At 41.2% G+C, this 288,358-nt stretch overlaps 1 protein-coding gene, 5 long non-coding RNA genes and 2 other non-coding genes across 8 annotated transcripts in view; 6 read left to right on the top strand and 2 right to left on the bottom strand.

The window, feature by feature from the left end:
• LOC121190911 overlaps positions 1-3,888 on the top strand; it is a 5,861-nt gene extending 1,973 nt beyond the window's left edge. The window contains exons 2-3 of the long non-coding RNA XR_005895037.1: positions 3,017-3,134; positions 3,536-3,888. This is a non-coding gene — a long non-coding RNA (uncharacterized LOC121190911). The remainder of the gene's footprint in view (positions 1-3,016; positions 3,135-3,535) is intronic.
• Positions 3,889-45,108: 41,220 nt separating this feature from the next.
• trnaq-cug lies at positions 45,109-45,180 on the top strand. Its single transcript has one exon. It is a non-coding gene; the product is annotated as a tRNA-Gln (tRNA).
• A 23,651-nt stretch (positions 45,181-68,831) lies between these two features.
• LOC121190893 (NACHT, LRR and PYD domains-containing protein 14-like) lies at positions 68,832-271,006 on the top strand. The gene is made up of 12 exons (XM_041051925.1): positions 68,832-68,853; positions 72,042-72,190; positions 72,788-72,910; positions 257,461-257,583; positions 258,543-260,399; positions 261,384-261,557; positions 263,858-264,034; positions 265,466-265,639; positions 267,071-267,244; positions 268,676-268,852; positions 269,649-269,822; positions 270,839-271,006. The coding sequence occupies exons 2-12, from the start codon at positions 72,057-72,059 to the stop codon at positions 270,870-270,872; spliced, it is 3,321 nt and encodes a 1,106-aa protein (XP_040907859.1). The 5' UTR covers positions 68,832-68,853; positions 72,042-72,056; the 3' UTR covers positions 270,873-271,006.
• Positions 77,311-84,715, top strand: LOC121190903. Its single transcript, XR_005895027.1, has 3 exons — positions 77,311-77,348; positions 83,481-83,654; positions 84,660-84,715. It is a non-coding gene; the product is annotated as an uncharacterized LOC121190903 (long non-coding RNA).
• On the top strand, positions 99,391-99,463 carry trnal-uaa. Its single transcript has one exon. It is a non-coding gene; the product is annotated as a tRNA-Leu (tRNA).
• On the top strand, positions 102,977-103,840 carry LOC121190900. Its single transcript, XR_005895024.1, has 3 exons — positions 102,977-103,023; positions 103,138-103,254; positions 103,793-103,840. It is a non-coding gene; the product is annotated as an uncharacterized LOC121190900 (long non-coding RNA).
• On the bottom strand, positions 191,434-196,926 carry LOC121190904. The gene is made up of 4 exons (XR_005895028.1): positions 196,808-196,926; positions 196,541-196,585; positions 195,907-195,981; positions 191,434-191,476 (listed from the first exon to the last, which is right to left on the bottom strand). It is a non-coding gene; the product is annotated as an uncharacterized LOC121190904 (long non-coding RNA).
• On the bottom strand, positions 239,605-241,355 carry LOC121190902. The gene is made up of 3 exons (XR_005895026.1): positions 241,285-241,355; positions 240,675-240,749; positions 239,605-239,665 (listed from the first exon to the last, which is right to left on the bottom strand). It is a non-coding gene; the product is annotated as an uncharacterized LOC121190902 (long non-coding RNA).
• Positions 271,007-288,358: the final 17,352 nt, after the last annotated feature.

The following is a 288,358-nucleotide window of genomic DNA, read 5'->3' as shown; positions in this document are numbered from 1 at the left end:
GTATTAAAAGACACTGAACTTGTGTCAATTGACCTGACCTACTGAACAGTGCAGTCAGTGACTTCTGTCTGAAAAAAAATTAATCAAGTCTAAATCCAGTCTGTGCACTATTTATGGCAGAGACAAGTGCTTTCTGAAAGTCCTCTTAGGTTTTGAAATGAGCTGGCAGCTTTAGGGTTTCAAAGCATGTGGAGGACGTAGGAAGGGTTCCCCCAGAAATCTCCCCTTTCAGCTCAGGAGGAAGCATCTCCCAGCCTACCCAGAATGTCAGCAGCTGGGCCAGTGTACCTGATGAAGCTAAAAGTCATAAAATGGATTCAAGATGACATTTAGTTCAACTTTAACTGATCATATCCATCCATGAGACATAGACGCATTTGTAAAGAGAGTAATACATTAGCCAAATAAGGTGTTTATACCCATTTCAATAAACATCCTTAGAAAGCCGGTGATGCGGCATGTGGACTCCATGTCGAAGTCTTCATCATCACTCTCTGCAAATGGTCATGTGATTTTTTTTAGAGAAGCATCTTAAAGAACACATCAATGTAATTATATTAAAGGGAGAACTTATTTTGGTGAAGGAATATGCAGATCACATTCCTGGTAAATGGAAAAATAACCAGCTCAGTCATTGAAAATACATGTAAATTCATTAAGTAAAGTCACAAATAACTAACTAAATTACTGACTTACCTGGGGTATGAACTGCAGTTCAGCCATTTTGGGGAAAAGAAGAGGGACAACATCTGGCCTAGATGTCAGCAGGGGCCATACCATTATATCTTTCAGTCCCTTTCTCAACTGTTTAATTTGGTGGATGGTCCTCCCAATGACCTAAGAGATAGACCCAACCCATATTACAGCCCAAAGGCTCAACACAAATTTACAAAAAAAGCACAGTAGGGAAAATGTTCATAAAAGCACAATGAAGTGCTTAATAAAATCAATTTAAACTCTAGCACAGAATATATCAACCCTTAATAAGACATTTACACATTTTAGAATAATGTACGTCGCTATTCAGATGTGTCTTTTCCTCACTGCAACTTACTGCATGGAGTAGAAGCAGTTTGGTGACTGCCGGGAGATCCCAAGACATGGAAAGATCTGAAACTATGTCCTTCTGTTCCGATCTAAGTTCTTCATGTTCAAGGTAAAATCAAGACCATACAAATTATTACATTTGCCAAAACAATAATTTTGGCAAAGTTTTCTTTATGTTACATACCAGTTTAATAATACTCCTGATGTGCAGATCAGGACAGTCTTCTGTGACAACAGTTGCCATTTCAGGGTCCCCACTGAGCAGTACATGAATTACAGCAGGACTTAATCCTTTGACACGGGGCCGTCGTGCAGAAAGCTGCGGGCCAACATCCTCCCTCCAACCCTTCGGTTGGAGGGTTGGAGTCAATCTGTATTTGTAGAACACATCTCATGAATGTACCAGCACCATTTCAATGTTTCATCTTTATTATTATTATTATTATTATTATTAATCCACTTGAAACCACATTATCATTATCTAGTCAAACAGAAAAGTGCTATTTATCAAGCTCCATGATAGTCAGACTCTGAGTCAGATGTGTGTCTTTTGGTTTGGAAAAATCACGTGATTTATGACGTATGAACCACTTTACTGCTTCATTCAGTATCGAAACCCTGTCATTGTTTTAGTTGTCAAATATTATAGCTTTTGTATTTAATATATATATTCAATATTTGTATTTCATTGTGTCAACTTGAAACCATACAAACGTAGTATAGTCGAACAAGAATATGCATGGTGAATCAAATCCCAAACAATCCAGCTCTGCATCGACCCATTATCTGGAATCAACTTGACTTGATGGGCAGGGTAACCAATCAGGTGCTACGATCCACCCATTCAACTTAGATGGGCGAGTTTGACAGATAAATTCATTAAACACAGCAACACAGGACCATGAAATAATGAATTAAATAGTGAAATAATTATAATTATATATTTTTTACATAAAATGGTATTTAAATTAATTTGTTACACCTTTCATAACACATTTATTGATTTAATTCCATTCATTCATTCATTTTCTACCGCTTAATCCTCTGTCAGGGATGCGGGGGAACTGGAGCGTATCCCAGCTTACAATGGGCGAGAGGCGGGGTACACCCTGGACTGGTCGCCAGTCCAGACCACACACTCACACCTACGGGCAATTTAGAGTAGCCAATTAACCTAACCCATGCATGTTTTTGGAATTGTGGGAGGAAACCGGAGTACCAGGAGAGATCCCATGCAGGCACAGGGAGAACATGCAAACTCCACACAGAAAAGCACCACCGTGCCGCCTTATTTAATTCCAATTTTGTTTAATTCATGGCACAAGTAATGAATTATTTAATGGTATATTTATTTATTTCATTGTGGCACTTCCAATCCTCAATACAAATCCTCCATAAATATCTATGACGACACTGCCATCAGGAAGGATTCAGGTGGTGCCTCTTTCCTGCAGCAAGAACATATCAGCCTTTGATAAGTCATTCATAAATGACAACATTATTTCAAGAGAGCTCAACACACTGCAACCCAAGCAAATGAAAGTTAATGGTAAAAACAGAAAAATTGCCAGTTTGAAAACGTATGCTGCATAAAACAGGGCTGCAAACACAAAAAATACAAATTCTAATACAATGCAAGTCATACAGAGCAAAATATTAAGTTACAGCACAAAAGAAGTTTAAGGGGGCACAAAAACCTGATGAAGTTGTTAATAGTAAAAGACTAACACAAGCAAGTAAAACTAGAAGAAGTGTATCAGCTTTTAGCCTCCCCTGGAAATTTACTTGAAATACAAATATGTTGTTGTGCGAAGAGCGCTACTTCAATCATTTATCATTTGTTTGACAGCTGGGTTACTGTTTCAGAGTATGGTTGGTAGTCTACAGCAATATATGACCTATTCTGCCTGTCAACAAAATGTACACGTATGTATCTTCACAGTCATTTTACCTGCCCTGTGTCACACAGGAGGGTCACACTCCATGGCAGTCTCCTCATCCTTCATGGGAAACTGGGGATCACTTCCAAAACTACAGGACAAGAGGTGACAAGGCAGACAGTGATTCATCATAATTCATAATTAAGAGTAAGTAAAAGTAATTAAAAGTAAAATTAGAAATATATATTTTAACAGAAAACAGATGTTTTTAAGGGGGTGTCTTACCCCAGTTTACCCTACATGTAGATTAGAATACATTAGTGCATGATATTATGACTCCATCACTGTAGCCTTGATCCTGAAACGTAACACTAAACGAGTTTGAAAAGTATTACATTTATTTTAATTAAGCTATGCTTAGTCCAATTTGGACTGAATTTGTTTAGGATAACCCAGCAAAAGATTTTACACGAAAACTGCAGTAACCAGAATAAGGCATTAATATAACCGCATTAGATTCAGAAACTGAAGAAAACAATTTGTGTGAAGGCCCATCAACAAAATGTACACGTATGTAACTTCACAGTCATTTTACCTGCCCTGTGTAGTTTCTGGAGGGTCACACTCCATGGCAGTCTCCTCATCCTTCATGGGAAACTGGGGACCACTTCCAAAACAACAGGACAAGAGGTGACAAGGCAGACAGTGATTCAGACTGGTATCAGCATGTGCCAGTTTAAGAGCAAATAACTGGACCAAAAACCAAACTGCAAAGGCCTTGACCACCAGCAGAGGCAGTTCATTGTAATAGTAGAACCATTGCATATGATATGACAGGAGAATGACTAAATATCATTCATTCATTCATTTTCTACCGCTTAATCCATCAGGGTCGCGTATCCCAGCTGACTATGGGCGAGAGGCAGGGTACACCCTGGACTGGTCGCCAGTCAATCGCAGGGCTGACACACAAAGACAGACAACCACACAGGCCCACACTCACACCTACGGGCAATTTAGAGTAGCCAATTAATCTAACCCATGCATGTTTTTTGGATTATGGGAGGAAGACGGAGTACCCGGAGAGAATCCATGCAGGCACAGGGAGAACATGCTAACTCCACACAGAAGGGCCCAGACCGGGGTTTGAACCTGGAACCCTCTTGCTGTGAGGCAGAACAGAACAGTGCTAACCACTGCACCACCGTGCTGCCCACTAAATATCATAATATGAAAAATACAAAACATGAGACCGTTAAATGTTACTCTACTACTGGATCTGAATTAATGCTGGTTATGAACATTATTCCACCTGTCACACCTTTAACTCAACCAGCTCTGAGTGCAATTGTCTCAAAGCGCTTTACAGAGACCCAGAGTCTGACCCAGAACAAGACAGTGGCAAGAAAAAACTCCCTTTTAACAGGAACAAACCTTGAGCAGAACCTGGCTCATATGGGGGACCCTCCTGCTGATGGCTGGGCTGGGTGAAAGGAGGAAAAGGAGGAAGATAGGACAGCTAGGAATGGAGGAGAGGAGGAGAAGGGCATGCAGCATATAAAACATGATACAAACAGGGTTGGCAGTGAACAATGTTAGAGAGCCAGCATTCAGATTACAGAACAGTTAGTGGATACCGTGTGCTCAGCAGATTACAGTTAGGATAGGAAACAGCACAGAAACAAAAAGCAGCCATGATTGATAATAATATAATCACAGCAGATTCAGGACACTTAAAGAAACTAAAGAAAACAATTTGTGTGAAGGCCCATCAACAAAATGTACACGTTTGTAACTTCACAGTCATTTTACCTGCCCTGTGTAGTTTCTGGAGGGTCACACTCCATGGCAGTCTCCTCATCCTTCATGGGAAACTGGGGACCACTTCCAAAACTACAGGACAAGAGGTGACAAGGCAGATAGTGATTCATCATAATTTATAATTAAGAGTAAGTAAAAGTAATTAAAAGTAAAATTAGAAATATATATTTTAACAGAAAACAGATGTTTTTAAGGGGGTGTCTTACCCCAGTTTACCCTACATGTAGATTAGAATACATTAGTGCATGATATTATGACTCCATCACTGTAGCCTTGATCCTGAAACGTAACACCAAACGAGTTTGAAAAGTATTACATTTATTTTAATTAAGCTATGCTTAGTCCAATTTGGACTCAATTTGTTTAGGATAACCCAGCAAAAGATTTTACACGAAAACTGCAGTAACCAGAATAAGGCATTAATGTAACCGCATTAGATTCAGAAACTGAAGAAAACAATTTGTGTGAAGGCCCATCAACAAAATGTACACGTATGTAACTTCACAGTCATTTTACCTGCCCTGTGTAGTTTCTGGAGGGTCACACTCCATGGCAGTCTCCTCATCCTCCATGGGAAACTCGGGATCACTTCCAAAACAACAGGACAAGAGGTGACAAGGCAGATTCAGACTGGTATCAGCATGTGTCAGTTTAAGAGCAAATAACTGGACCAAAAACCAAACTGCAAAGGCCTTGACCACCATCAGAGGCAGTTCATTGTAATAGTAGAACCATTGCATATGATATGACAGGAGAATGACTAAATATCATTCATTCATTCATTTTCTACCCCTTAATCCATCAGGGTCGCGTATCCCAGCTGACTATGGGCGAGAGGCAGGGTACACCCTGGACTGGTCACCAGTCAATCGCAGGGCTGACACACAAAGACAGACAACCACACAGGCCCACACTCACACCTACGGGCAATTTAGAGTAGCCAATTAATCTAACCCATGCATGTTTTTTGGATTATGGGAGGAAGACGGAGTACCCGGAGAGAATCCATGCAGGCACAGGGAGAACATGCTAACTCCACACAGAAGGGCCCAGACCGGGGTTTGAACCTGGAACCCTCTTGCTGTGAGGCAGAACAGAACAGTGCTAACCACTGCACCACCGTGCTGCCCACTAAATATCATAATATGAAAAATACAAAACATGAGACCGTTAAATGTTACTCTACTACTGGATCTGAATTAATGCTGGTTATGAACATTATTCCACCTGTCACACCTTTAACTCAACCAGCTCTGAGTGCAATTGTCTCAAAGCGCTTTACAGAGACCCAGAGTCTGACCCAGAACAAGACAGTGGCAAGAAAAAACTCCCTTTTAACAGGAACAAACCTTGAGCAGAACCTGGCTCATATGGGGGACCCTCCTGCTGATGGCTGGGCTGGGTGAAAGGAGGAAAAGGAGGAAGATAGGACAGCTAGGAATGGAGGAGAGGAGGAGAAGGACATGCAGCATATAAAACATGATACAAACAGGGTTGGCAGTGAACAATGTTAGAGAGCCAGCATTCAGATTACAGAACAGTTAGTGGATACCGTGTGCTCAGCAGATTACAGTTAGGATAGGAAACAGCACAGAAACAAAAAGCAGCCATGATTGATAATAATATAATCACAGCAGATTCAGGACACTTAAAGAAACTAAAGAAAACAATTTGTGTGAAGGCCCATCAACAAAATGTACACTTTTGTAACTTCACAGTCATTTTACCTGCCCTGTGTAGTTTCTGGAGGGTCACACTCCATGGCAGTCTCCTCATCCTTCATGGGAAACTGGGGATCACTTCCAAAACTACAGGACAAGAGGTGACAAGGCAGACAGTGATTCAGACTGGTATCAGCATGTGCCAGTTTAAGAGCAAATAACTGGACCAAAAACCAAACTGCAAAGGCCTTGACCACCATCAGAGGCAGTTTATTGTAATAGTAGAACCATTGCATATGATATGACAGGAGAATGACTAAATCTCATAATGTGAAAAATACAAAACATGAGACTGTTAAATGTTACTCTACTACTGGATCTGAATTAATGCTGCTTACGAACATTATTCCACCTGTCACACCTTTAACCCAACCAGTGCATGCAATTAGGACTCCATCACTGTAGTCTTGATCCCGAAACACAATCAAAACGGTCTCAAAGTGCTTTACAGAGACCCAGAGCCTGACCCCAGAGCAAGCACTTAAGGAGACAGGGACAAGAAAAAATTCCCTTTTAACAGGAAGAAACCTTGAGCAGAACCTGGTTGGGAATGGAGGAGAGGAGGAGAAGGACATGCAGCATATAAAACATGATACAAACAGGGTTGGAATACATTTACCTGGATGGGCTGTGTCCATCGCCCACCTAACCATGGAAGAAAACAAAACACATAAAAATACTACATACTACATTGGCATCTACACAAATTGATTATTGCAATACTCGTTTACCTCGGTGTTAATTTGGACTACAAGCTGGAGTGGTCCACAAACACAGAGGTGCTCTATAAAAAAGGCCTGAGTCGACTTTATTTCCTTAGAAGGCTCAGATTCTTCAACGTCTTCTTTGCGGTGGTGTGTTGGGGAGCAGGAATTAGAGTAAAGGACACAAACAGACTAAATAAACTCATAAAAAGGCTGAGTCAGTTGTTTGCTCCAGCCTGGCTCCATTAGAGGTGGTGATGAGAGACAGAATGCTTGGAAAGATCAGAGCAATTTTGGACAATGTCTCTCACCCCCTTTACAACATCTTGGACAGTCTGAGGAGCTCCCACAGCAACAGACTGCTGCAGCCCAGATGTTCTAAGGAGCGCTACAGTGAGTCCTTTCTACCTGAGGCCATCAGACTGTATAATACACATGTAGCCTCCAGAACTGTGCACTGAATTTTACTTAATCTCTCTATTTATAACTGTATTGTGTTTGTTGTGTATGTGTGCTGCTGGGACAAACTAATTTCCCTCTGGGATTAATAAAGTTATCTATCTATATAGCTATCTATTTAACCATAGTGTGCTAAAATTACTTTAAATTACTACTTTGCATGGCTAACAGGGCTAACAAATGATCACACATGCACACATTCTCTCTCAAATTCTTCTCATTCTGTCAATTAACCAACTCAGCCTGCACCCTGATACAAAAAAACTTCCCACACTGCAGTACTTCCACAAACTTTGTCAAATACTTGAACAAGTATGTTAGTTAAATGTTGTTGTTTTGTAGTGATCGGGATGGATGGACAGAAGGACGGTCAACCCGAAAACAAAATGCCTCCGGCCTATCACTGAAACAGAGGCATAAAAATCTATCCTTGTCATTTGGAACTCCATAACTCAGCCATCAAATGTCTCTCATATGAATGTTTCACACACTCTCTCTTCAAAGAGACGAGGAAATGTACTTCTACTTTAGATTGTGCATATGGTAGTAAAGAAGCAGTAAGTACAAGTTGTTAAAGACCCACATGGAAGTCTACAGCACGTTGATAGCACAGATAGGGACTACCCAAGGCACAAAGCAGGCTGATGACCTGCATTGATGCCTGCATTGAAGTTGCTTTTAGGAAATCATGTTTGTTTGCAGAACAGACTCCCGTCAGCACCGTCAGTTGTTTACTGATGCATTGAACAATCACCTCTTTGATTTACCATAGTCCCTTTAGCCTCCGTTATGCTACCATGCTAGCAGGCCACGTATAAACACGTGCTTGAATGCTCGCACGCTTGCATGTCTTTGCTCGATTTTGAAAAGTGAAACTTGGGAAACCAGTTTAAACAAAAAAGAAAAAAAAAACACTTACGCGATCTTCACTCATCTCTGATTGTACTGTATAAGAATAAAGCTTCACTGGAGTTGAGGCTGGCGTCGCTTCTGATATGACGTCGCTTACGATGCGACATCGCTTCCGCGGCCTCATTTCCGTGGTGGTCAAGGAGACTGCCCGCTGCCTCTGATAGAAAAGTAATACAACCTTTGTATGGTGTTCGGGTCTGTGGGCCCATTTTCATTTTTTATCAAAAGAAAAATTAAACGAACGGCTTGTAATTGGGATGAAGTAAACATCTGTTGAGTATTTTAACATAAAAATTTTTTGATTTTGTTGATTTGAAAACCCAAAAATGCAGCAGGTCTACCAGAAACAGGAACACTGGCTGAATAACAAAAATACGAACACCACACAAGGGTTAAACTTATTTTCATGGAGAAAAGAAAGAAATTCTCCCCCTATATAAAAAACTACACATTCAAAACTACTAACATTAAGCACGTTTTACTACTGGCATTCCCTACAAATATAAATGGGTGGGCACACCAGGGGCAATTTGGGGTTCAGTACCTTGCCCAAGGATACTTCGACACACGGACCAGAGGAGTCGAGGATCTAACCACCGACTTTCTGATTAGTGAGCCACAGCTGCCCCTATATACTACTTACTACTATATACCAGTGAGACCTGATTGAACACTTATTCAATATGTATTCAGTGTAGTAGTTTTAAACTCTAACTCTGCTGGAAAAAAATATTCCTAAAAGTCTGAAAAACTCACCTCTTAAGTCCAAAAAGTTGAAGAAAGTTGGTTTTCCTGTGTTCATGGTTGTATTTGTTATGTATTGTAATCCCATCTGGGAAAGAGACTGACTATTACTTACCTACCTGCCTACCTACCTAACTATTAAACCACATAGCTTCAAGAAAAGATCTCTAGACTTTAGCTTTTTGCAATGCAAAACAGGGTTCTTATGTCCTTTGTTTTTGCAAATGGAAATCATGTAATGGCCAAATGGAAATGGGCAGGTCATTTCTAACCTGTAGAGTCATTACTTCATACATCCCCATACCTTGGAACTGACTTGTTTTTTGCGGTGATACTTTTTACAGTTTCAAGTATAAAGTTTACAGAATTTGCATCTCTCTGTTTTATTTATTTTTTTATACAAAGCATGTACATGCACAGTACTGGTATGCCTGGCTGCTTCTGTCCCTGGGTTTGCTCATGTTGCTCTTGTTTTGCTCTCTTGACTTTGGTTTAGTATTTCCTCTTTTATTTTGAAACCCTGGCTCTCATGTATCTGTCCTTAGTTACTTCCTGTCTTTGTCTGGTCTCCATCCATCCATCTTCTATATCCCTTGATCTGTCAGGGTTGTGAGGGAGCTGGAGCCTATCCCAGCTGACTGGTCACCACACAAAGACAGACAACCACACACGCACACACTCACACCTAGGGGCAATGTAGAGTTGCCAATTAACCTAATGTGCATGGTTTGGGGATTTTTGGGAGAACATGCAAACTCGGCACAGAAGAGCCCTTCTCCGACAGGAGAAGCCTGGACACCGAGCAGAGAGTGAGTCAGATCTCAGCGGACAAGGCCGTGAGCAGAGAAGTGACATCCATGTGGCATTCGTCTGCACAGAGAATGAGTCACATGAGGACAATGTCAGGTAATAAAGTTAATCTTCATATATATAATAAACTAAACAGGCTCTATCAGACCCACACGTCTGTCTGTGTTCTAATCGCTTGATGATGTCTGTGATTGGCTGTGAGGTTGTATGGTGCTCTGCTTATGTCTGGTCGTGCTGGTTTTCCTCTCTGCTTTATACAAGTTTCTCTTGAAAAAGAGATCCTGAACTGCAGACAACAGGTGAGAGAGGATACACAGCATCTGTTTGCACATGTGTCTGCACGTGTCTGCAGAGATGGAATAAATGTTGTCAAAATGTCAAAACGTCCCATGAAAAGACTTAAACTGTGTGTTGGTCTGTCTGACTTCAGTCCCTGGACTGCAGTGGGACGTCAGAGTCCAATTACAGGTTAATTAGCAGCATATTTAAAGGCCACTGCAGCAGCCACTCAGTTGATGTCACAGGCAAATGACACAGGGAGGATTTGAGAATGATAATTCATAACATGCATTTGATCTGTGTCCTTCTAGACCTCTGACCTGGATCGAGGAACAGGGACCGGCCTTACCTAGGGCCAAGAACATCAACTTTAAGTCTGACTCCTGCACTCTGACCCAAATCCCTCCTGGACCCAGAGGAGTTGTGGGCCTCTTCATGCAGGACCTGATCCACTTCTCTGCCAAGCTGACAGGCCAAGTGAGTCCTGAGGAGCTCCAGAGAGAGAAAACCAGGATCCTGCACTGCCTGGAACTGTCAGAGAAGATACAACAACTTTGCCAAAATTAAACAGGGACACACTAAAGTTTAGGAGTTTTAAAAACAGACTAACACATATTAACACACACTAAAATGATGAATGCATTTTTAAACATGGGTTGCCTGAAAGCAGAAGATCATGACTGCTGGATCGATCTCCAACCTCCTGAAAAGATGAAAATAAGTACTCTCACTTGTAAGTTATAAAAAAATAAAAATAAAAAAACAACAACTTTGGCAAAACTAACTGACTCAGTGAAATGAGGGATCAGGAATCCTTGAGTTAGGTTACTGTTTTTTCAGTTTAGTCCTTTAATAACCATTCACAGCTGTTACATTCATATATAACCAGGTGTAGGAGTGAATGTGTATTTTCATAAATGAGGTAGGCAGAGTATTAGGAACACCTCTGAATATGATGCTGTCCAGTACAACGCCACAAACTATGACCTTCAATCTAAGACATATAATTCAATGAAAACCTCTGAACATTATAGGCACCATAGGAACAGCTGAATTGGACTATGTTAACTTGAACACATGTACCTGTTCCAGAACCTGATGAACAAATTGGTGTCTCCTCATAATTTACAGTGATTCATGGGAGGATTACCTGAAGCACGTCCAGGCCCTGTCAGATGATTTGGCCTGGGCTCACCTCATCACTAACCTGGCTAAGGGTAATTTGCTAAGGCAAACTTGAGGTAACTTACTTACCTCAGTAAGACCAGGGTCAGGTGCACCCTGTTAGAGCAAAGGTGTTAGCCACTGACCAGTTTCCTGTTCCCACCATCAAGAAGGAGCTGTCGTGCATCCTGACAGTGGTGGGAGACCTCAGTGGGGTTGGCAGGAATTTTCTTATACTAGCTGCTCCACTCACAGATTCTCATGGATGGACCACCCTTTTAAACAGTTTGTGGATGTTAGTAAGGTGGTGGATGGTGTCTCATGGTGAAGAAGTTTCAAGAAGTTTCATTCACATGAGCTGAGCTGTGATATTCTAGAGAAAGAAATGCTTACCTTCATTTCATAATTCTTTGTGTGCTGTCAGCTTTAGAGCATCTCACACACATGTCCATGTCCAAAGTCTAACGCTGTACAGTGACTCACACTGTTTGAGTATTAACATAAAGTGTTCAGTGATTTAGCCACTTAATACTTTAATTTCCATCAAACTGAAAAAAATAAAAGTGACAATATTCCATCTTTGTAACCGGACATAACAACCTGGCCCGTCATTTTCTTTGCATTGTTCAGTGATGTTAAACAGATGCAGATGGTTTACCGCTGCAGGCGCACACATTAATAAACTCAGTGGAAAAATTTAAGTGTAAATTCATGTGTAAATTCTGCTGCCTCCTCCTGGGCCTCACCTATGCCCTAAATCTGGATTATCCCCCCAAACTTAATTCATGAGTTTTCAGTTTACGAATTTCCGTTCTCATCCACTCATAATGGATAACGGTAACATTTCTCGATGTTGATGTTTTTTGTTTGTACAGAAAGAAAGACCTCTGTTCAGCTGTGAATGATGAGGAGTTGGACCTTATTATAAGTGAAGTCCACAGAAGACATCCAAACGGCAGCTACAAGTTAATGTGGGGTCATCCGAATGCAAGAGGTTTGCGTGTTCCAAGTGAGTATAATAATATGGGCATTATTTACATTTATTTTTAAAGTATTAGTTATTTAAATAAGAAAGCTGAACTTAATTAGTGAACCTAGCTAAGTTTAAGATAATGTTCATGTATGTTTCCATTTGTAATGCATCAGTCATTTTCCTCCCCCAAAATCTTTGTGGCATATAGATGACAACCATAAGCTAATCAGGTCAGTGATATTACCAGATAAATTAGAAATCTTTCTGTAGACGTGATTAGAACTGCTGTACAATAAAACTGTGCTTTTTTGTGTGTTCACAATTGCCTGACAGGTGGAGATTTGTTGTCCATGATGGGGTGGATGGAAGGGTGGATGGATTCAAGTCAGTTAGTTGTCTACCTGACTGTGGCTGGCAATAATAGAGCTTGTATGGTCTTACAGAGCTTTATCGCTGCTGTTGAGCAGTATGGGCTCTGATAAAGTGGGGGAGAATGCAGATGTAGCAGAATTCATGATCAGGAGCAGAGGTACTGACAGGAACTCGCACATCACAGGCAGAAGTGTCTACAATCAGCGGTAAATATGTTTGGCTTATACAACAAACATACCAATTGACTGTACTTCTTTAGCATATGTCACACATAAATTAACACCTTGTCAATTTTATCCTAAACACAGAATAGAGAGGATGTGGAGAGATGTTTATGAACATGCCCTGGACCTCTTCTATCAGACTTTTACTTCATTGGAAGATCAGGCTACACTGAACCCAGACAATGAAGTCCATCTTTTCGCACTGCACCGGATCTTCCTTCCACTAATCCAGCAAAGCCTTGACTCCTTCAGAGATGCTTGGAACTTTCATGGTCTTAGAATGGATCAGTCACCACAGCAACTCTGGAGAATACATACAGAGAGCAAGGCCCTGTGGAGGATCCTACTGAGGTTAAACAAGGATCAACTTTTAACATTTTTTTAATCTGTTTCCCCAAAGGAATTGTGGGAGAAAATAATGACATGAAATGAGAATAATAAATTAAACATAGGTTATAATCTCTTCAAAGTCTCCTGAGCTTTCAAAGATCCACCTCTGAGCTGTGCTATGGTGCATACTATGCATACCTGTAGTCATGTCATGTCATCATCCGCCGCTTATCTGGGTCCAGGCCCAGGTCGCGGGGCAGCTCCCGCCCACTTCACAATGCACCGAAGTACTATGGCACCTCCACGGGTGGTGAGCCCATGGGAGGTGGTGCCACCCGGAGTGGCATTCAAACCCACGACCCTGAGAGGTTGATTCTCATGCTCTACCAACTGAGCTAACCGGGTGCCACGCATACCTGTAGTATTTTACAAAACTGAATAGGCGACATTTAATTTCTCACCGACTCTGTGACCAAAAGTAACATCTTAAATATCTAATATGACATGTCAGGCTAGTTTTAAGTACAAGATTAATCATGCTTGCTCTCCATTCATGTTTATGAAGACTATGGGATGACTGGAATAGACCTCTCAGTCTTCATGGAGGCACTGTGTCAGTGCCCGAGGTTCAGCTGGCCGTGAGCTCTCAGATGAAGAGGTTACCATTTTGCCAGCTCCAGGAGTTTCTGTAACTGATGCACTCAGATCATATGAAGAGACTGTGCAAGTTTTATCTAGAATCATAGCAGACTGATGTCCAACCTATGCTTTTATTTAGCATCTTAGAACAAGCAGGCATGAACTGAAAAAGTTTGCTTTCCTTAAAAAAATAAAGCTGTTTCCTTTGAAGCTCTACCATAATCTTGCATATGCACAGCTCCACTACTTCCTGAACTTAAACACAGTCCTTTACTTCCTGTCCCATTGTTAAGAAGAAACAGAATCTTTAAAAGTAGGATGGGAGACAGAGCCTTTAGCTATCAGGCCCTTCTCTTGTGGAACCAACTGCCAGTTTGGGTTCAGGAAGCAGACACCCTCTCTAATTTTAAAATTAAGCTGAAAACCTTTTTGTTTGACAAAGCTTACAATTAGTTGTAGTTACAGTCCTAGTTATTATGACTAAACCTATAATTAGTCATAATTATTTCTATAGACACTGTTATAGTTAAGGATTAAGCCCATAGTAGGGCTGGCTCAGGCAACTGAACCATAGAGGACCAGGTGGTCCTCTATTTTCCTCTTGTAGTCTGCCTTTGCCTCCTTGATCCCCCTCTTCAAGGTTTTCCAGGTTTTAGATTTTAAGTACAAAAACAAATCCCCATCTCCTGGTAGCTTGAGCTTCCAGGCTGGAGTCGGCTCCGATCGTTCACTTCAAAGATCCTGTTCTAAGAGTCGTTTCATTCACCACCGACACATCACTGCTTCCTAACACTCACCTTCTTAAGAGCACTGTCTCATGTCTCTTTTCTGCTGATGTCAAAGCAGATGAGGACCGTATCAGTGTAATAAGTGTAGGACAGAGGAAGTTGTCATAGTTCCTTCAATTAACCCTTGTGTGGTGTTACTCAGCCAGTGTTTGTGGGTCTGGTGGACCCGCTGCATTTTTGGGTTTTTAATTCAACACAAACAATTTCATGCTAAAATACTCAGCAGATGTTTACTTCATCTCAATTACAAGCAATATAAGGTTTTTCACATTCTGCAGTGAACACACAGACTGTTAATGGATCTCATTTTCTTCTTTTACTTGAAAAGTCATTTTGGGAGGTGTAGGGGTGTAATGGGGGCACACAATGCTCCAATGCTCCCACTTGGTGACAGACTCTCAAAGTGATTTTATAACCTCTTCAACCACAATGTTTGGATTCACAGATGAATTCAACTCCTTCACAGTCTTTAATGTTAACTGAACAAGAGTCTTCTGCCCTCCAGTGGTCACTGTCAGTAACTACAACTCTGAGCACACAGCACTGACAATGATACTGATGTTCACACTGACATTATTCCACATTTACGGACTTATTTTAGCTCTAATGTTCATCAGTCTGATAATGACTCTCTGTATGTGAACACACATATTATTACACTGCTATAAATACTGATGTCTGACTGATTGACAAATAATCAGAGAGTTTACTGCCCTCCAGTGGTCACACTGACAAGTGTCCAACAAGACTCACACTGATTATTAGGATCAATATGTACCAATCAGTATTGATGACATCAGCAGGAAGATGAGGACTGGTCATCGTTTGAATAATGTTCCATGTATTATTCCATCCATGTTTTCAGTACAAGCAGATACACTGTAAAAATGTGACAACTAAAAGGATCACTGTAAAATGATAAATAGGAGATGCACTGTAAAAAATTCTAACATTGATTATCAGGAAATACGCTGTAAAAGAATTTAATGGAAACTGTGCACTGTGTAAAATGGCAACAAATGTGACACAGGATATATCCAATAAAAAAAATGATGGTCATGGATGAGCTCTGGACTAACTTACAACCAGAGGATGGACTGTAAAATATTACATCAATTCAATTCAAATTTATTTATGTAGCTCCTTCCACAATCAAAACTGTCTCAAAGCTCTTTACAGAGACCCAGAGCCTGACCCCAGATCAGCACTTAAGACGACAGTGGCAAGAAAAAACTCCCTTTTAACAGGAAGAAACCTTGAGCAGAACCTGGCTCAGATGGGGGACCCTCCTGCTGATGGCTGGGCTGGGTGAAAGGAGGAAAAGGAGGAAGACAGGACAACTAGGAATGGAGGAGAGGAGGAGAAGGACATGTAGCATATAAACATGACAATGTTAGAGGGCCAGCATTCAGATTACAGAACAGTTAGTGGATAATGTGTGCTCAGCAGATTACAGTTATGATAGGAAACAGAGCACAGAAGCAAGAAGCTGTCATGACTGGTAATTATTTACATTACAGTCTGCACAGAATACAGTGGAACCCTTATCTTCATATTTACTGCTTGTTAATTGTTTAGTTTGTTCAGCTGTTCATTTATTTATAACTAAGTAGTGTGGCTCAATATAAATAGTACAGGCATTGTAATGTTGTAGTTTCACCACAAGAGAGAGGTGGTGGTTTGGAGTCGCTCCTGGTCAGCTGATGTCGACACGTGATTGTGTTGCTCCAATGACGCATAGACAGGAGCGCATCATGACACGACGGTTGCTGAAAGTTTACTTTCACTTTCACCGAAGTTTGTGGCGCAGATGATTTTCTCTGTCTGAAGGTAAATGTCCGCACTTTTTATGTTTTACTCGTCAACACTTCATGTAGTTACCTGGATTATCTGATGTACGGATTTGGATGTTGTGTTTGTTTGTTTTTATACTGCGTTGTGCTGTTTAGTTGTGTAGACTCTGAGTTGTCACTGTAAAGTCGAGGTGAGGCAGGAGGAGGGCCGTTATTATCCGCCATGTTGTGTGGATATTTGCAGTAGAAGCGGTGGAGTCAGAGTAGAAGCAGAGTGAGCTGATGGTCAGTAGCTGAACACGGAGCCTTTGTTAGTCTGTGGCTCCACTTACTGCTGACTGAAGGCAGCTTTTCCTGCCTGAATCAGCCTGTGGAGGAGGCGGACCTGAGCCGCTGCTCTCCCGCAGTCTGAGCCGCTAAATGCGGTCTGATCTCGGCCTTACAGCGGCGGGAGAACAGCTCTGACTTTCTCTGTCATTAGATGAACTCTACGGGACTGAGCTCAGAGGGACTGACAGGGTTTTTCAGAGAGACAGTTAACACTCCATCCACAGAGTCAGAGGCCTCCTGGTCCTATCAGGACAAACTCTACCTGATGAATTAGATGATAAAGACCCAAATCCATAAATACTCTCACAATAAAGCATCTCAGCAACTCTGATAGGTGATTATATCTCTGTGGCTGGTCACAGTACAAACAGAAAAACTGTCTGTCAGGACATATTTGCTGTTTTTATTGATGTCTATCTGTGTCTCTGCTGTTTGGTTTGGTTTTGGTTTGTTGTTGCTGCTTCATATAGTTAAGACTTTACTATAGAAAAGGCAGGAAAGTGCCAGGGGCCCCAACTAAAAGGGCCCCTGGAATAATATTGAGGAGAAATGAACTGAGTCTCAGTTGTTTTGTGTGGAATAATCACCTGCAGCTTGTTTCATCAAGTCATTTTCTACAGAAACACTGCAGACAAACAGACTGTCAGATAAAATCAGTGGATCTCAGTCCATCTGTGTGTCAGTGAATGGAAATGGTCGTCTCTGAATCGTGTGTGAAAGATATGAAAGAGGAAAGAAGAGCCAATCAGTGGAGGAGCAGCTGATATTTCTACAGGACAAATGATGGAGACATTTAAAAACTTTTATCAGTATGTCCCCTGTCCAACCAGGTGGGAAAAGACACTGGACCTGTGCTATGGGTCGATACAGGGGGCTTATAAATCTCTTCCACAGCTGTGTGCATTTGCTGCCCACATATAAAACTGTTTTAAAGAGGGAGAAGAAAAAGGTGGCAGCCGTGGTGCAGCAAGTTAAGAGTGCGGCTTTGGATTTGGACTGGCCTGAGATCGGAGGGTCGTTGTGGTAAAGGAGACGCGCCTCCCCTGCCTCTGCGTCCATGACTGTGGTGCCCCTGAGCAAGGCGCCACCCCAGCTCCCCGGGTGCCTCACTGGGCAGCCCCCTGCCCCAGCGTCTCTAGTGCATGTGCATATGTATACTTGTGTGTGTGTTTTGTTCACTTGGTGTGGATAAAATGCAGAGAGTCATTTCCCCAGGAGGGATCAATAAAGTCATTAAAATTAAAAAAAAAAAAAAAAAAAAAAAGATCAGGGACATAAAGGTCTGGACAGATGAGTCTGTGCTCTGTCTCCAGGGATGTTTTAACTGCACAGGCTGGGATGTTTTCACACAGTTCTGTGGGGATGATTTGGACTCAGTGGTGGACAAAACATGCTCATACGTGGTCTTTTGCAGGGACATGATCATTCCCTGTAAGCGTGTTCAAATATTTCCCAACAACAAACCATGATTTACCAAATCAGTCAAAGCAGGATTACAAATCAACTGGAAAACAAGATGGCAGCAAACAAACTTGGTTCAGGGCAAGTATGAAAACTACTGCAGGCCTTCAGAGCACAGAGCTCAGTACTCGTGTCTTTTTACAATCTAAAAAGCGTTGAGGAAATGGCTAGAGAATAGTGTGTATGTGTGTGTGTGTGTGTGTGTGTTTGTGTGTGCATTGGTATATATGGTATAGACAGACAGTTCACCTGTATACGCACCGGCACTACGCAGACATTAGAGAAGCAGCAGAAAATGACACATTGTTAGATGAAGTGTGTCCTGAAGCTGTCTGTGATAGTGTCTGTGATAGTTTCTGTGATAGTTTCTGTCATAGTGTCTTTGATAGTGTCTGTGATAGTTTCTGTCATAGTGTCTTTGATAGTGTCTGTGATAGTTTCTGTGATAGTTTCTTTGATAGTTTCTGTGATAGTTTCTGTGAGAGTTTCTTTGATAGTTTCTTTGATAGTTTCTGTGATAGTTTCTGTGAGAGTTTCTTTGATAGTGTCTGTGATAGTTTCTGTGATAGTTTCTTTGATAGTTTCTGTGATAGTGTCTGTGATAGTTTCTTTGATAGTTTCTGTGATAGTGTCTGTGATAGTTTCTGTGATAGTTTCTTGTAGAGAGGAGCAGGATGCTGCTGTTCAGGACTTAAGACATAATGTAACTGTGTCATAAAGCCTATTGAACTGCACAGTGTTCAGGGATCAATAGTCTCTCCTATTGCTATTGTACCATGTTTTCAGCTATAGTAACATTAATCATTAGTAATGTAGCCTAGTTTTGAATGACAGGGTCCCTGCTATCACATGTTGTTAAAATTTACATAATAAAATCTCCTACAAGCTTCACACATGCTGTAATAAATGAAGCATGATGAGTTGAGCATACGTCAGCATGTGGCCCCACTTTCTCTCTCTTTTTATCAAACCCTCATTGTAGATGGACAGACTGAAGTCTTCAGTGAAGTCTCTGCAATTTATGAGAGCAAGCGAAGCCCTCAGACAGCACGCTGAACAACTCTGCTTTTAACACCACAGTCTGGTGCTGCTCAACTGGGACTATTAATTAATCTGAGAGTCACATTTCTGTGCAAATTTTAATTAACTTTGTTTTATTTACTTTATAAAACTTCAGGAAGCTATTTATTTATTTATTTATTTAAATGTTAAGTTAACTTTATAAGAGATGCTGCCTCCTGTTCTCTCAGTCTTGCATGTGACTCTTGATCAGACTTGTGTGTCCTGATTCTTTGTGTATCTGAGCTCACAGTGTGTTTTACTGGTTTCCTTCTCAGACTGACTGAAGTCCAGAAGATGAGTGTTTGTGTGGAGGAAGAAGAGGACAGAGCAGAGTGTCCAGGATCCAGCTGTCTGTCTATGAAGAGTGACTGGTCCAAAGAGTTTAATCCTCCAAAGTTCAGTAATGAACCTGGACCCTCAGACACAAAGTAAGAGAACTGCTACAAACCTGTGAACCTCCAAACTTTGGGCTATAACAGTGTTTAGTGTGTTGAGGTCCTGCAGTTGTCGTCTCTGCCTGTAACAGCTGCTGTAGTGTCGACAGAAAATCAGTTCTTCCTTGTTCTTCTGGCTCATCAGTGTATTAATACTGACTGCTGAGGCTGTTTGTTTCTTTTGAAATGATCTGACTAAAGAACATTTTTACTTTCACTGATTTTCCATATTTTTCTTATAACCAATAAATCCCAGAGTCAAACCCAGAGAATGTGTATCACAGCCTGATAGATCTGATTCCTCTGAGCCAGAAAATATTAAAACACATCAGTGAACCACACTGTTACACTGGGTGACATGTTCCTTCATGTTCATGGACACACACACACACACACACACACACACACACACACACACACACACACACAGCACCAAATGTAAATAAATCCACAGATGAAAATAGTCCCACTACAGTTCTTTAGAGCTAATGTGAGTCAGGTCATCAACATGTGGAAACTGCACATATTTTATGATTAACTGACAGAACAGTGTTGTTTATGGATGCTGGTGTGTTGCCTCCATCCTTCAGTATAGTGTTCAGTGCTACATGGTGACGTTGCTGCAGGACGTCAGCTGAGAGTTCCCACAATGACTTTGTCCTCAGACAATTTATCAGTGATTGATGTGATATGAATAAAAATGTGTTTGTGTTTTCAGAGGTCAGGACCACAGACTGAGAGCAGAGTCTCCAGGATCCAGCTGTCTGTCTATGAAGAGTGACTGGTCCAAAGAGTTTAATCCTCCAAAGTTCAGTAATGAACCTGGACCCTCAGACACAAAGTAAGAGAACTGCTACAAACCTGTGAACCTCCAAACTTTGGGCTATAACAGTGTTTAGTGTGTTGAGGTCCTGCAGTTGTCGTCTCTGCCTGTAACAGCTGCTGTAGTGTCGACAGAAAATCAGTTCTTCCTTGTTCTTCTGGCTCATCAGTGTATTAATACTGACTGCTGAGGCTGTTTGTTTCTTTTGAAATGATCTGACTAAAGAACATTTTTACTTTCACTGATTTTCCATATTTTTCTTATAACCAATAAATCCCAGAGTCAAACCCAGAGAATGTGTATCACAGCCTGATAGATCTGATTCCTCTGAGCCAGAAAATATTAAAACACATCAGTGAACCACACTGTTACACTGGGTGACATGTTCCTTCATGTTCATGGACACACACACACACACACACACACACACACACACACACACACACACACACACAGCACCAAATGTAAATAAATCCACAGATGAAAATAGTCCCACTACAGTTCTTTAGAGCTAATGTGAGTCAGGTCATCAACATGTGGAAACTGCACATATTTTATGATTAACTGACAGAACAGTGTTGTTTATGGATGCTGGTGTGTTGCCTCCATCCTTCAGTATAGTGTTCAGTGCTACATGGTGACGTTGCTGCAGGACGTCAGCTGAGAGTTCCCACAATGACTTTGTCCTCAGACAATTTATCAGTGATTGATGTGATATGAATAAAAATGTGTTTGTGTTTTCAGAGGTCAGGACCACAGACTGAGAGCAGAGTCTCCAGGATCCAGCTGTCTGTCTATGAAGAGTGACTGGTCCAAAGAGTTTAATCCTCCAAAGTTCAGTAATGAACCTGGACCCTCAGACACAAAGTAAGAGAACTGCTACAAACCTGTGAACCTCCAAACTTTGGGCTATAACAGTGTTTAGTGTGTTGAGGTCCTGCAGTTGTCGTCTCTGCCTGTAACAGCTGCTGTAGTGTCGACAGAAAATCAGTTCTTCCTTGTTCTTCTGGCTCATCAGTGTATTAATACTGACTGCTGAGGCTGTTTGTTTCTTTTGAAATGATCTGACTAAAGAACATTTTTACTTTCACTGATTTTCCATATTTTTCTTATAACCAATAAATCCCAGAGTCAAACCCAGAGAATGTGTATCACAGCCTGATAGATCTGATTCCTCTGAGCCAGAAAATATTAAAACACATCAGTGAACCACACTGTTACACTGGGTGACATGTTCCTTCATGTTCATGGACACACACACACACACACACACACACACACACACACACACAGCACCAAATGTAAATAAATCCACAGATGAAAATAGTCCCACTACAGTTCTTTAGAGCTAATGTGAGTCAGGTCATCAACATGTGGAAACTGCACATATTTTATGATTAACTGACAGAACAGTGTTGTTTATGGATGCTGGTGTGTTGCCTCCATCCTTCAGTATAGTGTTCAGTGCTACATGGTGACGTTGCTGCAGGACGTCAGCTGAGAGTTCCCACAATGACTTTGTCCTCAGACAATTTATCAGTGATTGATGTGATATGAATAAAAATGTGTTTGTGTTTTCAGAGGTCAGGACCACAGACTGAGAGCAGAGTCTCCAGGATCCAGCTGTCTGTCTATGAAGAGTGACTGGTCCAAAGAGTTTAATCCTCCAAAGTTCAGTAATGAACCTGGACCCTCAGACACAAAGTAAGAGAACAGCTACAAACCTGTGAACCTCCAAACTTTGGGCTATAACAGTGTTTAGTGTGTTGAGGTCCTGCAGTTGTCGTCTCTGCCTGTAACAGCTGCTGTAGTGTCGACAGAAAATCAGTTCTTCCTGATTCTTCTGGCTCATCAGCGTATTAATACTGACTGCTGAGGCTGCTTGTTTCTTTTGAAATGATCTGATTAAAGAACATTTTTACTTTCACTGATTTTCCATATTTTTCTTATAACCAATAAATCCCAGAGTCAAACCCACAGAATGTGTATCACAGCCTGATAGATCTGATTCCTCTGAGCCAGGAAATGTTTGTGTTTTCAGAGGTCAGGACCACAGACTGAGAGCAGAGTCCCCAGGATCCAGCTGTCCGCCTATGAAGAGAGCAAGGTACAAAGGCTTTAATCCTCCAGGCTTCAGTAATGAACCTGGACCCTCAAACACAAAGTAAGAGACTGTTTCTAGTGAAAACTGACCTGAGGATGATTCAGTTCTCAGACACATTTGAAGGAAACAGGGAGACACCAGGGGCCAGATCCATGAAACTCTGTGTCCACACAAAGACAGAAATATGCACACACACTCTTTTCAGCAGATTTATAAAGCAGAGTTTTCTCATGTTACTGTTTCATCAGTCTCAGTCATTGTGAGAGTTGGTGTATGAACACGAGCCTGATTGCCACTTCCAGAGTCTGTAGACCTGTCAATGAAGAGAAGGACAAAGAAGAAACACAGTGTCTCCATGTTGGAGGTTCCACTTTAATGATTTACACGTCTGAGCCTTTAACAGCTTCTACACATTGTGAACCAAATCTGGATATTTGTTCACAACAATCAACAGAACATTTAGCCTCAGCACAGGTTGTGCTGCTAAAATCATTTGTTGTCAGGTTTCTGGGATTTAATGACTGTTGGAAAGGAGCAGAATGTCCTCACACTGGATTGTAACTCCCAAAAAAGTTTGATCAGACTGAAAAAGGAAACTCTTTGATCCTACAGGGTCTTCATGAGTTAAATGTCCAACATGACAATGAGCTGATAGGACTCAATACATCATCAAGATAAAATACATTATCAGAGCCTGAAAGAATCCCAACAATCTCACAGTAATCCACCCAAAACATCCAAGAGTATCTCAGTAAGTTCAAAGATCCAGAACAAGAGCTGGACTGCAGACAGTCAGTCAGAGCAGCACTGTACAAAGTAAGACTGTACATCTGTCTGCTCATGTCATCATCTCTGAAAACAGGACCTGTGGTTTGATACAGAGTCATTTGTTCTATCATACACTTTTGGCATTTAAGATGATTAGAAATACCACAAAATGAAAAAGCTTTTCTTTGCTTGTCTTTAGTTTTTATGCAGCTGATGAAAGAAATGAGGAGATTCTCAGATTCTCTTTCTTTAGTCTGACATTATTTCTTCTGTGTCAGCAGATTTTCAGCAGATAGTGGTCTGCAGGAGGTTTTAGATGAACATAAGATCAGTCTGAGGAGGAGATGTGAACGTGTGACTGAAGGAACTGATGGAACAGGAAGTGAAACCCTCCTCAACAGGATCTACACTGAGCTCTACATCACAGAGGGACAGAGTGAAGAGGTTAATACCCAACATGAGGTGAGGCAGCTGGAGACAGCTTCCAAGATGGAGACCCTCCATGACACTCCAATCAAGTGCCACGACATCTTCAAAGCCTTACCTGACCAACAGAGACACATCAGAGTCGTTCTGACGAACGGCGTCGCTGGTGTTGGAAAAACCTTCTCAGTGCAGAAGTTCACTCTGGACTGGGCAGAGGGCTCTGAAAACCAAGACGTCAGTCTGCTGGTTCTGCTTTCGTTCAGGGAGCTGAACCTGATCAAAGATGAGCAGTACAGTCTCCTCATGCTGCTCCATGTTTTCCATCCAACATTAAAGAAGCTCACAGCAGAGAAGCTCGCTGTCTGTAAAGTGTTGTTCATCTTCGACGGCCTGGATGAAAGCAGACTTTCACTGGATTTCAGTAACAGGGAGGTCGTGTCTGATGTCTCACAGAAGACATCTGTCAACATGCTGCTGACAAACCTCATCCAGGGGAATCTGCTTCCCTCGGCTCTGGTCTGGATAACTTCCCGACCTGCGGCAGCCAATCAGATCCCTCCTGCATGTGTTGACATGGTAACAGAAGTACGAGGCTTCACTGACTCCCAGAAGCAGGAGTACTTCAGGAAGAGATCCAGTGATGAAGAGCTGTCCAGAAGAATCATCTCACACATCAAGACATCCAGGAGCCTCCACATCATGTGTCAGATCCCGGTCTTCTGCTGGATCTCTGCTACAGTTCTGGAGCACATGTTGACCACAGAGCAGAGAGGAGAGCTGCCCAAGACCCTGACTGACCTGTACTCACACTTCCTGCTGGTTCAGACAAAGAGGAAGAAACACAAGTATGATGAGGGACATGAGACGAGTCCACAGGACCTGACGAAGGCTGACAGGGAAGTTCTTCTGAAGCTGGGGAGGCTGGCGTTTGAACATCTGGAGAAAGGAAACATCATGTTCTACCAAGAAGACCTGGAGCATTGTGGTCTTGATGTCACTGAGGCCTTGGTTTACTCAGGAGTTTGTACAGAGATCTTTAAAAGAGAGAGTGTGATCTTCCAGAAAACAGTCTACTGCTTTGTTCATCTGAGCATTCAGGAGTTTCTGGCTGCAGTCTACATGTTCCACTGTTACACAGAGAGGAAGACAAGAGAGCTGGGGACTTTCCTGGGACAAGAATACGAACACTGGGATTCACAACCTTTTAGCTGGAACACTGAGTATTTTGGAAATAACAATAGCAGCTACCCATCACTCAATGTCCTCCTGAGGGATTCCATGGATAAATCCCTCCAAAGTAAAAATGGCCACCTGGACCTGTTTGTTCGCTTCCTTCATGGCCTGTCTCTGGAGTCCAACCAGAGACTCTTAGGAGGCCTTCTGGGTCAGACAGAGGACAGACCAGAAATCATCCAGAGAGCCATCAACAACCTGAAGGAGATGAACAGATATGATATCTCTCCTGACAGAAACATCAACATCTTCCTCTGTCTGATGGAGATGAACGACCGCTCAGTACATCAGGAGATCCAAGAGTTCCTGAAGTCAGAGAACAGATCACAGAAGAGACTCTCTGAGATCCACTGTTCAGCTCTGGCCTACATTCTGCAGATGTCAGAGGAGGTTCTGGATGAGTTGGACCTGAACACGTACAACACATCACTGGAGGGACGACTGAGACTGATCCCAGCTGTGGGGAACTGCAGAAAGGCTGTGTAAGTCCAGACATGATCTTTAACATTATCAGTCAGTGTAGATTAGTAGTTCAAATATACACAGTATGAAATTATTCTCATTATTCTCATAATAGTTTTATAATCTTTAGGTCAGCTGTGTGTTTTTCTGGAGATGTTTTAAATGTTGTGTTTGTCAAATGTAGATTTTTCAGTTGGTTGTGATTATTGCTGTTAAGTTTTTCTGTTTATTATTAACTGTTACATTTTACATTCATTTGTTCATTTATTCATGTTATATTGAGTCTTTTTGTTTTCACAAATTCACTTTTCAGATGATTAAACTCTACTTGAAACATAATTATGAATATTATCTTCCATTTCTGCCAATAGATCCCCCTAAATCCTCCACACTGCTCCTTTAAAGTCTTTCCATATTTTGTGTTAAATAAGTCAGAATCAGGTGTTTTCTCTCCTGGTGTAGAGGAGAGTAGAATCAGGAAACACACACCTTCAGCTTCATTCAGCTACAGCTGAACTCATGAAGTCATTTCTTACAGTGTAGTTGTGTTAGGAGGAGACCACTTCACAGTCAGTGTGGACCACAGGAAGGACAACTGCCACCAAAGACTCTTTAAATCAACGTGTGACATCTGACTGTTGGTTGAAGTCAAGAAATGTGAATTTGTCCATTAATGTTATTTAATGACACAAAGTTCAGGAAGAAGAAGGTCATGTAAAACCTTCAATGATGAAGAGGATTTGAGTCCAACATGTCTGATTTGATCTTTATCTTCTAATTCCAGACTTGACTGAGCTCAGCAGCATGTTATGAATCTGTGTTGACATGAATAGTTGTATGAATGTTGTGGTGACATTTGGATGATGTGTGTAGAAGGCTGACATTATGATGATCCACAATAAGAGAAGGACAAAGTCCCTCTACTCATGTTAGTGAAAGCTCATTGATTAGGACATATCTGATTGGATTAGAAATGATTTTTATCCACATGATTTATTCTTTATTCAGATTGAGTTCCTGCAGTTTGTCAGAGATCAGCTGTGCTTCTCTGGCCTCAGCTCTGAAGTCCAACCCCTCCCATCTGAGACACCTGGAGCTGAGTAACAACGAGCTGCAGGATTCAGGAGTGAAGCTGCTGTGTGGTTTTCTGGAGAGTCCACACTGTAGACTGAAGACTCTGAGGTCAGTTCACTGTCTGTTACTGTTGTAGATCTTAGATCTTTAATCCACAACTGAACCTGGTTTGTCTTCATCTAGAACTTGAATCCATTCATCTTGAATGAATGAATGAATGAATGAGATTTGAAATAATTGTTGTTCCATATTGTGACTTTTTCTTCTCTCAGACTAAGAATTATTCCTTCAGTTTCACTTCATTTCACTTTATGTGACCCAACTCAGAGTGTAGAGAGGTGTGAGGAGTTAAACTTATAAACCTCAAAGTAATATAACTTACTGATACTGAGTGGTGACACACATAACTAAAACGTTCAAAAAGGAAGAGCAGCAGACATGCATTCAAACAAATTGATTTAAACCTAGATAATTAAGACAGGAAGTGTTGAGAACTAACAGGCCTGAAAGAACAAAAGCACTCAGGTAAGTACAAATGATAGCCTTTATTCTACAATATTGAAATAACCTGGATAGCACCAACTGAATACAACAATAAAAGTTTAAAACAAAGGTAGAGTCCTCACTGTGGGGAGATTCTATCACAACCTGCTTATACTCACACCATGTGCTCACCTGGTGCTGGTCCCACTAGAAGACACTTCAAACACTGCAAGTCTACAAATACTGCACTGCACATGAGAAAATTCAAGACACAACGATGTGACTGCCACCATTTATATTAGCACACAGCATGCAGAGTGTGTACCCTGCAAACTACTCCCCACAGGCTGGACCTTTACCTAAAAATAAAAACAATTATAAATATTATAAGAAGTAATTATAAGAAGTGCTGCACCCTCACCTGGGCTTTTAAAGACGGGCATATCTATTCCTACCCATTAGTGGGTGGAGTTACAAACCTAAAGCAGCCAGGCCTCTAAGCCTAACTCAACCCTCACATTTAATTACAAAAACCTATTCAGCTACAAAGTTCATAAAGCAGAAGGTCATGTAAAAACTTCAACAATGAAGAGGATTTTATTCGTCCTCATCTGAGTTGATATTTATCATCTAAGTACAAACTTTATTAAATCAACAACTTTGGGATTAAAATACTTTCTCTTCACTTTAACATGGGTTTAGTTCTAGATTTCCTGAGCTGATCAGAGACCTGTACTGTGAATCAGGATTTGGGATTAGCCCGGTAACTTCAGGTTTAACTCTGGGTTTTCAGAATCATGAAGGTGGTTCACTTGTGAACAGGTTACATCGCCATGGTAACTTATGCTGCACAGCTAACCTGCTCTGGAGCAGGTAAACTTCAGAGGATCAGATCAAAACCTGTCAACAGCCTGAATATTGACCAATCAGATCACTGGAAAAGATGGAATCATCCTAACTACAGGATCCCAAATGGGACAAAAGTGTTTATAACAAAATGGCAAAAAAATAAAGAGCAACAGATTTTTTTTTTCTAGATGAGTTGAATCATTTTTCTGTTGGATGTTTTCCATGTGTTCACTCTGGTTTTAAAACAAACAGAAGGAGAGTTTATCACTAAATAACAACATAATAAATATTCTAGTTTCATTTGAAGTGAACAAAGATTCTTTAATCTGACAGAATTACTGACACTGTTGATGCTTTTACTCTTATTGCATCACTGCAGCTCAGAATAACATGAGGAGACTTTGTGATGAGAATTGTTGATTAAAACTAAACCCTCTGATGTCTGTTAGAAAAACTGTCCACACACTTAAAGATTTCATATGATTAGAAATGAACATCTTAGTCAGACTGAGCCTATAAGAAGTGAACTGCTTTTCTCCTTCCTGCTTTGGAAACTGAAAGAGTTAATTCACTCTTACTTTTTTAACATGCATCACACTCTCATAATAATTTGTTATTAATTAAGAAACTTCAAAATAATTGTTGTACTTATCTACATTATATCCTTGGTCTGATGTTATCAATTGTAAATTATTTCTAGCTTTTCTTTTCTATTTGGGTCATGTGATCACCAAGCAAGACATTTTTCCTGGATCAGGACTGAACGTTTGAAGTTTGATCCATTTCAGTGGTGAATCAAAGTCAGTTTTTAGTCCAACATGTCTGATTTGATCTTTATCTTTTAATTCCAGACTTGACTGAGCTCAGCAGCATGTTATGAATCTGTGTTGACATGAATAGTTGTATGAATGTTGTGGTGACATTTGGATGATGTGTGTAGAAGGCTGACATTATGATGATCCACAATAAGAGAAGGACAAAGTCCCTCTACTCATGTTAGTGAAAGCTCATTGATTAGGACATATCTGATTGGATTAGAAATGATTTTTATCCACATGATTTATTCTTTATTCAGATTGAGTTCCTGCAGTTTGTCAGAGATCAGCTGTGCTTCTCTGGCCTCAGCTCTGAAGTCCAACCCCTCCCATCTGAGACACCTGGACCTGAGTGACAACGACAAGCTGCAGGATTCAGGAGTGAAGCTGCTGTGTGGTTTTCTGGAGAGTCCACACTGTAGACTGGAGACTCTGAGGTCAGACTGAGAGACAGAAAGAAATGTTTCTTCACTCTTTGCTTTGTGATCTGTGATGTTTATAGTGACTGAAGTTAATGAGAGCTGTGTTTGACTTTTAGTATCTGACTGTTTTTAAGCTGCATCCTGTTGGTTCAGGTGTTTGGAGTTTCCATTTTCCAAACTTGTACATTCTCAACCTTCTTCAGCTCTGAACAGATGATGAAACACTCAACGCTTTCAAGCAGGAACTTTGTCTCCTAAACTCACATCTTTTATTCTTTATTCAGGTTGAGGGGCTGCAGGTTGTCAGAGATCAGCTGTGCTTCTCTGGCCTCAGCTCTGAAGTCCAACCCCTCCCACCTGAGACACCTGGACCTGAGTGACAACTGGAACCTGCAGGATTCAGGAGTGAAGCTGCTGTGTGGTTTTCTGCAGAGTCCAGACTGTGGACTGGAGACTCTGAGGTCAGACTCCATTGTTTACTTGTGTGCTGAGATGAATATGATGTGAAAGTTGTGCTGACAGTAAAGTGCAGACATCACACTGATATTATACTGATCCACACTGAGGATCTTCATGGTAAAGTCTGTTTTCTTCTTCTGTGGTTTAGTCCACTGACTGTGGCAGAGCAATGTTGAGCTACAGATTTCAAAGCTTCATTTAACAAGAAAAAAGCTTCACTCTTTAAATCACATCCAAGTTTTTTCCACACTCACATCAACAAATATATATTCAGTATTTTCTTCTTCCAACACGACTAGAAAGTGATGAGACTAAAGTCAAAGTGACTCAGATATTCAGAACAAACTCAGCATGTTTGTTAAATGTCGTCACCGTTACATGAAGTGAAAATCTTTTCCATTTTGTCTCAATCATTTGTTGACTTTCCTCCAAACTTCAGCCTGACATGTTTGTTCTCTGTCAAAACTTTAGGATCTTTAGTAGAATCTGAAACAAATGTCAACAACATGAGTTTGTATAGATGGAGCCACTGGTGGAGCTGGAAGAGTTTAAGAGCTGAAGTCACTATGTCTTTATTGAAGCAGCAGCATGTTGTCATTAATATTAATGAGAGCTGTGTTTGACTTTTAGTATCTGACTGTTTTTAAGCTGCATCCTGTTGGTTCAGGTGTTTGGAGTTTCCATTTTCCAAACTTGTACATTCTCAACCTTCTTCAGCTCTGAACAGATGATGAAACACTCAACGCTTTCAGGCAGGAACTTTGTCTCCTAAACTCATATCTTTTATTCTTTATTCAGGTTGATGCGCTGCTGGTTGTCAGAGATCAGCTGTGCTTCTCTGGCCTCAGCTCTGAAGTCCAACCCCTCCCATCTGAGACACCTGGACCTGAGTGAAAACTGGGACCTGCAGGATTCAGGAGTGAAGCATCTGTCTGATCTTGTGCAGAGTCCAGACTGTGGACTGGAGACTCTGAGGTCAGTAGAGGGTTGGAGTCAGTCCATGCTGCTTTCATCAGTATTGTACTAAACACAGTTTGTATCAAAGCAAAGATCCAGTGTCTCCTTTAAACCTCCAACCTTCTCAGTGGCTGCTTTCCTCATTGAAGCTGTGAGAGGAGAACGGGGACAGGCCTCAGGATGGGACAGAAAGACAGAGACACAGAGGACAGTCAGCCAATCACAGCAGCCACAAGCTAATTGTGATCTGTTGTTGTTGTTGTGTTCATGTCAACAGGAAATAAAGCTGGATCACAGCTGACAGCCTCACAGGATGTGTAGAGACAGTTGTCCTCATTGGTCCAACTGTCCTACCATCACATCTAATCTGAGACTGTTTGTTGTCTCATTTCAACAGTAAAGAATTGATGAGTTTGATCTTTGTCACAGCTCTGAGATCAGTCTGACTGCAGCCTGCAAATCACTGGCTCTGATTTCAGAGAAGCATCATGACATTTTGGAAGCATGTGGTCTGATACAGAGCAGAACCTCTGCTGAAGTCCAGTGATCACATCTGTATATCTGTCCATCTGTCAGATACTTTCAGTGACAGCCTCCATGTTTATTTGTCAGCTGATATTTCAGAAGCAGATCAGATGTTCATCAACACACAGAGACTCTTTCTTTAAATGGAACATGAGTTGACATGTAACAGCAGTGAATCCATCACTAAACTGTTTGTGCATTAATGAAGCTTGATGACTCAGCAGTTTATTTCCACTGTGGACTTGAGTGAAATGTTCAGAGGAAACAGACTTGATGCTAAAAGTCTCTGCAGGTGTGTGAGCTTCCAGCTCAGTGTCTTCACTCCAATACGTTAACATGAGAGCTGAGAGGAAGCTGCTACACTACACAGCTGCTCCACTTCTGCTCTGAACAGGACTGAAGTCCCTGCTGCTCTTTATACTGGATGTGCTGCATCAGTGACTGACAGCTGATGAAGTGAGTCTCTGTAAACACTGATTTATCACCTCTGTTGTCTGTCTTCTTCTCTCAACAGATGGTGGTAATGATTTTTCTAAAGGAGAGAGTGAAGAGGACGGTGTGTGTGTTGAGAGAGGACGAGCTGTGTCCTGATGATCCAGAGAGGTTGAAGCAGCAGCAGCTTGTGTGTAGAGAGGCTCTGATTGGTCCATGTTACTGGGAGGTAGAGTGGAGAGGAGAGCTTCATCCAGCAGTGACTGACAGAGGAACCAGAAGAAGTGGAGAAGACTCTCAGTGCTGCAGTCTGAACTGCTCTGAGAACAGCTCCACTGTCAAGTCCACCATCATCCCTGTGTGTTCCTCTGGATCTGAAAGAGAATCATCAGTGTATCTGGACTGCTCTGCTGCTGCTCTGTCCTTCTACACAGTCTCTGCAGACACACTGAGACTCCTCCACCTCCTCCACCCTCCACCTGGACTTTGTCTTTTTTTATTCATTCACAGATGCTGAACCCAAAGTGATAAATCAGATTAATCAGCTCCATCATGTGGTGTGATGGAGAATTGCAGCTAATTTCCACATTATTTTTTTCTGTCTTGCAGATCTTGGAGGTTCAGAGTTATGCAGTAAGTTGAGGCATCATTATGTTTCTGCTGTACAAAGTACACAAGACATATATTATAATTCACCATACTTCTTATTCTTTAGTCCTGATGAACGTTCTAATTAAATATGTTTCAGTCTCTTTACCTTGCTCTGACTGACAGGCATCATGTTGGACCTGTGTCACCTGTGTGATGAACAAATGTCATGTAAACTGTCTTTTACATTACTGTTAGCAGCTGATGTTACTTAAGTGAAAGTCTGTAGCATTGTCAGCAAAATGTTCTTTAACTATCAAAGTAAAAGTAGGTAATGTGAAGGCAGCATTTAAATATTTTATTCAGCTGCATAGAACTATTTTTACTCATTTTATAAACTGCAAGGTGTTTTGTATAAATGTTAATACTTCGTTTGTATATATCTTAATTTACTTGTAAAATACATATCAAAAGTCCTTGCGACTCAAATGTCTTCACAACAACAGTTAGCTGTTGAAAATGTCTTCATTTATTTATGGATTTTATTCTGAATACTGGGACACTATGTTGTTGAAACTAACAGAGAGAAGTCACATCCATCCCAGAATGATTTTTGATCCCAGTGCTTCCACTTTGACTTCCTAGTATCATGTTGTTGAACGCGACAGACATCACTCACCTGTACTGATATGATCTGCATCAGTGTTGGAAAGAAAGAGCTACAGGTTAATGTGATAGAAACACATGTTTTTCTGTATGGTCCAGTCATTATTTGCATCTGTCACTGTAGCTTTTTTAGACCCATGGTGATAACTGACTTTTGTATGAATGAATCCTAAATAATGAGCTTACAGTGGGTATGGAAAGTATTCAGACCCCCTTAGATTTTTCACTCTTTGTTGCCATTAGCTCAAAAGCGTGCTTCTGCTAAATACTGAGCAAAGGGTCTGAATACTTATGGCCGTGTGATATTTCAGTTTTTCTTTTTTAATAAATCTGCAAAAATTTACACAATTTTGTGTTTCTCTGTCAATATGGGGGCCTGTGTGCACATTAATGAGGGAAAAAAATGAACTTTGATGACCATGCTAATGATTTTAGCAAATGGGAACACTTTCCGTACCCACTGTATGTTTTTATTGTCCTTGTTTCAGATCAGTGAGGCACTAAAGAGTGACTTCCAGGTGTTGGCTTTTAATTCAATTCAATTCAATTCAATTCAATTCAATTTTATTTATATAGCGCCTTCCACAATCAAAATTGTCTCAAAGCGCTTTACAGAGACCCAGAGCCTGACCCCAGAGCAAGCACTTAAGGCGACAGTGGCAAGGAAAACTCCCTTTTAACAGGAAGAAACCTTGAGCAGAACCTGGCTCAGATGGGGGACCCTCCTGCCGATGGCCGGGCTGGGTGAAAGGAGGAAAAGGAGGAAGATAGGACAGCTAGGAATGGAGGAGAGGGGGAGAAAGACATGCAGCATAATACAGACAATGTGGGTCAGTATTTACATTACAGTTAGTGAACAGTTATTGGATAATGTGTGCTCAGCAGATTAGAATTATGAAACAGAGCACGGACTGTTAACTCTGAGGATGCAAAAATGAAGGTTTCCGAGAAAAGATGAGAGAGAACGACTGAAACAGGAAAACAGAGTGGGTATTAACTGCAAGTCTCTGAAACTAATAGAACTATTTTCAATCATTTGAACCCACTGAGATTTAAAATCCCTTCTTTTTTTTTTTAGCAAGCAGAGCAATAAAGTGAACAATACAGGAAGTTACAGATGGACTGGTTGTTCATAATAAAAATAAACATACAATGCATATATGGGATATTGAATAGATTTAGGAGATCAGCTTGTGTAAAAAAATAAAAATAAAAAAAGTGAAATGTTGACTACACTTGATCAAACTATTGTATAAACTATTAGTAAACAAGTCAAATGAGAGACAGCAACAACAGGAAAAATACACATACAGGTAGACACCTGTGCAACAGCTTCAAAAATGATGGTACTCATTCACATTTAATGGGATGAAAGTGTTGTGGCGAAGTGGGAAGCAACCGTGTTAACCAGGAAGGACCCAAATGCAGGACTCTGAGACAATGAAGTGCAGAGTTCACTTTTATTGAAAAAATGGCGTGGTGGGGAAGTGAGGCTGCTCTCGGCTGAGGCAAGGCAAAGTCCGTTGCAGGTAGAAGGTAATGGGTGGAATGGTTAATGGAGCGGGGGGAGCAGGTGTCCGGGAATGATTATCCTGGCAGTGGAGAATGGACAGGTGATCCTACAGGAACAGAGGGAGGACAAGATGAGTACAAGAATTACGACGGGAATCCAAAACACAGGTAAGTAACTTAGTAAGTGTTTCAGAGCCAACGTGTCTACCGGAGACGTGGTCAGACGAACTGGCGACGACAGGACTGAGGAGCCAGCTTAAATCATGAGTGGAAGATAGAAGGTTGATGATGGACTCAGAACAGCTGTGTCAATTACTGGTTGAGAACGTGACGTCCCCACGCTCAATCCTGGCGAGAGAGACACACACACACACCACCGACCAAACAGACAAACGAGGACAAACAATACACACAAGGCAGGGGACATACAGGATACAAAAGGAAGGAGGAGGGAAACCTGAACTAGCCCTTAACAGAAAGGTGACAAATAAAAAATTCGGACTATGCTGTGTTAAAAAATGAGCCTTGTGTCCATATAGTACAAGAAAAAGAGACAAACTGGAAACGTTCAAGGCTGAACTGCCAACCAGGCCAAGCAGGCTGCCCTATAGGTCCTCAGACCCTGAAACCCCCTTGTTTTGAAATGTGTGTCTCAGTTTTATAAATATCAAATGAAATGATGAGAGAGAGCCTCTCTATCATCTCTCTCTTTTTTGTAATGATCTTAAACTAACACACATCAAACCTGGGGCTTTGTAGTTTTCCATCATAAGATCACTAGTTGGTGTAGGACATATAGAGTGAGGTAAAGAGGACTCAGGTGGGGCCACACATCATTTTTGCCCCCACTGCCCAGAGTGACTTTATCCAGCCATGATCTCCCTTGATCTTCTTTGCAGGATAAAGTTACCAGGAACATCACAGCCTCAGGTATTTAGTTTTTTAGTCAGGGTTACAGTCACTGTGCATGGTAAAGCCTTTAATGTGCCTCTGCATGAGCTGCTATGGTTGCTGTAAATTCACACAGAGTAATGGAACAAAAGTATCCTCCACAATCTGTTGTGTTACAGAAGCTCAGCATCATTTTATTCCTTGTTGAACAAAGTCAAATCCATTGTTTTCTTTATACAAAGTTCCACACCACTTTTTTCTTTCCTTCATGTTTTAGTGCAAATCAATAGCGTTAGATGCAAAGCAAAAAAATCATTCAACCCCAATCAAAGCATAATATTCATTTCTTTTATTGAATTAAATGTAACCTTCAGACAGAAGTAACCCTGCCCAGCTGTCAACCTGCTTTTAAAGCAAACACATTCAGTGTCTTAGGGAAAAATCAAATCTTGCATATTACACAGGTTTGCATTCATCCTCCACCTTCAGTAAATTGCTGCTTTTAAAGATACAGTAGTTTCCACTTTGAGCCGGACATTTTTCTGTAGATGAGCCCACATTCATTATTTTATTGGCCAGTGTATAAGTGATGACTTTTTATGTTCTTGTTGTTTCTGTACTGTCAAGTTTTAATGTGACATCACAGCAATGAATAAAGAAATAAGCAGATAAATTAGGAAAGGAAAGAGAAAAAAAAGGGACATTTCCACACAGAGTAGAAAAATGTTTTTCTAATGAAGGGAAACATCAGTGAGCTCAGCAGGTTGAAGGGAGTAACACATTTACTGAGTGTTGAGTCAAAAATAGGAGTTAAGCAGAGCCCCATCCTAAACTCTGTGTTAATGCTTCCAGATGTGTGATCTGCCTTCTCACCTCTGTGACCACAGCTACTGGAGGAGAGAGTCCACCAGGAACCAGATGAGCACCGGCACCAACAGGGTGAGACTCCTTTCTTTTACTGTCTGGGCAAAAATGTGGATCCTGTTAGATTTGTTATGAGCTTGTGCTGATTTGAAATAATCAGATTTTGAAGATTATCTTTAGTTTGATTTAGTGCTTTAATACCTAATGTTTTTAAATGAGTGTAATTGTCATTAACCTCAGTGATTCCACTGGTTACATATTATAAAATGTTCATGTAAGATTGAAGGGAAACCAACACTCACGAGCACATGTGGCATAAAACTGTAAATAGTTTTATGATTAGTTGAAAAATACAAAATAATTATTAATCATCAACCCATCAAGTTCTACACTGATACAATCACACAGTTATGACCCTCAAGAAAAGACAAAGACGTTGTGTAGACAATGGACTTGTTTTGCTGGTGTACATTATTTTCCTTTTGATTTTAAATTTGTTTCTAGTTTGATTTGAATCTGAACAAATGGTCACTACTGAAGGTGAACTGTGAGGGATTCATGGAAAAAATGTGATTTTTCCTTTATTACTATACATGAAAGAGTTTATTTGCATTTAGTTTGAAGGGAGTCAGTGGAGATATTAGATAGTAAAACGTTACAGACTGGCGATGCCTCCCACCTCCAGGATTGACATCCTGTCACTTTAACTTGGTCCAGTCCAGTGTTGCCATGGCTGCCAGTCACATCATATCCCCAAGTTGCTGAGATGTGGTTTTGCCTGTAAAGTCCTGATGTGGGCCTCTGTCCCTCTGCTGGGAGCAGCAGAAACACCTGTCTTCAGTTTCTCTGGTTGTCCTGCAGACAGCCGTCCCACTGATTGTTTGTCCTCCTGCAGGTCTTCATGCTCTGCCCGGATGATGCTGAACAGTTGTGCTGAGCGTGCGTTTGGTTGGGCCTCGGTCGGTGCTTTATGCTAAGTGAACAGTAAGTTTGATGTGTGGCTGCTGTTCAGAGACCAGTGGGAGTGGTTGTATGTTGATGAAAGCTGTGGATGGTGGAAGTGTGGAGTGGAGGTGTGTGCTGGAGTGTTACGTGTGTGATTTCCGTGGCTGTTGCTGTGAATGGGGGCTTTGTGGAGTGGGCTGTAGCAGCTCATTGTTTGGCCGAGGTGGTAAACCTCACTCGGTCTCATCTGGTGATCGAGCGAGTCAGTGTTTGTCGTCCTGAGCAGCATCCACACTCGTTAAATATGTGGCGTTTGCTGTGTGTAACAGCATCTCTGCTCTTTTTCCTCAGAGCTTCGTGTTGAATCCACTGATGTTACAGCAGCAGTCTGAGAGGACTTTAAGTCAACTAGTTTGACCTGGACCTTGGCTTTCTCGCTGTGTCCATCTCTGTAACAGGCTGCTGTATGCAGGAGGAGACAGAGGGAGCAGGAGACCAGCTCCAGAGCCCTCAGCAAGAAGACGCCATGAGACTCCTGCTGTCCTGTTGGACCAGAGCCCCAGCACCCAGCCCTCCACCTCTGCTCCACAGACCATACCGGACAGTGTCCCGCAGGACGTCAGTGCTCTAAATGTATAGACAAGTGTTGGTTTTCACCTGCCTCCTGTCTTTGTGTTGGTCAGAAGCATTTTATCCTGGCTCAGTGGTCACCACACACATTTGTCCCACTTTGCTGCAGCAGTCTAAAGGGTGTAGCTGATCCAGTCTGACCTTCCTTCTCCTCCACTCTCTGTCTCTGTAATATGATCCAGTCCAGAGTCCTCCCACAGCCTGTGGCCCACGTTCAGCAGGATGACGTCATGCACTTGTCCCTCTGGCCCGTCCCCCAGCCTGGTGCTCACCGTCCCTCTGCTTTTGATGCACTGGAGTTTCTCTCTTTTAGTATTTAAAAGTAATGTTTTTTTTCCAACTCCTTCTTTCAAACTTTCATTTTCTTCTACACTTTCCTAAAAAAAAAAGTATATATGTTTATTGCATGTTAGTACATAGCTGTAGTAGTAAGTTATGACTTTTTACTCTTTCTACTGTTTAGATAAGTTTCTAGTCTGTTTAGTGTGTAAGATACATTTTAACTCTTAATTGTATTTAATAATGCTTAATAAAAAAAAGTCATGGTAAGTATTTACCCTGACTCTTTTTCCAAGTCCTTCCTTCAAACTTTGATTTTCTTCTAAAGTCAAAAAAAAAAAAAAAAAAGGAAAAATGAATCAGCATTTAGCTGGTTGAAATACTTTGCTAAATACTTTGGGACTTATGTACTAAGATGCACAAAACCTGTATAAGTCCCAAAGTATTTAGAAAAGTATTTCAACCATTGAAAACATTTCTAAATGTAATAATTCTGTCGATTGAGACCAAACTGACTTCCATGACAGAGGTAAAAGGCAGTTCATATGTCAGTATAATGACAGAACATACAGAAAACAACAGAAAATACTAATCAAAAATACAATGCTTTTTTTTGGGATGATTTTTTATTCTTTTCTGACCTAATTTTTAGTTTATCTAAAGATTTTTTTGTTTGATAAATTTCCCATTTTCCTTTAAATTAATGTTTAAAATTCTAATGTACATTTATTAACTGATGAATAAATTCAAACGTGCATTAGGTGTGTTATGTGAGAGCATGTCACACTGACTCCAGCCACTAGAGGTCAGGAGTGCACAGTGAGTGATTTACAACCCAGATTTTCACATCTCCTGAGCTCTGGAGCCTGAAACCAGTGGAACACACATTCATTTAACTGTCAGATGAATAAACAATGCAAGTGGTAACTGTAAGTGGTAACAGTTGGTCTAATGACTGTAGTGATATTTCAGTATTTCAGCAGCTTTAGCAGCAGTTCTGTTTTTTCATCCATCACTGTGCTCACTTTTTCTCTGAAGTTTCCACAGACAGTTGAACCTGTTCAGCTCGTTGGAGTCTTATCTTCACCTAAACAGAGAGACTCAACTATTCTGAGCATCTGAACCTCGTAGACAGTCGGTCAGATTATCTATCACACACTCAGAGGAAAGATCCAGTGAAGCTGTTTAATTCTCTCTTGTCTCTCTTCTCAGATACACCATCACACACCAGCCTGATTCAGCATCACATGGATGTGGGGGATGCTCAGTGTATTAACCACGTTCCTACTGGCTGCTGGTAGGAAAGAGTCAAGATGGAAGAGTAGAGAGACTACATGTTAGAACATGGGATAGCTGAACCAGTGCTCTGCTGCGTCTGTCCATATTATTATATTTAGATTTATAGATAGATAGACGTCAGCTGGCTGCAGTGTCATGTACTGCTTTGGTTTCCAGGTACAGTAAGGTCACATTTCCTGATGCTGCAACTGGTCAGAAACCCTGATGAACCTCATTCCACTGAGCTTCTCTTGATCTTTGATTGACTTTTTGGTGTAAATCAGTCTTTAAAGGAGCTGAGAGGAAGGTTAAGTTACCTTCAGGTATTTGTTTTCATTTCCAGGTACAGAAAGGTCCCATTTTCTTCTTTGGTGTCTTGAACAGGTGAGGAATCCCCTGAAGATGAGTTCATGCAGCTCCCACTCTGTCTGTGAGAAGCAGTATTGGAGCTGGCCTGAGGAAGCACTCGCTCAGCTCCAACACTGCTTCTCACAGACAGAGTGGGAGCTCCTCAAACACGAGGACCTGGCTGAACACACAGAAGCTGTACTAAACTACATCAGGTTCTCTGTGGAACATGTGACAACAAAAAGACTCATCCAGGACTTCTCCAATCAGAAAGCCTGGATGAACAGCCACATCCGGTCATTCCTCAGAGTCCCTGACTCCGCCTATAGGGCATGGTACAGCGCTGCTAGAGCTGACCTGAAGAGGGGGATTGATGCACCACACCTTACTCTTTTACTCTTCATTCTCTAAGTCTTTTTCTTCCAAAAACTTCTAAGTATTCAAGTCTTCTGCTGAGAAAAAAATCGCAAAGTCAATCAAATACAGGAGATCAGAGAACTTGAATCCAGAAAGCTTTATTCCTCCAAAACAGAATTCAAAAGCGTGAGTTTCTACTGCAGAAAAAACTGACTTTTACCATCTGTGCATCACTTATTATATTGTAAATTGTAGGTGTGTTTCAGACCTAGGGGCATGTCTGACCTTGCCCCTTTTTCCATTTCATTCAGAGTGTAATAGTATCTGTGACTTTACTGTAAACATTACATACAAACATTACGGCACATAACATACAAGCACATAAGTTGAAGCCTCTTACCCTTCTTTTCCATGCATGTGAGCGACAATAATATTAACCAGTAACTGTGTGGTGGAATATTTCAAACTTCCAGTCTCTTCATGCTCTTTAATCACAGTCATCTCTGCTGGTTTTGAATTTGCTCCACATCCTAAAAAAGAAAACATTAGAAACATATTTACAACTACACTTAGATCTATGTTGTAAACAAATACATTTATCTAATACCTGTACATATTACCTGCATTTTTTAAGAATTATGTTTAATAAATAATGATTAAAATCTAGTTGTATACAAGCTGCAAGGACACTGTCCATCAAAGGCTGGCATCCAGAATCACTTGTGTCTCTGCTTAAAGTGCTTGAGACTGACAGTGTATCTGTCAGACTTGGAGAGGAGGAGCCTTCACACCCTTGCTGCAGGACACTTAGATCTGAAGATCACACACACACAAGTATAAGGCAAATAAAATCTAAAGTCCAGCACATTAAAACTATATCACAGACCTGGCTGGATATTACCTGTCTCAAGACAAAACATTACCATTACCTATAACTCTGCTTACCACAAGTAGTGAGGGTCACATATTCTGTCAGGTCTGAACGATCAGCAAGGTTCAAAATACACGTTTCTCACCGCTGTTCAAAACAGCAAGGCTACAGTTTATAAGCTCAGCTGTTAGCATGCTAGCCAAAACTGACTTTTCAGCTGCGTCTGCGCCGTTGAGCCGGAAATTATTCTCTTAAAACACCGACATGCGGTTGCATTGTTGGATGGTTATTTCCAAAACAGTATTAATTACATTAATTAAATAATGGAGTAAAAGCAATGGGGTTACGTTCAACATCAAGTTCGCAGTCATTAGCGGTACTATGTAAGTAGATAAAGTGAGAACAATGACAAAATATCACGCATTTAAAGTACTTTTTGATAAAAATCATGCTCTTACCAGCCTTGTGACGACGTTCCTTGTGCTGCTCATGCCGCGATAAAATGCGTCGTGAACTCCAGGGACAGAGTTAAAACCAGATCCTGAACACCAGGGAATAAACTCCAAAATTCAACTCGGCCTGGGTGTACACCTTAACACAAACTGTAGTCAGAGTTATAAAATAAACTCCAGAAATGTAACTCTTTCACACTTTTTTGCCTGACTCCATATTTTAGTACTTTGTGAATTTGCTGTGTGTTAGTACATGTAGTTGTGTACAGTTCAGCTGCTGCTGTCCTTGGTGCTGAATTCACCAACCCAGCTGAATGGTCCTGAGTGATTATTGTTGTAATTCATTTGGTATTTTTAAGAAGATTGAATATCATTAGTATGGGTTATGTTTTGGTTAATGTTAGGCTTTCAGTTATGATGGTTAAGGTTAGGTTAGGTTAAGGGGCAAGGGAATGACTTATGGCAACATAAATTGTTACAACTATATTAAGACGAGAATGTGTGTGTGTGTGTGTTTGTCCTTTGATGCCTTTGATGTATCAACATTCTACAGTCTGATGTCACAGGCTGCAGTAAGTGGACACACAGCCAGAGACAAGTTCAGAAGTCAAACAGGAGCAGAAACAGTTGGACTGGACAGGACTTGCTCATGATTTAGGAAGAAAGAACCACTCAGATATTTCTGCACAATTATTGACAAGGAAGGGAGGAGCTACTGCTGTTACAAGGACAAGAGGAAACTACAGGAAAGTCCAGATCACCTCCAAGGTTTTCAGTAAGTCAAACCTTTTTTAGTTGATGTCAGTGTTTTAGCTCAGTGGGATGTGTTTGTTAAATTGTCATGATGTCTAATCACACAAGAACTTCAGCCCAAAGGTTTCAGTACATGTTCAGTTTATTTATGCTGCTTGTATCTGTGAGATTTTCCTATTGTCAACTTAAGTATCCATCTTTGCTTCAAAGCATTGTGGTTCATGTTAAAGGAAAGGTGCCTATTTTTTACAAATTTATCTTTTAAACTTCAAATGTTCAAAAACATTCACATGCTTTTATGTAAATTGAAATCATTTGTGGTTGTTGCTTTGGATCCTCCTAAATGATGGAGCATAAAATCCACAGTCCATGTCCTGTGTAAAAGGGACGTCCAAAGTTCAAAAGAAGCAAACATGAGGCTTCAGCAGTCTGACTTATATAGTTGAAACAGGCGTCCTCCAAGTCTTTTTATCATTTATGTTGAAGATCAACCAGCAGTGCTTTGCATGTGGAACAGTAGTTTGCCTGCAGCCACAGATCCAGACTCTGCAGCTCTGGAGGTGGAAGTAACTGCAGAGACGAGAAAGCACAACACCATGGGAGAGAGAAGAACATCCTCCTCTCCTTAGCTGTGTCTTCAGTAGCTAAACTTGTGTATCTATGCTGAAGATTAGAGAGAAAGCTCTGTTCTAAAACGTCTCTCTGTTTTCAGCTCTCAGGACTTTTGCAGCTTCTCCCTCAGTCTCTACAGTTTGGAGTTTAGTCTCACTCCTGTGCTCTTGTTTGTACTTTGGGATATCAGCCTTATGTCACTGTTTACTGATCATTTGCATTATCAGTAGCATGACAGCTGTGTCATGTTACTGATAATGCAAACCAAACTTTTCCTGCTTAACTGGGAAAAAGTTGTAGGACTAACAATATGTTCCCTTTTGAAATTAAAATGAAAGTTTAGCGTTCATGGTGATATATACATTGACAACTGGAAATTATTACTAATCATTGTAACTTATTTGGAAACCATTTCTGTACATACAGAGGGTCATTGGTAAATCTTTGGTCTAAGGTAGAAGGAGTTAATTTTAGAAAACCTAGGACATTTACTTTCAACAGAGTCCCTTCCTACATCTGCCCACTTTAGCCCAGTGGTTGTGGAGCATAAAGATAATTGTAGAAGAAGGCGTCTTGGACCTCCTGGCTGTGAGTGAAATGTAATGCAAGTACATGTCGGGTTTAATCAGCAGAAAAAGGGTGTGTCTTTAGATGGCAGGTGTCAATTTAAGATCTCACCCATTTACCTTGACTTTTTTCTGCTGGTTTTCTGCCACCACAAGTGAAAATGCAGTGATGTAACCACGACGTCCATAGAAAATTGATCTTATTCTTTATGCATCTTGTGTGTCTTGCCTATGAATTACAATAAGGTGCAAAACATCCATCATATGATGTTATAATAGATTATAAAGCTGCGTTTTGAGAACAAAATCCATCAACAGCCTCACATCTGTTGTTGTGGAAGAGAAAATTCCTTCTCAGTGAAATAAGATATTTTGAATGAAAAGCACTTGGGGATAAAATCAAAGTGAAGTTCTGTGTTACACCCACCATCATGTCTCCTCTGTTACTGCATTTAAGCTCCTTAAGGGGAGAAGAAAACTTCAAAGTCCACCTGTGGCATTTCAACACCTGACAGCAACAAAGCTGGAGCCTTTTTTCATCTGTCTGATGATTTAACAAACTATCACAGTCTGAACATGTCATGTGATGCATCTAATGCAGGTAATACTACTACTAATGATAACAGTCTCAACATACACACATATAATGATACTCTTAGAGTAAACATAATGTGTTGTCTCTCTCTCTCTCTCTCTCTGAGTGGATGGTGAGTGAGTGGACGGAGCGTTGCAAAGTGTTAGTGTGACTGACTTGTTGTTTCGTGTTGTGTTTTTCTATCTTTTTTCTTTCCGTCTTTCTTTGTTCAATGATTTAGCTGATTGTAGATCAGGTGCAGGGTTTGGTAGTGTGGCTACCTGCCTGGCTGGGCAGGATGCCAGCTGTGGAGATGGGCGCCGAGTTTGAGAAGTTAACACGCCGGCATGCAATCAAACTCGCGCACGGTGGAGGACGCAAATCTAGTGGTCGGTGAGGTGATGGGGTACGGCAGCGTGAAGTCTGCCTCCAGCAGGAATGGTGCAGTTATTTTTTTGAACAGCATTGCCAAAGTTAGTGAGTTGGTTGAAACTGGAATAGTTATCCAGGACACATTTACTCTTGTGCCTCTGCTGGTTAATCCAGCCAGAAAGATTATTATTTCCAACATCCGCCCGTTCATTGAAGACGAGACACTGTCCAAAGAATGAGGAGCAAACTGATGAGGAGGATATGTCTGATGAAGAGTTCTTGAAATTGTCTCAAAAAAGAAAAAAAAACAAAAATAACAAAATAGGGCAAAAACTTTTAAAAGAAGTAAAACTGTAAAATGTTCTATGGAGTGGAATGGCACTGTCACACCGACACAGGAGGATCAGCAGAGTCTGTATCTTCCTGCTGACATCAGAAAATTCCTGCAGGGAACTAAAGGCGGCAGGTGTGTGAAGGTGAAAGATCATTTCCCAGATCTGAAACTTTTTACTGAGTCAGCGAGGCCCTTGACAAAAAAATCTGGGCATTTAGGTGGGGCAACTGTGGCGGAGCACGTTAAGAGTGTGGCTTTGGACTGGCCTGAGATCGGAGGGTCAGGAGTTCAATCCCTCAACCAAGTGCAAAAAATGTTAAAGCACTTTGGTGTTCACTCTGCCACTCTATTCACTCTGTAAGTTGTCTCATCAGTTCATGAACTGAGTGACTGAACTCTCCCAGCTTCAGCCCAGAAATCTCAGGGACAGCTGTAGTGGTTCCATGGTGTAATGGTTAGCACTCTGGACTCTGAATCCAGCGATCCGAGTTCAAATCTCGGTGGGACCTGGTTGCTCTTTGTATTTTTAGGGCAGCCATGGCGCAGTACATTAAGAGTGCAGCTTTGGACTTTGGACCAGCCTGAGATCAGAGGGTTGTGGGTTTGATTCCTCAACCAAGCGCAAAAAATGGATACGGTGGTGGTGAAGGAGACGTGTATCCTCTGCCTCTGTGACCATGGCTGTGGTGCCACTGAGCAAGGCACTGATCCACACCAGCTTCCCTGTGTGGGCACTCTTAATGGGGCAAGAGATAGACTTAAGAGAGCTGCTCTTTTTAAGCTGATGGAACTAAAGAAAGCTGATGTTCTGATGATCCAGGAAACCCACAGTAACCTGGAGAATGAAGTTGATTGAAGGCAGGAATATACAGGACAGGTGTATTTGAGCCATAAGTCCAGTTGTAGCGGGGGGTGGGGATTGTCTTCTCCAGAAGTTTCAGTCCTTCCTCCTGTGTAGTTGAGGAAATCATCAAAGGCTGTTTAATGAAAATCACAGCTCAGTATGAAAAGGTGACTTTAGTTTTTGTTAATATCTATGCACCAACCCATGGGGTGGACAGAGTGTTAGTGCTGAATGAACTGTGTGACAGACTGAGGGAGGTGATGGCTTCTGTCATACACACTGACCAGACTTAATGTGTACCTGGCAGGCTGATAAATGATAACATCACTCTAATTGGAGATGTCTTTGAGGTTTCTGGCTCACTGGGTGAAGATACTGGGCTGATCTCCATAGATCAGGAAAGAGCTTTTGACCGGGGAACACCAGTATATGTGGCAAACTTTAGCTGCTTTTGGTTTGAGCTCAGGTTTTATTGCCATGATCCAGGTTCCTTACGGTGACATTGCGAGCGTTCTGAAAATGAACGGGGGCCTTAGTGCTCCTTTTGATGTTCAGAGAGGGGTCAGACAGGGATGTCCTCTGTCTGGGATGTTGTACAGTCTGGCCATAGAGCCTCTTCTTCACAAACTAAGACATGATCTGGTGTTCATTTTCCTGGCTGTGATATCCCTGTGTCATTGTCAGCATATGCTGATGACATCATGCTGCCTTTAGGCTCCATTTTTTTACAAAGGCTGCTCACTGGACCTGCAGACCTGGTGTTCAATTCAATTTTATTTATATAGCTCCTTCCACAATCAAAATTCTCTCAAAGCGCTTTACAGAGACCCAGAGTCTGACCCCAGATCAGCACTTAAGGCGACAGTGGCAAGGAAAACTCCCTTTTAACAGGAAGAAACCTTGAGCAGAGCCTGGCTCAGATGAGGGACCCTCCTGCCGATGGCCGGGCTGGGTGAAAGGAGGAAAAGGAGGAAGATAGGACAGCTAGGAATGGAGGAGAGGGGGAGAAGGACATGTAGCATAATACAGAAAATGGACAATGTTAGAGCGTCAGCATTTACAGTACAGTTAGTGAACAGTTATTGGATAATGTGTGCTCAGCAGATTACAGTTATGATAGGAAACAGAGCACAGAGGCAAAAAGCTGTCATGACGTCATGATGTAATTATTTCCATTACAGTCTGCAAAGAATATTAATCTAATATATTAATATATATCTGTAGCAGAAAGGAACATTAAACATGTTAGAAATAGATCATTGTAAACAATAAAGTTTCTTTCCCCAGGCTGTGGCTCTGATGAACATGTGACTGTTTCTTTCCCCACTACCTCCTTCAGCATATTTGCACATTTTTCCACTACCTCATTTCACCGTGTCTTTATGTTTTTTTTTTGTTTTTTTGCACTATAACCTGCACTATTTCTGTCAATAGCCTAGATATATATTTATATATATGTAAATAGTTATATAGTTATCTTTAGTTTCTGGAACAAATTGCACCACCCACATTTTTGCACCATTAGTGTTCCGTCGGTTGTGTGTTGTTGTTGTTGTTGTCTTTGTTGTTGTACCGCAGGAGAGGAAGAAAAACCGGAGTCAAATTCCTTGTTTGTATGTACAAACTTGTATGTACAAACTTGTATGTACAAACTTGGCCAATAAACCTGATTCTGATTCTGATTCTAAACAGCAGCAGGTGGGTGGAGCCAGGACCACAGAACATGCAGCTCCGGAGCCAGAGGTACCTGCAGAAAAGTACAGAGAAAGAGAGACCAGAGAGAAACAAACACAGGACTACGGGACAGAGAGGACACAGAGTTAATGACATGTAATAAAGGCTAATAAATGTGAGAGTGGGTCTGAGGAGAGAAAGAGAAAGAAGAAGAAGTGCGCAGTAGATCATGGGATGTCCCCCAGCAGCCTAGGCCTATAGCAGCATAACTAAGGGATGGTTCAGTTGCCTGAGCCAGCCCTACTAAGGGCTATATCCTTAACTGTAACATTGTCTATACACTGTAAAAATGAATTTGGGTTTTTTTTGTTTCCTCAACTCTTTTTCCTTAGTCCAACTAAAAGTATCTAAATCATTGGGCCAACTTGAAATATTAAGTATTAATATTGTCAACTCCTCAGTTAAATTAGAACAGTCTAGGTAACTCAGATTGTTGAGTTGTTTCAACCCTACAAGTCAAAGATTGGCGCGTTTCACTTGGAAAGGAGGCCATTTCAATCCAGACGCAGCATCGCCAGTGGACAAAATGAGGTAAATAGCTACTTTTGTAAGTTATAAGGTTCAGTCAGTCCCATTCTTTCAGTGTTTAAATGGTTTCCATGTCAGGTTTCTTAAGATATTTATTACAAAGAGCCTTTAAATCTACAAAATATTACCCTTTTTAGCTAGCAAACTGTCAGAATTCAGCAACGATATTTTGATATCAGAATTTCCCTGCCTATCTAAGATAAAAGCGGGCCGTCTAGTTGTTTTTGGCCACGGCTTTGGTTAAATTGTGTGTGCATGCATTGGTACCGTTCAGATTTAGCTTCGTTCTCCTTAGCTTTGTTTTTCTGCAAATTCACGACGCACACCTCCTTAGATCTGCTTTTATTTGCATGTGCGATTCCGGTATTAGGCGGTTTCAAATACAGTTGACTGTTCGATATGGTTTACTCTACCGTTACTGCATATTACAGTATTCCTGGCCGCTGTGAACACGACAGTATACAGTAACATTAAATAAATGTGCAAAGCTTTTGGCTAGGAGGGGCAGGTGGGCGAGTGGTTTCAAATACAGCGCTCTAGTTCGCCTTCCGATCGTAGTCTGAAAGCACAGAGGAGCCGTGTACAACTGCAGGGACGAGCGATGATGCTTGTGTTTAACCCCCCGTCACACAGCAGACGTTCAGTGAAGACCCAGAGCACTCATTCTTCCATGGCAGGGCAGCAGCTTTATTGTTTAACTCCGTTCTGTAGCTACATTTGACACAGGGTTATGCACGCTCTCTCTTTCTCTCTCCCTCCCTCACACGTACGGTTCCGTTTAGATCCCCAATAAAGTTTTCGGAGAAGTGAAGAGCCACCTGTGGGCCCAGCCGATCGGCGGCCGCCGGGGTGCTCGGCTACGAGCAGCCCAGCTGCTCACCTCTGAATGTCAGCCGGGCTCTGTCGTCACCCCTGGGTAGAAAGCAAGCCGATTAACTTACCCACAGGTTTTTAGAGGTTAACGGCTGGCTAGTTAAATTCTTATTGGAAGATAAATGTTGGTCTCATTGATGAAATTTAACAGCTGTGGCAGCCACACTGTTTGAATGAAAAGTGAAGCTACAGGTGTGTACTACTGGACAAAAGTGCAGCGCTGCCTCTGGGTTCAGTATTTGGATAGACAGATGTTCACATCATAGAACATGAGAACGTGAGATTCAGAAGGCTACTGGGGTCTCAGCACTATAAATAAATAAAAGCATATTAGTTATCAGCAAATGAGGTGTGGCAATGTGGAGCAGTTCAACAGTGAGACTGCTGTATCAAATATGAGTCATTGTTGGCTGGTGAATTAGCTTTTCTGACATGTTGCTGCTTCATAAAATGTCCAATTTTTGGCAAAATGAAATATGAGTCCTGTAAGAGTGTAAGCTGAAAAAAAGAGAATCGTGATTGATTTTTCATTTATTTATTTTTGGACATGTTTCTGAACATGTTCCTTTTACAGGTCTGGAGGACTGGCTTGGAGGATCTGTGCCCCAGATGACTTGGATCTGCAAGTATTGTAAATTTTCCACACCGAACCAGCGTAGCATTATAAAACATTACAAAGTAAAGCACTCACATTACAGCAGATCATGCCCCTTGCCATGTATTTATAATGACTGTGTTTGTTCTTTTAAAACACAAGTTGCTTTAAAGAATCATTTGTTGAGGCATGGGTTTCATTCTTGTAAATCTGAAGGACTGACTTCTCGATTACAGTGTGATTTATGTGATTTTTCTGAGCCTTGCAGTCTTAAACAATATTTTACTCGTTTGAGATGTCATTTGAAAAATAGGGAAACTCTTAAGTGTCCTTTTAAATTGTGTGCATTCAAGTCCAATGTGTATTCTACCTTTACAGCACATAAAAGTCGACACCATAGTAATTGTGGATTTACAGATTTAAGAGCTGACCTGATTTCTGATTATAGTCCACCAATTTCTACCAGTGAAGAACATACAAAAACTAATCCTATAGAGAGTGATATCCCTCAAAATGATTGTGATGAAGATAATGAAGAGAATGGAGACTCAGTTAGGCATAGACTTACATCTTTATTCCTACGAATGCAGACAATTTTGCATGTCTCCAAAACAGCTACACAGGAAATAGTGAATGAACTCTATGAAATTGGCGTTTTGGCAGGAGAGTTCACTAGTCGGTCCATTGAAAATGTGTTAAGGATACATTATCATAAGCTTGACAGCGCTGTTTTAAATCTTTTGACAGAAACACTACAGGAAACAAATCCTCTTTACTTACTTTCAAAGACAGGTCCTTTTGGCACTGACCATAAGAGGTCATTGTATTTCAGAGATAATTTCCCTGTCATTGAGCCAGTGGAGTACAATTTAGACGCTGGTGACAAGAAGAAAACCTTTGTTTATGTGCCAATTCTGAGTGTTTTAACCGAGTTATTACAAAGGAATGATATTGTTAGTTGAACCTTTTAACTCGCAGTTTGGTCATTTTAAGTCATATCGTGACGGCTCCTTCTTCAAGGAAAACCCACTGCTGTCTAGAAAACAGCTATCTTTTGCACTTAGGCTATCTATAGATGACTTTGAAATCTGTAACCCTCTGGGTACATCTAGAAAAAAAACAGAAAGTGTGTGCTGTATTGGGGTTTAGCCAATCTGCCAGTCAAATTTACATCATCTTTATCATCAATATACCTTGCTGTGTTGTGTCGGAGTAATGATGTAAAAACATTTGGATATGAGAAAATTCTGGAACCACTTTTAAAAGACATCGAGCTACTTGAAAACCATGGACTGTTTATCCAGAGGTTAGGGGCTAATGTCAGTGGAACTGTTCTCTCTGTCTCTGCTGATAACTTAGGGGCTCATTCCCTGGCTGGTTTCCAAGAATCTTTTAATGTAGAAAAATTTTGCAGATTTTGTTTAGTCAGTCGTGAAGATTTTCAGACAACTGAAGTGAAAAGTGGATTATTTTCTCTCAGGACAAAATTGTCCCATGAGGCTGATATTGTCGAGCTTAGACAAAATGAAAACATACAATGTGTAAATGGTGTTAAAAGAGACTGTGTTTTGAATAGGCTGAGTTACTTTAACACGGTAACTGGATTCCCACCAGACTTTCTCCATGACCTTTTGGAGGGAGTTGTGCCCATTGAACTTAGTTTGTGTCTGAAGAAGTTAATTTCAAGTAATTACTTTACTCTGGATGTATTGAATACTGCCATTCAGAACTTCCCATACTCATTCTCTGATAAGAGTAACAAGCCACAGACAATACCCCAGACATTCAGAGTAAGTGGTTCACTCACTGGAAATGGACACGAGAACTGGACTCTATTAAGACTGCTTCCTCTGATGATTGGTGAACTTGTCCCAGAGAGTGAAAATGCATCTATCAATCAATCTAAAATCTCTTCCCACAGACATCTGCTCCTGGAGGCCTTTCCTGATTTTAAATTGAGGCCAAAACACCATTTCCTGGAGCACTATCCTTACCTCATTCGTTGTTTTGGACCTTTGCTGGAGTGTTGGACAATCCGCTTTGAAGGAAAACATAGCTTTTTTTAAAAAGTTGTGCGGGATGTGAACAATTTCAAGAACATTTTGCTAACATTGGCCACAAAACATCAGATCATGTTGGCTTACCTGCTAGACATGCCCAGCCTTTTCAAGCCACCAGTGGAAGTTGCCAATCTATCTGTGGTTTCAACAGATATTCTGGATGAGTCTGTGAAACATGCAATTAAGATGAAATATAAGGATGTTACATCCGTGTCTCTTGCTACCAATGTCACTCTACATGGCACAAAGTACTCTGAGGGAATGTTTGTTTCGATTGGTAGCACAGGTGGACTGCCCGATTTTGGTAAAATTCTAAAAGTACTGATTGTGGCTGACAAGGCATCATTCACCACTGAATGTTTTTCATCCTGGTACTTGGAGCACCTTCGATGCTATGAACTGACCAAAAAACCTTCCATAGATCTTCTAGTTGCTGAACCAGAAGAACTGAATGACTACTGCCCACTGACCCCATATATGGTGCATGGAAAACTCCTGGTCTCACCCAAGACGTTTCTACTTCACTGAGGTAAGCCTTTTTTATTTTTTTATTTTTTGACCATTTCTTCTCTCGACATCCTCTTTAGCCCTCCTCTCACTACTTCTCCCCCTGTCCTCCTCTCCTCACCTTGTTCTCTTCTCTCTTCTTCTTTATGCATCTCCTCTTCCTATCCTTCTTTCTCTCCTCTTTCTCTCCTCCCCTCATCTCCTTCTCTTCCATCTCATTCCCTTCATCTATTATCTCCTTTTCTTCCTTCTCTCTTCTCCTTCCTCTCTTCTCTTTTCCTCTCCCTCTCATTTCCTCTTTCCACCTGGAGTAACGGCCTTATTATTAAGCCCTATGGTTTCTAAAAAGGCCTACCAATTTTAAACTAATTAAATGAAGTCACAGAAATGGAATATTTTGGAAATGTTAGTGAAAAGCTTTGAAATGTTGTTGTTTGTAAATGTCTGTGGGAACCATGTGCATATTAATGACAATTCCTGGGGCTATTATTTCTAATGATTTATCAATACATTAATTTTGCATTTTGAATTTAACTGATTCCCTGAATTGAAACTGAATTGACACCAACCACTGTCTTAAAATTATGATTCTCTTCTTTTAAGTGGCCAACATGTTGCTGCGCATCATTCTTGCAGCTGATGACATCCGGAGATTGCAGATTGATTGTCTTCCAGAGACTGTGGATGATTTACTATCCACTTTACTAAAGACTTTACTAAAAAGCAAGCTCAACCTAGCAGGTAATATAGTTGTCCAGTTTAGTGACCCAGAATTCAACAATGAATTCTGCAACTTGACTGACATATCTGAGCTACCATCGGAGAAGCTAAGCTTGAAGATAATTCTGAAGGAACCGTCCATCTCACCTCCCTCTGCATCCTCACTGGACACTTGTGGTTCAGAGCAGCCAGACAGTGGGTCATCAGTTGAGTCTCCATCAACCAGTCGTACCAAGCACTGGCATCACCCATTTATCATACCATCCTTTGCTTACGATGTTGAACTGAAGCTCAGGAAAGGGAATGAGACTTATGCAAAGGATGGTTCCCTGCTGACAGTGACTCCTGCAATGAAAAGCAACATACTTGATAGAGTAGGGAGTATTATGTATGAATTGAATGGATATCCAACGGCAAGACAAATTGAAGATGTTGCCAAAGCCCTGGTTGAAAAGCATCCCTGTTTGAGGGACCCAGGTTCTTTAGATGGATGGCAAAGCTGGAAGTTTGCCTTCAGTTTTAAGATGGGTAATCTTCGCCAGAAGTACCGTTTAGCTGGTTGCCCAGAGCTTACAGTCAATCAAAAGAGGTCATCAGATTCGGGCAACAGAACCAACAAAATGAAGAGAGCAAAGTGGTCAGAGATCAATTTCCTGCCCGAAGTTCCTCAAGGACAGACTCCGAACAACCTTGAAGATGAAAGAAAAACTCTGAGAGAGGAGATGCAGAAAAAGAAGAGAGACTGGAAACTGATTGATGCATTGATGGGGAGCACCTTTGCCTTGCGGAGGAAGGAGATTGTTGAGGATGAGTCTCCAGTATCTGAAGTTGCAGATAGATGGCCAGCACTGCTTTCAGAAAGACAGGTAATTTCAGTAAAGTGATATTTTTCCCCAATATTTAAAAAATGTTTTCATTTTCATTGTTTAGATGTAAAATGTACATGGCCTTTACATGAGTTGTTGTGCATAAAACTAGCCTCCCCTCCACCTATCCTCCAGAGTCCAGAGCAGAGGGCAGCTGCTGTGTACTGTCCAAAAAACTGCAGCCATACCAGTCCTCTGTGGAATAGTCTGCCCATGCCTTCTCTCGTGAATGTTACAACGCTGCAGACTGTTTCAGTATAGGGTCTCTTTGATGTCTTATTTGGGTATATCCTGTTGTGTATTCACTTATAACATCATTGTGTTTCAGGGATGGATGGGATTAAAGAGGAGTTTCTGGTCTCTTTGCAGATTGCTGCAGAGTTCATGCACCTGGTTTCGCTTGATCTCCACCAGTCTTTCTTACATGGACTTGACAAGTATTCCTCAACATTGCTGGACTTCTACAGAGTGTGGGCCAGTAGCAATGCCATGCTCCACAGTCTCTGATGTTCAAGTAATGTTAGTCTGATCTTAATTGACTATATTGTTGCTTCTCATCAACTGATACAAGCATGCATACATTCCATCTTCAGGTCTTAATTACTGCAGGTGGGACACAGTTTGTCTTCCATTACTGTTGCTCTGTGTTGTAGACTTCCAACCAGAAGAGAAGAGCTGCGGCGTTGCTTGGACTGCCTCACTACCTGAGAGAGGACCCCTCCAACTTCTTCAAAGTTTGTGAGGTGTGTCATAACTATGCATAACATACATAACAGCACACTAAGAAATACACATAGACTTTTACTATAGAATTTTATTTGTTATGTGAAATATTAAAGGGGTTAGCTACAAGTTTATTTCCTCAATTCTCAACAAACTCAAATTCTTTAAAATCTAGTATACATCCATGAATTTTTCAGTTAACACACTATATACTCAATTTGATGTCATACCTAGTATGAATAGTACGTTGGTATGACATTCTGAACACAGCCCTCCTGGTGGCTGACAAAAGGACTAGAACCCATCATGGCAGCTATTAAAAGACAAAAGCCAGAGTCAACGGGGCAGTCAGGGCAAAGTTTGCTGCAGGGAGACAGAGAAGGGAGTGCTTTTTTATTAATTTGAAAATAATTAGCATGCTAGAATCTTTTGTGTTGGATACCTGATTTTTGTCTTTTCACCCTCTGTTTTCAGGCCTCTGATTCTGAGGAGGAAGTGGCAAAAAGAGTTGATGTGGGCCTGCTCTTCATGACGAGCCAAGCTGATGATGGAGACATGCTCACAGACATTCTAGATGTTGCTGTGATACTGGAGGACAAGATTGTCATTCATCAGCTAAAAACTGTACCACACGCCTTTGCTGTGCTAATTGGCCTCTTGTATAGTCTCAACATTGACTACCCAAAGGGACTGAAATATACCTTTGAGGTGATGCAGAAGGTACTCATGGATGTTGGCAGGGCAGCATGTTCATCCAAAGTTCTTGCACTCAAAAACAAGGTTCTACAAAGCATAGTTTGATGAGATCTTGTCAAGTAGTCCATGTTTAGTTGTTTTCCTATGGATAAAGACAGGTGGGACCCCTTAAAATGTTCACAATTTTTCAAGTGCAACTGTTAAAAGCACCTCGAACTTTATAACTGTTATGCTGTTGATTACATGTATTTGGTGTTATGAATTTATTTGGTGTTATGGATTTATAGCTTTGTGACCAAATACATATTATTTGGGGAAAAAAAGTAATTTCCTTTCAGTCCACTCAGTCTTTTTAGAAAATAAGTGATTTAGTTGGCCTGACAAATAATTCAATTTAAAAGTATTCATCAAACCTAAAATTGTTAGTGAGGTCGACTTCCACTGAAAAAGTTACCTGGCTGCCTTGAAATTTTATGTTGATTCAACTAATGGGTTTAGTTGGAACAACTGATGTTTCCTTGTTTGAGAAACAATGTAATGTAATGTAATGTCATTTCAACTAGGCATTTAGTTCAAACAACTTAAATGTCCTTGTTAGTAGTACAAAAATTATATTGACTAAGCTTAAAATATCAAGTTGATCTGTTTGTAACTTTCATATTAGTCATTTAAACTTATTATTGTAAGTCATAGCAACTTACATTAAAGTGTAAAGAACTAGACATTTTTAGTTGGCCTAACTTAAAAATTTAAGGCTGCCAGGTTACTGTTTTTTTTTAAGTTGAGCCAACAAATCCATTTTTACAGTGTGATGGAAATAAAAACCACAGTAAACACAGTGAATCAAACACTTTGCCTTTAAAAGTGTCACTAAGTGTTGAGCATTGTTTTAGCGTCCTTTTGTTTTATCTGCACCAACGTTACAAAATGAATGATGAGACTAAAGCAGCCAATAGAATTCACAGCACAGAGAAGCAACAGGACACAGGCCAATAAAAAGACAATAGAAGTTTAAACAAGTGAATAAATAACACAATATGACATATTACTGCTACTACTACTACAACTACTACTACTAGTAATAGTAATAATAATAATAATAATTGTTCTGACTTTGTCAGTTTTTCAATAAAGTTAAGTTGTGTTGTGTGGGGTTGAGCTCCACCTAGTGACGTTTTCTGCGTACTGCAGCTTTTCTGCCGGACTCTGGTGTGTGTAGCGATGTTCGAGTGCTCCACCACAAAGTTGATTGTCGAGCCCTGGAATGGAACCGTCGGTATGAGTGAATGCATTTCGTTTGTTTGTTTGTGGCACTGGGGTCTTATTTCAGGTAGTGTTTGAGATGTTTATTTTAAGTTTAGGAAAACATGCTAATCGCTCAGCTAAGCGCTAGCAAGAAGCTAGTTAAGCCATTATAGCTAATTTACCTTATTGTTTAGCCTCATTGTGTGTTCTGATGTGAACTGTAGTATGTATTAATAATTATTTTGTAACATGTTGTGTATCTATTTGTGTTTCAGTTTTACAAGAAAGACATAAGAAGAGTCAGTAAAGCAATAAGGAAAGTCTACTGGGTCTTTTTATTTATTTGTTAGCTATCTGTCAGGCAGACAGAATAATAATAAAAATAACAATCAAAACATTGTTGCTGTTATTACAACTCCAGCTCCAGGAGCTTTAGGTCCACATCTACCTGAAGGTGGTGATTTAACTCAAACAGCCACATCAGCACAAATTAATGAACATTATTCTGTAAAAACACCAAACAGTTCTTCACTTCAAGAAAACAATGGAATCAAATCAAAAGAGTGAACAACATGAATGTGAGAAAGTGAACACATCGTGTCTAATTTCTTTAGAATGAGCCATGGAAGGTTTCACTTCACCTCTCTAACATCTGATCTGGTAGAAGGAGCAGAAAGCAGCAGCCTTGTGGTCTTCAGCCTGCTCTAATGTTTGAGATGCTCATTACTACACTTTATCCATGTGAAAGAATCAACACACTGATTAACAGCTAAGAACATGTCTGTCACTTTTTACTTAGAGAAAAGGAGCAAGAAATGAAGGAGCAGGTGTTAGAAGAAGAGAAACATAAGAGGGAGACGATGAACAATCACTGTTACTGACATTAATTGTTTTCTGTTTTAGCTCAATATAAATGAGACATTTATGATTACAAATCAATTCAGGATCAGCTTTAGGAGAACATGGGGAGATATGAGAGGACAGGACCGAGGTCTGGGCACTGAGGGGACACACATTGTCCCTCTGACTGACCAAGAGAACAAACACTGATCTCACAGTGTCACAAAGTTCACATCATCATTTAAACTGCAGGATACTGGTCTGCGTTTGATTCAGTTCATTTTTTAGGCCCATTCTGCAAAACTCAGAGGAAACATGTGAGTCCAAACAGCAAACACACTCCCCCAGGGACAGAGTGAGAGGTAAACATCAATCTCATTTCTATTATCAGGTGATTTAATGATCATTTTCTCCATTATGAGCAGTCATCAGCTCAACATCTGCTGCTTCAACAGCACAGTGTCAGGTGTTTTACCTGTCACAGGTGAAGCAGCTGCTGTGACATCACTAACTTGACAAAGAGGATATTTGTGTTTCCCAACATTTCTGAATTTTCAGTAACAGTGTCCTTATTCTGTGAAGTTCCACATTAATATCTGTTCTTGAAGAACTTGTATTTGGAGGTTTTAGTGAGGGAAATGTCTCATTGTGGACTGAGGGGAACAATCATTTCTACCAGCAGCGAGCAGACAAACACTCATCAAGTCCTTCATCCCTACAGCTCTGAAGAATCCATCAGTACCATGACTCACGACTGTTACTTATCTAAAAATGACATTTTCACTGTGCGTCTCTCAGCTGCTGAATATTGTTGTGTCAGATTTTGTGCAATGTAAGAATCCATCCATGCTTCACCCCTCCTCACCCTTCTGTGCTTCACCCATCTGTGTGTACTTCAGTGAGGGAGATTCCATTGGTGGTTGGCCTTGCAGCACTTGTTGCTGCCTTGTGTGCCTCTGCCTGCTATTGCTGCATCACAAGGGATAATCATTCATGCTTTGCATGCATGTGTTGGGAGCTTTAGAGGCACTGGAAAGTTTTTTTTTAAAAGAAACTGATCAAAAGAAGTCCAGATTCCATTAAAAAACAAAGTGTGGTTAGAGAGTGGTTGTTAGGAGGGTGTTGTGGTGCACGGGAGAAAAAACTCCATTAGACATCAGACCTGCAAAATACCAGGAAAAAAAAGATAGATGCACACCAATCAAATGGAGGGAATTAGAAAGGGATATACCCAGTTACGCCCAGACCTTTCCTTGAACCTGGTCAACAGTCTGCCACTGGTCATGTGTAAAGGTCACGTGCTGTACTTTTTTGATGCAAAATGGGAAGGGCTACATTTTAGACATGAGTAGAATCATGCAAAAAATAACTAATGAAAGGAAAAAGGGATGTGGTCAGACATGTCCCTTGGTCTGTAACACAGCTACAATTTACAATATAAAAAGTGATGCACAGATGGTAAATCTCAAGCTTTTGAATTCTGTATTGAAGAATAAAGCTCTATGGATTCAACTTCTCTGGTCTCCAGTGCTTAAGATGTGCCTCTTTGAAAAGAAGAGTTGAACACTTGAATGAAGAGTAAAAGAGTAAGGTGTGGGGACTCGGCCAGACTTGGACTCAGCTTCAACTGGCCCTTAGCTGGGTCTACAGCCTGGCCTGAAAAATCCACATCAAAAGGAAACAGCAAAGGACGACAAAGGACTGAGCTTTATCCACCTGCCCACATCAAACATTATCATTAACAGGAGTCTTAACAGAAAATGTTTGGTTTGCACTGGCAGTAACATCACACACCTCTTATACAGATTGGAAATGATCAGTAAACCATGAGATCAGGCTGAGATCTCAAAGTACAAACTATAAACACAAACCATAATGTCTGGCAGACAAGTAGAGCAGCCAAAGGAAGTGATGTGGACTTTCCTGTAGTTTCCTCTTGTCCTTGTAACAGCAGTAGCTCCTCCCTTCCTTGTCAATAATTGTGCAGAAATATCTGAGTGCTTCTTTCTTCCTAAATCATGAGCAAGTCCTGTCCAGTCCAACTGTTTCTGCTCCTGTTTGACTTCTGAACTTGTCTCTGGCTGTGTGTCCACTTACTGCAGCCTGTGACATCAGACTGTAGAATGTTGATACATCAAAGGCATCAAAGGACAAACACACACACACAAACAGATAGATAGATAGATAGATAGATAGATGACACTTCACAACATCAACATCAGCAGAGATGGAAACATCAAAGGACAAACACACTCACACACATACTGGTACTTATGTTGACCTTCTCTCAAACGCTAATGGTCCAAGATCTCAGGAGATTGCTGAAAAGCTATGCATTGCCGACATACTACCATACAAAGGCATTTATACGCCATTGTAAAGCCACGCCCACAGGCGAGAGCACAAACTGCATCAGCCAATCATCTCTCTTTGAAAATTGAATCTACAAACTCTGCTCTGTCTACAAACATGTGGACGCACTCCTAACACAACTCAGTCAACCTATTGTCTATGCAGTTTGAATACTTCCCAGATAAAATACACATCTCGACATGTAAATTCACTCACACAAACACTTCATCTTTACACAAGATAACCACCTACCTGTAACTTTCACTTATTCAAATACATTCTCAACAGACCCTGACCTGACCCATTTCCTCTCACATTCTCTACTCTGACCAAACTCTGCATTTTCACACACTAAAAACAAACACCATGAAGGGGAGGAGCCACTCCATGTTTAAAATCAAATCCTGTTTGTCCTTTGTTGCCTTTGATGTATCAACATTCTACAGCCTGATGTCACAGGCTGCAGTAAGTGGACACACAGCCAGAGACAAGTTCAGAAGTCAAACAGGAGCAGAAACAGTTGGACTGGACAGGACTTGCTCATGATTTAGGAAGAAAGAAGCACTCAGATATTTCTGCACAATTATTGACAAGGAAGGGAGGAGCTACTGCTGTTACAAGGACAAGAGGAAACTACAGGAAAGTCCAGATCACCTCCAAGGTTTTCAGTAAGTCAATACATGTTAGTAGTTCATGTCAGTGTTTAGTTTAGAAGTTAATGTTTTGAAATGTTTTGTCCAATTGATGTTTGTGAAATTAGAACAAGTAATCATACCTATGGCTGTGAGATATTCTCATGGTTGCTCAACTTCTTAACTTTGTTTTGGTGTGATGCACTGTAGTTTGTGTTAAAGGAAAGGATTTCTAGGAAGTCTGTACTGTCTGCAACAAGATCCTTTCTAAAGAAATTCTAATGGAAATGATGGAGCATAAAATCCACAGTCCCTGTCCTGTGGAAAAGTTGACTTCCAGAGTTGAAAAGAAGCAAACATGAGGCTTCAACAGTCTGAGTAGATCAAGTTTCTATCTTCCAGGTATTTTTAGTCCAAAATTCCCCTCTTTGTGTTTCTACACCTAAAGCTGTGGTGGAGAGATGGAAACACAGAGAGGAAATTCTGCACTAAAAGACAAACATTTGAAGATACTCTGCCACTTTAGACTCTCAGCTCTGATTCTTGTTTTCTGCTCCATGCAGCTCATCTACAGGACTGTATTAAGTCCTAGTTGTTGAAGGATCTTAATGATTAAGCAGTGAAACTATTTCATATGAGGAAATGGTGCATTCATTTTTTGAAATGTTTTCTTTCTTCTGTTTCCTTGTCTTTTGATGATGGTCACTAAGCTCCAAATCTTGTAGCTGTTCAGAATTCAGCCTCAGTCAGTGTGAGAGAGCTGATATGTTTAAAGGTTCATAGACTGAAAAGGTTCTGGGAAGTTCTCTTAAAAAATGGATCCTAAATTTAACTTTGAGGAATTTAATTGTGTGCCTGCTCCAAATGCTATGCTAGGTCTATGTGGAGCAGCTTGTGTGATACATTATGTTTCTGTTTTCTATGACTGTGAATATTATTAGCTGACTGGATGAATAGAACACAAGAGAGATTTGTTTGTTCAGATAGATGAGACCTTAATGTGTCGACTAACCCTTATTTAAAGATGTACACACTTTGTTCTGCAAGTAGTTATAGTTTGTTATGTCAGAGCAGCATCACACAGTGTGTGTGTGTGTGTGTGTGTCCGTGAGGTGTTTATGGAACTGACAAAATCATCTTCACATCTTGAAAAGAAGGATGAAGGAAAAGTTCTCACTGCAGCAGCTGTAGAATTTTATTATTATGAGCACAATTACACCACAAGAGCCAGTTTGACTCTGTCATTTCCAGGCTCTGTGTTTCCAGTTCACTATTAAACACAATGATGTACTTTATTTCTTCATGATGACTCTTGAAAGTCTTTGAAGAGAGAAGAGAAAATTTCTTCTGTCATTTTTCCCTTTTTTTCTCACAAAACTCGTTTTAAAGATTTTCAAGATTCGAAGAAAAACACATTTTCTTTGTGGTCGGAGAAAATGAGGAACTGTTCCATCATTTATCCAGAAGTTTCTATAGTAATGTGATCATTATTCTGTGACTGTGACAGGAGGAGTTCAGTGAATTGATGTGACTCGTCTGTGCTCTTTCACTGCTCATTTTAATGAAGTATATATTCCCTCTCTGTATTATGATATTGGATTGTAACTCAGCTTTACCACAACACTGTCATTGTACACCTGTATGTTTTGTTCACCGTGTTGATCCATCTGTCTTCCTGTATTCATTCTCTCACTCCCTCGCTCACTACAACCACATACACTAAATACACTAAACTGTAGTAAACTGTGGAAAAGCAAATCCAATATGTGTGAAACATAATATGGCTCCGGTGTTTCCTAGTGGAAAACGCCAGGACATGAAATGAAAAGAGTGAAACGATCCTTTGCCTTGAAATCCAAAGAGGAAAGCGACGGCGGGGATCCACACGGTGTGTATCCAGAAGTAAAGCATGGTGTCCTTTAATCAGCTGCAAAAGCTCCGCGCTCTTCCCGACCAGGCTCCGTGTCCAGCGGTTCATTTCCAGAAGAGAAAGCGCTGCAGATGAAGCCGAGCGGAGGAAGAAATCCCAGTGTGAACGCTGCTGATGAACACAAGAGCTGGAGACTCTGTCGCTGCTTCTTCTGCTGCTTTCACACGGACATTAGCGACCCCTACCGGAACTGTTATCCAGAGAGGAAGAGACTGTGTCTGTGTGTGAGTCCTCTGTCTGTGTGTGTGTGCTCAGTATGTTGCTACTAAAGCAACGTTTCATGGTTCAGGACTGACAGCAGGACTAATGTGGACAAGTCCAACTCATTTCATTCAGCTCCACAACCATGATTTGTCACATGGAGAGAAGTGAAGCCAGTGAAGAGGAGGGGAATGGGAGGAGGAAGCTACACAAAGTGTTTGCTGGTCTCTGATGGGATCTTAGCCAGCAGTTTGTCTCTGTGTTATTCTGTCTCTGCACCATTAGACATTCATACTCAGGTGGACAATCACAGTAGACACTGTCTAATGTCCAGAGGGAAAAAAAGTTCTTTTATCACATATTAAAGCTGTGTGATGTTCATTGACACTGACCATGTATAGTTTAAATACATGCGTGCAAGTTTATTTTCCTTAAGACAGAAGATGAGCTGATTAATGCAGGAAACAACATGAGTCAGACTCAAGTATCTGCCTTTATAATTCTAAAAACATGAGCTGAGGACAAAAGGTGAAGACGACAGCTCATATGGAAAATTGGCACATTAAGAAAAAATATATTTGTGTGAATAACATTAGTGCATATTTTCCACTTTTGATATATGATGGTATTATAAAAATATATCTGTCTTTTCAGTCTAAAATCCTTCTAGTGTATCTACAGGAGCTGATTAGTCCCATATATACAGTGGTGTTCCAGTATATGTCAGAGGTCAAAGTGAAGACAGTCTAGTTGGTCTCATTGGATAAAGCCAGTTATCTGTGTGCAAACAAGCGTGACAGCAGATTTATTCCACTTAGTTCTGTCAGAGCCACTGAAGCTGTTTCTTTACTTTTTATTCTTCCCTCCAGCTGCAGTGAGAACATCTACAGAAGAAACATTATTATTATTATTTACTGTCCAACACAGTAAAGTGTAAATGATGGACATTTACTCAACACAACTTTTTATTTCCACTGTCACAGGATAGAAAGAACAAAGAACTTCACTAAGAGCCTTGTTTCATAATTCATTTCCAGTCCACAGTGTTTCTGTCCTCCAGCAAACCTTTGGATGTCAGTGTGTCAAGCTAATGTTGGTGAATCTGAGGCTGTGTTGACTGAGAGAAGAAGCTGTGAGATCTTTTATACCCTGAGGACTCACTCTGGACTGATTTGATAGATGCTCCACAAATAAAAGTGCTTCTCCACTCAACTAACTACTACTCCTCATAGGGACTGTCTGCAGGAACTGAAGCTGCTTTTGGTCAAAGAGATATTCATGTGTTCACTGTTCACTCAGGACCATTCAGCTGGGTTGGTGAATTCAGCACCAAGGACAGCAGCAGCTGAACTGTACACAACTACTAACAGATAGGAGTGTGAACAACATTCATGTTAATGTATCTGCTGAAATCCTGTTGGAAGTAGCATAAAGTGTCCTCCAGGCTGATGGCAGTAACCTGCTGCAATTAGCCAATAATGAGCCCATTAGCCTCTATAATGAAGTTCACACATTATTATTTGCAACACAGGATGAAGACAACAAAAGTTTAAAAAAAGAATCATAACCTCTCAGTCAGCACCATGGAAAGAGGCAGAGACGACTGCTGTTCTCTCCACAGTACAAAACAATTATCATTGTTTACACTTTTTTATTTTTCTCATATCTCTCATATCTCTATTTTACTTCAAATTGATGAAATCACAGTTGCACAGTCATCTCTCTATCATCTCTTATTTTCCATCCTACACTTTTTTTCCCAGATCCCAACTCCAGTTCTCCTGCTCTGCAGAGGCAGGAGTTCAGCTGCTTGCTGAAGATGCTTTGACTCCACTAGTGGTTTATAATGGGGTCAAAGGGCAGTGACCCTTCAATATCAGTTTGTTAAATCATCAGACAGATGAAAAAAGGCTCCAGCTTTGCTGCTGTCAGGTGGTGAAATGCTTCAAGGTAACTCAGCCTTCCCACAAAATTGGTTTCACGTTGCAGAGAGATTCTTATTAAACCAATGTTAAAAAAATCAACACATAATATTGACACCAGCAGCCCTTTGATAAACAGCTATTATGTCCAATGGAGCCTCCATATTCAATCTGTTCTTCACCAGAAAGAAGATAATTCTGATCATGGTATAATTCTTTATCATTCTTTCATCATCTTTTGTCCCAGCAACATAGGTGCAAAGTAGATGTCATTCATTTATCATTCTGCTCTCAGGTGTATAACCACAGATGGTTATTATACAAACAATCAGTTGACCTCATTCATTGATCCTCTCTGAGGGAGCTACTGCTTTGTTTTTCCTCCACACACCCTCCACAGTGTATTCCTCTCAAATCAGGAAATGTAAACTGTGTAACTAAGAAGCAGCTGTGAGCGAGGTTACCAGTCCACTGTACATGATGACAATAAAAAAAGAAATAACTACTGAATGAACTTATTTCTTCAATATGACAGATGATGCTTGAAAAATATACAGTTGTAAGAAGCAAAGGAAACAAGAGAAGAAGCTTTTACACAAACAAGGTTCATGCTGCATTTTCACTTTGCACTCATCAAACACACATTCACAGATGACTACATGAATACATGACTTTATGTGTGTACAGGTCTAGTGGGGTTTTTTTTTGTATTCTTTGACAGAGGCACAGGTACTGACATAGGTCTGAGATGCTAAGAGAGAGAGAGGTTAGGGCGAGGGAATGCATGATGCCAGAGAGTGTCCTCACAAAGATATAAGTACCAGTATGTGTGTGTGTGTGTGTTTGTCCTTTGATGCCTTCAATGTATCAACATTCTACAGCCTGATGTCACAGGCTGCAGTAAGTGGACACACAGCCAGAGACAAGTTGAGAAGTCAAACAGGAGCAGAAACAGTTGGACTGGACAGGACTTGCTCATGATTTAGGAAGAAAGAAGCACTCAGATATTTCTGCTCAATTATTGACAAGGAAGGGAGGAGCTACTGCTGTTACAAGGACAAGAGGAAACTACAGGAAAGTCCAGATCACCTCCAAGGTTTTCAGTAAGTCAGTACATGTTAGTAGTTCATGTCAGTGTTTAGTTCATTTTGTGGAATGTTTTGTTCAGATGATATGTTTGTTAACTTGATGTGATATTTAAGCACACAAGATCATGATGTTCAGACACACACACACACACATACACACACACACACACACACACTCTCTCTACACAATCTCTCCTCTCTACTTTTACTACTCTGGGTTTCAGTTACATGGAAAGTGGAGTCCAGAATATGAGGCTGATGCTCTGATTTAACAGGAATCCACTATGGCTGCTGAATGAATTTGCTATGGTCACTTGTTATTTTAATGAAATGCTCGACTGATAACTGAGGAAATATATGATACATGAGTCTCTCTGATGAATGTTGACATCAGTAATTGGTAAGAAATATTTTCAGCAGTCAGTGTGTGTCTGTTTAAGTATTTGTGTCTAACACATGTTACGGCCCTGTGTTGGCCTTTCAGGGAGCTGTGTTGCTGCTGTTCTCTTTTGCTTTGTGTGTGCAGGTGATTGCTGGGCGGAGCTGAACTTGCACTCATGCAGCACACCTGAGTTGGCAAGATTGGAGAAGGCTTATAAGGGCCCAGCAGGCTTGCCTCGCTCCCTCTCCTCCTGGCCATTTTAGACAGCAGTTGTGCTCTTTTGTTTGCTGCAGCCATGACTGGGCATTTTGTCCTGGACATGGCTGGCCTGCTAACTGTTGGTATTAACTACCTATTCTTCCTAAATAAAAATGGTGAATTGTTGAGATTGTGTGTGGCCTCCCCACTTTGTCACTTTTGTGAGCCAGTTGTGACACACATGACGGTCAAAAAAAAAAGAGAGAGAGAGAGAGAGAGAGAGAGAGAGACTGCAGGTGAGGCAGAGGTGGAGGGTGAGACATAATGAGAAATTACAAAGGTTTGTTTTTGAAAATGTGTTAAAAAAAACTGGTCTACTTTCTGAAGTCACTGTATGTGAACAAACCATATTTGAGAATGATGAGCTGAGGTTATTATTCCACATGTAAAGACTTTAATGTCATGAACTTTCTTGTCTCAGAAAATTTGAAATGAACCAAACTAAATGCTTCATTTGGTTCTGAGCTGCTTTTACTCTTTTGGATTAATGTTCATTAGAAGGCAAATGAAGTGTGGCAGGGAGATTAGAAGAAGCCCCTCCTCCAGGCATCACCACCTCCTAATAATCTGACCAAATGCTAAAGTATCTCATTAATAAAGTGTTTACACTGATAATTAGAGCTGACACAATTAGTCCGTCCATGGATTAGTCCAAGTGAGAGCCAACAGAGGATTGGTTCTAGCTGAACTCAGGCACAGGGAAAGATCTCAGGAGAGCTCGTCAGACTGCACACTGCTGGCTCATAGTTGGACACAATTAATCAGTTAATTCAATTTACAGGTTATTTCTCAAGAGAACGTGTTTTCACAAAATACAAAAACATTTGCTGCTTCCAACTTGACATGTTAGTGTGCTACACCTTAATCTTTGTTTCCATGACAAAATCATCAACAACCAACTAAATCCAAAAACAACCATTCATAACACAAACCATAGAAAATGTTCCAGCTTCCTCACACATGTACAATGATGACTTTGATGAATAGTTTCTCAGAAACAATATCCAGCACTACAGTTTGTTACGAAGCTTGTTCCATTAGGTAGAATCGGGTTCAAACACTTCATGAACCTACAGATGACTCTGTCCCATCAGGAGTATGAGAGGTATTCACCCATCTGATCATATGATACTGGAGTGTGTCTGTGCTGGGACCTGCTGAAGATTCATGTTCAGAGGTCTGACTTGCAGCCACCAGCAGCATTTTGGTGTTGGGACAGAACTCCTTAATCTGTCCTCTCCACTGGACAGACGGGGCAATGAGCACGAGATGATACAACATCATTTTACCAGTTAACAATAGTTACACAACCACCCTCTGACCCACAACATACATGTCAGGGTCAGTGGATATAGTTAATCCACTATGAGCACAGCTGCACCCACACACACCTGAGGAACAGTGAGCCACAGGATCAAAAGGGAAGTGGCTGCCACATGTATTCACTGTATATGAGCAGGGGCTGATTCATAGCACTGTCTCCTCTTAGCTGCAGAAATCAGACTGGTCCTACATCCAGTCCTCCATGGAAAACCACTTCTCTCTACTCCACAATGCTCACAGCATCTTTGTTACTCCAAAACATGGCTAGGATTACAGCAGAGTGTGTTCCAGCAGAGGATCCAAACACTACATTACCTTACCACCAACCTTAGATCCCTTCATACAGTGTATTTGTAATTTAGTCAATAAAATTACAGCATTCGAGTTATGCTTAAATAATAAAAATAATAACAATAATAAAAAAAAAAAAAACACAGAGACAGGAAGAAAAAGTGACTTTATAACCTTTTCACTGAACAGGAGTCTTCTGCCCTCCAGTGGTCACTGTCAGTAACTACAACTCTGCACACAGCACTCACAATGATACTGATGTTCACACTGACATTATTCCACATTTACTGACTTATTTTAGCTCTAATGTTCATCAGTCTGATAATGACTCTCTGTATGTGAACACACATATTATTACACTGCTATAAATACTGATGTCTGACTGATGGACAAATAATCAGAGTTTACTGCCCTCCAGTGGTCACACTGACAAGTGTCCAACAGGACTCACGCTGATTATTAGGATCAATATGTACCAATCAGTATTGCTGACATCAGCAGGAAGATGAGGACTGGTCATAGTTTGAATAATGTTCCATGTATTATTCCATCCATGTTTTCAGTACAAGCAGATACACTGTAAAAAATGTGACAACTAAAAGGATCACTGTAAAATGATAAATAGGAGATGAACTGTAAAAAATTCTAACATTGATTATCAGGAAATACGCTGTAAAAGAATTTAATGGAGGCTGTGCACTGTGTAAAATGGCAACAAAGGTGACAAAGGATATATCCAATAAAAAATGATGGTCATAGATGAGCTCTGGACTAACTTACAACCAGGGGATGCACTGTAAAATATTTACATCAATTCAATTCGATTTTATTTATAATAGTTCCTTCCACAATCAAAACTGTCTCAAAGCGCTTTACAGAGACCCAGAGCCTGACCCCAGATCAGCACTTAAGACGACAGTGGCAAGAAAAAACTCCCTTTTAACAGGAAGAAACCTTGAGCAGAACCTGGCTCAGATGGGGGACCCTCCTGCTGATGGCCGGGCTGGGTGAAAGGAGGAAAAGGAGGAAGATAGGACAGCTAGGAATGGAGGAGAGGAGGAGAAGGACATGCAGCATATAAAACATGATACAAACAGGGTTGGCAGTGAACAATGTTAGAGGCCCAGCATTCAGATTACAGAACAGTTAGTGGATACTGTGTGCTCAGCAGATTACAGTTATGATAGGAAACAGAGCAGAAGCAAAAAGCTGTCATGATTGGTAATTATTTACATTACATCTGTATAAAATATTAATCCAAGATTTATGTGTTGCAGGGTGGAACTCTTATCTTCATATTTACTGCTTGTTAATTGTTTAGTTTGCTCAGCTTCTCATTTATTTATAACTAAGTAGTGTGGTCCAAAATAAAGAGTACAGGCATTGTAATGTTGTAGTTTCACCACAAGAGGGAGTTGGTGATTTGGAGTCGCTCCTGGTCAGCGGACGTCGACACGTGATTGTGTTGCTCCAATGACGCATAGACAGGAGCACAGATGACACGACGGTTGCTGAAAGTTTACTTTCACTTTCACCAGAGTTTGTGGCGCAGATGATTTTCTATGTCTGAAGGTAAATGTCCGCACTTTTTATGTTTTACTCGTCAACACTTCCTGTTACCAGGATTATCTGATGTACGGATTTAGATGTTGTGTTTGTTTGTTTTTTATACTGCGTTGTGGTGTTTAGTTGTGTAGACTCTGAGTTGTCACTGTAAAGTCGGGATGAGGCAGGAGGAGGGCCGTTATTATCCGCCCTGCTGTGTGGATATTCACAGTAGAAGCGGTGGAGTCAGAGTAGAAGCAGAGTGAGCTGATGGTCAGTAGCTGAACACGGAGCCTTTGTTAGTCTGTGGCTCCACTTACTGCTGACTGAAGGCAGCTTTTCCTGCCTGAATCAGCCTGTGGAGGAGGCGGACCTGAGCCGCTGCTCTCCCGCAGTCTGAGCCGCTAAATGCGGTCTGAGCTCGGCCGGACAGCGGCTGGAGAACAGCTCTGACTTTCTCTGTCATTAGATGAACTCTACAGGACTGAGCTCAGAGGGACTGACAGGGTTTTTCAGCCTCTATGTGATTTTCAGAGAGACAGTTAACACTCCATCCACAGAGTCAGAGGCCTCCTGGTCCTATCAGGACAAACTCTACCTGATGAATTAGATGATAAAGACCCAAATCCATAAATACTCACAATAAAGCATCTCAGTGGCTCTGATAGGTGATTATATCTCTGTGGCTGGTCACAGTACAAACAGAAAAACTGTCTGTCAGGACATATTTGCTGTTTTTATTGATGTCTATCTGTGTCTGTGCTCAACTGATTTCAGTCCATCTGTGTGTCAGTGAATGGAAATGGTCGTCTCTGAATTGTGTGTGAAAGATATGAAAGAGGAAAGAAGAGCCAATCAGTGGAGAAGCGGCTGATATTTCTACAGGACAAATGATGGAGACATTTCTGAGACATTTAAAAACCTTTACCACTATGTCTCCTGTCCAATCAGGGGGGAAAAGACACTGCAACTGTGCCATGGGTTGATACAGGGGGCCTATCAATCTCTTCCTCTCCCTCCTTTGGGCTCCTCTGATCACAGCTGTGTGCATTTGCTGCCCACATATAAAACTTTTTTAAAGAGGGAGAAGAAAAAGATCAGGACAAAAGTCTGGACAGATGAGATGAGTGCTCTGCCTCCAGGGATGTTTTAACTGCACGGACTGGGATGTTTTCACACAGTCCTGTGGGGATGATTTGGACTCATTGGTGGACATAACATGCTCGTACATGGTCTTTTGCAGGGACATGATCATTCCCTGTAAGCGTGTTCAAATATTTCCCAACAACAAACCATGATTTACCAAATCAGTCAAAGCAGGATTACAAATCAGAACTGGAAAACAAGATGACAGCAAACAAACTTGGTTCAGCATGAAAACTACTGCAGGCCTTCAGAGCACAGAGCTCAGTACTCGTGTCTTTTTACAATCTAAAAAGCGTCTGGAGTCTAGACGCTCAGCAGACTGTAGCAATGGGGAGAATGTGTGTTATGGTAGAGAATAATGTGTGGAAGCTACATGAGAAACTCTACAACTCACGACAACTAATGTTACTGTGAGACCCAATACGTTAGCTGCAGCTGTCTGTTCCTATGAAAAACACTGATTATTAAAGTGAAGATGCTGTAGGCTGTTTAGTGTTTTTAACGGTTTAATCACTTGAAACAAGGTTGCTGATAATATTGATAGAGAAAAAGTCAGTGATAATAGTAAAAACTGTGTGTGTGAGAGAGAGAGTAAAATTCAGTTAGTTTTATTGAAGGGAAGCACGTTTAGGGAATGGCTAGAGAATAGTATGTGTGTGTGTGCATTGGTATATATGGTATAGACCAGGGGTGTCCAAACTGTTCCACAAAGGGCCGTGTGGCTGCAGGTTTTTGTTCCAACCAATGAAGAGCACACAGTGTGACCAATCAACTGTCTGAAGACTGAGATCAGTTGATTAAATGAGTCAAGTCTGGTGTGCTGCTGCTTGGTTGGAACAAAAACCTGCAGCCACACCGGCCCTTTGTGGAACAGTTTGGACACCGCTGGTATAGACAGACAATTCACCTGAATACGCTCCGGCACTACGCAGACATTAGCGAAGCTACAGAAAATGACATATTGTTAGATGAAGTGTGTCCTGAAGCTGTCTGTGATAGTTTCTGTGATAGTTTCTTTGATAGTTTCTTGTAGAGAGGAGCAGGATGTTGCTGTTCAAGACTTAAGACATAATGTAGCTGCATCATAAAGCCTACATGAACTGCATGGTGTTCAGGGATCAATAGTCTCTCCTATTGCTATTGTACTATGTTTTCAGCTATAGTAACATTAATCATTAGTAATGTAGCAGCCTAGTTTTGAATGACAGGGTCCCTGCTATCACATGTTGTTACAATATAACATTTACATAATAAAATCTCCTACAAGCTTCACACATGCTGTAATAAATTAAGCATGATGAGTTGAGCATATGTCAGCATGTGGCCCCACTTTCTCTCTCTTTTTTTCAAACCCTTATTGCAGATGGACAGACTGAAGTCTTCAGTGAAGTCTCTGCAATTTATGAGAGCAAGAGAAGCCGTCTGACTGGAGAGCACACAGAACAACTCTGCTTTTAACACCACAGTCTGGTGCTGCTCAGTTGGGACTACTAACTGATTTGAGAGTCACATTTCTGTGCAAATTTTAATTAACTTTGTTTTATTACTTTATGAAACTTTAGGAAGCTATTTATTTATTTATTTAATTAAAATTTCAGTTAACTTTATAAGAGATGCTGCTGACCCTGGGAACTCCCTGCACTTTTTGTTAGAATTTTAAAACAAAGATGTCTGTTGTCTAAGATTAAAAAAAAAAAACTTTAACGTGATGCAAATCTGAAAAGCTGTTTAATAAACATATGCTTAAAGGCATTTAAACGAAGTGTTGGAGTTTGTATTAATCAAAATTTTCACGCCAATATTTTCACTTTTACTGCAAATGAATATCGGCTCCAAATATCGGGCATCGGCCTCCTAATAATGGGTACTGGCCCTGAAAAAAATATCTGTCTATCTCTACTGTGGACTCTGTTAGTCTGTGTGTGTGTGTGTGTGTGTGTGTGTGTGTGTGTGTGTGTGTGTTACCTCCTGTTCTCTCAGTCTTGTATGTGACTCTTGATCAAACCTGTTTGTCCTGATTCTTTGTGTCTGAGCTCACAGTGTGTTTTACTGGTTTCCTTCTCAGACTGACTGAAGTCCAGAAGATGAGTGTTTGTGTGGAGGAAGAAGAGGACAGAGCAGAGTGTCCAGGATCCAGCTGTCTGTCGGTGAAGAGTGACAGATCCACAGAGGTTATTCCTCCAGACTTCAGTCATGAACCTGGACCCTCAGACACAAAGTAAGAGAACTGCTACAAACCTGTGAACCTCCAAACTTTGGGCTATAACAGTGTTTAGTGTGTTGAGGTCCTGCAGTTGTCGTCTCTGCCTGTAACAGCTGCTGTAGTGTCGACAGAAAATCAGTTCTTCCTTGTTCTTCTGGCTCATCAGTGTATTAATACTGACTGCTGAGGCTGCTTGTTTCTTTTGAAATGATCTGACTAAAGAACATTTTTACTTTCATTGATTTTCCATATTTTTCTTATTACCAATAAATCCCAGAGTCAAACCCACACAGAATGTGTATCACAGCCTGATAGATCTGATTAATCTGAATCAGAACACTGTTACACTGGGCGACATGTTCCTTCATCTCCATCAATACACACATACACCTACACACACACACACCTATACACACACACACAACACCAAATGTAGATAAATCCACAGATCAAAATAGTCCCACTACAGTTCTTCAGAGCTAATGTGAGTCAGGTCATCAACATGTGGAAACACATATTTTATGATTAACTGATACAACAGTGTTCTTTATGGATGCTGGTGTGTTCATCCTCCATCCTTCAGTGTTTGAGAAAATGTGTTTGTGTTTTCAGAGGTCAGGACCACAGACTGAGAGCAGAGTCTCCAGGATCCAGCTGTCCGCCTATGAAGAGAGCAAGGTACAAAGAGTTTAATCCTCCAGACTTCAATCATGAACCTGGACCCTCAGACACAAAGTAAGAGAGTTTCTAGTGTAAACTGACCTGAGGATGATTCAGTTCTCAGACATATTTGAAGGAAACAGGGAGACACCAGGGGCCAGATCCATAAAACTCTCTGTCCACACAAAGACAGAAATATGCACACACACTCTTTTCAGCAGATTTATAAAGCAGAGTTTTCTCATGTTACTGTTTTATCAGTCTCAGTCATTGTGAGAGTTGGTGTATGGACACGAGCCTGATTGCCACTTCCAGAGTCTGTAGACCTGTCAATGAAAAGAAGGACAAAGAAGAAACACAGTGTCTCCATGTTGGAGGTTACACTTTAATGATTTACACGTCTGAGCCTTTAACAGCTTCTACACATTGTGAACCAAATCTGGATATTTGTTCACAACAATCAACAGAACATTTAGTCTCAGCTCAGGTTGTGCTGCTAAAATCATTTGTTGTCAGGTTTGTGGGATTTAATGACTGTTGGAAAGGAGCAGAATGTCCTCACACTGGATTGTAACTCCCAAAAAAGTTTGATCAGACTGAAAAAGGAAACTCTTTGACCCTACAGGGTCTTCATGAGTTAAACGGCCAACATGACAATGAGCTGATAGGACTCAATACATCATCAAGATAAAATACATTATCAAAGCCTGAAAGAATCCCAACAATCTCACAGTAATCCACCCAAAACATCCAAGAGTATCTCAGTAAGTTCAAAGATCCAGTCAGTCAGCCGCACTGTACAAAGTAAGACTGTACATCTGTCTGCTTGTGTCATCATCTCTGAAAACAGGACCTGTGATTTAATACACAGTCATTTGTTCTATCATACACTTTTGGCATTTAAGATGATTAGAAATACCACAAAATGAAAAAGCTTTTCTTTGCTTGTCTTTAGTTTTTATGCAGCTGATGAAAGAAATGAGCAGATTCTCAGATTCTCTTTCTTTACTCTGACATTATTTCTTCTGTGTCAGCAGATTTTCAGCAGATAGTGGTCTGCAGGAGGTTTTAGATGAACATAAGATCAGTCTGAGGAGGAGATGTGAACGTGTGACTGAAGGAACTGATGGAACAGGAAGTGAAACCCTCCTCAGCAGGATCTACACTGAGCTCTACATCACAGAGGGACAGGGTGAAGAGGTTAATACCCAACATGAGGTGAGGCAGCTGGAGACAGCTTCCAAGATGAAGACCCTCCATGACACTCCAATCAAGTGCCACGACATCTTTAAATCCTTACCTGACCAACAGAGACTCATCAGAGTCGTTCTGACGAACGGTGTCGCTGGCGTTGGAAAAACCTTCTCAGTGCAGAAGTTCACTCTGGACTGGGCAGAGGGCTCTGAAAACCAAGACGTCAGTCTGCTGGTTCTGCTTTCGTTCAGGGAGCTGAACCTGATCAAAGATGAGCAGTACAGTTTTCTCATGCTGCTCCACGATTTCCATCCAACATTAAAGAAGCTCACAGCAGAGAAGCTCGCTGTCTGTAAAGTATTATTCATCTTTGACGGCCTGGATGAAAGCAGACTTTCACTGGATTTCAGTAACAGGGAAGTCGTGTCTGATGTCTCACAGAAGTCATCTGTCAACGTGCTGCTGACAAACCTCATCCAGGCAAATCTGCTTCCCTCTGCTCTGGTCTGGATAACTTCCCGACCTGCGGCAGCCAATCAGATCCCTCCTGCATGTGTTGACAGGGTAACAGAAGTACGAGGCTTCACTGACGACCAGAAGCAGGAGTACTTCAGGAAGAGATCCAGTGATGAAGAGCTGTCCAGAAGAATCATCTCACACATCAAGACATCCAGGAGCCTCCACATCATGTGTCAGATCCCAGTCTTCTGCTGGATCTCTGCTACAGTTCTGGAGCACATGTTGACCACAGAGCAGAGAGGAGAGCTGCCCAAGACCCTGACTGACCTGTACTCACACTTCCTGCTGGTTCAGACAAAGAGGAAGAAGCACAAGTATGATGAGGGACATGAGACGAGTCCACAGGAGCTGACGAAGGCTGACAGGGAGGTTCTTCTGAAGCTGGGGAGGCTGGCGTTTGAACATCTGGAGAAAGGAAACATCATGTTCTACCAAGAAGACCTGGAGCAGTGTGGTCTTGATGTCACAGAGGCCTTGGTTTACTCAGGAGTTTGTACAGAGATCTTTAAAAGAGAGAGTGTGATCTTCCAGAAAACAGTCTACTGCTTTGTTCATCTGAGCATTCAGGAGTTTCTGGCTGCAGTCTACATGTTCCACTGTTACACAGAGAGGAAGACAAGAGAGCTGGGGACTTCCCTGGGACAAGAATACGAACACTGGGATTCACAACCTTTTAGCTGGAACACGGCGTATTTTGGAAATAACAATAGCAGCTACCCATCACTCAATGTCCTCCTGAGGGATTCCATGGATAAATCCCTCCAAAGTAAAAATGGCCACCTGGACCTGTTTGTTCGCTTCCTTCATGGCCTGTCTCTGGAGTCCAACCAGAGACTCTTAGGAGGCCTTCTGGGTCAGACAGAGGACAGACCAGAAATCATCCAGAGAGCCATCAACAACCTGAAGGAGATGAACAGATATGATATCTCTCCTGACAGAAGCATCAACATCTTCCTCTGTCTGATGGAGATGAATGACCGCTCAGTACATCAGGAGATCCAAGAGTTCCTGAAGTCAGAGAACAGATCAGAGAAGAGACTCTCTGAGATCCACTGTTCAGCTCTGGCCTACGTTCTGCAGATGTCAGAGGAGGTTCTGGATGAGTTGGACCTGAACACGTACAACACATCAGTGGAGGGACGACTGAGACTGATCCCAGCTGTGGGGAACTGCAGAAAGGCTGTGTAAGTCCAGACATGATCTTTAACATTACCAGTCAGTGTGGATTAGTAGTTTAGTTTTTCAAATATACACAGTATGAAATGATTCTCATTATTCTCATAATAGTTTTATAATCTTTAGGTCAGATGTGTGTTTTTCTGGAGATGATTTAAATGTTGTGTTTGTCAAATGTAGATTTTTCAGTTGGTTGTGATTATTGCTGTTAAGTTTTTCTGTTTATTAGTAACTGTTACATTTTACATTCATTTGTTCATTTATTCATGTTATATTGAGTCTTTTTGTTTTCACAAATTCACTTTTCAGATGATTAAACTCTACTTGAAACATAATTATGAATATTATCTTCCATTTCTGCCAATAGATCCCTCTAAATCCTCCACACTGCTCCTTTAAAGTCTTTCCATATTTTGTGTTAAATAAGTCAGAATCAGGTGTTTTCTCTCCTGGTGTAGAGGAGAGTAGAATCAGGAAACACACACCTTCAGCTTCATTCAGCTACAGCTGAACTCATGAAGTCATTTCTTACAGTGTAGTTGTGTGAGGAGGAGACCACTTCACAGTCAGTGTGGACCACAGGAAGGACGACTGCCACCAAAGACTCTTTAAATCAATGTGTGACATTTGACTGTTGGTTGAAGTCAAGAAATGTGAATTTATCCATTAATGTTGTTTAATGACACAAAGTTCAGGAAGAAGAAGGTCATGTAAAAACTTCAATGATGAAGAGGATTTGAGTCCAACATGTCTGATTTGATCTTTATCTTCTAATTCCAGACTTGACTGAGCTCAGCAGCATGTTATGAATCTGTGTTGACATGAATAGTTGTATGAATGTTGTGGTGACATTTGGATGATGTGTGTAGAAGGCTGACATTATGATGATCCACAATAAGAGAAGGACAAAGTCCCTCTACTCATGTTAGTGAAAGCTCATTGATTAGGACATATCTGATTGGATTAGAAATGATTTTTATCCACATGATTTATTCTTTATTCAGGTTGAGTTCCTGCAGTTTGTCAGAGATCAGCTGTGCTTCTCTGGCCTCAGCTCTGAAGTCCAACCCCTCCCATCTGAGACACCTGGAGCTGAGTGAAAACTGGAACCTGCAGGATTCAGGACTGAATCATCTGTGTGGTTTTCTGGAGAGTCCAGACTGTGGACTAGAGACTCTGAGGTCAGACTGAGAGACAGAAAGAAATGTTTCTTCACTCTTTGCTTTATGATCTGTGATGTTTATAGTGACTGAAGTTAATGAGAGCTGTGTTTGACTTTTAGTATCTGACTGTTTTTAAGCTGCATCCTGTTGGTTCAGGTGTTTGGAGTTTCCATTTTCCAAACTTGTACATTCTCAACCTTCTTCAGCTCTGAACAGATGATGAAACACTCAACGCTTTCAAGCAGGAACTTTGTCTCCTAAACTCACATCTTTTATTCTTTATTCAGGTTGAGTAACTGCAGGTTGTCAGAGATCAGCTGTGCTTCTCTGGCCTCAGCTCTGAAGTCCAACCCCTCCCATCTGAGACACCTGGACCTGAGTAAAAACGACCTGCAGGATTCAGGAGTGAAGCATCTGTGTGGTTTTCTGCAGAGTCCAGACTGTGGACTGGAGACTCTGAGGTCAGACTCCATTGTTTACTTGTGTGCTGAGATGAATATGATGTGAAAGTTGTGCTTTATTCAGTATTTATTAGGTCAAATCTCCTTCAGAATTTCTAACATTCAAAGTGTGAAATGGTTGAAAGGAAGTTGTGAAAGTGCTGACTCTGATTTTCAAAGTGATTTTTAAAGCTTTGAAAATGATTTGGATTCTGACTCTTACAGTCCACATTGACAGTGTCAGCAGTTTGACTGAGTTGAGCTTGTGTTATTCACAAAGTCTCATTGAGATCAGGATGTTTGACAAGAACTGATCTGTACAACACGTGTGAGCAGGTCTGAAGGCACAAGTGTTCATAGCTGCTCCCAATGGCCTCACTCACAGGCACAGTGAAAAGCCTGCTGTCACAGAGAGGACACGTCACCATGGTTTAAATACGGAGAGGACATTTTCACACAGTGTCTCCTGAAGACATTCATAGAGCTACATTCAGCTGCTGAGCTGAACAGGGACACAAATATTTGTGGAAGCAATGAAAACAGAGCAGAGAGAGGAGTTCAAACCCTGGCTCCTTTCTCAGCTCCACACAGCCGACCAATCACTGAGCCCACTGGGTGTCAACGTCCCACTGTGTCTTTGTCACAAGGACACAAACTGTGGGACGCTGACAGCCACCAGGAAGGTGGGGCCAGGAATCCCAGAATGCAATGCTGGAACAGCAGATTCAAATGTGTGAGCAGAGAGTGTTGGATGAAGCTGAACTTGCTTTGGACCAAAGACACATGACTGGAATGTGATGAAATGTCTCATTCAACACACTGCACATGTGCTGAATGTCTGCAGCTTCTCAAACTCTCAACACAAACTTCAGTCACACTCAAAACATCAAAGGCTCAAACTATTATTTCACACAATATGAAAGATTTCATTTGAAACCTTAGTGAACACTTTGAAAACTTTCTTCCAAACTGTTAAACCTGAGTGTGAATGTGGGACTTTTTGAAGGAGATTTGAGCTCAGAGATTTGATGCTGATCCACACTGAGCATCTTGTTCAGCTTCATATTTCAAACTCATTGAATGAAGATTCAAAATCCAACACTTGCTAATTGACTCTTTACTTTGGAACAATTTCATCTTCACCTTCAGTTGACTTTTATATTTCTTCACATACAAAGCAAATATTCCACATTAAGACAGAAAGAAATGTTTCTTCACTCTTTGCTTTATGATCTGTGATGTTTATAGTGACTGAAGTTAATGAGAGCTGTGTTTGACTTTTAGTATCTGACTGTTTTTAAGCTGCATCCTGTTGGTTCAGGTGTTTGGAGTTTCCATTTTCCAAACTTGTACATTCTCAACCTTCTTCAGCTCTGAACAGATGATGAAACACTCAACGCTTTCAAGCAGGAACTTTGTCTCCTAAACTCACATCTTTTATTCTTTATTCAGATTGAGGCTCTGCAGTTTGTCAGAGATCAGCTGTGCTTCTCTGGCCTCAGCTCTGAAGTCCAACCCCTCCCATCTGAGACACCTGGACCTGAGTGAAAACAGCCTGCAGGATTCAGGACTGAATCATCTGTGTGGTTTTCTGCAGAGTCCAGACTGTGGACTGGAGACTCTGAGGTCAGACTCCATTGTTTACTTGTGTGCTGAGATGAATATGATGTGAAAGTTGTGCTTTATTCAGTATTTATTAGGTCAAATCTCCTTCAGAATTTCTAACATTCAAAGTGTGAAATGGTTGAAAGGAAGTTGTGAAAGTGCTGACTCTGATTTTCAAAGTGATTTTTAAAGCTTTGAAAATGATTTGGATTCTGACTCTTACAGTCCACATTGACAGTGTCAGCAGTTTGACTGAGTTGAGCTTGTGTTATTCACAAAGTCTCATTGAGATCAGGATGTTTGACAAGAACTGATCTGTACAACACGTGTGAGCAGGTCTGAAGGCACAAGTGTTCATAGCTGCTCCCAATGGCCTCACTCACAGGCACAGTGAAAAGCCTGCTGTCACAGAGAGGACACGTCACCATGGTTTAAATACGGAGAGGACATTTTCACACAGTGTCTCCTGAAGACATTCATAGAGCTACACTCAGCTGCTGAGCTGAACAGGGACACAAATATTTGTGGAACCAATGAAAACAGAGCAGAGAGAGAAGTTCAAACCCTGGCTCCTTTCTCAGCTCCACACAGCCGACCAATCACTGAGCCCACTGGGTGTCAACGTCCCACTGTGTCTTTGTCACAGGGACACAAACTGTGGGACGCTGACAGCCACCAGGAAGGTGGGGCCAGGAATCCCAGAATGCAATGCTGGAACAGCAGATTCAAATGTGTGAGCAGAGAGTGTTGGATGAAGCTGAACTTGCTTTGGACCAAAGACACATGACTGGAATGTGATGAAATGTCTCATTCAACACACTGCACATGTGCTGAATGTCTGCAGCTTCTCAAACTCTCAACACAAACTTCAGTCACACTCAAAACATCAAAGGCTCAAACTATTATTTCACACAATATGAAAGATTTCATTTGAAACCTTAGTGAACACTTTGAAAACTTTCTTCCAAACTGTTAAACCTGAGTGTGAATGTGGGACTTTTTGAAGGAGATTTGAGCTCAGAGATTTGATGCTGATCCACACTGAGCATCTTGTTCAGCTTCATATTTCAAACTCATTGAATGAAGATTCAAAATACAACACTTGCTAATTGACTCTTTACTTTGGAACAATTTCATCTTCACCTTCAGTTGACTTTTATATTTCTTCACATAAAAAGCAAATATTCCACATTAAGACAGAAAGAAATGTTTCTTCACTCTTTGCTTTATGATCTGTGATGTTTATAGTGACTGAAGTTAATGAGAGCTGTGTTTGACTTTTAGTATCTGACTGTTTTTAAGCTGCATCCTGTTGGGTTCAGGTGTTTGGAGTTTCCATTTTCCAAACTTGTACATTCTCAACCTTCTTCAGCTCTGAACAGATGATGAAACACTCAACGCTTTCAAGCAGGAACTTTGTCTCCTAAACTCACATCTTTTATTCTTTATTCAGGTTGAGTTACTGCAGTTTGTCAGAGATCAGCTGTGCTTCTCTGGCCTCAGCTCTGAAGTCCAACCCCTCCCATCTGAGACACCTGGACCTGAGTAAAAACAACCTGCAGGATTCAGGACTGAAGCATCTGTGTGGTTTTCTGCAGAGTCCAGACTGTGGACTGGAGACTCTGAGGTCAGACTCCATTGTTTACTTGTGTGCTGAGATGAATATGATGTGAAAGTTGTGCTGACAGTAAAGTGCAGACATCACACTGATATTATACTGATCCACACTGAGGATCTTCATGGTAAAGTCTGTTTTCTTCTTCTGTGGTTTAGTCCACTGACTGTGGCAGAGCAATGTTGAGCTACAGATTTCAAAGCTTCATTTAACAAGAAAAAAGCTTCACTCTTTAAATCACATCCAAGTTTTTTCCACACTCACATCAACAAATATATATTCAGTATTTTCTTCTTCCAACACGACTAGAAAGTGATGAGACTAAAGTCAAAGTGACTCAGATACAGCTCTGGAAAAATTTGAGAGACCACTGCAAATTCTTCTGAAATCAATATATCTACAGGTATGACAGCCATTCCATTCCTGTGTATGTTGAATTCCAACACAAGCACACCTCAGTCTACTTAATGAGGTACTGATTAGGTGATCACCTGAACCAAATCCTATTTAATGAGGAAAAGTATAAAAACCACTGCTGTGGTCATCACTATGCTCTTGCAATAGGACTGGATGGATGGCACAAACAGTGCTGGTAGTACCTCAAAAGTAATAGCAATCAAAAAAATAACTATTGACCATGCCAAAGCAGTTGAAAAGAAAAGTTTTGTTTGAGGAAAAGAGAGAAAAAAGAGGAAAATTCTGGCTTTACTGGCAGAGGGATACAGTGAGCGTCAGGTTGCTTCCATCCTTTAAATTTCTAAGATGGCTGTTCATAAGAACAAGGTCAAGCAGCAGACACTGGGGACAACAAAGCTACAGGCTGGCAGAGGGCAAAACGACTCTCCACTGACCAGGATGACCATCAACTGATTCGAATGTCACTCAGCAACCGTAGGATGACATCAAGTAACCTACAAAAAGAATGGCAAATGGCAGCTGGGGTGAAGTGCACGGTGAGAACGGCTCGAAACAAGCTTCTAGGGGCAGAGCTCAAGTCGTGTAAAGCTAGAAATAAGCCCTTCATCAATGAGAAGCAAAGAAGAGCCAGGCTGAAGTTTGCAAAAGACCATAAGGATTGGACCATAGAGGACTGGAGTAAGGTCATCCTCGCTGATGAGTCCAATTTTCAGCTTTGCCCAATACCTGGTCATCTAATGGTTAGACAGAAACCTGGAGAGGCCTACAAGCCACAGTGTCTCGCACCCACTGTGAAATTTGGTGGAGGATGGGTGATGTGCTTCAGCAAGGCTGTAATCGGGCAGATTCGTCTTTGCAAAGGACGCATGAATCAAGCTACGTACAAGGTTATCTTAGAGGAAAACTTGCTTCCTTCTGCTCTGACAATGTTCCCCAACTCTGAGGATTGTGTCAGGACAGGGTAGGTGGTGGAGTAGACACAGGCGCAGAGTCAGAGTTAGGGATAACCAGAAAAACGGTTTAATCAGTCCGGGTTCGATACACGTGCAATCAGTCCAATAAGGCAGAGGTACAATAGGGAGAAGGCAAACTCCAAATCCAAAATCCAGGCAAAGGTCAAACAATTGGTATCACGAGCACAACAAGGAACGCGGGAAAGCTTGGTAGGAACACAAGTAACACACAAGACAATCTGGCGACGAGTGCCGGGAGGACAGGGACTAAATACACCAGGAGGAGGGGAGACAATTACACACAGGTGAAACACATTAAGGGAGGAAGGGTAATCAGGAGGTGGGAGGAGCACACAAGGAGAGGGAAGTCAAGACACCTGGAACGAGAGGAAAGGCAGTGAACAAACATTACCAAAATAAAACAGGAAACACCACATTATCAAAATAAAACCGCCCCGGCTCACAGAGCGGAACCTGACAGATTGTTTTTTTCCAGCTGGACAATGCTCCATGCCACACAGCTTGGTCAATCAAGGTGTGGATGAAGGACCACCAAATCAAGACCCTGTCATGGCCAGCCCAATCTCCAGACCTGAACCCAATTGAAAACCTCTGGAATGTGATCAAGAGGAGGATGGATGGTCACAAGCCATCAAACATACCTGAGCTGCTTGAATTTTTGCATCAGGAGTGGCATAAAGTCACACAACAGCGACGTGATAGACTGGTGGAGAGCATGGCAAGATGCTTGAAAGATGTGATTGAAAATCGGGATTATTCCACCAAATATTGATTTCTGAACTCTTCCTAACTTAAAACATTAGTATTGTGTTGTTTAAAAATGAATATGAACTTGTTTTCTTTGCATTATGTGAGGTTTGAGAACACTGCATCTTTTTTGTTATTTTGACCATTTGTCATTTTCTGCAAATAAATGCTCTAAATGATAATATTTTTATTTGGAATTTTGGAGAAATGTTGTCAGTAGTTTATAGAATAAAACAAAAATGTTCTTTTTACTCAAACACATACCTATAAATAATAACAACAGAGAAACTGATCATTTTGCAGTGGTCTCTTCATTTTTTCCAGAGCTGTATTCAGAACAAACTCAGCATGTTTGTTAAATGTCGTCACCGTTACATGAAGTGAAAATCTTTTCCATTTTGTCTCAATCATTTGTTGACTTTCCTCCAAACTTCAGCCTGACATGTTTGTTCTCTGTCAAAACTTTAGGATCTTTAGTAGAATCTGAAACAAATGTCAACAACATGAGTTTGTATAGATGGAGCCACTGGTGGAGCTGGAAGAGTTTAAGAGCTGAAGTCACTATGTCTTTATTGAAGCAGCAGCATGTTGTCATTAATATTAATGAGAGCTGTGTTTGACTTTTAGTATCTGACTGTTTTTAAGCTGCATCCTGTTGGTTCAGGTGTTTGGAGTTTCCATTTTCCAAACTTGTACATTCTCAACCTTCTTCAGCTCTGAACAGATGATGAAACAATCAACGCTTTCAAGCAGGAACTTTGTCTCCTAAACTCACATCTTTTATTCTCTATTCAGATTGGGTTCCTGCAGTTTGTCAGAGATCAGCTGTGCTTCTCTGGCCTCAGCTCTGAAGTCCAACCCCTCCCATCTGAGACACCTGGACCTGAGGGAAAACAACCTGCAGTATTCAGGATTGAAGGATCTGTCTGATCTTGTGCAGAGTCCAGACTGTGGACTGCAGACTCTGAGGTCAGTAGAGGGTTGGAGTCAGTCCATGCTGCTTTCAGCTGTATTGTACTAAACACAGTTCGTATCAAAGCAAAGATCCAGTGTCTCCTGTAAACCTCCAACCTTCTCAGTGGCTGCTTTCCTCATTGAAGCTGTGAGAGGAGAACGGGGACAGGCTTCAGGATGGGACAGAGGACAGTCAGCCAATCACAGCTGCCACAAGCTAATTGTGATCTGTTGTTGTTGTTGTGTTCATGTCAACAGGAAATAAAGCTGGATCACAGCTGACAGCCTCACAGGATGTGTAGAGACAGTTGTCCTCATTGGTCCAACTGTCCTACCATCACATCTAATCTGAGACTGTTTGTTGTCTCATTTCAACACTAAAGAATTGATGAGTTTGATCTTTGTCACAGGTCTGAGATCAGTCTGACTGCAGCCTGCAAATCACTGGCTCTGATTTCAGAGAAGCATCATGACATTTTGTCAGCATGTGGTCTGATACAGAGCAGAACCTCTGCTGAAGTCCAGTGATCACATCTGTATATCTGTCCATCTGTCAGATACTTTCAGTGACAGCCTCCATGTTTATTTGTCAGCTGATATTTCAGAAGCAGATCAGATGTTCATCAACACACAGAGACTCTTTCTTTAAATGGAACATGAGTTGACATGTAACAGCAGTGAATCCATCACTAAACTGTTTGTGCAGTAATGAAGCTTGATGACTCAGCAGTTTATTTCCACTGTGGACTTGAGTGAAATGTTCAGAGGAAACAGACTTGATGCTAAAAGTCTCTGCAGGTGTGTGAGCTTCCAGCTCAGTGTCTTCACTCCAATACGTTAACATGAGAGCTGAGAGGAAGCTGCTACACTACACAGCTGCTCCACTTCTGCTCTGAACAGGACTGAAGTCCCTGCTGCTCTTTATACTGGATGTGCTGCATCAGTGACTGACAGCTGATGAAGTGAGTCTCTGTAAACACTGATTTATCACCTCTGTTGTCTGTCTTCTTCTCTCAACAGATGGAGGGAGCGATTTTTCTAAAGGAGAGAGTGAAGAGGACGGTGTGTGTGTTGAGAGAGGACGAGCTGTGTCCTGATGATCCAGAGAGGTTGAAGCAGCAGCAGCTTGTGTGTAGAGAGGCTCTGATTGGTCCATGTTACTGGGAGGTAGAGTGGAGAGGAGAGCTTCATCCAGCAGTGACTGACAGAGGAACCAGAAGAAGTGGAGAAGACTCTCAGTGCTGCAGTCTGAACTGCTCTGAGAACAGCTCCACTGTCAAGTCCACCATCATCCCTGTGTGTTCCTCTGGATCTGAAAGAGAATCATCAGTGTATCTGGACTGCTCTGCTGCTGCTCTGTCCTTCTACACAGTCTCTGCAGACACAGACTCCGCAGACTTTTTTTATTCATTCACAGATGCTGAACCCAAAGTGAGGAATCAGATTAATCAGCTCCATCATGTGGTGTGATGGAGAATTGCAGCTAATTTCCACATTATTTTTTTCTGTCTTGCAGATGTTGGAGGTTCAGAGTTATGCAATAAGTTGAGGCATCATTATGTTTCTGCTGTACAAAGTACACAAGACATATATTATTATTCACCATACTTCTTCTTCTTTAGTCCTGATGAACGTTCTAATTAAATATGTTTCAGTCTCTTTACCTTGCTCTGACTGACAGGCATCATGTTGGACCTGTGTCACCTGTGTGATGAACAAATGTCATGTAAACTGTCTTTTACATGACTGTTAGCAGCTGATGTTACTTAAGTGAAAGTCTGTAGCATTGTCAGCAAAATGTTCTTTAATTATCAAAGTAAAAGTAGGTAATGTGAAGGCAGCATTTAAATATTTTATTCAGCTGCATAGAACTATTTTTACTCATTTTATAAACTGCAAGGTGTTTTGTATAAATGTTAATACTTCGTTTGTATATATCTTAATTTACTTGTAAAATACATATCAAAAGTCCTTGCGACTCAAATGTCTTCACAACAACAGTTAGCTGTTGAAAATGTCTTCATTTATTTATGGATTTTATTCTGAATACTGGGACATTATGTTGTTGAAACTAACAGAGAGAAGTCACATCCGTCCCAGAATGATTTTAGATCCCAGTGCTTCCATTTTGACTTCCTAGTATCATGTTGCTGAACGCGACAGACGTCACTCACCTGTACTGATATGATCTGCATCAGTGTTAGAAAGAAAGAGCTGCAGGTTAATGTGATAGAAACACATGTTTTTCTGTATGGTCCAGTCATTATTTGCATCTGTCACTGTAGCTTTTTTAGACCCATGGTGATAACTGACTTTTGTATGAATGAATCCTAAATAATGAGCTTACAGTGGGTATGGAAAGTATTCAGACCCCCTTAGATTTTTCACTCTTTGTTGCTATTAGCTCAAAAGCGTGCTTCTGCTAAATACTGAGCAAAGGGTCTGAATACTTATGGCCGTGTGACATTTCAGTTTTTCTTTTTTAATCTGCAAAAATTTCCACAATTTTGTGTTTCTCTGTCAACATGGGGGCCTGTGTGTACATTAATGAGGGAAAAAATGAACTTTGATGACCATGCTAATGATTTTAGCAAATGGGAACACTTTCCGTACCCACTGTATGTTTTTATTGTCCTTGTTTCAGATCAGTGAGGCACTAAAGAGTGACTTCCAGGTGTTGGCTTTTAACTCTGAGGATGCAAAAATGAAGGTTTCCAAGAAACGATGAGAGAGAACGACTGAAACAGGAAAACAGAGTGGGTATTAACTGCAAGTCTCTGAAACTAATAGAACTATTTTCAATCATTTAAACCCACTGAGATTTAAAATCCCTTCTTTTATTTTTTAGCAAGCAGAGCAATAAAGTGAACAATACAGGAAGTTACAGATGGACTGGTTGTTCATAACAAAAATAAACATACAATGTATATATGGGATATTGAATAGATTTAGGAGATCAGCTTGTGTAAAAAAATAAAAAAGTGAAATGTTGACTACACTTGATCAAACTATTGTATAAACTATTAGTAAACAAGTCAAATGAGAGACAGCAACAACAGGAAAAATACACATACAGGTAGACACCTGTGCAACAGCTTCAAAAATGATGCTACTCATTCACATTTAATGGGATGAAAGTGTTGTGGCGAAGTGGGAAGCAACCGTGTGAACCAGGAAGGACCCAAATGCAGGACTCTGAGACAATGAAGTGCAGAGTTCACTGTTATTGAGAAAATGGCGTGGTGGGGAAGTGAGGCTGCTCTCGGCTGAGGCAAGGCAAAGTCCGTTGCAGGTAGAAGGTAATGGGTGGAATGGTTAATGGAGCGGGGGGAGCAGGTGTCCGGGAATGATTATCCTGGCAGTGGAGAATGGACAGGTGATCCTACAGGAACAGAGGGAGGACAAAATGAGTACAAGAATTACGACGGGAATCCAAAACACAGGTAAGTAACTTAGTAAGTGTTTCAGAGCCAACGTGTCTACCGCAGACGTGGTCAGACGAACTGGCGACGACAGGACTGAGGAGCCAGCTTAAATCATGAGTGGAAGATAGAAGGCTGATGATGGACTCAGAACAGCTGTGTCAATTACTGGTTGAGAACGTGACGTCCCCACGCTCAATCCTGGCGAGAGAGACACACACACACACACACACACACACACCACCGACCAAACAGACAAACGAGGACAAACAATACACACAAGGCAGGGGACATACAGGATACAAAAGGAAGGAGGAGGGAAACCTGAACTAGCCCTGAACAGAAAGGTGACAAATAAAAAATTGGGACTATGCTGTGTTAAAAAATGAGCCTTGTGTCCATATAGTACAAGAAAAAGAGACAAACTGGAAGTTCAAGGCTGAACTGCCAACCAGGCCAAGCAGGCTGCCCTATAGGTCCTCAGACCCTGAAACCCCCTTGTTTTGAAATGTGTGTCTCAGTTTTATAAATATCAAATGAAATGATGAGAGAGAGCCTCTCTATCATCTCTCTCTTTTTTGTAATGATCTTAAACTAACACACATCAAACCTGGGGCTTTGTAGTTTTCCATCATAAGATCACTAGTTGGTGTAGGACATATAGAGTGAGGTAAAGAGGACTCAGGTGGGGCCACACATCATTTTTGTCCCCACTGCCCAGAGTGACTTTATCCAGCCATGATCTCCCTTGATCTTCTTTGCAGGATAAAGTTACCAGGAACATCACAGCCTCAGGTATTTAGTTTTTTAGTCAGGGTTACAGTCACTGTGCATGGTAAAGCCTTTAATGTGCCTCTGCATGAGCTGCTATGGTTGCTGTAAATTCACACAGAGTAATGGAACAAAAGTATCCTCCACAATCTGTTGTGTTACAGAAGCTCAGCATCATTTAATATTCATTTCTTTTATTGAATTAAATGTAACCTTCAGACAGAAGTAACCCTGCCCAGCTGTCAACCTGCTTTTAAAGCAAACACATTCAGTGTCTTAGGGAAAAATCAAATCTTGCATATTGCACAGGTTTGCATTCATCCTCCACCTTCAGTAAATTGCTGCTTTTAAAGATACAGTAGTTTCCACTTTGAGCCGGACATTTTTCTGTAGATGAACCTACATTCATTATTTTATTGGCCAGTGTATAAGTGATGACTTGTTATGTTGTTGTTGTTTCTGTACTGTCAAGTTTTAATGTGACATTACAGCAATGAATAAAGAAATAAGCAGATAAATTAGGAAAGGAAAGAGAAAAAAAAGGGACATTTCCACACAGAGTAGAAAAATGTTTTTCTAATGAAGGGAAACATCAGTGAGCTCAGCAGGTTGAAGGGAATAACACATTTAGTGTTGAGTGTTGAGTCAAAAATATGAGTTAAGCAGAGCCCCATCCTAAACTCTGTGTTAATGCTTCCAGATGTGTGATCTGCCTTCTCACCTCTGTGACCACAGCTACTGGAGGAGAGAGTCCACCAGGAGCCAGATGAGCACCGGCACCAACAGGGTGAGACTCCTTTCTTTTACTGTCTGGGCAAAAATGTGGATCCTGTTAGATTTGTTATGAGCTTGTGCTGATTTGAAATAATCAGATTTTGAAGATTATCTTTAGTTTGATTTAGTGCTTTAATACCTAATGTTTTTAAATGAGTGTAATTGTCATTAACCTCAGTGATTCCACTGGTTACATATTATAAAATGTTCATGTAAGATTGAAGGGAAACCAACACTCACGAGCACATGTGGCATAAAACTGTAAATAGTTTTATGATTAGTTGAAAAATACAAAATAATTATTAATCATCAACCCATCAAGTTCTACACTAATACAATCACACAGTTATGACCCTCAAGAAAAGACAAAGACGTTGTGTAGACAATGGACTTGTTTTGCTGGTGTACATTATTTTCCTTTTGATTTTAAATTTGTTTCTAGTTTGATTTGAATTCTGAACAAATGGTCACTACTGAAGGTGAACTGTGAGGGATTCATGGAAAAAATGTGATTTTTCCTTTATTACTATACATGAAAGAGTTTATTTGCATTTAGTTTGAAGGGAGTCAGTGGAGATATTAGATAGTAAAACGTTACAGACTGGCGATGCCTCCCACCTCCAGGATTGACATCCTGTCAGTTTAACTTGGTCCTGTCCAGTGTTGCCATGGCTGCCAGTCACATCATATCCCCAAGTTGCTGAGATGTGGTTTTGCCTGTAAAGTCCTGATGTGGGTCTCTGTCCCTCTGCTGGGAGCAGCAGAAACACCTGTCAGTTTCTCTGGTTGTCCTGCAGACAGCTGTCCCACTGATTGTTTGTCCTCGTGCAGGTCTTCATGCGCTGCCCGGATGATGCTGAATATATGTTTATTGCATGTTAGTACATAGATGTAGTAGTAAGTTATGACTTTTTACTCTTTTTACTGTTTAGATAAGTTTCTAGTCTGTTTAGTGTGTAAGATACATTTTAACTCTTAATTGTATTTAATAACGCTTAATAAAAAAAGTCATGGTAAGTATTTACCCTGACTCTTTTTCCAAGTCCTTCCTTCAAACTTTGATTTTCTTCTAAAGTCAAAAAAAAAAAAAAGGAAAAATGAATTAGCATTTAGCTGGTTGAAATACTTTGCTAAATACTTTGGGACTTATGTACTAAGATGCACAAAACCTGTATAAGTCCCAAAGTATTTAGAAAAGTATTTCAACCATTGAAAACATTTCTAAATGTAATAATTCTGTCGATTGAGACCAAATTGACTTCCATGACAGAGGTAAAAGGCAGTTCATATGTCAGTATAATGACAGAACATACACAACAGAAAATACTAATCAAAAATACAATGCTTTTTTTTTGGGATGATTTTTTATTCTTTTCTGACCTAATTTTTAGTTTATCTAAAGAATTTTTTTGTTTGATAAATTTCCCATTTTCCTTTAAATGAATGTTTAAAATTCTAATGTACATTTATTAACTGATGAATAAATCCAAACGTGTATTAGGTGTGTTATGTGAGAGCATGTCACACTGACTCCAGCCACTAGAGGTCAGGAGTGCACAGATTTAAAGTGCTCTGATTATGTCAGTTTCTGAGTCTCACAGTCTGAATTAATGTGAGTGATTTACAACCCAAACTTTCACATCTCCTGAGCTCTGGAGCCTGAAACCAGTGGAACACACATTCATTTAGCTGTCAGATGAATAAACAATGCAAGTGGTAACTGTAAGTGGTAACAGTTGGTCTAATGACTGTAGTGATATTTCAGTATTTCAGCAGCTTTAGCAGCAGTTCTGTTTTTTCATCCATCACTGTGCTCACTTTCTCTCTGAAGTTTCCACAGACAGTTGAACCTGTTCAGCTCGTTGGAGTCTTATCTTCACCTAAACAGGGAGACTCAACTATTCTGAGCATCTGAACCTCGTAGACGGTCAGTCAGATTATCTATCACACACTCAGAGGAAAGATCCAGTGAAGCTGTTTAATTCTCTCTTGTCTCTCAGTCTTTAAAGAAGGTGAGAGGAAGGTTAAGTTACCTTCAGGTATTTGTTTTCATTTCCAGGTACAGAAAGGTCCCATTTTCTTCTTTGGTGTCTTGAACAGGTGAGGAATCCCCTGAAGATGAGTTCATGCAGCTCCCACGCTGTCTGTGAGAAGCAGTGTTGGAGCTGGCCTGAGGATGAACTCGCTCAGCTCCAACACTGCTTCTCACAGACAGAGTGGGAGCTCCTCAAACACGAGGACCTGGCTGAACACACAGAAGCTGTACTGAACTACATCAGGTTCTCTGTGGAACATGTGACAACAAAAAGACTCATCCAGGACTTCTCCAATCAGAAAGCCTGGATGAACAGCCACATCCGGTCATTCCTCAGAGTCCCTGACTCCGCCTTCAGGTCAGGTGATAGGGCATGATACAGCGCCACTAGAGCTGACCTGAAGAAGGGGATTGATGCAGATTTTTCTGGCCAGGCTGTGGACCCTACCAAGTCTTTTTCTTCCAAAAACTTCTAAGTATTCAAGTCTTCTGCTGAGAAAAAAATCGCAAAGTCAATCAAATACAGGAGATCAGAGAACTTGAATCCAGAAAGCTTTATTCCTCAAAAACAGAATTCAAAAGCGTGAGTTTCTTCTGCAGAAAAAAAATGATGTTTATCATCTGTGCAACACTTAGTATATTGTAAATTGTAGGTGTGTTTCACACTAAGGGGCATGGCTGACCTTGCCCCTTTTTCCCTTTCTAATAAGAATAAGAATAAGAAATCCTTTATTAGTCCCTCAGTGGGGAAATTGCATTTAGCAACAGCAAGATTACAGTCCAGTAAGTGAAAGTAAAATATAAGTAAGACCAATATGGCCAAAACAAGATACTAAACTAAGAGAACTAAGAGAAAATATAAGTAAGACCAATATGGCCAAAACAAGATACTAAACTAAGAGAACAGCTGCTGTAAAAAGTAAATATACATACATAGATAAATAAGTAAAATAAATATGGGCTGGAGGTTGTTGAGTGACTTCCATACGCAATAATATTGCACACTAATAATTGAGTTATTGCACATAGGTATTGCACTTAGAGTTGCATGGAGTTGGAATCAGTATGTGTGTTAACAATGGTCATTATAGAGTCTGACAGCAGCAGGAAGGAAAGATCTTCTAAATCTCTCCTTCGCACACCGAGGGTGGAGCAGTCTGTCACTGAAGCTGCTCTGCAGAGCTGACAGGACGTCCTGCAGGGGGTGGGACTCATGGTCCAGCATAGATGACAGTTTTGCTAGGACCCTTCTGTCTCCTACCTCTCGCACTGAGTCCAGAGGACAGCCCAGGAGACAGAGCTGGACCTCCTGATGACTTTGTCCAGCTTCTTCCTCTCCTTCTCGGTTATGCTGCTGCTCCAGCAGACTACACCGTACAGGATGGCTGAAGCCACCACAGAGTCGTAGAAGGTCTTTAGGAGTGTCCCCTGCACACCAAAAGACCGCAGTCTCCTCAGGAGGTAGAGCCTGCTCTGCCCCTTCCTGTACAGTGCATCTGTGTTGTTAGTCCAGTCCAGTTTGTGGTTTAGGTGAACACCCAGGTACTTGTAAGAGTCCACTCTCACAATGTCCATTCCCTGGATGTTCACCGGTGAGGGGGCAGACCGGTGTCTGCGGAAATCCACCACCATCTCCTTGGTCTTCCCTGCGTTGATGAGGAGGTGGTTTGGCCGACACCAGTCCACAAAGTCCTGCGTCACTCCTCTGTACTCTGCATCATCGTCGTCGCTGATCAGGCCGACGATAGCAGAGTCGTCAGAGAACTTGAGCAGGACACAGCCGTCTGTGTTGTGTCTGAAGTCTGCAGTGTAGAGGGTGAAGAGGAAGGGCGCAAGCACCGTGCCCTGGGGAACACCCACACTGCAGGTCAGGGGGTCAGACACACAGTCCCGAGCTCTCACAAACTGGGGCCTGTTTGTGAGGTAGTCCAGGACCCACTCTGCCAGCTGTGAGTCCACTCCAGACCGCACCAGCTTGTCCCTCAGAAGCACAGGCTGAATGGTGTTGAATGCGCTGGAGAAATCAAAGAATAGAATCCTCACAGCGCTGCCAGGCTTCTCCAGATGAGTCAGAGCACGGTGCAGCAGGAAGATCACAGCGTCCTCCGCTCCGATCCCGGGTCGGTAGGCGAACTGCAGTGGATCCATCGCTGAGCTCACCTCAGCCCGGAGGTGGCCCAGGACCAGTCTCTCCAGTGTCTTCATCAGATGTGATGTGAGAGCCACCGGCCTGAAGCTGCTAGGATCCCTAGCATGTGGTGTTTTGGGTACTGGTACCACACAGGAGGTCTTCCATAGCTGTGGTACCATCCTCAGCTTCAGGCTCAGGTTGAAGACTCGCCGCATGATCCCACACAGTTCCTCTGCACAGGATTTCAGGAGCCTGGAGCTGATGCCGTCTGGTCCAGCTGCCTTCCGTGCCTTGATCCTCCTCAGCTCTCTCCTCACCTGGGCAGGTGTGAAGGACAGGGGTGGGCTGGGGGGGTTACTGAGTCCATGGGGTGGTGGGGAAATAGTGAGGTGTGAGCAAGAGGTGTGGGGGGCTGTAGGAGTGGGGCATTGTTCAGTTGAGCTGGAGGTGTGAAGGGCTGCGGGTGTGGGGCACTGTCCAATTGACAAGGTGTGGGGCAGCTGTGTGGGGGGAGTAGTGGGTGGCTGGTCAAACCGATTGAAGTGTTGGTTCAAGTCGTTCACCCACTGCAGGCCCCCCTCAGCCTGGGAGTGGGGTGTTTTGAAGCCTGAGATGGCCTTTAGGCTCCTCCACACCCCACTGATATTTTGCTGCTTCAGCTGCTCCTCCATCTTCCTCTTGTACCTGGCCTTGCCCTCCCTGATCTTCCTTCTCAGCTCTTTCTGTGCAGCCTTGAGCTCCTCCTTGTCCCCTGACCTGAAGGCTCTCTTCTTCTCCTTCAGTAGAGCTTTAATGTCATTAGTTATTTTTGGGATGATTCTACTTGTATCTAAAATTTAGCCCTTCCCATCATGTATGAAAAATCACGTGGCCTTTACACATGACCAGTGGCAGACTGTTGACCAGGTTCTGGGACAGGTCTGGGTGTAACTGGGCATGTCCCTTTCTATTTGCCTTTGTTTGGTTGGTGTGTTTTTACTTGTTTTAAATTCTACGTCAGATTTTTTTTTCCTGGTATTGTTCAGGCCTGATCTCTAATGGAGTCTCTTCTTGTCTCACATGTACCACAATTTCCACACTAATCCCTTTTCTAAGGTTGTATACTCAGACAAACACATGGATGTGAACATCTTTATAATACAGCAGTTACAGACAGAGTGGCACACAAGACAGCAACAGGTGCTGGATATGTAAATACTAATGGAATCACCCTCCTTGAGGATTTACACAGATGGGTGAAGCATAGATGGGTGAGGATGAGTGAGGCATAGATAGATTAACACATTGCACAAGACCTGACTCCATGTTTCCACCGTTTCCTGATGTTTATATCAGGAAATCGGTGCAGTGTCAAACACTGGTTCATAATACATGGAAGGCACAATCACATATTACATACAAACATTGCAGCACAACTTTGTACGACACAAAACACAACGTAATCTGCTGACGGTAGTAGAAGGTTTCTCTCATCCTCTGGAACACTAAGTCAGGATCAGCTGTGTGGTGAAGGAGAGATATGGCTTCCATTCATTCATCTCTGATTGGTTGATCATCATATGTTCTGGATGATGTGGGACCTTTTAGCTTCACTCTACTCTGGGATGAAGAGGTGCTTTTGGATTTCCTTTGCACAGACTTCATGCACCACTCAAGAAAGGGTTAGGGCCTTTGTTCCTTGAATATCATAGAAGTGTTCCTGAAAGAAAAAAAGCTGTCTCAAGAACAGATACTGTATGTTGCTTATATGCAAACAACAGCTAACAGCTCTCCTGCAAGCAGAAAAAAAGTCTCTTACCATTTTTTTAAAATATTTTTTTTAATACGTATTTTTTTATAAAAGGATACAGGATTAAGTTGAAGCCTCTTACTCTTCTTTTCCATGCATGTGAGCGACAATAATATTAACCAGTAACCGTGTGGTGGAATATTTCAAACTTCCAGTCTCTTCATACTCTTTAATCACAGTCATCTCTGCTGGTTTTGAATTTGCTCCACATTCTAAAAAAGAAAACATTAGAAACATATTTACAACTACACTTAGATCTATGTTGTAAGCAAATACATTCATCTCATACCTGTACATATTACTTGCATTTTTTAGGAATTGTGTCTAATAAATAATGAAAATCTAGTTGTATACAAGTTGGAAAACCATTAAAATTTTTGCAAGGACACTGTCCATCAAAGGCTGGCATCCAGAATCACTTGTGTCTCTGCTTAAAGTGCTTGAGAGGAGGAGCCTTCACACCCTTGCTGCAGGACACTTAGATCTGAAGATCACACACACACAAGTATAAGGCAAATAAAATCTAAAGTCCAGCACATTAAAACTATATCACAGACCTGGCTGGATATTACCTGTCTCAAGACAAAACATTACCATTACCTATAACTCTGCTTACCACAAGTAGTGAGGGTCACATATTCTGTCAGGTCTGAACGATCAGCCAGGTTCATAGATGCTTCAGTAGATGGGAGGTCTGAAATGCAGACAACACATACAGCTTAATATGAACTGATTAACCCTGTGAGCCCGTACGTATCATATATGATACCCACATTTCTGGGACTCATTGCATCACCATCAAGCATAAACTTTGCATTTAACCCTTTTAGATGAACTCTTATGCTCGTATACTGACTCCTGGTGGACCCCCCTCACTTTTCCAAATGTTTTGACATGTGTGATACAAACAAAAAATATAATTAGAATTTATTTTTTTAATTATTTTTTTTTTACATTTTGTCAAAGGGACAAATAAAGAGTTCATATTTGAAAAATTAGAATTTTCTGACCATTCTTTCATAGTTCAGGTCTCACAGGGTTAAATACTGTACTTTGGAATTCTTATCATCCACTTCTCACAATCACATATTTTTGTCTGTGTCAAGATACAAATCTCTCAAAATATAAGTGCAGCAAAATATGAATGTTTAAATGTCCTACCATCATCACTGTAGATGAAAAAACACAGATCTTTGAAACATCCTCATCCACCTCTGCTCCCTGTTGATCTGTGACTTTCAGTGTTGTAGTCTCTGGGATAAGAAACTTCTGCTGGACTATACCATAACAACTCCACATTACAACATGTTTACATCTTTATTCATTTAATACTAAACATCTGACTGACCTGCACTGAGAAAATCTGAGAACCAAGCCTCTTCCAGTTTAATGTACTTCTTCTTCCCTCCATGTTGTACTTTGATCAACATGTTGGTTTGACATAAAGGAAGAAAATGTCATATGTCTGAGAATAACATGTTCAAGTTAAAGTTTATCCCAACTACACACTGTTAAAATACATGTTTCTCACCGCTGTTCAAAACAGCAAGGCTACAGTTTATAAGCTCAACTGTTAGCATGCTAGCCAAAACTCACTTTTCAGCTGCGTCTGCGCCGTTGAGCCGGAAATTATACTCTTAAAACACCGACATGCGGTTGCATTGTTGGATGGTTATTTCCAAAACTGTATTAATTACCTTCAAGATGAGCGACGTCATTAATTTGTGAAGCTTATCAAACAGTTTGTCATTACCGTCATACAGACACATCACACGCCACAGACAGTATGGCCGACATTAACGTTTGAGTGAAAGCTAACAGCTCCACAATGGCAGCTAAGGACAGTTAGCTAACTAATGCTGCGGGAGCTACTTGCTCTAAATAATGGAGTAAAAGCAATGGGGTTACGTTCAACATCAAGTTCGCAGTCATTAGCGGTACTATGTAAGTAGATAAAGTGAGAACAATGACAAAATATCACACATTTAAAGCACTTTTTGATAAAAATCATGCTCTTACCAGCCTTGTGACGACGTCCCTTGTGCTGCTCATGCCGTGATAAAACACCAGGGAATAAAGTCCAAAATTCAACTCGGCCTGGGTGTACACCTTAACACAAACTGTAGTCAGAGTTATAAAATAAACTCCAGAAATGTAACTCTTTCACACTTTTTTGCCTGACTCCAGATTTTAGTACTTTGTGAATTTGCTGTGTGTTAGTACATGTAGTTGTGTACAGTTCAGCTGCTGCTGTCCTTGGTGCTGAATTCACCAACCCAGCTGAATGGTCCTGAGTGCTTATTGTTGTAATTCATTTGGTATTTTTGAGAAGATTGAATATCATTAGTATGGGTTATGTTTTGGTTAATGTTAGGCTTTCAGTTATGATGTGTCCTCATAACTATATTAAGACAAGAATGTGTGTGTGTGTGTGTGTGTGTGTGTGTATTTGTCCTTTGATGCCTTTGATCAACATTCTACAGTCTGATGTCACAGGCTGCAGTAAGTGGACACACAGCCAGAGACAAGTTCAGATGTCAAACAGGAGCAGAAACAGTTGGACTGGACAGGACTTGCTCATGATTTAGGAAGAAAGAAGCACTCAGATATTTCTGCACAATTATTGACAAGGAAGGGAGGAGCTACTGCTGTTACAAGGACAAGAGGAAACTACAGGAAAGTCCAGATCACCTCCAAGGTTTTCAGTAAGTCAAAGTCTTTTTTAGTTGATGTCAGTATTTCAGTTCAGTGGGATGTTTGTTAAATTAACATGATGTCTAATCACACAAGAACTTCAGCCCAAAGGTTTCAGTACATGTTCAGTTTATTTATGCTGATTGTATCTGTGAGATTTTCCTATTGTCAACTTAGGTTTCCATTTTTGGTTCAAAGCATTGTGGTTCATGTTAAAGGAAAGGTGCCTATTTTTTCAAGTTTATCTTTTAAACTTAAATTGTTCAAAAACATTCACAGGTTTTTATGTAAATTGAAATCATTTGTGGTTGTTGCTTTGGATCCTCCTAAATGATGGAGCATAAAATCCACAGTCCATGTCCTGTGTAAAAGGGACGTCCAAAGTTCAAAAGAAGCAAACATGAGGCTTCAGCAGTCTGACTGAATGTGAATGAATGTGTACAGATGGAGAGGGAGAGGAGGAGAGAGGAAATCAGTGCATCATGTGAAGTCTTCCAGCAGTGTAGACCTATAGCAGCATAACTAGTGGCTCATTCAGGAAAGCCTTACTCAGCTCTGACTATAAGGTTCATCAAAAGGGAAAGTTTGAAGCCTCCTCTTAAACATGGAGAGGGCGTCTGCCTCCAAGACCCAAACTAGTAGATGGTTCCACAGTAGAGGAGCCTGATATCTGAGGGCTCTGCCTCCCATTCTCTCTATTGGAGACTTTAGGAACCACAAGTAAACCTGCATTCTGGGAACACAATGTTCCAGGGTAGTAGGGGATGGCTGCACTGCTGCTGTGACCCGGCTTGGTAACACAGCCGGCCATTGCCAACTCTTAACATCCTCCTCTCCTTAGCTGTGTCTTCAGTAGCTAAACTTGTGTATCTATGCTGAAGATTAGAGAGAAAGCTCTGTTCTAAAACGTCTCTTTGTTTTCAGCTCTCAGGACTTTTGCAGCTTCTACCTCAGTCTCTACAGTTTGGACTTTAGTCTCACTCCTGTGCTCTTGTTTGTACTTTGGGATATCAGCCTTATGTCACTGTTTACTGATCAGTTACAGAGACAGTTAGACCTTAAATCCACAGAGTCCTGCTGTATGTTGGTCTCTTCTCTGCATCACACTGAGATAACAGTTACACCTGTCACCTGAATCAAGTAGGAAGCTGATGGTGAAAGTTAAAGCTGACACTATATCATCATGTTCTGGGAGTAGAAGCTGTAAAATAACCAGGCTGGATGGAAGGAGGAAGCATTTTTTTCCCTCCAACATTATTTCATCATTATTTTCAGTTACTGGTATTTTCTCAGAAGAACATACATATGTGCACAGAACACAGTGGAAATAACATCTCATAAGGTTTTCTCTGAGGGATTTGGTTTCCTCAGTTAAACCCAGTACAGAGGCTCTGATGGTGGACTTTGGTTCAGTGAAACTGGTCTTACGCTGACTTAGTGACCAGACTGTTCAAATAAAAACCAACACAGAGTCACAGAATCACAGAGGACTGACACCCTGTGTTGAAACTTTCAAACAGCACAGTGTCAGGTGTTTTACCTGTCACAGGTGAAGCAGCTGCTGTGACATCACTAACGAATGCTTGACAAAGAGGATATTTGTGTTTCCCAACTTTAAGGCTGCAACAACACACTCACACCACCTGTCTTGAAATGCAGTTCCCAACATTTCTGAATTTTCAGTAACAGTGTCATTATTCTGTGAAGTTCCACATTAATATCTGTTCTTGAAGAACTTGTATTTGGAGGTTTTAGTGAGGGAAATGTCTCATTGTGGACTGAGGGGAACAATCATTTCTATCAGCAGCGAGCAGACAAACACTCATCAAGTCCTTCATCCTTACAGCTCTGAAGAATCCATCAGTACCATGACTCACGACCGTTACTCACCTAAAAATGACATTTTCACTGTGAGTCTCTGAGCTCAGTATTCAGCTGCTGAAATCACTGAATTTCTCACCACAGCATATTTTTGTCAACTTTGCATCAACACTAAGCAAAATCTGTCACAGCAGAGACAGCACTCAGAAATACTTAGACACAGTAAGAGAGGCACACACACACACACACACACTGTGTCAATAACCTTGAGATCTGCAGAACCATGAAATCAAATCACATTCATCTGGTGTGCCGCCCGGTTAGCTCAGTTGGTAGAGCATGAGACTTAATCTCTCGGGGTTGTGGGTTTGAGCCCCACTCTGGGCGGCACCACCTCCCATGGGCTCACCAGCCAAGGAGGTGACATAGGACTTGGGTGCATTGTGGATTGGGCGGGAGTTGCCCCTGTGACTTGGGCCTGGACCCAGATAAGCAGTGGATTCATCTGGTGTCTCAGCGCAGCGGCACATTTTGTGAGTGTGTTGAACTGTGTAGGAAGCTGTTGTTGTCGGACTCGCACGTCAACAAACCAGGGTCACAGATCATTTGTTTCGACCATTCTTTACAACAGAGTGACAGAAAATACAGGGAGCAACTCCCACCAACTCCCTCTTGTGGTGAAACTACACCATAACAATGCCTGTGCTGTTTATATTGGGTCACACTACTTTGTTATAATTAAATGAACAGCTGAGCAAACTAAACAATGAACAAGCAGTAAATGTGAAGATCAGGGTTCAGGAAGCAGACACACTCTGTAATTTTAAAATTAGGCTTGAAACTTTTTTGTTTGACAAAGCTTATAACTAGTTGTAGTTACAGTTTTATTTATTTTTAGTAAACCTTTAGTTAGTCACAATTATTTCTCTAGACACTGTTACAGTTAAGGATAAAGCCCATAGTAGAGCTGGCTGAGGCAACTGAACCATCCTTTATTCCATGTCATTAACTCTGTGTCCTCTCTGTCCTGTAGTCCTGTGCTTGTTTCTCTCTGGTCTCTCTGTCTCTGTACCTTTCTGCAGGTATCTCTGGCTGCTTTGATGCCTTTGATGCTTGTGGTCCACACTGTACCCTGGAGACTCTCAGGTCAGGATCAGGAAGTTCAGCAGAACTTTCTAGACTCAGACGATTATTCATCATTTTCTCTTCAATCCTACAGATGATGTTTAAGGAACCTGGACCAAAATGGACCAGAACCAAAAACAAAAATATGAACAAAAAAAATACAATAAAACAGACCAGCAGGTGTTGACAGAGGGTTCCTGCGTGATGTTGTGTGTGTCTGCAGGCTGTCAGGATGTCTGATCACTGAGGAAGGCTGAGCTTCTCTGGCCTCAGCTCTGAGCTCTGAGGGCCAGCATTCAGATTACCAAACAACACCACATTCACTGAACCTCTGTATCCTGGGTTTAGTCTCTGGTCCTCTGGTTCCTCAGTGTCTCTGTGTAGAGTGTAGCAGAGAGAGTCTCCTCCTGTTAGAGAAACTCTCTCACTGTTGAACAGATAGTTCAGTCTGTACATGTCTGTCTCTTTCACTCACACACACCTTTTCAGATTCATGTATTAAAGCAGTTTGTTTGTTAAACTCTTCTCAATGATTCCTTGTAAACTTCTTCCTCTTCCAGTCCTTTAAAGATGGAAGCTACGATTATTACAGGAGAAAAATGTTGCTGACTTTTACTTTTTTAAGATTCTAATCATGATCTTGTCCTTTCACATTAAAAGCATCATTGTGAACATCAGTGTTTTGTCTTTCTCTGAATCTTGGGACAGCTGAGCTCCGCTTTACGATACATCAGCTGCCTTTTATTTTTTACAAATTCATTACACTGTTGTAATATTTTACAGTGCATCCCCTGGTTGTAAGTTCATCCAGAGCTCATCTATGAGCATAATTTTTTATTGGACATATCCTGTGTCACCTTTGTTGCCATTTTACACAGTTCACAGCCTCCATTAAATTCTTTTACAGCATATTTCCTATAATAATCAGTGTTTAGCCAAGCCATATAAATAATAAACACTTGATATAATGTATGTTTTGCACATTGGTAATTAATTTTACACAGTATTTAACATACATTATTTTAGTAATAAATTAATTTAAGCAACAAATAAATCTGGTGAGTCACTTGGGAGCCGAAAGAGCTGCTCTTAGTGAGCCGAGCCATAAGAACCGGCTCTCTTAAAAGAGTCGGAATTCCCATCACTGTATTCCACGGTTGCTGAAAGTTTACTTTCACTTTGACCGAAGTTTGTGGCGCAGATGATTTTCTCTGTCTGAAGGTAAATGTCCGCACTTTTAATGTTTTACTCGTCAACACTTCCTGTAGTTACCTGAATTATCTGATGTTCGAGTTTTTTGGATGTTGTGTTTTTGTATTTTTGTTTTTTTCAACTGCGTTGAGTTGTTTAGTTGTGTAGACTCTGAGTTGTCACTGTAAAGTGGCAGGAAGAGGTCCGTTATTTCACATGGCGGAGACGCAGAGACGCAGCGGTTTGTGTGTCTTCATTCATTCATTATTCGCCATGTTGTGTGGATATTTGCAGTAGAAGCGGTGGAGTCAGAGTAGAAGCAGAGTGAGCTGATGGTCAGTAGCTGAACACGGAGCCTTTGTTAGTCTGTGGCTCCACTTACTGCTGACTGAAGGCAGCTTTTCCTGCCTGAATCAGCCTGTGGAGGAGGCGGACCTGAGCCGCTGCTCTCCCGCAGTCTGAGCCGCTAAATGCGGTCTGAGCTCGGCCGGACAGCGGCTGGAGAACAGCTCTGACTTTCTCTGTCATTAGATGAACTCTACGGGACTGAGCTCAGAGGGACTGACAGGGTTTTTCAGGCTCTATGTGATTTTCAGAGAGACAGTTAACACTCCATCCACAGACTCAGAGGCGTCCTGGTCCTATCAGGACAAACTCTACCTGGTGAATTAGATGATAAAGACCCAAATCCATAAATACTCTCACAATAAAGCATCTCAGTGGCTCTGATAGGTGATTATATCTCTGTGGCTGGTCACAGTACAAACAGAAAAACTGTCTGTCAGGACATATTTGCTGTTTTTATTGATGTCTATCTGTGTCTCTGCTGTTTGGTTTGGTTTGGTTTGGTTTGTTGTTGCTGCTTCATATAGTTCAGACTTTACTATTAGAAAAGGCAGGAAAGTGCCAGGGGCTTCAACTAAAAGGGCCCCTGGAATAATATTGAGGAGAAATGAACTGAGTCTCAGTTGTTTTGTGGAATACTCACCTGCAGCTTGTTTCAAAAAGTCCTTTTCTACAGAAACACTGCAGACAAACAGATTGTCAGATAAAATCAGTGGATCTCAGTCCATCTGTGTGTCAGTGAATGGAAGTGTTCATCTCTGAATCGTGTGTGAAAGATATGAAAGAGGAAAGAAGAGCCAATCAGTGGAGGAGCAGCTGATATTTCTACAGGACAAGTGATGGAGAAGATGATTTCAGTTGATGTGCAGATGAATGATTTGTGTTTTCTCTCCACATGAAGGTAGAAAGTGTGTGTGAGCTGATGTGGATGTGAATTCAGCATCATGAATCAGTGTGAGGACAGAGAGGAGGGAGCCCCTCCCCCTAAAAGCAGTCTGTGTGGGGACCATGAGATCCAGACCAAAGCTCAGAGGTGAGATGAGGATCTCTAACTGTCCATGACTCTTCTCCATGTCAGAGCTCAGCACTCACATCACTGCACCATCATTATTCACACTCAAAGCTCTGTGTGTGTTGTGTTGAAGGCCAGAGCAGCAGCACACACCAGACTCTGCTGGACCTGGACCTGAACATGGACCTGAGCCCAGCTGTGTGTCCATGAAGAGTGACAGGTCAATGCGTCGCCTCATTAATTTCAAAGGACAGCCTCCCTCTGCTGCAAAGAAGTGAGCTGCAACTGACTACATGTTTTCTTCTTTACTATGAGAACACTGTATGAATAGTAGATATGTTGTCCCTGTCCCCATGTCCCTGATGGTCTTAATCTCTGTGTCCACCAGGATCCATCAGAAACCAGACTTCCCTGGACCTCAGCCCAGCTGTGTGTCCATGAAGAGTGACATGTCAAAGGGTTTCATCATTGATTTCAAAGGACAGTTTCCCTCTGCTGCAAAGAAGTGAGCTGCAGCTGAGTTTAAAATGTATCAGACAGCTGCCCTGTATAACTGGTCTTCTATGAAAGATGAAGTGATTGTGTTTTGTCTCCAGGCTTCATGAATGACACAGTATATGAACATGATCAGGCTGAAACACAGGCTTTAGTGGCAAAGTTGTTTCTCTTTTCAAGAAAAGCACTTCTTATGTTCTTATATGTGTCATTCAGATCAGAACTAAAACTCCCTGTAACTCAGCACCTATCCAGTTCCAGTGTTTGTGTTAGTGTCCTGTAGCAGAGGTGAGACTTCTGTCAAACCCAGTGTGAGTCCTTAAAACTCATCATTTAAAAGGTGGACTTGTTGTGATGACTCTAGGTCATGAGGTACAGAACTGATTGCTTGTTTCCTCTCATTGAGAATGTCACAGCACAGTAGTGTTTGCTTTAATCAGGACAGTCACCACAGAACATAAAAGCAGCTGTTGTTTGTGTACAAAGCATAAAACACTCACAGATGCTGCAAACATAATGTGAGCTAATTCTTCATGATTCCTCCACAGAGTGGACCAGGAGAGCTCAGAGGTTCCCAGTGCTCAGTCTGCCCAGCAGCATCAAACACACCTGGACTCCATATTTATGGTCTGTACATGGACAACAACTACTTTGACATCTGTTGTGTTGACAATAATCTCCATGCTGCACTTTTTAGAGCAGTGGATTGTCAGTGTGTCCAACATGGATCTGATGTTTGGCTCCATGGTTTTACTTTGATTGTGTCATTCATATAGTTTTCTGTTCCAGCTGCTGGAGGAGAACATTGTGACTTTTGTGAAGAAGGAGCTGAAGAAGATCCAGAAGGTTGTGAGTCCAGATTACCCACAATGCTCAGAGAGTCTGAGGGAGGATGAGGAGGTGTTGGACAGTGAGGATGAAGAGCAGAGGAGGAGCAGCAGAGAGGCTTTTGTGAAGATCACAGTGAACTTCCTGAGGAGAATGAAGCAGGAGGAGCTGGCTGACTGTCTGCACAGCAGTAAGAGGATTTCTCTAAAGATTCAACATGATGGACAAATGGGACATTTACTAATGTCTCAAGACATGGAGGGACATATGTTCATGTGTGTTCTTTAGGGGGATGAACATGTCATGTTTTCTTTATGAATCAGTCATTGATGTTGTTTCTTGTTTGTTCATTCAGGACATGTTGCTCCAGTTTGTCAACGTAAACTTAAATCTGCTCTGAAGAAGAAGTTCCAGTGTGTGTTTGAGGGGATCTCTAAAGCAGGAAACCCAACCCTTCTGAATCAGATCTACACAGAGCTCTACATCACAGAGGGAGGGACTGGAGAGGTCAATGATGAACATGAGGTCAGACAGATTGAAACAGCATCCAGGAAACCAGCCAGACCAGAAACAAGCATCAGACAAGAAGACATCTTTAAAGCCTCACCTGGAAGAGATGGACCAATCAGAACAGTGATGACAAAGGGAGTGGCTGGCATTGGGAAAACAGTCTTAACACAGAAGTTGACTCTGGACTGGGCTGAAGACAAAGCCAACCAGGACATACACTTCACATTTCCATTCACGTTCAGAGAGCTGAATGTGCTGAAAGAGAAAAAGTTCAGCTTGGTGGAACTTGTTCATCAGTTCTTTACTGAAACCAAAGAAGCAGGACTCTGCAGGTTTGAAGAGGTCCAGGTTCTGTTCATCTTTGACGGTCTGGATGAGTGTCGACTTCCTCTGGACTTCCACAACACTGAGATCCTGACTGATGTTACAGAGTCCACCTCAGTGGATGTGCTGCTGACAAACCTCATCAGGGGGAAACTGCTTCCCTCTGCTCGCCTCTGGATAACCACACGACCTGCAGCAGCCAATCAGATCCCTCCTGAGTGTGTTGACATGGTGACAGAGGTCAGAGGGTTCACTGACCCACAGAAGGAGGAGTACTTCAGGAAGAGGTTCAGAGAGGAGGAGCAGGCCAGAAGGATCATCTCCCACATCAAGACTTCACGAAGCCTCCACATCATGTGTCACATCCCGGTCTTCTGCTGGATCACTGCTACAGTTCTGGAGGATGTGTTGAAAACCAGAGAGGGAGGAGGGCTGCCCAAGACCCTGACTGAGATGTACATCCACTTCCTGGTGGTTCAGTCCAAACTGAAGAATGTTAAGTATGATGGAGGAGCTGAGACAGATCCACACTGGAGTCCAGAGACCAGGAAGATGATTGAGTCTCTGGGAAAACTGGCTTTTGAGCAGCTGCAGAAAGGAAACCTGATCTTCTATGAATCAGACCTGACAGAGTGTGGCATCGATATCAGAGCAGCCTCAGTGTACTCAGGAGTGTTCACACAGGTCTTTAAAGAGGAGAGAGGACTGTACCAGGACAAGGTGTTCTGCTTCATCCATCTGAGTCTTCAGGAGTTTCTGGCTGCTCTTCATGTCCATCTGACCTTCATCAAGTCTGAAGTCAATCTGCTGTCAGAAGAACAATCAACCTCCAACTGGTCTAAACTGTCCACAGACAAACCCGATCCAACACAGCTCTACCAGAGGGCTGTGGACAAGGCCTTACACAGTCCAAATGGACACCTGGACTTGTTCCTCCGCTTCCTCCTGGGTCTTTCACTGCAGACCAATCAGACTCTCCTACGAGGTCTGCTGACACAGACAGGAAGTGGCTCACAGACCAATCAGAAAACAGTCCAGTACATCAAGAAGAAGATTGAAGAGACTCCCTCTGCAGAGCAAAGCATCAACCTGTTCCACTGTCTGAATGAACTGAATGATCGTTCTCTAGTGGAGCAGATCCAACAGTCCCTGAGTTCAGGACGTCTCTCCACAGATGAACTGTCTCCTGCTCAATGGTCAGCTCTGGTCTTCATCTTACTGTCATCAGAAAAAGATCTGGACGTGTTTGACCTGAAGAAATACTCTGCTTCAGAGGAGACTCTTCTGAAGCTGCTGCCAGTTGTCAAAGCCTCTAACAAAGCTCTGTAAGTGTATAGATAGTTGGATTTATTCATCATTATATAAAGACTCTGCTATTTTATTCAGCAGGAGGGAAAATAAATTCCTCTCTTCTTTAATTTCTTATCATCATCTCTGAGCTCTGAGCTTCATCACATTGAATCTGAATTAAAATAATGGATCCTACATTAAAGAGCCAAGTCTCAGCTTTAATTTGAGCAGGTTGACATCAGTATAGAAAGAACTGTGCGGGAGATTCAGCCCTTTTAGTGGTTCAAAAGTAACTGGACAAATACACATGAAACAAACTCATCAGATTTAATATTTAGAGTAAAATCCTTTGCAGTCATTGACTGTAGTATCCATTATTATATTTTAAAGTCAATGTGCTGAGAGCCCAAAGAACATATCATGTCTAACTGTCCAAATACTTACGGCATTGACTGTGCTATTACTGATTGTGTCATATTTAACTGTCATGTCTCCAACTTGTTGAGAATAAAATAGAAAGGATTTGAATCAGAGCCCATGAAAGATGATCATCAATATAGAAACTCCTCATTGGTTAGCACAGTGGTTCCCAAACTGGGGGGCGCGCAGTGCCATAGCAGGGGGGGGGGAGGGAGGACTGCGTGGGGATCTGCACAGACGGGGTGCAGGCTATGGCTGGGAAACGGGGAGGGCTGCAAGCGCTCGTCAAGCGCGTCTCCCCCAATGTGCAGTGGACGCGCTGCATGATACACCGCGAAGCGCTGGCGTCTAAACACCTGAGTCCCGAGCTGAATGAGGTTATGACCGACGTCACTGCCACCGTCAACTACATAAAACACGACCTGTCAAAGCCCGTATTTTTGCGACACTGTTTTCCCTTTTTTTTTAAATTTTTGATGGCGGGGGGGGGGGGGGTATAGGGGGAAGGAGAGGCCAGCAGAGAAAGTTTGGGAACCACTGGGTTAGCAGGTGGATAAAGAGCTGATATTTCTGCTTCACTCAACAAATCTGTGTTTGATGTTTGGCCCAGTTTTCAAATGCAGGTCTGTTAGTTTGCTGTGAGCTGCAGAGCAAACTGAGAGTTTTGTTCCTTTGATTGTCCTTTCAACACAAATGTTATTTGACTTTCTCTCCATTGTTTCCTCTTCAGACTGAGCAGATGTAACCTCTCAGAGAGAAGCTGTGAAGCTCTGTCCTCAGTTCTCAGCTCCCAGTCCTCTAGTCTGAGACACCTGGACCTGAGTAACAACAACAAGCTGCAGGATTCAGGAGTGAAGCTGCTGTGTGGTTTTCTGGAGAGTCCACACTGTAGACTGGAGACTCTGAGGTCAGTTCACTGTCTGTTACTGTTGTAGATCTTATATCTTTAATCCACAACTGAACCTGGTTTATCTTCATCCAGAACTTGAATCCATTCATCTTGAATGAATGAGATTTGAAATAGTTGTTGTTCCATATTGTGACTTTTTCTTATCTCAGACTAAGAATTATTCCTTCAGTTTCACTTCATTTCAGTCAGTTGTCATGAATAATGTCTGTTGACTTCAATGAAACCTTCAGAACTCACACACTCGTATTTGTCACAGTCAGCAGACTAATGTTTTCTAAATGAAGTGTAGAAAATGTCCAGTGTGAGTTGTTCAAAGTCCATTTTTGTCACAACAATATACAGAAGATCCTCAGAACTAATATTTGTGCCAATCAATTGAAAAACACTTGAAGTTCATTTCAATGAAGTGTCAGGAGTAATGTCTTTTTGTGTGTATGTGTGTGTGTGTGTGTGTGTGTGTGTGCGTTTTGATATTTAACACAAGTGTGGTAAATTGTGGTCTTTTCTCATTGAGTTGAATTGACTTGTTAAATGTGTTAAGGAGCAAAGACTTAAAGGACCACACTGTTGGTTTATAGATAGATAGATAGATAGATAGATGGATGGATAGACTTTTTTCATCCCTCAGGGGGAAATTGTTATGTTACAGCAGCAAGTAAAACAGTCACAAAAAGAAAGGAAAGGACAAGTTGACAGCTAACTGGCAGCACTTAGCAACTCTACAAAATACAGTGTAACAAAGTATAAAGACATAAAGAGTGAATGTATATATATATATATATATATATATATATATATGACAAGAAAAATAACAATAATATTAATAATAAGATCAAATAAAAAAATAAAAACAGGGAGGAGAATAATATGTACAATAATATATACAATGTTGTAAAAATATAACCTGTCAGGTGTGCAGTGTGTACATTTATAATAGAAAAATAGTTAGAGCCATGGTTCTCTAATGGTGGTATGTACAGTTGTGCAGCAGTGTATAGTTATGTACACATAATATACATATACTAGGGGTGTGCGATATGACGATATTAGATCGTGAAGGATTAGAAAGTGTTGACGATCTGCCAGAGGAGAGAGATCGTATTATCGTCTATAGGGCACATTCTATTAATTGCAGCTCTATTAGAGAAGGTTTTTTTTTCCATGGGCAACTAACAGCCTGCGTCACGTGAACATGACCAACCAATCATGGCGAAGTATGAGCAGTGCTGATTTTTTTTTTTACTAGCCTCGCTGTTTCAGTCAAGGTGTAGCGGGTAGCCTTGGCCGACAACGAAAGTGAAAGCTTGGAGTTGGTCCCCAAAAAGAACTCCACTTCAGTCGTATGGACAGTGTTGGGGAGTAACTGAATGTAACGCCGTTACGTATTCAGAACACATAATCCATTGATTTGAACAATGTAACTGTATTCTGAATACTAAATCTATTTAAACTGTAACTGTAATGGAATACAGTTACTCATAATTTGTATTCTGAATACGTAACGCCGTTACATGTATTCCGTTACTCCCCAACACTGCGTATGGAACTGGTTTGGGTTTTCTCCAAATGACAAAGCGCAAACAACTGTCATTTGTAAAGTTTGCACAGAGAAGGTTCGCGCTTCAGATGGAAACACAACGGCTAAAGACATTACACAGAAACAACCAACTATAACACAAGCCTTTGATAAAAACACGCTGTGTGAGAGAAGTAGCAAACGGTGGAAAGAGGTAACTCTTTTATCTTTAGGGCTAAGTTTTTACATAGAGAATAGTTTGGTTCTAAATTAACTTCACTGTAAAAATGAACTGATAAAATCATGATCGTGATTTTACCATTAAAAAACCGTGATGTGATATTTTTGCCATATCACCCACCCCTAATTTCTCCTAAAGACAGATCACATCTCTCTGATCACATGTTGAAAAGAATTCAACCTTATTGGTTTGTTAATTGTGTTTGTGCTCGATCAGTTTTGTGTTGACGACAAATCATTATTCAGTCGTCTGCCACGCTCGTCTAAATATTTCATCCTTTCATATTTAAATATGTGCAGCTCTGATATTGTCAGTCCATTAGTTTCATTTGTACCTTTTGGTAAAAGTCAGCCCATGTTGCAGCTAATGGACGTGAAGCTAACAGCAGCAGGTAGCTCACAGAGAGAGATCATCTTTAGCAGCTGTCACTGTTCACTGAGCTCAACTGGAGAAAAATATCCTGGAGTCAGAGAAAAATCCTGGACAGTAAAAATGTTTTTCTAATGGAGACGGCCTCATGATAACTTAGTGGAGTCAGATCAGAGTTCTCAGTTATTCCAAATGGTTTTTCCTTATGGCTCCAAATAAAAGTCAAAGACTTGAGCAGGGTTTATTTAAAGGGAGACAGGAGCAGAGTCATGATGGGGACATGTTGGACAGGACAGTTTTTCAGCTTCCAGAGGTTGATGTTGTGGTCCATCAGTCAGTGAAGGTGAGGCTGTAGAGTGTGTGAGGGACATGAATTCTTCTGGAGCTTCTGGAGAGGAGAAAGGACTCTCTGTTGTAATGACTACGAAAAGAAGGCAGCTGAGACCAGTCACAGTGTTTGGGATTTAGAGCAGGTACACACTGGATATAGATGTGAAAAAGCTGCTGTTTCCTAACAAATCCCACTTTATTTAACAATCATCTGACTGTTGAATCTCTGAGAAATGAAACATGGAGTGAACGAAGAGATCTTTGGATGACAGAGTTTAGGAAAGTTTTCAAAGCTCTGTTATGAATGAAAACCACTTTGTGCTCAGTCTCTGTTGAGTTGAATGAATGTTTTCGTTGTGGATCCAGGAAATAGACTCTACACATGAGAGACATGATAGAATGTGTTGAACTGCTCCTTCCTCCACCAGCCTATGATACCACACTGCAGTGAGGACAAGCTCAGCGGGAGTCTGTTCTCTGAGCAACTAATTCCAGTAAGAGCAGTTTCCAATGAGCAGATCTCACACACTGACAAACTACAGTCTCCATGACTGGAGCGTCTGGGGTCAAAGGTCAGAACCACCCTCAGGACTTATTACAGAAGACAGTGCAACAGTGATTCATCAGTGTACAGATACATGTCAGTAAATGTTTACCACACTCCATGAAGATCAAATTGCAGCAAAAGCTCAGATCTTCTGCTACAGCTGCTCATTTCTACCTGTCAACAGGTGCAGAGCTCTTCAACAAACAGGTTTTACACCTGGTTAAAGTCATAGAGGTGATGATGATGAACGACACCATCAAATCTGATGTTTGTAAAAAGGCTGGAAGCTGTTTCCAAACAGAGCTGTGAAGCTGAGAGTTGAAGGACGACACCAACAACTGCTTTAATCTGCATCTGACATCTGACTGTTGTTTTCAGATCCAGCTGTGAACATGTGGACTTCTCATTTTAACTGCACAAACCTACTGAGCTACTAAATATATTGATCCTCTAATGACAGACCTGACTGATAGGAATCTGTGTTGACATGAATAGTTGTATGAATGTTGTGGTGACATGTGGATGATGTGTGTAAAAGGCTGACATGATGATAATCCACAGCAACAGAAGTACACAGTCACTCTGCTCATGTTAGAGAGAAGCTCATTGATTAGGACATATCTGATTGGATTATTAATGATTTTCATCTTCATCTGTTATCCTTTATTCAGGTTGAAGGGCTGCAGGTTGTCAGAGAGCAGCTGTGCTTCTCTGGCCTCAGCTCTGAAGTCCAACCCCTCCCATCTGAGACACCTGGACCTGAGTGACAACGACCTGCAGGATTCAGGACTGAAGCATCTGTGTGGTTTTCTGCAGAGTCCAGACTGTGGACTGGAGACTCTGAGGTCAGACTCCATTGTTTACTTGTGTGCTGAGATGAATATGATGTGAAAGTTGTGCTGACAGTAAAGTGCAGACATCACACTGATATTATACTGATCCACACTGAGGATCTTCATGGTAAAGTCTGTTTTCTTCTTCTGTGGTTTAGTCCACTGACTGTGGCAGAGCAACGTTGAGCTACAGATTTCAAAGCTTCATTTAACAAGAAAAAAGCTTCACTCTTTAAATCACATCCAAGTTTTTTCCACACTCACATCAACAAATATATATTCAGTATTTTCTTCTTCCAACACGACTAGAAAGTGATGAGACTAAAGTCAAAGTGACTCAGATATTCAGAGCAAACTCAGCATGTTTGTTAAATGTCGTCACCGTTACATGAAGTGAAAATCTTTTCCATTTTGTCTCAATCATTTGTTGACTTTCCTCCAAACTTCAGCCTGACATGTTTGTTCTCTGTCAGAACTTTAGGATCTTTAGTAGAATCTGAAACAAATGTCAACAACATGAGTTTGTATAGATGGAGCCACTGGTGGAGCTGGAAGAGTTTAAGAGCTGAAGTCACTATGTCTTTATTGAAGCAGCAGCATGTTGTCATTAATATTAATGAGAGCTGTGTTTGACTTTTAGTATCTGACTGTTTTTAAGCTGCATCCTGTTGGTTCAGGTGTTTGGAGTTTCCATTTTCCAAACTTGTACATTCTCAACCTTCTTCAGCTCTGAACAGATGATGAAACACTCAACGCTTTCAAGCAGGAACTTTGTCTCCTAAACTCACATCTTTTATTCTTTATTCAGGTTGAGGGGCTGCAGTTTGTCAGAGATCAGCTGTGCTTCTCTGGCCTCAGCTCTGAAGTCCAACCCCTCCCATCTGAGACACCTGGACCTGTGGGGAAACAACCTGCAAGATTCAGGAGTGAAGGATCTGTGTGGTTTTCTGCAGAGTCCAGACTGTGGACTGGAGACTCTGAGGTCAGACTCCATTGTTTACTTGTGTGCTGAGATGAATATGATGTGAAAGTTGTGCTTTATTCAGTATTTATTAGGTCAAATCTCCTTCAGAATTTCTAACATTCAAAGTGTGAAATGGTTGAAAGGAAGTTGTGAAAGTGCTGACTCTGATTTTCAAAGTGATTTTTAAAGCTTTGAAAATGATTTGGATTCTGACTCTTACAGTCCACATTGACAGTGTCAGCAGTTTGACTGAGTTGAGCTTGTGTTATTCACAAAGTCTCATTGAGATCAGGATGTTTGACAAGAACTGATCTGTACAACACGTGTGAGCAGGTCTGAAGGTACAAGTGTTCATAGCTGCTCCCAATGGCCTCACTCACAGGCACAGTGAAAAGCCTGCTGTCACAGAGAGGACACGTCACCCTGGTTTAAATACGGAGAGGACATTTTCACAGAGTGTCTCCTGAAGACATTCATAGAGCTACACTCAGCTGCTGAGCTGAACAGGGACACAAATATTTGTTGAACCAATGAAAACAGAGCAGAGAGAAAAGTTCAAACCCTGGCTCCTTTCTCAGCTCCACACAGCCGACCAATCACTGAGCCCACTGGGTGTCAACGTCCCACTGTGTCTTTGTCACAAGGACACAAACTGTGGGACGCTGACAGCCACCAGGAAGGTGGGGCCAGGAATCCCAGAATGCAATGCTGGAACAGCAGATTCAAATGTGTGAGCAGAGAGTGTTGGATGAAGCTGAACTTGCTTTGGACCAAAGACACATGACTGGAATGTGATGAAATGTCTCATTCAACACACTGCACATGTGCTGAATGTCTGCAGCTTCTCAAACTCTCAACACAAACTTCAGTCACACTCAAAACATCAAAGGCTCAAACTATTATTTCACACAATATGAAAGATTTCATTTGAAACCTTAGTGAACACTTTGAAAACTTTCTTCCAAACTGTTAAACCTGAGTGTGAATGTGGGACTTTTTGAAGGAGATTTGAGCTCAGAGATTTGATGCTGATCCACACTGAGCATCTTGTTCAGCTTCATATTTCAAACTCATTGAATGAAGATTCAAAATCCAACACTTGCTAATTGATTCTTTACTTTGGAACAATTTCATCTTCACCTTCAGTTGACTTTTATATTTCTTCACATACAAAGCAAATATTCCACATTAAGACAGAAAGAAATGTTTCTTCACTCTTTGCTTTATGATCTGTGATGTTTATAGTGACTGAAGTTAATGAGAGCTGTGTTTGACTTTTAGTATCTGACTGTTTTTAAGCTGCATCCTGTTGGTTCAGGTGTTTGGAGTTTCCATTTTCCAAACTTGTACATTCTCAACCTTCTTCAGCTCTGAACAGATGATGAAACACTCAACGCTTTCAAGCAGGAACTTTGTCTCCTAAACTCACATCTTTTATTCTTTATTCAGGTTGAGGGGCTGCAGTTTGTCAGAGATCAGCTGTGCTTCTCTGGCCTCAGCTCTGAAGTCCAACCCCTCCCATCTGAGACACCTGGACCTGAGTGCAAACAACCTGCAGGATTCAGGAGTGAAGGATCTGTGTGGTTTTCTGCAGAGTCCAGACTGTGGACTGGAGACTCTGAGGTCAGACTCCATTGTTTACTTGTGTGCTGAGATGAATATGATGTGAAAGTTGTGCTTTATTCAGTATTTATTAGGTCAAATCTCCTTCAGAATTTCCAACATTCAAAGTGTGAAATGGTTGAAAGGAAGTTGTGAAAGTGCTGACTCTGATTTTCAAAGTGATTTTTAAAGCTTTGAAAATGATTTGGATTCTGACTCTTACAGTCCACATTGACAGTGTCAGCAGTTTGACTGAGTTGAGCTTGTGTTATTCACAAAGTCTCATTGAGATCAGGATGTTTGACAAGAACTGATCTGTACAACACGTGTGAGCAGGTCTGAAGGCACAAGTGTTCATAGCTGCTCCCAATGGCCTCACTCACAGGCACAGTGAAAAGCCTGCTGTCACAGAGAGGACACGTGACCATGGTTTAAATACGGAGAGGACATTTTCACACAGTGTCTCCTGAAGACATTCATAGAGCTACAATCAGCTGCTGAGCTGAACAGGGACACAAATATTTGTGGAACCAATGAAAACAGAGCAGAGAGAGAAGTTCAAACCCTGGCTCCTTTCTCAGCTCCACACAGCCGACCAATCACTGAGCCCACTGGGTGTCAACGTCCCACTGTGTCTTTGTCACAGGGACACAAACTGTGGGACGCTGACAGCCACCAGGAAGGTGGGGCCAGGAATCCCAGAATGCAATGCTGGAACAGCAGATTCAAATGTGTGAGCAGAGAGTGTTGGATGAAGCTGAACTTGCTTTGGACCAAAGACACATGACTGGAATGTGATGAAATGTCTCATTCAACACACTGCACATGTGCTGAATGTCTGCAGCTTCTCAAACTCTCAACACAAACTTCAGTCACACTCAAAACATCAAAGGATCAAACTACTATTTCACACAATATGAAAGATTTCATTTGAAACCTTAGTGAACACTTTGAAAACTTTCTTCCAAACTGTTAAACCTGAGTGTGAATGTGGGACTTTTTGAAGGAGATTTGAGCTCAGAGATTTGATGCTGATCCACACTGAGCATCTTGTTCAGCTTCATATTTCAAACTCATTGAATGAAGATTCAAAATCCAACACTTGCTAATTGACTCTTTACTTTGGAACAATTTCATCTTCACCTTCAGTTGACTTTTATATTTCTTCACATACAAAGCAAATATTCCACATTAAGACAGAAAGAAATGTTTCTTCACTCTTTGCTTTATGATCTGTGATGTTTATAGTGACTGAAGTTAATGAGAGCTGTGTTTGACTTTTAGTATCTGACTGTTTTTAAGCTGCATCCTGTTGGTTCAGGTGTTTGGAGTTTCCATTTTCCAAACTTGTACATTCTCAACCTTCTTCAGCTCTGAACAGATGATGAAACACTCAACGCTTTCAAGCAGGAACTTTGTCTCCTAAACTCACATCTTTTATTCTTTATTCAGGTTGAGTTACTGCAGTTTGTCAGAGATCAGCTGTGCTTCTCTGGCCTCAGCTCTGAAGTCCAACCCCTCCCATCTGAGACACCTGGACCTGTGGGGAAACGACCTGCAGGATTCAGGAGTGAAGGATCTGTGTGGTTTTCTGCAGAGTCCAGACTGTGGACTGGAGACTCTGAGGTCAGACTCCATTGTTTACTTGTGTGCTGAGATGAATATGATGTGAAAGTTGTGCTTTATTCAGTATTTATTAGGTCAAATCTCCTTCAGAATTTCTAACATTCAAAGTGTGAAATGGTTGAAAGGAAGTTGTGAAAGTGCTGACTCTGATTTTCAAAGTGATTTTTAAAGCTTTGAAAATGATTTGGATTCTGACTCTTACAGTCCACATTGACAGTGTCAGCAGTTTGACTGAGTTGAGCTTGTGTTATTCACAAAGTCTCATTGAGATCAGGATGTTTGACAAGAACTGATCTGTACAACACGTGTGAGCAGGTCTGAAGGCACAAGTGTTCATAGCTGCTCCCAATGGCCTCACTCACAGGCACAGTGAAAAGCCTGCTGTCACAGAGAGGACACGTCACCATGGTTTAAATATGGAGAGGACATTTTCACACAGTGTCTCCTGAAGACATTCATAGAGCTACACTCAGCTGCTGAGCTGAACAGGGACACAAATATTTGTGGAACCAATGAAAACAGAGCAGAGAGAGAAGTTCAAACCCTGGCTCCTTTCTCAGCTCCACACAGCCGACCAATCACTGAGCCCACTGGGTGTCAACGTCCCACTGTGTCTTTGTCACACCGACACAAACTGTGGGACACAGACAGCCACCAGGAAGGTTGGGCCAGGAATCCCAGAATGCAATGCTGGAACAGCAGATTCAAATGTGTGAGCAGAGAGTGTTGGATGAAGCTGAACTTGCTTTGGACCAAAGACACATGACTGGAATGTGATGAAATGTCTCATTCAACACACTGCACATGTGCTGAATGTCTGCAGCTTCTCAAACTCTCAACACAAACTTCAGTCACACTCAAAACATCAAAGGCTCAAACTATTATTTCACACAATATGAAAGATTTCATTTGAAACCTTAGTGAACACTTTGAAAACTTTCTTCCAAACTGTTAAACCTGAGTGTGAATGTGGGACTTTTTGAAGGAGATTTGAGCTCAGAGATTTGATGCTGATCCACACTGAGCATCTTGTTCAGCTTCATATTTCAAACTCATTGAATGAAGATTCAAAATCCAACACTTGCTAATTGACTCTTTACTGGAACAATTTCATCTTCACCTTCAGTTGACTTTTATATTTCTTCACATACAAAGCAAATATTCCACATTAAGACAGAAAGAAATGTTTCTTCACTCTTTGCTTTATGATCTGTGATGTTTATAGTGACTGAAGTTAATGAGAGCTGTGTTTGACTTTTAGTATCTGACTGTTTTTAAGCTGCATCCTGTTGGTTCAGGTGTTTGGAGTTTCCATTTTCCAAACTTGTACATTCTCAACCTTCTTCAGCTCTGAACAGATGATGAAACACTCAACGCTTTCAAGCAGGAACTTTGTCTCCTAAACTCACATCTTTTATTCTTTATTCAGGTTGAGGGGCTGCAGTTTGTCAGAGATCAGCTGTGCTTCTCTGGCCTCAGCTCTGAAGTCCAACCCCTCCCATCTGAGACACCTGGACCTGAGTTACAACTGGGACCTGCAGGATTCAGGAGTGAAGGATCTGTGTGGTTTTCTGCAGAGTCCAGACTGTGGACTGGAGACTCTGAGGTCAGACTCCATTGTTTACTTGTGTGCTGAGATGAATATGATGTGAAAGTTGTGCTGACAGTAAAGTGCAGACATCACACTGATATTATACTGATCCACACTGAGGATCTTCATGGTAAAGTCTGTTTTCTTCTTCTGTGGTTTAGTCCACTGACTGTGGCAGAGCAATGTTGAGCTACAGATTTCAAAGCTTCATTTAACAAGAAAAAAGCTTCACTCTTTAAATCACATCTAAGTTTTTTCCACACTCACATCTACAAATATATATTCAGTATTTTCTTCTTCCAACACGACTAGAAAGTGATGAGACTAAAGTCAAAGTGACTCAGATACAGCTCTGGAAAAAATTGAGAGACCACTGCAAATTCTTCTGAAATCAATATCTCTACAGGTATGACAGCCATTCCATTCCTGTGTATGTTGAATTCCAACACAAGCACACCTCAGTCTACTTAATGAGGTACTGATTAGGTGATCACCTGAACCAAATCCTATTTAATGAGGAAAAGTCTAAAAACCACTGCTGTGGTCATCACTATGCTCTTGCAATAGGACTGGATGGATGGCACAAACAGTGCTGGTAGTACCTCAAAAGTAATAGCAATCAAAAAAAATAACTATTGACCATGCCAAAACAGTTGAAAAGAAAAGTTTTGTTTGAGGAAAAGAGAGAAAAAAGAGGAAAATTCTGGCTTTACTGGCAGAGGGATACAGTGAGCGTCAGGTTGCTTCCATCCTTTAAATTTCTAAGATGGCTGTTCATAAGAACAAGGTCAAGCAGCAAATGGCAGCTGGGGTGAAGTGCACGGTGAGAACGGCTCGAAACAAGCTTCTAGGGGCAGGGCTCAAGTCGTGTAAAGCTAGAAATAAACCCTTCATCAATGAGAAGAAAAGAAGAGCCAGGCTGAAGTTTGCAAAAGACCATAAGGATTGGACCATAGAGGACTGGAGTAAGGTCATCTTCTCTGATGAGTCCAATTTTCAGCTTTGCCCAACACCTGGTCATCTAATGGTTAGACGGAGACCTGGAGAGGCCTACAAGCCACAGTGTCTCGCACCCACTGTGAAATTTGGTGGAGGATGGGTGATGTGCTTCAGCAAGGCTGTAATCGGGCAGATTTGTCTTTGCGAAGGACGCATGAATCAAGCTACGTACAAGGTTATCTTGGAAGAAAACTTGCTTCCTTCTGCTCTGACAATGTTCCCCAACTCTGAGGATTGTTTGTTCCAGCTGGACAATGCTCCATGCCACACAGCTTGGTCAATCAAGGTGTGGATGAAGGACCACCAAATCAAGAGCCTGTCATGGCCAGCCCAATCTCTAGACCTGAACCCAAATGAAAACCTCTGGAATGTGATCAAGAGGAGGATGGATGGTCACAAGCCATCAAATATACCTGAGCTGCTTGAATTTTTGCATCAGGAGTGGCATAAAGTCACACAACAGCAACGTGAAAGACTGGTGGAGAGCATGGTAAGATGCTTGAAAGATGTGATTGAAAATCGGGATTATTCCACCAAATATTGATTTCTCAACTCTTCCTAACTTAAAACATTAGTATTGTGTTGTTTAAAAATGAATATGCATTATGTGAGGTTTGAGAACACTGCATCTTTTTTGTTATTTTGACCATTTGTCATTTTCTGCAAATAAATGCTCTAAATGATAATATTTTTATTTGGAATTTGGGAGAAATGTTGTCAGTAGTTTATAGAATAAAACAAAAATGTTCTTTTTACTCAAACACATACCTATAAATAGTAACAACGGAGAAACTGATCATTTTGCAGTGGCCTCTTCATTTTTTCCAGAGCTGTATTCAGAGCAAACTCAGCATGTTTGTTAAATGTCGTCACCGTTACATGAAGTGAAAATCTTTTCCATTTTGTCTCAATCATTTGTTGCCTTTCCTCCAAACTTCAGCCTGACATGTTTGTTCTCTGTCAAAACTTTAGGATCTTTAGTAGAATCTGAAACAAATGTCAACAACATGAGTTTGTATAGATGGAGCCACTGGTGGAGCTGGAAGAGTTTAAGAGCTTTAGTCACTATGTCTTTATTGAAGCAGCAGCATGTTGTCATTAATATTAATGAGAGCTGTGTTTGACTTTTAGTATCTGACTGTTTTTAAGCTGCATCCTGTTGGTTCAGGTGTTTGGAGTTTCCATTTTCCAAACTTGTACATTCTCAACCTTCTTCAGCTCTGAACAGATGATGAAACACTCAACGCTTTCAAGCAGGAACTTTGTCTCCTAAACTCACATCTTTTATTCTTTATTCAGGTTGAGGCTCTGCAGGTTGTCAGAGATCAGCTGTGCTTCTCTGGCCTCAGCTCTGAAGTCCAACCCCTCCCATCTGAGACACCTGGACCTGTGGGGAAACAACCTGCAGGATTCAGGAGTGAAGGATCTGTCTGATCTTGTGCAGAGTCCAGACTGTGGACTGCAGACTCTGAGGTCAGTAGAGGGTTGGAGTCAGTCCATGCTGCTTTCATCAGTATTGTACTAAACACAGTTCGTATCAAAGCAAAGATCCAGTGTCTCCTGTAAACCTCCAACCTTCTCAGTGGCTGCTTTCCTCATTGAAGCTGTGAGAGGAGAATGGGGACAGGCCTCAGGATGGGACAGAAAGACAGAGACACAGAGGACAGTCAGCCAATCACAGCAGCCACAAGCTCATTGTGATCTGTTGTTGTGTTCATGTCAACAGGAAATAAAGCTGGATCACAGCTGACAGAGACAGTTGTCCTCATTGGTCCAACTGTCCTACCATCACATCTAATCTGAGACTGTTTTTTCTCTCATTTCAACACTAAAGAATTGATGAGTTTGATCTTTGTCACAGCTCTGAGATCAGTCTGACTGCAGCCTGCAAATCACTGGCTCTAATTTCAGAGAAGCATCATGACATTTTGTCAGCATGTGGTCTGATACAGAGCAGAACCTCTGCTGAAGTCCAGTGATCACATCTGTATATCTGTCCATCTGTCAGATACTTTCAGTGACAGCCTCCATGTTTATTTGTCAGCTGATATTTCAGAAGCAGATCAGATGTTCATCAACACACAGAGACTCTTTCTTTAAATGGAACATGAGTTGACATGTAACAGCAGTGAGTCCATCACTAAACTGTTTGTGCAGTAATGAAGCTTCATGACTCAGCAGTTTATTTCCACTGTGGACTTGAGTGAAATGTTCAGAGTAAACAGACTGGATGCTAAAAGTCTCTGCAGGTGTGTGAGCTTCCAGCTCAGTGTCTTCACTCCAATACGTTAACATGAGAGCTGAGAGGAAGCTGCTGCACTACACAGCTGCTCCACTTCTGCTCTGAACAGGACTGAAGTCCCTGCTGCTCTTTATACTGGATGTGCTGCATCAGTGACTGACAGCTGATGAAGTGAGTCTCTGTAAACACTGATTTATCACCTCTGTTGTCTGTCTTCTTCTCTCAACAGCTGGAGGTAGTGATCTTTCTAAAGGAGAGAGTGAAGAGGACGGTGTGTGTGTTGAGAGAGGACGAGCTGTGTCCTGATGATCCAGAGAGGTTGAAGCAGCAGCAGCTTGTGTGTAGAGAGGCTCTGATTGGTCCATGTTACTGGGAGGTAGAGTGGAGAGGAGAGCTTCATCCAGCAGTGACTGACAGAGGAACCAGAAGAAGTGGAGAAGACTCTCAGTGCTGCAGTCTGAACTGCTCTGAGAACAGCTCCACTGTCAAGTCCACCATCATCCCTGTGTGTTCCTCTGGATCTGAAAGAGAATCATCAGTGTATCTGGACTGATCTGCTGCTGCTCTGTCCTTCTACACAGTCTCTGCAGAGACACTGAGACTCCTCCACCTCCTCCACCCTCCACCTGGACTCTGTCTTTTTTTCTTCATTCACAGATGCTGAACCCAAAGTGATAAATCAGATTAATTAGCTCCATCATGTGGTGTGATGGAGAATTGCAGCTAATTTCCACATTTTTTTTTTCTGTCTTGCAGATCTTGGAGGTTCAGAGTTATGCAGTACGTTGAGGCATCATAATGTGTCTGCTGTACAAAGTACACAAGACATAAATTATTATTCACCATACTTCTTATTCTTTAGTCCTGATGAACGTTCTAATTAAATATGTTTCAGTCTCTTTACCTTGCTCTGACTGACAGGCATCATGTTGGACCTGTGTCACCTGTGTGATGAACAAATGTCATGTAAACTGTCTTTTACATTACTGTTAGCAGCTGATGTTACTTAAGTGAAAGTCTGTAGCATTGTCAGCAAAATGTTCTTTAATTATCGAAGTAAAAGTAGGTAATGTGAAGGCAGCATTTAAATATTTTATTCAGCTGCATAGAACTATTTTTACTCATTTTATAAACTGCAAGATGTTTTGTATAAATGTTAATACTTCGTTTGTATATATCTTAATTTACTTGTAAAATACATATCAAAAGTCCTTGCGACTCAAATGTCTTCACAACAACAGTTAGCTGTTGAAAATATCTTCATTTATTTATGGATTTTATTCTGAATACTGGGACACTATGTTGTTGAAACTAACAGAGAGAAGTCACATCCATCCCAGAATGATTTTAGATCCCAGTGCTTCCACTTTGACTTCCTAGTATCATGTTGTTGAACGCGACAGACATCACTCACCTGTACTGATATGATATGCATCAGTGTTGGAAAGAAAGAGCTACAGGTTAATGTGATAGAAACACATGTTTTTCTGTTTGGTCCAGTCATTATTTGCATCTGTCACTGTAGCTTTTTTAGACCCATGGTGATAACTGACTTTTGTATGAATAAATCTGAAATAATGAACTTACAGTGGGTATGGAAAGTATTCAGACCCCCTTAGATTTTTCACTCTTAGTTGCCATTAGCTCAAAAGCGTGCTTCTGCTAAATACTGAGCAAAGGGTCTGAATACTTATGGCCGTGTGATATTTCAGTTTTTCTTTTTTAATAAACCTGCAAAAATTTCCACAATTTTGTGTTTCTCTGTCAATATGGGGGCCTGTGTGTACATTAATGAACCTTGATGACCATGCTAATGATTTTAGCAAATGGGAACACTTTCCGTACCCACTGTATGTTTTCATTGTCCTTGTTTCAGATCAGTGAGGCACTAAAGAGTGACTTCCAGGTGTTGGCTTTTAACTCTGAGGAAGCAAAAATGAAGGTTTCCAAGAAAAGATGAGAGAGAACGACTGAAACAGGAAAACAGAGTGGGTATTAACTGCAAGTCTCTGAAACTAATAGAACTATTTTCAATCATTTAAACCCACTGAGATTTAAAATCCCTTCTTTTTTTTTTTTAGCAAGCAGAGCAATAAAGTGAACAATACAGGAAGTTACAGATGGACTGGTTGTTTATAACAAAAATAAACATACAATGTATATATGGGATATTGAATAGATTTAGGAGATCAGCTTGTGTAAAAAAATAAAAATAAAAAAAGTGAAATGTTGACTACACTTGATCAAACTATTGTATAAACTATTAGTAAACAAGTCAAATGAGAGACAGCAACAACAGGAAAAATACACATACAGGTAGACACCTGTGCAACAGCTTCAAAAATGATGCTACTCATTCACATTTAATGGGATGAAAGTGTTGTGGCGAAGTGGGAAGCAACCGTGTGAACCAGGAAGGACCCAAATGCAGGACTCTGAGACAATGAAGTGCAGAGTTCACTTTTATTGAAAAAATGGCGTGGTGGGGAAGTGAGGCTGCTCTCGGCTGAGGCAAGGCAAAGTCCGTTGCAGGTAGAAGGTAATGGGTGGAATGGTTAATGGAGCGGAGGGAGCAGGTGTCCGGGAATGATTATCCTGGCAGTGGAGAATGGACAGGTGATCCTACAGGAACAGAGGGAGGACAAGATGAGTACAAGAATTACGACGGGAATCCAAAACCAGGACTGAGGAGCCAGCTTAAATCATGAGTGGAAGATAGAAGGCTGATGACGGACTCAGAACAGCTGTGTCAATTACTGGTTGAGAACGTGACGTCCCCTATGCTGTGTTAAAAAATGAGCCTTGTGTCCATATAGTACAAGAAAAAGAGACAAACTGGAAACGTTCAAGGCTGAACTGCCAACCAGGCCAAGCAGGCTGCCCTATAGGTCCTCAGACCCTGAAACCCCCTTGTTTTGAAATGTGTGTCTCAGTTTTATAAATATCAAATGAAATGATGAGAGAGAGCCTCTCTATCATCTCTCTCTTTTTTGTAATGATCTTAAACTAACACACATCAAACCTGGGGCTTTGTAGTTTTCCATCATAAGATCACTAGTTGGTGTAGGACATATAGAGTGAGGTAAAGAGGACTCAGGTGGGGCCACACATCATTTTTGCCCCCACTGCCCAGAGTGACTTTATCCAGCCATGATCTCCCTTGATCTTCTTTGCAGGATAAACTTACCAGGAACATCACAGCCTCAGGTATTTAGTTTTTTAGTCAGGGTTACAGTCACTGTGCATGGTAAAGCCTTTAATGTGCCTCTGCATGAGCTGCTATGGTTGCTGTAAATTCACACAGAGTAATGGAACAAAAGTATCCTCCACAATCTGTTGTGTTACAGAAGCTCAGCATCATTTAATATTCATTTCTTTTATTGAATTAAATGTAACCTTCAGACAGAAGTAACCCTGCCCAGCTGTCAACCTGCTTTTAAAGCAAACACATTCAGTGTTAGCTTGTTTAAGCTTCTTAGGGAAAAATCAAATCTTGCATATTGCACAGGTTTGCATTCATCCTCCACCTTCAGTAAATTGTTGCTTTTAAAGATACAGTAGTTTCCACTTTGAGCCGGACATTTTTCTGTAGATGAACCCACATTCATTATTTTATTGGCCAGTGTATAAGTGATGACTTTTTATGTTGTTGTTGTTTCTGTACTGTCAAGTTTTAATGTGACATTACAGCAATGAATAAAGAAATAAGCAGATAAATTAGGAAAGGAAAGAGAAAAAAAAGGGACATTTCCACACAGAGTAGAAAAATGTTTTTCTAATGAAGGGAAACATCAGTGAGCTCAGCAGGTTGAAGGGAGTAACACATTTATTGAGTGTTGAGTCAAAAATATGAGTTAAGCAGAGCCCCATCCTAAACTCTGTGTTAATGCTTCCAGATGTGTGATCTGCCTTCTCACCTCTGTGACCACAGCTGCTGGAGGAGAGAGTCCACCAGGAGCCAGATGAGCACCGGCACCAACAGGGTGAGACTCCTTTCTTTTACTGTCTGGGCAAAAATGTGGATCCTGTTAGATTTGTTATGAGCTTGTGCTGATTTGAAATAATCAGATTTTGAAGATTATCTTTAGTTTGATTTAGTGCTTTAATACCTAATGTTTTTAAATGAGTGTAATTGTCATTAACCTCAGTGATTCTACTGGTTACATATTATAAAATGTTCATGTAAGATTGAAGGGAAACCAACACTCATAAGCACATGTGGCATAAAACTGTAAATAGTTTTATGATTAGTTGAAAAATACAAAATAATTATTAATCATCAACCCATCAAGTTCTACACTAATACAATCACACAGTTATGACCCTCAAGAAAAGACAAAGACGTTGTGTAGACAATGGACTTGTTTTGCTGGTGTACATTATTTTCCTTTTGATTTTAAATTTCTTTCTAGTTTGATTTGAATTCTGAACAAATGGTCACTACTGAAGCTGAACTGTGAGGGATTCATGGAAAAAATGTGATTTTTTCTTTATTACTATACATGAAAGAGTTTATTTGCATTTAGTTTGAAGGGAGTCAGTGGAGATATTAGATAGTAAAACGTTACAGACTGGCGATGCCTCCCACCTCCAGGATTGACATCCTGTCAGTTTAACTTGGTCCTGTCCAGTGTTGCCATGGCTGCCAGTCACATCATATCCCCAAGTTGCTGAGATGTGGTTTTGCCTGTAAAGTCCTGATGTGGGCCTCTGTCCCTCTGCTGGGAGCAGCAGAAACACCTGTCTTCAGTTTCTCTGGTTGTCCTGCAGACAGCCGTCCCACTGATTGTTTGTCCTCCTGCAGGTCTTCATGCGCTGCCCGGATGATGCTGAACAGTTGTGCTGAGCGTGCGTTTGGTTGGGCCTCGGTCGGTGCTTTATGCTAAGTGGACAGTAAGTTTGATGAGTGGCTGCTGTTCAGAGACCAGTGGGAGTGGTTGTATGTTGATGAAAGCTGTGGATGGTGGAAGTGTGGAGTGGAGGTGTGTGCTGGAGTGTTACGTGTGTGATTTCCTTGGCTGTTGCTGTGAATGGGGGCTTTGTGGAGTGGGCTGTAGCAGCTCATTGTTTGGCCGAGGTGGTAAACCTCACTCGGTCTCATCTGGCGATCGAGCGAGTCAGTGTTTGTCGTCCTGAGCAGCATCCACACTCGTTAAATATGTGGTGTTTGCTGTGTGTAACAGCACCTCTGCTCTTTTTTCTCAGAGCTTCGTGTTGAATCCTCTGATGTTACAGCAGCAGTCTGAGAGGACTTTAAGTCAACTAGTTTGACCTGGACCTTGACTTTCTCGCTGTGTCCATCTCTGTAACAGGCTGCTGTATGCAGGAGGAGACCAAGGGAGCAGGAGACCAGCTCCAGAGCCCTGAGCAAGAAGACGCCATGAGACTCCTGCTGTCCTGTTGGACGAGAGCCCCAGCACCCAGCCCTCCACCAGACAGTGTCCCGCAGGACGTCAGTGCTCTAAATGTATAGACAAGTGTTGGTTTTCACCTGCCTCCTGTCTTTGTGTTGGTCAGAAGCATTTTATCCTGGCTCAGTGGGCACCACACACATTTGTCCCACTTTGCTGCAGCAGTCTAAAGGGTGTAGCTGATGCAGTCTGACCTTCCTTCTCCTCCACTCTCTGTCTCTGTAATATGATCCAGTCCAGAGTCCTCCCACAGCCTGTGGCCCACGTTCAGCAGGATGACGTCATGCACTTGTCCCTCTGGCCCGTCCCCCAGCCTGGTGCTCACTGTCCCTCTGCTTTTGATGCACTGGAGTTTCTCTCTTTTAGTATTTAAAAGTAATGTTTTTTTTTCAACTTATTCTTTCAAACTTTCATTTTCTTCTACACTTTCCTAAAAAAAAAAGTATATATGTTTATTGCATGTTAGTACATAGATGTAGTAGTAAGTTATGACTTTTTACTCTTTTTACTGTTTAGATAAGTTTCTAGTCTGTTTAGTGTGTAAGATACATTTTAACTCTTAACTGTATTTAATAACGCTTAATAAAAAAAGTCATGGTAAGTATTTACCCTGACTCTTTTTCCAAGTCCTTCCTTCAAACTTTGATTTTCTTCTAAAGTCAAAAAAAAAAAGGAAAAATGAATTAGCATTTAGCTGGTTGAAATACTTGCTAAATACTTTGGGACTTATGTACTAAGATGCACAAAACCCGTATAACTCCCAAAGTATTTAGAAAAGTATTTCAACCATTGAAAACATTTCTAAATGTAATAATTCTGTCGATTGAGACCAAACTGACTTCCATGACAGAGGTAAAAGGCAGTTCATATGTCAGTATAATGACAGAACATACACAACAGAAAATACTAATCAAAAATACAATGCTTTTTTTGGGATGATTTTTTATTCTTTTCTGACCTAATTTTTAGTTTATCTAAAGAATTTTTTGGTTTGATAAATTTCCCATCCTTTAAATTGACGTTTAAAATTCTAATGTACATTTATTAACTGATGAATAAATTCAAACGTGCATTAGGTGTGTTATGTGAGAGCATGTCACACTGACTCCAGCCACTAGAGGTCAGGAGTGCACAGATTTAAAGTGCTCTGATTATGTCAGTTTCTGAGTCTCACAGTCTGAATTAATGTGAGTGATTTACAACCCAAACTTTCACATCTCCTGAGCTCTGGAGCCTGAAACCAGTGGAACACACATTCATTTAACTGTCAGATGAATAAACAATGCAAGTGGTAACTGTAAGTGGTAACAGTTGGTCTAATGACTGTAGTGATATTTCAGTATTTCAGCAGCTTTAGCAGCAGTTCTGGTTTTTCATCCATCACTGTGCTCATTTTTTCTCTGAAGTTTCCACAGACAGTTGAACCTGTTCAGCTCGTTGGAGTCTTATCTTCACCTAAACAGGGAGACTCAACTATTCTGAGCATCTAAACCTCGTAGACGGTCGGTCAGATTATCTATCACACACTCAGAGGAAAGATCCAGTGAAGCTGTTTAATTCTCTCTTGTCTCTCTTCTCAGATACACCATCACACACCAGCCTGATTCAGCATCACATGGATGTGGGGGATGCTCAGTATATTAACCACGTTCCTACTGGCTGCTGGTAGGAAAGAGTCAACAGATGGAAGAGCAGAGAGACGACATGTTAGAACATGGGATAGCTGAACCAGTGCTCTGCTGCGTCTGTCCATATTATTATATTTAGATTTATAGATAGATAGACGTCAGCTGGCTGCAGTGTCATGTACTGTTTTGGTTTCCAGGTACAGTAAGGTCACATTTCCTGATGCTGCAACTGGTCAGAAACCCTGATGAACCTCATTCCACTGAGCTTCTCTTGATCTTTGATTGACTTTTTGGTGTTAATCAGTCTTTAAAGGAGCTGAGAGGAAGGTTAAGTTACCTTCAGGTATTTGTTTTCATTTCCAGGTACAGAAAGGTCCCATTTTCTTCTTTGGTGTCTTGAACAGGTGAGGAATCCCCTGAAGATGAGTTCATGCAGCTCCCACGCTGTCTGTGAGAAGCAGTGTTGGAGCTGGTCTGAGGAAGCACTCGCTCAGCTCTCAGACTGCTTCTCACAGACAGAGTGGGAGCTCCTCAAACACGAGGACCTGGCTGAACACACAGAAGCTGTACTGAACTACATCAGGTTCTCTGTGGAACATGTGACAACAAAAAGACTCATCCAGGACTTCTCCAATCAGAAAGCCTGGATGAACAGCCACATCCGGTCATTCCTCAGAGTCCCTGACTCCGCCTTCAGGTCAGGTGATAGGGCATGATACAGCGCCACTAGAGCTGACCTGAAGAGGGGGATTGATGCAGATTTTTCTGGCCAGGCTGTGGACCCCACCAAGGGCCAGTTGAAGCTGGCCCTTCAACTGGCCCTTGGTGAACATCCTCTCACCTTACTCTTTTACTCTTTAAGTATTTTTCTTCCAAAAACTTCTAAGTGTTCATTGTACTATGTGACCAAGATGGCGGCGCACACAGTTGCAGCGGCTCAGTGTTTCACCGGTAGATGCGTTGTATGGCTGTTTTTGTACGTGTTTCTGTGTACGTTTTTGTGTACGATATGTCGGGCGAATAACATCTACAGCCGGCATGATCTCCTTAAGATCGGAGTATGTTACGAACGGCGCGTAACAAGCGAGTTTCTCCGCACACACAAGATTCCGGTGGAGTTAGCGAGGAGCCCCGGCTCCCCATGGATTACCATCCCAGCAGGAAGGAGGCGCAGGCGGCGCAGAGAAAGGAGGCAAAAGCGAGGCTGCAGGGCCGGCGGACTAGCCAGGCTACGGAGGCAGCCATTCAAACCACCGCTTCCCAGCCTGTTTCTCACGAACGCCAGATCCCTCGCGAACAAAATGGATGAATTGAGGCTACAGACTGCAGCGAACAACACCGTGAAGGATGCGTGCATTCTGCTTATCACGGAGACCTGGCTTCACACATCCATCCCGGATTCTGCCATTGAGCTAGCAGGCTACACCACGCAGCGCCATGACAGAACAGTAGACTCCGGTAAGAGCAGAGGAGGGGGGCTCTGTGTTTACGTGAACAACAGCTGGTGCACCAACACAGTGACGGTAGACAGTCATTGCTCTCCAGATTTAGAGTATCTGACTGTTAAATGCAGGCCCATCTATCTACCAAGGGAGTTCACTGTGATCATGATTACGGCTGTTTATATTCCACCGGATGCCAATGCTAGCTCAGCTATCGGACTTTTGCATGCCAGCATTACCAACAAGCAGAGTATGTATCCTGATGCTGTGAATATCGTAGCAGGGGATTTTAATCATGCGGACTTAAAGGCAGTACTCCCTAAATTCCACCAGCATGTTCATTGTGCTACAAGGGGAGATAACACCCTAGACAAGGTATACTCTAACATCAAACTGGGCTACAGGGCCAGACCACTACCACACCTGGGCCAGTCCGACCACTTGTCCTTGTTTTTAATCCCCGCATATGCCCCCCTCAGAAAAACTGCTCCCACCATCACAAAGACTGTTGCCACATGGCCTGAGGGTGCCTCCCAGAGGCTGCAGGACTGCTTTGAGAGGACCAACTGGGGGGTCTTTGAACATCAGGACCTGGAGGTATTCACAGATAGTGTTCTGTGTTACATTAAGAACTGCATAGACACTGTCACAGTGGACAAACGCATCCGGATCTACCCCAACCAGAAGCCCTGGATGACACGGGGTGTCCAGCAGCTGTTGAAAGAAAGGAATACTGCATGGAGGTCCGGCAACAAAGGCCTCTACAGCACAGCCCGAGCCAACCTGAAGAGGGGCATCAGAGAGGCTAAGGCAGACTACAGGAGGAGGATAGAGGACAATTTGAGCAGTAACAACAACAGGCAGGTGTGGCAGGGAGTTCAGCATCTGACCAACTACAGGACCAACCTTGGAGCTGCTGGAGGTGATCCCGCGCTGGCAGAGGAGCTGAACATCTTCTTTGCCCGCTTCGAGGTCAAAGCACCAGAGTCAGCACCACTGCACCACGTGGCCCACAGTAGCAGAGATCTCAAAATCGAAGAGCATGAGGTGAGGCGTACGCTACGGGCCGTCAACCCGAGAAAGGCAGCTGGTCCCGATGGCATCCCGGGACGCGTGCTGAAGGACTGTGCAGATCAGCTGGCTGGAATCCTCACAAAGATCTTCAACCAGTCCCTGGCACAATCCACTGTCCCACCCTGCCTGAAATCCTCAACTATAGTCCCCCTGCCCAAGAAGCACCACATTTCTAGCCTCAACGACTACCGACCAGTGGCACTCACTCCAGTGGTGATGAAGTGCTTTGAAAAACTGGTCCGTAGTCACATCACAGCAGCCCTACCCCACAGCCTTGACCCCCACCAGTTCGCCTACAGAGCAAACCGGTCCACAGAGGACGCCATAGCCACAGCACTCCACACTGCACTATCACACCTGGAGCAGCAAGGGAGCTATGTGCGGATGCTCTTTGTAGATTACAGCTCTGCATTCAACACCATCCTCCCTCACAAGCTAGTGGTCAAACTAGGGGACCTGGGGCTTCCACACTCAATCTGCATGTGGATAGACAGCTTCCTCTCTGACCGCAGACAGAGGGTCAGAGTGGGCCACCACACATCCACAGCCCTAAGCCTCAGTACTGGCTCTCCCCAGGGCTGTGTGCTGAGTCCCTTGCTCTACTCCCTCTACACACACGACTGCTCCCCTGTTCATCACAGCAACAAAATGGTGAAATTTGCAGATGACACGACATTGGTGGGACTCATCTCCGGGGGTAGGGGGGAGTCTGCCTACAGAGATGAGGTGGAGCGACTGTCAACATGGAGCAGGGCAAACAACCTGCTCCTAAACACCTCAAAAACCAAAGAGCTCATCATAGACTTCAGGAGAAAGAAAACGGAGATCACACCTTTAACCATCAATGGGGACTGTGTGGAGAGGGTGGCAGACTTCCGCTTCCTGGGTGTCCACATAGAGGAGAGTCTATCCTGGAGCGTGAACACCTCTGAGCTGCTGAAAAAGGCCCAGCAGAGACTGTACTTCCTGAGGATACTCAGGAGGAATAACATCACACAAAGACTGCTGGTGTCCTTTTATCGTGCCTCCATTGAGAGCATACTAACATACTGCATGTGTGTATGGTACACCAGCTGCACAGCGGCTCAGAGGAAAGCACTCCAGAGGGTCATCAACACTGCCCAAAAGATAGTCGGCTGCCCTCTCCCCACACTGGAAGAACTACACAGCTCTCGCTGTTTGAAAAAAGCACAGAACATTATAAAGGACACCCACCATCCCGGTCACTCCCTGTTTGAACTATTGCCTTCAGGCAGAAGGTACAGGTCAATAAATGCAAGGACAAACAGACTCAAACACAGTTTTTATCCAACCGCAATAACAACCCTCAATACTGCAAAAAAATAATATGCAATACTCTGTTTTTAGGAAATGATTTGGTGCGTATGACTGCGTGTGTATGTCTGTTGTGTATGCTGCTAGTGTTACTATATGTTCTATATGTTTTATTTATTTATTCTTTTTAATATTTTTCTTAATGCACTGACTGGAGAGCACTTTAAATTTCGTTGTACCTGTGACAATGACAATAAAGATCTATTCTATTCAAGTCTTCTGCTGAGAAAAAATTCACAAAGTCAATCAAATACAGGAGATCAGAGAACTTGAATCCAGAAAGCTTTAGTCCCCAAAAAACAGAATTCAAAAGCGTGAGTTTCTTCTGCAGAAAAAACTGACTTTTACCATCTGTGCATCACTTATTATATTGTAAATTGTAGGTGTGTTTCAGACCAAGGGACATGTCTGACCTTGCCCCTTTTTCCCTTTCATTAGTTATTTTTGGGATGATTCTACTTGTATCTAAAATTTAGCCCTTCCCATCATGTATGAAAAATCACGTGGCCTTTACACATGACCAGTGGCAGACTGTTGACCAGGTTCTGGGACAGGTCTGGGTGTAACTGGGCATGTCCCTTTCTATTTGCCTTTGTTTGGTTGGTGTGTTTTTACTTGTTTTAAATTCTACGTCAGATCTTTTTTTCCTGGTATTTTTCAGGCCTGATCTCTAATGGAGTCTCTTCTTGTCTCACATGTACCACAATTTCCACACTAATCCCTTTTCTAAGGTTGTATACTCAGACAAACACATGGATGTGAACATCTTTGTAACACAGCAGTTACAGACAGAGTGGCACACAAGACAGCAACAGGTGCTGGATATGTAAATACTAATGGAATCACCCTCCTTGAGGAATTACACAGATGGGTGAAGCATAGATGGGTGAGAATGAGTGAGGCATAGATAGATTAACACATTGCACAAAACCTGACTCCATGTTTCCCCTGTTCGTTTCGTGATGTTTATATCAGGAAATCGGTGCAGTGTCAAACACTGGTTCATAATACATGGAAGGCACAATCACATATTACATACAAACATTGCAGCACAACTTTGTACGACACAAAACACAACGTAATCTGCTGACGGTAGTAGAAGGTTTCTCTCATCCTCTGGAACACTAAGTCAGGATCAGTTGTGTAAGGAGAGATATGGCTTCCATGCATTCATCTCTGATTGGTTGATCATCATATGTTCTGGATGATGTGGGACCTCCTTTTAGCTCCACTCTACTCTGGGATGAAGAGGTGCTTTTGGATTTCCTTTGCACAGACGTCATGCACCACTCAAGAAAGGGTTAGGGCCTTTGTTCCTTTGAATATCATAGAAGTTCCTGAAAGACAAAAAGCTGTCTCAAGAACAGATACTGTATGTTGCTTATATGCAAACAACAGCTAACAGCTCTGCTGCAAGCAGAAAAAAAGTCTCTTACCATTTTTTTAAATATTTTTTTAATACGTATTTTTTTTTATAAAAGGACACAGGATTAAGTTGAAGCCTCTTACCCTTCTTTTCCATGCATGTGAGCGACAATAATATTAACCAGTAACCGTGTGGTGGAATATTTCAAACTTCCAGTCTCTTCATACTCTTTAATCACAGTCATCTCTGCTGGTTTTGAATTTGCTCCACATTCTAAAAAAGAAAACATTATAAACATATTTACAACTACACTTAGATCTATGTTGTAAACAAATACATTCATCTAATACCTGTACATATTACTTGCATTTTTTAGGAATTATGTCTAATAAATAAAGATTAAAATCTAGTTGTATACAAGCTGTAAGGACACTGTCCATCAAAGGCTGGCATCCAGAATCACTTGTGTCTCTGCTTAAAGTGCTTGAGACTGACAGTGTATCTGTCAGACTTGGAGAGGAGGAGCCTTCACACCCTTGCTGCAGGACACTTAGATCTGAAGATCACACACACACAAGTATAAGGCAAATAAAATCTAAAGTCCAGCACATTAAAACTATATCACAGACCTGGCTGGATATTACCTGTCTCAAGACAAAACATTACCATTACCTATAACTCTGCTTACCACAAGTAGTGAGGGTCACATATTCTGTCAGGTCTGAACGATCAGCCAGGTTCATAGATGCTTCAGTAGATGGGAGGTCTGAAATGCAGACAACACATACAGCTTAATATGACCTGATTAAATACTGTACTTTGGAATTCTTATCATCCACTTCTCACAATCACATATTTTTGTCTGTGTCAAGATACAAATCTCTCAAAATATGAATTTTTAAATGTCCTACCATCATCACTGTAGATGAAAAAACACAGATCTTTGAAACATCTTCATCCACCTCTGCTCCCTGTTGATCTGTGACTTTCAGTGTTGTAGTCTCTGGGATAAGAAACTTCTGCTGGACTATACCATAACAACTCCACGTTACAACATGTTTACATCTTTATTCATTTAATACTAAACATCTGACTGACCTGCACTGAGAAAATCTGAGAAGCAAGCCTCTTCCAGTTTAATGTCCTTCTTCTTCCCTCCATGTTGTACTTTGATCAACATGTTGGTTTGACATAAAGGAAGAAAATGTCATATGTCTGAGAATAACATGTTCAAGTTAAAGTTTATCCCAACTACACACTGTTAAAATACACGTTTCTCACCGCTGTTCAAAACAGCAAGGCTACAGTTTATAAGCTCAACTGTTAGCATGCTAGCCAAAACTGACTTTTCAGCTGCGTCTGCGCCGTTGAGCCGGAAATTATACTCTTAAAACACCGACATGCGGTTGCATTGTTGGATGGTTATTTCCAAAACAGTATTAATTACCTTCAAGATGCGCGTCGTCATTAATTTGTGAAGCTTATCAAACAGTTTGTCATTACCGTCATACAGACACATCACACGCCACAGACAGTATGGCCGACATTAACGTTTGAGTGAAAGCTAACAGCTCCACAATGGCAGCTAAGGACAGTTAGCTAACTAATGCTGCGGGAGCTACTTGCTCTAAATAATGGAGTAAAAGCAATGGGGTTACGTTCAACATCAAGTTCGCAGTCATTAGCGGTACTATGTAAGTAGATAAAGTGAGAACAATGACAAAATATCACACATTTAAAGTACTTTCTGATAAAAATCATGCTCTTACCAGCCTTGTGACGACGTTCCTTGTGCTGCTCATGCTGCGATAAAATGCGTCGTGAACTCCAGGGACAGAGTTAAAACCAGATCCTGAACACCAGGGAATAAAGTCCAAAATTCAACTCGGCCTGGGTGTACACCTTAACACACACTGTAGTCAGAGTTATAAAATAAACTCCAGAAATGTAACTCTTTCACACTTTTTTTTTTTACCTGACTCCAGATTTTAGTACTTTGTGAATTAGCTGTGTGTTAGTACATGTAGTTGTGTACAGTTCAGCTGCTGCTGTCCTTGGTGCTGAATTCACCAACCCAGCTGAATGGTCCTCAGTGCTTATTGTTGTAATTCATTTGGTATTTTTGAGAAGATTGAATATCATTAGTATGGGTTATGTTTTGGTTAATGTTAGGCTTTCAGTTATGGTGGTTAGGTTAAGAGGCAAGGGAATGCATTATGGCAACATGTGTCTTCACAACTATAATAAGACGTGCGTGTGTGTGTGTGTGTGTGTCCTTTGATGCCCTTGATGTATCAACATTCTACAGTCTGATGTCACAGGCTACAGTAAGTGGACACACAGCCAGAGACAAGTTCAGAAGTCAAACAGGAGCAGAAACAGTTGGACTGGACAGGACTTGCTCATGATTTAGGAAGAAAGAAGCACTCAGATATTTCTGCACAATTATTGACAAGGAAGGGAGGAGCTACTGCTGTTACAAGGACAAGAGGAAACTACAGGAAAGTCCAGATCACCTCCAAGGTTTTCAGTAAGTCAAAACCTTTTTTAGTTGATGTCAGTGTTTCAGTTCAGTGGGGTTGTAACGGGTCTTGAATGAACCAAATTGCAGCACAAATCAGCATAAACAGTCTTTATTCAGCAAGTACTCTATTAACCAGAGGATGCAGTGCAGGTAAGTACAACAGGATTCAAACTCGGGTCTCCCGTGTGCTAAGCAAGCACTTAACCACAGGACCAACGGGGCAGACAGGGAGTATGGGAGACTTGTGAGCAGGTAATCAGTCCAACAGTTCTTAACAGGCTCAATGAGTTCGGGGAAGCGAAATGTCTCTAACTCACTGCTGGTGAAGTCTTGCTGGAAGGTGGTTGAATAAGGGCTTGGCGTGGATCCGGACCTTAGGCAGAGTCGGAGGAGCTGAGGACAGAGGGGGTGAGCCGGAGAGGGGAAGCTGAGTGCCGAGCAGCCACAGGCAGGTGAAGAATGGAGAACAGGCAGGCAGTACTCGTAGTCAAAGACAGAAGGCTGGTGGGTTACCGGGGCAAAGACGTGAAGCAAGGTCAGGAGCAAGACGGGTCGATAACAGGTAAGCAGTCCGGGAATAAGTGCTGGAGAGTCAGGCATGAGAGCGAAGACAATCTGGCAAAGAGTGAGGGGATAAGGCTGCATATATACTGGGTTGATTGGTGAGCAGGTGACTGCAGCAGGTGGAAGTAGTTGGGCTGATGAGGGGGTGTGGCTGAGCAGCAGGGCAGGAGAGGGGCAGAGCAGAATGTGACAGGGGTGTGTTTGTTAAATTGGCATGATGTCTAATCACACAAGAACTTCAGCCCAAAGGTTTCAGTACATGTTCAGTTTATTTATGCTGATTGTATCTGTGAGATTTTCATATTGTCAACTTAGGTTTCTGTTTTTGGTTCAAAGCATTATGGTTTGTGTTAAAGGAAAGGTGCCTATTTTTTAAGTTTGTCTTTTTAAACTTCAAATGTTCAAAAACATTCACATGCTTTTATGTAAATTGAAATCATTTGTGGTTGTTGCTTTGGATCCTCCTAAATGATGGAGCATAAAATCCACAGTCCATGTCCTGTGTAAAAGGTACTTCCAAAGTTCAAAAGAAGCAAACATGAGGCTTCAGCAGTCTGACTTATATAGTTGAAACAGGCGTCCTCCAAGTCTTTTTATCATTTATGTTGAAGATCAACCACCAGTGCTTTGCATGTGGAACAGTAGTTTGCCTGCAGCCACAGATCCAGACTCTGCAGCTCTGGAGGTGGAAGTAACTGCAGAGACGAGAAAGCACAACACCATGGGAGAGAGAAGAAGCCAAGTTAGTAACATACATTAATGGGATATGAATGTGTACAGATGGAGAGGGAGAGGAGGAGAGAGGAAATCAGTGCATCATGTGAAGTCTTCCAGCAGTGTAGACCTATAGCAGCACAACTAGTGGCTCATTCAGGAAAGTCTTACTCAGCCCTGACTATAAGGTTCATCAAAAGGGAAAGTTTGAAAGCTGACATACAGTATTAGTTGAAGAAGGTAGTATGTTTATTTTGGATGAAACACATCCAGGTGTATCACTGTCCCTGTATAATGTGCTGACTTCAAAAAATTTAAATCCTAAACCATCACTGAAGTTCATTGTGCAGAAGTGACTGTTACATGTCCAGGCTCCACAGTATACCATGGACCTTCTGCAGCCCCACACCATGAGCTGATCTCTTAGGGCAGGACTTTCTAAATGTACCTCGGACATGTTTTAAGACTCAGGAAGATTGTGCTTTCCAGTTTGCAGCCTCTAAACTTTGGAATAATCTCCCAGTAAGTCTGAGGTGTGTGGACTCTGTGGACTCTTTCACAAAGCAGATACAAATCCATCTGTTCAGACAGGTTTTTAGGTAACGTAGTATTTTATGTTTACACTTGTGTTCTATATCTGCTCCTCTCTTGTATTTTATCTGCTGTTCTTATTGTTTTATTTATTTGTTTCTCTCTCTTTGACTGTGAAGCAGTGTGTGACTAGATTAGAGCCTTTGTGGAGGCAGAGTGATGAGTCTGTGCTTTAAATGACAACTGGGATTGTGGCCAAAAACTTCTTACCTAAAAATACAAACCGTTCATTCTGCTTCATCCTGTGCCCTCGACAGACTTGATAATGAGCTCACAAAGAATCTGATCTCACTTAAGGTCTCACTGTTCTGCCAGTTGAATCTCTGAGCACAGACAAGTTCAAATATACACACTGCAGATGAAGTTCAATAAGGAAAACATTTACAGTGACACTGAGGCAATAAATGGTCTCCTTCAAATCTTATACCAACAGCCTGTATAAGAAACAGTTTTCTCCTGTTGACTTTTTAATTAGGTGTTGATTTGAATGTTTTATTAGTGATATGATTGTCAGTTGTTAATGTGAATCACAGTATGTTGCCTCTTAAATACAGTCACAGCAGTGTTTGTCCTTCAGAGCTGTGCAGAGGCTGAACTGGGCTGTGTCTCTTTTGTCACAGTGAGGTGTAAAGGTGCTGTCATGAGTGTTTGTCTGCTGACTGCTGGTAGAAATGACTGGAAAGTGTCTTTCTGTCTCCTGTCAGTCCATAATAAGTCCTCCTTCAAGGACTCCAGGACTGGTTTCAGAGGGTTCTTCATCTCTCTCTGCTCTCTGTGCTTTGCACCACCTACGTTCCAACTTTGAGAAGAGTTTTTGTCCATCAGATCTTTGTTTTTTCATCAATACAGTAATGTGCTCTTTCCTCACACTCTGGTTTTCCTGTGACTTTGCAGTAGACATTATTTTCTGTCTTCACCTCTTTATTGAAAGTGAGGAGTGATATTCACTATCTCTCCATTGCCACAGACAGTTTTAGTTGTTGTTTCTGCAACAGATCAGCTGCTGCACAGAGAATCATTTGGACTCATGTTTCTTTTAGATGTCGTTCAACTTCTCTTGTGCTGTTAGACCTTAAATCCACAGAGTCCTGCTGTATGTTGGTCTCTTCTCTGCATCACACTGAGATAACAGTTACACCTGTCACCTGAATCAAGTAGGAAGCTGATGGTGAAAGTTAAAGCTGACACTATATCATCATGTTCTGGGAGTAGAAGCTGTAAAATAACCAGGCTGGATGGAAGGAGGAAGCATTTTTTTCCTCCAACATTATTTCATCATTATTTTCAGTTACTGGTATTTTCTCAGTCTGGGTCCAGAAACAAAACTTTCTTTGTTTACTACAATGACTTTAAGGTGATTCTTCATCTGTTTGTAAGTTTGTGTTTTCATTGTATTTCTTTTATTTCTCTCTCTTCTGTTGTGGGGCTCCTGTCTCCTGATCTCCTTCATCCTGGATCTTCTTCTTCAGATCCTAAAACAATGACTTATTTTTATGCTGGTGTGAGAGTTTACATGCAAGTGTGTTTGTTACCTGTGAATCACATTGTGGTTAAGTTTGTGTTTGGGAGATTTCCTCCATGTGTTTATGGAAACAGATGAAGGTATCAGGTCATTCCATTATTTGATGATCTCTACCTGTTAAACCATCCAAAGCAGCTCTGCAGTGTTTCCATCTGTGTTCATGTTGCTGTTTGAGGGTTAAGACTTGGTTTCAGGGTTAGAATTGGGTTTTGGTTAGAGTTAGGGTAAGGACTAGGGAATGTATTATGTCAGCAAGTGTCCTCACAAAGACATAAGTACTAATGTGTGTGTGTGTGTTTGTCCTTTGATGCCTTTGATGTATCAACATTATGATGTCACAGGCTGCAGTAAGTGGACACACAGCCAGAGACAAGTTCAGAAGTCAAACAGGAGCAGAAACAGTTGGACTGGACAGGACTTGCTCATGATTTAGGAAGAAAGAAGCACTCAGATATTTCTGCACAATTATTGACAAGGAAGGGAGGAGCTACTGCTGTTACAAGGATAAGAGGAAACTACAGGAAAGTCCAGATCACCTCCAAGGTTTTCAGTAAGTCAGTACATGTTAGATTTTTTTTAATGCTTATCATGATTGTGAGATATTCTCATGGTTGTTCAACTTCTTTGTTTTGGTGATGCACTGTAGTTTGTGTTAAAGGAAAGGATTTCTAGGAAGTCTGTACTGTCTGCAACAAGATCCTTTCTAAAGAAATTCTAATGGAAATGATGGAGCATAAAATCCACAGTCCCTGTCCTGTGGAAAAGTTGACTTCCACAGTTGAAAAGAAGCAAACATGAGGCTTCAACAGTCTGAGTAGATCAAGTTTCTATCTTCCAGGTATTTTTAGTCCAGAATTCCCCTCTTTGTGTTTCTACACCTAATGTTTCCTTGCAAAGCTGTGGTGGAGAGATGGAAACACACAGAGGAAATTCTGCACTAAAAGACAAACATTTGAAGATACCCACTTGATTTTGTTTAACAATGCTGATGAATTTTGGAATTACTGTTTGCACAGAAATAGGACTGTGGATTTTGTGGCCTATCATTTCCACAGAAATAGTTTAAAGAAGGGATCTCCTGGCAGCCAGTATGGACAGCAGGAAGAATTAGATCCAACACCAGTGCTTTGAATGTGGAAATGGGAATGTGAGTATATCTTTAAGTGATTTGGGTTTTTTATGCCTTTATTATGGACAGTAGAGAGATGACAGGAAATCAGGTGGAGGCAGATGCATCAATGTTTCCAGTGGAAACTGAATTAGGGATGTTGTGGTAGATGTTCAGAAGCTTAAGGTTGTTACAGAGGTGCCCTGAAAAGTAGCATATTATGGGCTTTTTCCATTAGCACATAAGCTGTGACGGCATGCATTTCCATTACAGCCTCACAGGAGTTAGCAGGGTAGCTGTGCCAAATTGCACTGTGTTGGTCCTGCTTGGTAGCAGGGCTGACCATTGCCAACCTATGACATTCTCCTCTCTTTAGCTGTGTCTGCAGTCGCTACACTCCTGTGTGTCTATGCTGTAGACTAGAGAGAAAGCTCTATTCTTAATTCTCTCTGTTTTCAGCTCTCAAGACTTTTGCAGCTTCTACCTGAACCTCTGTGATCTGGGGTTTACTTTCACTCCTCTGTTCCAGTTTGGACTTTCAGATATCAGCCTTATTTCACTGTTTACTGATCATTTTCAGCCACATCACAGCTGTTATGTTACTACTAATGCAAAGCAAACTTTTTGCTGTTTCTTTTAAACTAGCAAAAGGTTGTAAGAAAATGAAATGTGTTTCTCAGTGAGTTAGCATCACTTTATTAGTGGTTCAGATGAACAAATCAGTTTGCTGTGCAGTAAAGTGGAAGAAACACTTGCAGCGTTCCAGCACAGCTTTAGTGATAGTGGCTGTTCTTAGACCTTAGACTTAGACTTTTTAATTGTCATTCAACAGATACACCGTCAGTGTATATATTAAACGAAATATCAATACCTTCGCTCACAGTAAGGTGGACATGCAAAATACAGAAATAATATATTCACAGAATCTAGAATATAAAATGTAAGATTCTAATACAAGAGTTAAAGTGACAAAAGAGTAAAGACAGTAAAGTGATATAGTGATATGTTGATATTGCACTGTCAGAGGTAGCAGCATGTTATAGTCCAGTGTGGGTTCATTGAGGGTGGGTGGAGGGTTATTGCAGACTGTAGATACAGTTTATTTACTGTGTGTGAGTGTTCAATAGTCTTACAGCCAGGGGGATGAAACTGTCTCTGAACCTGGACGTCCTGCTGCGGATGCTGCAGAACCTCCTACCAGAGGTCAGCATAGAAAACAGTCCATGGTGGGGGTGGGTGGGGTCAGAGGAGATGTGTTGGGCTCTGGCTAGGCAGCCCATGCGCCCAGTGTCCTGGATGGAGGGGAGCGGGGACCCAATGATTCTTTCCGCTGTATTCACCACTCTCTGCAGAGACTTCCAGTCAGAGGCCTTGCAGGCCCCGAACCGGACTCTCAGTGGTGCCTCTGTAGAAGGTAGCCAGGATGGGAGGGGGGAGGGAGGCTCTCCTCATCCGGCGCAGGAAGTGCAGGCGCTGCTGTGCCTTTTTCACCAGGGAGGTGGTGTTGAGGGACCAGGTTAGGTTGTCAGAGATTTGCACCCCCAGGTGCTTAGTGTTACTGACGACCTCCACCATAGTGTCATTGATGAGGAGTGGTGTATGACTGGGCCCAGATTTCCTGAAGTCAACATTAATCTCCTTTGTCTTTTTCACATTGAGGATCAGGTTGTTGACTTTGCACCAGTCCACCAGGTGTTTCACCTCGTCCCTGTATGCCAACTCGTCGTTTCCCTGGATGAGGCCCACTACCGTCGTATCATCTGCAAACTTAACAAAGTGATTGGTGTTGTATCTGGGACGACAGTCATGAGTCATCAGGGTGAACAGCAGGGGGCCGAGAACACGGCACAGGGGGTCCGGTGCTCAGGGAGATGACACTGGAGATGTTGTTATTCACCCGTACAGACTGGGCTCTGTTGATCCCAGCATTCACAGCATGGCTTAATGTGAGTACACCTCCACAATGGAAAACACTATTTGTTAGAATGAGGAGTATGTTGATTTTAGATGTCACATTTCCAGGCCACTCACCTTCTGGCATATTTGTTTGGAAAGCTTGCACTGTGGTTTTGGAAGCCACGCCTCCTTGTCTCTTGTGGTCCCAGTCAAGTTCACTACATCCCAAACAATATGTTCCCTTTTGAAAGCGAAATGAAAGTTTTGCGTTCATGGTGATATATACATTGACAACTGGAAGTTATTACCAATCATCGTAACTTATTTGGAAACTTTTCTGTACATACAGAGGGTCACTGGTAAATCTTTGGTCTATGGTAGGAGTCAATTTTAGAAAACTTAGGACTCATAAAAGCTTTATGAGTGTTGAATGTAGAAATGTGAATGTTGCAGCAAGCTGAACACACAACTCTACACACATCAGCCTGCTCAGTTCTAACTCTGTCTTTAGCTGTTTGCTCTTTTTCTGCTGCACATACATGAACCAAAATATCAGCTGTGTTTGGAGATACAACCACTTTGTTCTTGTGGTTTCACTCGTGTGATTAAAACAGTGTCTTTAGTGAAACCATCAGAGTGGAACCATGTCTTTGCTCTGGTGCTGCACTGTCTCTGTCCATGGTGCTGATCCAGATCCAAAAGACACCTGTTTACTGTCCACAGACAGATGTAAAGCTGAAGGACAAGTATAAGTAAGTAAAGACACAGAGAAAAACTGAAAGAGAGAAAAGAGTCGACCTAAACTTTTGTCTGCCTGAAGGTAAAAGCACAAACCTTCCTTCCTCCTTCTCTGATGTATGTTTATAAAGTGTTACAGGACATTTCATTCTATCTCAGCCACAAATCATTTCTATTTAAATAAGTCTACAGTGTAGTGACGACAAACATTATCTCCAGCCTCAGACAATTTAAGTGTCATCATATCCACCTCATTTATCAATCAATAAAAGTATTAAAGGAAAAGTGAGTGACAGAATGAAAATGTAAAAGTTACTTTGTGGATCCATGAGTTGCTTCATGTCCACTTATCAAGTGATCTTCCTCATTCAGTCTCAGTTGACCTACAGTCATTGCTTTCATGAACAGTACAATGTCCACCGGATTAACTGTGTTATTATTCTTGATGTGGTTGGTAACTTTCCATGTCAGTGTAAAAGCTGGAGGAGTTTTCTGGGTCCCTGCAGCAAACACTGAGGATTACGTCTACATAGTATTATTTCCATATCATCATGTGCTAATCCACACACACACACACACACACACACACACACACACACACACACACACACACACACACACACACACACACACACACACACACACACACACACACAGAGTTTCACAGCTATGATTTGAGAGAAATACACTGTGGAGGGTGTGTGGGGGAAAAACAAAGCAGTAGCTCCCTCAGGGAGGATCAATCTTGTGCCTGCAGCTTTTACAAGATTCTTAGTTTCTCTGACAGCCTGAAATAAGAAATAATTGTGAAAGCAGGTCTGATAACTGTAGCTGAAACAATTAGAAGTGTTGTTACAGAGTCTGAACAAAGAAAAATTATTCATCCAGGTCATCGTGTCCTAAGGGTTGATTGAAGGCAACTGGACTTCTTATTTGAAGCTTGAATCAAATCAAGCTTCAAATAAGAAGTCCAGTTGCCTTCAATCAACCCTTAGGACATGCAGACTTACAGTGGAGAATCCTGCATGGCACTGTGGCAGTGAACTCTTTTATTTCTGTCCTTGACTCTGCAGTGGAGGATGTATGTCCCTTCTGTGGTCAGAGAGAGACAGTGTTTCATAGTTTCTCTGAATGTGTACATTTGACACCTCTGTTTGCTCTGTTGGAAGCCATCTTTGGTAGGTGTGGTGAATGTAATGCCAATTTATCATATAGCCATATATTCTCTTATCATACACTTGTATATTCTCATAAACTCATATATTCAATTCTGTGTGAAGTACATACAACTTGATCTGAAGTGACCTAATGTGCTGAGTATGCTGTTCATTGTGCTTTGTGAGGACACCTGCTTATGTCTTGGACAAAGACAGTCTATTCTTTATCTTTGTTGCTGTCCGGTGTCTCTGAGCATAACTTACACTTTATCTCAGTTGCTCATTAATTTTATCACTTGACTTCCAGCTTGTTTTCTTTCCCTGCCATCCCTGCAATCCTGGTATGTGAGGAAGAGACATCAAAAGCCCTGGGAACATGTAACTCGGGGTCAGACCTCTGTAGCATGGCATGCTGCGTGAGCTCTGTCCTTTCTGCAGAAAGTGATTACTCTGAAGATTTTATTTTGTAATAAAACCTCAAAAGACAAAGATTGTCTAAGGAATTTTATTTCACTTCTCATCAGGTGGAAAGTGTTTTTCCACCACAAACTTGGCAACGAGGATGGGATTGGACGTGTGATCTGGACTCCGTTGAAAAGACAGAAAGCCGGCTGCAAAAGATTCCTCCCTGTGGGTGAGAAGCTGTCCTCGGACGGAGCCCAGTCATCGCTCCAATCCCGAAGGATTTAAAGGGAAAGAATCACATGGTGAGAAGTGTTTTGATGTTGTTTGTGGGAGGTTACAGAGTTAATCAGAGAATTAAGAGTGTAAACCGTTATATCTCGCATAAGTACTTGCAGACAGACGGGTCTTGGTTATTATTGTAGTATTTGAGGATTTCTGGTGTATCTGCTTGAAAAAGTGGACCAGTTTATTCTGTGAATACAAGAGACAAAATACTCAGAGATAAAGGATGGGTAAAAGTCAGAGTAAGGAGTCCAAAGTGGAGCCAACTCCCAAAATCCTCCCACCAATAATAAAATTGATGATTGAGAAAAATCCTGAAAGTATGAATCAATTTAAACAGTGGGTTGATTTGGGGTTTCCAGAAAATGGCAGCTTTAGCCTGAGACAATTAGACCAACTGAAGACATGTTTGGAGGCAAAAGAAAAAAAAAAGTGCAGAGCAGCATGCAGCTTTGTCCAGACATAAACGAGAGAAGCATGAACGGTTTAAAGCAGACTGGAAGGCATATAGCATGTGGAGAGAAGAGGGAAAGAAGGAGATAAAGAATTGAAAGTAACAAACGCAAAAGTTTCCTTACAGGAAAATGAAGAAACTAATACACTTTGTCCTTCTGTTCCTTCTGTGAGTCAATACGTCAAGGTGGATTGCGACCTCGACTCCTGCTCTCCGACCGCACCTCCACTGCCACATGAGCCTGGTGGGGGTCTGGGAACAGCAGAAGGATCCTCCAGACGTCTAGCAGAAACATCATCACCTCCACCAGCATCATCCTCATCCCCTGATTCAACCACATCTAAACCTGATGCTTTACAGACCAGGACTGAGTCACAGCTGAGAGAAGAACTCCCACAGCTGGGTGAGAACACATCTGGCAATAAGGGACAAAGCTTGATTAAATGATCTCAGGAGGAGAAAGAAAGACAAAGTCGACAAGGATCTACACACGGCAGCCTTAACCATGTACAGGGGTGCTCAACCTATGGCTGGCGGACAAGGACGTGGCCACGGCCGGCCACATAGAGGTCGGGGACGAGAACGTGAATATGGTGGAGGTGGACACTGGCAATATGACCCTAAACATCTGTTTTGAGTGTCATCAGCAAGGACACTGGGCTAAAGACTGCCCACAGAAGAATGTCTCTGTGCAAACTACAACTGCTGCAAAGTGAGTGCGGGACGGGGCGGGAGGAGAGGAGCAATCTGACCGCAGCAACACTGACTCACTGACTACAGGAGGTAACACACACACAACAGGAGGTATCACACACACACACACACACACACACACACTGCTTGCAATGAAGACCAGCTTTGCTCACACACTACAGGACATGTCAGCTGATTCACTACACTGCACAGCACATGTTTGAGAAGGGCCAGAAGAAAGGTTTGAGAAAGTTTGGAACAGAAAGCCACCTGAAGTGGAGAAATTGAATATGATATGTATTTATTGGACAAAGAAGGCTGCTGCTGTCTCTGTAGCTCTCTCTCATTCACAAGATGAACTGTTTGATGGTGCGTCTTCACACGTGTTGCTGGCAAAACCTGCCCACTGGACATGGCAGGAAATGGGACCATGGCTCCGCAGACAACAGACCCTCTCTGATTTCAGGCCCATGAATGGGGATCCCAGAACACTGTACAGCGAAAGGGCTGATGTATATAAAACAAAACTTACATCTACTGCCTTTGTCCACAGAACGATTTGCTTGATTCTTAATACACACACCACACCTTGCATGCTTTTACATGACACATCAGTTGACATGGCTGAACTATCTGAGGTGCCGCCCTGTTTGTGGGCGCGTCACAAATATGACGTGGGGCTTATTGAGGGAGCCACACCTCTTGTAGTTCACCCAAAATCAGATTACAGACCATGCATGAGACAATATCCATTCAAACCAGAAGCGTTAAATGGTATCAGGCCTGTTTTTGATTCACTTTTAAAGGCTGGAGTTATAATCCCGTGCGATGACTCCCCTGTCAGAACACCAATTTTTCCAGTTAAGAAAATCCAAGACGCAGATCAAACCACTGAGTGGCGATTTGTGCAAGATTTGCAAGCAGCAAATGCTGCAATACATCCACGGGCGACTCAAGTTTCAAATCCACATACAATTTTGTGGTTAATTCCACCTAATGCCACTCATTTTTTCTGTCATTGATCTCACAAATGCTTTTTTCTCCGTTCCCGTTCATCCAGACAGTCAATTCTGGTTTGCATTTTCCTTCGATGGTAAAGGCTACACTTGGACTCGCTGTCCACAGGGATATTCAGAAAGTTCTGGAGTATTCCACAGTGCACTGCGTGACAATTTACGGAGCCTCCATTTGCCTCTAGGTTCTGTCTTGTTACAGTATGTTGATGATTTGTAGTCCATCACAGGAAGCATGTAAAACAGATACAATAGCATTGCTAAAACACCTAGCAAACAATGGCCATAAAGCTAGCTTGTCAAAACTGCAGTTTGCTCAGACTTGTGTTCCATATTTGGGACATGTGATCACAGCAGAGGGCAAATCTCTCTCTCCCAAATGTATTGAAGCAGTTCAATCTGTATCAAAACCAACCACCAAAAAGCAAATGATGAGTTTCTTAGGCATGACGTCATATTGCAGGCAGTGGATCCCAAATTATTCAGAGAGAGAGGCACCTCTCTCTTCCATGATTCATGGTAACAATCTGTGTGCACATGACAAACTGACTTGGACTGACCAAACTGACAGAGCCTTCACTGACTTAAAGGCTTCTTTGCAGGCTGCTCCCACACTGGGACTGCCAAACCCTGACCTTCCTTTTATTCAGTTTGTTGACCAGAAGGACGGATACATGACCTCTGTTTTGACACAGGAGCATGGGGGTAGACTGAGAGCTGTAGCTTATTTTTCCACCAAGCTTGATGCTGTTGCCGCTGGTCTCCCTCTTTGTCTGCGTGCTGTAGCTGCAGCAGAGAAGGCTGTGGTTGCATCACGTGATATTGTAGGCTATGGAGATTTGACTCTCAGGGTTCCTCATGCTGTTGCTCACATTCTGCACACACAGAAGACCTCTCATCTCTCTGCACAACATTGGTTAAGATATCACACTACTTTTCTTGATATATTACTGTTAAAAGATGCAGTGTACTTAATCCAGCAACTCTCCCCCCAACTACAGCAGATGGAGAAGCACATGACTGTCTTCAGATTCTTGATGAGGTTTGCACACCCAGACCAGATCTTTCCACTCAGCCCATACCAAATGCAGACATGGAGCTGTTTGTGGATGGTTCGGCGTCCCGCAACGTGGACACAGGTGCTGCTCGAGTGGGTTTTGCAATAGTGACACCACATGACATTTTGCTTCCCACTCAATTTTTTCCACCACACCTACTTTCTCTAAAACATTTTTCTTTTGCCCAAAACCTTCCTGTTTACTCTCTTAAAAAAACCTCTGTCTCTTTTCCTTTCTCCCTTGGAATACACTCCCCCAACACCCTCTGATCAAGCTCCGCTCACCTCTGCTCTGTACTGCTCTGCAACATTACACAGAATCTACTCTCTCTTGCATTGGCAACCAAATCAACCCCCTGCAAACACTAAGCAAGCAACTAACCAAACTACAATAGTAACATTAAGCAGAAATTATGCCATTCACATGCAGTTACTCATGCACATTCATCTGCACCATGGTGGCTTATCAGACGCTTGACTCACACTTAAACACACAACATGCAACTGAATTCAACTTGTCCGGTCTCCCGTGCGCTATCTTACTTCAGTATGTAAGTTAATCAGCTTTTAGTGTCAGATTTTATTCATATCAACAAGCAGATTTACTAGGTTCTTGTGCAATCAAATTTATGCTTATGATTAAATTTGTACCAGGTTCTTTTAGGGGTGAGTCTTGGTCTGAACCCTTACCAAGGCGAGATTACACACTGCCTTCAGACACACATAAATTATGCAGTTAAAAGTCTCTGCTTAGCTTAAATTTGGTGCACTATGGTCTGGGATACAGGTGTAATCTGTGTAGGTCCCGATGGCTGGTGCCCCTCCTGGCTGGCTCGCCAAGCTGACTGAGTCAAAGTCCGGGTGAGTCCCCACACCTTCCATCATTTTTTACAGTGTAAATATTTGGTGTGTTACAGACCAAGAGGAAAGTCTGACCATACCCCTTTGTTCCCTTATTTGTTTTTGGGATGATCCTATTTGTGTCTAAAATTTGGCCCTGGATCAGGGGTGAACCAGGTTCAAGGACAGGTCTGGGCATAACTGGGCATGTCCCTCTCCATTCCCCTCCATTTGATTGGTGTAAAGTCAAACTTATCTTTTTGCTCCCTTGTTTTGCAGACCTGAGATCTACAGGTGTCTTCTTCTTGTCTCATATCAGCCACACTTGGTTTTTTAGTAGTATCTAGCTGTCTATGGACTACTTTTTAAAAAAACTTTTCCAGACTATCCCTTTTATTAAATGCTACACATACTGTCTCAAAATGATGCAGAAAAACTGTTCCATGCTTTTGTTACTTCTAGGCTTGACTATTGAAATTCTATTATTAACCATTATTATCTAAAGACTCTCCAGCTGATTCTAAATCTTGCAGCGTGAGTACTGACAGGAACAAGGAAAATGTCAGTGTGGTGTGTTCAGAGTTGTAGTTGCTGACAGTGACCACTGGAGGGCAGTGATCATGGTAGTTTCTCTGTGAACAGTCCAGTTCCATCCACATTAATGCGAAGCCTGAATGTTTGTGTTGAAGACATCACTGTTGAAATGGACAATTTAGTTCCATTGGAGCTCAGCTGATTCAACTGATCAATAATCAATAATAATGAAAACATCAAACAGCAGCAGAGTGTGTGTGTGTTCACACTGGGAGTCATGAGAAGGTTTCATGTTTTAATAACACTTCAGCATGTGAACTTCATTCTGACTGAGACTCAGTCCAACCAGTCACACTGCATATTTGGATAATGAAGAGACAACACACACACACACACACACCTCTCTGGACAACGCCTTGCAGTTTACTTTCACTTTGACCAAACTTTGTGGCGCAGATGATTTTCTCCATCTGAAGGTAAATGTCAGCAGTTTGAATGTTTTACTCATCAACACTCCCTGTTGTTACCTGGGATTTCTGATGTTTGACTTATTGTGGGGTTTTTTTGCAGGTTTTTTTGTGTGTCAGGAATGTGACAAGATAAAAAAAAATATCAGGCCAACAGAAAACTAAACTGTGAAATTAGACATTTTCCTCTAAGCTAGCCAAAACAACATGGTTCTGCCATGTACAAGAGGTGATGGTGTTATTAATGGTGTGAGATGTTAATAACTTTTGTGGTATTTCTGTATAAGGTAATAGAAAATTGCAAGTCAGCACTGTCTGAGAAAAAGGACAACATGGGCCTTCATGCAGTCATCTGCTATCTTGGCCTCAAAGGCCACCCAAGGCCTGATTTGACCTGATTTGGTCTCAGACTTCTACCTCTTGCCCAATATGAAGAAGGTCACCATTTTAATAGTGACGATGAGCTATGGACTTTCAGGAGGTCCAAGATGCCTTCTTCTACAAAGAAGTGATCTTTATGCTCCACAACCACTGGACTAAGTGGGCAGATGTAGGAAGGGATTCTGCTGAAAGTAAATGTCCTAGGTTTTATAAAACTGACTCCTTCCACCTTAGACCAAAGATTTACCAATGGCCCTCTGTATGTACAGAAAAGTTTCCAAATAAGTTACGATGATTGGTAATAATTCCCAGTTATCAATGTATATATCACCATGAACACAAAACTTTCATTTTGGTTTCAAAAGGGAACATATTGTTTGGGATGTAGTGAACTTGACTGGGGCCACAAGAGACAAGGAGGCGTGGCTTCCAAAACCACAGTGCAAGCTTTCCAAACACATGTGCCAGAAGGTGAGTGGGCTGGAAATGTGACATCTAAAATCAATATACTCCTCATTCTAACAAATAGTGTTTTCCATTGTGGAGGTGTACTCACATTAAGCCATGCTGTGAACAGCCACTATCACTAAAGCTGTGCTGGAACGCTGCCAGTGTTTCTTCCACTTTACTGCACAGCAAACTGATTTGTTCATCTGAACCACTAATAAAGTGATGCTAACTCACTGAGAAACACATTTCATTTTCTTACAACCTTTTCCTAGTTTAAAAGAAACAGCAAAAAGTTTGCTTTGCATTAGTAGTAACACAACAGCTGTGATGTGGCTGAAAATGATCAGTAAACAGTGAAATAAGGCTGATATCTGAAAGTCCAAACTGGAACAGAGGAGTGAAAGTAAACCCCAGATCACAGAGGTTCAGGTAGAAGCTGCAAAAGTCTTGAGAGCTGAAAACAGAGAGAATTAAGAACAGAGCTTTCTCTCTAGTCTACAGCATAGACACACAGGAGTGTAGTGACTGCAGACACAGCTAAAGGGAGGAGAATGTCATAGGCAGTGGTGGAATGTAACAAAGTATTTGTACTTCGTTACTGTACTTAAGTATTTTTTTACATATCTGTACTTTACTTAAGTAAAAATAATAATGCATACTTTTGATTTTACTCCATTACATTTTGCAGGAATTATCTATACTTTCTACTCCACTACATTTCTACAATTTATACCGTTACTCATTACATGTTATGAATAATTTCCTCAAAATCTTGCATGAAAAAAAAGACTGATTGCATTGAGGCGTTGTTTGCCATTGCCAACCAATCAGGTGGCTCTATTACCTCCAATGATGGCAGAGCGCGCATTTGGTACACTGAAAAAAATTCAACACTGGCTCAACTTAAAAAAATTGAAGTAATCTGTCACACCTAATATTTTAACATTAATGCAATGTAAGTACTTCAATTAGTTTGACCTGAAATATTCAACTTCATGTAAACTAATTTCTGAAGGTGCAGCAAACCAATTATTTCAAGTTTTCCTAAATTAAAATAAATAAATTTAAAATTAAATTAAAATTACTTAATGCAAATAATCCACTTCATTAAACCTAAATATATTAACTTCATGTAAACCTTTTTTGATTGTGGGAGCAAACTACTTTTTTTAAGTTGTCTCAAATAAATATTTTAAGTTGTCATAATTTAATAATGTATATAAATTAAATAAAAAATGCTTTTAATGCATTTTGATTTCTACTCAGAAAACGTTTCTTTTTAACACATTCTTATTTATTGTTCAATGAACATTTTTTAGCCAAATGGATAACAGTTTTTTTTTCCAAAATGTATAAAAATGAACTGTCCTTCTCCACCATAGCACATTTCTTTTCTCGAATACAAAGAGCAAACAAGACACCTCTGCATTTTCAAGTTAGTACACTGTATATACGGGTACATTTTGATTTTGCTGAACAGAACCAAACTAAATACTCAGTGACTAAAATAAAATTACAAATAGTAAAATAAATTGTTCCTAAAATAAAATCAGAAAATGATCTTATTTCCAAATGGAAAGTAACACAGTCAGACAGGAATTATTCCTTTAAAAAAAAAAAAGGGTTATCAGATGAGTTGTGTGAAACTCCACGATTCCATAACCTGCAAACATGTGTGAGGTAGCGCCTGGCCCTCTCTTGGTCTGAAAGTCTCAATATCTGGCGTATAAAATCAGTACACACTACAGTGCAAATACATTCACTGCTAACAGATACTTTTGTCAATACTGCAGTGGAAATGCAGTCATGCAAGTACAAACTCCAAACACCAACATTATATAAAAGGGTACAAACTCTTGGTTGTAGAAACACTGTAACGTTTTATCACCAATGGGAACAAAAACCAGGGGAGTCAGTGGAATTCAGCTCTGCCTACTCTGGGCTGTAAAGCTGGGTGCTCAGTCTATGAACTTTTGGGGACATCTTTTTCCCACCAAGCTCCATCACGACTTTTTGCACAAATTCAAGGGTGTACTGCAGGTTTTTCGGATACTTTAGGTTGAGTGCATATATGAGCCCGAAGAACATGGCAACAGCTGTTGCCACTGAGGGCACCTTGTTCAGCACCTGTGTTCCATCGATGACTATCTTAATGTCTTTGGGTGGATGGAAGGGATCCTCTTTTCCAGTGACAAAGATTGCCATGGTTGCCTGCTCCAGTTCGTCTGCCTCATTTTCCTGCATGTCCTGCACACATACAAAAAGCAACAAATGAGGACAACTAGAAAGAGCATTTCCTGAAGAAAATGCATGTGAATGCTGAAGGAACACCATTGCTGAAGCAACGCTGAAAAGGCTGATGCTACAGCTGAAAATTATTACTCGTAAGCTGAGAGATTATTGACTTTTAAAGTGCTTAAAGCAGTTGAAATGGAAAAAAAGAAAATTCTGCATATTTAAGTGTAACAGTTGAAGATTTTGAAGAATTGAAATCTGTTGCTAGACACTGGAACATGATGGTAAGTGGAAGATTAGTGTAAAAGATGTATGACAATATAGAGAAAGCTTGCCTCATCACTGGTCTTGCATGTTAATTTTTTGTGACAAAACGGTAGTTCCTATCAGAAGACGTGTAAGTACTTCCTCAACGTGTGACTATGTTTTGGTGATTTTAGAGTAAATATTTTGGACATTAGAGCAAGTTTCATTGTAGTATTGGAGTCTATGGGCAGTAGAAAGGGATCTAGCCACACTCAGAGGCTCACGGTGCAAATTCTCTAAGTCTCTTTTTTTAATATTTTAAAAAGCAGAAATAATATGAAATAGATTTGAAGAAAAAGCTGTACATTGTGATATATAGACAGTCTCACGATATAGTCTCCTCACTTTCTTAAACACTAGACAATTTACTGGATAAATGACAGAAACAAGAGTTATCAATTTAGACTGATGGTGGTGCTATAATATAAAGTCAAGAACTCAATCAAAAATTTAAATTTTTTCCCACTTGGGGCTGTTTTTATATCAATTTGGCCATAAAATGTAAATAGACACAAATCAAAACAATGTTTATTACCAGGAAAAATATACAGTGCTATGTTCCATCTCAACAACAAAAATGGGTGTGTGGGTGTTGTCTGTGTTAGTGAGAGAGATTCCCTTACCTAGTATTCTTTGATAAGGTGTTGAACAGGTTCGCCCAGGTAGATCATGAGAGATTTGAGGATGCATTCTCGTCTGATGGTGATGTCCACAGTCTGAGTAAGAAGAGTTACTATTTACTAAAATCACACACACACCAACTATTCAATTACGGATCCCACTGGGACAGGGTACTAAAGTATAACGCTGTTTTTAGAGCAATACAAAAAGACCTCAAATGACAACACAAGCCTCTTTTTTCAAAATCAAATAAAGGCAGAATCTTGGTTTTTGTAATTTTCCTTGTTCCATTTCGACCAAGAATGGAAAAAACAGGCCTGTTTTGTTGTTTGTGGTCTTTATATTGATCTAAAATCAGATTATACTTTAGTACCCTGTCCTCACTGATAGCCAACTCATACATAGATACCTCATCTAAAACCTGTAAGGTCCCGGTGGTCTGCTCTTTTATACATCCTCCCTTGCTCCTGATGACCTCCAGCAGTTTGGTGGAGTGCTTGTCCAACTGCGCCAAGAACTTTGTTTCCAAGGGAATTGTTGTAACTCGCATGAACTCAGCATTTATCTGGAAGAGAAAAACAGAGCATGCAGAACGAACTTTGAAATTAATAAATATATTAAGTCAGGCTCCTCTCAAAAATGTTTTTTTTAATCGTCTCTACAGTTCTTGCAGTTGTAAATGAATGAGTGAGTGATGTCTGAGTGACTAATGTGTTTGAGTGCCTACGGTATCCAAATGTTTTTGCCATCTTTTCCTTTATCATTTGTCGGTTGTTTCTTTTCTGTAGTTCGGCCAAAAGGGAAATCCTCTCTTGTTCCAAGCTGTCTGTGGTCTCACCACTTGGCAAAGATGGAAAATGATTGACCTCAGCTTGTCTAGGTCTCTTCACGTTCTTTGCTGGGTAGGCATCCTCCTGAGACTTGGATTTCAAAGAATTCACTGTGAGCTCGGCGGATGTACCGTGTGCCTTAAGTTGGGTGCGGTAGTTGGCCATTTTTATCTTCATCCTGCGTTTCCATCCATAGCTCTCGTTGAAAGACCCGGGTTCTCTCAGGCAGGGGTGCTTCTTTGTTAGTGCCGCAGCAACATCACTGAAGTCAGAATCTTCAGGGTATGCTGTGTATTCATAGATAGTTTCAGCTAATTTCTCCAGTATGTCTGAAAGCACTTTTGAGCTAGGTGTCAGTCTAGTTTGGCTTCTCATGTATTCTGCATTTCCCTTCTACAGTTGACATTCTGTGTCATAGGAGAAGCGTGGGATTGGGAAGTCTTTTGGCCACTGCTGTGTTCTTAGTGAATCTGATGAGCTGCTAAGAAGTATTGTGTCATCTGTATGTGCAGACACTGAGGAGTCATCACTGTCCAGTCCAACTAAGGGGATGCTACTCATTGGGGGGATCAGCTGGGTACAAGACAATAGTTGTGGAATCAGGGTCAAACTGGATTACTTTGAGAACTGTAAGGTCCTTAATCACAGTTGTAGAGGTCAGATTTACAAATATGTTCCCAAAATCGGTGTCCTTGTACTGCAGACGTATGTCTCCCTCCAGTCCACATGCATTCTTGACCTCATCAATAAGCTCTTCCAGTGAATTGGGAATCCCCTCACATAGCTCCATTCTAACGCTGCTGTCTTCACTCAGGATGACCAGCAATCGAATGGGTGCGATACCTGCCATGGTGCTCTGTGAAAGTGAGAGAAAGAGAAATCTGACTCAGATGCTTTTTCACATTAGCGTAACATTTATAATACTTAATATTTTCAAAAATAAACTTCAGGTGATATTATGTAAAATGCACTTTCATATTTTTCCTGCTCCATCTCTCTCACTAAAAATGTGCATTAGATTTGGCTGTTCTTGCCCACTGAAAAGCTACTGAATTAAATTGTTCTGTTGTTTAACTCCAGTAAGTAACACAAGTTTTTATGTCCCCCATCTTATGAGAAAGTGAAGAACATCAACTGTAAATCATGGAAATATACTCTAGTGGAGTCTGAGAATAAAATATTGAGCTGAAATGATCATAATATTGGAAGCAAATTTTTTAAATGAATGTTTTGTTGTGTTCCACTTTAAAACTGACCTTACACATGTATATATCTTTTGAGTGTTTTGAGAGCCGCATTCCCCCAACCATGTAGTCAGCCAATGGGTATGGATCTGCCAGCTGGTGTGGGCCAACCAGGATCACCTCCTTTGTAGAACACATTTTCAGTTCATATGCTCTGTAATGTTCCCAATACCATGCACTCAGTTTTCTGACGATGAAAAGCAGGTTATCCTTGACAACAACCATCTGGATTATTTCCACAAACTCAGGCAGCCCTGCCAATGACCCATGCGCAAGGATCATTCCATTCCTGTAGTCCAGGCCACTGTACGTTGCATTTTTAGCCAAGCACACACTATCCAACTCAGGGTGCCTCTGCTTAAGAGCAAATCCAATGTCCTCTTTTAAAACATCAATGGGAAGAGTTGAAACATTTGTCACCTCCAGGGGGGATTTAGGAAAGCTCCACATGTGAAGGTGATGTGCCATGTGAAACTGATGTCTTTGTGCGACGGACTGAAGCACATTTTTGAAGCATGTTGTATGCCACACAACTCTTTTGAAGAAGCTGTGCTTCGCTTCGAAACGCATGGTCCATAATGCAACTAACGGTCCAAACTCACAGATTAAGTGAGGGTAATGCTCTAAAAAGTGGTGTTTAGGCAGAAGGTTTGACTCTGGGAAAACCTCTTTAAATCGAACTCTGTGCTCAGTGATCTTAAAGTTCAAATATGCAATTGATTCCTGGGTCTGAACTGGAGAAACAACTACTTCCACAATGTCCTTCAAATCAGCAAGGAGTTTCCAGGCTGGTTCATCAGTGGGCACTTTCTGTCCAAGCAGTAATGGAAAAAATCGTATCAGACACCAGTTTTCATGTGCATTTCCACCTATTGTTTTCCTGGATGCATGCTTCAGTGGAACAGAGTGTGGCCGATTTGTTTTATCAGTCCATTTATAGGGAAAATCCTGTATCGCCTTATTTAAAGCATCCAAAGTAAAATACTTTTTAGAAATTAATACAGTCAGACAGAGAGATATTTCAACAGGAACTATTCCTTCGAACAAATCATGGACAATGCATTTACTCTTAACACCGTAACAGTTGTTCAAGGAATTTTCCTCAAGCGTTTTCAAATGATTTGCGTGAATCTCCTCAGTTCTCAGAGAGAAAACTCCAGCTCCAACTTCCTTTTCCTGAATTTCTAAATTATCTGCTGTACAAAACCTGCAAACATATCTGACAGAAAAACTCTCCACAAAACCAGCGATACTGTGTGCGCCAAGGTTATCGGCAACAACACACTGCAATGTACCCTTCAAAGTTTTTCTAAGCTTATCCACAAAAATCCCGTGTTGTTCTAATGTTATGAGATCAGCAATCAAAGGCTCTAACACTCTTTTGTAACCATAGACCTTGACATCATTGCTATTGATCAATGCAGCCAAATGAATAGAGGACAACGAGGAGTGACAACCAGGTGGAAGATTGCCTAAAATCCAATACAAGGCACAGATTTTGTATTTTTTACGTGACGTACCAAGGGGATTGCATATTTCGAACTCGTCAATATACAAAATCAAAGAAATTGCACATTCTTTTGAAAGAATAGCATTTCTTTTAAAGAGAAGTCCATCCCAAAATGATCCGGTTTATCACTCTCCACTGGATGATATTTTTCCTTCAAATTTATAGCCTTATTTAGTGTGGTTTCACAATTTAAAAGCTTCTGCAAGGATTTTAGCAAAGGTACATACTGAAAAGACTTATTATTCGTTCGATCTAAAACATATTCAACAGGTTCCACTACATTAAAATTTTTTCTAAAGTTGGACTGCTTGGAAACGGAAAACATCCGTTTCCAAGCAGTCGACAGTGGACCGTGGTTTCCTATTGCAGCTTGAATTGGATTAGAAGTGCAAAGCGCAGTGGCTAACTCTTTCACAACAGATTCATCAACTCTGCAACTGCTATTCTGTAAGAAGTCGAATATAGTCTTTTGGGTGACCGGCACAGAGGCAGTCCCAATTAAATATTGCAACTCTTCAAGTAGTTCATTTACAGCTGCATTTGGCACAAGAAAAGAGTGTTCTAACTTAAGCAGGACTGAGGCTAATTTTAGTTCAATAACTTTTGTCAAATTTGTAGCTTCTTCCTCAGGAAGTTCTTCAGATGGTAGATCATCATCTGAGTGCTCAGTAGTGCCGCTTTCAAGAGATTCTACAACAGAAGGACTATCAACAGGCCCATCAACAATTCCAGGCTTAAAATCATGAATTGTGTGGGGAGTATGTTTTCTCCATTTGTGAGTTCTGAAAGCTCCGTAAAGATTTGTTTTGTATGAACAATCAACAAACATGCAACCGACAGATTCATGATTTTTCAAATGAGTCCCAATGTGTTCAAAATAGTCTGTCTCAGTAGAAAGTTGATTGTTGTCACAGATGTGGCACTTGAATAGTGAAAATCTAGATTTCTGAGCAGGATGGGATTTGCTTAGATGGGTCAGCAGAGCTTTCCATGTCTTGCATGTGCATGGGCAATTCTCATAGGTACAGGGGTAAGCACAGCGCCGCCCATAATGTTGATGATGAAGTTTATAATGTCGTAGAAGTTCAGATCTTTTTGAATATGATTGGTCACAGTCTTTACATTTCCACATGCATGGATAACTGAGGAAAAATAAAAGGGAAGTGAGAGGAGAGGAGGCTATTAGGAGATTATCTAAATATTTCCAATGGCCTCATGATATTGTACACAGAACTTACTTACTACACCCTGAAGAGGAGCTTCCAAATTTGTAGGTGGCAGTAGGTGCACAGCAGGAACACAGCGGATCTGGGGGTTGCTTTCCTTAAGTTAAAGGAGAAAGCATTCTTTAATGTTGTGTATTCTCAGTGTTACATGAACCACAAATTATTCACAAAACATTGTTATGCCTTCTGCTCTTTTTAAATCAGACTTACTATACCTATGAAATAAAATACTTGACAAAACATAATTTATGTTGCTTCATTATTACACAGTTCAGTTTAGCTTTACCAACCAGTGTAAACACTGACTGAACAATTAATCCTCTGACTGCAAATAGACTGGTGTCTATTTGCACCGTATACATTATTCCACACAGGGGTGCAACTACCTACTTTCTGAGGGGTATGCAGACACATTACAGCCCCCCCTTTAATGTTTATGTATATTAATTTTGTTTATTCATGGACTTATAAAATATAAGACTTTCATTACAGACTTTTATTTTAAGTTACATATTACAGCAGGTGATCAGCTCAATCAAAAACAAAAAATGATGTATAATTTAATATGTATAATTATATAATACATATATAAATATATATAGTTTATAATTTTTTTGTTGTAATAGCAAGATTTCTGCCAGAAAGCTGTATTGGCACAACACCATCATGGTTAACTGTTTCTGTGTGCAAAGGAAATCAGTTTTCAGCAGATGATCATGTTTGGCTCACCTATAATTAAAGTCAGCACCTGTGCATTTAATGTCACAGGCAATGCAGACATCAGGGGGAGGAATTACATGTAGGTAACTCTTTCAGGTGGTGATTATGCATATATATATATATATATATATATATATATATATATATATATATATATATATATATATATATATACACACACTCTCTTGTTTTTATTTGCATGTTTTGTATTGAAGTAATCCAAAAGTGACATTACATGTTTAAACAGGTAACTTGTAATTGTACTGTATTATAATTTAAAAGTAACCCTCCAAGGCTGATGAGCTGTTGTATTGTAAATACTGATCAGTACACAGTTGCAAGACAACAGTAGCCTGTCGTTTTATTAGCAGCTTTAGCTAACCTGAATATTTACAAGCCTCCTCTTGGGACACTGACGTAACTTACCAACTGTCTTTCAACCACTTGGAAAAGCTTTTTTCTATGAAATCTTTCTCCTTCTCCATCTTCCGCTTTCTGTTATGAGCCCCCGAGAGCTTTCTTTTCTGCCTCTCCATATTAAGCGCCTTGTCATCAGACGAGCACGATGGTGGTGAAGGAGACGCGCCTCCCCTGCTTCTGCGACCATAACTGTGGTGCCCCTGAGCAAGGCACTGATTCTCCCCAGCTCCCCGGGCACCTCTCTAGGCAGCCCCCTGCCCCAGCGTCTCTAGTGCATGTTGCTCATGTTTATAATGCTTGTGTGTGTGTTTCGTTCACTTGGTGTGGGTAACATGCAGAGAATAATTTCCCCAGGAAGGATCAATAAAGTAATTTAAAAAAAAAAAAGAATAAAAAATGGCCCTGACACTGAGACAACCCATTGCATGAGTACTTTTACTTTAAAAAATACTTTAAAGTAAATTTAAAAGTAAGTACTTAGTACTTTTACTTAAGTAAGATTCTTGATGCAGTACTTCCACTTTCACTTGAGTATATTTTTTGCAGGATATTTGTACTTTTACTTAAGTACTAAGCTTCAGTACTTCCTCCACCACTGATCACATGTAGCATCTTGTCAGGACAGGTGCATGAATGTGAGCTTCAGCTGTGGATGATCATGTATGAACCTACAGTATTAAATGAAGTCATACATGACAAATTTTCAAATCAAAGTGTAGAGCTGCACTTGATCATTTTTATTCTTTCCACTGCCTTTGGAATGTTTTTGAATTTTTCAACAATCTGACTGATGTATCAGAACACCCCTACACTTGATGGAATTTTCACTCGCAACAGTTTGTAGAGTTTAACTGTGAATGTAGTCAAAAGCAAAAAGCATCCAGTGAGCAGCAGCTCAGAGGAGGTGTGGCTCATGACGTCACCATCTCACCTGCCTTTGATTCCCAGGCAACGGCTCTGACGTCACTACGGTGGCAGCCAGATGATATAAATGAGGAGCCTTCCTTCACCGACTCAGCGTTTCTGAGGAGGTAGGGACAGCTCTGGTGGGGGTGCGTTGCCGGTGTCTCAGGCTACCAACGTCTTTGCTGGGGGCATTCAGTCGCTTTCGTTCCGCTCATGCTGCGGATCCTTACTGATAACGGTTCATTTTGAGCATCTGTGAGGTTAATATCCAGGAGAACTGAATACAGATGTGACCCGGGCCAACAGACTCTGTCCTTCTCTCTCTCTCCCTGAGAGAGAAACACAGAGTTTTTGCTCTCTCTTTCTCTCTCAGGGAGCGAGAGAGAGAAACACAGAGAGAGATGCTTATTTAAATTTAGATTGAAATTTGACTGAAATGTATTGAAATGGAAATAATGTATATACATTATTAGAGTTTTTGCCTCTCTGTGTTTTCTCTCTGGGTTCCTCCTCTCTCTCAGGCAGAGAGAAAGGGAAGAGCAAGAGATCTCTCTCTTCTCTCTGTCAGGCAGAGAGCGAGTTACACAGAGAGCTTCCCCTCTCTCTCCTTGAGACAGATAGAGATCGAGACGCTTTTCCTCTCTCTTTCTGTCTCTATCGATGGAGAGGGAGGGAGCGAGAAGGAGAGCATGGCCTTCTTTAGCCCTCCTCAGCGAGAAACAGAGCGTTTTCCGTAACGCCAGTGGCGGTTTTTGGCACAAGCTACTACTCACTGACCTTGCTGTCATCAGTATCAATCATTCATTCAATAGGGGAGCAGATTTCGTATAATGACATTATTGATGATTTTGCATCAAGGAAGGCCAGAAAGCTCAGGTTTTAGTTTGAGTTTTTTCTTTGCTGCTCTTAGTGCAATAGTGTTAGAATTAGATTTCCTGTAGTGTGTTTTCATTTGTGTGATGAAGGATTTGTGCTTTTTTTTTGTGATTTTTTTTTTATTATTCTAAAATAATACAATTATATTGTTTTTATCTTATATCATTATTATGTGCTGTTGTTATGTGTGATTGTGTATATTTTTGCCACTTTTATGTATATAGAGTATATTTATTTAATTTCTGATAACTTTAATTTGGAGTAATTCAATGTAGAACCGCCACTGCGTAACGCTAACCTCTTTCTCCACCGAAAGAGAGAGAGAGAGAAGAACTCTCTCTTTCTCTGCTTCTCTCTTTCTGTTTCTTTCTTTCTCTGCTTCTCTCTATCTCAACTTCTCTGCTGTTCTCTCTTTCTCTTCCCTCCGCAGACAGTTCTTCTCTCCTTCTCTTTCCACACGAAAGAGGAGAGAAGAACTCTCTCTTTCTCATCTCATCTCTCTTCCCGCCACAGTTTTTTCCCTTTCTCTCAGAGAGTTCTTCTCTCTCTGAGATAAAGAGAGAGTTTTCTCTCTCTTTCTCTGTAAGGCACTTTATAATTATTGAATAAATTGAATTGAATTGATGGCAATAAAATAAGAATTAGAATGATATCCTCCATCATCTCTGCCCTTCATTTTCATACAGTAGATAAGATAAGATAAGATAACACTGTTACAGAAAAACTCTCTCTACAGTGTTACTACAATATAAGGAATGCTGTAGAAGAAAACGTAGAACAGAATATTGTAGAATAGAACGTAGAACAGACTGCTGTAGAACAGAACATAGAACGGAATGCTGTAGAATAGAACGTATAACGGAATGCTGTAGAATAGAACGTAGAACGGAATGCTATAGAAGAGAACGCAGAACAGAATGCTGTAGAAGAGAACGCAGAAAAGAATGCTGTAGAATAGAACGTAGAACGGAATACTGTAGAATAGAACGCAGAACGGAATACTGTAGAATAGAACGCAGAACGGAATGCTGTAGAATAGAACGTAGAACGGTATGCTGTAGAACACGGAATGCTGTAGAATAGAACGTAGAACATAATATTGTAGAACAGAACAGAATACTGTAGAAGAGAACATAGAACATAATATTGTAGAACAGAACAGAATACTGTAGAAGAGAACGTAGAACAGAATACTGTAGAGTAGAACGGAATGCTGTAGAATAGAACGTAGAACGGAATGCTGTAGAAGAGAACGTAGAACGGAATACTGTAGAACAGAACGTAGAACGGAATGCTGTAGAATAGAACGTAGAACGGAATGCTGTAGAATAGAATGTAGAACGGAATGCTGTAGAACACGGAATGCTGTAGAATAGAACGTAGAACGGAATGCTGTAGAAGAGAACGTAGAACGGAATGCTGTAGAATAGAACGTAGAACGGAATGCTGTAGAACAGAACGCAGAACGGAATGCTGTAGAACAGAACGTAGAACGGAATGCTGTAGAACAGAACGCAGAACGGAATGCTGTAGAACAGAACGTAGAACGGAATGCTGTAGAACAGAACGCAGAACGGAATGCTGTAGAACAGAATGTAGAACGGAATGCTGTAGAACAGAACGTAGAACGGAATCCTGTAGAATAGAACGCAGAACAGAATACTGTAGTGTGGTGACGGGGTCTTGTATGTTTTGTAAATACATGCTTATGCTATACCTATCTATACTTTGTTTCACTGTGTGCACTCCAAATATGGGCATTTACGGGGATTTCCGCAGGGTGTTTACCTGAATAGACACTAGCTGTTTTGTGTATCACTCTCTGTCTGAATAGACACTATGTCATGCTTAGAGTCAGTCAGGGCCAGGACCCAAAAGCAAAACGTAGGCAGCTTCGAGAGTAAGAAATAGTTTATTCACAGAGAAAACAAAAGAATAACCAAAAGAACTAAGGGCGGCGGGGTATCCCGGAAAACGGTGTCGGCTGAGGCTGAGGGAAGGAAGCACGGGGAGGAGGAGACCGGCGGAGTCTGCAAGGAGGGAGAGGTGAGCGGTTAGGAGAGGGGCAAAAAGGTAAGTCGACAAAAACCCCAAAGGAAAGGATTCAAAGCGATAATCACAAGGAGAAAAAATCACGAGGCTCATAGATCTAGTCACCGGGAAGATGGCAGTACGATCTGGTGAGGACCGACTGGAAAGCTGAGTCTCTTATACTCCGAGAGGGAGGTAGATTGCCACCAGGATGAGCACAGGTGATTGGAATCGTCCTGATGAGGAGGAGGGAGCAGGGAGGACCCAGCCAGGAAAACGCCAACCCACGCCCACACCAACCAGACAGACAAAAAGAGAAAACAAACAGAAAAAGAGACCACCAACAGACAATCCCCAGAGACACACTAGCTGTTTTGTTTATCACTTTCTGTCTAGACAAACACCTGCTATTTTGTGTATCACTCTTTGTCTAGCACTGCTGAACCTTGAGGGAGCCATTATTAAAGTTTGTAGGGGTAAAACTGAGATAAGGTTAGCTTGGATGTCAGTTTTCACCCCGGGAGCCAGGGAGGCCTTATTGTTTATTTAGTGTTTCCTGTTTTATTTTGTTAATGCTTGAGTTTCCTATTGTTCACGGTTCTTCCTCTCGTTTCAGGTGTCTTGACTTCCCTCTCCTCGTGTGTGCCTCCCACCTCCTGATTACCCTTCCCTCCTTAATATGTTTCACCTGTGTGTAATTGTCTCCACGCCTCCTGAGGTATTTAGTCCCTGTCCTCCCTGCACTCCTTGCCAGATTGTCTTGTGTGTTCCTTGTGTTTCTACCGAGCTTTCCAGCGTTCCTTGTTGTGCTTGTGATACCGATTGTTTGACCTCTGTCTGGATTTTGGATTTCGAGTTTGCCTTCTCCCTATTGTACCTCTGCTTTATTGGACTGACTGCACGTGTATCGAACCCGGACTGATTAAACTGTTTTTCTGGTTATCCCAAACTCTGACTCTGCGCTTGTGTCCACTCCATTACCTTCCTCGGCCCTGACATTGGACAGTTTTTAAAAAATAAATAATGAAACTTCCTGACACCATTAGATAACAACTTATGCCCAAGGTACATCGGACGGGAGGAGCCCAAGGAGAAAAAGACACCATTGTAACTCAAGTACCTGAAAATAAGATTTGGTGAGGAAGTGGTTGACACTGATAAAAACTGGCTAATATTAATTACGGAAATGGGAAGGGATATGCCCAAATATGTCAATACATGCCCGGACACGGGGACATGCCCAAATATGCCAATATGCGTCCGGATATGTCCCTGAGGGAAGGCAACCCACCATATAAAATATGATGTACATTTTTGAAGTTTCAGTTGTTCCTGCAGGACTGCTCATGCTTTTGAACTCTGTATTGAAGAATAAAGCATCCTGGACTCAACTTCTCTAATCTCCAGCCTCTGATTGACTCTGTGCATTTACTCTGACTAAAGATCTGAAAAACTTAGAATCCTACAGAATAACGAAAGACTACAAGAAGAAGGTGTGGGGCCTCAGCTGGGCCTGAGCTCTGCTTCAACTGGCCATTGACGGGGTTCAGCCACCCAGCCTGCAGAAAAATCCACATCAGTAGAATAGAACGTAGAACGGAATGCTGTAGAATAGAACGTAGAACGGAATGCTGTAGAACAGAACGTAGAACGGAATGCTGTAGAATAGAACCTAGAACGGAATGCTGTAGACCAGAACGTAGAACGGAATGCTGTAGAAGAGAACACAGATCAGAATGCTATAGAATAGAACACAGAATACTGTAAAATATAACTTAGAAGAGAATACTGTATATTCCTTACAGAGAAAGAGATTTCTCTCTCTTTCTGTGTAAGGCACTTTATAATTAATGAATAAATTGAATTGAATTGATGGCAATAAAATAAGAGTTAGAATGATATCCTCCATCATCTCTGCCCTTCATTTTCATACAGTAGATAAGATGAGATGAGATGAGATGAGTTGAGATGAGATGAGATGAGGTAAACCTTTAATAGTCCCACAATGGGGAAATTACACTGTTACAGCAGCAAAGAGCAGATGCAATAGGGTGCAGGCACTCAGAATATACAGATAATACAGATAATACAGACAGAATATAAAGACTCCAAGAAAAAAAATGACTCATTAGAGGAAACAATAATAATAATTACCATAAACAGTATGACCAAAGTGACCATGTGCACTGTTTGAACAGAAAGAGAAATAAAAAGAAGAAAGGCTGCACATATAGCAGCAATTTTAAGTCCAGGAGTGAGTATGTGTGTGTTTTGTGTGCATGTGCTTTGCTCAGCACAGTTGGTTGTAGTTCTTTAAGTGGAAGAAGAAAATATTTTCTTGAATCCACATCAGCAACTTGCCATTGAGGAAATATCCAAATTACAAGTAGGCACGTTACAGGCCATGAATGAAGCAAAGTGGTAAATGCAGCTCCAAAAGTCACAATTGGAAGAATCCAGATGGCTCAAATTACAAAGTCTGGATACATTACAGATAGCTGTTACTGTAGCATGACTGAGGTGTACCATGTTGGAAATAAAGCTCTTTATACTGTATACAGACAGTATTAGATGACAGTATTAGTAACAATCAGTGTGGAATTCAGCCCAGCACAGAGTGCCATTGTGCCTTCAAGGAAACTTTGCCAGAAAGTTTTCAGAAAGATGGAAAAAAAGAAGCAAAGAAGGAAAGAAAGAAAAGAAAACATAAGCTCAACAAAATATATGTGTAGTTTTTTCAGCCTGGTTTAAGAAAATCACATCAACAAACACAGATACAGTAAACATAAGTTTACATACCCTGGCAAAATTTGTGAAATATTGTCCATTTTTCAGAAAATATGTTTGATCATGCAAAAGCTTTTCTTTCATTCAGAGTTAGTGGTCAGGCAAAGTTATTTATTATCACATAATTATATTTGCTCTTTTTAAATCATAGAGACAAGTTGAAACACCCCAATGGCCCTGATCAAAAGTATACATACCCTTGAAGTTTTGGCCTGATACTATGCACACAAGTTGACACAAACAGCTTTAAATGGCTCTTAAGGGTCACTGTCCACACCTGTCACCTGTTTGGCTGTAATTAGCGTGTGTGTAGAAAAAGTCAGTGAGTCTATGGTCTCCTGACAGACGCCTGCACATTTCATCTAGTGCTGCACTGACTTTGCTGGATTCTGAGCCATGGGGAAAGCAAAAGAACTATGAAAAGACCTACAAGAGAAGGTATTTGAACTTTAGAAAGCAGGAAAAGGATAGAAAAAGATATCCAAACATTTGACAATGCCAATCAGTAGTGTTCAAACTCTGATGAAGAAGTAAGCAAGAAAAACTTCAGCCACAAGTGGCAGGAAAATTGTTGGGAATGCAAAGAAAAAAGCCAGAAATAACTTGAGCTGACATATAGGCTTCTCTACAGAAAAGTGCTGTGGCTGTTTGAAGATGCACAGTGGAGGTGGAAAGCGGATGTTTGGGCAAGATAATGCCCCTTGCCACGCATCCAGGTCAAGTAGAACTTGGCTGCAGGAGCACAATATCCAGGTCTTAGAGTGGCCAGCTCAATCCCCGGACATGAACCCCATTGAAAATCTTTGCTGGATTATCAAAAGGTCTGTTTAAGCAAAGAACCTGGAAGAATTAAAAACAGTAATTGAAGAAGAATGGGAGGAGATTACCCCTCAACAGTGTGAAAGGCTCGTGGAGAACATGCCAGCCAGGATTAAAGCGCTACTGCGTGCTAATGGCAGGAGTCTGTCTGTCTGTCTATCTATCTATCTATGCTGTATCTGTAAGAAAAGATCTTTGACTCATAGTGAGGAAACAGTTTATGGCCATAGTTTAGTCACCTTGAACCTGATGACACTCCACAGTAGCACAAGACTCTGACACACAGAAAAGCTAATCTAAGTGATGATATGAAGCCTTGTGAGGTATGAAAGGATTTGTAAGACTGTGTCAGAAACAGGTTGATGCTCTGAGCTTAGAACAGTGTCCTGCCATCTTGTGCTGAAATAAATGTCCTGCTAATAAGCTGGGACTTGACAAGTGCCACACAAAGGATCCCTGGTTTGAGTGTTTACCCCACAGTCACTGAGGCGTGGACGTCACTGGCTGTAGTCATGCCAAGGTTGTCTAAGGCGTGTGGCCAGTGGCTCTCACTGCGGGAGGAGCTGCTGGAACTGAGCTGGCAGTTTGATCCTCAGCTCCTCCTGTCCACATGCAGAAGTGGCAAGCACTGCCATCAGTGTGTGTGTTTGTGTGTGTGTGTGTGTGTATTTGAATGGGTAAACAAGAGCCAAATATAAAGCCCTTTGGATATAAGCCCTATGTAAATGACAGGCAACATATAGAATAGCAAATAGTGTGAGTAGCAGACAGTCGAAAATAGTGTATTAGCAATTTACTGTACATGCCAATGAAAATCAGTGCAGGTGTAAAGATACAAGTTGATGCAGTGAGATTTTCATCTTTGCTTTAAGGTTATTGTGATGACAGTGTGTGGTTTTATGATGCTATAAATCATTGATAACAGACTTCTATCAAATATTATCAGACACTGAGATTGTGAATGAGCGACAAGCCACAATTTAGTAAATACATTTTACTGACATCATATTTAAATGGAGACATGAGACTAATCTATACCAGTGTGAGAATCTGGACCTTGAGTGAGAAATAAAGAGACGATACAAAAGGAGGGGAATGGCAAATGGAGTCAAAAGCTTCACAGCCACATTCAGCTGGGGTCTGGTTTGTCAGTCAGAACACACGTGGACGTTTTATCACCTGTATCACAGTAAGTGTGAAAATGGAGCAGAATAAAAGAGGGAGAAACTGCAACAAATAACCATGAGCTGCCTACCTTTAGGTTCTCGTAGTGTTTGATGGTTTTGCAGTGGTTGATCTCAGCTTCTTTGGTTCCGCTGAAGTACAGATTACATACTGTACAGAAGAAAGCGGTCTTTGGGACTAAGAACTCCATACCTGAGGACACACACACACACACACACAAGAGTGACTGTGGAAATACACATGTAAAGAAATCAGTGATGAACAGTCAGAGTGAATAAATAGTGTCATACCAACTGGATTGCTGGGGTCAAAAGGGGGGAGGGAGTAGTCAGTGCTCATGGGTGTTTTCATCTGTAATGTCTTCTTCATACTCCCCTCTTCTCCGTTTGTTTGGTCTTTGGACATCTGTTGCTTTCCTAGAAGAGACAGGGACTGCTTTAAAGTCCAATCTAGGACATACACAGGGATAAAAAGACCTGGTCCTGGCTTTGCTCAACAAAGCAGATAAGCTAATAATTAAGCATTTTCCAAATGGACTTCATGTGTCTTCATCTTGGTGCTGTTATTAAACACCTGCAATGACTTATGGCAAGTACCTGCCCCAAGGACAACGTCCCATCATTCATCATCAAGCCTGATTCTCTACCCACTGAGGAACTGCTGCCACTCACAGTTCTACTTCAAAGAAAATCAAAGCGTATCTGTCTCTGCAGCAGGAGCTCCCGTCTCTTTGTCCTCCTGGTCCTGCATCTTCTCCTGTCCAACACCAGCACCGTCTCCTCCTCCTTGGCCTGGCTGTGACTGAGAGGACTCTCCTCTTTCTTATCGTCCTCACTCTCTGCGGTCACTGCTCCTATGGCTGGGCTGTTTGAGGAGCAGTCTGCAGGGGCAGCTTCAGGTGGGTTACCTGATGCTGCAGGGGCAGGCACGGACAGGTGTTGGACCTCTGGGGTGGAGTCCAGGGTGGGCAGTGGTGTGATTTCTAAACATAAAGACAGATTTCAGGCCAAATTTACAATTTGAAACCAAAAACAAATAAAGAAAAATATCTAGGAAAGACTGCGTTTCCTTGTGTTGATGGTAGAAGTGAAATCAGTGTGAGGCTGTACCAGTCTCAGGTGTTTGGCTGAGAGAGGACTCAGCCTGTGGAGCTGGTAAGGTGGATGCTGCAGCGGTGAGGACCGGACCGGGTGTTAAACCTGACGACCTGTCTGAGGAGTCAGCTGTTGGTGCTCTCACGGGTTCGGACTCTGATACTTGTTGATCAGACTTGAGCAGAGTCGCTGTGGCATCCGATACTGCTGTTTCTATGGCAACCTCCATTGGTGTGTCCTAGAAGCAGAAACCCAGAAAAGAACTGACAGTCATAAGACTGTGGACATTTAAGTCTGGGACACCCCCATCAAACATGTAGAGAAAAGCATGATGGGATATACGCAAGCTAAAATGTACCCCTGTAGTGTCCTGAGGGACAGATGTGGGAGCATCCTCCTCCTCCCTGTCTGTGGTTTCCATGGGAACAAGAGCAGGAGAACACGGAAGGTCAGTAACATCTCCTACTTCATCTAATATCACAAAGTCACTCATGTTGAATGGGAAGTGGTCCTCTGCTTCAACTTCCTGAGGAAGAAGAGCCGTTGTTGGGCCTTTTTCACCAGGTGTGAAGTGTTCACAGACCACGAGAGGTCAGAGGAAATGTGCATGACCAGGAACTTTATGCTGTCCACATGCTACACCGCCTCCCTGTGCAGACAGGAGCGTGTTCAGTCTTCCTGGACCTCCAATAGTCCATGATGACCTCCTTGGTCTTGCTGATGTTCAGGATGAAGTTATTCCTGTTACACCACTGTGTCAGATTCTGGACCACTTCTCTGTAGTGGGTCTCATCATTGTTGGATATGAGACCCACCACGGTGGTGTCGTCCGCAAACTACACAACCATGTTTGTGGGGTGGGTGGCAGAGCAGTCATGTGTGAAGAGGGCAGGGCTGAGGACACAACCTTGCGGCGTGCCAGTGTTGAGGATCAGTGGGGCAGATGCAGACTCTCCTATCCTTCCTCACCACTTGGGGCCTGTTGGTGAGGAAGTCACTGATCCAGGAGCAGAGCAGTGTTAACAAACTCAGGTTGTGGAGCTTCAGGGCCAGCATGTCCGGGGGAACAGTGTTAAAGCCTGAACTGAAGTCCACAAATAGCATCCTAACATAGGTGTTAGGATGTTGCAGGTGAGTCAGGGCCGTGTCAAGTGCTAACGAGACAGCAACCTCCGTAGAACGGTTCTCCCTGTAGGCAAACTGGAGGCTGCAGCAGGGATGGCGTCCTTGATGTACTTTAGGAGGATCCTCTCCAAGCATTTCATGAGGACTGGAGTCAGAGCGACAGGTTGGTAATCGTTGAGGCAGGTGATGGTTGCTTTCTTGGGCACAGGCACAATGATGGAGGACTTCAGGCATACAGGGACAGGTTGAAAATGTCCAGAAAAACTCCTGCCAGTTGCTCAGCGCATGACTTCAGGGTACGACCTGACACCTTGTCTGGACCTGCAGCCTTGTTGATGTTGATCCTCCTCATGGCGGAGGTCACTTGGTGCAGCTGCAGGACGAGAAGCTGATGCTGCACCTCTGGCTGAGGTAGATGTACAGTCCTTCTCTTGCTTGGAGAGTCGAAGTGTGCCAAGAAGCTGTTTAAGGTATCAGGCAGAGTGGGATCATGGCTGACCTGCTGGTCGCTGCTCAAGGTTCACAAACAAGTAGAAATGCTGCACTAAGCACAAGATGAAAGAAGCAAGCACACAAAAGGAAGATATTTAATATAAAAGATTAGAGCAGAGGAGGAGAAAAAGATGATGAGTGTCCTGTAAAGGATGTGGGTGAATGATGAGAGGCCTTACCGGTGTGCTGAGGCCAATACGCTGTTTGACATGGATTATCTTCAGCTCATAGTCTTTAATCTTGGTGGGGATGAAGGAGTGGACTTTCACTATCTCTTAAGCAATCTCCGTGTCTACCACTGACACAAGCACTTAACAGATTCAGATTCAGAGAACTTTATTGTCATTCCTTCTACGTTCAGGTACGTATTAGGAACGAGATTACGTTGCACCAGCTCAGAAGATCACAGAAGAGGTAGAGAAGGAACAGTAAAGAAGGGAAAAACCACAGTAAGGTACAGAAAAATAAATTACTATAAAAATAAGGATAAAAATAACATAAAAAATACACAAAGTATTTACAAATAAACAAAGTAAGTATTTTCAGCGAGACTGTGCATAGTGGAGGTTGAGGACGGTAAGAAACATACACATATATATTTATATATATACCGATATATCTATATCTTTCCAAATATATACTTTTTAAAAATATATATTTATTTATATATACATACAGCCATTAATATTTATAGTATGTTATTATTATTGTTATTATTATTATTATTATTTATTTATTTATTTTAATTAAAGTATAAAAGTGTAAATAAATAGCCATGGTATACATGGTATACAGTATATACAGAAAGCGCAGAGTATAAATAGTGTTTATTATATAGTAATTGCACATGTCCAGGGTGGAATAAATAAATATACATAAGAAGTATGGTCCCTGAGCAAACTATTGCACAAGTAATGTAATGCAGCAGCTGTACCAGAAAAAAGAATTCAATATGAAAAAGTGAAAAGTGTGGGTCAGTGTCCTGTTGGAAGGCTACAGAGCATTCAGGAGTCTGATAGCCTGTGGAATGAAGGAGTTGTGGAACCTAGTTGTTCTGCTTCTGATGCTGCGGTACCTCTTTCCAGAGGCCAAAAGCGAGAACATATACCTAACATACGGTGCTGTAGGAAGATGTACTTTGTAACAGGTCAACAATCCAGAAACTAGTATCTATGGACAGATTGAGTGTGTAGACTGTCCACAAAGCAGTCCCACTGAGCCTGTGATAGTAGTTTAAGCTATGACAGAAGCAGCTTGCATGGCTACATGTATTACTGGTGTCCAGGTGTTTTCTCCTCTCCTCCTGGTGTGATCACACCAACCTTTCCCATTTGTTTTGCCAGGATGAGGTCCGAGGGCGTGTCAAAGGGCTGGATCAGCTTGATGATGTCACTCTCTGAGCAGCTGCTCTCAGGAAGTCCTGTGATCAACACCATGCCTTTCTGTAGGAGACATTACAGAACAAGTGAATTTAACAGACATTTAGCTGAACATTTCCAAACATAAAATTCTGTTTTCAGACTGATGAGGGGGAAAATGACCTGAAAGGATTTTAGTATCAGGCTGAAACACAAGAAAATGTGATGGAAGTGAAGGAAACTGTACCTCATCAGACGTCTTGTGTTCAGCCTCAGCTCCTGCAGTGGGGAGTAGGAGGGGAAGATGCTACACTCAGTATGTTTTCATACACATCACAAATACAAGCCAGCAAAAGCAAGACATCACAAACCAGACTACATGTGACTAAGCTACAGTTTATTCCATGTGATCAGGTACAGTTAACAGACTGATTTTAACTAGATATACTGAGTATTTGTTGACAGTGATAGATGTGGATATATTAGCACTGACTGCCTGCAGACTAGCAGTGGCGTTTTTTTGTTGTCCTACCTGAGTCTTCCCCGGCAGGACCCTTCTCCTGTCCTGAAGCAGGTTTGCTGTGAAGTCAGAAATAATCATATCTGAGTGCAGGTTTGAAATTGGCAGGTTGAGTGAACAACATATGGGGTTAAAGGGGAAGAACGGTGATGATAACTGTGGCAGACCTGTTGTTGGCATCAGGAGACTGCACTCCTTCAGGTTTCTAAAGGAAATCAAACAGAAATGAGACTTCAAACATCAAAAAATAATAAAAAACAAAAAGGAATTGAAACTAATTTTGTGTATGAGATGGTTTCTGAATCAACAATTGCATTTAGACAGAAAACAAACTCCACTCAGCATTTTTGTGGAAGCTTTATGTTTTCTATGATTGAAAGGGTTTAAAGTGAACATGCCTTCAGTGCCACATGTGTGTGTGTTTTCCACATGGTACCTTGGCTGTTGAAGCAGTGATTTTCTGGTCTCTGATGGAGAGATTTGTGGAGTTAGCCAGTGCCTGAGCGTCTTCAGCCTTCACCATGCATACAGAGGCCTGCAGCAAGGGAGGGAGACAAAGTGATGACGTGGGACAGACAGAAACCAGGATGACATTGTGCAAAGCAGAAGCAGGAAACCTGCACAGGCTAAAATATCCACAGCCACTGTTTTGTTGACTGAAGAGTGACAGATGAACAGGCCAATTCTATTCTTTCTTGTAAAACACACTTAGAGAAAATGTTAATTCTGCACATTTTAATACAAAAGAAAATAAGCATCCTGTTTTCAAGAAATGGACTGATTACTGAAACATGTTCTTTCTTTTTGCCTGTAATATTCACAACATGAGCAAACTGCAACACTGACTACACTTCGTTTTTCTTTTTTTTACTATCATCTGTTTGAAACTGTTCTGGAACTTCAAATCTCAAAGTGAAATTTCTTGTAAAACACATGAACATGTAGATACTCTTAGACGTACCTTGTGTCCTTGGCTCTTCTCGCTCTCTTCTTCTGAGCACGGCATGAGGATCATGTTGTTGATCTTGCCAAAGGACCCGACCAAGTCAGTAACTTCCTGCTCCAAGGCGTGGTTTGGAACACCTGTCAGATAAAGCAGACCATCTGAAACAGACGAGCCCAGAGAGGCTGGAGTGGCTGTTTTCTTCTTCACTGCAAAAACTCAAAATCTTGCCAAGTATATTTTTCTAATTTTTAGTCAAAATATCTCATCACACTTAATATAAGACAAAATAACCTAAAGAGAGAGATTTAAGCAAGATAAAGGAGCTTGTTTTTAGACAGTGCATCTTGAATATTAAGTGAAACTGTCTTGAAAACATCTTGTTTTGAGTCATATCTCAGATGAAACAAGGTTTTTTTTGACATGTCATAAGGTTTTTAAGCTGCTGTGTTATTTGTAAAAGATGAATCGTCTTGTTTTAAGAAATAGACTCAACTTGAACTGAGACAACAGATCTGCTTTATTGAAAACTGCAGGTCAACATGCACAACAACTCATGCACAATACAGTGTGGCTATTTTTCTTACATTTCCATCTAACTGTCCATATATCTAACAAAGACAAAGGCAAAAGCTGGAATTGTTTCCTTCTCTGTTCTGTCGTACTCTAGACATACTGCACCACATTATTACAAAAGTAATAAGTAAAAATAAATGCTGTCATCAATTACAGTGTTTGTCAGCGCTTAAAAAAATAAATAAAAATCAGCCCAAATTCCCACGCTCAATACAGACTCAAGAATGATGTTTGATGATGTCTGTGAGATCATACTTCAGTGGAATGTACTTGCTATTATTGAAGTTTACAAAGTAGTATGGTGTATAATCAACAAGCTTTTCAGCATCCATGAAAATATTGGCTTGAGCTAGGTCGGGAACTTCTACCTCGTAAGCTAAATAATGATCATTCCACCCAACTGTAGAGAGAGGTTGGCATTCAAAACAATACACTGACGCATTTAAAATAAATAAATTAATGTTTTTCACAAGTGCAAACTCCACATTAGAAATAACCAAAAGATTTTTCACATGTATGCTTATTTCCATGCTGTATAATCCACTGTACCGAAACTATATGTTCAACGTGCTCTATTCCTAAGAAGGCTTTAATCTTTCCTTCTACATAGTGAACATTTTTCACCTCAGAGGTTGGGCCCATGTCAACGTCACTTGAACAAATTGGATGTTTCTCATGCACATTCTGACTACATTCATAAAGTTGGTTGTGCTTCACAAGAGACTTACAGATGTTTTTAAAACTACTTTTCAAAGCCCACTGCTTAAAAAAGCAGTGCTTTGACTCAAAGCGCACACACATATACCTCACCGTAGGACCAAGTGCCTTAATCTGAGAAGGAAGATGCAGCAAGTAATGCTGTTTAGGTATAATATTTGCATCTGGAAACAGTTGTTTGAAATGTTTTAAATGTTGCTCTATTAAAAGCTTCAGCCTTGAAAGAGTTGAAAGAGCAATAATAGGTGAAAATTGATTTTTTTTTTTTTAGAATCTCTAACAACTTAAGTAGCACTTGTGTGTAATCATTTTCTCCAATTTTGTCAATGAGAAATGGCAGGATCTTTAACAAAACCAGCATCTGCCCAGCTGACTGTTTCAATTTATTGTCATTTGATGACAGTGTATTGACAGATATGGGGCAAGGCTTATGTGATTGCATGACCAAATGAGTTTCGAGCAAATAGTTCTCATGCATTTACTATACAAAAAATCATTAGATTTTTTTTTTTTTTTTAAATGGCATGGTTAAAATTCCAAAAATGAATAGGTATTTGTTAGTTAGGATCAGGGATGATATTTGTTAAAAGATTTAATTCCATGAAAGTTTAATCTAATATTAATGTATCATTTTTATGGCAGTTTTTTGACAGATTTTTTTGTCATGCAACAACATGAGATGAACTTTTTTTTAAACTGAGACATATTAATTATGTATTTTTGTGTCTTACAGCGAACAAGTCTGTTGTTGATGTTGACAGTCCAGACACCTACAGTCCAGCAACCTTGGCCAAGCACTACAAGACCCTAGCCACTTTGTATAAAAGAAAAAATCCAAACCACCAGGATGTCTCTCATCTCTTGGATTTGGAATTTGTAGCCAGAAGAGCATTTATTGATTCAAATACCGTTCGCGAGGAGGACAGGCACGAGAAGGTTCTAAAGGCATATCCTTGTTTCAAGGATGTTGGACATGTAAGTCAGTGTTGACTGTGCATGATTAAAACCATGGTATCACACACAATGTTTAAAATACCAATTTCCTGATATATGTTATATTCTGATGGCTATATTGGTATATTTAATATGTCGTAGGTGATGGAAGAGCTTCAACGCATTTTGGATAAGGATAATACCAATTTCATCAATGAACTGAAGGGAAGATGGCATGACTTCTGCCAGAAGGTGCAGTTTTTTGGTGTATGGAAAAAGGCACTGAAACCCCAATGGGAATGGACAAAGGTAGGGAATGCTGTTTTGGTGTTATTAGTGAATAGGGAATAGACCTTCAGGCATGTTAATTGTCAAGTACATGAGCTACTGTTTTGTCGTCTTTTTTTTTTCATCTGATGGCTATCCCATTATTTGCTGAATGTTTGTTTTTTTTTTAAGCATTGTGTCTGTTGTATACCTTTTGATCAGATTTGACCTTGTGCACTTTGTCCGAGTGTTTAAGTAATGAATCTTTTCCTGTACAGCTCTGTAGATTCTACGTGTGCTGCCATCACTGTTCCCCTCCAAGTCTGCTCCTCCAAAGAGGGTACGAGATGCGAGTGAGGCTCTGGTGCATGTCCTTGAGGTGAGCTGTGTAAAATGTTGCAGGATAATTTTTACTGCAGTATCGGAAAAAAATTATCACTGAAGGTGCTGCCCCTGATGACTGGCAATGTATTTCCTATTCACATTCTAAGCATCAAAGACACCTAAAACATTTGTGAGGATTTTCACTGGGTAGATGTCTTGGCTATGTCACAGTATGTACAAAAACGGGCGCATTACATGGTAGAAGGTTTTATCACCTTAATGATAACCAAGCCAGACTAGCCTAGCCTTGGCTTTTAGTTCTTTTGGAAGGCTAGATGTGTGTAAACAGTAAATGCATTGGGGATAGTTAAAAACAGCACTTTCAGATGGAGCTTTCTCAGTACTGAATAGAATAGAATAGAATATACTTTATTAATCCCTTTGGGAGGTCCCTTGGGGAAATTACTGTAACTTTTGTCAGACTTTTACTTTGTAAAGTTATGTGTTTGTAAACAACCCTCTACCATAGGTTCCAAATGACCAAAATGTATTATCCAGAAGAATGTCTGTGTTATGTGTTACAGGAAGCAGAAGACCCCAATTCCTACTTGAAGAAACGCCCTCTCTCCTGCCCAGCCCTGATTGTCAGTCCATCCAACTGCCTCCTAGTGGTAGGAGATATGGCAATAACCACCTTTCCAAAAGACAAGCTTGCCGAGAGTGCTTTATACCTTATGGCCTACTATTATACCCTACACCTGACTTATCCAAAGTGTGTAGCCACTCTGCTTTCAGTCATACAGACGGAGGTCCTCTTAGACAAAATCCATGAGAGAGATCTCACATCGTCTTACAAGAAGAGCATGGCTGAGTGGAAAGCTTTTATTGGCCAATAAAACCAGTGGTCAGACATGGCGTAGGATAGCACTTCCTCTCTCCCCCCAAGGGTACTACAGTCCCATGTTCATTGCTATTGATTCTTGGTCTGAATTTGGCTAAGTTAGCAGTTGTAGTGTGCCTAGTGTGTTGATGCTTTGAGTGTGCCTGTGCAAAGCACATATTTTGTACGTGTATCGAGGGGCAGATTGCTCAGATGTTTGGACCTGACCTTAACTCACTCACATATTTGGCATGTTTTGCTGTGTTTTCATATTGCAGTTCCATAAATACTGTGAGAAATGTAAAATGAAGCTGTTTCCCTTTTATGCAGTTCTCTTTTTGCTGTTTAAATAAAAAAGTTGGTTAAATGCAAGACTAGTTTTAATTTTTTCTGTCTTATAAGAAGTAGTTAATGTCTTGAATCTAGAACAGTTTTACTTTTGTAGCGCTTACAATAAGGTAAATACACTTGAGATGATGACGGGATGGTACGGTTTATTATGGCAAAAGAGCACTGCATAATACGAGTCATGAATGCTAAATTCAAGTCATTTTGTCTCAAAATGCCAGCTTCTAATCTTATTTCAAGCAGGTGGTGGCCTTAAATATAGAACAGTGTAACAATTATAGAACTAAAAATTAGTTAAATATACTTGAAACAAACAGGGTGACAAAAAAGATGCTACTTTTGAGGGGAAAATACTATTTTTGCGCATCACAAGCTTATTATGAGACACAAAACATCACAATACTAGTCAAATATAGCTAAAAATGAGTTTTCCCAGCTAATTTCAAGATCACTCTTATCTTGTAAGGCTTAAATATAATGTCTTATTTCAAGAAATCTTACCAAGAGAATTTTCACCTGTTCCATTCGCAGATTTTTTTGCTTATTACAAGCAAAAATATCTTGTATTAATTTTTTTTGGCTGATTTTTGGAGTGGCCTTTTTTTCCAGTGCTCCCTGCGGGTGTCAGGAGCAGAGGACCGAGCAGCCACGGCACCCTCCCTGCGGGTGTCAGGAGCAGAGGACGGAGCAGCCACGGCACCCTCCTTGCGGGTGTAAGGAGCAGAGGACAGAGCAGCCACGACACCCTCCCTGCGGGTTTCAGGAGCAGAGGACGTACTCGCCGCAGGTTGTTGCAAGTGAGAGGTAGGAGTAGAGCAGGGACTGCTGGCTGTGGAGGCAGATGCTGTCGCAGGATGTAGAGCACACAGTTGCTGTGTCACAGTCTGTAGAAGCTCAACCTCCTCCAAGAGCTTTTTCAGCCTGTCTTTAATTGAGTGCAACCCATTAACCATGAAGGTCAGGGTTGGTGGTGGTGGGGACAGTGCTCCAGTTTGTGCAGGCAGTGCTGGTGGAGGTGGAGATTGGGGCGCAGGGATTGTCGACGGAGTCCTTGGGGGTTGTGTTGGTGGAGCTGGCAGTGGTGGTGTTTGCGGTGGTGGTGGTGTTTGGTAGAGGGTCTGGAGTTTTTCTTTAATTGCAGCTTTCTTGGCCTTGGTCATGAGCTTTGTCATGCGCTTTCCCTGTGGGAAGAGAATGAAATGATTGAACAAAAATGGAAATAAGAATACGGTTTATGTTTTCCATGAAATTGTCGTGTAAAGTGTATCATACCCAGGTTCTCCCATGGGCAGAGATGAGGTGCTTGTCGAGCCTCGCGTAGTCTTTCTGTGATCCGCAGTCTTTGATGGGGCACCTCAGTCTCCCACCATATCTTAGATGTTTCTTACTAATGAAGAGACGCCTCTGTTTATCATCCTTCATGTCATGCCGGTCCCGCAGATGGCGGGAAAGGGACACGTAATGTCCTCCACACTCTGGGCACTTGGTCTTTGTCTACGGTACAGAAAGGCGTGGCAATGTAAAATGTTTGAAATCTATATCAATGTCCACAAATGTTGATGAGCAACATTGATTTCCCGATATGTCTATTTACAGGAAGAGCACGTCTACATCCAGGATAGTGACCTTAAACATCTACATGAAAGAATGTCAGATATGTCTACATCCAGGAAGAGCACGTCTACATCCAGGATAGTGACCTTAAACATCTACATGAAAGAATGTCAGATATGTCTACATCCAGGAAGAGCACATCTACATCCAGGATAGTGACCTTAAACATCTACATGAAAGAATGTCAGATATGTCTACATCCAGGAAGAGCATGTCTACATCCAGGATAATGACCTTATACATCTACATGAAAGAATATGTCAGATATGTCTACCTCCAGGATAATGACCTTATACATCTACATGAAAGAATATGTCAGATATGTCTACATCCAGGATAATAACCTTATACATCTACATGAAAGAATGTCAGATATGTCTACATCCAGGAAGAGCACGTCTACATCCAGGATAATGACCTTATACATCTACATGAAAGAATATGTCAGATATGTCTACATCCAGGAAGAGCACGTCTACATCCAGGATAATGACCTTATACGTCTACATGAAAGAATATGTCAGATATGTCTACATCCAGGAAGAGCACGTCTACATCCAGGATAATGACCTTATACGTCTACATGAAAGAATATGTCAGATATGTCTACATCCAGGAAGAGCACGTCTACATCCAGGATAGTGACCTTAAACATCTACATGAAAGAATGTCAGATATGTCTACATCCAGGATAATGACCTTATACATCTACATGAAAGAATGTCAGATATGTCTACATCCAGGATAATGACCTTATACATCTACATGAAAGAATATATCAGATGTGTCTACATCCAGGATAATAACCTTATACATCGACATGAAAGAATGTCAGATATGTCTACATCCAGGAAGAGCACGTCTACACCCAGGATAATGACCTTATACATCTAAATGAAAGAATATGTCAGATATGTCTATTTACAGGAGGAGCACGTCTACATCCAGGATAATGACCTTATACATCTACATGAAAGAATATGACAGATATGTGTACATCCAGGAAGAGCACATCTTCATCCAGGATAATGACCTTATACATCTACATGAAAGAATGTCAGATATGTGTACATCCAGGAAGAGCATGTCTACATCCAGGATAATGACCTTATACATCTACATGAAAGAATATGTCAGATATGTCTACATCCAGGAAGAGCACGTCTACATCCAGGATAGTGACCTTAAACATCTACATGAAAGAATATGTCAGATATGTCTACATCCAGGAAGAGCACGTCTACATCCTTGATAGTGACCTTCTACATGAAATAATTGGGTTCTTACCTTCATAGTCACCGGGTGATAACTGCAGGTGAAAACCGCTCCTATTTATATTGGGCTGAGGTTGGACACACCCATTCGGAACGAGCTAATACCAAGTTCGTTTTCCGGAAAAAGCACAGTCCGATTCCAGGAATTTGACCTGCTAACATGAAGGCTTTGGGAAACGGATGTACATTGGGTAAGTGACACAGACACATGCCCGGGACAGTTACTTTACTGAGGGGAACGTTTTAGAGCAAAGAGTGGGTAAGTTTAAGTTCCAGAAAAGGTACCTGGATCCGGTAAGTACCACCGAGCTGTATATTGGAATTCCAACTTTTCAACACGTGGTCATGCAAAAATGAATTTTTGGTGTGTAAATTATTACATGGTCTCATGCTGCCACTTAGTGGATAAAAATAGAAGTGCAAAAGTTCAATTTTTTTGAAAAGGGTTATTCATTGAAAAAGTATAATGACATTAAACGCTTTGATAACTATCCTCAAAGTGTGAAATATGTATTTTTGCTGTTTTCATGCGCTTAATATGTATAATGTAGTAGTTGTAAGGATTTGAAAAAAATTCCATATAAGCGACACCGCAATGACGAGATTTCTACTAACCTGTTACTAACCCCGAGCTAACAGATCATAATTACCTACAGCAAGAGCACATCTACATCCAGGATAGTGACCTTAAACATCTACATGAAAGAATGTCAGATATGTCTACATCCAGGAAGAGCACGTCTACATCCAGGATAATGACCTTATACATCTACATGAAAGAATGTCAGATATGTCTACATCCAGGAAGAGCACGTCTACATCCAGGATAATGACCTTATACATCTACATGAAAGAATATGTCAGATATGTCTACATCCAGGAAGAGCACGTCTACATCCAGGATAATGACCTTACACATCTACATGAAAGAATATGTCAGATATGTCTACATCCAGGAAGAGCACGTCTACATCCTTGATAGTGACCTTCTACATGAAATAATTGGGTTCTTACCTTCATAGTCACCGGGTGATAACTGCAGGTGAAAACCGCTCCTATTTATATTGGGCTGAGGTTGGACACACCCATTCGGAACGAGCTAATACCAAGTTCGTTTTCCGGAAAAAGCATCGACCGATTCCAGGAATTGGACCTGCTAACATGAAAGCTTTGGGAAACGGATGTACATTGTGTACAAGTGACACTGACACATGCCCGGGAGAGTTACGTGACAGAGGGGGGAGTTTTAGAGAGAATAGTGGGTAAGTTCAAGTTCCGGAAGTACCACCGGGCTGTATTGTGGAATTCCAACTTTTCGACACGTAGTCTTGCCCAAAGGAATTTTTGGTTTGAAAATGATTACGTGGTCTCTTACTGCCATCTAGTGGATAAAAAAAAGAAGTGCAAAAGTCCAGTCTTTTTTTTAAAGGGTTTATTCGTTGAAAAAGCCAAATATAATGACATTAAACGCTTTGGTAATTACGCAGGAAGTGTGAAATATTTATTTTTGCCATTTTCAGCCGTCTAAAATGTATAATGTAAAAGTTATAAGGGTGTTAGTAAAATTCCATATAAGCGACACCCCGGTGCCAAGAATTGTACAGATTTTTCTACTAACCCCAAGCTAACGGATCATAATTAAGGGTTAGGCGAGGGGGGGGGGGGGGGGGGGGGGGGGTCTCAAGGGTTAGAGGGAGGGGGGGTTGTTTGCACTTGTTTGAACATGCCATTTCAACTTAAAAAAATGAGTGAAAGGGCTGCCTTAAAATTTTAAGTTAGGTGAAAAAACACAAATTGTTCTTGTAACATCACCTTATGTTATCTTGATTAGATATCCCCTGTTGAGAAAACCTCTGTGTTAGTTTGTTTGATTTCGATTTGTTTGCTGATATAACTCCTAAGACTAGTTATTTAAACTTGCAAATCTAGTTCAACTTAATTAAAATTGTCAGTTGTATAATATGTTGATCAATATGGATTTGTTCATGGAGTGAACTCTTTCATTTAGTTGGTTGAACTGGCAAGTCTATTTCAGGTCAATTTAAATAGTATGGTCATTTGAATTAAATCCCTTAATTTACTGGACTTAAATATCTATATCAACAGGCCTGCTGTGTTAACTTTGTCTTATTACATTTGATTTAAATTTGTTTGTTAATCTCACTCACTTAAACTTCAAAATTTACTTCAGACTGGCTAACCTGACCTAATCATACAAAATCTCACATACGAGAAACTCAAAATTTTCAATTGAAAAAAAGTATATGTTACAGTAGATTACAATAGATGGGTGTTGCAAGCTTGGTTTAAAGAGAAGCACTAACAACCACCAATCAATAATGAACATTCAACATTTATTTTTGTCAGCATGGCATGACTTACTGTACATGCCTTGACTGGCTTTACATGTACACAGAAGGGTGTCTCTATGAAATCAAGTCAGTAAGGGGCCACATCAAGAACACTAATGAAAAAAAAAAAAAGACCGCATTGACCGCGCTTCTCCACAAGGGGAAGATGACAGAAGTTTGACAAGAACTAAAGAGCTCATCCACCAAACAAAACTGTAAATCATAATCTCCCATTTTACAGCTGATGGACATGAATGAGATGAGACATCAGAGTTCAGGGCACCATATTTTTAACAGTCTTTTTGTTAAAACAATGCAGAAGTGAAAAACTATCAACATTCAAAATTCTTGAGAACCTTTGAATGAATCTGTATAGTGTACACTGTTCTAATTCTTTTGGAATAAAATCTCTGAGAACAAAGATGCCAATGAACAAGTTCTGCTGCAAACTGTGCCATTATGTTTGCTCATTTAGTAATGTACCAAAGAGAAATTGTGAATTTCCAAATAATGTGTGCAACAGATAAATTAACAGTCAAATAAAAACTTCAATATCAAATTAAATTTTAACAGACAGGCACGAGAGCAGTCATTAGAGCACAGTCTTAAACAGTTGTCCGAAGGAGTCTGTTTCGTAATCCATGCACAAGAGAGGAACACTGTCCTCCACCAATGTTCATCAGGACCTTCTGAATGACTTCAAAGGTGTACCTCAGTTTTTTTGGGTAGTCGATGTTGAGGGCAAAAACAAGTCCCATCAGCATGGCAACACCATTTGGGACATCCCTAAGATCACACAGGAACACTGCTTCCTCGAGGACCACTGAAGCATCAATGATGTCTTCTCCTTCTTTCACCAACACAATGCCAGCTTTCATTCCCTTTGTAAATACATCCTCATTGTCTGTAGCCTATACAAATTTACAGGAAAGTATGTTTAGGTGTGTGTCACTTTGTAAGACTTACACAATTCAATATAACTTCTGACAACTGTAGTGAAGAAATTAAAAAATGCTTACCTCCACAGTCTTGAAAAGGCTGTGGAGGTAAGCATTTTTTAATTGCTTACCTCCACAGTCTTGAAAAGGCATGAGGGATCCTCCTTGAAAAATAAGGAAGGCCCAGCAGAAGAACAGTCCTCTTCTTCAGTATGGAGCTCTGATTAAAATGAAAAAAATGTTAAAAACATAGCTGTTTGTGTCTGGATTCCATGACAAGAACAGGAATAGCATTGAACAGATTTAGGCCGGTTTAATGATGTAATTCATATTATAATTTGGTCATGCCTTATCACATCCTCCAAGAGTCCAAGTCAGGATGTAACATACTTTTGAATACTATTACTGGGTCCAAGCTGCTGCCTGTGTCTGAATACCATTGATTTTGTTGAGATTGAAAAAGAGAACAGGAAAAGGGAAGGTGAAATCACAATTTCATTGCCAATTGCAAATTATTTCCTCAATTTTTGCAGTAGCAGTTGGTTTGGGAATATTTCAAAACAATGTATAGCAGTACATTATCTGTGCCACAAACTGGAATCCCTGATACAGACAGCTGGTGGGACAGGTAGACAGAAAAAAGTGAAAGTAAAAGACAGGACTCCCTCCTGAGAATATTTGGTGTTCAGATTAGTGGTTATGAAAGCCATACAAAAACACATTATGGGCTAGTAGATAGGAACAAATGTGTGAGACATGGAAGAAAAAAAAGTACGACACTTACATCATCAGCAAGACTTTTTTTGTGAGCCTCTGCAGACCAACAATCCCACTCTTTGCATTGTACAGCTCCAGGAACCTCACCAGATACTGATCTAGCCCAGCATAGAGGGAACCTTTCAGGTTAACAGATGTCACGCGAGCAAATTCTGCTTCAATCTGTTGTAGGCAAGAACAGAGGGTCAGTCAGTGTGCTTTAGGAAAGTGTTTAAACTGAAAAAGTGAAATACAAGACAGATTGTGAGCTTGGTGTACTTTTCAATAAGTGGTGTATCATGTACAACAAATAATAGTTTCACTGCATTTTTGAAATACAGAGGAGTGCAAAAGCTTAGCAAAATGGCTAAAATATTCTATATTATAGGATCCACTTAAACTGACCACTTTCGTTGTCTAAAATATGTTTTGATGTTACACATTTGAAGCAGTACACTGGTTAACTTCCAATACTTGAGACTCATGCTGATGCTCCAAACCTGGGGGCCATGTACTGTAGGTAATGCGCAGGTTATACAAAGTACCTCATAAACCCTCTTTGAAATAATCGAAATATCCCTTTGAGCAAAACCTCATTTGCAAACAAGCATCAAACAGAAGGCGCACCTGCTGCTCAGAGAACAAGGCTAGCCATCTTTCTTTGACTTCTGCCACAAATGGTTCTTCTACCACAATCTCTTTTCTTCGTAAAGGAAATGTGTTTTTCATCATATCACCAATTTGCTTCCAGTCAATCTTTATTTTCTTCATCTCACTGGCCATGGCTGATCTCTCCATGTCAAGATGACTTTCAGCTGTCCCTTCTGGAAAATCTGGCAGAAAATTAACTTCTGATTTTTTGGGCCTCTTCAGGGTTTTTGGATTTGATGTTCCAGAGGAACGTGCATTGACTCTGAGCTCAGAGCATCCAGCCATTCGCAACTTCTGTCGGAAGTTGCCCATTTTAAACTTTAAACTGAACTTCCAGCAATACCACCCACTGACAGAACCGGGTTCCTTCAGACAAGGATGCTTATTGATAAGAGCTTGGACCACTTGATCATATTCTTCACGTGTAGGGTAGGGGTTGTGAACATATATGGCTTCTGCTAACTTGTCTAATATGTCTGACTTCATGTCTTTTGATATGTCAAGAAGGGTCCCATCTCTATGGTAGGCTTCATTTCCTTGTCTCAATTTCAGCTCAACATCAAAAGAAAAGGTTGGAATGATGAATGGTTGAGGCAGCTGACGAGTTGAAGTACCAAGGCCTTCATCATGGGAAGATGATGACAGACTTGCTGTGTCTTGAGTGGAGTCTGTGTGGTATGACACACAAGCCTTGGTGAACACTTTCAAAGTAGCTCTATCTTTAGGAAGCTCTGACACACTACTTAAATTGCACAGCTCATTATCAAATTCAGGGTCTTGATACTGAACCACGAGGTCCCCTTCCAATCCAAGCTTCATCTTTATGAGTGAGTAAAAGTCATCAATGGTCTCAGGCAAGCTGTCAACGGTAATCTTTCTAATGTCATCTTCAGACAAGATAATGCGTAGCAGCATGATGAAACCGTCTAAAAAAAATTAAAAAAGGCAGTGAGTCAAAATCCAGTCAGGTCATTTTATGAACAGCAACTTATGATTACTGAGCTATGAAGAACTTTCAAAACTTACCTTTATTTTCTAAAGAGAAAGAGTAGCTTTGCAGAATGGGTGTACCAAGGTGATATAGAAAGGGAGTGCCAAGGCGATACAGCTCAGGAGATGCAGAGCAAACTGAAAAACAAAAATGATTTTTATACAAAGCGTTAACCTTAGTTACATCTTCACAGAAGTGAATCATTGCCTCAATATATTTTTTATTTCCATATTTGGTTTATTTAGAGGAAATAAATACTTAAAAATAAAATTATGAATCTGATGATTACCTTACTGTACAAGGAATGCCTTTGGTGAAACCAGAAGCCGGCAGACAATGGAGTGTAGTGGTTGAGCTCTTCAGGTTCAGCTGCCATCAGATGGGTAGGGTCTCTTTTGCAGACTTCATAACATCTGAGGTGCTCCAGATACCATGCTGAGAAAGGTTCAACAACAAAGAAAAGCTTGTTGCATACAAGCAACACATGGTGAATCTTACAAAAATCAGGAAGTCCACTTGTATTTCCAATTGACACAAACATTCCTTTGGTGTATCTTGTTCCATGTACATGTGCAGTTGTGGCCATTGAAACACTACTCAAGTGTCCACATTTCTTTTCAATCACTTGCCGGACTGAGGAGGCTAGAATGTCCAGTGAAACAGTTGATGCTTCTGTCAGTGCCAGTGTTGGTTTAAACAGGCTGGGCATGTCCAAGTAGTATGCCAACATAAGTTCATGCCTGAGTGACAATGTCAACAGAATGTTTTTGAAATTATTGACATCACGAACCACCTTCTTGAAAAAGCTATGTTTAGCTTCAAAACGTAATGTCCAAAAATCAACCACTGGTCCAAAGCAGCGGATTAAATGAGGGTAGTGTTCAAGAAAATGGTGTTTAGGTTTGAGCTTCAGGTCTGGAAACGCATTCAGTAACAGTTTTCTGTGCTCACTTATTTTGGCTTCAAGATAACACAAACTTTCATCTGTAAAACAAGAGGATGCCAAAAGTTCCACAATGTCTTTAACTTCCAGAATTACAGACCATGCATCATCATTTTCAGGTACAACATCACCTATGAGAAGAGGCAGCAACCTCAAAAGAGTCCAGTTCTCGTGGCCGTTGCCTCCAATAGTTTCACTCACAAGTGCTTTCTCTGAAATCTTCTGTGGACGGTTAGTTCTGTCAGAAAATTTATAGGGGAAGCATTGTATAGCAGTGTTCAAATGATCAAAAGTGAAATACCCCTGTCTAATGAATTTCTTCAAACACAAACAGAGCTCCAAAGGAACAATGCCTTCGAAAAGATCATGCAAAAAGTCAGGGGGGAACCCTGTAATACAGTGAAAGTAAGATAATTTGTTTAGCACACAGTCTCTTTTCACTCCTTCAACACTTTTCAAGTTCTCATTTGCTCTGAGCCTGGAAACATTCTGATTATAGGACTCTTTGGTTCTCAAAAAAAAAAGAGTTACTCTGGACAGAACAACTCTGTATATTACTACGACTGACTAAACAAAAACGACAAAACTTTTCAACATTAAAGGACTCCTGAAAACCAGCCAGTGAATGTGCTCCCAAATTTTCAGAGGACACATACAACACAGTTCCTCTAACACTGGTTCCCAACCTACTGATGTAAATCCCTTGGTCTTCAAGCAATCTGAGATCTGTCAAAAGTGGTTCGACAATTTTTTCATATCCAAATGTCTTAACATTGTCACTTTTACACAAAAGAGCAAGGTATATGCTAGACAATGATGATCTGTATTTAAATGGTAAATTTGCTATTACCCAGTATAATGCACACAATTTATGTTTTTTTCTTGAGGTGCCCAGAGGGTTACAGATCTCAAAGTCATCAATATACAGAGCTAAGGAAATACTCAGGTCTTCCCCAGACAGAAGTGGGTTCTCCTTGAAATATGACCCATCAAACTAAGTGTTGTAATGGCCAGGTTGTGTTTCTGTGTTGGGCTCTTCTAAAATCTTGTCAATAATATCACCCCTATTTAACAATTTCTGCAGTGTTTTTAGAACAGGGACATAAACAAAGGTTTTCTTAGAGCGCAAATCTAAGATATACTCAACTGGGTCAATGACACCAAAATAGGACAGCCTTTTTTGTTCTGAACCTAAACATCCACTCTGGGAAATGCAGCTGAGGGGACTAAGACTGTGTAAGGCATCTGTTACCAAAGTTATTGTGTTTTCATCAATGTGACAGCTGTGCTGCTTTAGTACCTGTTTGACTGTACACTCATTTAATTCACCAACCAAAACACCAATGTCATAAAATTCACTTACTATCTCCTGAGTAGCTGACTTAGAAACATGCAAGACTGCTTGCATACACAGAAGCAATGAGGCAAGTCTTTGCTGAATATTTTTTGTGATGTCATGGTACTCTGGTTCACTATTTGAATTATCCTCCAGTTGCACATGACTGTCAGTAAAATCTAACAATTCAGCAGGTTCACATTCAACCAAATCATTACCATCACATTCTTGGACTGTAATCTCTGTCTTAAAGTCTTTTACAGTACAGTCTGGGTGACGACGACATTTATGTGATGTAAAACTAGAAAAAAACATTTGATTTGAAAGCACAGTGATTAAATGGACATGTAACAGTTTCCTTATTCCTCAAATGCCTCCCAAGATGAGCAATGTACTGCTTTACACCAACTGCCTCTTTAAATTCACACAGTAAGCATTTTAGTTTAAAGCTAGAAAGTCCACTATTCCCTTCTCCAACCCCATGATCTCTCAGGTGGACCTGAAGGGATTGTTTAGTTCTAAAATACTGTGCACAGTCTTTGTAAATGCAGGGTAAAGGACAATTTATTCCGTAATGTCTGTGGATACTTTGGTAATGTTCAATGATTCTCTTTAGATTTCCACAGAAATAAGTACAGAGTTTTCAAGTCCACTTCATTCAACATAAAACAAAAGTGGAAATGTCCCAGTCATTGTCATGTGGACCTATGGGGGGAAAACGTTAGAGAACAAAGACTCAGTTGTGACTCCATGCAAGCACATGCAAAAGTTATATTTTTTTAGACTTTTTTTCTTCACGATATTGATCGTTTGAGCTTTTTTGTTTCAAACTACTTATTTTCATATAAGTAGTATTTTCATACCATTAAGCACCCTTTAAATTAGTGGTGGACCAGTAATGCCTGTGTTCTGCAAAGTGTCAACATCTTGACTCCAGTCAATCCACTATGTTTCTCAAGCACTGCTTACTACTGCTTTTATTTTCAGCAGACTTCAGATATATTTTTGAATATATTTTAAGTGACATATTGCGACAGAATTTGCAAATTCAGATTTGTAATCTTGCATCAAAAAATATAAAACAGTTCCATGCATCAGCAGGGCTGAGCAAAATCAGAGTAGAACAGTGACACGTTAAACTAAGCTTTCATTTTTGATCAACTGAAACCAGGGAAATTACTTCCATTACATCCATCGCTCAGCATCCTAATAATATCGCTTGAACAAAAAAGTTCATCTTTTCATCATTTTTTTTTTCATTTGGCTAAACTTGGTATCAGCAAAGTCAGCTCCCTTCATTTTACCATAACCCAAGAATTAATTCTGTTAAATGTGAATTTTAGCCTTTTTAGGATAGTAAAATATATGTTTTTATTTTATTTTTACCGATTTTTCTCTGCCTACAGCTGCTGCAACAAGTGAATTTCCCCACTGTGGAATTAATAAATTCTTAATCTTAACTACTGACATATCTTAACAATGAAATGTGCTAATTGCCTTAGCAGATTTACTTCTAAATACAGCATAAACATTTGGCATTATGGCGACGGTGTTGCCACATGCAGGTGTATGGGTGAAAATGCGACACAACCTTCCCTTTAGCTTCGCGCTTCACGCCCCCCCCCCCCCCCCCCCCCACAAATTCACAGCATGCTGCAAGACAACTGATTTCAACAAATAACCGTAAACACTCACAAGGCGTCAAAATACAAAATACATCCACAGTCATTTTCGCGTTAAAAAGAAAATAATAAATTAAACTGCAGTACACCATCTGCTCTTTCACCTAGCTTTAGCCTTGTTCTACCAACAAACTCGACAGAAAGAAAATAAAACTCACCAAAACCGTCTCGGTTAGTCTTTCCGCTGCTCCAATTACAGGTTAGGGTTAGAGTTGAAATACAAATCCTCAAAATGTCGAATTTAAATCACAAACTGCGTTGCAAAAACGGTGAAAAGAAGTCCGACATCTGAAGGCAGGTCGAGTGGGTCCGAGATGGGAGGGGGAAGGTGAAATGCCGCGCTTTGCCCATAATGCAGTTGAAAAACGTTAGAAAACGCAATGACGTAGGCATGTTACCGTGCGCGCTCCCTTGACTTGTCTCTAATGTCAAGTTGACATAAAATTCTAATTTAGTTAAAGTTGGATTGTCAATTTATCATTTATTTTGAAGTTGAGCATTTTTTAACTAGTTATTTCATATTGTAACAACAACTTAAATAATCCTTTGTCAAAGTAACAAAAAAATAACGTGCTAAAATAACAAACATGCAAAATTCCATTTTACAGTGCAGGGATCGAGTGTGTTTGTTTTTTTTCAGTACGATTTTTATTTTCTTTGTTTCTACCTTCTCTCTCCTGACCCCAAGAAACACTGTCTCATTTTGCCTGCACTGCAGTTGTATGTACAGCACATAAAGTACAATAAAGCCTGATTTGATTTGACTACCAAAGCCTGATAACTAACACTTAAAATTCAGAGGTCAAAAGTGTAATCAGCAGTTTGTCCTTGAATATTACAAAACTGTTCTTCAAAACTGTATCACAATAGGACAATAATTTAACTGCCATTAAAAAAATTATATTAAATATTTACTGTGATTGAATACCCATTTCAAAGGTAAAGCCTGAAAAATAACCTGTATGATCTACTGCTAAAAGACAGGAGAGTTTTTTTAATTATTATTTCTACTACAACAAATGCTGTTTAGCTCACCATCTATATCTGAACTCCCATCTTCATTGTGAGGGTTAGGTCTCTTTTTGGGGGATAAGAGGCCAGAACCTCCATCTGAAAAACAAGAACAAACAAAAAGTGACACCTCATCCTATGCAGAGTGTCAAAGGTAGATATAGTGAAAGCATGCAACTGTATCTGCAAAAAGGGCTAAAATAATTCATACATGAGAGTTTACACTTAACAGGTTAGAGTTGTGCACTGATGTCACTTTTCAGGTTACACTAGCCCCTTACCACCACTGAGAAGCCACACCTAACCATTACTGCTGCAATGAAATATGGAGTGCCGTTAAATTATATAAAATACTGTTGATTTATGTTTAAAGAGCACTGCACAATTCTTGCTAGCAAATTATTAAGGGGCATAAATGGAATTAATGTTGCCAAAGTCACTGCATGACCTGCAGACAGTCACAGAAAGTGTCTAATGGTAGCTTTAAAGTATATACTTTTTTCTAACCAGTTATAAAAGACTTACCAATTGCCACCAAAGTCTTGGTTCGATTCCCTCTCCTCTTCTTCTGTGAGGGCCTCATAACCAAGCTTGTTCCTGGGCTCTGATACAAAAGTAACCAGACACTGTTAAGGCTGTACTTGGACCTGAACCCAAATGCACGACTCGACGACAAAATAAACAATATTTTATTACAAAGTACAACTGAAAATCACTCCAAGAGGCAACAAGATAATGTGAGAACAAAAAATCACTCATACGAGGACAAAAGGCACAATGACTAAACAAAGTAACAAAGGAAAATCTAGCAATGAAAACAGTAGCTCCGACAAGGAAAAGTAACAACAAAATACAAAACCTGGCTTGACAACAGGACGGTAGCACGGGCAAAAACGCTGGTTCACTGACATAAAGACGAGATGAACTGGCACAGGACAAGGGGAGACGCAGACTATATATAGACACCAGGTAAGGGGAAACAGGTGGAAACAATTAGGACGGGGAAAAAAATTACACTGGTGGGAAACAAGAGGAAGGGTAAGCCACTTGAAACAAAAGGAGAACACATTTCAAAATAAAAGCAAAACCCACGAGACAACATGAACACAGGACAAAACATAACAAGACATTAGTTCCTGACTATGACAGACACACAAGAGTACCATTAGTTAATGAAATCTAAAGTATGATGGATATTCAGGATTCATATGTACTTCAGAGCTGACAATATAATCTGACTACCAAAGCCTTACAGTTGGCTACTAACACTTAAAATTCAGAGATCAAATGTGTAATCAGCAGTTCAATTCAATTCAATTCAATTCAATTTTATTTATATAGCGCCTTCCACAATCAAAATTGTCTCAAAGCGCTTTACAGAGACCCAGAGCCTGACCCCAGAGCAAGCACTTAAGGCGACAGTGGCAAGGAAAACTCCCTTTTAACAGGAAGAAACCTTGAGCAGAACCTGGCTCAGATGGGGGACCCTCCTGCCGATGGCCGGGCTGGGTGAAAGGAGGAAGAGGAGGAAGATAGGACAGCTAGGAATGGAGGAGAGGGGGAGAAAGACATGCAGCATAATACAGACAATGTGGGTCAGTATTTACATTACAGTTAGTGAACAGTTATTGGATAATGTGTGCTCAGCAGATTAGAATTATGAAACAGAGCACGGAGGCAAAAAGCTGTCATGACTGGTAATTATTTACATTACAGTTTGCAAAGAATATTAATCAAATATTTATCTGTAGCAGAACGGAACATTAAATATGTTAGAAATAGATCATTGTAAACAATAAACAGCAGCAGGTGGGTGGAGCCAGGACCATAGGACAAGCAGCTCCGGAGCCAGAGGTACCTGCAGAAAGGTACAGAGAAAGAGAGACCAGAGAGAAACAAGCACAGGACTACGGGACAGAGAGGACACAGAGTTAATGACATGTAATAAAGGCTAATAAATTTGAGAGTGGGTCTGAGGAGAGAAAGAGAAAGAAGAAGAAGTGCGCAGTAAATCATGGGATGTCCCCCAGCAGCCTAGGCCTATAGCAGCATAACTAGGGGATGATTCAGTTGCCTGAGCCAGCCCTACTAAGGGCTATATCCTTAACTGTAACAGTGTCTATAGAGATAATTGTGACTAACTATAAGTTTAATAAATAACTAGGACTGTAACTACAACTAATTATAAGCTTTATCAAACAAGAAGGTTTTAAGCTTCGTTTTAAAATTAGAGAGGGTGTCTGCTTCCCGAACCCAAACTGGCAGTTGGTTCCATAGGAGAGGGGCCTGATAGCTAAAGGCTCGGCCTCCCATTCTACTTTTAGAGATTTTGGGAACCATAAGCAAACCTGCATTCTGGGAACGAAGCAATCTGTTAGGATGATATGGTACTATCAGCTCTTTGAGATATGAAGGAGCCTGGCCATTGAGGGCCTTATATGTAAGGAGAAGGATTTTAAAATCAATTCTGGATTTTACAGGAAGCCAATGAAGAGAAGTTAGTACAGGAGTAATGTGATCTCTCTTGCTAATTCCAGTCAGTACTCTCGCTGCAGCATTTTGGATCAGCTGGATGCTTTTTAGAGAGTTAACTGGACATCCTGATAATAGGGAATTACAGTAGTCCAGCCTAGAAGTAACAAAAGCATGGACTAATTTTTCAGCATCACTCTGCGACAGAATGTTCCTAATCTTACTGATATTGCGCAGGTGAAAGAAGGCGGTCCTAGAGACTTGTTTTATATGTGAGTTAAAGGACAGATCCTGATCAAAAATAACTCCAAGGTTCCTCACAGTCGTACTGGAGGCTAAATTAATGCCATCCAGAGTAACTATATGATTAGATAAACTGTTTCTGAGGTGTTTGGGACCAAACAAAATAACCTCAGTTTTGTCTGAATTCAGAAGAAGAAAGTTACAGGTCATCCAGGCCTTTATGTCTTTAAGACATGCCTGAAGTATGGTTAACTGATCTGTTTCGTCTGGTTTCATAGATAAATATAGCTGGGTATCATCCGCATAGCAATGGAAATTTATTCCATGCTTCCTGATAATATTGCCTAGGGGAAGCATGTATAAGGTGAACAGTATCGGTCCAAGCACAGAACCCTGTGGAACTCCATGACTTACTCTGGTATATATGGAGGGATCATCATTAACATGAACAAACTGGTATCTATCTGATAGATATGATTTAAACCAGCCTAGTGCTGTTCCTTTAATCCCAATAACATGTTCCAATCTATCCAATAGGATATTATGATCAATGGTGTCAAATGCAGCACTAAGATCTAGCAGGACAAGTATAGAGACGAGTCCATTATCTGATGCTATAAGAAGGTCGTTGGTAACTTTCACCAGTGCTGTCTCTGTGCTATGATGAACTCTAAATCCTGACTGAAAAACTTCAAACAAACCGTTCCTATGTAGATGGTCACACAACTGAGTTGCAACAGCCTTTTCAAGAATTTTAGAATTAAAGGGGAGATTGGATATAGGTCTATAGTTTGCCAAAATGTCAGAGTCCAGAGAAGGCTTTTTAAGTAAAGGTTTGATAACTGCAACCTTAAAAGCCTGTGGGACATATCCTGTAACCAACGAGAGATTTATCTGATCTAATATGTGAGTGCCAATCAAAGGCAACACATCTTTAAGAAGTCTGGTCGGGATAGGATCCAAAAGACATGTTGATGATTTAGATTTAGAAACTATTGAAGTCAATTCAGCTAGATCTATGGGAGAGAAACAGTCTAACGACAAATCAGGACTGGCAGACATTTCTAAAGATGCTGTTCTAGACATACCTACATCATTAACAGTTGTAGGCAGGATGAGATGGATTCTGTCTCTAATGTCTACTATTTTGTTGCTAAAGAAGCTCATAAAGTCATTACTAGTGAGAGCTAGAGGGATGGATGGTACAACAGAGCTATGGCTCTTTGTCAGCCTGGCTACAGTGCTGAAAAGAAACCTAGGGTTGTTCTTGTTTTCCTCTATTAATGATGAGTAATAGGCAGTTCTTGCCTTACGAAGGGCTTTTTTATACGTTATAAAGCTGTCTTTCCAGGCTAGGCGGAATTCCTCTAAATTAGTGGATAACCATTTCCTTTCCAGCTTTCGTGATATCTGCTTTAAAGTACGTATTTGTGAATTGTACCATGGAGCTAGCTTCCTCTGATTACTGACCTTCTTTTTCAAAGGGGCAACAGAGTCAAGGGTTGAACGCAATGAAGCAGCAGTATTATCAACTAGATAGTCTATATCTGCTGGAGTAACGTTTAGGCCATTGCCCTCTGTAAGACTGGCACATGGCAGCGGAGATAATAAAGATGGAATAGCTTCCTTATATTTGATAACAGCATTATCAGACAGAAATCTACAGTAGTTAATTTTTTTCTCAGATGCTGTGCAGTTCATTATTGTAAATTCAAATGTTACTAAAGAATGATCAGATAAAACAGGGTTCTGAGGGAATACTGTCAAATATTCAGCTTCTATGCCATAGGTTAGTACAAGATCAAGGGTGTGATTAAAACAGTGAGTTGGTTTGTTAACATTTTGTAAAAAGCCAATTGAGTCTAATACTGAATAGAAAGCAGTCTTAAGGCTGTCATTGTGGGTATCGACATGAATATTAAAGTCGCCCACTATAATTACTCTATCCGTACTAAGCACTAAATCAGATAAAAATTCAGTGAATTCAGACAAAAACTCTGAGCAGTGTGTCCTTGAACATTACAAAACTGCTCTTCCACAAAACTATATCACAATGATGACAATAATTTAAGTACCGTAAAAAATGACACATATTTACTGTGATGGAGTACCCATCTCAAAAAAATGCACTGAAACAAAAGAATGGAATGGTGACAAGTATTGCAATTCATATTCTTGAGAGTAAAATAGCAAAAGTGGCAAAGTAGCAAAACAAAAGGTGACACGTCATCCACACTCATCTCAATAAAGAATTGGCAGGGTCTGCTGCTGAAAGGTAGGAGTTTTTGTAGATTTCATAATAAACGCCTTTTAACTCACCGTCTATATCTGAACTCCCATCCTCATCATGAGGGTTAGGTCTCTTTTTCAGGTACGAGAGATGATAACGTCTATCTGAAAAACAAGTAAACTAAAAATGACACCTCGTCCTTTACAGTGTCAAAGGAAGACAGAGAAATCACGCAACTGTATCTGTGCATAGCACTGAGTTTACAAGTGTTTATACACACTAACACAATCTAATTAAACTGTTCTTCAAAGTTTACTGTGATGCCTATAATGTTCAGTTTTTGTTGACATCGTCATAGAGGTGTTAATTCAGTCCTGTGTTTTAGCACTGAGGTCAAAGAAATAATGTACTCAACTGCATTGTATTCAGAGGTGTTCCTAATATTCTGACCACCTTATATATGCAAATAGACTGCAGTAGATTGTACAGGTTCAAGTACTAAAGTAGACAACAAGTGTAGACTGCAGCCAACAATTAATCTCATGATTGATTTATCTGTCTATTATTGTACGAAAACAGTAAAACATTTAAATTATAGCCCAAAGATATTCTATTAACAAGATCAGAGGCTAGGGATCAAACTCACATTTGAGAAGGTAGAACTAAAAGTTATTTAAATAAAATTAAAGACCGGTTGGACTGTTTTTATTTTTAAAAATTTACTTTCATCCACCTCATCACCTTGTTTCCTTGATGTGGAACTTTCACCTACAAAGGATAACATCAGCCAAATATTAGTGCTCACTGTTCAAAAAACCCAAACACACAGACTAATGAGGTTGTACAAGTACAAATACTTAAATTACTTATGTCACTGAGCTGAGTGGAACACAAGTATAAATATGTTTAACAACATTCCAAAAATACCGTTAATGCAATGACAATAAAACAGAGCAGGACAAAATGATCTTTGTTGCAGACATTACATACCAGTGACAGAAAGATCGATTGTGTCAAGGTTCTTCCCTATTAAGGTGCCAATGCCTTGTTCCATTGCAAATAGAAGCTTGCTTGTTTTGGCAACTTGAAATGTTTTGTCTGTCGGTAAAAGTCACGGTGAACTCTGATGTCATGCCCCATGAATGTTGCAACCTGCTCCAACTCTTGTTCACTAAGATCCAGAGGTGGGACCAAGTCATTGTTTTGCAAGTCCCAAGTAAGTCTCAAGTCTTGGCCCTCAAGTCCCGAGTCAAGTCCCAAGTCAAGACAGGCAAGTCCCGAGTCAAGTCCAAAGTCAAGATTGACAAGTCTCAAGTCAAGTCCAAAGTCCTACACTTTGAGTTTCAAGTCCTTTCGAGTCCTTTTAACCACACAGCAATAATATATTATGTAAGAGGAAAGCATATTAAACAGATGTCAGAACATCCCTTATAGCCACACATGAACTGTATTGAAACTACTCTTAATTACTCATATTATTAATATCAATCTTAACATTGTGTGATAATATATTTTGTATTTTAGTGTGTTACGTTGCAGCACGTAGACCAGCAACTCACGTGTGCAAGCTAACTTGTTTTTTCGTCAATGGACTGCTGGAGAGTAAGAGCAACGAGCAGTATAACTTTGTTTTCCTGTCGGAAAAATCCGTCTGACAGCAAGCTAAAACGGTACACATATTCTTAATATAGCGCACATTTAAAGTGACCTTGATTTTATTAGGTTTGCCTCTTTGTAGGTGGCTAAAATATGCGTTGCTGCTAACCGCCGTCTACTGTGTGATACCTTGACTAATGTTATGTATAAGTACCTCAACCATAGCCCTGTTAAAAAAATACTTAACAAAGGTATGAATAAGGGAGTGAACTCGCAGTAGACGCAACAAATTACCGTGTTTGCAATGATTTAGCTACACAGCAAAGAAAAATTAGCTACTTAGCCAATAAATGTAAGCTTTCATTCAGAACTTACCTTTCTTTGTGCAACTTCAGATGTCGAACGAAGTTCGAAGTTGTTGCGTCTCCATCTGTAATCTTCGAGCCACATGTTTTGCATACTGCAATTCGTTTTTTATTGACCACCTCGTAGTTTTTATACCTGAACGAAACTATCTTTGGTATCATTTTTTCCAGCTAGCACGCTGTTTGACAGTCCGTCTTCATTGGTTGTCCTGCAATTTGATTGGATGGATGCTGTCGGATCAAAACAACGTTGATCTAATTTGATTGGATGTTGTGCCGACAGCACACACACAGACGCACACATACAAAGAAAGATACAGAGCGTTCCTTAATAACATCCTTTTTAATCTTTGGGTTTTTGAGGAAAGTAGCAAGTCTTGTCGAGTCAAAAGGCTCAAGTCCAAGTGAAGTCACAAGTCATTGATGTTAAAGTCCAAGTCGAGTTGCAAGTCTCTTTACATTTTGTCAAGTCGAGTCTAAAGTCATCAAATTAATGACTCGAGTCTGACTCGAGTCCAAGTCATGTGACTCGAGTCCACACCTCTGCTAAGATCCAGCAGTTGCCAGAGTGTGGCAACCTGTTTTCTCAATTTTGTTGACCTCAGGAGTTCAGGGTTTTCTGCTTTGCTTTCCTCTGCATATTTTTGCAGACAGTCCACGTATGTTTGTCATTACACCAGGTCTTGCAAAGAGATAGGGATTTTCAGAAGGTACACCAACTTCATCCCTCCTTTTAATCAGCAAGTCAATGGACTCCTTCATTCTCTCTGTCAAGAAAACAGGTACCTCTTCCTCTTTTTCCATGGACTTCTATGTGAGTTAGAAGCTTGCTCAGCTCTTTCTCTAGTGGTGATAGGGTTTCATAAATGTCTTCATTTATGGGGTTTGCTTGCTCTCTTGTAAGCCTCAAGAGTCAAGCGTGATGCTTCCCCTTCACGTCGGTTGTTAAAGACAATGAGCTATGCCAGAACTGTCTCATTTAACATTTTGTATGCTGTTAAACTCCTCTGCTGTGTCAGTTCATCCCTTGCTTTGTCTTCCAGCATCCTGACGTGATTCCTCAGAGCCATCACATTTTTGGTGAGGGGGATGTCATCTTGTTTGTTCCATCTCTTTTCTTGTATAGTTTGGTGAGCACTAACAGAAACATTGTTCTTCCAGCTTTGTTCCAGAAGTTCCAAGAACTGGTGCCTGGATTTCACATGGCCATGTTTTGCATACAGTGATTCCCTGTATCTGCAAAGCAAAGAATCACTCCTGATGTGAAAGGACACATCATCTTGTCGCATGTTGTTGATTTCCTGGCATCCACTGGAGGAAGTCACTTTTGGAAGCAGACGTGCAGCCCGGCTTTGTACTGTTACTCTTTTCTTTTTTCCACCATCTTCAGTTACACCTGTTGTTTTACTTTTGCATGTGGACGGATGTCTTCTCAAATCTTTTTTAGCAAACATTCCAAAGCAAAATGACCAAGGCAAATAATCCTTAACAGCAACTTCATGTGATGGCTGCTTCCATGTCACCAGTTGTCCTCTGCCTTTTTCCAGAACTTTGGTATTGTGCTTTAAATCATCTTTATTTCACAGTTGTTCCAAAAGAGCCTTTCTTTTTATTGACCCTAAAGGAAAGCTGAACACATATGCTACATCCTTGATCTCCATATGCTTTCTCTGCAAGTGCCTCTCCATCTTCAGATTTGATTGGCCACAGTAGAGGCAATAATGCCTTTTGACCCATGCTCTTTTGTTGTCTTTTCTTTTTGTACACACTTTTACAGTCACAGTCATATTTGCTTTGTCTTTTTTGTTCTTTTTTTGTTTTTTTTCTTTTCACATAGGTTGATGGGTTCTTATGTTTTTGAAAGGTACACTTGCCTATCTGCTGATTTTCATCTTCACTTGAATTTGTGTTTGGGCCTCTGAGGTCTTCTTCACTGGGTGATTTCTCAGCTTTGTCAGGGCTTTTTAAATCCTCGTCATTGGATGATGATGAATCCTCAGCTGGGCTGTTGTCTGGGTCCTGTGTGGCTGCATAATTCAGACTGTGACTCCTCAAGGACACAGTCCAGCTGTAAGATAAAAACATAAACATAGGAAAGTCATCAAATTCATTTATCAAGTCTAACTTTACAGAACCACTTTAGCTTCATTATCTTGAAAACAGGAAGAACGTTAGGAGACAAACCACTGAATGTCATCAACTCTTACACAATGGACTTTCAGATCTGCAAAAAAGCTACAGAAAAATATAATTAGACTGCTATTTAGAGTTAATATTAAGTCAACTGTCACAATGAAACTCTATGTAATTGTAATACATGCCATTTAACTATTACTTGGCACCTATATTGTTTAAAACTTGAGCTGTCCCCACCATAATGCAGCTAAAGTGTAGTTTTTTGATCCAGTGTTTATTACTTGAACATTAAAGTCATCCATGATGTTGCAAAGGAGTGGTGATGGTTACTGTGTGCTGAGGGTTTTCCAGAAAATACTAGTAATGGCCTTATAATGTTGGGATGCTATGATTAGATAACAAAACCATTTTCAGTGCATGAATTTATTTAATTTAATAGCTGATCTTTTGACCATATTCATAATAACCCCATCATTAATCCCCCACAATTAAAGTACTGACTCTTCCTTCATGTGTACAACATTGTAAAATACTAGTGCTTGTATAGCATCAGCAAAGGTTAACTATCAAGTGGGTGTCAGTCTACCTCAAAGGAATAATTCAAACAATTTGGGGAAATACACTCATTTAGATGAGTTCATCAAAAAGAGCAAAACCACCATGCTAAATAAACCTGAACTATTTCTGTGATATTTCATTTTTCATAGTATTCTAGTTTGTTAGCTTATGTAAAGTCACCTTAAAAAACATGATAACATGAATGTAAATTTACTTGGGTGAATTATTGTGTACACAGAGATTCCCAAAATCAAGCTGCAGGTACCATCGAGGAGATAGGAGCTGGAGTGGGGACAGAACCTCTAGCTTATGTTGGCACAGGGACGGGCTCTTCCTCAAAGTGTCAAGCATCCATGTACCAGTCAGAAAGTGGTGCGTAATATAGATATATGGAGGAGGGTTCAGTGTCTGCCAAATTCTGTCAGAGCCATATGCTTGCTAGCCTGTCCTATTCAGAAGCCTCATCATTAACACCACTCCGGATGCTGATAATGCTCCCTGAAGGCAAACATGCCAGTCGCTGGCTATCCACAATGATGCCACAGTGCCTTGCAGGTGCCGGATGAAGTGAAGCAGCTTATTCTTCCAGCATTCATTTTATACTATATATATTTGATAGCTGAGAAGTTAGTAACTGGAAAATAAGAAAATGTATTGTTAAACACAGTGGCATTTTGTAGGTCAGGCCACAGTTCTGTCTCCATGCATAGATGTAATGTGAGCAGGGACAGCAGATAGTCGGGGGGCAAATGAGGAGAACATAGTAATTTTATGTAGTGATAAGGAAAAAATACAACAAAAAAATTCTTATACTTTTTAAATTCTATAGCTGAGAATGACCCCCAGCCCTGAAAAGCTCTAAATCAAAACCTTCACTGTCTCATACTTGTGTTCCTCAGAGAAATACCACAGACCTGTGCAGTATTGTTAAGATTAGGAACATTCTGTCTCAGAGCTACGCTGAAAAACTAGTCCATGCATTTGTTACTTCTAGGCTGGACTACTGTAATTCCCTATTATCAGGATGTCCAGTTAACTCTCTAAAAAGCCTCCAGCTGATCCAAAATGCTGCAGCAAGAGTACTGATTGGAATTAGCAAGGTCCTCTAAATCCTGACTGAAGAACTTCAAACAAACCGTTCCTATGCAGATGGTCACACAATTGATTTGCAACAGTTGCAACAAGTAAAGGGGAGCTCAATCAAGTATAAAGAATCAATCAAGAATCAAGATCTTTATTTGCCATTTGTACACAAACACTCAGTCTGGGCACATAGGAATTCTTGTATGTTGCTCAGGAGTCAAAGCTTCAATAAATACACTAGAAAAAACAGAAAAAATACACTATAAAATGAAATAAACCAAAAATGCACTGTATTTACACAAAAATACACTCTACACAGATGCCTATACTTGTTGCATGTAGGTTATATTGCACACAGATTAGAGATTTGATAGATTATTGCACATGAGCCTCAGTGAGGTAGTAGGTGTGAACAGTCCTTATTATTCCTGAAAGTTTGCCATCAGCCTGACTGTGGCAGGAAAGAAGCTGCTGTGGAATCTACTGGTGTGAGTTGTGATGCTGTCTGCTCTGCAGTGTCTCAGGTTGTATGGTGTGTGTTTGTGTCTCTAAATGGAGTGTGCTGTTGGTTTAAGCCCTTGTAAATGTTCAGTGCCTCCTTTCTGCAGCGTGTTGGATGGAAGATCAGTTCTGATGATCTTCTCTGCTGTTTGGTGGTGGGTGGTGTTCCTGCACCAGACAGTGATGCCTGTGGTGAGGATGCTCTCCATGAGCCCTCTGTAGGCATGTGTAAGGGGGCGCCGGCTCACCCCAGCCTTCCTGAGCAGTCGGATGAAATATAGTCTTTTCTGAGCCTTTTTCACTGGGGCAACAGTGTTTTCTGACCAGCTCAGATTGGCTGTGACATGGAGGCCCAGGAACTTGTGGCTGTCAGTCTTCTCTACCTCAGTCCCCCTGATGATGAGGGGCTGCTTTCTTCCTGAAGTCTATAATGAGCTCCGTCTTCTTCTCCACATTGAGGATGAGGTCGTTCTCTTCCCCATAGTGGAGGATGTTTCTGACTGAGGCCCTGTACCCTGACTCGTCCCCTCCTTGATGAGGCCCAGGATGGTCATGTCATCAGCATATTTGATGATGGATGTACAGGGTGAAGAGTTTAGGGCAGCCCTGCGGTGACCCCATGCTGACCTTAAGTTGGCCGGATACCCTTCCTCCCATCCTCACCACCTGTGGTCTGTCAGTCAGGAAGTCCAGAATCCAGATGCAGGTGGTGGGTGGGACTCCGAGGTCAGTCAGCTTCACTGTCAGCTTTCCTGGCCTGATCGTGTTAAAAGCAGAGCTATAATCCAGGAAGAGCATCCTGACATATGCTCTGCTGCTGTAGAGGGTCTGTGTGTATCAGTTTCTCCAGGCACTTCATGGCTACTGGTGTGAATGCCAAATGTGTGGGACTACTGCTTGTCTTAAAGACATGTTGAAAATGTCTGTGTACACACCTGTCTTGACAAAGACGGCCGTTCCTCCGCCGCGGGTCTTGCTGCTCTCCTCCGTGTTGCGGTCGGCTATGAAAATTGTATAGCCCTCCAGTGTTATGGACTCATCTCCTGCCCCAGTCACATCTCGTAAAAAGCACAGTATGGAGAAGTCCTGTGCATACCGCTGCATAGATATCCATGTGTGCACTTTGTTCATTTTATTTTCCAGAGACTGGACATTAGCAAACAGTATGGCCGGGAAGGTTAGCCTTCCTCTGCTAACCAGTCATCTGAGCCTCTGCTGCTCCTCCCCTCCGTCCTAGTCTCCTCTTCGGCTTGTTGTTGTCTGGGGGCCTCCCTGCTTGTGCCTGGCGTTGCAAGTAGCTCAGAGAAGGAGCCCAACACAGTTGTGTCAAAGAAAATACTCCAACAACTCTCTCGTAACTACTGTATATCAGAATCACCCAGTCATGGACAATGTTACTTCTTACTGTTGTGTTAACTCGGCAAACTAAGACACAGGAAAACAGTAGATAATATAAAGCCAAAGTTTGACTCTCTGAGCTCCACAACGTCGCACACAGGGGAGTGCTATCTTGTGGGATATAGGTCTACAGTATAGTTCGCTAAAGTGCCAGGGTCAAGAGAAGGCTTTTAAGTAGAGGTTTGATAACTGCAACCTTAATAGTCTGTCGATCATATTCTGTTACTGAAGAGAGATTTATCTGATCTAATATGGAAGTGCCAATCAAAGGCAAAACATCTTTGAGAAGTCTGGTTGGGATAGGATCCAAAAGACAGAGCTCTCATCAAAGGCCTCACTGAGATTTTATCTATCAAAGTGCAAAACATCTACTACACAAAAAATCAATCCTCAGTCACGTTCTAAACAAACTAGAGACCATCTTCCATAGGATCACAGCAGCCTCGACACCTATCGCTGTATTCAGACCCATGAGTACTCGCTCATGACTTCAATATTACAGAAGTAACCAGGACTTCTGATGCCCTTGTTGGACCACACCCATCTTCCAGCTCGGCCTTTGTTTGGATCAACTGTCCAAGATACAGTCACTATTGTCACTACACTATTGTGTTGACAAAGTCTGTCCACACACAGACAGACACAGACAGACAGACTCTGTGGTAGAACCTGTTGCAGTGGGTGTTTCCAGGACCACTTTTTCCCATCATGACACACACATACACACAAAGACTCTCAAGGTGAAAACAATACAACACTGATGCTGCTGGAAACAAAAACACTGGAACAGATTGGGAAATGACATTTGAGGTTATTGATTTTGAATAAAATGTCATTAAAATGAAATTACATTCAACTGTCACCAAAAGAAGCATTTAAACTGAAGAATGATAAACTAGCTATAAAACTAAGTGACTGACTAATAACCAGAGATTACAACATCCTGAAGAAATATTTCAGTGTGACAATAAAAACAAGAGCCATGAACATCAATATCTGCCTTTTTCCAAAGAACTCAGTCTTTACTACAACAGTCTGTCACAGAAACACACTCTGCTGCACAGCACAGTCTAATCCACTGCACTGCTTTCTCCAGCAGACAAACAGAGACTCTTCCAGCTGAGAGGTGACAGAAAGGAGGGAGCTGTTAAACCTGCTGAACTGTGACAGAGAACTGAACTGACTCTCCTCTTTGTCCACTACAATAAATCCATTCTGTTGAAGGTAAACCTTCATTCCACACATCAAATGTGTGTTTTCATCAAGAGACACAAACAAGTTCCTGTCCACACCTCCAATCTCTCAGCTGAGGAAAAACATTGCTGAAAGGATTTTGTCAAACACAGATTTGCCATCAAACAACTGAAGGAGAAAAGTGACTTTTAAATGTAGAAAATTCATCAGGATTAATGTTGTGTGAGTGTTTTAACCCACTTTACAGTGTGAGCTTGATAAGAGACTTCTTTCACAGCTTCTGCTGTTAAACTAATGTGGATGTTAACTCATTTTCTGATAATATCTTCAGTTAAAACACAATCACATGAGCTGCAGCCAAACCACAGGCTCCTATAACTGCACTTATCATCTCTCTGAATTTCTTCTTCCAACAGACGTTAAACTCCATGAAATGATCAGGAAGTCAGTTTGGACGCAGTGGACAAAACACACACTTGGTGTTTGTTGAACTGACTTCAGGTTTCATGCTGTTCAAGCAGAAACATTGTGACTCTACAATATCCACATGCTGAGCAACACACTGCACTAACAACATGATACAACACTGTGTTTGTGGAAAACAGCATCATTGTCATTGAGCTGATGAGTGTCTGTCTCATTTATTTTCCTCTTATGTTTTCTCTTTGTCTCCATCTATCTGTCCTCTGTCTCTAACAACTCTTCATGTGTCTGTATGTGCATGTTCATTTTAAAGACTCAAGATGGTTTCCATGTGAACAGGCCTTTCTCTGGAGGAAATATTTGCCTACAGTGGTGGTCCTGCTGCTGTCTCCCTCCACTGCTCTGTGATCTGACTGGACTCCAGTCCAACTCATTCTTCTGTCTTTACAGGTTTACAGTTACAGAGCAGCTGCTGCTGTATTTTATTGCTTCTTATCAGTCTCACCTCCTGCAGCAGGAGCCACATCCCATCTCTCAAATCTGATGCTGCTTGTCCACAGAAAGTCAACAAGGGGAAATGATGACGCTCCGTGCTGAGACTGATATCTGTCTCTAAGGCTGAATGGGTTGACATTCAGCAGAAATGTGTTTGAAAAGAAGTTACAGCCAAGAGTCTCAGCTTACTGTAATCCTTTAAATGACTGCAGTGCGGAAAGAGAAACAAATAAATAAAACAACAAGAAAACCAAATAAAATACAAGAGAGGAGCAGATATAGAACACAAGTGTAAACATAAAATACTACGTTACCTAAAAACCTGTCTGAACAGATGGATTTGTATCTGCTTTGTGAAAGAGTCCACAGAGTCCACACACCTCAGACTTACTGGGAGATTATTCCAAAGTTTAGAGGCTGCAAACTGGAAAGCACAATCTTCCTGAGTCTTAAAACATGTCTGAGGTACATTTAGAAAGTCCTGACCTAAGAGATCAGCTCATGGTGTGGGGTTGCAGTCAAAAAATAAAAATACTACCTTCTTCAACTAATACTATGTCATATGTATGTCAGCTTTCAGGGAGTCTGAAGACACCAACCACCAACAGTGTGAGCTGCACACTGAATGTGATATTTCAGTGTTCTTTGAATGAACTTTTTCCCAGTTAAGCAGGAAAAGTTTGGTTTGCATTATCAGTAACATAACACAGCTCTGAAATCTGGCTGAAATTTGGCTGAAATCCCAAAGTACAAACAAGAGCACAGGAGTGAGACTAAACTCCAAACTGTAGAGACTGAGGTAGAAGCTGCAAAAGTCCTGAGAGCTGAAAACAGAGAGACGTTTTAGAACAGAGCTTTCTCTCTAATCTTCAGCATAGATACACAAGTTTAGCTACTGAAGACACAGCTAAGAAGAGGAGGATGTTAAGAGTTGGCAATGGCCGGCTGTGTTACCAAGCCGGGTCACAGCAGCAGTGCAGCCATCCCCTGCTACCCTGGAACATTGTGTTCCCAGAATGCAGGTTTACTTGTGGTTCCTAAAGTTTCCAATAGAGAGAATGGGAGGCAGAGCCCTCAGATATCAGGCTCCTCTACTGTGGAACCATCTACTAGTTTGGGTCTTGGAGGCAGACGCCCTCTCCATGTTTAAGAGGAGGCTTCAAACTTTCCCTTTTGATGAACCTTATAGTCAGAGCTGAGTAAGGCTTTCCTGAATGAGCCACTAGTTATGCTGCTATAGGTCTACACTGCTGGAAGACTTCCCATGATGCACTGATTTCCTCTCTCCTCCTCTCCCTCTCCATCTGTACACATTCGGTCACATTCAGTCAGACTGCTGAAGCCTCATGTTTGCTTGCTGAACTTTGGACGTCCCTTTTACACAGGACATGGACTGTGGATTTTATGCTCCATCATTTAGGAGGATCCAAAGCAACAACCACAAATGATTTCAATTTACATAAAAGCATGTGAATGTTTTTGAACATTTGAAGTTTAAAACACAAACTTGGAAAAATAGGCACCTTTCCTTTAACACAAACCATAATGCTTTGAACGAAAAAATAGAAACCTAAGTTGACAATAGGAAAATCTCACAGATACAATCAGCATAAATAAACTGAACATGTACTGAAACCTTTGGGCTGAAGTTCTTGTGTGATTAGACATCATGCCAATTTAACAAACATCCCACTGAACTGAAATACTGACATCAACTAAATAAGGTTTTGACTTACTGAAAACCTTGGAGGTGATCTGGACTTTCCTGTAGTTTCCTCTTGTCCTTGTAACAGCAGTAGCTCCTCCCTTCCTTGTCAATAACTGTGCAGAAATATCTGAGTGCTTCTTTCTTCCTAAATCATGAGCAAGTCCTGTCCAGTCCAACTGTTTCTGCTCCTGTTTGACTTCTGAACTTGTCTCTGGCTGTGTGTCCACTTACTGCAGCCTGTGACATCAGGCTGTAGAATGTTGATACATCAAAGGCATCAAAGGACAAACACATGCACACACACACACACACACACACACACACTGATAGATAGATAGATAGATAAATAGTGTCAAACTCAGCACATGTACCAACGATTTTCAGCAGGGTTTAACTGACACTACATCAATTCATGACACTTCACACCGTCAACATGAGCAGAGATGGAAACATCAAAGGCATCAAAGGACAAACACACACACACTCACACACACATACTGGTACTTATATCTTTGTGAGGACACTTGCTGACATAATGCATTCCCTAGCCCTTACTCTAACCCTGAAACCAAGTCTTAACCCTCAAACAGCAACATGAACACAGGTGGAAACACTGCAGAGCTGCTTTGGATGGTTTAACAGGTAGAGATCATCAAATAATGGAATGACCTGATACCTTCATCTGTATCCATAAACACATGGAGGAAATCTCCCAAACACAAACTTAACCACAAACAAATGCACTTTCATGTCAACTCACACACCAGATGAAAAAACAAGTCATGTTTTACCTGCATTTTTTGGATCCAAAGAAGAAGATCCAGGACAAAGGAGATCAGGAGACAGGAGCCCCAAAAAAGTGGGAGAAAGAAAAATACAGTTAAAACACAAACTTATAAACAGATATAGAATCAAACAAAGAAAGTTTTGTGTCCCAGAATATGATGATATAGTTTCATCTTTAACTTTCACCATCAGCTTCCTACTCCATCTTTTCAGATTACAGGTGTAACTGTTATCTCAAGGTGTGTTTTGGTATTTTAACTGTCAAAGGTGCAACAGTATTAAAAAGTTCTCTGAGCTTATATTAAAATGAGGTGAAAACTTCATGTACTGTATAAAAGATTAGGAAGTAATACTCCTCATCAGGGCTGATTATTTTAGTGCAGATGGTACAAGAATGAGCACAGATCCAGAAGTGATCAGAGATAAAAGCCTAGAAAGCAGATGAACTTTCTGCATGGATTCATCTCCCAACAGAGAGTTACTGTAAAATCAACTTTCAGCTGCAAACTAGAAATCTATAAAATGATCAGGGTTTCTGCTTCAGTCCAGCCCATCCTGCTGCTGAAAACTCATCTGCCTAAGTGTCCTTTATTATGGACAACTGAGCCGATGTCTCCTGTAGAAACAGAGGCTGACGGGATCTGATCCATGCCAGGCTGAGGAAGTGTGTGTGTGCAGCATGAGAGAGGCTGGTCTGAGGTCAGGCCTGAGATGAGGTGAAGAGAGCTTGGTCATATTAGCAGATGGAGTCTGAGCAGCTTCATGCTTCATGCTCAGTGGGATGCAGAGAAGAGACCAACACACAGCAGAGAGAACACTTCACACAGAAAACACTGTCTGCTCAGAGTAGAAGAGACAGAAAGCCACAGAAAAATAGAGAGTGAGAGGAAAGAGCACATTATTCACCAAAACCCAGAGAAACTCACAACTGCTGAACAAAAACTCCTCTGAAACCTGGAATGTGTGAAGCATAGAAAGAACAGATAGAGGAAGAACCCACTGAAACCACTCTCTGATTTCTTTTCATATTCCTCCTCACACATGATACATCTACCTGCATGGTGAAGGTGTGTAAGTGTGAGGCTGTTTGAGGATGCAGGGGGTCTGTCTCTATATGATTTGCAGGAAAAGCAAAAACTTATTTGAGTTTTAAATTCTGTAATGGAAGCAAGCAGGAAAATGTGCAAAGGAAGTGACATGTTTTAACTGAGAAGGACAAAAAAGTCAGTGACGGAGAAAAGGTGAAGCTTAAAGGCTTCGATCTAATGTGTAAACTGTACAACAAACTGAACAGCCAGTGTAGACTTTCATTTAGGTTCATTCAGAGATTCTGTGAAGGTTAGAGGACATGTTATGGACTGACAGGAGACAGAAAGACACTTTCCAGTCATTTCTACCAGCAGTCAGCAGACAAACACTCGCTGAGAGCACCTTTACACCTCACTCTGACAAAAGAGACACAGCCCAGTTCAGCCTCTGCACAGCTCTGCTGTGACTTTAAGCGGAAACACAAATGATTCATATTAACAGCTGACAATCATATCAGATGAATTCAGTCCATAAACACTGAGATCTTTCTACTCCACTTATCTTTTTTCCATAACAGTAACATATCATAGAGCTCCACAGATGTTCTTCAGAACAGCTCACATCAGTGTTTACCAGACTTACAGATCATTAGAACTCGACTTCAAAACAACCTGCTTCATACAAAAATATCCAAGCAGCTCATGTTATGAGGCGCTGTGTTTTTAGTTCAGCTTGGCTTTGATCCTCTCAGTACTTAGAGGCAGTGAAACACAGTGAATTTAACAATGTTATCATGTTTTATGTCACAGCTGATAAAAAGCTCATTCCCTCTGAACAGATGATACAACAACCTTCAACAAGAGGTTGAATGGAAAAGTTAACAGATGCTGAATTCTTAGCACATCAGGTGAAAAGTGAATAAATGGCTCACTTCTGTGAGAAAGAGTCTCCAAAAGTTTGAATGGGCCACAGGGCATCTTAGTTTCCTGGAGTCTGTTCCCTGACTTTTCTCTCTTTACACTTATAGAGGTCTGATGTCTGGACACTGTGAAACTGCTGCCAGAGATGAAGCTACTCTTTGTTTTGAAAGGTCCCAGTTAACGGACTCTGCAGTGTGTTATCTACCAGAGTTTAGTCTGTTCTGACTGTAAAGAGCCAAGACAGAGGACAAAGGACATGAGCACCCTGTGAAAGTCCAGTCAGGACTGACACAGTCCACTGACAGAGCGTCTCTTGTCTCATCTGAATTCAGACTGGAAGAATGAACGGACACAAAGCTGAGAAGCTGAGGTCAATGTTGTGATGTTAAACACAGATTCAGTCCATCTGAGCAGTGACCAGACTGTACAACATGACTACACAGATAAGGTCAGAGCTACAGAACAATGACTGAGTCACACAGTCAGCAAACCTACAGCAAAGTGAACTGAGGAGAGGACTAGCACCTCCAGCACTGGGCATTAACTCTAGTACTGGAGTTGGCTCACCTTTCTTGAAATCCTTCATTTTGCTGAGAATTTATAGAGTGGTCTGTGGTTGAGCCCTAAAGCAAGGCAGTCAACCAACTAACTTTGGTAAATATCAAGCTGAGTCAATACAATTTACACACCTGCCTCAGGTAAGAGAATCTGTGAGGGGAATACATGAGTCATTAGAGAGAAGCTGGAAAAAACTGTCAGCAGCTAAATGACAAAAAAAAACATACAATAACATTTTTGAGGTTGTATTTTACACTGTGCAACGGAGAACTATGTTGGTCAATATAAAAAAAAGGAAAGAAAAGAAAAGTGCATGTGTTTCTCTATTTATATTTTTACAGTTAGAATCATTTGTTTTCCCTGAGGTCATTTTGCCATCTCTCCACCAAGGAAACATTAGGTGTAGAAACACAAAGAGGAGAATTTTGGACTAAAAATACCTGGAAGATAGAAACTTGATCTACTCAGACTGTTGAAGCCTCATGTTTGCTTCTTTTCAACTCTGGAAGTCAACTTTTCCACAGGACAGGGACTGTGGATTTTATGCTCCATCATTTCCATTAGAATTTCTTTAGAAAGGATCTTGTTGCAGACAGAACAGACTTCCTAGAAATCCTTTCCTTTAACACAAACTACAGTGCATCACACCAAAAAGAAGTTAAGAAGCTGAGCAACCATGATTACTTGTCGTCCCAATTTCACAAACATATCATTTGGAAAAAACATTTCAAAACATTAACTTCTAAACTAAACACTGACATGAACTACTAACATGTACTGACTTACTGAAAACCTTGGAGGTGATCTGGACTTTCCTGTAGTTTCCTCTTGTCCTTGTAACAGCAGTAGCTCCTCCCTTCCTTGTCAATAATTGTGCAGAAATATCTGAGTGCTTCTTTCTTCCTAAATCATGAGCAAGTCCTGTCCAGTCCAACTGTTTCTGCTCCTGTTTGACTTCTGAACTTGTCTCTGGCTGTGTGTCCACTTACTGCAGCCTGTGACATCAGACTGTAGAATGTTGATACATCAAAGGCATCAAAGGACAAACACTCTCTCTCTCTCTCTCTCTCTCTCTCTCTCACACACACACTCACACACACATCATCTGTATCCATAAACACATGGAGGAAATCTCCCAAACACAAACTTAACCACAATGTGATTCACAGGTAACAAACACACTTGCATGTAAACTCTCACACCAGCATAAAAATAAGTCATTGTTTTAGGATGTGAAGAAGAAGATCCAGGATGAAGGAGATCAGGAGACAGGAGCCCCACAACAGAAGAGAGAGAAATAAAAGAAATACAATGAAAACACAAACTTACAAACAGATGAAGAATCACCTTAAAGTCATTGTAGTAAACAAAGAAAGTTTTGTTTCTGGACCCAGACTGAGAAAATACCAGTAACTTAAAATAATGATGAAATAATGTTGGAGGAAAAAAATGCTTCCTCCTTCCATCCAGCCTGGTTATTTTACAGCTTCTACTCCCAGAACATGATGATATAGTGTCAGCTTTAACTTTCACCATCAGCTTCCTACTTGATTCAGGTGATAGGTGTAACTGTTATCTCACTGTGATGCAGAGAAGAGAGCAACATACAGCAGGACTCTGTGGATTTAAGGTCTAAGAGAAGTTGAACGAGATCTAAAAGAAACATGAGTCAAAATGATTCTCTGTGCAGCAGCTGATCTGTTGCAGAAACAACAACTAAAACTGTCTGTGGCAATGGAGAGATAGTGAATATCACTCCTTACTTTCAATAAAGAGGTGAAGACAGAAAATAATGTCTACTGCAAAGTCACAGGAAAACCAGAGTGTGAGGAAAGAGCACATTACTGTATTGATGAAAAAACAAAGACCTGATGGACAAAAACTCTTCTCAAAGTTGGAATGTAGGTGGTGCAAAGCACAGAGAGCAGAGAGAGATGAAGAACCCTCTGAAACCAGTCCTGGAGTCCTTGAAGGAGGACTTATTATGGACTGACAGGAGACAGAAAGACACTTTCCAGTCATTTCTACCAGCAGTCAGCAGACAAACACTCATGAGAGCACCTTTACACCTGACTCTGACAAAAGAGACACAGCCCAGTTCAGCCTCTGCACAGCTCTGAAGAACAAACACTGCTGTGACTGTATTTAAGAGGCAACATACTGTGATTCACATTAACAACTGACAATCATATCACTAATAAAACATTCAATTCAACAGATAATTAAAAAGCCAACAGGAGAACACTGTTTCTTTTACAGGCTGTTGGTATAAGATTTGAAGGAGAACAATGATTGAGACCTTAAGTGAGATTAGTTTCATCGTGAGCTCATTATCAAGTCTATCAAGGATGAAGCAGCATTTTGTATTTTTAGGTAAGAAGTTTTTGGCCACAATCCCAGTTGTCATTTAAAGCACAGACTCATCACTCTGCCTCCACAAAGGCTCTAATCTAGTCACAAACTGCTTCACAGTCAAAGAGAGAGAAACAAATAAATAAAACAATAAGAACAGCAGATAAAATACAAGAGAGGAGCAGATATAGAACACAAGTGTAAACATAAAATACTACGTTACCTAAAAACCTGTCTGAACAGATGGATTTGTATCTGCTTTGTGAAAGAGTCCACAGAGTCCACACACCTCAGACTTACTGGGAGATTATTCCAAAGTTTAGAGGCTGCAAACTGGAAAGCACAATCTTCCTGAGTCTTAAAATATGTCCGAGGTACATTTAGAAAGTCCTGACCTAAGAGATCAGCTCATGGTGTGGGGCTGCAGAAGGTCCATGGTATACTGTGGAGCCTGGACATGTAACAGTCACTTCTGCACAATGAACTTCAGTGATGGTTTAGGAATTTAATTTTTTGAAGTGAGCACATTATACAGGGACAGTGATACACCTGGATGTGTTTCATCCAAAATAAAAATACTACCTTCTTCAACTAATACTGTATGTCAGCTTTCAGGGAGTCTGAAGACACCAACCACCAACAGTGTGAGCTGCACACTGAATGTGATATTTCAGTGTTAGAGATAGAAATAGGATTTTCCATTGTGTTGGTTGTAGTCACATCAAGTCATGATATGAATGGTCACTAACACTCAAACTGTGCTGGAACAGTGAAAAAAGTGTTTTTCCACTTTACTGCACAGCAAATGAAGTTGTTGATCTGAGTGTGGTGAGCGAGGGAGATGAGATAGATGATAATGTGGATGGTGTCGATCACTACAACACCCAACTAAGAGCAACCTATGAAGCCAGACAACGCCACCTTGGGAATTTCGCCCAAGGAAATAGTTTTAGTCAACTGGACCAACTCCAAGGCACCCAGGTTCATTTTACAACGGGCAGAGACGTGGTTCCAGAGCAATAATCAATATACTTTATTTCAAAATAACTTCAGTATGTCTTTAAACATTATAAAACACCATTCACACACAGAGTATTAAAATACTATAAAACATCATTCACACACAGGGGACGTGAGGGGAAAGGGGGGAGACCCTATCAGGGCTGAGGCTTACCAGGGAGCCAGCTCGAGGAGAGGGGTGAGGGATCCCTAATAATATATAAAAATTATCACCCCAGTCACACGTGACAGCCACACACACCCACGCACACGTAGTGAAAGGAACCCAGGACCAGAGGAGGCACATGACACAGGAAAGAGGGGGAAACCACCACCCAGCACCACGACCACCACCACCTTCAGCTCTCAGCCACTGAAAAGGGGACAAGGAAATAAAATTAGTGGAAAACACAGGAAAACAAATAACCAATATACAAATACTAACAAAGAAACAATAAACCAATGCTTACAAATTAATCAAAGCACTAAGAATATCAGTAACTAAACATAACATAAAATTCTTGTCACAAGCAAAAGAAACAAAAAAACAAAAACAAAATCCAACTGAGTATCAGGGCTAATTGAATCACAGAACGTCAAAAAATAAGCAAGAAAATAAATTAAAAAAAAAATTTAATTAAAAAATAAATAAATAAATAAAAAATAAACCAGCACAGGACCTAGTTAATAATACAATATTTAATAAACCAAATAACCTAACCTAACAGAAACAAAGCTATAAAAAACCAAAATAATCAAAACAATAACCCAAAACCCATTCTAACTAAATGCAACAAAGGAAATGGGGGCATTAAATAAAGAGCAACCCCACCGTGCATTCATTCAATTTTTAAAAGTCCAGGCCCAAGCAGGGCTGGACTGGGACAAAAAAACGGTCCCTCATAATTAGTGGTGCACAACAGACTAATTTATGTATGTGTTGCCCGAAGCAATGTATTTTACTATTGTTACGTCTTGGCCTAGGGGAAACCATGGTGCAACATTTAAAGGAAAAATCCCAGCTCCCAAAAACCACCAGCAAACTTGCAGTAACTACACATTCAATGGTTTATTTGAAATGCCTCTTGCACACATGGTCAGGAGCACGTTGGCTGGCAGTCCACCTGGAAGTGGAGAGAGGAATATTTGGAATAGATTTCAGAAATATTATAACACTCTCTCTTCTCTCTCCTCAACTGCTACCTCAACAGCCTGGCTTGACGAGACAGGAAGAGAGGGACAGATTATTACAATTTATTAAGTGATAAATAGAAAACCTAAAAAAACAAATTAAAAATAAAAATATTTGGAACTACCTGTAAAAACTGTGCAACTATCTAAACCATCAAAATATTTAGTATCTTTAGATTACATTTTTTATTTTTGATAAGAATCAGAAAAATCTCATACTAACCGCAGTGATACTGTAGAAAAAAACTCACACGGAAAAAAATCAAAACACAATTTAAGGCAACTGCTACGACAGGAACTAACATTATTCACTGCTCACCATTCTCATGTAATTCTACACGTAGGTCACCTGTTTTGGCTTCAAAACAGCGAATTTCGCCGAAAGGTGAGCGATTTTCATGCCTGTCCATCACCTAAAAGTCCCGGTATTATCCTAACATTACTACCTGATACCTGCTGTGCCTGTGCTACACTTCCCTGGTCACTCTGTCCCTCGGGTTCCCTGTCAACAGTCTCTGGCTGCTCCTCTCCCTGTTCACCTTCAACCTGGGCTGCAGGGGACGTGGAGGCTACAGCGGCCCCTCCAGAGAATATGTCTGTTATTTTAGCACATTTTGCAGCGTCTATAACGAGATTATTGAATCTTTTAGCCCGCAACTTCTCCGCACCTCCTTTCTTCCGCTTCTCCATGTTTCCATGCTCAACACCATGAAAGTGGCGGGGATCAGTGCAGAGAAAGGGGTGGGGCCGCTCTGGTAAGCTACTATATCCTGATTGGTTTAGTCCACTGTCTATATTGAAGATGGACCAATGGGCCACCCCCTCTAAATTGCAGGCCGGTTTAAAAAAAAACCCAAAAAAAAAAACAGCATCGGCCCCTAGGACTGTCAGCCCACCGGGAAAGTGCCCGGTATGCCCGATTATCAGTCCAGGCCTGCTCTTGGGAAACAAAGCAAAGGCCCACGTGGTACACTTTTCTTGTCTCAAAGACACCAGCATCCCCACCAAAGCCTAAAAATAAAGTATACCAGCAAAATCCCAACATCTAGCACACATTTCTTCTGCAAAGAAAGAGCAAAGTCGGACAGGGGAGCTCACACTTGTGGCGCTCTATAAAGATCTCTCTGCCAAAAACAAAGGAACACTGTGTGAAGTGTGTTCAAGTTGTCTCTTGGGAAAGAAAAGCAAAGGCCCATGTGGTATACTTTTCAGAATCAGAATCAGAAAACTTTATTGCCAGGTATGTTACACATACAAGGAATTTGACGTGGTGTTGTTGGTGCAAAAAACAAACAAATTGGACTGACAAGTCCCATAACACACAAAGTTGAACAAGAAAAGAAAGTTTTAATACTAAAATAAGAGAAAGAGGAAAGTACAAAGAGGAAGAGCAAAACATTTCACTAAATGAACTAAACACTGACATGAACTACTAACATGTATTGACTTACTGAAAACCAAGGAGGTGATCTGGACTTTCCTGTAGTTTCCTCTTGTCCTTGTAACAGCAGTAGCTCCTCCCTTCCTTGTCAATAATTGTGCAGAAATATCTGAGTGCTTCTTTCTTCCTAAATCATGAGCAAGTCCTGTCCAGTCCAACTGTTTCTGCTCCTGTTTGACTTCTGAACTTGTCTCTGGCTGTGTGTCCACTTACTGCAGCCTGTGACATCAGGCTGTAGAATGTTGATACATCAAAGGCATCAAAGGACAAACACACACACACACACACACACACACACACACACACATATACTGGTACTTATATCTTTGTGAGGACACTCTCTGGCATCATGCATTCCCTCGCCCTAACCTCTGTCTCTCTTAGCATCTCAGACCTATGTCAGTACCTGTGCCTCTGTCAAAGAATACAAAAAAAAACCCACTAGATCTGTACACACATAAAGTCATGTTTGTGTGTAGCCATGTATTCATGTAGTCATCTGTGAATGTGTGTTTGATGAGTGCAAAGTGAAAATGCAGCATGAACCTTGTTTTTGTAAAAGCTTCTTCTCTTGTTTCCTTTGCTTCTTACAACTGTATATTTTTCAAGCATCATCTGTCATATTGAAGAAATAAGTTCATTCAGTAGCGTTATTTCTTTTTTTATTGTCATTATTAGGGGTGTGCCATCTAAGTCACCTCACGATTCGATTCGATTACGATTCTCAGTGCTACGATTCGATGATTCCCCGATTATCGATGCATCTCGATTAATCTTTTTTTCTCACATAGCAGTATCACATAGTTTCTTTTCTCACTCTGTAGTTACTTATAAAATAATGTATATTTTTAAATATCCATTCATTGAAGTAAAACATGTTTCTCTCTTTTCTTTTCAAACTCCTCTGATAAAAGAAGAAAAAAACATTAGGTCGCACATGTAATGCCTGTTTCATTTATTGATGTAGATTAAAAACAATAATAATAATACTAAATAATATATATTGTGTGGCTGCACTGACATGATTCTGATTTATTTTATTATGAACATGTACATGAAAAAATACTGTTAAAAAAGAAAAGAAAAAAATAGGGAAATTAAATTGACAATATGTCCACTTCTATTACAATCTGATATCTTGATTTACATGTCCAGAAAGTAATCCTTTTAAATCTTACTGTATGTGCATGTCAGCCAGATTGTTTCTTATATGGATTTTGGACACTATATGGTCACTGCGCGTATTCTTACGTTTCCAGTGAACGGAGTGTTGACAGAATATGCAACACTTGGCGCTAACCCCTCAGTACAGAGCCGAGCAGTTCGCATCGAGTTTCGCAGTTTCTTCACCGACGAACACAGAGCCGTAGGCAGCCGCTTCGCCATGCTTACATTGTTTTGAAGGGGGACGGGCTTAGTCTGTGGAAGGGGCTTGTTGTGCCACCCAGATTTGCTTCCCTCCGTGCAGTTTTCCCCAGACACACGTTCCTCTTCCACACGAAAACAGCATTGCACTCAAATTATGTCAAACTCCGCGATATTCCGCGTTAAAAATAGATTCCATTTTAGTCAGCAAATTCCGCGATTCAGTGATCGCGGAAATCATAGGGCCCCATAATATGTCCGGGGGGCACGCGCTACTTTTTTTTTCGTTCCGACCGCTGCACTTCCGTTATTAAAAGAATCGATTTTGAACATTTATGAATCGATTCTGAATCGTCAAGTGTCGCATCACGATTAATCTATGAATCGATGAATCGGGCACACCCCTAGTCATCATGTACAGTGGACTGGTAACCTCGCTCACAGCTGCTTCTTAGTTACACAGTTTACATTTCCTGCTTTGAGAGGAATACACTGTGGAGGGTGTGTGGAGGAGAAACAAAGCAGTAGCTCCCTCAGAGAGGATCAATGAATGAGGCCAACTGATTGTTTGTATAATAACCATCTGTGGTTATACACCTGAGAGCAGAATGATAAATGAATGACATCTACTTTGCACCTATGTTGCTGGGACAAAAGATGATGAAAGAATGATGAAGAATTATACCATGATCAGAATTATTTTCTTTCAGGTGAAGAACAGATTGAATATGGAGGCTCCATTGGACATAACAGCTGTTTATCAAAGGGCTGCTGGTGTCAATATTATGTGTTGATTTTTCTAAACATTGGTTTAATAAGAATCTCTCTGCAATGTGAAACCCATTTTGTGGGAAGGCTGAGTTACCTTGAAGCATTTCAACACCTGACAGCAGCAAAGCTGGAGCCTTTTTTTCATCTGATGATTTAACAAACTGATATTGAAGGGTCACTGCCCTCCAGAATGACCTTTGACCCCATTATAAACTACTAGTGGAGTCAAAGCATCTTCAGCAAGCAGCGGAACTCCTCCTCTGCCTCTCTTTCTTCCCTCTGAGCTCCTCAGGCTGCTGAGCTGTAGGACTCTTCAGACTAACTCCTACAGACGGCTCCTCTATGGCTCTGATTTGTCTGCTAAATAAAGTTGTTTGACAGTTGATTTAAACAGCATGTACAGTTCAGCAGCTCTGAGGAGAAGAAGTGAATCAGTGTCTCAGTGTCCAGGTAAATGGACACTGTCTCTGTGTCTTCTGTGAGCCAGTGGAGGAGTTTCTGTGGATGAAGATACTGAATGTTAGTTGGAACATCTGCACAGATTATAGTACAATGTGGCTCACAGAGAAATGCATCAGATCAATGAAGCAGATGCATCATGAAGCAATAAAACTGTCAATTTTATCAATGTCAATGTTTCAGTATATAGAGTTTTTTTGTCAGTGAGGTTGTGAATAATTTTAAGTGTTGAAAAGTTAAAACACTTTCAACAGTAGTTTTCAACATCAGTTCTAAAATCTGCAGACTAACACCGAGGCCACAGAGTTTTCTCTGAAAATAAAGTTGCTGTGAGCATCTTTTGTATTTTCAGAGAAGCTCACCAGGGAGTCCAGAACTGTACCAAGGCATCTGAAGTTTTCCTCAGCTTCAGCATGTTGGCTATCAAGTGAAACTGGCTCTGTGTTCACATCTTGTTTTGTACTGATAAATAATTATTTATTGATTTCCAGCTGGCTAACGAAACAGCATGTTTGAAAGGTGACAGTACAGTGATATTCATTTTGTCTTTTCAGATCTCACCAATCACTGTACACATTTGTTTTTATTGTGACATTTATTCCTAATTGCAGCTTTGAACTGATGATCCATCACCTCAGAGGATGTTTTTTTTTCTGATTTGTTGTTGTTGTTCCAGATGGTTGAACACTGACACCAACAGTCCCTACAAAGATCCCATTATTCTGTGTTGACTGGCTGTGGATCATCTTTCTTCCTCCTTTAACTCTTCTATGAACAGACACTGCAGCTGGTGTCTCTGTTCACAGCAGAGTGAACTCCTGTAAAGGAGAATAAGTGAAGTGGAAAGAGAAAATGGAGACTCACTTCTCTCTCTGCCAGGATATTTAGGATTGTTTCCATTAATGATGAGATCCAGTTCTCTCTGTGGAGTAAAGACCCAGTGACAGAGACCAACACACTTTAAACTGGATCTGAACCAGAAAGTGATGCTCTGCTCTACAGTCACTTGGCTCTCAGTCAGAGGCAACGTGTTATTAAAACCAGGTAAATGAGGGAAACTTTCACCGGTTTTACATGATGAAACAATGAAAACCGCTGGGATGGAGTCAGCAGAAATAGGCGGAGGAGCTCTTTATTCAGGACAGAGACCAACAGCAGAGGAAAGTAGAGCTCCAAGAGTCATTAGCATCAGAGAACAAGTATCACAGAGTGTCTGCAACTTTACTGTGAATCATCCACTGCTGGAGGTCACAGCTCAGAGTGGAGAGAGAGCTGTGTAATGTGCTGTCAGAGTCAGAGCTTAAATCAATACACATCTTTTTTCAACTGTATCCTGATACTGGATGGATGGAAAGTCACGTTGGCACTTTCAGACTTTCTACTTGTTTTGTAACTGACAAGAGTCTGTGGAAAATCATGATGCAAAGGGGAAGAAGCATAATAACTCTACAAACCCTCTGATCATCCCAACAGCAAATTCACTAATGGACCAGGGTTCACACATTTACAGTGTGAACCATGTGTGAATGCATTACACCATCACACTGAAGCTCCACTCTGGCAGGTGAAAAACAGTAGCTGACCTGCAGCATGTGGACAGAAGGAGGAATATATCTGTCTACACCCTGCAACAGTAGAGTCAGTGGAGACGAGGCTGCAGTGCAGGAGAACTGGACTTGGGATCTGGGAAAAAAAGGGTAGGATGAAAATAAGAGATGATAGAGAGATGACTGTACAACTGTGATTTCATCAGTTTGAAGTAACACTGAAAAAATGGAACCATATGAGAAAAATAAAAAGTGTAAACAGTGATAATTGTTTTGTACTGTAGAGAGAACAGCAGTCGTCTCTGCCTCTTTCCATGGTTCTGACTGAGAGCTTGTTAATGCTTCACTTCACAGTCCACATTGTTTGGAGTTGAGGAAAATCTACAGCAACAGGATTAAAAATAAAGTAGCAACTCTCATAAACCTTCAAATGATTCTTTTTTAAACTAATTGTCTTCATCCTGTGTTTGCAAATAATAATATGTGGGAACTTCATTATAGAAGCTAATGGGCTCATCATTGGCTAATTGCAGCAGGTTACTGCCGTCAGCCTGGAGGACACTTTATGCTACTTCCAACAGGATTTCAGCAGATACATTAACATGAATGTTGTACACACTCCATCTATCTGTTAGCAGTTGTGTACAGTTCAGCTGCTGCTGTCCTTGGTGCTGAATTCACCAACCCAGCTGAATGGTCCTGAGTGAACAGTGAACACATGAATATCTCTTTGACCAAAAGCAGCTTCAGGTCCTGCAGACAGTCCCTATGAGGAGTAGTAGTTAGTTGAGTGGAGAAGCACTTTTATTTGTGGAGCATCTATCAAATCAGTCCAGAGTGAGTCCTCAGGGTCTAAAAGATCTCACAGCTTCTTCTCTCAGTCAACACAGCCTCAGATTCACCAACATCAGCTTGACACACTGACATCCAAAGGTTTGCTGGAGGACAGAAACACTGTGGGCTGGAAATGAATTATGAAACAAGGCTCTTAGAGGTCAGGAGCTTTGAACTCAGCAGCAGACATGAGTGGACTGAACTCTGTAAAATGAATCTGAATTTTTCTCTCTAATGAGAAAATGCAATGTGGAGGACATGTTCTGACAGAGGAGGTTTCTCAGGTTAAAGTCTGTTTCTAGACTAGAAGAAACCTAAACATATAAAGATAACTGATGTGTGTGCATCTTAAAATAAGGGTTAGTCGACACATTAAGGTCTCATCTATCTGCACAAACAAATCTCTCTTGTGTTCTATTCATCCAGTCAGCTAATAATATTCACAGTCTCATAGAAAACAAACAGAAACATAATGTATCACACAAGCTGCTCCACATAGACCTAGCATAGCATTTGGAGCAAGCACACAATTAAATTCCTCAAAGGCCAAATGTATTTTCTGATTGTGTCATTCTTCAGAATGGCTGTGGTCTCTGTTACATCTAAACCAGGTGTGTGTGTGTGTGTGTGTGTGTGTGTCCCACTTTACTCCAACACACCATTCAAATATTTCATTCCACTTTACTGCACAGCAAACTGATTTGTTGATCTGAACCACTAATAAAGTGATGCTAACTCACTGAGAAACACATTTCATTTTCTTACAACCTTTTCCTAGTTTAAAAGAAACAGCAAAATGTTTGCTTTGCATTAATAGTAACATAACAGCTGTGATGTGGCTGAAAATGATCAGTAAACAGTGAAATAAGGCTGATATCTGAAAGTCCAAACTGGAACAGAGGAGTGAAAGTAAACCCCAGATCACAGAGGTTCAGGTAGAAGCTGCAAAAGTCTTGAGAGCTGAAAACAGAGAGAATTAAGAATAGAGCTTTCTCTCCAGTCTACAGCATAGACACACAGGAGGGTAGCGACTGCAGACACAGCTAAAGGGAGGAGAAAGTCATAGGCAGTGGTGGAATGTAACAAAGTATTTGTACTTTGTTACTGTACTTAAGTATTTTTTTTACGTATCTGTACTTTACTTAAGTAAAAATAAAAGTGCATACTTTTGATTTTACTCCATTACATTTCGCAGCAATTATCTGCACTTTCTACTCCACTACATTTCTACAACTTTACTCGTTACATAATTTCCTTAAAATCTTGCATGAAAAAAAAATAGACTGATTGCGTTGAGAATACTGTATAATAGAACATAGAATACTGTAGAAGAGAACGCAGAACAGAATGCTGTAGAATAGAACGCAGAACAATAATGTAGAATAGAACGTAGAACAGAATGCTGTAGAAGAGAACAGAACAGAATGCTGTAGAATAGAACGCAGAATACTGTAAAATAGAACTTAGAAGAGAATACTGTATAACAGAGCATAGAATACTGTAGAAGAGAACGCAGAAGAGAATGCTGTAGAATAGAACGTAGAACAGAATTCTGTAGAATAGAACGTAGAACACTGTAAAATATAACTTAGAAGGGAATACTGTAGAATAGAATGTAGAATACTGTAGAAGAGAACGTAGAACACAATACTGTAGAGCAGAACGTAGAACAGAATACCGTAGAATAGGACGTAGAAGGGAATACTGTAGAATAGAATGCAGAATGGAATGCTGTAGAAGAGAACGTAGAACAGAATGCTGTAGAATAAAACACAGAATAGAATAGAACGCAGAACAGAATACTGTAGAAAAGAATGCAGAAAAGAATGCTGTAGAATAGAACATAAAACAGAATGCTGTAGAATAGAACGTAGAACGGAATGCTGTAGAAGAGAACACAGATCAGAATGCTATAGAACGCAGAATACTGTAAAATAGAACATAGAAGAGAATACTGTATAATAGAACATAGAATACTGTATAAGAGAACGCAGAACAGAATGCTGTAGAATAGAACGTAGAACAGAATTCTGTAGAATAGAACGTAGAACACTGTAAAATATACCTTAGAAGGGAATACTGTATAATAGAATGTAGAATACTGTAGAACAGAACGTAGAACATAATACTGTAGAACAGAACGTAGAACAGAATACTGTTGAACAGAACGTGGAACAGAATACTGTAGAGGATTCCAGTGCTGTGGAAAACATCCTGCCTGGTCCCGGTGCCAAAGAAGAACCACCCTGTGGCACCGAATGACTACAGGCCTATTGCACTGACCTCTCATGTTATGAAGGTCATGGAGCGGCTGGTGCTGTCACACCTCAGACCCCTGGTGAACCCATACCAAGACCCACTGCAGTTTGCATATCAGCCCAAGGTGGGAGTTGATGATGCAATAATATACCTGCTGCAGAGGGCTTACTCTTCCCTGGACAGACTGAACACCACTGTACGGGTCATGTTCTTTGACTTCTCCTCTGCATTCAACACCATCCAGCCGAGACTGTTTAGTGCTAAATTAGAGAAGATGCAGGTGGATGCAAAGACTTGAGCTGACATATAGGCTTCTCTACAGAAAAGTGCTGTGGCTGTGATGCACAGTGGAGGTGGAAAGCCGATGTTTGGGCAAGATAATGCCCCTTGCCACGCATCCAGGTCAAGAAGAACTTGGCTGCAGGAGCACAATTTCCAGGTCTTAGAGTGGCCAGCTCAATCCCTGGACATGAGCCCCATTGAAAATCTTTGCTGGATTATCAAAAGGTCTGTTTTAAGCAAAGAATTTTGAAGAATTAAAAACAGTAATTGAAGAAGAATGGGAGAAGATTACCCCTCAACAGTGTGAAAGGCTATGCTATCTATGCTATATGTGTAAGAAAAGATCTTTGACTCATAGTGAGGAAACATAGTTTAGTCACCTTGAACCTGATGACACTCCACCATGAGCTGCCTACCTTTAGGTTCTTGTAGTGTCTGATGGTTTTGCAGTGGTTGATCTCAGCTTCTTTGGTTCCGCTGAAGAATGGATTACATACTGTACAGAAGAAAGCGGTCTTTGGGACTAAGAACTCCATACCTGAGGACACACACACACACACACACATGAGAGTGACTCTGGAAATACACATGTAGAGAAAACAGTGATGAACAGTCACAGTGAATAAATAGTGTCATACCAACTGGATTGCTGGGGTCAAAAGGGGGGAGGGAGTAGTCAGTGCTCATGGGTGTTTTCATCTGTAATGTCTTCTTCATACTCTCCTCTTCTCTGTTTGTTTGGTCTTTGGACGTCTGTTTCTTTCCTAGAAGAGACAGGGACTGTTTTAAAGTCCAATCTAGAACATACACAGGGATAAAAAGACCTGGTCCTGGCTTTGCTCAACAAAGCAGATAAGCTAATAATTAAGCATTTTCCAAATGGACTTCATGTGTCTTCATCTTGGTGCTGTTATTAAACTCCTGCAATGACTTATGGCAAGTACCTGCCCCAAGGACAACGTCCCATCATCAAGCCTGATCCTCTACCCACTGAGGAACTGCTGCCACTCACAGTTCTACTTCAAAGAAAATCAAAGCGTACCTGTCTCTGCAGCAGGAGCTCCCATCTCTTTGTCCTCCTGGTCCTGCATCTTCTCCTGTCCTTCTGTTTTGTCCAACACCAGCACCGTCTCCTCCTCCTTGGCCTGGCTGTGACTGAGAGGACTCTCCTCTTTCTTATCGTCCTCACTCTCTGCGGTCACTGCTCCTATGGCTGGGCTGTTTGAGGAGGAGTCTGCAGGGGCAGCTTCAGGTGGGTTACCTGATGCTGCAGGGGCAGGCACGGACAGGTGTTGGACCTCTGGGGTGGAGTCCAGGGTGGGCAGTGGTGTAATTTCTAAACATAAAGACAGATGTCAGGCCAAATTTACAATTTGAAACCAAAAACAAATAAAGAAAAATATCTAGGAAAGACTGTGTTTCCTTGTGTTGATGGTAGAAGTGAAATCAGTGTGAGGCTGTACCAGTCTCAGGTGTTTGGCTGAGAGAGGACTCAGCCTGTGGAGCTGGTAAGGTGGATGCTGCAGCGGTGAGGACCGGACCGGGTGTTAAACCTGACAACCTGTCTGAGGAGTCAGCTGTTGGTGCTCTCACGGGTTCGGACTCTGATACTTGTTGATCAGACTTGAGCAGAGTCGCTGTGGCATCCGATACTGCTGTTTCTATGGCAACCTCCATTGGTGTGTCAAAGAAGCAGAAACCCAGAAAAGGACTGACGTCATAAGACTGTGGACATTTAAGTCTGGGACACCCCCCATCAAACATGTAGAGAAAAGCTTGATGGGATATACGCAAGCTAAAATGTACCCCTGTAGTGTCCTGAGGGACAGATGTGGGAGCATCCTCCTCCTCCCTGTCTGTGGTTTCCATGGGAACAAGAGCAGGAGAAGACAGAAGGTCGGTAACATCTCCTACTTCATCTAATGTCACAAAGTCACTCATGTTGAATGGGAAGTGGTCCTCTGCTTCAACTTCCTGAGAAAGAAGAGTCGTTGTTGGGCCTTTTTCACCAGGTGTGAAGTGTTCACAGACCACGAGAGGTCAGAGGAAATGTGGATGACCAGGAACTTTATGCTGTCCACATGCTACACCGCCTCCCCATGCAGACAGGAGCGTGTTCAGTCTTCCTGGACCTCCTATAGTCCACTATGACCTCCTTGGTCTTGCTGATGTTCAGGATGAAGTTATTCCTGTTACACCACTGTGTCAGATTCTGGACCTCTTCTCTGTAGTGGGTCTCATCATTGTTGGATATGAGACCCACCACGTGGTGTCGTCCGCAAACTTCACGACCATGTTTGTGGGGTGGATGGCAGAGCAGTCATGTGTGAAGAGGGTGAAGAGGGCAGGGCTGAGGACACAACCTTGCGGCGTGCCAGTGTTGAGGATCAGTGGGGCAGATGTAGACTCTTCTATCCTCACCACCTGGGGCCTGTTGGTGAGGAAGTCACTGATCCAGGAGCAGAGCGTTGTTGACAAACTCAGGTTGTGGAGCTTCAGGGCCAGCATGTCCGGGGGAACAGTGTTAAAGGCTGAACTGAAGTCCACAAATAGCAACCTAACATAAGTGTTAGGATTCTGCAGGTGAGTCAGGGCCGTGTCAAGTGCTAACGAGACAGCATCTTCCGTAGAACGGTTCTCCCCGTAGGCAAACTGGAGGCTGTCCAGGCCAGCAGGGATGGTGTCCTTGATGTACTTTAGGAGGATCCTCTCCAAGCACTTCATGAGGACTGGAGTCAGAGCGACAGGTCGGTAATCATTGAGGCAGGTGATGGTTGCTTTCTTGGGCACAGGCACAATGATGGAGGACTTCAGGCATACAGGGACCGTGGAAAGCTGCATGGACGGGTTGAAAATGTCCAGAAAAACTCCTGCCAGTTGCTCAGTGCATGACTTCAGGGTACGACCTGACACCTTGTCTGGACCTGCAGCCTTGTTGATGTTGATCCTCCTCATGGCAGTGGTCACTTGGTGCAGCTGCAAGACGAGAAGCTGATGCTGCACCTCTGGCTGAGGAAGATGTACAGCCCTTCTCCTGCTTGGAGAGCAAGCGTGCCAAGAAGCTGTTTAAGGTGTCAGGCAGAGTGGGATCATGGCCAACCTGCTGGTCGCTGCTCAAGGTTCACTAACAAGTAGAAATGCTGCACTAAGCACAAGATGAAAGAAGCAAGCACACAAAAGGAAGATATTTAATATAGAAGATTAGAGCAGAGGAGGAGAGAAAGATGATGAGTGTCCTGTAAAGGATGTGGGTGAATGATGAGAGGCCTTACCGGTGTGCTGAGGCCAATACGCTGTTTGACATGGATTATCTTCAGCTCACAGTCTTTAATCTTGGTGGGGATGAAGGAGTGGACTTTCACTATCTCTTGAGCAATCTCCGTGTCTGCCACTGACACAAGCACCTAACATACAATACCTGTGATAGTAGTTTAAGCTATGACAGAAGCAGCTTGCATGGCTACATGTATTACTGGTGTCCAGGTGTTTTCTCCTCTCCTCCTGGTGTGATCACACCAAACTTTCCCATGTTTTGCCAGGATGAGGTCAGAGGGCGTGTCAAAGGGCTGGATCAGCTTGATGATGTCACTCTCTGAGCAGCTGCTCTCAGGAAGTCCTGTGATCAACACCATGCCTTTCTGTAGGAGACATTACAGAACAAGTGAATTTGACAGACATTTAGCTGAACTCAGGTTTTTCTTTTTAATACATTTCCAAACATAAAATTCTGTTTTCAGACTGATGAGGGGAAAAATGACCTGAAAGGATTTTAGTATCAGGCTGAAACACAAGAAAATGTGATGAAGTGAAGGAAACTGTACCTCATCAGACGCCTTGTGTTCAGCCTCAGCTCCTGCAGTGGGGAGTAGGAGGGGAAGATGCTACACTCAGTATGTTTTCATACACATCACAACTACAAGCCAGCAAATGCAAGACATCACAAACCAGACTACATGTGACTAAGCTACAGTTTATTCCATGTGATCATGTACAGTTAACAGACTGTGATTTTAACTAGATATACTGAGTATTTGTTGACAGTGATAGATGTGGATATATTAGCACTGACTGCCTGCAGACTAGCAGTGGCGTTTTTTTGTTGTCCTACCTGAGTCTTCCCCGGCAGGACCCTTCTCCTGTCCTGGGGGGTTTCCAGGTTTGAAATGGGCAGGTTGAGTGAACAACATATGGGGTTAAAGGGGAAGAACGGTGATGATAACTGTGGCAGACCTGTTGTTGGCATCAGGAGATTGCACTCCTTCAGGTTTCTAAAGGAAATCAAACAGAAATGAGACTTCAAACATCAAAAAATAATAAAAAAGGAATTGAAACTAATTTTGTGTATGAGATGGTTTCTGAATCAACAATTGCATTTAGACAGAAAACAAACTCCACTCAGCATTTTTGTGGAAGCTTTATGTTTTCTATGATTGAAAGGGTTTAAAGTGAACATGCCTTCAGTGCCACATGTGTGTATGTTTTCCACATGGTACCTTGGCTGTTGAAGCAGTGATTTTCTGGTCTCTGATGGAGAGATTTGTGGAGTTAGCCAGTGCCTGAGCGTCTTCAGCCTTCACCATGCATACAGAGGCCTGCAGCAAGGGATAGAAACCAGGATGACATTGTGCAAAGCAGAAGCAGGAAACCTGCACAGGCTAAAATATCCACAGCCACTGTTTTGTTGACTGAAGAGTGACAGATGAACAGGCCAATTCTATTCTTTCTTGTAAAACACACTTAGAGAAAATGTTAATTCTGCACATTTTAATACAACAAAACAGAAAATAAGCATCCTGTTTTCAAGAAATGGACTGATTACTGAAACATGTTCTTTCTTTTTGCCTGTAATATTCACAGCATGAGCAAACTGCAACACTGACTACACTTTGTTATTCTTCTTTTTTTTCTCTATCATCTGTTTGAAACTGCTCTGGAACTTCAAATCTCAAAGTGAAATTTCTTGTAAAACACATGAACATGTAGATACTCTTAGATGTACCTTCTGTCCTTGGCTCTTCTCGCTCTCTTCTTCTGAGCACGGCATGAGGATCACGTTGTTGATCTTGCCAAAGGACCCGACCAAGTCAGTAACTTCCTGCTCCGAGGCGTGGTTTGGAAATCTTGCCAAGTATATTTTTCTAATTTCTAGTCAAAATATCTCATCACACTTAATATAAGACAAAATCACCTAAAGAGAGAGATTTAAGCGAGATAAAGGAGCTTGTTTTTAGACAGTGCATCTTGAATATCTTATTAAGTGAAACTGTCCTGAAAACATCGTTTTGAGTCATATCTCAGATGAAACAAGGTTTTTTTTGACATGTCATAAGGTTTTTAAGCTGCTGTGTTATTTGTAAAAGATGAATCGTCTTGTTTTAAGAAATAGACTCAACTTGAACTGAGACAACAGATCTGCTTTATTGAAATCTGCAGGTCAACATGCACAACAACTCATGCACAATACAGTGTGGCTATTTTTCTTACATTTCCATCAAACTGTCCATATATCTAACAAAGACAAAGGCAAAAGCTGGAATTGTTTCCTTCTCTGTTCTGTCGTACTCTAGACATACTGCACCACATTATTACAAAAGTAATAAGTAAAAATAAATGCTGTCATCAATTAGTGTTTGTCAGCGCTTAAAAAATTTTTAAAAAATCAGCCCAAATTCCCACGCTCAATACAGACTCAAGAATGATGTTTGATGATGTCTGTGAGATCATACTTCAGTGGAATGTACTTGCTATTATTGAAGTTTACATAGTAGTATGGTGTATAATCAACACGCTTTTCAGCATCCATGAAAATATTGGCTTGAGCTAGGTTAGGAACTTCTACCTCGTAAGCTAAATAATGATCATTCCACCCAACTGTAGAGAGTACACTGACGCATTTAAAATAGAAATGTTTTTCACAAGTGCAAACTCCACATTAGAAATAACCAAAAGATTTTCCACATGTATGCTTATTTCCATGCTGTATAATCCACTGTACCGAAACTATATGTTCAACGTGCTCTATTCCTAAGAAGGCTTTAATCTTTCCTTCTACATAGTGAACATTTTTCACCTCAGAGGTTGGGCCCATGCACATTCTGACTACATTCATAAAGTTGGTTGTGCTTCACAAGAGACTTACAGATGTTTTTAAAACTACTTTTCAAAGCCCACTGCTTAAAAAAGCAGTGCTTTGACTCAAAGCGCATACACATATGCCTCACCGTAGGACCAAGTGCCTTAATCTGAGAAGGAAGATGCAGCAAGTAATGCTGTTTAGGTATAATATTTGCATCTGGAAACAGTTGTTTGAAATGTTTTAAATGTTGCTCTATTAAAAGCTTCAGCCTTGAAAGAGTTGAAAGAGCAATAATAGGTGAAAATAGATTTTTTTTTTTTAGAATCTCTAACAACTTAAGTAGCACTTGTGTGTAATCATTTTCTCCAATTTTGTCAATGAGAAATGGCAGGATCTTTAACAAAACCAGCATCTGCCCAGCTGACTGTTTCAATTTATTGTCATTTGATGACAGTGTATTGACAGATATGGGGCAAGGCTTATCCTTTGCATCCACAGGAGAATAAGGGAAACAAAAAATTGCACTGTTGAATGCGTCTAAGTCCATATGCCCTGAAAGCACAAGATGCTTTAAAACACATTTGATTTCATATGGGGCAACACCTTCAAGAATGACATGCATGATGTCCTGTGGGGTTTGATTGATTATATCAAAGTGAGGAAATTCTGTTCATTTGCTTCTCCTGTTTATGCCATATGTCAGTTTTAGATTGTCTTTCAGAAAGTCAGTATTTGCCTTTTCAGTGTCATTACATTGCCTGTTATGACTTGCCATTGTCCTTTTAACAAACAAATCTTCATTAAATTGCTCCTGCATGTCTTCAAAGTTGCATTCGCAGTGCCTGCATTTACTGTAGGCAAATCCCACTCCTATCTTAAATCCAGCCACTTCATGCTGAGCTAGAGTGTCTCCGCACACAGACATAAGTGCCCCATAAATTGTCCTCTTACCATTTGCAGTGACAACCTGGACACCATCACTCAGCTCAGTTAAATCGCGGTTAATCCTCTCAAGTATCTCATCAATACCACAATGGGAAAGATCTTTTGATTTTATCATGGCAAGCAGACGAATGGCAGCAAGTCTTGATCTATATTAAGGGTTGATGTTACCTAAGGTGTAATAAATCAAAACCAATTTGTTTTTGTTTGCCCGAGATCCAAGAGGATTGCATAGCTCAATTTCATCTGTATATAAAATCAACTGCAATGCCGTGGGAAATTTCAAAAACAGTGGGTGCGACTTAAAAATGTCTCCATCAATGAAATCATGAAAAAATCCATCCTTGCATGCCTGTGGCCTCTCATCAATCATTGCAATTGTTCTTGGATGTGACAGCAGCTGCTCCAAACTTTTCACCTATGCTATGTAATGAAAACAATGGTCCTTAATGGTAAGAGCTCTGGAGTTTCCATGTTTCACATAACGTACTGTTTCTTTTGCAACAACTATCTCTGGTTCAACTGGTTCTAACAGTTCTTCGATGGTCTTATCTTGCAAATGGGTGGAAGCAATTTGACAGAAAGGGTCAACAAACTGGTCAGATATCCCCATTGCATCACTCTTTAGTTGATCCAGGTCCCCAGAATGATTCTCAATCATGTCGCTCATTTGCTTTTTTAGGTGCTCCAATAATGCAGCCTGATATTGCTGGACTCCACTCACCATTTGGTTAACAGCTCTCTGGGAAGTAGAAAACAAACAAAAAGTACTACATTATAAACGTTTTAACAGAAATCTGGTATTAGTAAAAAGCTGGTATTGTATCATTTTGAATAGCTGGGTACAGCAGTATTAGTTTTAGTATTAGTCTACTGTGCAACATTATTTTCTATAACCTCTCCAGCATATCAAACAATGTTATGTATTTAAAACCCATGTGTCTCATTAGTGGCATTTTTGCTCTTTTTAATTGAATGTAATTTTTGGTTCCAAAATACGTTAATGATCCTTAAAGTACATTATCCTCTCAGAAAAATGCCTGTGTTATGTGTTGAAGGAAAAAGAAGATCCCAAAGCCTGTCTGAAGAAGCACCCTCTGCCCTGTCCAGTCCTGAAGGTGAGTTTGTCCAACTGCCTCATGACTGTGTGTAGTGGGGTTGTACGCATATTTGTCGAGGTGCACTTGTGTGCCTACATGCAATTTTATGTGATTGCATGACCAAATGAGTTTCGAGCAAATAGTTCTCATGCATTTACTATACAAAAAATCATTAGATTTTTTTAAAATGACATGGTTAAAATTCCAAAAATGAATAGGTATTTGTTAGTTAGGATCAGGGATGATATTTGTTAAAAGATTTAATTCCATGAAAGTTTAATCTAATATTAATGTATCATTTTTATTGCAGTTTTTTGACAGATTTTTTGTAATGCAACAACATGAGATGAACTTTTTTTTAAACTGAGACATATTAATTATGTATTTTTGTGTCTTACAGCGAACAAGTCTGTTGTTGATGTTGACAGTCCAGACACCTACTGTCCAGCAACCTTGGCCAAGCACTACAAGACCCTACAAACTTTGTATAAAAGAAAAAATCCAAACCACCAGGATGTCTCTCATCTCTTGGATCTGGAATTTGTAGCCAGAAGAGCATTTATTGATTCAAATACCGTTCACGAGGAGGACAGGCACGAGAAGGTTCTAAAGGCATATCCTTGTTTCAAGGACGTTGGACATGTAAGTCAGTGTTGACTGTGCATGATTAAAACCATGGTATCACACACAATGTTTAAAATACCAATTTCCTGATATATGTTATATTCAAATGTCTATATTGGTATATTTGATATGTCGTAGGTGATGGAGGAGCTTCAACGCATTTTGGATAAAGATAACACCAATTTCATCGATGAACTGAAGGGAAGATGGCATGACTTCTGCCAGAAGGTGCAGATTTTTGGTGTATGGAAAAAGGCACTGAAACCCCCAATGGGAATGGACAAAGGTAGGGAATGCTGTTTTGGTGTTATTAGTGAATAGGGTTTGGGTAGACCTTCAGGCATGTTAATTGTCAAGTACATGAGCTACTGTTTTGTCATCTTTCTTTTTCATCTATGATGGCTATCCCATTATTTGCTGAATGTTTTTTTTTTAAGCATTGTGTCTGTTGTATACCTTTTGATCAGATTTGACCTTGTGCACTTTGTCCACGTGTTTAAGTAATGAATCTTTTCCTGTACAGCTGAACAGGCTCTTGAGATTCTACGTGTGCTGCCATCACTGTTCCCCTCCACGTCTGCTCCTCCAAAGAGGGTACGAGATGTGAGTGAGGCTCTGGTGCATGTCCTTGAGGTGAGCTGTGTAAAATGTTGCAGAATAATTTTTACTGCAGTATCGGGAAAAAATTATCACTGAAGGTGCTGATGACTGGCAATGTATTTCCTATTCACATACTGTATGTTCTAAGCATCAAAGACACCTAAAACATTTGTGAGGATTTTCACTGGGTAGATGTCTTGGCTATGTCACAGTATGTACAAAAACGGGTGCATTACACGGTAGAAGGTTTTATCACCTTAATGATAACCAAGCCAGACTAGCCTAGCCTTGGTTTTTAGTTCTTTTGGAAGGCTAGATGTGTGTAAACAGTAAATGCATTGGGGATAGTTAAAAACAGCACTTTCAGATGGAGCTTTCTCAGTACTGTAACTTTTGTCAGACTTTTGCTTTGTAAAGTTATGTGTTTGTAAACAACCCTCTACCCTAGGTTCCAAATGACCAAAATGTATCATCCAGAAGAATGTCTGTTATGTGTTACAGGAAGCAGAAGACCCCAATTCCTACTTGAAGAAACACCCTCTCTCCTGCCCAGTCCTGATTGTCAGTCCGTCCAACTGCCTCCTAGTGGTAGGAGATATGGCAATAACCACCTTTCCAAAAGACAAGCTTGCCGAGAGTGCTTTATACCTTATGGCCTACTATTATACCCTACACCTGATTTATCCAAAGTGTGTAGCCACTCTGCTTTCAGTCATACAGACGGAGGTCCTCTTAGACCAAATCCATGAGAGAGATCTCACATCGTCTTACAAGAAGAGCATGGCTGAGTGGATAGCTTTTATTGGCCAATAAAACCAGTGGTCAGACATGGCGTAGGATAGCACTTCCTCTCTCCCCCCAAGGGTACTACAGTCCCATGTTCATTGCTATTGATTCTTGGTCTGAATTTGGCTAAGTTAGCAGTTGAAGTGTGCCTAGTGTGTCGATGCTTTGAGTGTGCCTGTGCAAAGCACATATTTTGTACGTGTATCGAGGGGCAGATTGCTCAGATGTTTGGACCTGACCTTAACTCACTCACATATTTGGCATGTTCTGCTGTGTTTTCATATTGCAGTTCCATAAATACTGTGAGAAATGTAAAATTAAGCCGTTTCCCTTTTATGCAGTTCTCTGGGACTTTTTGCTGTTTAAATAAAAAAGTTGGTTAAATGCAAGACTAGTTTTCATTTTTTCTGTCTTATAAGAAGTAGTTAATGTCTCGAATCTAGAACAGTTTTACTTTTGTAGCGCTTACAATAAGGTAAATACACTTGAGATGATGACAGGATGGTACGGTTTATTATGGCAAAAGAGCACTGCATAATACAAGTCATGAATGCTAAATTCAAGTCATTTTGTCTCAAAATGCCAGCTTCTAATCTTATTTCAAGCAGGTGGTGGACTTAAATATAGAACAGTGTAACAATTATAGAACTAAAAATTAGTTAAATATACTTGAAACAAACAGGGTGACAAAAAAGATGCTACTTTTGAGGGGAAAATACTATTTGAGCATCACAAGCTTATTATGAGACACAAAACATCACAATACTAGTCAAATATTGCTAAAAATGAGTTTTCCCAGCTAATTTCAAGATCACTCTTATATTGTAAGGCTTAAATATAATGTCTTTTCTCAATAAATCTTACCAAGAGAATTTTCACCTGTTCCATTCGCAGATTTTTTTGCTTATTACAAGCAAAAATATCTTGTATTAATTTTTTTTGGCTGATTTTTGGAATGGCCTTTTTTTCCAGTGCTCCCTGCGGGTGTCAGGAGCAGAGGACCGAGCAGCCACGGCACCCTCACTGCGGGTTTCAGGAGCAGAGGACGTACTCGCCGCAGGTTGTTGCAAGTGAGAGGTAGGAGTAGAGCAGGGACCACTGGCTGTGGAGGCAGATGCTGTCGCAGGATGTAGAGCACACAGTTGCTGTGTCACAGTCTGTAGAAGCTCAACCTCCTCCAAGAGCTTTTTCAGCCTGTCTTTAATTGAGTGCAACCCATTAACCACGTAGGTCAGGGTTGGTGATGGTGGGGACAGTGCTCTAGTTTGTGCAGGCAGTGCTGGTGGAGGTGGAGATTGGGGTGCAGGGATTGTCGACGGAGTCCCCGGGGGTTGTGTCGGTGGAGCTGGCAGTGGTGGTGTTTGCGGTGGTGGTGGTGTTTGGTAGAGGGTCCAGAGTTTTTCTTTAATTGCGGCTTTCTTTGCCTTGGTCATGAGCTTTGTCATGCGCTTTCCCTGTGGGAAGAGAATGAAATGATTGAACGAAAATGGAAATAAGAATACGGTTTATGTTTTCCATGAAATTGGCGTGTAAAGTGTATCATACCCGGGTTCTCCCATGGGCAGAGATGAGGTGCTTGTCGAGCCTCGCGTAGTCTTTCTGTGATCTGCAGTCTTTGATGGGGCACCTCAGTCTCCCACCATATCTTAGATGTTTCATACTAATGAAGAGACGCCTCTGTTTATCATCCTTCATGTCATGCCGGTCCCGCAGATGGCGGGAAAGGGACACGTAATGTCCTCCACACTCTGGGCACTTGGTCTTTGTCTACGGTACAGAAAGGCGTGGCAATGTAAAATGTTTGAAATCTATATCAATGTCCACAAATGTTGATGAGCAGGATAGTGACCTTATACATCTACATGAAAGAATGTGTCAGATATGTCTACATCCAGGATAATGACCTTACACATCTACATGAAAGAATGTCAGATATGTCTACATCCAGGAAGAGCATGTCTACATCCAGGATAATGACCTTATACATCTACATGAAAGAATGTCAGATATGTCTACATCCAGGAAGAGCATGTCTACATCCAGGATAATAACCTTACACATCTACATGAAAGAATGTCAGATATGTCTACATCCAGGAAGAGCACGTCTACATCCAGGATAGTGACCTTATACATCTACATGAAAGAATGTCAGATATGTCTACATCCAGGAAGAGCACGTCTACATCCAGGATAGTGACCTTATACATCTACATGAAAGAATGTCAGATATGTCTACATCCAGGAAGAGCATGTCTACATCCAGGATAATGACCTTATACATCTACATGAAAGAATGTCAGATATGTCTACATCCAGGAAGAGCATGTCTACATCCAGGATAATGACCTTATACATCTACATGAAAGAATATGTCAGATATGTCTACATCCAGGAAGAGCACGTCTACATCCAGGATAGTGACCTTAAACATCTACATGAAAGAATATGTCAGATATGTCCATGTACAGGAAGAGCACGTCTACATCCTTGATAGTGACCTTCTACATGAAATAATTGGGTTCTTACCTTCATAGTCGCCGGGTGATAACTGCAGGTGAAAACCGCTCCTATTTATATTGGGCTGAGGTTGGACACACCCATTCAGAACGAGCTGATACCAAGTTTGTTTTCCGGAAAAAGCACTGTCCGATTCCAGGACCTGCTAACATGAAGGCTTTGGGAAACGGATGTACATTGGGTAAGTGACACAGACACATGCCCGGGACAGTTACTTTACTGAGGGGAACGTTTTAGAGCAAAGTGTGGGTAAGTTCAAGTTCCAGAAAAGGTACCTGGATCCGGTAAGTACCACTGAGCTGTAAATTGGAATTCCAACTTTTCAACACGTGGTCATGCAAAAATGAATTTTTGGTGTGTAAATTATTACATGGTCTCGTGCTGCCACCTAGTGGATAAAAATAGAAGTGCAAAAGTTCAATTTTTTTGAAAAGGGTTTATTCATTGAAAAAGTATAATATAATCACATTAAACGCTTTGATAATTATCCTCAAAGTGTGAAATATGTATTTTTGCTGTTTTCATGCGTTTAATATGTATAATGCAGTAGTTGTAAGGATTTGAAAAAAATTCCATATAAGCGACACCGCAATGACGAGATTTCTACTAACCTGTTACTAACCCCGAGCTAACAGATCATAATTATCTACAGCAAGAGCACATCTACATCCTTGATAGTGACCTTAAAAAAAAAAAAAAAAAAAAATCTACATGAAATAATTGGGTTCTTACCTTCATCATCGCCAGGGCCTAACTGCTGGTGAAAACCGCTCGTATTTATATGGGGCTGAGGTTGGACACACCCATTTGGAACCAGGTGACACCAAGTTATTTTTCCGGAAAAAGCATCGACCGATTCCAGGAATTGGACCTGCTAACATGAAAGCTTTGGGAAACGGATGTACATTGTGTACAAGTTACACTGACACATGCCCGGGAGAGTTACGTGACAGAAGGGGGACGTTTTAGAGAGAATAGTGGGTAAGTTCAAGTTCCGGAAGTACCACCGGGCTGTATTGTGGAATTCCAACTTTTCGACACGTAGTCTTGCCCAAAGGAATTTTTGGTGTGAAAATGATTACGTGGTCTCTTGCTGCCATCTAGTGGATAAAAAAAAAAAAAAGAAGTGCAAAAGTCCAGTTTTTTTTTTTTTTTTAAAGGGTTTATTCGTTGAAAAAGCCAAATATAATGACATTAAACGCTTTGGTAATTACGCAGGAAGTGTGAAATATTTATTTTTGCCATTTTCAGCCGTCTAAAATGTATAATGTAAAAGTTATAAGAGTGTTAGTAAAATTCCATATAAGCGACGCCCCGGTGCCAAGAATTGTACCGATTTTTCTACTAACCCCGAGCTAACGGATCATAATTAAGGGTTAGGCGGGGGGGTCTCAAGGGTTAGAGGGAGGGGGGGCTGTTTGCAGGGATCGAGTGTGTTTGTTTTTTTCAGTACGATTTTTATTTTCTTTGTTTCTACCTTCTCTCTCCTGACCCCAAGAAACACTGTCTCATTTTGCCTGCACTGCAGTTGTATGTACAGCACAATAAAGTACAATAAAGCCTGATTTGATTTGACAACCAAAGCCTGATAACTAACACTTAAAATTCAGAGGTCAAAAGTGTAATCAGCAGTTTGTCCTTGAATATTACAAAACTGTTCTTCAAAACTGTATCACAATAGGACAATAATTTAACTGCCATTAAAAAAAATGACATTAAATATTTACTGTGATTGAATACCCATTTTGTCACACTCTGCTCCAGCCCATGGACTCAGTACTTTTCCACTGCCCTGCTCACACCACACCCACTGATCACCACACCCACTCTCAGTCACTGATCACACACCTGCTCTCAGTCACTAATCACACACCTGCTCTCACTCACCAATCAGCTCACCTACCAGTATATATTCTCCAGCCTCACACTCACTCAGTGCCAGATTGTTCTCTGCAATGCAAGACTTTCCAGCGTTTACCTGCCTGTCTTCCCGGTACCGACCCTGCCTGTGTATGACCTGCCTGTTTTGCCTGACCCCTGGTAAATTACCTCTGCCTTCTGTTTTGACCACGAGCTCAGCCTGTCTCTCTCTGGACTGTTGGCCTGATTCTGCCTGCCTCCCTGTTACTGAACTTTTGCCTGCCTCGACCAAGCCTCCTGCCCAGCCCGTGAACTGTTTTGTGTGCCAGTTAATAAACCTATTAACTGATCATCAGTTCATTGCCTGTTTTGTACTGCACTTGGGTTCATACTACACCCGTCACACATTTCAAAGGTAAAGCCTGAAAAATAACCTGTATGATCTACTGCTAAAAGACAGGAGAGTTTTTTTTTTATTATTATTATTTCTACTACAACAAATGCTGTTTAGCTCACCATCTATATCTGAACTCCCATCTTCATTGTGAGGGTTAGGTCTCTTTTTGGGGGATAAGAGGCCAGAACCTCCATCTGAAAAACAAGAACAAACAAAAAGTGACACCTCATCCTATGCAGAGTGTCAAAGGTAGATATAGTGAAAGCATGCAACTGTATCTGCAAAAAGGGCTAAAATAATTCATACATGAGAGTTTACACTTAACAGGTTAGAGTTGTGCACTGATGTCACTTTTCAGGTTACACTAGCCCCTTACCACCACTGAGAAGCCACACCTAACCATTACTGCTGCAATGAAACATGGAGTGCCATTAAATTGTATAAAATATTGTTGATTTGTGTTTAAAGAGCACTGCACAATTCTTGCTAGCAAACTATTAAGGGGCATAAATGGAATTAATGTTGCCAAACCCACTGCATGGCTTGCAGACAGTCACAGAAAGTGTCTAAGCTTTAAAGTATATACTTTTTTCTAACCAGTTATAAAAGACTTACCAATTGCCACCAAAGTCCTGGTTCGATTCCCTCTCCTCTTCTTCTGTGAGGGCCTCATAACCAAGCTTGTTCCTGGGCTCTGATACAAAAGTAACCAGACACTGTTAAGGCTGTACCTGAACCCAAATGCACAACTCGATGACAAAGTACAAAATAAACAATATTTTATTGCAAAGTACAACTGAAAATCACTCCAAGAGGCAACAAGATAATGTGAGAACAAAAAATCACTCATACGAGAAAAAAAGGCACAATGACTAAACAAAGTAACAAAGGAAAATCTAGCAATGAAAACAGTAGCTCCGACAGGGAAAAGTAACAACAAAATACAAAACCTGGCTTGACAACAGGACGGTAGCACGGGCAAAAACGCTGGTTCACTGACATAAAGACGAGACGAACTGGCACAGGACAAGGGGAGACGCAGACTATATATAGACACCAGGTAAGAGGAAACAGGTGGAAACAATTAGGACGGGGAAAAAAATTACACTGGCGGGAAACAAGAGGAAGGGTAAGCCACCTGAAACAAAAGGAGAACACATTTCAAAATAAAAGCAAAACCCACGAGACAACATGAACACAGGACAAAACATAACAAGATATTAGTTCCTGACTATGACAGAAACACAAGAGTACCATTAGTTAATGAAATCTAAAGTATGATGGATATTCAGGATTCATATGTACTTCAGAGCTGACAGTATAATCTACCAAAGCCTGACAGTTGGCTACTAACACTTAAAATTCAGAGATCAAATGTGTAATCAGCAGTGTGTCCTTGAACATTACAAAACTGCTCTTTCACAAAACTATATCACAATGATGACAATAATTTAAGTACCATAAAAAATGACAAATATTTACTGTGATGGAGTACCCATCTCAAAAAAATGCACTGAAACAAAAGAATGGAATGGTGACAAGTATTGCAATTCATATTCTTAAGAGTAAAATAGCAAAAGTGGCAAAGTAGCAAAACAAAAAGTGACACGTCATCCACACTCATCTCAATAAAGAATTGGCAGGGTCTGTTGCTGAAAGGTAGGAGTTTTTGTAGATTTCATAATAAACACCTTTTAACTCACCATCTATATCTGAACTCCCATCCTCATCATGAGGGTTAGGTCTCTTTTTCAGGTACGAGAGATGATAACGTCTATCTGAAAAACAAGTAAACTAAAAATGACACCTCATCCACAACTATCTGTGCATAGCACTGAGTTTACAAGTGTTTATACACACTAACACAATCTAATTAAACTGTTCTTCAAAGTTTACTGTGATGCCTATAATGTTCAGTTTTTGTTGACATCGTCATAGAGGTGTTAATTCAGTCCTGTGTTTTAGCACTGAGGTCAAAGAAATAATGTACTCAACTGCATTGTATTCAGAGGTGTTCTTAATATTCTGACCACCTTATATATGCAAATAGACTGCAGTAGATTGTACAGGTGAAAGTACTTAAAGTAGACATCAAGTGTAGACTGCAGCCAACAATTAATCTCATGATTGATTTATCTGTCTATTATTGTACGAAAACAGTAAAACATTTAAATTATAGCCCAAAGATCTTCTATTAACAAGATCAGAGGATAGGGATCATCCTCACATTTGAGAAGGTAGAACTAAAAGTTATTTAAATAATTGTAAAAAAATTAAAGACTGGTTGGACTGTTTTTATTTTTAAAAACTTACTTTCATCCACCTCATCACCTTGTTTCCTTGATGTGGAACTTTCACCTACAAAGGATAACAACAGCCAAATATTAGTGCTCACTGTTCAAAAAACCCAAAAAAGTGACTTTTAAATGTAGAAAATTCATCAGGATTAATGTTGTGTGAGTGTTTTAACCCACTTTACAGTGTGAGCTTGATAAGAGACTTCTTTCACAGCTTCTGCTGTTAAACTAATGTGGATGTTAACTCATTTTCTGATAATATCTTCAGTTAAAACACAATCACATGAGCTGCAGCCAAAGCACAGGCTCCTATAACTGCACTTATCATCTCTCTGAATTTCTTCTTCCAACAGACGTTAAACTCCATGAAATGATCAGGAAGTCAGTTTGGACGCAGTGGACAAAACACACACTTGGTGTTTGTTGAACTGACTTCAGGTTTCATGCTGTTCCAGCAGAAACATTGTGACTCTACAATATCCACATGCTGAGCAACACACTGCACTAACAACATGATACAACACTGTGTTTGTGGAAAACAGCATCATTGTCATTGAGCTGATGAGTGTCTGTCTCATTTATTTTCCTCTTATCTGTTTTGTCTTTGTCTCCATCTATCTGTCCTCTGTCTCTAACAACTCTTCATGTGTCTGTATGTGCATGTTCATTTTAAAGGCTCCAGATGGTTTCCATGTGAACAGGCCTTTCTCTGGAGGAAATATTTGCCTACAGTGGTGGTCCTGCTGCTGTCTCCCTCCACTGCTCTGTGATCTGACTGGACTCCAGTCCAACTCATTCTTCTGTCTTTACAGGTTTACAGTTACAGAGCAGCTGCTGCTGTATTTTATTGCTACTTATCAGTCTCACTTTCTGCAGCAGGAGCCACATCCCATCTCTCAAATCTGATGCTGCTTGTCCACAGAAAGTCAACAATGAGAATACTGAAGATACAGCTGCCTTCCAGGAACAATATGAAAACTTCAGTAGTATAAATTATAGAGCAACACAAGAGAAATGAAGAGATGAAAACCAACACCAACAGCAATCACGTCTACAAATGTTAGAAACATTCATTTTCATGAGTTTCTGATTTTCCCTCCATCTCCATCTAAACCTCCACCTGAACATCACATACAAAGGAACATTAGTCAGTTTGTGTCTCTTCTGGATCATTTTCAGCAGGTAACCAGCCAACATTACATCACCTTGATCTATGGCAGGATCCTGTCACATTTATTGCCTCAGTGTCACTGTAAATGTTTTCCTTATTCAACTTCATATGCAGTGTGTATATTTGAACATGTCTGTGCTCAGAGATTCACTTTGAGTTATGAGCTTTGGTCTCAACTGCAGAAGTAAACTGGCAGAACAGTGAGACCTTAAGTGAGACTAGTTTCTTTGTGAGCTCATTATCAAGTCTGTCGAGGGCACAGGATGAAGCAGGATGAACGGTTTGTATTTTTAGGTAAGAAGTTTTTGGCCACAATCCCAGTTGTCATTTAAAGCACAGACTCATCACTCTGCCTCCACAAAGGCTCTAATCTAGTCACACACTGCTTCACAGTCAAAGAGAGAGAAACAAATAAATAAAACAATAAGAACAGCAGATAAAATACAAGAGAGGAGCAGATATAGAACACAAGTGTAAACAGAAAATACTACGTTACCTAAAAACCTGTGTGAACAGATGGATTTGTATCTGCTTTGTGAAAGAGTCCACAGAGTCCACACACCTCAGACTTACTGGGAGATTATTCCAAAGTTTAGAGGCTGCAAACTGGAAAGCACAATCTTCCTGAGTCTTAAAACATGTCCGAGGTACATTTAGAAAGTCCTGACCTAAGAGATCAGCTCATGGTGTGGGGCTGCAGAAGGTCCATGGTATACTGTGGAGCCTGGACATGTAACAGTCACTTCTGCACAATGAACTTCAGTGACGGTTTTGGATTTAATTTTTTTGAAGTCAGCACATTATACAGGGACAGTGATACACCTGGATGTGTTTCATCCAAAATAAAAATACTACCTTCTTCAACTAATACTGTATGTCAGCTTTCAGAGAGTCTGAAGACACCAACCACCAACAGTGTGAGCTGCACACTGAATGTGATATTTCAGTGTTAGAGATAGAAACAGGATTTTCCATTGTGTTGGTTGTAGTCACATCAAGTCATGATATGAATGGTCACTAACACTCAAACTGTGCTGGAACAGTGAAAAAAGGGTTTTTCCACTTTACTGCACAGCAAATGAAGTTGTTGATCTGAGCTTCTACTAAAGCACCAACTCACTGATAACTACAATCAATATTCCTACAACTTTTTCCCAGTTAAGCAGGAAAAGTTTGGTTTGCATTATCAGTAACATAACACAGCTCTGATATGTCTGTAATTGATCAGTAAACAGTGACATAAGGCTGATATCCCAAAGTACAAACAAGAGCACAGGAGTGAGACTAAACTCCAAACTGTAGAGACTGAGGTAGAAGCTGCAAAAGTCCTGAGAGCTGAAAACAGAGAGACGTTTTAGAACAGAGCTTTCTCTCTAATCTTCAGCATAGATACACAAGTTTAGCTACTGAAGACACAGCTAAGGAGAGGAGAATGTTAAGAGTTGGCAATGGCCGGCTGTGTTACCAAGCCGGGTCACAGCAGCAGTGCAGACATCCCCTACTACCCTGGAACATTGTGTTCCCAGAATGCAGGTTTACTTGTGGTTCCTAAAGTCTCCAATAGAGAGAATGGGAGGCAGAGCCCTCAGATATCAGGCTCCTCTACTGTGGAACCATCTACTAGTTTGGGTCTTGGAGGCAGACGCCCTCTCCATGTTTAAGAGGAGGCTTCAAACTTTCCCTTTTGATGAACCTTATAGTCAGAGCTGAGTAAGGCTTTCCTGAATGAGCCACTAGTTATGCTGCTATAGGTCTACACTGCTGGAAGACTTCCCATGATGCACTGATTTCCTCTCTCCTCCTCTCCCTCTCCATCTGTACACATTCGGTCACATTCAGTCAGACTGCTGAAGCCTCATGTTTGCTTCTTTTGAACTTTGGACGTCCCTTTTACACAGGACATGGACTGTGGATTTTATGCTCCATCATTTAGGAGGATCCAAAGCAACAATCACAAATGATTTCAATTTACATAAAAGCATGTGAATGTTTTTGAACATTTGAAGTTTAAAAGACAAACTTGGAAAAATAGGCACCTTTCCTTTAACACAAACCATAATGCTTTGAACGAAAAAATGGAAACCTACGTTGACAATAGGAAAATCTCACAGATACAATCAGCATAAATAAACTGAACATGTACTGAAACCTTTGGGCTGAAATTCTTGTGTGATTAGACATCATGTTAATTTAACAAACATCCCACTGAACTGAAACACTGACATCAACTAAAAAAGGTTTTGACTTACTGAAAACCTTGGAGGTGATCTGGACTTTCCTGTAGTTTCCTCTTGTCCTTGTAACAGCAGTAGTTCCTCCCTTCCTTGTCAATAATTGTGCAGAAATATCTGAGTGCTTCTTTCTTCCTAAATCATGAGCAAGTCCTGTCCAGTCCAACTGTTTCTGCTCCTGTTTGACTTCTGAACTTGTCTCTGGCTGTGTGTCCACTTACTGCAGCCTGTGACATCAGACTGTAGAATGTTGATACATCAAAGGCATCAAAGGACAAACACACACACACACTCATGCATATGCAGATAGATGTGTAATGTAGATTTTCTAGAATAGATTTTTAGAAACTTTGGTATTGAAAAAGTATCGTTCAGGTATCGGTATCAGTATTGCCCACCTGCCTGATGTGCATTTGATCCTCCACATGCTGCTAAAACAGCTCCGACCTGCTGATGCATGGACCCCACGAGACCTCTGAGGGTGTCCTGTGGTAACTGCTTTTGTTTGAATGGTGTTTGTTAAAAGTTGATGCTTCACAAATAAAAAAGCTGTGATCTCCTTGAATACAGCAATCACAAGATTTTAAGTCTGGAAAAGTATAAAAACATCAACAGAAATGTCTCCAAATACTCCTGCTACAAGCTCAGTGTCCAACTATACACTCAGAACTAAATCAATTCACTAATTAATCACAGACATTTTTGTTGGAGGTTTGAAAGATGCCACATCACAGCTCATTGATTCAGTTCATCTGGGTTTATTAATAAGATACTTGTAGATAAATGGACGGGAGCGTCTCCGTGTCTTTGTCTTTGAGTGTCTGACGAAGGCTTCAAACTATCAGGTGGTTACTGATTCCAGCTCTGACCCTAAAGACCTGATCAGATTTTCTACTGATTTTCAGATGAAGTCAAACTGAGCAGCTGATCGATCATTGCGTTGCTTCTGTCACAAAGCCATTACCAAACATTTACAATTCCTCTCAGAGCCGATACACTTACAGTCTGGAGAGTATCATTACTTACTGCTGACATTTAATTACTGAAGTAGACGAGAGAGAGAACAAAGAAACTCATCCTTTCTTATCTTCTGTCCTCTGTGTTTCAAATAGACTTTGAACCAAACCTGATTTATAACTACAGCTATTTAACAATACACACAAGCTAACTTGCATACGGCCTAATACAAATGTCACACACACACATTTCATCAGAGAGAGCAGCTCTCAGAAATAAGTCCAGCAGTGGAGACAGTCCAACAGGCTCCACATGTTTCTGCACTACTCTACTACTGTGCTGAGAGGAGACTGTACTGAAGCTGTCAGCTGTACCATCAGCCTCTGAGGCTGCTCTGCTCTCTGTGTCACACACTGCTACTGTACATGAAGACTGCTGTCAGCTCGGCTCAGCTCCACTCATCACTAACTTCATTTAGAGCAAACAGAGCTCTGCTGTAACAGGAAGCAGCAGAAAGTCAGAGGCTTCGCCGTGAGGAGCGCAGACCTCTCTGTCATGTCAGCTGTTTTCAGGAAGGGACGTCACTTCACAGACCTTCACAACTCGAGTCAGCATCAGACGGACACACGCACAATAAACATCCACGGTAGCTGGAATTTCCCTCTCAGCTCCGGTGTTTCCTAGTGGAAAACGCCAGGACATGAAATAAAAAGAGTGAAACGATCCGTTGCCTTGAAATCCAAAGAGGAAAGCGACGGCGGGGATCCACACGGTGTGTATCCAGAAGTAAAGCATGGTGTCCTTTAATCAGCTGCAAAAGCTCCGCGCTCTTCCCGACGAAGCTCCGTGTCCAGCGGTTCATTTCCAGAAGAGAAAGCGCTGCAGATGAAGCCGAGCGGAGGAAGAAATCCCAGTGTGAACGCTGCTGATGAACACAAGAGCTGGAGACTCTGTCGCTGCTTCTTCTGCTGCTTTCACACGGACATTAGCGACCCCTACCGGAACTGTTATCCAGAGAGGAAGAGACTGTGTCTGTGTGTGAGTCCTCTGTCTCTTAGCCAGCAGTTTGTCTCTGTGTTATTCTGTCTCTGCACCGTTAAACATTCATACTCAGGTGGACAGTCACAGTGGACACTGTCTAATGTCCAGAGGGAAAAAAAAGTTCTTTTATCACATATTAAAGCTGTGTGATGTTCACTGACACTGACCATGTGTAGTTTAAATACATGTGTGCAAGTTTATTTTCCTTAAGACAGAAGATGAGCTGATTAATGCAGGAAACAACATGAGTCAGACTCAAGTATCTGTCTTTATAATTCTAAAAACATGAGCTGAGGACAAAAGGTGAAGACGACAGCTCATATGGAAAATTAGCATATTTTCCACTTTTGATATATGATGGTATTATAAAAATATATATGTCTTTTCAGTCTAAAATCCTTCTAGTGTATCTACAGGAGCTGATTAGTCCCATATATACAGTGGTGTTCCAGTATATGTCAGAGGTCAAAGTGAAGACAGTCTAGTTTGTCTCATTGGATAAAGCCAGTTATCTGTGTGCAAATAAGCGTGACAGCAGATTTATTCCACTTAGTTCTGTCAGAGCCACTGAAGCTGTTTCTTTACTTTTTATTCTTCCCTCCAGCTGCAGTGAGAACATCTACAGAAGAAACATTATTATTATTATTTACTGTCCAACACAGTAAAGTGTAAATGATGGACATTTACTCAACACAACTTTTTATTTCCACTGTCACAGGATAGAAAGAACAAAGAACTTCACTAAGAGCCTTGTTTCATAATTCATTTCCAGCCCACAGTGTTTCTGTCCTCCAGCAAACCTTTGGATGTCAGTGTGTCAAGCTAATGTTGGTGAATCTGAGGCTGTGTTGACTGAGAGAAGAAGCTGTGAGATCTTTTAGACCCTGAGGACTCACTCTGGACTGATTTGATAGATGCTCCACAAATAAAAGTGCTTCTCCACTCAACTAACTACTACTCCTCATAGGGACTGTCTGCAGGAACTGAAGCTGCTTTTGGTCAAAGAGATATTCATGTGTTCACTGTTCACTCAGGACCATTCAGCTGGGTTGGTGAATTCAGCACCAAGGACAGCAGCAGCTGAACTGTACACAACTACTAACAGATAGAAGGAGTGTGAACAACATTCATGTTAATGTATCTGCTGAAATCCTGTTGGAAGTAGCATAAAGTGTCCTCCAGGCTGATGGCAGTAACCTGCTGCAATTAGCCAATAATGAGCCCATTAGCCTCTATAATGAAGTTCACACATTATTATTTGCAACACAGGATGAAGACAACAAAAGTTTAAAAAAAGAATCATAACCTCTCAGTCAGCACCATGGAAAGAGGCAGAGACGACTGCTGTTCTCTCCACAGTACAAAACAATTATCATTGTTTACACTTTTTTATTTTTCTCATATCTCTCATATCTCTATTTTACTTCAAATTGATGAAATCACAGTTGCACAGTCATCTCTCTATCATCTCTTATTTTCCATCCTACACTTTTTTTCCCAGATCCCAACTCCAGTTCTCCTGCTCTGCAGAGGCAGGAGTTCAGCTGCTTGCTGAAGATGCTTTGACTCCACTAGTGGTTTATAATGGGGTCAAAGGGCAGTGACCCTTCAATATCAGTTTGTTAAATCATCAGACAGATGAAAAAAGGCTCCAGCTTTGCTGCTGTCAGGTGGTGAAATGCTTCAAGGTAACTCAGCCTTCCCACAAAATTGGTTTCACGTTGCAGAGAGATTCTTATTAAACCAATGTTAAAAAAATCAACACATAATATTGACACCAGCAGCCCTTTGATAAACAGCTATTATGTCCAATGGAGCCTCCATATTCAATCTGTTCTTCACCAGAAAGAAGATAATTCTGATCATGGTATAATTCTTCATCATTCTTTCATCATCTTTTGTCCCAGCAACATAGGTGCAAAGTAGATGTCATTCATTTATCATTCTGCTCTCAGGTGTATAACCACAGATGGTTATTATACAAACAATCAGTTGGCCTCATTCATTGATCCTCTCTGAGGGAGCTACTGCTTTGTTTTTCCTCCACACACCCTCCACAGTGTATTCCTCTCAAATCAGGAAATGTAAACTGTGTAACTAAGAAGCAGCTGTGAGCGAGGTTACCAGTCCACTGTACATGATGACAATAAAAAAGAAATAACGCTACTGAATGAACTTATTTCTTCAATATGACAGATGATGCTTGAAAAATATACAGTTGTAAGAAGCAAAGGAAACAAGAAAAGCTTTTACAAAAACAAGGTTCATGCTGCATTTTCACTTTGCACTCATCAAACACACATTCACAGATGACTACATGAATACATGACTTTATGTGTGTACAGGTCTAGTGGTTTTTTTTTTGTATTCTTTGACAGAGGCACAGGTACTGACATAGGTCTGAGATGCTAAGAGAGAGAGAGGTTAGGGCGAGGGAATGCATGATGCCAGAGAGTGTCCTCACGAAGACATAAGTACCAGTATGTGTGTGTGAGTGTGTGTGTGTTTGTCCTTTGATGCCTTTGATGTATCAACATTCTACAGTCTGATGTCACAGGCTGCAGTAAGTGGACACACAGCCAGAGACAAGTTCAGAAGTCAAACAGGAGCAGAAACAGTTGGACTGGACAGGACTTGCTCATGATTTAGGAAGAAAGAAGCACTCAGATATTTCTGCACAATTATTGACAAGGAAGGGAGGAGCTACTGCTGTTACAAGGACAAGAGGAAACTACAGGAAAGTCCAGATCAGCTCCAAGGTTTTCAGTAAGTCAGTACATGTTAGTAGTTCATGTCAGTGTTTAGTTCATTTTGTGGAATGTTTTGTTCAGATGATATGTTTGTTAACTTGATGTGATATTTAAGCACACAAGATCATGATGTTCAGACACACACACACACACATACACACACACACACACACACTCTCTCTCTACACAATCTCTCCTCTCTACTTTTACTACTCTGGGTTTCAGTTACATGGAAAGTGGAGTCCAGAATATGAGGCTGATGCTCTGATTTAACAGGAATCCACTATGGCTGCTGAATGAATTTGCTATGGTCACTTGTTATTTTAATGAAATGCTCGACTGATAACTGAGGAAATATATGATACATGAGTCTCTCTGATGAATGTTGACATCAGTAATTGGTAAGAAATATTTTCAGCAGTCAGTGTGTGTCTGTTTAAGTATTTGTGTCTAACACATGTTACGGCCCTGTGTTGGCCTTTCAGGGAGCTGTGTTGCTGCTGTTCTCTTTTGCTTTGTGTGTGCAGGTGATTGCTGGGCGGAGCTGAACTTGCACTCATGCAGCACACCTGAGTTGGCAAGATTGGAGAAGGCTTATAAGGGCCCAGCAGGCTTGCCTCGCTCCCTCTCCTCCTGGCCATTTTAGACAGCAGTTGTGCTCTTTTGTTTGCTGCAGCCATGACTGGGCATTTTGTCCTGGACATGGCTGGCCTGCTAACTGTTGGTATCAACTACCTATTCTTCCTAAATAAAAATGGTGAATTGTTGAGATTGTGTGTGGCCTCCCCACTTTGTCACTTTTGTGAGCCAGTTGTGACACACATGACGGTCAAAAAAAAAAGAGAGAGAGAGAGAGAGAGAGAGAGAGAGACTGCAGGTGAGGCAGAGGTGGAGGGTGAGACATAATGAGAAATTACAAAGGTTTGTTTTTGAAAATGTGTTAAAAAAAACTGGTCTACTTTCTGAAGTCACTGTATGTGAACAAACCATATTTGAGAATGATGAGCTGAGGTTATTATTCCACATGTAAAGACTTTAATGTCATGAACTTTCTTGTCTCAGAAAATTTGAAATGAACCAAACTAAATGCTTCATTTGGTTCTGAGCTGCTTTTACTCTTTTGGATTAATGTTCATTAGAAGGCAAATGAAGTGTGGCAGGGAGATTAGAAGAAGCCCCTCCTCCAGGCATCACCACCTCCTAATAATCTGACCAAATGCTAAAGTATCTCATTAATAAAGTGTTTACACTGATAATTAGAGCTGACACAATTAGTCCGTCCATGGATTAGTCCAAGTGAGAGCCAACAGAGGATTGGTTCTAGCTGAACTCAGGCACAGGGAAAGATCTCAGGAGAGCTCGTCAGACTGCACACTGCTGGCTCATAGTTGGACACAATTAATCAGTTAATTCAATTTACAGGTTATTTCTCAAGAGAACGTGTTTTCACAAAATACAAAAACATTTGCTGCTTCCAACTTGACATGAACTGCGTTGGATTGTCCAGGTGTACCTAATAAAGTGAGCACTGAGTGTAGTTCTCATGAATGTGCAGTGAAGTGTATGAAATCCACTGTTCCAGCAGTGAGCAGCAGCTGGTAGCTGTTCAAACGTGCTGAGTAGACCTGCGTCAGACATGTGTCTGATGTGTTTGAAGGAGTTTTTTTGAGTCTCCACAGACAAGTGAAACACATTTCTGTGAAGACGTGTTAGTGTGCTACACCTTAATCTTTGTTTCCATGACAAAATCATCAACAACCAACTAAATCCAAAAACAACCATTCATAACACAAACCATAGAAAATGTTCCAGCTTCCTCACACATGTACAATGATGACCTTGATGAATAGTTTCTCAGAAACAATATCCAGCACTACAGTTTGTTACAAAGCTTGTTCCATTAGGTAGAATCGGGTTCAAACACTTCATGAACCTACAGATGACTCTGTCCCATCAGGAGTATGAGAGGTATTCACCCATCTGATCATATGATACTGGAGTGTGTCTGTGCTGGGACCTGCTGAAGATTCATGTTCAGAGGTCTGACTTGCAGCCACCAGCAGCATTTTGGGACACATTGGAACAGAACTCCTTAATCTGTCCTCTCCACTGGACAGACGGGGCAATGAGCACGAGATGATACAACATCATTTTACCAGTTAACAATAGTTACACAACCACCCTCTGACCCACAACATACATGTCAGGGTCAGTGGATATAGTTAATCCACTATGAGCACAGCTGTACCCACACATACCTGAGGAACAGTGAGCCACAGGATCAAAAGGGAAGTGGCTGCCACATGTATTCACTGTATATGAGCAGGGGCTGATTCATAGCACTGTCTCCTCTTAGCTGCAGAAATCAGACTGGTCCTACATCCAGTCCTCCATGGAAAACCACTTCTCTCTACTCCACAATGCTCACAGCATATTGGTTACTCCAAAACATGGCTAGGATTACAGCAGAGTGTGTTCCAGCAGAGGATCCAAACACTACATTACCTTACCACCAACCTTAGATCCCTTCATACAGTGTATTTGTAATTTAGTCAATAAAATTATAGCATTCGAGTTATGCTTAAATAATAAAAATAATAACAATAAAAAAAAAACAAAAAACCACAGAGACAGGAAGAAAAAGTGACTTTATAACCTTTTCACTGAACAGGAGTCTTCTGCCCTCCAGTGGTCACTGTCAGTAACTACAACTGCACACAGCACTGACAATGATACTGATGTTCACACTGACATTATTCCACATTTACTGACTTATTTTAGCTCTAATGACTGTCTAATGACTCTCTGTCTGTGAACACACATATTATTACACTGCTATAAATACTGATGTCTGACTGATGGACAAATAATCAGAGAGTTTACTGCCCTCCAGTGGTCACACTGACAAGTGTCCAACAGGACTCACACTGATTATTAGGATCAATATGTACCAATCAGCATTGATGACATCAGCAGGAAGATGAGGACTGGTCATAGTTTGAATAATGTTCCATGTATTATTCCATCCATGTTTTCAGTACAAGCAGATACACTGTAAAAAATGTGACAACTAAAAGGATCACTGTAAAATGATAAATAGGAGATGAACTGTAAAAAATTCTAACATTGATTATCAGGAAAAACGCTCTAAAAGAATTTAATGGAGGCTGTGCACTGTGTAAAATGGCAACAAAGGTGACACAGGATATATCCAATAAAAAATGATGGTCATAGGTGAGCTCTGGACTAACTTACAACCAGGGGATGCACTGTAAAATATTACATCAATTCAATTCGATTTATAATAGCTCCTTCCACAATCAAAACTGTCTCAAAGCGCTTTACAGAGACCCAGAGTCTGACCCCAGATCAGCACTTAAGACGACAGTGGCAAGAAAAAACTCCCTTTTAACAGGAAGAAACCTTGAGCAGAACCTGGCTCAGATGGGGGACCCTCCTGCTGATGGCCAGGCTGGGTGAAAGGAGGAAAAGGAGGAAGATAGGACAGCTAGGAATGGAGGAGAGGGGGAGAAAGACATGCAGCATATAAAACATGATACAAACAGGGTTGGCAGTGAACAATGTTAGAGGGCCAGCATTCAGATTACAGAACAGTTAGTGGATACTGTGTGCTCAGCAGATTACAGTTATGATAGGAAACAGAGCACAGAAGCAAAAAGCTGTCATGATTGGTAATTATTTACATTACATCTGTATAAAATATTAATCCAAGATTTATGTGTTGCAGGGTGGAACCCTTATCTTCATATTTACTGCTTGTTAATTGTTTAGTTTGCTCAGCTTCTCATTTATTTATACCTAAGTAGTGTGGTCCAAAATAAAGAGTACAGGCATTGTAATGTTGTAGTTTCACCACAAGAGGGATTTGGTGATTTGGAGTCACTCCTGGTCAGTGGACGTCGACACGTGATTGTGTTGCTCCAATGACACATAGACAGGAGCGCATCATGACACGACGGTTGCTGAAAGTTTACTTTCACTTTCACCAGAGTTTGTGGCGCAGATGATTTTCTCTGTCTGAAGGTAAATGTCCGCACTTTTAATGTTTTACTCGTCAACACTTCCTGTAGTTACCGGGATTATCTGATGTACGGATTTAGATGTTGTGTTTGTTTGTTTTTATACTGCGTTGTGGTGTTTAGTTGTATAGACTCTGAGTTGTCACTGTAAAGTCGAGGTGAGGCAGGAGGAGGACCGTTATTATCCTCCATGTTGTGTGGATATTCACAGTAGAAGCGGTGGAGTCAGAGTAGAAGCAGAGTGAGCTGATGGTCAGTAGCTGAACACGGAGCCTTTGTTAGTCTGTGGCTCCACTTACTGCTGACTGAAGGCAGCTTTTCCTGCCTGAATCAGCCTGTGGAGGAGGCGGACCTGAGCCGCTGCTCTCCCGCAGTCTGAGCCGCTAAATGCGGTCTGAGCTCGGCCGGACAGCGGCTGGAGAACAGCTCTGACTTCCTCTGTCATTAGATGAACTCTACGGGACTGAGCTCAGAGGGGCTGACAGGGTTTTTCAGAGAGACAGTTAACACTCCATCCACAGAGTCAGAGGCCTCCTGGTCCTATCAGGACAAACTCTACCTGATGAATTAGATGATAAAGACCCAAATCCATAAATACTCTCACAATAAAGCATCTCAGCAGCTCTGATAGGTGATTATATCTCTGTGGCTGGTCACAGTACAAACAGAAAAACTGTCTGTCAGGAGATATTTGCTGTTTTTATTGATGTCTATCTGTGTCTCTGCTGTTTGGTTTGGTTTTGGTTTTGGTTTGTTGTTGCTGCTTCATATAGTTCAGACTTTACTATTAGAAAAGGCAGGAATGTGCCAGGGGCCCCAACTAAAAGGGCCCCTGGAATAATACTGAGGAGAAATGAACTGAGTCTCAGTTGTTTTGTGTGGAATAATCACCTGCAGCTTGTTTCATCAAGTCATTTTCTACAGAAACACTGCAGACAAACAGATTGTCAGATAAAATCAGTGGATCTCAGTCCATCTGTGTGTCAGTGAATGGAAATGGTCGTCTCTGAATCGTGTGTGAAAGATATGAAAGAGGAAAGAAGAGCCAATCAGTGGAGGAGCAGCTGATGTTTCTACAGGACAAATGATGGAGACATTTAAAAACTTTTATCAGTATGTCCCCTGTCCAACCAGGTGGGAAAAGACACTGGACCTGTGCTATGGGTCGATACAGGGGGCCTATAAATCTCTTCCACAGCTGTGTGCATTTGCTGCCCACATATAAAACTGTTTTAAAGAGGGAGAAGAAAAAGGTGGCAGCCGTGGTGCAGCAAGTTAAGAGTGCGGCTTTGGATTTGGACTGGCCTGAGATCGGAGGGTCGTTGGTTGTGGTAAAGGAGACGCGCCTCCCCTGCCTCTGCGACCATGACTGTGGTGCCCCTGAGCAAGGCGCCACCCCAGCTCCCCGGGTGCCTCACTGGGCAGCCCCCTGCCCCAGCGTCTCTAGTGCATGTGCATATGTATACTTGTGTGTGTGTTTCGTTAACTTGGTGTGGGTAACATGCAGAGAGTCATTTCCCCAGGAGGGATCAATAAAGTCATTAAAATTTAAAAAAAAGATCAGGGACATAAAGGTCTGGACAGATTAGTCTGTGCTCTGTCTCCAGGGATGTTTTAAGTGCACAGACTGGGATGTTTTCACACAGTCCTGTGGGGATGATTTGGACTCAGTGGTGGACAAAACATGCTCATACATGGTCTTTTGCAGGGACATGATCATTCCCTGTAAGCGTGTTCAAATATTTCCCAACAACAAACCATGATTTACCAAATCAGTCAAAGCAGGATTACAAATCAACTGGAAAACAAGATGGCGGCAAACAAACTTGGTTCAGGGCAAGTATGAAAACTACTGCAGGCCTTCAGAGCACAGAGCTCAGTACTCGTGTCTTTTTACAATCTAAAAAGCGTTGAGGAAATGGCTAGAGAATAGTGTGTATGTGTGTGTGTGTGTGTGTTTGTGTGTGCATTGGTATATATGGTATAGACCAGGGGTCGGCAACCCGCGGCTCCAGAGCCGCATGTGGCTCTTTCATCCCTCTGCTGTGGCTCCCTGTGACTTTGGAAAATAAAGAATGAGTATTAAATTTAAATGTATTTTTATTTTAGTTCGTTCGTTTTTAATATAATTCTAAATTTGAAGATTATGGTGATATCGTAACATTAAAATAAAATGTTTTTAATTTTTTGTCGCTCAAAATATGCGACACCCGGCGGCAACATTTTCAGGTTGAAAGCTGACGGCACGCTCCAGTGCACGCGATGAAGTGATGGCGGAACACAGAAGCAGGCGGCGTGTTTGGTTCGCTGCAGGTGGATAATTTAAGTTTGGATTTTTATTTCATAAATACGAGGAAGACTCAAATAGACATTGAGTGTTTTATTTGAAAGTTAGCATCAACCAAGCGTCTTTTGTTCGGAGTTTAAAATGTTTTTGAACTTCGAGTAGCAGTTCATTTGTTTCATAAATGCAACACACTATAGTTTTTTTTATACATAGCATACAGGTAAAAAAAAAAAAAAAAAAAAGATATATGCAGTGTTATCCTCATTTTAGATGTCAAAAGGGTTTTGTGGCTCCGGGTGTTTTCTCTTCCTGTGGGAGACGGTCCAAATGGCTCTTTGAGTATTTAAGGTTGCCGACCCCTGGTATAGACAGACAGTTCACCTGTATACGCACCGGCACTACGCAGACATTAGAGAAGCAGCAGAAAATGACATATTGTTAGATGAAGTGTGTTCTGAAGCTGTCTGTGATAGTTTCTTTGATAGTTTCTGTGATAGTTTCTGTGATAGTTTCTTTGATAGTTTCTGTGATAGTTTCTTGTAGAGAGGAGCAGGATGTTGCTGTTCAAGACTTAAGACGTAATGTAACTGTGTCATAAAGCCTATTGAACTGCACAGTGTTCAGGGATGAACAGTCTCTCCTATTGCTATTGTACTATGTTTTCAGCTATAGTAACATTAATCATTAGTAATGTAGCAGCATAGTTTTGAATGACAGGGTCCCTGCTATCACATGTTGTTAAAATATAACATTTACATAATAAAATCTCATACAAGCTTCACACATGCTGTAATAAATTAAGCATGATGAGTTGAGCATATGTCAGCATGTGGCCCCACTTTCTCTCTCTTTTTATCAAACCCTTATTGCAGATGGACAGACTGAAGTCTTCAGTGAAGTCTCTGCAATTTATGAGAGCAAGCGAAGCCCTCAGACAGCACGCTGAACAACTCTGCTTTTAACACCACAGTCTGGTGCTGCTCAACTGGGACTACTAATTGATCTGAGAGTCACATTTCTGTGCAAATTTTAATTAACTTTGTTTTATTACTTTATAAAACTTCAGGAAGCTATTTATTTATTTATTTATTTATTTAAATGTTCAGTTAACTTTATAAGAGATGCTGCCTCCTGTTCTCTCAGTCTTGCATGTGACTCTTGATCAGACTTGTGTGTCCTGATTCTTTGTGTATCTGAGCTCACAGTGTGTTTTACTGGTTTCCTTCTCAGACTGAAGTCCAGAAGATGAGTGTTTGTGTGGAGGAAGAAGAGGACAGAGCAGAGTCTCCAGGATCCAGCTGTCTGTCTATGAAGAGTGACTGGTCCAAAGAGAATCCTCCAAAGTTCAGTAATGAACCTGGACCCTCAGACACAAAGTAAGAGAACTGCTACAAACCTGTGAACCTCCAAACTTTGGGCTATAACAGTGTTTAGTGTGTTGAGGTCCTGCAGTTGTCGTCTCTGCCTGTAACAGCTGCCGTAGTGTCGACAGAAAATCAGTTCTTCCTGGTTCTTCTGGCTCATCAGTGTATTAATACTGACTGCTGAGGCTGCTTGTTTCTTTTGAAATGATCTGATTAAAGAACATTTTTACTTTCAGTGATTTTCCATATTTTTCTTATAACCAATAAATCTCAGAGTCAAACCCACACAGAATGTGTATCACAGCCTGATAGATCTGATTCCTCTGAGCCAGGAAATCTTTGTGTTTTCAGAGGTCAGGACCACAGACTGAGAGCAGAGTCTCCAGGATCCAGCTGTCCGCCTATGAAGAGAGCAAGGTCCGAAGGCTCTAATCCTCCAGACTTCAATTATGAACCTGGACCCTCAGACACAAAGTAAGAGAGTTTCTAGTGTAAACTGACCTGAGGATGATTCAGTTCTCAGACATATTTGAAGGAAACAGGGAGACACCAGGGGCCAGATCCATGAAACTCTGTGTCCACACAAAGACAGAAATATGCACACACACTCTTTTCAGTAGATTTATAAAGCAGAGCTTTCTCATGTTACTGTTTTATCAGTCTCAGTCATTGTGAGAGTTGGTGTATGAACACGAACCTGATTGCCACTTCCAGAGTCTGTAGACCTGTCAATGAAGAGAAGGACAAAGAAGAAACACAGTGTCTCCACGTCTGAGCCTTTAACAGCTTCTACACATTGTGAACCAAATCTGGATATTTGTTCACAACAATCAACAGAACATTTAGTCTCAGCTCAGGTCGTGCTGCTAAAATCATTTGTTGTCAGGTTTCTGGGATTTAATGACTGTTGGAAAGGAGCAGAATGTCCTCACACTGGATTGTAGCTCCCAAAAAAGTTTGATCAGACTGAAAAAGGAAACTCTTTGACCCTACAGGGTCTTCATGAGTTAAATGACCAACATGACAATGAGCTGATAGGACTCAATACATCATCAAGATAAAATACAGTATCAGAGCCTGAAAGAATCCCAACAATCTCACAGTAATCCACCCAAAACATCCAAGAGTATCTCAGTAAGTTCAAAGATCCAGAACAAGAGCTGGACTGCAGACAGTCAGTCAGAGCAGCACTGTACAAAGTAAGACTGTACATCTGTCTGCTCATGTCATCATCTCTGAAAACAGGACCTGTGGTTTGATACAGAGTCATTTGTTCTATCATACACTTTTGGCATTTAAGATGATTAGAAATACCACAAAATGAAAAAGCTTTTCTTTGCTTGTCTTTAGTTTTTTATGCAGCTGATGAAAGAAATGAGCAGATTCTCAGATTCTCTTTCTTTAGTCTGACATTATTTCTTCTGTGTCAGCAGATTTTCAGCAGATAGTGGTCTGCAGGAGGTTTTAGATGAACATAAGATCAGTCTGAGGAGGAGATGTGAACGTGTGACTGAAGGAACTGATGGAACAGGAAGTGAAACCCTCCTCAACAGGATCTACACTGAGCTCTACATCACAGAGGGACAGAGTGAAGAGGTTAATACCCAACATGAGGTGAGGCAGCTGGAGACAGCTTCCAAGATGAAGACCCTCCATGACAGTCCAATCAAGTGCCACGACATCTTTAAAGCCTTACCTGACCAACAGGGACGCGTCAGAGTCGTTCTGACAAACGGCGTCGCTGGCGTTGGAAAAACCTTCTCAGTGCAGAAGTTCACTCTGGACTGGGCAGAGGGCTCTGAAAACCAAGACGTCAGTCTGCTGGTTCTGTTTTCGTTCAGGGAACTGAACCTGATCAAAGATGAGCAGTACAGTCTTCTCAGGCTGCTCCACGTTTTCCATCCAACATTAAAGAAGGTCACAGCAGAGAAGCTCGCTGTCTGTAAAGTGTTGTTCATCTTTGACGGCCTGGATGAAAGCAGACTTTCACTGGATTTCAGTAACAGGGAGGTGTCTGATGTCTCACAGAAGTCACCTGTCAACGTGCTGCTGACAAACCTCATCCAGGGGAATCTGCTTCCCTCGGCTCTGGTCTGGATAACTTCCCGACCTGCGGCAGCCAATCAGATCCCCCCTGCATGTGTTGACATGGTAACAGAAGTACGAGGCTTCACTGACGCCCAGAAGGAGGAGTACTTCAGGAAGAGAACCAGTGATGAAGAGCTGTCCAGAAGAATCATCTCACACATCAAGACATCCAGGAGCCTCCACATCATGTGTCAGATCCCAGTCTTCTGCTGGATCTCTGCTACAGTTCTGGAGCACATGTTGACCACAGAGCAGAGAGGAGAGCTGCCCAAGACCCTGACTGACCTGTACTCACACTTCCTGCTGGTTCAGACAAAGAGGAAGAAGCACAAGTATGATGAGGGACATGAGACGAGTCCACAGGAGCTGATGAAGGCTGACAGGGAAGTTCTTCTGAAGCTGGGGAGGCTGGCGTTTGAACATCTGGAGAAAGGAAACATCATGTTCTACCAAGAAGACCTGGAGCAGTGTGGTCTTGATGTCACCGAGGCCTTGGTTTACTCAGGAGTTTGTACAGAGATCTTTAAAAGAGAGAGTGTGATCTTCCAGGAAACAGTCTACTGCTTTGTTCATCTGAGCATTCAGGAGTTTCTGGCTGCAGTCTACATGTTCCACTGTTACACTGAGAGGAAGACGGAAGAGCTGGAGACTTTCCTGGGACAAGACTACGAAGACTGGGATTCACAACCTTTTAGCTGGAACACTGAGTATTTTGGAAATAACAATAGCAGCTACCCATCACTTGATGTCCTCCTGTGGGATGCCATGGATAAATCCCTCGAAAGTAAAAATGGCCACCTGGACCTGTTTGTTCGCTTCCTTCATGGCCTGTCTCTGGAGTCCAACCAGAGACTCTTAGGAGGCCTTCTGGGTCAGACAGAGGACAGACCAGAAATCATCCAGAGAGCCATCAACAACCTGAAGGAGATGAACAGATATGATATCTCTCCTGACAGAAACATCAACATCTTCCTCTGTCTGATGGAGATGAACGACCGCTCAGTACATCAGGAGATCCAAGAGTTCCTGAAGTCAGAGAACAGATCACAGAAGAGACTCTCTGAGATCCACTGTTCAGCTCTGGCCTACATTCTGCAGATGTCAGAGGAGGTTCTGGATGAGTTGGACCTGAACACGTACAACACATCACTGGAGGGACGACTGAGACTGATCCCAGCTGTGGGGAACTGCAGAAAGGCTGTGTAAGTCCAGACATGATCTTTAACATTATCAGTCAGTGTAGATTAGTAGTTCAAATATACACAGTATGAAATTATTCTCATTATTCTCATAATAGTTTTATAATCTTTAGGTCAGCTGTGTGTTTTTCTGGAGATGTTTTAAATGTTGTGTTTGTCAAATGTAGATTTTTCAGTTGGTTGTGATTATTGCTGTTAAGTTTTTCTGTTTATTATTAACTGTTACATTTTACATTCATTTGTTCATTTATTCATGTTATATTGAGTCTTTTTGTTTTCACAAATTCACTTTTCAGATGATTAAACTCTACTTGAAACATAATTATGAATATTATCTTCCATTTCTGCCAATAGATCCCCCTAAATCCTCCACACTGCTCCTTTAAAGTCTTTCCATATTTTGTGTTAAATAAGTCAGAATCAGGTGTTTTCTCTCCTGGTGTAGAGGAGAGTAGAATCAGGAAACACCTTCAGCTTCATTCAGCTACAGCTGAACTCATGAAGTCATTTCTTACAGTGTAGTTGTGTTAGGAGGAGACCACTTCACAGTCAGTGTGGACCACAGGAAGGACAACTGCCACCAAAGACTCTTTAAATCAACGTGTGACATCTGACTGTTGGTTGAAGTCAAGAAATGTGAATTTGTCCATTAATGTTATTTAATGACACAAAGTTCAGGAAGAAGAAGGTCATGTAAAACCTTCAATGATGAAGAGGATTTGAGTCCAACATGTCTGATTTGATCTTTATCTTCTAATTCCAGACTTGACTGAGCTCAGCAGCATGTTATGAATCTGTGTTGACATGAATAGTTGTATGAATGTTGTGGTGACATTTGGATGATGTGTGTAGAAGGCTGACATTATGATGATCCACAATAAGAGAAGGACAAAGTCCCTTTACTCATGTTAGTGAAAGCTCATTGATTAGGACATATCTGATTGGATTAGAAATGATTTTTATCCACATGATTTATTCTTTATTCAGATTGAGTTCCTGCAGTTTGTCAGAGATCAGCTGTGCTTCTCTGGCCTCAGCTCTGAAGTCCAACCCCTCCCATCTGAGACACCTGGACCTGAGCTACAACAAGCTGCAGGATTCAGGAGTGAAGCTGCTGTGTGGTTTTCTGGAGAGTCCACACTGTAGACTGAAGACTCTGAGGTCAGTTCACTGTCTGTTACTGTTGTAGATCTTAGATCTTTAATCCACAACTGAACCTGGTTTGTCTTCATCTAGAACTTGAATCCATTCATCTTGAATGAATGAATGAATGAATGAGATTTGAAATAATTGTTGTTCCATATTGTGACTTTTTCTTCTCTCAGACTAAGAATTATTCCTTCAGTTTCACTTCATTTCACTTTATGTGACCCAACTCAGAGTGTAGAGAGGTGTGAGGAGTTAAAATTATAAACCTCAAAGTAATATAACTTACTGATACTGAGTGGTGACACACATAACTAAAACGTTCAAAAAGGAAGAGCAGCAGACATGCATTCAAACAAATTGATTTAAACCTAGATAATTAAGACAGGAAGTGTTGAGAACTAACAGGCCTGAAAGAACAAAAGCACTCAGGTAAGTACAAATGATAGACTTTATTCTACAATATTGAAATAACCTGGATAGCACCAACTGAATACAACAATAAAAGTTTAAAACAAAGGTAGAGTCCTCACTGTGGGGAGATTCTATCACAACCTGCTTATACTCACACCATGTGCTCACCTGGTGCTGGTCCCACTAGAAGACACTTCAAACACTGCAAGTCTACAAATACTGCACTGCACATGAGAAAATTCAAGACACAACGATGTGACTGCCACCATTTATATTAGCACACAGCATGCAGAGTGTGTACCCTGCAAACTGCTCCCACATGCTGGACCTTTACCTAAAAATAAAAACAATTATAAATATTATAAGAAGTAATTATAAGAAGTGCTGCACCCTCACCTGGGCTTTTAAAGACGGGCATATCTATTCCTACCCATTAGTGGGTGGAGTTACAAACCTAAACCAGCCAGGTCTCTAAGTCTAACTCAACCCTCACATTTAATTACAAAAACCTATTCAGCTACAAAGTTCATAAAGCAGAAGGTCATGTAAAAACTTCAACAATGAAGAGGATTTTATTCGTCCTCATCTGAGTTGATATTTATCATCTAAGTACAAACTTTATTAAATCAGCATCTTTGGGATTAAAATACTTTCTCTTCACTTTAACATGGGTTTAGTTCTAGATTTCCTGAGCTGATCAGAGACCTGTACTGTGAATCAGGATTTGGGATTAGCCCGGTAACTTCAGGTTTAACTCTGGGTTTTCAGAATTACCAAGGTGGTTCACTTGTGAACAGGTTACATCACCATGGTAACTTATGCTGCACAGCTAACCTGCTCTGGAGCAGGTAAACTTCAGAGGATCAGATCAAAACCTGTCAACAGCCTGAATATTGACCAATCAGATCACTGGAAAAGATGGAATCATCCTAACTACAGGATCCCAAATGGGACAAAAGTGTTTATAACAAAATGGCAAAAAAATAAAGAGCAACAGATTTTTTTTTTTTCTAGATGAGTTGAATCATTTTTCTGTTGGAGGTTTTCCATGTGTTCACTCTGGTTTTAAAACAAACAGAAGGAGAGTTTATCACTAAATAACAACATAATAAATATTCTAGTTTCATTTGAAGTGAACGAAGATTCTTTAATCTGACAGAATTCCTGACACTGCTGATGCTTTTACTCTTATTGCATCACTGCAGCTCAGAATAACATGAGGAGACTTTGTGATGAGAATTGTTGATTAAAACTAAACCCTCTGATGTCTGTTAGAAAAACTGTCCACACACTTAAAGATTTCATATGATTAGAAATGAACATCTCAGTCAGACTGAGCCTATAAGAAGTTAACTGCTTTTCTCCTTCCTGCTTTGGAAGCAGAAAGAGTTAATTCACTGTTACTTTTTTAACATGCATCACACTCTCATAATAATTTGTTACTAATTAAGAAACTTCAAAATAATTGTTGTACTTATCTACATTATATCCTTGGTCTGATGTTATCAATTGTAAATTATTTCTAGCTTTTCTTTTGTATTTGGGTCATGTGATCATCAAGCAAGACATTTTTCCTGGATCAGGACTGAACATTTGAAGTTTGATCCATTTCAGTGGTGAATTAAAGTCAGTTTTTAGTCCAACATGTCTGATTTGATCTTTATCTTCTAATTCCAGATTTGACTGAGCTTAGCAGCATGTTATGAATCTGTGCTGACATGAACAGTTGTATGAATGTTGTGGTGACATTTGGATGATGTGTGTAGAAGGCTGACATTATGATGATCCACAATAAGAGAAGGACAAAGTCCCTCTACTCATGTTAGTGAAAGCTCATTGATTAGGACATATCTGATTGGATTAGAAATGATTTTTATCCACATGATTTATTCTTTATTCAGATTGATCAACTGCTGTTTGTCAAAGATCAGCTGTGCTTCTCTGGCCTCAGCTCTGAAGTCCAACCCCTCCCATCTGAGACACCTGGACCTGAGTGAAAACTGGAACCTGCAGGATTCAGGACTGAATCATCTGTGTGGTTTTCTGGAGAGTCCAGACTGTGGACTGGAGACTCTGAGGTCAGACTCCATTGTTTACTTGTGTGCTGAGATGAATATGATGTGAAAGTTGTGCTTTATTCAGTATTTATTAGGTCAAATCTCCTTCAGAATTTCTAACATTCAAAGTGTGAAATGGTTGAAAGGAAGTTGTGAAAGTGCTGACTCTGATTTTCAAAGTGATTTTTAAAGCTTTGAAAATGATTTGGATTCTGACTCTTACAGTCCACATTGACAGTGTCAGCAGTTTGACTGAGTTGAGCTTGTGTTATTCACAAAGTCTCATTGAGATCAGGATGTTTGACAAGAACTGATCTGTACAACACGTGTGAGCAGGTCTGAAGGCACAAGTGTTCATAGCTGCTCCCAATGGCCTCACTCACAGGCACAGTGAAAAGCCTGCTGTCACAGAGAGGACACGTGACCATGGTTTAAATACGGAGAGGACATTTTCACACAGTGTCTCCTGAAGACATTCATAGAGCTACACTCAGCTGCTGAGCTGAACAGGGACACAAATATTTGTGGAACCAATGAAAACAGAGCAGAGAGAGAAGTTCAAACCCTGGCTCCTTTCTCAGCTCCACACAGCCGACCAATCACTGAGCCCACTGGGTGTCAACGTCCCACTGTGTCTTTGTCACAGGGACACAAACTGTGGGACGCTGACAGCCACCAGGAAGGTGGGGCCAGGAATCCCAGAATGCAATGCTGGAACAGCAGATTCAAATGTGTGAGCAGAGAGTGTTGGATGAAGCTGAACTTGCTTTGGACCAAAGACACATGACTGGAATGTGATGAAATGTCTCATTCAACACACTGCACATGTGCTGAATGTCTGCAGCTTCTCAAACTCTCAACACAAACTTCAGTCACACTCAAAACATCAAAGGCTCAAACTATGATTTCACACAATATGAAAGATTTCATTTGAAACCTTAGTGAACACTTTGAAAACGTTCTTCCAAACTGTTAAACCTGAGTGTGAATGTGGGACTTTTTGAAGGAGATTTGAGCTCAGAGATTTGATGCTGATCCACACTGAGCATCTTGTTCAGCTTCATATTTCAAACTCATTGAATGAAGATTGAAAATCCAACACTTGCTAATTGACTCTTTACTTTGGAACAATTTCATCTTCACCTTCAGTTGACTTTTATATTTCTTCACATACAAAGCAAATATTCCACATTAAGACAGAAAGAAATGTTTCTTCACTCTTTGCTTTATGATCTGTGATGTTTATAGTGACTGAAGTTAATGAGAGCTGTGTTTGACTTTTAGTATCTGACTGTTTTTAAGCTGCATCCTGTTGGTTCAGGTGTTTGGAGTTTCCATTTTCCAAACTTGTACATTCTCAACCTTCTTCAGCTCTGAACAGATGATGAAACACTCAACGCTTTCAAGCAGGAACTTTGTCTCCTAAACTCACATCTTTTATTCTTTATTCAGGTTGAGTCTCTGCAGTTTGTCAGAGATCAGCTGTGCTTCTCTGGCCTCAGCTCTGAAGTCCAACCCCTCCCATCTGAGAGACCTGGACCTGAGTGACAACAACCTGCAGGATTCAGGAGTGAAGCATCTGTGTGGTTTTCTGCAGAGTCCAGACTGTGGACTGGAGACTCTGAGGTCAGACTCCATTGTTTACTTGTGTGCTGAGATGAATATGATGTGAAAGTTGTGCTTTATTCAGTATTTATTAGGTCAAATCTCCTTCAGAATTTCTAACATTCAAAGTGTGAAATGGTTGAAAGGAAGTTGTGAAAGTGCTGACTCTGATTTTCAAAGTGATTTTTAAAGCTTTGAAAATGATTTGGATTCTGACTCTTACAGTCCACATTGACAGTGTCAGCAGTTTGACTGAGTTGAGCTTGTGTTATTCACAAAGTCTCATTGAGATCAGGATGTTTGACAAGAACTGATCTGTACAACACGTGTGAGCAGGTCTGAAGGTACAAGTGTTCATAGCTGCTCCCAATGGCCTCACTCACAGGCACAGTGAAAAGCCTGCTGTCACAGAGAGGACACGTCACCATGGTTTAAATACGGAGAGGACATTTTCACACAGTGTCTCCTGAAGACATTCATAGAGCTACACTCAGCTGCTGAGCTGAACAGGGACACAGATATTTGTGGAAGCAATGAAAACAGAGCAGAGAGAGAAGTTCAAACCCTGGCTCCTTTCTCAGCTCCACACAGCCGACCAATCACTGAGCCCACTGGGTGTCAACGTCCCACTGTGTCTTTGTCACAGGGACACAAACTGTGGGACGCTGACAGCCACCAGGAAAGTGGGGCCAAGAATCCCAGAATGCAATGCTGGAACAGCAGATTCAAATGTGTGAGCAGAGAGTGTTGGATGAAGCTGAACTTGCTTTGGACCAAAGACACATGACTGGAATGTGATGAAATGTCTCATTCAACACACTGCACATGTGCTGAATGTCTGCAGCTTCTCAAACTCTCAACACAAACTTCAGTCACACTCAAAACATCAAAGGCTCAAACTATTATTTCACACAATATGAAAGATTTCATTTGAAACCTTAGTGAACACTTTGAAAACTTTCTTCCAAACTGTTAAACCTGAGTGTGAATGTGGGACTTTTTGAAGGAGATTTGAGCTCAGAGATTTGATGCTGATCCACACTGAGCATCTTGTTCAGCTTCATATTTCAAACTCATTGAATGAAGATTCAAAATCCAACACTTGCTAATTGACTCTTTACTTTGGAACAATTTCATCTTCACCTTCAGTTGACTTTTATATTTCTTCACATACAAAGCAAATATTCCACATTAAGACAGAAAGAAATGTTTCTTCACTCTTTGCTTTATGATCTGTGATGTTTATAGTGACTGAAGTTAATGAGAGCTGTGTTTGACTTTTAGTATCTGACTGTTTTTAAGCTGCATCCTGTTGGTTCAGGTGTTTGGAGTTTCCATTTTCCAAACTTGTACATTCTCAACCTTCTTCAGCTCTGAACAGATGATGAAACACTCAACGCTTTCAAGCAGGAACTTTGTCTCCTAAACTCACATCTTTTATTCTTTATTCAGATTGAGGCTCTGCAGTTTGTCAGAGATCAGCTGTGCTTCTCTGGCCTCAGCTCTGAAGTCCAACCCCTCCCATCTGAGACACCTGGACCTGGGTGAAAACAACCTGCAGGATTCAGGACTGAATCATCTGTGTGGTTTTCTGCAGAGTCCAGACTGTGGACTGGAGACTCTGAGGTCAGACTCCATTGTTTACTTGTGTGCTGAGATGAATATGATGTGAAAGTTGTGCTTTATTCAGTATTTATTAGGTCAAATCTCCTTCAGAATTTCTAACATTCAAAGTGTGAAATGGTTGAAAGGAAGTTGTGAAAGTGCTGACTCTGATTTTCAAAGTGATTTTTAAAGCTTTGAAAATGATTTGGATTCTGACTCTTACAGTCCACATTGACAGTGTCAGCAGTTTGACTGAGTTGAGCTTGTGTTATTCACAAAGTCTCATTGAGATCAGGATGTTTGACAAGAACTGATCTGTACAACACGTGTGAGCAGGTCTGAAGGTACAAGTGTTCATAGCTGCTCCCAATGGCCTCACTCACAGGCACAGTGAAAAGCCTGCTGTCACAGAGAGGACACGTCACCATGGTTTAAATACGGAGAGGACATTTTCACACAGTGTCTCCTGAAGACATTCATAGAGCTACACTCAGCTGCTGAGCTGAACAGGGACACAAATATTTGTGGAACCAATGAAAACAGAGCAGAGAGAGAAGTTCAAACCCTGGCTCCTTTCTCAGCTCCACACAGCCGACCAATCACTGAGCCCACTGGGTGTCAACGTCCCACTGTGTCTTTGTCACAGGGACACAAACTGTGGGACGCTGACAGCCACCAGGAAGGTGGGGCCAGGAATCCCAGAATGCAATGCTGGAACAGCAGATTCAAATGTGTGAGCAGAGAGTGTTGGATGAAGCTGAACTTGCTTTGGACCAAAGACACATGACTGGAATGTGATGAAATGTCTCATTCAACACACTGCACATGTGCTGAATGTCTGCAGCTTCTCAAACTCTCAACACAAACTTCAGTCACACTCAAAACATCAAAGGCTCAAACTATTATTTCACACAATATGAAAGATTTCATTTGAAACCTTAGTGAACACTTTGAAAACTTTCTTCCAAACTGTTAAACCTGAGTGTGAATGTGGGACTTTTTGAAGGAGATTTGAGCTCAGAGATTTGATGCTGATCCACACTGAGCATCTTGTTCAGCTTCATATTTCAAACTCATTGAATGAAGATTGAAAATCCAACACTTGCTAATTGACTCTTTACTTTGGAACAATTTCATCTTCACCTTCAGTTGACTTTTATATTTCTTCACATACAAAGCAAATATTCCACATTAAGACAGAAAGAAATGTTTCTTCACTCTTTGCTTTATGATCTGTGATGTTTATAGTGACTGAAGTTAATGAGAGCTGTGTTTGACTTTTAGTATCTGACTGTTTTTAAGCTGCATCCTGTTGGTTCAGGTGTTTGAAGTTTCCATTTTCCAAACTTGTACATTCTCAACCTTCTTCAGCTCTGAACAGATGATGAAACACTCAACGCTTTCAAGCAGGAACTTTGTCTCCTAAACTCACATCTTTTATTCTTTATTCAGGTTGAGGGGCTGCAGGTTGTCAGAGATCAGCTGTGCTTCTCTGGCCTCAGCTCTGAAGTCCAACCCCTCCCATCTGAGACACCTGGACCTGAGTGGAAACAGGAACCTGCAGGATTCAGGAGTGAATCATCTGTGTGGTTTTCTGCAGAGTCCAGACTGTGGACTGGAGACTCTGAGGTCAGACTCCATTGTTTACTTGTGTGCTGAGATGAATATGATGTGAAAGTTGTGCTGACAGTAAAGTGCAGACATCACACTGATATTATACTGATCCACACTGAGGATCTTCATGGTAAAGTCTGTTTTCTTCTTCTGTGGTTTAGTCCACTGACTGTGGCAGAGCAATGTTGAGCTACAGATTTCAAAGCTTCATTTAACAAGAAAAAAGCTTCACTCTTTAAATCACATCCAAGTTTTTTCCACACTCACATCAACAAATATATATTCAGTATTTTCTTCTTCCAACACGACTAGAAAGTGATGAGACTAAAGTCAAAGTGACTCAGATATTCAGAACAAACTCAGCATGTTTGTTAAATGTCGTCACCGTTACATGAAGTGAAAATCTTTTCCATTTTGTCTCAATCATTTGTTGCCTTTCCTCCAAACTTCAGCCTGACATGTTTGTTCTCTGTCAAAACTTTAGGATCTTTAGTAGAATCTGAAACAAATGTCAACAACATGAGTTTGTATAGATGGAGCCACTGGTGGAGCTGGAAGAGTTTAAGAGCTGAAGTCACTATGTCTTTATTGAAGCAGCAGCATGTTGTCATTAATATTAATGAGAGCTGTGTTTGACTTTTAGTATCTGACTGTTTTTAAGCTGCATCCTGTTGGTTCAGGTGTTTGGAGTTTCCATTTTCCAAACTTGTACATTCTCAACCTTCTTCAGCTCTGAACAGATGATGAAACACTCAACACTTTCAAGCAGGAACTTTGTCTCCTAAACTCACATCTTTTATTCTTTATTCAGGTTGAGTGACTGCAGTTTGTCAGAGATCAGCTGTGCTTCTCTGGCCTCAGCTCTGAAGTCCAACCCCTCCCATCTGAGACACCTGGACCTGAGTGGAAACAACCTGCAGGATTCAGGAGTGAAGGATCTGTGTGATCTTGTGCAGAGTCCAGACTGTGGACTGGAGACTCTGAGGTCAGTAGAGAGTTGGAGTCAGTCCATGCTGCTTTCATCAGTATTGTACTAAACACAGTTCGTATCAAAGCAAAGATCCAGTGTCTCCTGTAAACCTCCAACCTTCTCAGTGGCTGCTTTCCTCATTGAAGCTGTGAGAGGAGAACGGGGACAGGCCTCAGGATAGGACAGAAAGACAGAGACGCAGAGGACAGTCAGCCAATCACAGCAGCCACAAGCTCATTGTGATCTGTTGTTGTTGTTGTTGTTGTTGTTGTGTTCATGTCAACAGGAAATAAAGCTGGATCACAGCTGACAGAGACAGTTGTCCTCATTGGTCCAACTGTCCTACCATCACATCTAATCTGAGACTGTTTGTTGTCTCATTTCAACAGTAAAGAATTGATGAGTTTGATCTTTGTCACAGCTCTGAGATCAGTCTGACTGCAGCCTGCAAATCACTGGCTCTGATTTCAGAGAAGCATCATGACATGTTGTCAGCATGTGGTCTGATACAGAGCAGAACCTCTGCTGAAGTCCAGTGATCACATCTGTATATCTGTCCATCTGTCAGATACTTTCAGTGACAGCCTCCATGTTTATTTGTCAGCTGATATTTCAGAAGCAGATCAGATGTTCATCAACACACAGAGACTCTTTCTTTAAATGGAACATGAGTTGACATGTAACAGCAGTGAATCCATCACTAAACTGTGTGTGCAGTAATGAAGCTTCATGACTCAGCAGTTTATTTCCACTGTGGACTTGAGTGAAATGTTCAGAGTAAACAGACTTGATGCTAAAAGTCTCTGCAGGTGTGTGAGCTTCCAGCTCAGTGTCTTCACTCCAATACGTTAACATGAGAGCTGAGAGGAAGCTGCTACACTACACAGCTGCTCCACTTCTGCTCTGAACAGGACTGAAGTCCCTGCTGCTCTTTATACTGGATGTGCTGCATCAGTGACTGACAGCTGATGAAGTGAGTCTCTGTAAACACTGATTTATCACCTCTGTTGTCTGTCTTCTTCTCTCAACAGCTGGAGGCATCGATCTCTCCAAAGGAGACAGTGAAGAGGACGGTGTGTGTGTTGAGAGAGGACGAGCTGTGTCCTGATGATCCAGAGAGGTTGAAGCAGCAGCAGCTTGTGTGTAGAGAGGCTCTGATTGGTCCATGTTACTGGGAGGTAGAGTGGAGAGGAGAGCTTCATCCAGCAGTGACTGACAGAGGAACCAGAAGAAGTGGAGAAGACTCTCAGTGCTGCAGTCTGAACTGCTCTGAGAACAGCTCCACTGTCAAGTCCACCATCATCCCTGTGTGTTCCTCTGGATCTGAAAGAGAATCATCAGTGTATCTGGACTGATCTGCTGCTGCTCTGTCCTTCAATATGGGGGCCTGTGTGTACATTAATGAGGGAAAAAAATGAACTTTGATGACCATGCTAATGATTTTAGCAAATGGGAACACTTTCCGTCCCCACTGTATGCTTTTATTGTCCTTGTTTCAGATCAGTGAGGCACTAAAGAGTGACTTCCAGGTGTTGGCTTTTAACTCTGAGGAAGCAAAAATGAAGGTTTCCAAGAAAAGATGAGAGAGAACAACTGAAACAGGAAAACAGAGTGGGTATTAACTGCAAGTCTCTGAAACTAATAGAACTATTTTCAATCATTTGAACCCACTGAGATTTAAAATCCCTTCTTTTTTTTTTTTTTTTTTAGCAAGCAGAGCAATAAAGTGAACAATACAGGAAGTTACAGATGGACGGGTTGTTTATAACAAAAATAAACATACAATGTATATATGGGATATTGAATAGATTTAGGAGATCAGCTTGTGTAAAAAAATAAAAATAAAAAAGTGAAATGTTGATCAAACTATTGTATAAACTATTAGTAAACAAGTCAAATGAGAGACAGCAACAACAGGAAAAATACACATACAGGTAGACACCTGTGCAACAGCTTCAAAAATGATGCTACTCATTCACATTTAATGGGATAAAAGTGGCGAAGTAGGAAGCAACCGTGTTAACCAGGAAGGACCCAAATGCAGGACTCTGAGACAATGAAGTGCAGAGTTCACTTTTATTGAGAAAATGCCGTGGTGGGGAAGTGAGGCTGCTCTCGGCTGAGGCAAGGCAAAGTCCGTTGCAGGTAGAAGGTAATGGGTGGAATGGTTAATGGAGCGGGGGGAGCAGGTGTCTGGGAATGATTATCCTGGCAGTGGAGAATGGACAGGTGATCCTACAGGAACAGAGGGAGGACAAGATGAGTACAAGAATTACGACGGGAATCCAAAACACAGGTAAGTAACTTAGTGTTTCAGAGCCAACGTGTCTACTGTAGACGTGGTCAGACGAACTGGCGACGACAGGACTGAGGAGCCAGCTTAAATCATGAGTGGAAGATAGAAGGCTGATGACGGACTCAGAACAGCTGTGTCAATTACTGGTTGAGAACGTGACGTCCCCACGCTCAATCCTGGCAAGAGAGCCACACACACACACACACACACACACACCACCACCGACCAAACAGACAAACGAGGACAAACAATACACACAAGGCAGGGGACATACAGGATACAAAAGGAACAGAAAGGTGACAAATAAAAAATTCAGACTATGCTGTGTTAAAAAATGAGCCTTGTGTCCATATAGTACAAGAAAAAGAGACAAACTGGAAACGTTCAAGGCTGAACTGCCAACCAGGCCAAGCAGGCTGCCCTATAGGTCCTCAGACCCTGAAACCCCCTTGTTTTGAAATGTGTGTCTCAGTTTTATAAATATCAAATGAAATGATGAGAGAGAGCCTCTCTATCATCTCTCTCTTTGTAGTTTTCCATCATAAGATCACTAGTTGGTGTAGGACATATAGAGTGAGGTAAAGAGGACTCAGGTGGGGCCACACATCATTTTTGCCCCCACTGCCCAGAGTGACTTTATTCAGCCATGATCTCCCTTGGTCTTCTTTGCAGGATAAAGTTAACAGGAACATCACAGCCTCAGGTATTTAGTTTTTTAGTCAGGGTTACAGTCACTGTGCATGGTAAAGCCTTTAATGTGCCTCTGCATGAGCTGCTATGGTTGCTGTAAATTCACACAGAGTAATGGAACAAAAGTATCCTCCACAATCTGTTGTGTTACAGAAGCTCAGCATCATTTTATTGAACAAAGTCAAATCCATTGTTTTCTTTATACAAAGTTCCACACCACTTTTTTCTTTCCTTCATGTTTTAGTGCAAATCAATAGCGTTAGATGCAAAGCAAAAAATCATTCAACCCCAATCAAAGCATAATATTCATTTCTTTTATTGAATTAAATGTAACCTTCAGACAGAAGTAACCCTGCCCAGCTGTCAACCTGCTTTTAAAGCAAACACATTCAGTGTCTTAGGGAAAAATCAAATCTTGCATATTGCACAGGTTTGCATTCATCCTCCACCTTCAGTAAACTGCTGCTTTTAAAGATACAGTAGTTTCCACTTTGAGCCGGACATTTTTCTGTAGATGAACCTACATTCATTATTTTATTGGCCAGTGTATAAGTGATGACTTGTTATGTTGTTGTTGTTTCTGTACTGTCAAGTTTTAATGTGACATTACAGCAATGAATAAAGAAATAAGCAGATAAATTAGGAAAGGAAAGAGAAAAAAAGGGACATTTCCACACAGAGTAGAAAAATGTTTTTCTAATGAAGGGAAACATCAGTGAGCTCAGCAGGTTGAAGGGAGCAACACATTTATTGAGTGTTGAGTCAAAGATATGAGTTAAGCAGAGCTCCATCCTAAACTCTGTGTTAATGCTTCCAGATGTGTGATCTGCCTTCTCACCTCTGTGACCACAGCTGCTGGAGGAGAGAGTCCACCAGGAGCCAGATGAGCACCGGCACCAACAGGGTGAGACTCCTTTCTTTTACTGTCTGGGCAAAAATGTGGATCCTGTTAGATTTTTTATGAGCTTGTGCTGATTTGAAATAATCAGATTTTGAAGATTATCTTTAGTTTGATTTAGTGCTTTAATACCTAATGTTTTTAAATGAGTGTAATTGTCATTAACCTCAGTGATTCCACTGGTTACATATTATAAAATGTTCATGTAAGATTGAAGGGAAACCAACACTCACGAGCACATGTGGCATAAAACTATAAATAGTTTTATGATTAGTTGAAAAATACAAAATAATTATTAATCATCAACCCATCAAGTTCTACACTGATACAATCACACAGTTATGACCCTCAAGAAAAGACAAAGACGTTGTGTAGACAGTGGACTTGTTTTGCTGGTGTACATTATTTTCCTTTTGATTTTAAATTTGTTTCTAGTTTGATTTGAATTCTGAACAAATGGTCACTACTGAAGGTGAACTGTGAGGGATTCATGGAAAAAATGTGATTTTTCCTTTATTACTATACATGAAAGAGTTTATTTGCATTTAGTTTGAAGGGAGTCAGTGGAGTTATTAGATAGTAAAACGTTACAGACTGGCGATGCCTCCCACCTCCAGGATTGACATCCTGTCACTTTAACTTGGTCCTGTCCAGTGTTGCCATGGCTGCCAGTCACATCATATCCCCAAGTTGCTGAGATGTGGTTTTGCCTGTAAAGTCCTGATGTGGGCCTCTGTCCCTCTGCTGGGAGAAGCAGAAACACCTGTCTTCAGTTTCTCTGGTTGTCCTGCAGACAGCCGTCCCACTGATTGTTTGTCCTCCTGCAGGTCTTCATGCTCTGCCCGGATGATGCTGAACAGTTGTGCTGAGCGTGCGTTTGGTTGGGCCTCGGTCGGTGCTTTATGCTAAGTGAACAGTAAGTTTGATGAGTGGCTGCTGTTCAGAGACCAGTGGGAGTGGTTGTATGTTGATGAAAGCTGTGGATGGTGGAAGTGTGGAGTGGAGGTGTGTGCTGGAGTGTTACGTGTGTGATTTCCTTGGCTGTTGCTGTGAATGGGGGCTTTGTGGAGTGGGCTGTAGCAGCTCATTGTTTGGCCGAGGTGTTAAACCTCACTCGGTCTCATCTGGTGATCGAGCGAGTCAGTGTTTGTCGTCCTGAGCAGCATCCACACTCGTTAAATATGTGGAGTTTGCTGTGTGTAACAGCACCTCTGAATCCACAGATGTTACAGCAGCAGTCTGAGAGGACTTTAAGTCAACTAGTTTGACCTGGACCTTGACTTTCTCGCTGTGTCCATCTCTGTAACAGGCTGCTGTATGCAGGAGGAGACCTAGGGAGCAGGAGACCAGCTCTAGAGCCCTCAGCAAGAAGACGCCATGAGACTCCTGCTGTCCTGTTGGACCAGAGCCCCAGCACCCAGCCCTCCACCTCTGCTCCACAGACCATACCAGACAGTGTCCAGCAGGACGTCAGTGCTCTAAATGTATAGACAAGTGTTGGTTTTCACCTGCCTCCTGTCTTTGTGTTGGTCAGAAGCATTTTATCCTGGCTCAGTGGTCACCACACACATTTGTCCCACTTTGCTGCAGCAGTCTAAAGGGTGTAGCTGATGCAGTCTGACCTTCCTTCTCCTCCACTCTCTGTCTCTGTAATATGATCCAGTCCAGAGTCCTCCCACAGCCTGTGGCCCACGTTCAGCAGGATGACATTATGCACTTGTCCCCCTGGCCCGTCCCCCAGCCTGGTGCTCACCGTCCCTCTGCTTTTGATGCACTGGAGTTTCTCTCTTTTAGTATTTAAAAGTAATGTTTTTTTAATAAGAATAAGAATAAGAATAAGAAATCCTTTATTAGTCCCTCAGTGGGGAAATTGCATTTAGCAACAGCAAGATTACAGTCCAGTAAGTGAAAGTAAAATATAAGTAAGACCAATATGGCCAAAACAAGATACTAAACTAAGAGAACAGCTGCTGTAAAAAGTAAATATACATACATAGATAAATAAGTAAAATAAATATGGGCTGGAGGTTGTTGAGTGACTTCCATACACAATAATATTGCACACTAATAATTGAGTTATTGCACATAGGTATTGCACTTAGAGTTGCATGGAGTTGGAATCAGTATGTGTGTTAACAATGTTCGTTATAGAGTCTGACAGCAGCAGGAAGGAAAGATCTTCTAAATCTCTCCTTCGCACACCGAGGGTGGAGCAGTCTGTCACTGAAGCTGCTCTGCAGAGCTGACAGGACGTCCTGCAGGGGGTGGGACTCGTGGTCCAGCATAGATGACAGTTTTGCTAGGACCCTTCTGTCTCCTACCTCTCGCACTGAGTCCAGAGGACAGCCCAGGAGACAGAGCTGGACCTCCTGATGACTTTGTCCAGCTTCTTCCTCTCCTTCTCGGTTATGCTGCTGCTCCAGCAGACTACACCGTACAGGATGGCTGAAGCCACCACAGAGTCGTAGAAGGTCTTTAGGAGTGTCCCCTGCACACCAAAAGACCGCAGTCTCCTCAGGAGGTAGAGCCTGCTCTGCCCCTTCCTGTACAGTGCATCTGTGTTGTCAGTCCAGTCCAGTTTGTGGTTTAGGTGAACACCCAGGTACTTGTAAGAGTCCACTCTCACAATGTCCATTCCCTGGATGTTCACCGGTGAGGGGGCAGACCGGTGTCTGCGGAAATCCACCACCATCTCCTTGGTCTTCCCTGCGTTGATGAGGAGGTGGTTTGGCCGACACCAGTCCACGAAGTCCTGCGTCACTCCTCTGTACTCTGCATCATCGTCGTCGCTGATCAGGCCGACGATAGCAGAGTCGTCAGAGAACTTGAGCAGGACACAGCCGTCCGTGTTGTGTCTGAAGTCTGCAGTGTAGAGGGTGAAGAGGAAGGGCGCAAGCACCGTGCCCTGGGGAACACCCACACTGCAGGTCAGGGGGTCAGACACACAGTCCCGAGCTCTCACAAACTGAGGCCTGTTTGTGAGGTAGTCCAGGACCCACTCTGCCAGCTGTGAGTCCACTCCAGACCGCACCAGCTTGTCCCTCAGAAGCACAGGCTGGATAGTGTTGAATGCGCTGGAGAAATCAAAGAATAGAATCCTCACAGCGCTGCCAGGCTTCTCCAGATGAGTCAGAGCACAGTGCAGCAGGAAGATCACAGCGTCCTCCGCTCCGATCCCGGGTCGGTAGGCGAACTGCAGTGGATCCATCGCTGAGCTCACCTCAGCCCGGAGGTGGCCCAGGACCAGTCTCTCCAGTGTCTTCATCAGATGTGATGTGAGAGCCACCGGCCTGAAGCTGCTAGGATCCCTAGCATGTGGTGTTTTGGGTACTGGTACCACACAGGAGGTCTTCCATAGCTGTGGTACCATCCTCAGCTTCAGGCTCAGGTTGAAGACTTGCCCCATAATCCCACACAGTTCCTCTGCACAGGATTTCAGGAGCCTGGAGCTGATGCCGTCTGGTCCAGCTGCCTTCCGTGCTTTGATCCTCCTCAGCTCTCTCCTCACCTGGGCAGGTGTGAAGGACAGGGGTGGGCTGGGGGGGGTTACTGAGTCCATGGGGTGGTGGGGAAATAGTGAGGTGTGAGCAAGAGGTGTGGGGGGCTGTAGGAGTGGGGCATTGTCCAGTTGAGCTGGAGGTGTGAAGGGCTGCGGGTGTGGGGCATTGTCCAGTTGACAAGGTGTGGGGCAGCTGCGTGGGGGGAGTAGTGGGTGGCTGGTCAAACCGGTTGAAGTGTTGGTTCAAGTCGTTCACCCACTGCAGGCCCCCCTCAGCCTGGGAGTGGGGTGTTTTGAAGCCTGAGATGGTCTTTAGGCTCCTCCACACCCCACTGATATTTTGCTGCTTCAGCTGCTCCTCCATCTTCCTCTTGTACCTGGCCTTGCCCTCCCTGATCTTCCTTCTCAGCTCTTTCTGTGCAGCCTTGAGCTCCTCCTTCTCCCCTGACCTGAAGGCTCTCTTCTTCTCCTTCAGTAGAGCTTTAATATCATTAGTTATTTTTGGGATGATTCTACTTGTATCTAAAATTTAGCCCTTCCCATCATGTATGAAAAATCACGTGGCCTTTACACATGACCAGTGGCAGACTGTTGACCAGGTTCTGGGACAGGTCTGGGTGTAACTGGACATGTCCCTTTCTATTTGCCTTTGTTTGGTTGGTGTGTTTTTACTTGTATCAAATTCTACGTCAGATCCTTTTTTCCTGGTATTTTTCAGGCCTGATCTCTAATGGAGTCTCTTCTTGTCTCACATGTACCACAATTTCCACACTAATCCCTTTTCTAAGGTTGTATACTCAGACAAACACATGGATGTGAACATCTTTGTAATACAGCAGTTACAGACAGTGGCACACAAGACAGCAACAGGTGCTGGATATGTAAATACTAATGGAATCACCCTCCTTGAGGAATTACACAGATGGGTGAAGCATAGATGGGTGAGGATGAGTGAGGCATAGATAGATTAACACATTGCACAAAACCTGACTCCATGTTTCCCCCGTTTCGTGATGTTTATATCACGAAATCGGTGCAGTGTCAAACACTGGTTCATAATACATGGAAGGCACAATCACATATTACATACAAACATTGCAGCACAACTTTGTACAACACAAAACACAACGTAATCTGCTGACGGTAGTAGAAGGTTTCTCTCATCCTCTGGAACACTAAGTCAGGATCAGCTGTGTGGTGAAGGAGAGATATGGCTTCCATGCATTCATCTCTGATTGGCTGATCATCATATGTTCTGGATGATGTGGGACCTCCTTTTAGCTCCACTCTACTCTGGGATGAAGAGGTGCTTTTGGATTTCCTTTGCACAGACTTCATGCACCACTCAAGAAAGGGTTTGTTGCTTTGAATATCATAGAAGTGTTCCTGAAAGAAAAAAAGCTGTCTCAAGAACAAATACTGTATGTTGCTTATATGCAAACAACAGCTAACAGCTCTGCTGCAAGCAGAAAAAAAGTCTCTTACCATTTTTTAAAATATTTTTTTTTATACGTATTTTTTTTATAAAAGGATACCGGATTAAGTTGAAGCCTCTTACCCTTCTTTTCCATGCATGTGAGCAACAATAATATTAACCAGTAACCGTGTGGTGGAATATTTCAAACTTCCAGTCTCTTCATACTCTTTAATCACAGTCATCCCTGCTGGTTTTGAATTTGCTCCACATTCTAAAAAAGAAAACATTAGAAACATATTTACAACTACACTTAGATCTATGTTGTAAACAAATACATTTATCTAATACCTGTACATATTACTTGCATTTTTTAGGAATTGTGTCTAATAAATAATGATTAAAATCCAGGTGTATACAAGTTGGAAAACCATTATTTTTTTTGCAAGGACACTGTCCATCAAAGGCTGGCATCCAGAATCACTTGTGTCTCTGCTTAAAGTGCTTGAGACTGACAGTGTATCTGTCAGACTTGGAGAGGAGGAGCCTTCATACCCTTGCTGCAAGACACTTAGATCTGAAGAAGAAAATGTCATATGTCTGAGAATAACATGTTCAAGTTAAAGTTTATCCCAACTACACACTGTTCAAAACAGCAAGGCTACAGTTTATAAGCTCAACTGTTAGCATGCTAGCCAAAACTGACTTTTCAGCTGCGTCTGCGCCATTGAGCCGGAAATTATTCTCTTAAAACACCGACATGCGGTTGCATTGTTGGATGGTTATTTCCAAAACAGTATTAATTACCTTCAAGATGCGCGTCGTCATTAATTTGTGAAGCTTATCAAACAGTTTGTCATTACCGTCATACAGACACATCACACGCCACAGACAGTATGGCCGACATTAACGTTTGAGTGAAAGCTAACAGCTCCACAATGGTAGCTAAGGACAGTTAGCTAACTAATGCTGCGGGAGCTACTTGCTCTAAATAATGGAGTAAAAGCAATGGGGTTACGTTCAACATCAAGTTCGCAGTCATTAGCGGTACTATGTAAGTAGATAAAGTGAGAGCAATGACAAAATATCACACATTTAAAGTACTTTCTGATAAAAATCATGCTCTTACCAGCCTTGTGACGACGTTCCTTGTGCTGCTCATGCCGCGATAAAATGCGTCGTGAACTCCAGGGACAGAGTTAAAACCAGATCCTGAACACCAGGGAATAAACTCCAAAATTCAACTCGGCCTGGGTGTACACCTTAACACAAACTGTAGTCAGAGTTATAAAATAAACTCCAGAAATGTAACTCTTTCACACTTTTTTGTCTGACTCCAGATTTTAGTACTTTGTGAATTTGCTGTGTGTTAGAACATGTAGTTGTGTACAGTTCAGCTGCTGCTGTCCTTGGTGCTGAATTCACCAACCCAGCTGAATGGTCCTGAGTGCTTATTGTTGTAATTCATTTGGTATTTTTGAGAAGATTGAATGTCATTAGTATGAGTTATGTTTTGGTTAGAGTTAGGCTTTCAGTTATGATGTGTCCTCATAACTATATTAAGACACAGATGTGTGTGTGTGAGTGTGAGTGTGTTTGTGCTTTGATGTATCAACATTCTACAGTCTGATGTCACAGGCTGCAGTAAGTGGACACACAGCCAGAGACAAGTTCAGAAGTCAAACAGGAGCAGAAACAGTTGGACTGGACAGGACTTGCTCATGATTTAGGAAGAAAGAAGCACTCAGATATTTCTGCACAGTTATTGACAAGGAAGGGAGGAGCTACTGCTGTTACAAGGACAAGAGGAAACTACAGGAAAGTCCAGATCACCTCCAAGGTTTTCAGTAAGTCACTTGATGTCAGTGTTTCAGTTCAGTGGGATGTGCTTGTTAAATTGACATTATGTCTAATCACACAAGAACTTCAGCCCAGAGGTTTCAGTACATGTTCAGTTTATTTATGCTAAACATGAGGCTTCAGCAGTCTGACTTATATAGTCCTCCAAGTCTTTTTTATCATTTATGTTGAAGATCAACCACCAGTGCTTTGCATGTGTAACTGTGAGTTTCTGAAACACAACATCCAGAGACACACACCAGCACAGCTACACACACTTACACAGGCAGAGACAGAGAGAGGGCCAAGGAGAAGCAGAGACAGATGTGCAGGTGATGTGTTTTCTTCAGCTCTTTGCAGTGATCTTACAGATAACCCTCGACTGTGCTGTGATCTCTGTCATCCATGTTGCTGTACTGGTTTGGCTTCCTGACTCGGTTTGTGGAGTTGCCCCAGTGACCTGCTGTAACTCAGCCTCCTCTCTGACTGACACACAGTGATGAAGCACATTTTTCTTTGACTCAATGCATCAAACATCACTTCTTGTCATACATACATAAGTATCTCCTCTCAGTAAGTACAGATGTTTCCTCTTCAAAGCTTTCAGGAGCTTCACTCTGATTCGGTGGCTCCACTCTGACTAATTTCATGCTGCATCTCTATTTGGGACCAAACACAGAGAGAAAATGTGTAAACAGCTGATAATCAGCAGACAGTCTGTGAGTGTTTGGGTGGTACAAAGTGGGAGTAGGAGGAAAGCAGCGACACATCCTCTCCACTCATTAACATAGTGACAGCACTGACTGAAGCTCTGCACTGTGTTTTCAGCCTAATATGATTAATAGAATTATTCAGTCCATTCAGACTGAACATAAACAAACCAGTTATCAAATAACCACAGTCCATTTGATTCTAATGTTAAATGTTAGCCTCTCTCTCTCTCTCTCTCTCTCTCTCTCTCTCTCTCTCAGGAACATCAATCAGAGATGTTTAAGATACAAATAGTGTGAATGTAGATGTTGTGATGTTGCTCAGTGTGTCTGTGCTGTGATCCAACACTTGGATGGATTTTACTGTCACTCCTTCCTGTGCAGGCTGCACAAACACAATAGTTCATCATGGAGAAAAAGCTGTTTGTAATTTATCAGTGAAGTTCTCTCATTGCTTCAGGATTATAAACCATTTTCAACCAACAAGATGGACAAAGGGGCTCAAAAGGTTTTTGCCTGTAGACGTGTGATGGTTTTAATATTGAAATATATTATGCCTTTAACTTTGTGCCAGTGGGATTAGTCAGGATCAGGGTCTGTTCATGGTCCAAGAAGAAGAAATGCAGTCCTTTAGCTGTGATAATGTTTCCACATGTTCATGATTTGCTTGACTCTGTCATTTCTCTTCCTCCATTGTCTCTCATCCTAAAGGTGTAACTGTTTTTCTGTCCCAGCAGGAAGTCATTTTTTTTAAGTAACCAATACTAACCACTGACCCTCCGCCTCCACTGTTGACTGAATGAAACTCAGTGAGAGTGGGTGGTGTTGTACAGGAGTTTAACTCATTGAACCATGAAGTGAGGAAATGGACAGAAAGTTGAAATACTTTATGTCTTCCTGCTTCATATAACTGGAGACATTTTGGTTTGGATTGATGTTATGGCTGAGGGGTTCTTGATGAGGGCAGTTGTACAGTTTTGCCACTGAGCCACTGTCAGGCCATTTACTTAGAGATACAATGAAATGTACTGTTAAAGGCATAGAGTGATGTAGAAAGTGTGCTTCAGCTTTTGTTATGTACAGACAGACTGCAGCACTCAGGCCATGTTAAAGATCTTGTTACCAAAGATTCTTCTGCTTTAGTTTGATCCTCCACTGGCCTCTCACCTTGGAAAACTGCCAACTTTTCAGTGTGAAGAGAAATTCTCTAAACATGTTCAGGAAACATGCTGCTTTTTCTCTGGATGCTTTTCTCTTATTTTATAGTCTAATATAATCTGCATCATATGAAACCTGCTGTAAAACAAAAGTCTGTGTGCTTTTCTCTTTTTTTCAGTAGATTAGTTCCATAATTAACTTCAACATACACAGATCACATGAAATCATTTTCTCTGTGTCTGTTCATTGTACAGTGAACTTCTCCTCCATCAGGACAAGCCAGGGACACATATGTCCACAGTCACCTCTCACCCATCAATAGATCATGCTAATGTTTGTGTAGCTTTTTTAGCTGGAGTGACAGAAGACACTGCTGTGGAGAAAGAGTTTGAAGAAAGTATTTGCTCAGGGTTTTGGTTTCATGGACACTGTGAATTTGAATTCATTTCTCAGTTTGGTGCTCATGCTGATTCCCTGAAGGTTTGGCTGCCATTTGTTCTGAAGGCCTGGTACAGTTTGTATTCATACATATGCAATTTCTGTGCTATAGAAAACATTTCGAATTCTTGTCTTATTATGGCAAAACTGAAGTTTCATTATTTTAATCAGATTTGTTGCCATAATTTATTGCTGTTGTTTTAAAGCTGCTGTATATTATATATTATTTTCTTGAAGTGTGTGTGAGGTGAAGCTGATTCATCCATGTTGAGTCTGAGTCTATGTCTGACCACATGTTATAAAACTGACCCTCAGTAACTCAGTTCAGGAGAATCCACTCTCCAGTGAAAACACACTGTTGTGTTACTGTTCTGAAATGTAATGTAATGCAATGTTCCTCTATTGATCAGCTGATGAGTGATTTCTTTGGCATGATTGAGTTCAGCCTCAGAAAGGTTTAAGAAATTCAGTTTAAAGTCTTCAGTGTGTTTCAGGTGTGGGTGACTGATACACAGCTGTAACAACCTGCAGACACAGTACACAAAGCTTCTGTATGGCTCTAATACTTTGTGATGAAATGCCTCCATCAGTCTAATGGCTCTGTCTGTGTCTGATGTCTGTGGAGTCTGAACTGTGAAATGAATTCACTGCCTGTCAGTTTCTCTGTGCACTGGGCTAAAAATTGTCTGTAATAACTCGACTACCAGCCTGAGTTCAGATCACTGACATTCAACAATTTTCTCACTCTAGCTGTTGTTTTATAAAAATTATTGAAAATAAATTGTGTTCTCATCCATTACTAAAGTCTTCCAGACTCAAAGATGAAGATCAGGATCTGATGAGAATTTATTCTCCCTCTCAGGTTTTTGTGCTGTTGAAAATCAGCATCATTTTCCAGCACGTTTCAGTATAATAGGAAGATCAGGCTGAGTTAGAAACACCTGCATGGCTGTAGACTACAAGGTGATCAGATATTGTATGGACCAGTTTTCCTTTAAAGACTTAAACATTTATACCACACTAATTTGCACTGGAGACTGTTTCTATCACAGATGGATGTGAGCTGCTGTCAAGGTCATCATGTCTGTTGTGTGATTGATGTGGAAATTTGAAACTGGAGCGCAGAGTTTTCAGAGTCTGATGCAAAAAACACATTCAAATGTTTCAGTGCAGGAGATGAAGACGACGTGTTGCTGTTGAAATAGTAAAACATTTGATTTCTTTTCTGTTTTCTTTCAGGTAAGTGCTGCCAATGACCTTCAGAAGAAAAAAGAACAAGGGAAACAGATTCAGCCAAAGATCCTCGACTATCTTCAGCAACATTTAGTGAGTTTGTAATTCTTTGTTTCTACAATGATGAGAGAAGTGTATCCAGAGGGCTGCTGCTCAGATGATAATGGTAGGACACAGACTTTCTTTACAGATATATTTCCTCTGTTGTTCACAAACATGGATGAGAATCCTAACAGGAAGAACCAGCAGCTCTGCTTGGGTCTCAGTGTCAGCCAATCCTTGTGGGAGATGCAAGTTCTAGAAATAAAATGTTGATGTGATTTTGAATAATTAGGTTCATCACTTTCACAGTTCCCTGACAACAGAACCCAGCAGTGTTCACCTTGTGTTGTAGCTGACAGATGAGGCTCTGTGTTAGCAGACTGGTAGGACTGGTAGTAGGTACTGGATGCTCATATTTTACTGACAAACCTTCAGGTTAAAACACTGGAGCAGGTTTGACTTTGGAGAGAGAGAGAGAGAGAGAGAGAGAGAGAGTTTGTCCTTTGATGCCTTTGATGTATCAACATTCTACAGTCTGATGTCACAGGCTGCAGTAAGTGGACACACAGCCAGAGACAAGTTCAGAAGTCAAACAGGAGCAGAAACAGTTGGACTGGACAGGACTTGCTCATGATTTAGGAAGAAAGAAGCACTCAGATATTTCTGCACAATTATTGACAAGGAAGGGAGGAGCTACTGCTGTTACAAGGACAAGAGGAAACTACAGGAAAGTCCACATCACCTCCAAGGTTTTCAGTAGGTCAGTACATGTTAGATTTTTTTTTAATGCTGATCATGACTGTGAGATGTTCTCATGGTTGCTCAACTTCTTTGTTTTGGTGTGATGCACTGTAGTCTGTGTTAAAGGAAAGGATTTCTAGGAAGTCTGTACTGTCTGCAACAAGATCCTTTCTAAAGAAATTCTAATGGAAATGATGGAGCATAAAATCCACAGTCCCTGTCCTGTGGAAAAGTTGACTTCCAGAGTTGAAAAGAAGCAAACATGAGGCTTCAACAGTCTGAGTAGATCAAGTTTCTATCTTCCAGGTATTTTTAGTCCAAAATTCCCCTCTTTGTGTTTCTACACCTAATGTTTCCTCGCAAAGCTGTGGTGGAGAGATGGAAACACAGAGAGGAAATTCTGCACTAAAAGACAAACATTTGAAGATTCCCGCTTGATTTTGTTTAACAATGCTGATGAATTATGGAATTACTATTTGCACAGAAATAGGACTGTGGATTTTGTGGCCTATCATTTCCACAGAAATTGTTTAAAGAAGGGATCTCCTGGCAGCCAGTATGGACAGCAGGAAGAATTAGATCAAACACCAGTGCTTTGAATGTGGAAATGGGAATGTGAGTATATCTTTAAGTGATTTGTGTTTTTTATGCCTTTATTATGGACAGTAGAGAGATGACAGGAAATCAGGTGGAGGCAGAGGCATCAATGTTTCCAGTGGAAACTGAATTAGGGATGTTGTGGTAGATGTTCAGAAGCTTAAGGTTGTTACAGAGGTGTCCTGAAAAGTAGCATATTATGGGCTTTTTCCATTAGCACATAAGCTGTGATGGCATGCATTTCCATTACAGCCTCACAGGAGTTAGCAGGGTAGCTGTGCCAAATTGCACTGTGTTGGTCCTGCTTGGTAGCAGAGCTGACCATTGGCAACCTATGACATTCTCCTCCCTTTAGCTGTGTCTGCAGTCGCTACACTCCTGTGTGTCTATGCTGTAGACTAGAGAGAAAGCTCTATTCTTAATTCTCTCTGTTTTCAGCTCTCAAGACTTTTGCAGCTTCTACCTGAACCTCTGTGATCTGGGGTTTACTTTCACTCCTCTGTTCCAGTTTGGACTTTCAGATATCAGCCTTATTTCACTGTTTACTGATCATTTTCAGCCACATCACAGCTGTTATGTTACTACTAATGCAAAGCAAACTTTTTGCTGTTTCTTTTAAACTATGAAAAGGTTGTAAGAAAATGAAATGTGTTTCTCAGTGAGTTAGCATCACTTTATTAGTGGTTCAGATGAACAAATCAGTTTGCTGTGCAGTAAAGTGGAAGAAACACTTGCAGCGTTCCAGCACAGCTTTAGTGATAGTGGCTGTTCACAGCATGGCTTAATGTGAGTACACCTCCACAATGGAAAACGCTATTTGTTAGAACGAGGAGTATATTGATTTTAGATGTCACATTTCCAGCCCACTCACCTTCCCAGTTTAGTATAAGGAAGCTGGCATATTTGACATATTTCTTGCACTGTGGTTTTGGAAGCCACGCCTCCTTGTCTCTTGTGGCCCCAGTCAAATTCACTACATCCCAAACAATATATTCCCTTTTCAAACCAGAATGAAAGTGTTTGTGTTCATGGTGATATATACCTCTGATTCTTGGGAATTTAGATAAAACTGGTTTTAATTCTGAAAACAAAAAGTTACTTGAATATTCACTTTATACAAATTTTTAAACTGTTGTACATATAGTCTTCTAAAAGATCTAACATCATACATCATCTACTTTAAGCAAATTAGGAAAAGTAATGTTTTTTTTATTTAACAAACATATTTTTGTATTAAAAGAGACGAGTACTTTAATAACTCAACAGCAATGAAGAAACATTGTAAGCATATTCATTTAAAACAAATTAAAACTGCCTCTGATGGTGGTGACACTAATCTGACGGTGGTGACAGTGACCTCATTACAACATACAATTCCAAAATTTATACCACTCAAGTCAATGCCTTCTTGTTTAAGAACTTTACTCCAAAAAAACAAAAAAAAAAAAAAGGTGTAAGGTACATTTAGGCAATATCATTCTTTAACCCCACTCCCATAACATCAAATATCAAATCATCATAATAAAAAGTATTCTCTGACTGTATTACATCACTCATTTAGCTTTGTCAAGAAGTATAGTGTATATGTTTCTCCTCTATGAAGTCCATGACTTCAGCAGACAGACTGCATATCTCCCTTGTCCTGCTTGCACGACCTGGTGATGACAGTCCCACAAGTTTGACCAGAATATGGTCAAATGGTATGAAGCACATACTGTATCCTTTGCACCTCCTTTTGGATGGAATCGTATGTTGGGCCCATGAGGGTGGAAAAATTCCACTTCCACATCTTGATGATGAGCGTCCACAGTGAGAGCCTTTGCTAACCACCAGTGCAGGTCATAAATGACCACAAGCCAATCTCCACACTGAACTACATCAGCAGATAGATCTGTCACAGTCCTGTCAGGACCACTCTTGGTCAGTGGCTTTTGCACCATTGGCTCTTGCTCACTTTCCTCCCATTCCATTTTCTCTTTGCTCTCTTCCCTCCTGTTCCATTTCCTCCATCAAAATTGCCAAAGGACCTTTCCTCTTTTGCATTGGTATAGGACCATCATCCTCAACCTGTTCTCTGGGTGTGTTGGCAGTCAACTGGAATATGGTTGGGCTGAAACACTCACACGTCTGTGGCTCACTGCAGAAACAGGACAGTGACCTGCAATGGATCTCAGAGTCGTTTTGGTGTGTCGGTATGACCTGATGGAGTTTCCTTGTTGCAGATACAGATTTTAGTGGTAGAGAAAGGAACGCATCATATGGCTGCATGTCAGCTTCAGTAATGATATAGAGCTTAGTGCTGGAGAGGCTTCTGCCAACAATCTTATGGAAAATATTGCCATTCACAATGTCATTCCCCCACAGTATAAGGCTGTCTGCAGTCCTTTTCACAGTACCTCCTATGCCATCTGGTGCTCCCTTCCCATGTGAGGTGAGGAAGAAGTTTCAGGTTGTTCTCTTGAAACCTAGAGTAGGAGGGACACTGCAGAGGAGAGAAACGTTATTCTGGTTTTTGTATTGCTTGCTGGGACCATCTGACCAAAAGTGAAACGTATCAACTTTTGGAAACTTTCAACAGATGCATCTTGTCGCTTGGATTCTGATCCTGTGCAAAAGCCTGTCTTCTGTTCTTTTGTATAGTACATGCGAGTGTGCAGGTTGAACTGTGGGAGGTTCTGACCAAAGTGGCATGACTGCTATATTTACATCTCCAACCCCTCAGAAAAGTCCACATGCACAATTACTGTGCTATCATTGCACTCCTCGATCATGCTCCTATACTCTCTGGTCTGGTTCTGAACTTAGCACACGTGTGTTGTTGTTTCTGTCTTTAGTTTGTCTTCATATTGTTTTAGAAGCTCTCCCAGCATGCCACTGTGTTTCACAAGTCATGTGTTGAAGTGCATGGTTCACCTCTGTGATAGAACATGGATCGGGAGGAAACCTCAGACCACACAAGGACTGAACGACAGTGAGCTTCTCATTCAGTGGAGTCA

This window comes from Toxotes jaculatrix, chromosome 12, assembly GCF_017976425.1.
Source record: "Toxotes jaculatrix isolate fToxJac2 chromosome 12, fToxJac2.pri, whole genome shotgun sequence".
Taxonomy (NCBI): domain Eukaryota; kingdom Metazoa; phylum Chordata; class Actinopteri; family Toxotidae; genus Toxotes; species Toxotes jaculatrix.
The sequence above is the reverse complement of the archived record's forward strand: the minus strand, read 5'-3'. Positions and strand labels throughout refer to the sequence as shown.

Coding starts and splice junctions, on each gene's coding strand:
- LOC121190893 (XM_041051925.1), top strand. CDS start 72,057: ATGAGTGTTTGTGTGGAGGAAGAAGAGGACAGAGCAGAGTGTCCAGGA. Junction 257,584..258,542: donor CCTGGACCCTCAGACACAAA/GTAAGAGAGTTT, acceptor CTGTGTCAGCAG/ATTTTCAGCAGATAGTGGTC. Junction 268,853..269,648: donor TGTGGACTGGAGACTCTGAG/GTCAGACTCCAT, acceptor TTCTTTATTCAG/GTTGAGTGACTGCAGTTTGT.